General features: G+C 37.3%; 2 protein-coding genes and 2 long non-coding RNA genes across 6 annotated transcripts; 3 read left to right on the top strand and 1 right to left on the bottom strand.

Moving 5' to 3' along the window:
- Window positions 1–20460: 20460 nt before the first annotated feature.
- Window positions 20461–168459, bottom strand: LOC127521117 (uncharacterized). Of its 3 annotated transcripts, XR_007932279.1 has the most exons (5): window positions 167472–168459; window positions 145132–145255; window positions 140334–140380; window positions 113551–113682; window positions 20461–20924 (listed from the first exon to the last, which is right to left on the bottom strand). It is a non-coding gene; the product is annotated as an uncharacterized LOC127521117 (long non-coding RNA). The 3 variants fall into 3 exon arrangements; XR_007932278.1 differs by lacking the exons at window positions 20461–20924; window positions 113551–113682 and adding an exon at window positions 137589–140171 and having other exon boundaries at window positions 167472–168439; XR_007932277.1 differs by lacking the exons at window positions 20461–20924; window positions 113551–113682 and having other exon boundaries at window positions 137589–140380; window positions 167472–168433.
- Window positions 58930–102035, top strand: LOC127521116 (uncharacterized). Its single transcript, XR_007932276.1, has 5 exons — window positions 58930–59200; window positions 61205–61283; window positions 95007–95060; window positions 96283–96447; window positions 96588–102035. It is a non-coding gene; the product is annotated as an uncharacterized LOC127521116 (long non-coding RNA).
- A 3219-nt stretch (window positions 168460–171678) lies between the features above and the next one.
- On the top strand, window positions 171679–237011 carry ahr2 (aryl hydrocarbon receptor 2). Its single transcript, XM_051907781.1, has 11 exons — window positions 171679–172027; window positions 180007–180194; window positions 224817–224941; window positions 226020–226109; window positions 228621–228741; window positions 229035–229174; window positions 229403–229605; window positions 229717–229826; window positions 230008–230149; window positions 230231–232013; window positions 233350–237011. The coding sequence occupies exons 1-11, from the start codon at window positions 171969–171971 to the stop codon at window positions 233455–233457; spliced, it is 3069 nt and encodes a 1022-aa protein (XP_051763741.1). The 5' UTR covers window positions 171679–171968; the 3' UTR covers window positions 233458–237011.
- Window positions 237012–239572: 2561 nt separating this feature from the next.
- On the top strand, window positions 239573–285353 carry ahr1b (aryl hydrocarbon receptor 1b). The gene is made up of 11 exons (XM_051911015.1): window positions 239573–240736; window positions 242269–242456; window positions 265702–265811; window positions 271715–271804; window positions 273298–273424; window positions 274024–274157; window positions 276371–276573; window positions 276717–276826; window positions 277725–277866; window positions 278032–279550; window positions 282543–285353. The coding sequence occupies exons 1-11, from the start codon at window positions 240696–240698 to the stop codon at window positions 282702–282704; spliced, it is 2826 nt and encodes a 941-aa protein (XP_051766975.1). The 5' UTR covers window positions 239573–240695; the 3' UTR covers window positions 282705–285353.
- Window positions 285354–288358: the final 3005 nt, after the last annotated feature.

Genomic DNA, 288358 nt, shown 5'->3' on the forward strand with positions numbered 1-288358 from the left:
CGGATTATGATGTTTTCTGTTATTCTTTTTATGTCACAAATTGGGCCTTATAAAGCATACTTTTCTATGGTATGTATGAGCATCTAGGGGCTAGTTGAAATGGAAAGTAATTTTGGGAATTTCTACATCCCTTAATAGGGATCAATGTGCCATTCAAATGGATTGTCAACCTGTGTGCTAATTAGGGCTATGGTGTGTGCCATTATAAAACTCCTGAATCCAGTATTCATTCATGAGCTTTGCCTCGTTTGATTGGATCATGATTCCCAAATCCATTTTAATATATTCTAACCCCAAGAGTGTATAATACTGATATGCTAGAGGAGACAGAGCTGACTTTTTTCTCTCTCTCACAGCAAGGCTTTAAAATCTCTTTCTTTTCCAGACATTCAAAGCCATCACCAGTGTGTATAGCATGACATCATTACCTAGCCATGTGTGCATTTGAAATGTTTCATAGTTTCTGCAAACAAAAGGGCAGAAAGGAATAATTTTAGATTCTTCTATATGGAAACTTTTAACATAGAAAAAAATGGAAATAACCAATGGATGGATGGATGGATGGATTGAAAAGCACACAGACAGTATAGATAGTGTAGATTAACAGGCAGATACAAAAGTTTTCTCTGAGTAGTGCATTATAGGTGTTTGCATAAATGTGCAATGTTCAAATAAGACTTGCCTTGGGTGCTCATATGTGACAACGTGCAATTAATAGACATAAAGCAACTCTCTAAAGGCGCCTACAATGAAACAAAGTTTCCATGGTTACATTTGCACATTGTTTCTTTTCTATACAGCTTGCATAGCACTCTGTTTGACCTCCAGGCAGATAAAGCAATGGCGTTAGATGAGTGAGAGTGAAATGGTGCACTTTGATAGTGAGGACAGCCGATATAGTCTGGCACCAGGCCAAGCATGCTGAGAGGAACGGATGACCTGCGTCAAAAGCGGCGCTGGCAACCTTAACAGCTGCGTAGGAGGGCCGAATGGTCCTTTGCAACTGAAGGGCCCCACTCCACTGTTCCTAGCCCCAACCATAAATGGCTAAACATATGGACCCTGGCCTCAGAGAGCAAAGATTGCAGAAATTAATTCAATCATACTTTTTTTCCCTCCTGTTAGACACAATGGGATATTTGAGCAAACAGCGCTGGGATGGCTAGCGCATTAGTTAGTGCTAGCACGCTACGTCTTACCCGATTCTATGAATTTTCATGAGGATTTGAGGCTTTATTATTAGTGTTGTACACTGGACCTTAATTGATTCTAGCTCGTTGGCATTCACATTTTCTTGTCCTTTGTAATCGCTCTTTAATGACTGCTCGTGAGAACTGTAATAAACCATTTAGTAGGATTACTATACTTGAGGACACTAGCTTTTTGACCTAGAAGAAGCTTAGTGATACACTGAAAAAAGACTAGAGCGTTAATAAACAGGATGAGGTCTACTTCCATTGGCTTGATAATTCTCATTGACCACATGACCATGTAAAATCAAGATTCTTGAGGAACATCAATTGACAGGAATGTCTATAGTAATGATCACAATCACCTTTGTATTTTATCTGCTGGATTATAGACCTTATCGCTTGTAATACAGTAGTTCATAATTGTCCTGAAATTTTGGTTGAAAGTTGGACTTAATTTTTGATTATTTGAGATGTGTACTTTTTTTGCAGGTCAGGTCCTAAAGGATTCTTGAGGGACATCAAATGACAGAAAAGTCCATAATAATGATCACCACCACATTTGTATTTCATTTGGGTAAAAAAACTTAAACTTAACATGAAATCAAAATGGACCCTACAGACTTTCTAAACACAAGTTCCTGGTCTTATTATGCTTGATTTTTCAGTGAAAGTTATTGCAAATGTCTGTTTCCTTTTAAGGTAATAATTTGCTCAACCTCTAAAACAACTTTTCGGGCAACAGCGCAGATCCCCCATTCTTTTCAACCCTTCGTCTAGTAACTAGACGCATGTCCAGGCACCTGAACATAGATGGAATGCAACACAATCTAATCAATTCCTGATAGATAAAATCAAGTCACACAACCTACATTGTTTCCTCACAGAACATTCTGTTTCCCCCAGGGACACATCAGATTCTGGAAGTAAAATGAGTTATGGACAGCATTTCATGCTTCAAGATGTAAAGGTTTTTGGGCATATATGAACCCAAAAACCTAATGCATAATATGAGCTTATTTGTAAGACACGCATTCAAAAATACAGCCTTGTTGAGGTACTCGAGGTTGGTCACCACCACCATCTCAGCCTGTATGCCCTTACTTTAATAACCCAAAAGATGTAACAAGGTCTATTCATAAATGACTGTAGCTCTGGTTTCTAACCCTTCACAGCTTAATTATCCTCTTTCGCACCTCCAATCTCATCTCTCCTTCTGCCCTGAGCTAACAGGTTAAAGAAAGCTCTCAGTAACAGAATGGCTCTGACATGGAGAATACAGAGCACCCCTGCTTTCGTTAGAGGCTGCGGTAAGTCTATTTTCCTCTAAGAAATGGGGTTACGCCTTCGTCCACACTTCCCAAATTACAGTGGTATATTCTGGGAACCACTCTCAGTAATTTTTCTGGTTCCAACATTATGCTGGAGACCTTCTCCTGCATAATAGAGATATGCTTATTTCACCCAGACGCAAATGAAGCTGTCTCTGGGCTGGATGCACCTTTGTGTGCCTAAAAGATAACAGGAGTAAATTTATCACACGTTTACAACCACAGTCAGAGAACTCAAATGCAAGTTTAAGAGTCACACTTGATCACTGAGACAGGACTGTTGGCTGGCATGGCGTAGCAACAGAGGGACTTTAACATGATTTCCGATCGCAGTTGTTATCACGAATGATTCACTTAGTGTAAGCAGGCTTTTGTTAAGGCTAAATTGCAGTGTTCAATAGACCATGTCAACCCTCTCATTTAGATTTGACTTAGTCTCGGTCATAGACAGTTTGATACGACAAGAAAGAAGCACATTTAAGGTTTGAGAGCTTAATAAATAAAGGGCTTAAGGCATGCCATCATTTCCTTGTTTAAAAGGCAAAGCATTAGTCAGGAGAGAAATGTCAGAATGAGAAGCCAAAATACCCAGACAGCGCTTTGGGGATAACAGCAGTTATTGTTAGCAGGTGACATCCATTTATACTACAATAGGTCTCTGACAATAGCAAGCCTTTTTATGCTAATAAAACAGCTTTTAAGTCATGATGATTCTTTAACAAGAAAGGGATGAAGAAATAAATAATGACTTCATGGATTTCCAAGTATTCACAGAATCTCTTTGCTTCTTTAGCTTGAGAAGTTCTTCCGTAAAAGTCAAGGTTTGCCTGGTTAGCATATGCCAGTTTGCTCCTGCTGGTAGATGGCGTAACTACACCACTGTGGGAACAAACTGCATCTTTTCCCATTGGTGGCTATTCAGAAATACCTGTGTATTCTGACAAAATAAAAATGTTTGTATGCCACATATAAATGGCTGGTTTCAAACTGTGTACTTCTGGGATATAATATTGTAGCCAAGGAGCAGCCCCTGAGATGAATGGGAATGCTAATGGTAATTGCATTTGAAATTTGGACTCTTATTTTTTGATTATTTGAGATGTCTACTGCTCTTTCCAAATCCATTTCCAGACCATTTCCACGTATTGTGAGACCAGTATCCAGTTTTTTAAGACTATTGCATCCAAACCTTGAACAGGACATAGAAACTTGTCATCCAGCCAAGAGTGTGGAGTGGAAAACAAACCATCTACAGCTTCAGACACCCCTCCCTTAGCCATTAAGGTGCACCTGGACTATCACTGCTGGACAAGCCCGACTCAGCAATACCGAGGAGCTGAGGTGAGCGGAGTGTGTTTCAAACAGCACAGAAGTGATCAAAATTTTTGCCGTTTCCATGTGTACTATGGCAGCATTATAGATGAGGATGAGCAGGCGTCTTCCATCACACTTATATACATGTGTTGAAAGGCAGAGAATAATGAGAAGGCAGGTTTTATGATTAGCCCAGGAACTCAACCAAGGACACTGCCGGAATAGTACCTGTCAAGCAGCTTAAGAATTTAAAAAACTGACAAAAGCTGTCACTGACTGTCAGCTAAGCTAATCTTCACACTCAAGGCAAAGAGCATTGACGAAAAACTAAGAGGCAGCTTTGGTTAAATTAGATGTGTTGAGGGCTAGGACTGAATGACATCTAATTTAATGAGGCGAGGTGGTAACTGTCAGCGAATGCACTATAATAACAGATTACAGAAGTGCAAAATATAAAAAATTGTAACATTTCTGATTAGCTGCATGTCATCGCAGCCTATGAAGCATTCTTGAGCGTTAAACGTTATTTAACATCTTACCCCATCACTTTTTTTTTTTATTTACCTCAGGGAGTAGTAAAGTACATCTACTTGTGAATTTGTCATGGAATGTCTTTGATGTAACGTAATATATGTCTTGTTGAAATGGCATGCTAGGTGTGTGAGTATATCCCATCTTTCTCTTCACCTCAGACGGCCCCAAAACAGTTTGTCTGGCTGTCACCTTATACAGATTTCATCAGCAATGATACCCCCAGCACTGGTCTAATAGCAGACGGATCATGCTATGATAGACACACCATTTGTCACCATGGAAAAAACCTAGAAACAGGTTGGGATGTTAGATGCGATGTGTAACTGAATAAATCTGTGGGTGCCCTCGTGAAAAAGAAGTGTGCTTAATTGTATTGAATGTGCTCTTGTAGTGTACTTCAAATCTTAAAAGTATATATTTTCATTCAGTTGTAAATAACATGCAATTAAGTGTCCGAAAATATTACATTCAGATTGCTTTTAAGTAAAGTATATTATGTCAATAATATGTACCAAACTGTACTTCTTTTTCACAAGAGCAGTGTTTTTACAGAATTAAATTTGGATCTATAGTCTCTTTTTCAATTAATATAAAATGAAATTGTAACCTCTTATTAGAGTACATTCATTAATTTGGTACCTGGTTTTGTCCAACAGTTGTGACCTAAACTGCATTTATCCATATGTCTATTCCCTGGGAATCAAGCCCATGATTATTTTGGTGTTGCTAGCGTCAAGTTCAGTACAGCAAATTAGCATATGGTAACATTGGCTAATACCCTTTTGGAAAATCCATTTTAAGCAATTAGCTATAGCTGGTTTCCTAGCTAGCTAGCCATCTAGTTAGCTTGTTGGTCATGTTTATGTTGCAGCTTGTCCATCTTATGACCTGCTTGAAACAGCTAATGGCACATTTAGACATGCAAGCTAGCATGTTCCCAGCTACATACCAGCATTTTCTAGCAGGAGATACTAATGAAGAGCTAAGCAGGCTAAGCTTAACTTTAGTTCATATAATTTCGACAACATCCTGAAGTGTGGATGGAAATCCCCAAGGTTTAAGTTGAAATGAATCAGGCTAAGTTTTGACATTCATTAAGTTTGAGCATCAATGCGTCCAGAACCAATTAGCGTAATCTGCTTAGCTGAAAGGCTACCACACATAGAGCTCTTTAAAACCTGGCAACAATGGGATGATATTAAAATGCTCTCCCCGAACAGATCAGTTGTGGATTTATAAGCAAAAAAAAAAAAAGGCATGTCACAAACACAAGACTCTCGAGGACAATTCTGTAATGAGTCATAAAATGGAAATTATGACAATGATGCCTTTTTCAAACTGGGGAACTAGACCGTTGCTGAATCATGTTTTTTTTTTTTTTGTTTGTTTCTTTGTTTTTGTTTTTTTGTTTTTTTTAATTTTTCACTTGTACAAGTTAACAAGTACATTGTTAAAAACGCTCTTCCTTTGTGGTTTGCTTTATTGATTCTTTACAGCGAAATGCTAAGCTAAGCTGACAAGTTTGACACATGGCTGACTCTCCATAGTAATCTACTGGATGTATGTTTTAACATGATGGGCAGTTCGTGCATGGGTTTACTGGGGCTTATTGATTTTAAACATGCTCCATTTAAGATGGATTGCCAATACAAACCAAACACTCCAGCCAAGAAAGGACTCATTCAGTGCTGTTTAACATTCAGCCCACGAGTACATGTATAATTAACTCTTGGGTAAAAATGCCCTCAGGAGAGTCGCTGTGGAGTCTCGGCTTCACTCAGGTCGGAGTGTGTGTGTGCGGCCCTGCGAATGGGTGCAGACTTTACGGAATACCATGCTAGTGTAAGTGAATTAGTGTAAATGAATTAGCCAATTAAAAGCAATAATACGGCCCAACAGGGAATTTCATATTGCAAACCAGCAGCATTAGACAACCTTATGAAAATTAGTAAAACCACAGTTTCCTCAACGTCATTAAAGCCAAAATCTGTTTTGCATTTCTTTCTTTCAATTAGGTTTTAAAAAAAAAATGCCATGAGAAACATATAATATATATATATATATATTTATATATATATATTTATTTATTTTTATTGTTTGTTTTTTTTTTTTCTCCTTAATTCATTATGCCAAATATGGAAGCATATTTCCATCAAGGTATTTGTACTTTTTTCTCATAATTGCACATTTTTCCCCTTATCTTTGTAGCTTTATATCTAACAATTTTGATTTTATATCACCCAGTATGACTTTAAATCTCACAATTGCAAGTTTATTTCTTGTAATTGTGAGTTTATATGTTGACTTTATATCTTATACTGTGAATTTATTTGTGAGGCATCTCACAAATACATGTTTTTACTTTTACTCTGAGGAAGCAAGTTAGTCAAATCTAACAGCTAATAGCAACTTTTTTGTGTATGTTGGTTGTAGAACATAACATTATCTATTCAGATCTGTAATGCTTGCAGATTTTCTAATGAAAAAATCATGTCCTACTTCTTGCCATTGCTTTGTTCTTTGCAAAATGTAATGCAGAAAATCTATAATATTTCTGCTGTGAATAAATTGATTTCTTGATAACCAGTAGCAATGAGCTGACTAAACTTTTCTGTTTTCTTTTTTGTTCTTAGTGGTTCATCAAATATTTAAAAGAGTTAAAAGGGTCCTTTCCCAATAAATCACTTTTGTTTATGGTTTATGTATATTCTATAAGGAAATTAAGGGGGAAAATTATGCCTTTTGTTCTATGCAGCCCCCTATGATAAATTGGTCTCGGAGCGCTTCTTCCATTACCATCATAGAAAATTGAAAAAATTGATTTCACGGTGGTATGAGTGTTCATTTTCTCTACTTTTCATATATAAAGGTGAAGTTTTATAGTGGAATTCCAATGGGCCATTTTAGACGACCCAAAGTCCAATTTGAAGTTTTATCATTTCGTCTTCATTATATTGCAGTTTAGATTCATTCGCTTGAGTTTAGTTGTGCGCAGTATGCACGTTTTTCCACAGTATGCACTTTTTTCCAAACGATTCGACCTACAGCACAATATGCACAATACAGCACAATATGCAGTTATGTATCCCACAATGCAATGCACTCAACTTGACCTTCTATTTGAAATGTTTGTCATTGTAAATTGTGTGCAACCTAGCATACTACTTAAAAAAAACTACTAAAAAAAAAAAAAAAAAAAAAAGCATCATTGTATATCATCAGGTGGAAATCATGTATCTCTAAAAACGTTACTTTTCAGGAAATGGGAAAAGCAATGCATTTTTTAAATAATTAAAGACCACGTTGTCAAAGTAGATATTGTGGCTTTATATAGCCTATTGTCAGACACTAGCATGTGTCATTATATTATTAACATTTTACCAAAATCGAGCTCAAATGGAGTTAGGTTTTTGACCACCAAATTTCAGAGAATTTCGGACATGCGTGTTTTGCCCATCATTAGAATGGTCGCATCTGAGGCCTCGTTTACACTAGTGCGTTTTCGTTTTAAAACGCATAACTTTTGCTATGGTTACGCCTGTCATTTACACTACTCCAGCATTTTCAAACGGAGACTTTCAAAAACGCTGACGAGCCCGTTTTACTTTGAAAACGTTGGGGTTGCGTTTCAGTGTAAACAGAGACTTTTAAAAAAGGATGCCGTTGTTGCCCACGTTCATTCTGCGTATCCTTGATGACCATGTAAACAATAACATGGAGACTGAACTGCAGTCTTTGCTGGCTTTGTTGTCATTTTTAGCAGCTATTGTGCAGTTAAACTCTTCATTTTTTAAATACTGCAGCTACCTGCGCAAGAGGCAACTGTTTACACTTGTACACGCATGCCCAGTGTGAATGGACGGTCATGTGATATGCGTTTTTGGTCGTGTAGTGTAGATGGAGATCGTTTCTGAAATGCTGTGGAAACGTCAGTATAGACAAGGATTGTTTTCATTTTAAAATGCCGTTTTAAAATGAAAACGCACTAGTGTAAACAGGGCCTGAGGCAGTAAGTGCATCACATTATGTTTTCATCAACTTACAGGTTATAAAGTTTATTGTAGCTATATGGGCGCTCAGGTTTTTCTGTCATTTGGCCAAAAATATGTTATAAAAGATGAAGTGCTTACATGGAAGCTACAAAGGGACATCGGCACACAGTAGTGTCAGCTTCTGATAGGTCGAAGCAAGTCACTCTCAGGCATAAAAAGGTGTGGTACAGTCGTAACTCGAGACGTTCGTATGACGGCACTTTGCGCCCTGCTAAGTAATGCCTGTCCCAGTGTGAAACTGTCTTGGCACAGTTTAGGACAAAAGCACCTCTTAGCCTGGCGTAGAAGGAAGGTGCAGACTATAAAACCTCATGAACATATGCAGAGTGACTCAGCACGCAGCATCATATATCTCCTGAAGGGAGACCCCCGAGAGCAGGGCTTTAGAAGACGCCATGCTTCTGGTAGAATGAGCTCTTATGGCCAAAGGTGAAGGCATACCGCGCACCTGGTAGGCCAAAGAAATCACCTCAACAATCTATTTGCTGATTGTTTGCTTGGAGGCCAGGGATTCCTTCCCTGGGGAGCCAAAGCATGTTAGAAACTGGTAGACCTCTGAACATATAACTCTAAGGCCCATACAGGGCAAAGTAAGTGAAGTCTCTCTTGTTCTGCCGACACATGTGGTGGAGGATGGAAGGTCTGAAGGATCGTAGACTGAGCCATGTTAGAAGGCACTTTAGGCACGTAGCCTGGTCTAGGATGCAAGATAGCTTTCACCCTCCAAGCAGAGAGGGGAAATGGAAAGAGCTTGAAGGTTCCCAACTCTCTTGAGGGAAGTAATGGCCAGCAGAAAAGCTATCTTAAGTGTGAGAAACTTCTCAGATGCTGACTCAAGTAGTTCGAAGGGGCCCAGGGATAACCCCTCAAGAATTACAGCCAGATCCCAGGCTGGGACTCTGGTGTGAGCCGCAGGTCTCATCCTCCATGATCCACGAAGCGATCTTTGAGGAACTCCAGCACTGAAGCCACTGGGCAGTTAACTGTGTCCAACGCACGCTCTCTACACCAAGAGGTGAAAACATTCCACTTTAGGCCATACAGTTTCTTCATGATGGAGCTCTTGAGTATAGTCTCGACCACTCCGGCTGAGAGACCAAACTCTAGGTACTGAGCCCCCTCAGGGGCCAGACCCACAGTTTCCCCAACTCTGGTTGGGGATGATATATTGTGTCAGGGCCTGCCAGGAGTGATATGATGTCTGAGGACCATACTCAGGCTGGCCGGAATTTGGCTATCAAGAGTAGACTGACCCCATCCCGACGTACCCTCTCTAGAACTCCCGGGAGTAGAGCGATCAGGGGAAATGCGTACAGATGCAGCCTTGGCCACCTCTGTACCATGGCGTCCAGCTCCAGTGGGGCCGAGGCATGAGAGAGAATCACAGCGGATAGTGGGTCATCTCTTGAGATGCGAATATATCCACTTCTGCTGGGCCAAACCTCTCCCATATTGACTCTCCTGTCTCGGGGTAGAGTCTCCATTCCCTGGGCCTCAGCCGCTGCCTCAATAGGATGTCTGCTCCCAAATTCAAGCTTAGCAACACTCTCTTTCTGATGCTGGTGGTAGGAGGAGTTCGATGACGGCTGGGGCTGCTCCCTGGCAGCAGCCCCCTGGGACCCAGAGTTCGAGGCAGATACTTCTTGAATGCGGCTGACTGCTTCTTCGCCTCCGGAAACCTCTCGACGACCGTATTATGGTGTCACTGAAGAGTCCAGAAGGTGAAAGCGGGGCATCGAGGAGGAAAGCTCTGTCCTTCTTCCCAATGCCCGAGAGATTCAGCCACAAATGTCATCATACGACACAGCTTGAGTTCCATCAAAAGGGAACTGTGAAACTTTGATCGGTGCGTAGCTTTTGAGTACATTGTGAGTACTAGTTCTGATCATGTTTATTTGTCACTATCTATAATCTCTTAATCTTAATCCAACACCAACCAGGCTTGTGGTTGCAGCAAATGACTCATTCACCTTTTATTGCTCAATATCTTGACAGGAAAACCATTTATTTATTCTTTTTTTTTTTTTTTTTTTTAAAGCAAGCCGAGGAATCTTTTGCTTTTGCTCTCAGGAATAAAATCGGAAAAAGCGAGGCGTGTTTTCTTTCATTTGAAATGTTTAAACTCCTGAAAACGAGATCACTCAGTCGCACCCATGGGATTAGGTGAGTGGTGTGCGCATAATCTGTCTATTATATTCTTTTCTTCTTTTGCCAAGTTTCTTACTCTCTCTGCATTGATTCAGGTTTGTTTGTTGGGTGCCACATTCCAGTATAGAAGCTTGCTTTGATTTAAACCTACTGTATATTGCACTTTGCGCTCTTCTCACAAGACTGACATGTGAGAGACAAAGATTGTCTAGAAATGCCCTGTGGTGCATTTATTTATAGTTAAAAGATTACATTTATTTTGATAAAAATGGAAGCAGTCTTTGAAACACATTCGAGAATGTTCATATTGATCTTTGTCGTTGGCTTTTGAAAAGTTCAGTGAAAAAAGCTTGAATCTTCTTACATACTGTACTCATGTTCACTTACATTTCTATCATTCAACTTCATTTTTTTGACTTTTGTGTGTTCTCATACATAAATGCATTTTCTTTTACAAATGACCACTATTCTTTCCTTTTTCTTACCCAAGACTTTGAAAAGCTTCTGCAGCTCATGCAGTCACACACATTCAATTCACTCATCTCTCAGAATCCACCGTGCTCTGTCTATTTAGATTGACAGGCTTACAGATGAATATGCTGTTCTTGTTTATAGATTTATGCCACAAAATGGCTAAAAACACTTCAACTTTGAATGGATGACCAAAGCTTCTTAATTGTGGTATAGAAATATTTTGATATAAAATCAGGGGCGTAAAAAGTATTGAGAAATTTACCTTAAGGTAATGTATGAGTAGACTGTGTCTACATTTTTGAAGTCAAAGCATCTAGGCAAAAACATGCTTAAGTGAAAATAAAATTTTCAGCATTTAGTTGTACTTAAGTAATGTCTTCTTGGATTTTGAAATTGGTGATGTCAAGAGACAGTTGAGATCTTCTCATTAATTGAGATAACTTATTATTAATTTATATAATAATAATAATAACAAATGACAATTTTTTGCATTTTTAAGGTGCATAAATGTCTATAAAATGGATGAAAGTCAATTTTGTATTGTATTATACAATTTGCTCATGACGATATACTGTTTATCTCTATATGTTTAGTTTCTATGGTCCCTTAGATTAATAATACAGCAGCTAAATGTTTGTTTTCATAGTCAACAACATCTTCAATAACATTCAAAGACAACCTGAAATCAAAATAAATATTACTCTACTTTTACTGTGAATGATTCATGCACATTGGACTATATAAAATGTTTGTTTTCATAAGCTTTCAAGTGTAAGAACACTCTCCACCTTTTCCTTTAACCAAAGTCACTTATAGTCAAGTACAGACATCCTTGTAATGGCACGTTCACTTCGAACAATCCTTGAGCCCCAGAAAAATGTGGTGCTCAATCTTTTCACCCTCCCCATACATTCCCTGCTCTTGGTAATACAGACAGGTCTTCGCCCCTACGGTAATAAAACCAAATGAGATCTCAAAGGCAATCTTGAGTGTGCCATAGGTCTTAAACTATAAACACTCTTCCTTCAATTCCAGCCACACATCTATACCTGGGAACAGTTCTGTTAGTCTCATTAAAACAACACACTCTGTTCTTCCACACTTGCAGGTTCTCACCTTTTTTTCCTCTACAGAGACTTTTCTACAGAGCATCTTCTGTTTCTCTGTTCAAAGCTGCTTGCAGAAAAATCTGCATGACAGCTTCTTTTCCCAGGAACAGCTGTATGAAGGGTATCTTTAATGCAAGCTCACAGCGATACAAATCCCTGTGAAATCTAATGCTTCCAGGTCATCATATTTTAGCCCAGAGTTTGGGCTGTGAGATGTACTCATTCAGCTAGCGTTGTGTCTGTGGAATCACCTTAGTTCTAATGTGATTGTATAAATGTTGATACACTCAGTGGTAAAAGAAAACTGTACATTGTTGCCCTATAATTCAAAGTGGTTTCATATGTATTATTAATATGTTGCTCAAAAATTGCTTTTTCGTCAGAGTCTTACGGGCAGCGTTCAGACACAAATTCCCGGGTCGAGGTCCTTTGTCGATCCTGTTCCCCTCTCTACGCCCTGTGCTTTCCGCTTTGTTTTCTACACTGTCCTACCAATAAATAAATGCAATAAATAAATAAAATAAAAGTTGCTCTTTCACATGAGTTTCTCAGTATAATTATTAACTTAGTCTCAGACGTTTTGTCCTGTAATTTTTTTATTTGTTGTTGTTGTTTTTTTTGTTTTTTTTTTTTGAAGAAATCAAAATTGGACAGTTGTTGACTATTCAATGAGCTTTAAAATGAATGTGGATAGCATAGCTAAGACAATTTATTCTTTGAAGAATTTGATGAGAAATATTGAGATCGATGTTTGATTTGCACACTTTGATATCTTGTTTTGAGACGTGTTGAGATTTCTTCTGCTCGTGAGGAAAATTTGATAACCAGATGACTGTCTCTAAATTGATATAATCCATATAATATATAACCTTATTGATGGCTAAGAAAAACAATTGAGCTTTCATGTCTGATTTTTCTTTAATATAGGTTTTTACCCACAGGAACATTTTATTGCTCAAAAGTAACTCTTTTATAGTTCAAAAGTCTTAATTAAGTTATCACTTATGTTTTAAAAATAATTGTTTGAGTCTTGTTTGAGTTTATATTGAGATTTTCGACATTTGATTGAAGACTTGGGCATCTCGTTTTCTAAAATTTTTAAGTTATCTTCTGCAACTCAGGATGAAAATCTAAGCACGTAACTTAATGACTCAATTTGGTATCAATTTAATGTAATTTCTGTCTCAGAGAAACAATTGAGATCTCATTATGATTTTTCTTTCATTTTCTGACATTTCTCCATTACTTTTCATGTAATAAATTGATCTTTGAAAAACATTTGAGATGTTTTGAGCTTATACTGAGCTTGCATCTCAGTTTAAGACTCTCTGAAACTCAGGAGGAAAATCTGATAAGCAGATGATCTAACTATTGATCTAATTTCTAAATTTTCTGTCCTATAGGTATTTCCCCAGAGGAACATTGTATTGCTCAAAGGCTGCTCTTTCATAGCTCAGATGTTCTCAGTTATGTTTAAGTATTATTTTGAATAAAACTTTTGAGACATGTCTGACTTTTAATTTCAGTCATTGTTAAGATCTCTTCTGGAGGAGATACCTGGGGACTTTTTGGTAGAAGAAAAATTGGTGAAACAGAAGACTTCTCAAAAGTCTCCATTTGCTCTCCATCTAAAGTTATAGCAGTCTAGGAGAAAGAAAAAAACAGATTGTGTTTTATCTCTCCTGTGGGTAAATACCACATATTCCAATAGTGCTAGACAATCTGTAATGGTCCATGAACCTTAGCTTTGAGTTCACATCTGTCTTGACCTTGATGGCTTTTTACTTTGCTCTTCAAAGTTTTCTCTAAATGGTGACACGAGAGCAACAACCTTCGAAGTTTAAGAGTTTTGGGGGCTTTTTCCCTTCTTTCTTTGTCGTCCATCAAACTGATTCAAAGAGACGTATTGATCCCTCTGCCTTATATGACTAATTCCTGCCAAGCTTCACATCATCAAACGCTCTCTGAAACACTCTGATTCGATATCAGCCACAGTGACACAAAGGTGGAACCCATCGAGGCGCCCATCTGTCCATCACGTCATGCTGTAAATAATGCGCTTTAGCATTTGCTCCGGTTAGCATATGATTACCACGCCTTTCACAGTAGTTGTCACACCACATCAAGAATTTCATCTCAACTTAAAGGAAGCTAATTGTTTTTTTTTTTAACGAGCTTCATGTCACATCCAAGGCGTTGTGTGGCAGAAGTGTGGTTTTGTTTTTGAATAATTCATTAATTAGTTAATGATTCATAGATCGGATAAACCGCATGGCCTCTGCGTATCCCAGTTTAGCAATCCCAGCATGCACCACTCCAGCTGTGAAACCTGGCAGGTGCTTTTTTCTCATCATGTTTCTCTTCCGCAGTGTTTCAACTACAGTCAAATGCTATAGCCACACACTGTGCAGGATTTTGATGTAAAGTGATTTTGTTGCCTAAATATAAGCTGAACAGCATTAAAGGAAATCGGGAAATCTACTGTGATAAGCTTTACAAGTTGTTTGCCATTTTAGAAAATCCGTCTTTTTTGGACTTGAATAGAAGAGACGGTTGTTGGTTCAGCAAGGTCACCCCAGGGATGCAAAACAATTCAGTTAAATTTGTGAACGAATTATTCACACCAGTTTGCTAAACCGGTTCTACCAATTCATTGAAGAGATTAAACTCAAAATAATGAATCATTAAGGAATCAGACAATGATAGTGTAGTTGAAATCCCACCCAAGGATAAAAGGTCAGTTGCGTTGACCTTTCCTCGTTACCAGACAGCCACTTATTTATTCATTTTCCGTCAATTAAATTACAAGATGGTTTCAAAAGAAGAAATGGTGATGCCTGGAATACGTTTCAAGTATCTGTGAATGCGTTTGCATGTGTGCAGTACAGAAAGTAACATTTACCTCTAGAGAGCCAGCATTTATTATGCTCAGCTTGTATGCAGTCCTGACCTTTACCCACAATCCTGCACTCTCCCATTGGCACCATGCAGTCATTAACAGGGTTTAACCTTTCATATGCATCAGGGATGGGAGACAGACAGCGAGAGTCTGCAGTCCTTGTTCATATTGGTTTAAACAGTCTGAAAATGAATAACTCCTTACGTTTCCCACTGGAAAACTGCTCTTTATGAAATGATCTACACTTTTGCCCAACTGCGAGGAAAAACAACACAAGAATCAGCAGGATAGAAGTTGAGAGGGATGAACCTCAGAGAGAAGGATGCTGGGTACAGATGATAAAACAATGGAGTTCAGAGACACTGATGAATGGCGCAGTCTCTGCCATCAGATATGTTGCCTAAAAATAACGAGCAAACAAATCAACATGTCGGGCTGAGGGAGAGACAGAGGAGGGAAAAATGAGGGAAAAGTAGAGACGGGTCAAGAAGGAGACAGCTTGGCCGATGCAATTACCAGCTGCCACCAGAGACCCAGGGGAACCGCAGGTCCTTCTGAAGGGTGTTTTCAAGATCGACCCTCAGATCCACTCCATCTGAGAAGTCCACTCAAGATCACTAACAGTCTCGACTGGAGATCGCTAAACAGCTGAAACCATTTCATGCATCAGATAATTAGTTTGAGTCATGAGAAGTTTAGAGTACTCTTTTTTCTGGATGGGTAGACAGTTCCAGTTGTGGCTAACAATTAACATTAGTTTATGTTTCAGAAACTATGAATTTCTGATGTGTTCCAAAGCCTAGTGAGTGGCCTGATTGTTCCAAAGGTAAATATAACTTATAAAGGTACAGTGTTTAGTCACATTATAATTCAGTGCCACTTGTATCCTTTATATAGAAGGCCTGCATAATGTACTACAACACACTCAGTGAAAAAAAGCAAGATGGCGGACATACTGTAGCAAGATAAATTTTGTTTAAATATACTTACAAGTTACAAGTATAATACAATTATAGATTAAATAATGGTTTAATCTAAAATGGATTATATAAACAATATTTATATGCTATGATTTTTGTAAGCTTAGAGTATCCCAGTGTTAGCTTAGCAACATGCTAATAGAATACTCAATTGACATCAATTCTGAGTTTTTATTTTTTATTTTATTTATTTATTTATTTTTTTATTCTATCATCTGTTTTGTTTGTAATAGAGGTCCTAAGATGTAAGGGATAATGTACATCCAGCTTGTTACTTTTTAAAATCCATCATAATGCAGAAAACAATCATCCTGGCAACAAGATGACTAGTCATTTTCAATACAGTCGCTGCAGTCAAGTAGTCGCAAGATGGCACCAGTCACGTTTTTTACAGCAATTTGTTATACAGCGGCGTTGTTATTGACGAGTCATTTGAAAATATCAAACCTTGGAATGTTTAAGTCAATAAAAAAAAAAAACTGTAAGCATGCTGGTTGCGATACGTTAAAATATGAGCTTTCAGTAATAAATGGATTAACTTCTCTTTCTATTTCTCATAGACACACATTAAGAGAGAGAAAAGCTGCATATACTATAAAAAATTTTGATAAAACGTAGTGTTAGGCTAGATTTTTTTTGTTCATGTTTTAACAGGCTGGCAATCCAGAGAAGCCATGCAGCTACACCACAGTATAGCCTAGCTAGCTATGTATTTTAATGTGACTAACCCTTTGTGGATGCAATGTCTCATAAAATTTGATATTGTCGTTCCAGCGTCATTAATTGTTTTCCCACATTCTTTGCACCTAGCCGATTTGACATGTTAATAAACCAAAAAGAGAGAACATATGTCACAGTGGCTCCCGTCATGTTTCAATGGACTCTTATGACATTTTGCCTTTTATGCGCAATGCATGGACAAATGTAATCAAACTCTATGACAAGGGTCCGATCTACCACGACATGTAGGGAAATATATGTGACGCAGATAATATAAAATGATTCAAATAAATCATAAATTCTTTTTTATGATATCAGTAGTTAAGGTTAAAAGACTTGTTTTTTTTCTCACGTCAAATCTGAAGTCATTTCAGGTCGAGTCTTAGTCAAGTATGAAGTCTATTAAAATGCGACTCGAGTCATCTCTGCTTCTAAGACTTTTTTGGCCACATTTTAAGGTAGAATTGCATGTGTCCTTTACAGAGACAATCCCATAATGCAGTGAAAGAAGATCAGTGGGGAAAAAATCCAAGATGGCAGATACACTTTAGCAAGGTAAATGTTGCTTAAATATACTTAGAATTCACTCCGTACTGTAAATTATAGATTAAATAATGGTTCACTCTAATCTAAAATTGATAATTTAGCCAATATTTGTGTACCTATGCTATGCATTTTTATGCTAATTGTATCCCAGTGTTAGCTTAGCAACATGCTAACAGAGTACTCTATTGACATCAATTCTGAGTTGTCTACTGTGCTACTTTATGATTTATATTTGAAATCTGCCACTTAAAAGGTTTAATTTCAGTTAGAATGCTGCCTATGTAGAAAGCAGACAGCGAGACGGTTTTGGAACAGAGCCTATATCTGTTAGTTAGCGGATGGCACTTTTAATTAATTTGCCTGATAAAAAGTGTCTTTAATATTTTTTTCTTTATGCTTTAACAGTTTCATAAATGCAAAAAAAAAAAAAAAAAAACACTTATAGCTATTCTGTTTTGGGAATAACATCAAAAGTGGTTGCAGAAACTTTTTAGCACTGTAGCTAACAACCATATTCACACAAAAAAAAACCAACAACAACAACAAAACACTACTTTATTGCTTAAATATATGAAAATAAAACAGAGGACCAATTTCTGTGAGAGATTCAATGAACATTTTAATGCTGAAAAACAGTGAAATTTGATTGATGTATCCAACTGGAAATGAGTCAACAAGGCAATATGGTGCTGGTCCTATTTTCACAAGACAAAATTACCCACTCTCCATCATATTTTGTCGCCTCCAGAACAGTTTCTTCTTCTTTTTCTTTTTTATTTCACTCTAGTGCTTAATATACAAAAACAACTAGCCTGAGGTTGTTCTAGATGGCCATAAAAGGGAAAAATTTGATTGTGTTAATTTGATTAGCAAGACTGAATATCAGTTGGCCAACCTGCTCTCCAAGCAAGGAGCAAATAACTCAAAATTGAGTTATGATATTGTTTCAGCTTATTTCGTTCGTCATGGATCAAGTGGAAGAGGAACGTCAAGAAAATCTTGTTGAACAAGAATATCTTTACATAATTCAGATAACAGTTTTATTGACTCTAGCTTTGATGGAGTCGCCGCTGACAGCTTAGTACATCAAAAAAAAAAAAAAAAAAAAAAAAAAATGCTATGTTAATTAGAGGTGTAGGACGCTAACAAAAACACACTGCTAGAGGCGACTCCTACTATGCTAACTGGTGTTAACATTTTTAATTCATGGAGAATTAACATGATTCACACTCATAAATACCTCTCAGCATTGAAGAGAGATAGTTGGAGCTAAGCAGAAATAGTAAGTGGGAATGTGTAGTCACATAAAGTGACTAAGTAGTGATCAGGATTTAATCAGTGAGAGCTGATTGGTTGGGATGGATGATTGACAGCTCTACTCTATCTAAGGGCCTTTCTTCTCCTTTCAGTCGATTTTGCAGGTACCCACCAGAAGCCGAAGCCTTGGTGGGAAAATTGCAAACTTTTGATGATGGTTCAGCAACAGAGCAAGAAGGTATTCTCTCTCTGTATTTACCTCACCGGGAACTTCCTGAGTGTATTTTTAAAGCAACACTATATAGTTTTTCGAGCTTAAAATAATGTCTATAAAATTATTTCAGTGGTAGAACAACTCTACTGCTCTACTCTACAAATTCTACTGCTGCTGCTACCTGAGCAGCCTCCTAGCAGCTACAACCACACTCTGCAAGTTTCGTTTTTGGGTCGGTACACACAGCCCTGCACATCCCATGCCAGCGGAAGAGTGTGACCTGCATTATGGCATACGTTACATTTGATTTACTCGTAGCCTGGGTGGAGTTAGCCAACAGCTAACTATAAGACGAAACGATCTAATATGCAATTCTCAAAACCATGTGGATAATGTTTTATTCTACAAATTACACCCTTTGCAAACAATGCTACATACGAACTATGCGAGCAAAAAAATTGTACTTTTCAATTCTGGAGTAAAAATAAATAAAACTATGTAATGATATTAGTAGAACATAGTGTAACACGGACTACTTTACCTTGTCGGTGGACATGGTTTCTGCATTCGCTGTCAGCTTAGTCAACAAATTCATGTGTATTGCTCTGGCCACGGGGAAGCTTATACAGCGACAGAATTTACAACACTGGTAACAGACAATTTCGCTTATCAACCACAATGGGGAACCGTGAGCAAATGTTCCATGGTGTCGCTTTAAAGGAATAGTTCACTTTCAAATAAAAATTTCCTGATAATTTACTCACCCCCATGTCATCCAAGATGTCCATGTCCTTCTTTCTTCAGTCGAAAAGAAATTAAGGTTTTTAATGAAAACATTCCAGGATTATTCTCCTTATAGTGGACTTCAATGGTCTCCAAACGGTTGAAGGTCAAAATTACAGTTTCAGTGCAGCTTCAAAGGGCTTTAAACGATACCAGACGAGGAATAAGGGTCTTATCTAGCGAAACAATCAGTCATTTTCTAAAAAAAATCAAAATGTATATGCTTTATAGGCACAAATGATCGCATCACAAGTGCTTCCACCAGAATGCGATTCCGTATTCTTCAAAAAGCTTACGCTAAATGTCCTACGCCTTCCCTATTCAACTTACGGAAAAAACGGAACTGGCGCCACGTTCGTTCCTTAAGTTGAATAAGTAAATAAGTAAATTATCAGGAAATTTTTATTTGAAAGTGGCCTAATCCTTTAAGGGAGACCTATCCCAAAATGTCCTTCAGCAAAGTAAGATGTATTTAAAATCAACAGGAAATCATAATTAAGTCAAGTTACTTTCACAATACCCTTTTCCTGGTCTTATTGTGTATGATTCAGCACTGCATATTATTCCACAGAAAAAAATGCTTGAGATTCAACAAATGGGTACAGTGTGGAAATTATTTGTGAATGCTGTTTAATTTATTGACTAAATTCCATTTGCATACTATCTGTACCATATAATGTAATATGTGTGCCTGAGATTAGTGTAACATAACGCAACAGTACACCAAAAGTAACATTACCTACAATTCCATGTTATACAGAAGTTTTGGGACTGTTGTAGAACATGTATGAATCTTAAATGTATTTAGCTAATAATGCTAAATGCTAACACTTTTAAAACACAGACCTAAGATGTAGTAGCATGTCTTACAACATATTCAGAAGTATGTACTTACCATCTTATGCCGGGCTCAGACTACATGATATCCGCCCGATTCTGGCCCGATCCAGTTGACATAGAGTGTTGTGGTGATTCGTAAATAATGGGTATCAACTTGGGCACTATTTTTCTACTTATGATGAGAAATATTATGTGTTATCCCCCATGTATGAGAAAGTAAAGAAGTATTGCGGTAAATAAAGCAAGTATTGAAGTTTCTTCTTATGTTATTCATTTATTTTGCCAGTGGTTCTGGGACTTCAAGAGGTTTTGAGTCGTTTAGAGAGCAGCACTTTCTGTTCATCATTTGGAGTAGATCCCTGTGAGTGAATGCTGGAAATCTCCCAGGCACCGCTTCTCCTCAAAATATCTCTGCAGACGGTAACACACACACACTGAGAGCCAGTCACTCTTTCCTCTCTTGGCTCTTGATAAGCAACCCATAGGGCTTTGCAGAGGTTTAGCGGTTTGAACTTCACAGCTTCTTCCTTCCTCTGGGGAGAAAGTAGAGAAAGTGAGTTGTATTTAAATTTGTAGACATTTAACATGGATTGGCGCAAACAATATTGTCAGTAAACACACACCAAATCATGTGTACACACACATGCTCGAACTAAAGGGAATTTTTAGCTAAGATAAGCCCGAATGTGTTGGGGAAAACTTGAAATTACAGAAACTTTGTCTGTATTCCTTTTTAATAGCTCGTTCTGTCATGGGAAATCAGAATATATTGCCTTTCACGGCTGATTTTGCGCGGGGAATGGCTTTGGAAACAAAGCTTTGAAGGCATTGCGCTGTACACCATTTTATTATTAAAACAGGGAGCGTTTGCAGCGGATTGTGTGTGTTCTGTTGTATGTACAGCAGGACTGTGTAAAGCGTTGTGTGTTTGTCAGTAACTGATCAGAGCTCTGCCAAAGTGTAAATGTGTTAGCAACGAGGAGGAGTTGTGAACAACAGACCCTTCGGTTCAGTCGAATACTCCCTAGAGAAACTCAAAGATAGAGTGTCTGGAGGCAAAGAGAGACTGTAGAAACAACAAACAAAAAAAACAAAAACAAAGTGAAAGTGAAAGAACAAAAGCAAATGAGAGAGAGGTGGGCTATGTTCAGACTGGCATACTGCATTCTATTTTTAAGCAGTAGAACGTGATGTTGTTGTCACTTTCCATAAGATAATCACAAGACCTCAACTGTTTCTCCTAGAAAGCATTGAGATTAAATGGAAATCAAATTGAGACTTTTACATATGTCTTCCCATTAGTAATCATTAATGAGATCTCTTTTATATCTCAATTGTTTCTCCTAAAAAGCAATGAGATTAAATGGAGACTTTTGCTTATGTATTCCCATTATGAAATGAAAATGAAAAATAATAAGATCTCTTTTATATCTCATTTGTTTAGCTAAGATTGCAAAGATGTTAATCAAAGGTCAAAATGAGACTTTTGTGTATGCCGTGAATGAGCGTGGATTCATGGGAGTTGTCGTCTTCACTTCCTTCACCTCCAGCAGATGGAAAGGAATCCGACGGACTGTGGCAGAAGTCATGATCATGGATGAGCTAACACAGGGGTGTCCAATCCTGCTCCTGGAGGGCCACCATCCAGCAGAGTTCAGTAACAACCCCAATTAAACACACCTGAACCAGCTAATCAAGGTCTACTAGGCAAACTAGAAACTTCCAGTCAGGTGTGTTGAAGCAAGTTGGAGCTAAACTTTGCAGGACAGTGACTGAGTTTGGACACTCCTGAGCTAAGATATTAACGTTACTGTGGTATGAAGCAGGGCAGGCCGAGAGCTAATGCACACTAGCCTTGAGTCCAGTGGAGCTTTTATTATGCTGCAGTCGGCTGCTTCCTCTCTTTTCGTTGCGTAACACAGCACTGTTTTACATGGTTAAAACAATCATACTAAATACATTTAGTGTGTTGAAAGTTGTTATAATGTTACTCTGTGCGTTCGATTGCTGGTGTAGAGACTTGTTGCATCTAAATCAGTATTAGAATATCATATTAATAAAAACTGGATGACTGCTAAAGAAGGTGTTGCTAAATGACATGCAATTAAATTTAAAATATATTGTATGATGGAGAAAGCTCTCTCTGATTATGCAGTGTTAGCCGCTTGATAAAATAGTATTGTCTCTGAGGCATGTACAAACATGGTAGGGGAGCGCGGGGCACAATCTAACGCTTTTTGACTTTCTCAGTTTGTGTAAATCTACTTAGGGTTCAGAGAATTTATTTTGTTCCACATTAATTTCACACATGTCTGGTACAAATATGTGGCTTTGTTTCATTAATACAGTGTATACATTTTTTCTTTATTTACCCCGAAAGAAGGGAAGTGAAATGTGACAACATGCCCCATAGGTGGGGCACATTGTAACATGACCATTTGACAGCTAAAAATGTTATGTGATTGAATTTAAAAAATATACATGACAAACTAAAATATTTTGTCAATAAAAGACAATAATATTTTTTTTTTCATATACAATAATACCATTTTTTTTTTTTAGAAATTTAAATAATTTTGTAGTTTGACAATGAACACTCTGTAAAACACAGCTATACAGCACTGGTCAAAACAATGCATGCAAACAGATGAAGAGACATATTCAGACATTCAGAAAAACACAGAGCTGAACAAAAACACTCCTCTCCCTCCACTCACAGCTCACACAGAAAACGAGATAAATAGACGAGACAGTACAAATGCTGAACATTTCTTGAAATAATATTTTCTGGATGTTCAGGTTCTTCCTTTCAGTCTTTATTCACCTTTTTTTCCATAGTTAATCAACAGAAATTCATAAAAGTTGATTATGCCAGTTGTATCGTAACTGTATAGAATAGTATAGTTCTAATAGTGGGGCACATTGTAACGCAGTGTTACAACGAACCCTATCTGCGCAACTAGAATTTAAACCTGGTTAGTGTCTTCTGATAGTTAGTGAAGCATTAAAGAACTACCCAAACTGCTAAACAACAGATTGGAGATTAAAATAATATCAGACTTGTCTAATTTTAAATAAAAACAAAAAATATAGATGAAAAATTAGCTTAAGTAAGAAATTTACTTTTGCTATTGTTAAATAAATGTTAAGTGATATCTCCCAAAGATTTCTGAATTTGGTGCAATTTTTTCTATATATATTGTCAATATGGCAACTAGTAAATACGCTAAGTTTCTTCATGCTAGCGTGTGTGGAAGTATTTAAACCATGCGTGTTACAACTAACCCCGCGTTAGATTGTGCCCCGTGCTCCCCTACTCATGGTAAATCAAGAAAACAATTGATTCAAACAATAAGACTAGCCGTGTTGAGCTCTATAACAATGATTAGTTTTCTGTCAATAAAAGTATCCAAACAATTGCTCACCTGTCTATTAAAATATATATGTATGTATATATATATATATATATATATATATATAGGGTAGTGCAGGATATGACGTCATTGACAGGAGACACAAAGACTAAAATTGCTTATTTCTCTGGATTTAAACATTGTTGGAAACGTTTGGGATAATTTAAAGTCCCCCTGAAATCAAAATTTAAGTTTTTTTAGCTTTTAGTATGAATATGTTAGCTTTAAGGTTATGAATAAGATGGTGTGTTCCAAAACAATGACGAAATTCGCATTTAGGAGATATAAGCATTCAAAACTTACACCCCCGGTTTCACAGACAAGGCTTAAGCTAGTCCTAGACTAAAATGCATGTTTGAGCTGTTGTAACTGAAAGTAACTTGCACTGACAGATCTTAATATATGCCAGTGTCATTGTTTTGTCTCAAGATGCACATAGTGAAAATTTATAAAAGATACTTAAATGCCTTAATTGAACTAAGGCCTAATCCTGGCTAAGGCTAAGCCCTGTCTGTGAAACCGGGCCACAGTCTCTCACTTCCGCTAAAATGGATCACAGATTTAGTGCATAGTGCACTATATATAACATAGGGAACAATTCAGACAGTGTAAATATGCTTTCCATTGACACAAATGAAGTCTGTTTTCGCGTTAGTGTCACGTGAACCGCTGCAGCGCGAGCACAGTCTGCTCTGGTCCAGAGACACGAGAGCACAGAGTGGATCATATCCGCAGACCGCGAGTCGGCTCAGACCACAAAAGGTATTGGACCCATTTAAATTCTGCACAGAATGCTGTATTTTAAAGCGATATAGAGGAGATTAGGAGGATAAACGCTTAGAGATTAGAAGGAAACCAAAGCTTTACCGAGCTCAGCGGCTCTGGCTGAGCTGTGATATAAACGAAATGCTATTGGCTATTTTAAAAAAGGGGTGGGGCTGTTCGCTATATCACCTTGTCTTCCTGTTCTCAGTTTTTTTCTCTCAGATACCAAACAAATTGGTCACATTAAGACTTTTGCATGTCTTGCAATAAGACACCACTAATAATGAGCAAGCAAAGAGGTTAAATGGGGATCAAATGGAGACTTTTGCATATGTCTTCCGATAAGAAACCACTCGTGAAATAGCAGTGAGATGACATGGAGACCAAATGGAGAATTTTTCATAAGTCCTCCCATAAGAAAGAAAAATCACCAATGAGATCTTTTATATCTCAATTGTTTGTCTGAGATAGCAGAGAATAAATGCCCAGCGTTCCTGTGAGACGCTTGCAAATTCCCATACTTTCTCAGAGGGTGTTTCCACTTGATTTGCTTCCCTGCTGTTGTTTTTCGGGATCTCAAGGTCTTCTGTACAAGTAGCAGTTATACCCTTCAACTCCGCCCATACATATTCACCTCCCCCTGTATTTGTGAGTTGCGTTTGCCCCCCATGTGCAAAGGTAATCATATTCTGCTCTATTTCTCATCATCTCCATGCGGCAAATTGCTTGTCATGGCCTATTTGAGGGTTTCCAGACCTGGTACAGAGCAGCTGAGGAAAGGTGTGCATGTGTTAGAAGAGCAAAAGAGAGTTGCGGAGATGATGCAAACCATGATTACACCACAACTAACACTCTTTTAATGACCCTTAATGACCTTTGAGACTCTAGCTGTTTCTCTAACTCAGCCTGTTAAAGTGAGACAAGGACTGTTATCAAGCTGTAAAAAAAAAAAAAAAAAAAAAACATGTTTAAAGTTTAATAACAATAATAATGCATTATTATTATTATACCTGACTCATATAAAAATGAGAATTAATTAAATTTAGTTATTTAGTTTTTTTTTTTTTTTTTTTTCTTAATTATCATGAAAAATGCACAATGCAAAAAAAAAAAAAAAAAGAAAATCTTAATGGTCCTAATAATAGCCATTTGTTTATGCAAAATATTAATTTATTTTGGTTTTGGGGTGAAATATGACACATTTTGTGAGACTCATAGCTTCTTGTTTTTGAAATTCCTTCCTGTCTCTTTCTCTTTGTTTTGTTTGGTTGTGTCTCAGTGACAACTGTTTGTGTGGGTATTCTCGTATAGCATTCCCTGAAGAACAGAAAAATTAATTGCTTCAGAAAAAAAAAAAAAAAATCAACCAATTTCACACGCATTGGAGGCCACCCTTCAAGGTTTCTGCACCTCGTTTTATAGAAAATAATAAAAGAAAACTGATTGTAGAAGTCATGTTTTATAACGAACCAGCATGCCAATCACCCGGCACATTTCTGTTTTGCTGTCATTGGACGTTGTTGTTTTGTTTTTCTAGTCACTTGGCATCTGAACACCAGTAAGTTGTGCTAGTGGAGCACAAAACTTTTTTAATTTCAGTTCAATTTAAGACATTGATTCTGGCATCAAACAGGTTTTGTCTGTTTCTTTCTCTACCTGACTAAATCAAGTAATAAAGCTTCAACGTTTTACTATAACATCAATATGGATCCGTTTAAAGTACAGCTGACGTGGTCGTGGCTTGTGTTCGGATATCACCCAATTGATGTGATCGGGAAACGTGGATGTACTCCTGCAGTACAAACAATTTCATTAAACCCAGTGACAGGTCATTGATTTCCACGTGTCAAAAGTCACATAGATTATAAAAGATTACAGAGAGGATTTTAACAGCACGCTAATGTAGCTACCGCAAAAGTTTGTCTGTGTGTGTGTACCTACGTAACCATATTTTGGGGGGAAATTTGTACACAGAAGTGAGCTAAAAATGACAAAAACATCTCCTTTTGGGGACATCCTTATTTGTAAGAACAGCATAGAAATAAAATAAATACTTTTTTTTTTATTGTAAAAAATGCAGAAAGTTTTCGGGTTGGCTTAGGGTTAGGTTGTCGTCTATGCAATGTCCCCATTTGGACAGCTAAAGCCGCATTTCCACCACAGGAACTTTCCCCAGGAACTAGGAACTTTGGGGTGGTACTCGGTGTGTTTTGCCCGCAGGGACCAGGGTCTAAAATGAAGTTATGGGTAAAAATTTCCCCCTCAGAAAGTACTTTTTTTAAAGTTCAGGAAGTAATTACATGTGTTGATTGACAACCTAATCAGTGAATAAAAATTGCTCAGAGTAAGAGGGGGCGTGACTTAAGATTAGAGGCAAATAGATAGTGAGACTGTGTCTGTTCCGAACTGTTAAATAAAATAAATTCTTAGCAACAGAGTCGTTGTAAGTGACTTATTTGACATTGTGTCAGAAGTAGTGGAGATATAGAAATGGCCAAATTCGCCCCACCCACAAACTTCACCTTTGAGGCACAGGATGGCCACGAAGCTCACGGAGGATGATGGCGAGATACAAGTGAGTACCCTCGTATATGCCATGGGACCAGAGACAGAAAACATATTCAACTCGTTCATGTTCGAGAGAAACGAGCATAAAAAGACTTTGATGCCGTGCTAAACAAGTTCAATGACTATTTCATCCCGAAACAGAACATCATCCACGAGAGGGCGTGCTTTTACCAACGCATACAAAGGCCAGGGGAAAAGGCAGAGATGTTCATCCATGCACTCTATGAATTAGCAGAGAGTTGTGACTTCAGTGCACTGAAACAGAAAACATCCGAGATAAGCTTGTGGTTGGCATCAGAGATAAAGAGCTTTCAAGGAGGTTACTGCTGATGACAGATCTTACTTTAAACACGTCGGTGCTGATGGTGAGGCAGGCGGAGGACATTGCTCAACAGGTGAGCCAACAAGAGGAACAGTGTTCAGGAGGTTACACGCAGACGACCTGAAAAGAGAATGAAGTGGGATGAAAAGAGACCAGCGAGATAAAAGAATGATAGAATGACCAGTGGCGACAGGTGCGGAAAGAGTGGAAAAACGTAACATTGAGACAGGGGATGTCCTGCAGCAGAATCTGAGTGTCGAAAATGTAAAAGGAAAGGACACTGCGAGTGTATGTGTTACTCAGTAAATGACTCAGTAAATAAGAGGAACGCACACTCAACCAAGTAAGGACAATTCATTGGGAACTGTAAGCAAAACAGGGGCTGATGATACAGAGACTTGGTTTGTGAAATTGAACATGGAAGGCTTGCGAGTAACATTTAAAATTGATACCAGGGCCGACGTGACAGTCATGAATGAAGAGACTTTCAACTCACTGGGAAATAAAGTGAAATTGAGTCATACACAGGCGAGATATGACAGCCCAGGTGGAAGGATAAATTGTTTGGGAAAATTTGAAACAACCACAGAGTACAAAGACAAAAAGTTCAAGTTTACAATTCATGTCATGGAAGGTGACACAGTAAATAATTTGCTGAGCAGAGAACAAGCGATAGAGATGGGCTTAGTTAAGAGAATTGAGCAAGTCAGAGCAGCATTCGGTGAACAGGGAACAATAAAAACCGAGCTAGTTAAAATAAATCTCAAAGAGAATGCAGAGCCCTATGCAGTCCACACCTCTAGAAGAGTCCCTTTACCATTACTCCCAAAAGTCAAGGCAGAAATTGAGGAGAACGGAGTAATTGAAAAGATAACGCAACCCACAGACTGGTACGTGCAGATGTAGCCTAGCGGGAAAGTGCGCATCTGCGTGGACTTGGATCTGCGTGGAAAAAACTAAATGAAAATGTAAAAAGAGAACGGTACATGTTACCCACGACAGATGAAATTCTTGTCAAACTTGCCAAAGTATTTTCATCACTAGATGCCACAAGCGGCTTTTGGCAAATTCCCCTGCACAGTGAGAGTAGTCTCCTCACTACGTTCATAACACCATTTGCAAGATACTGCTTTAAGTGCCTGCCATTCGGTATTAGCATAGTGCTAGAAATATTTCAGCACCAAATGAATGAACTAGGAGACTTGGAGGGAGTAGCCATCTACATCTAATCGTTCATGGCAAAACTCAAGAACAGCACGACGAGCATCTGAGGTGCATTCTGGACAGAATGGAGCAGGCAGGACTGAAAATAAACAAAGAGAAGTGTATCTTCAGACAAAAAGAGCTGCATTTCCTGGGGCACGTCATAGACGAGAGAGGAGTCAGGCCAGACCCGTGAGAAGTAAGGGCTATTTTAGAGCTACAAACGGCAAAAAATGTGTGCGAACTGAAACGCGTCCTGGGGATGATAAACTACATGGGATGTTACACTCCAGACCTGGCAACAGTGGGCGCCCCTCTGTTTGACTTATTGAAAGGGACTGTGGCATGGACATGAAACCAGCCTCAAGAAAGCGCATTTCAAAAGCTGAAAGAAACTCTAATGACGTCACCTGTTCTCGCGTACTACAACCCAACAAAGGCTACCGCAGTGTCAGCAGAAGCTAGTAGCTATAGGCAGGGAGGAGTCTTGCTACAGCTGAATGGGGACAGGTCAAATGAAGGTTAAATGAGGCAGAGACCAGGTATGTGCAAACTGAAAAAGAATGCTTAGCTGGGGTCTGGGCATGCGAGAGATTCAAGAAGTATCTCATAGGCCTGGACAGATTTCACCTTATTACAGACCACAAACATCTCGTGCTCTTGATTATTAAAAAAAGATCTAGACACGGTGCCAGTACGCTATCAAAGACTTTTAATGAGACTGATGCGATTCACAGTGACCACTGAATACGCACCGGGGAAGATATACTGTCAATAAGTCCAATAGGTGGTGATGCACCGAGAAGTACATTGAACGAGATAACCTGTCACGTAGACTCAGTCATAGCCAGCTTGCCCGTGTCACAATCAAAGTTGAGCCTGATCGAAGCAGCGACTGAAAGAGTTACAATAGTACAATAGTACTAAGCAAGTTTATAAAGCAAGGATGGCCCGAGCATGTGAGAAACATACCGGAATGTATCAGAGACTTTTATTCAGTGAAAGATGCACTGTTAATATGGGAATGACAGATAATTATGGGCAGATGCATCTGTATTCCAAGTTAACTGAGACAGGACATCCTTGAGCACATCCACAAAGGACATCTAGGGTTAACAAAATGCAGAGAAAGAGAAAATTTATCTGTTTGGTGGCCTGGTATATCATTAAATATGAAAAACAAAATTGACGTGTGCACATATTGTCGTGAAAACAGGAGAACACAAAGAAAAGAGCCAATGAAGTCAAACCCACTACCTGACAGGCCATGGCAGCGTGCGGCTATAGACATTTACAAGAACAAGGGTCAGATGTATCTGATTGTATCGGGTTATTTTTCATGTTTCATAGAGATTCTTCATCTGCCAACGACAACAACAGGGCAGGGGATAAACAGACTGAAAGCCACATTCGCTAGATTTGGAATACCGGAGTAGGTGTTTTGCAATATCGGCCCGCAGTTTACTACTGAGGCATGGAACTTATTCAAGGAAAAGTATAAATTTGAACATGTTTGTTTGTTTGTTTGTTTGTTTGTTTGACCAAATTTGTTGATATGATACCACAGTCTTGTCACAGACTGCATTTTCCATCATCCTCCCTGGCACCTAACTATGCACACCTGGAACTCATCTAGCCCTCATCAACAAGGCAAGGCACTATATAGAGCACACATAGAGCACACATACTTCTCAGTTATTGTCTGACCTTGTCTGATGCTACAGACTACTTACCTTGTTACTTATCTGCTTTATGTTCCTGACTACCTTGCTAGCTACTGCTGTTACCTCATCCAAGTCGATCGCCAGTCATCTTCCAGTCATCACTTCATCCAAGTCGTCTTACAGTCATTACGCCATCAAAGTCGTCTTCTAGTCTTCATGTCATCCAAGTCACCTTCTAGTCATCATGACATCCAAGTCGTTTTCCAGTCATCACGTCATCCAAGTCATCTTCCAGTCATCACGCCATCTAAGTCGTCTTCTAGTCTTCATGTCATCCAAGTCATCTTCTAGTCATCCAGTCATCCAAGTCGTCTTCCAGTCATCACGTCATCCTAGTCAGTCATTAGGTTATCAAAGTCATCTTCCAGTCATCACTTCATCCAAGTCGTCTTCCAGTCTTCATGTCATCCAAGTCGTCTTCTAGTCATCACCTCGTCTTCTAGTCATTAGGCCATCCAAGTCGTCTTCCAGTCATCCAAGTCGTCTTCCAGTCATCACCTTGTCGTCTAGTCATCAGGTCATCCAAGTCGTCTTCCAGTCATCACGTCATCCAAGTCAGTCATTAGGTTATCAAAGTCGTCTTCCAGTCATCACGTCATCCAAGCCGTCTTCCAGTCATTACTTCATCCAAGTCGTCTTCCAGTCTTCATGTCATCCAAGTCGTCTTCTAGTCATCACCTCGTTTTCTAGTCATTAGGTCATCCAAGTCGTCTTCCAGTCATCCGAGTCGTCTTCCAGTCATCCGAGTCGTCTTCCAGTCATCCGAGTCGTCTTCCAGTCATCCAAGTCGTCTAGTCATCAGGTCATCCAAGCCGTCTTCCAGTCATCACGTCATCCAAGTCAGTCATTAGGTCATCCAAGTCGTCTTCCAGTCATCACGTCATCCAAGCCGTCTTCCAGTCTTCATGTCATCCAAGTCGTCTTCCAGTCTTCATGTCATCCAAGACGTCTTCCAGTCATCACGTCATCCAAGTCAATCATCCAAGTCGATTTCCAGTCATCACACCATCCAAGTCGTCTTCCAGTCATCATGTCATCCCGCCATTCAAGTCGTCTTCCAGTCATCACGCCATCCAAATCATCTTCCAGTCAACCGAGTCAGAGGCGGAGGGTGAACCAACTCTAGGGTACGGCTAGATGCGATTCCTCCATAAAAACTCATTTAAATAGAATGAAATAGTTACGTGTTGCCTATCAGCAACCTACATATCCCAGCATAAACGCTCTTGTTTTTAAAGTAGTTATTCACAAACCACTATAATTTGAACAGCCAGTTCGAATAATAAATAACCTGATCATTGCCTTACCAAATGCAGCAAAAAAATACATTATCTTCAAATTCTGAATGAATTTTATCGCCTAGAAAGCGCAAAAGCACTCCCTTTATAACTACTGCTTATAAGCGGTCACTCATCTTAAATCATCGCAATCTCACAAAGTTCTGCTAGTCGATTAAGCTGACTGTACAATGAATATCTTATTTAGCCTACATAATATCAATACTTTTTTTTTTTTTTTAAGTTGAATTATAACGAGAGGATTTGAGTGTGCAGATCTCAGCAATGGACAAAAAAGTTTTAGCCAATGCGTTCAAGAAATCATCAGATATGTTTGTGATTGGCTACATTGCACAATCATCACATTATGCACATTATGTTTATCAGTTTATGATGAGATTGAGAGTATTGACAGGAGTGCAGAATTCAGTCAGAATTCTGTGTTCAGCTCGCGCACTGAACAAAACTCTGGTTTCAGCGATGACTAATCTGAATGCCTCTGATTGGCCATTGCAATTATAATGTCAACAGAATTGTGTGTGATTGGTTATAGTGCGCAACGCTGTAAAACGTGTAAAAGGTATAACGCAACGAGCAGAAATATATATTTAATGCAACAATCAACACTTATTTTCATCTCTATTTTCACTTAATTTTCATTTTCACTTTATTAGTAGATTAAATGTGCAGGTGCATTTTTGGCCAATCCCCCATTAATCATGTTGTTGTTTTTCTTCTTCTGTGGACATTGTACCCCAATGGTCATATTCTTCTTCAGAAATCCTTGAAGTATCCTGACGAATATGAGGACTGTCAGTGTATATCAGTATGTTTTCATAAGCAATGTTCGATTCTATTACTGTCTCTCTCCGCAGTGTAGACGGTCACATAAAATAATGACTTGGAACAAGCCTAAGCCAATTTGTTTATTTGGCACTTTACTAAATAAATGCGCAAATGCTAATCCTGCTATGGCTAGTGCTCACCTACCAATGTCCACTTTCAGTTAATCAAGTGCATGTCACATAGCAGAATTAATATTTATGACCCAAGCTGCTCCTGGCACAGTTGACAGAGCCGCTGACAGAAAGTAAACTCCCTCCCGCTTTCAAATGCCATCTCATATGAGTGTATCTGTAGCAACGAGGCATTTAAAACGGTATCATACTTGAAAAAAGCTGATGAGATTTATAATGTTATTCTACTGAAGCTCAAGATACTCTTTTGAACATTCCCAAATCATGCCAGAGAACATGATCATCAGGTTTTGATCATGTCAGTTCTGGTGCTGCTGGAGCTAAATGAGACAAACCAAATACTAAGAATTCATATTTATATTCTGATAGAAGCATTTTCACTAGTGGTCTCACACTCACTAGTGGTGTTTGTTTAGACATGATACCATGATCATTTTATTCATTTGTTTTTACAGGTTTTTGTTTGGATGTAAAAAAAAAAAAAAAAAAAAAAAAAAAAAAGGCAGCTGTGGTTCCCAGTACTTTACTGTAAAAATACAGTAGTAGCCTTTTAGTTTTTACGCTAATTGATAAAACATTCCATTTCACAAAAGTAGTAAAATCTGCTGTATATCTTTGTAATATACTGATAACCACCATAATACCAGTGGTAAAAAAGAAAACCACATGATGATTCAAAGTTCACCACAATTATTTTTCTACAAGCTGAGGCACATGTTAGAAGGTACACAGTGTCATACACACAATACTAAACACCATCTTGACATACATGACTCTAAAATAATGTGATAAACATTCTTTAAATGACATATGATGCAACATAAACCCCAAATGTACATAATTGATAACAAAAACTAAGAAGAAACATGATTATTTCAATAAAATAACATCAAATGTGAAGTGTCACACAGGGAATTCTGGGAATGTCAATTTACAGGAACAACAAGAACAGAAAAAAAGAGAAGAGATGAGCAGAAACACAAGAACTACAACTGACTTCCAGCCATAGCCTTAAATGAAATCAACTGAAGATAAAAGAAGACATTAAATCTCTCAAGATCTCAGCAGAGGAGGATTAAACAAGTCCACAAACAGCATTACCAGCTTCACTTAATACTAACCAGTTTGACTTTTTTTTCTGTAATATGTCTACAGAAGTTCTTATTGAGAATTAACAGAGGTTTAGATGTTGATGATTTATTTAAAATAATAGTTTCGTTTGAAGTCACCGTTATGGTGATTAGTGTTTGGATTAGTTGGGCTCTTTTAGTTTTTCTTTGGCTGCTGTAACTGTGTGTTTATTAGACAAGTCGCAAGCCAAGAGAAAGTTTATTTATATAGCACAGTTCATACACAATGGTAATTCAAAGTGCTTTACATAGAAGGAATTAAAATAATCAAAAGAAATAAAAATAACAATAAAAGGTGAGAATAAAAAAATGATATATTAAAACAGTTTAGAATAAAAAGGGAGGATGCAAAAATAAAATACAGTGCAGTTGGACGTAGCACCGTGCTCATTCAGTAAATGCACAGTTAAAAAGATGTGTTTTGAGTCTGGATTGCCATGCTTTGAGTGAACCCTTGGTATTTCTAGCAGATGTGATCCTAATGATCTGAGTGATCTGTTAGGTTTATATTCAGTGAGCGTACCTGCAATGTATTAAGGTCCTAAGCCATTGAGTGATTTATAAACAAGTAATAATACTTTAAAATCAATTCTAAATGTAGCTGGTAGCCAGTGTAAACACCTGAGAACTGGTGTGGTATGTTCATATTTTCTTATGGTCTTTTGGGAATGTCAGTGAGGAGTCCACCAATAGTCCAATAGTCCACCCTGCTGGTGATGAAAGCATGAACAAGTTTCTCTAAGTCTTGTCTGGAAACAAAGCATCTAATTCTTGCAATATTTTTGAGATGATAGTTTGCTGATTTAGTTACTGCTTTGACATGACTACTGAAACTAAGGTCTGACTCCATAATCACACCAAGATTCCTGACTTGATTTTTAGTTGTTTGACCCCTAGAGTGAAGATATGCATTTACCTTGAGAACTTCAACTTTGTTTCCAAATGCAATGACTTCAGTTTTGTCTTTGTTTAACTAAAGAAAGTTTTGGCACATATAACTGTTAACTTTATCATTGCTTTGGCTCAGTCAATGGGGCTGCAGTCGTTAGGCGATAGTGGCTAAGTAGATCTGGGTGTCATCTGCATAGTTGTGATAGGCAATTTGGTTCTTCCTCATTATTTAGCTCAGTGGGAGCATATACAGTTTGAACAAGAGTGGTGCAGGAATTGAGCCTTGAGGGACTCCGTATGTCATGGATTTCCACTCAGACTTATGGTCACCTATACTTGCATAATAACCTCTCCCTTGTATGACCTGAACAATTTTAGGACCATCCCAGAAAGCCCGACCCAGTTTTCCAGTCTGTCATGTAGAACCAGAGGGCTACAGGGTATTGATGATGACATAATCATCATGTAGTGGCCTGATTCACTGATTTCATGTAGATTCTTATCTTTAGTTATACGGGTCATTAATTTTACATTATTGATTATAGTAGCCCTGTGATTCTACAGCATGAGATCCAGCAGTGTTGTGATAATCTGGAGAATTTTAAAAACATTGTGCACTAAAAAGTTTTGAACTACTGTACAGTATCTTTCAGACACACATAGACATTAAGAATCAGCATTTGAAACTCAACAGTGGTAATGATAAAACAGCTTCATGCTGCAGTGCATGATGGGAGCCAATCAACCAATCAAAACTCATCCATGGCTCCCAGGATGCATTGGACCATGAATAAAATTCAGTTGAATTGCCTTAGTATTTTTTTTTTATTATTATTATCTGCTTGTATTTTTAGCTATTGCTTTTGTTGTGACTTTTTAGTAGCTTGTTTCATGATGTTCAGAGTTTTGTCTAAATATTTTGTTGATTGTCACTGTTGAGATTCATATGCTGATACTTGATGTCTGTGTTTGTTTAAATGATACAGTAGTACAATGTGTTTTTAAAGTCCTTCAGATTATCTGTTTGTCATTGCTGGCTCTCATGCTGATTTTCTTGGCATAACGAATATGTTTTATATACACAAGTTACAGCAGCCAGAGAAAATCTAATGTTCGAAGAGCCCAACTAAAACAAATGCTGATTACCATAATGGTGACATCAAACTTTATTATTTTCAATAAAACTTCTAAACCTCTGTTAATTCACAGCTTTTGTACACATATGTGACAAATTATTTTGTAATACCATTTTTTTTTATGGTAAAGAGGTGTTTTTTGTTTTGTTTTGTTTTTTGTTTTTTTTACCATAAATTGAAGTTCAAAGCCATGAAACTTAACCCTTTCACGTGTGAGTTTAAAATATTCTAGCTAAAATATTCAGAATGTTTTTTTTTTTGTTTTTGTTTTACGTGACCATTAGTTTAAACGTTTCTCACACACCGTAGCCACAATAACACTATGACAGATGTATCAATTTTATTTCGTTTCTCCTTTTTTATTCAAAATATTCACAAACTTGCTTACCATGTCATCAACTGTATGATATTCCAATTCTCAAATACGTGCAAGTGAGTGTGTTTTGCCATTTAAAAACCAGTAAAACACTTGTAACCACAGCTGCCAGTTTTTACAGTAAATTTTAGTTCATGGCTGTAAAACCTAAAATATTTCTACCATGTTTTTTTATGGTAAAGTACTGGCAACCACAGCTGCCGGTTTTTTACCATAAACTTTAGCTCAGTTCCGTAAAACCTAAAATATTACTACCTTAATTTTTGTGGTAAAGTACTTCAACCACAGCTGCCATTTTTTTTTTTTTTTTTTTTTATCATAAACTTTAGCCCAGAGCCGAAAAACCTAAAATATTACCACTGGGTTTTTTGTTTGTTTGTTTGTTTGTTTGTTTTTTGCTGTAAATTACTTCAACCATAGCTGCCAGTTTTTACCGTAAATTTAAGTTCAATGCCATACAACATAAATATTGCTACAATATTTTACAGTATTATTATTTATGGTAAAGTATGGTAAATGCTACAATAAGGTTTTTTTTTTTTTTTTACAGTGTACTTCCAAACTCTGTACATTTAATAGTATTTTACTCTAAAATTATATTAAATGTCCCATGAGATTGTTTACAGTTTTTTACCCCATATAGTAAGGGTATGTTTTTTCCACTGCATTTTTACAGTGTTTTACTGGTTACAATTGTTACAAAGACACCTTAAAAAAAAAAAAAGTGTAACCCTTTTACCGTTAAAATTATGAACATGTTTTACAGTGTGTATATATATATATATATATATGTGTGTATATATATATATATATATATATATATATATATATATATATGTGTGTGTATATATATATATATATATATATATATATAATTGTTCCTTTTTTTGTGGACATGGCACCACAATGGTCATAATATTTATTTTTGTGTGTGTTTTAGAGTTTTTTTTTGTTTGTTTGTTTTTTTTTTTTTTTTTTCACTTTTTTATTTGGACCCCATTAGAGAGATTAACACATAAAGACTGCAGGTGAGTACTAACATTTATTTTCTCATTATTTAAGGCAAAATAAAGTCATAACTGTGACATCAACTTTGAAAGTGCCCTTATAAAAATTGTATATTGTACTCTTCATCTTGCCCCTGTTGTCACTTAACATGAATGATTCACCTGTCTGAAAGAGAAAGGCAGAGATTTCAGCCAGATCACCCCTACGACCTTTTCGCTCAGATGGTTTCACTGCGGTCAAACTCATCAAACATGGCCAAGATGACGGACTCTGCAGGTCATCGGAAGTGGAGCAGTTAGAAACACACAGTCATATAAATACACTTTAAAACACATTTCAAGTCATAAAATCAGAATTGACCTGATTTACTTTTTTCCTGATTCCATTCTACATTTTTTCCGTATTTGCGTTTAAATCAGACATGTCACATTACAGAAATAAAATGGTTTGCAAGTGGCGTTTCATGTTGACTTTGATGCACACAATCTCATATACCATACTTCCACAAATAAATGCGTACGCAGCAGGTGTGCGCAGAAAAAGTACCGTCGCTTGACTTCATTGATCCATTCTCTCTTTCTCTTATTTCCAGAACTCTTTAAGACACCAAGGCTTGTCAGTCAGCAGGGAAGGCACCTCATCTAACCCGAGATACACCTTCCCACAGGAGGGGGGCAGTGAGGGGGGACCCCAGGGTGCAACTGGAGGTTTATCTCTTCTTTCATAAATCCACCGGCTGCCTCAACTCTGACCTCTCGCTGTCTGATGATACCGAACCTGTAAGGCAACACTTGGTTCTGACTGACTGGTGCAGACTTACATTTGTTATTGAACAACTCTTGCCTCGCAGGTTAGTACTGCACTCACCTCAAAGCTGACAGAAAGAACCTGACATCTTTAGGAGAACTGGATGGGTAGGGAGAAATGAAATGGGAGGAATCTCAAAGGCATGTCCACTTTTCACACCAAATAACTGGTTTAGGGCTAGATGTGTATAATTATGCATAATTTATAGTAATTACTATAGTAACTAAATGTAACGTGTAACAAGGACACTGTAAAATAAAGTGTTACCGGTAAAAGACTTACCCTTACTATATGGGGTAAAAAACTGTAAACGATCTCACAGAATATTTCATATAATTTTACAGTAAAATACTGTTAAATGTACAGATTTTGGAAGTACACTGTAAAAAAACCTTAGCATTTACCGTACTTTACCATAAATAATAATACCGTACAATATGGTAGCAATATTTGTTTTACGGCATTGAACTTAAATTTACTGTAAAAAATTGGAAGTTGTGGTTGAAGTACTTTACTGCAAAAAACAAACAAAAAAAAAAAAAAACAGTTGTAATATTTTAGGTTTCAGGGCTCTGAGATAAAGTTTACAGTAAAAAAAACTGGCAGCAGTGGTTGTCAGTACTTTATTGTAAAAAATATGGTAGAAATATTTTAGGTTTTACAGCCATGAACTAAAGTTAGAATAGAGCTAAAAGTGAGGAGATGGAGTGGTGGAGGGATGCTGATAAACTGTCAACAAACATGAAGAACTCTGGTGTATATATACCTATTATCTCATTAATTGAGTTGATTAACTGAATGCGCTTAATTAGGTTAATTATCTGAGCGTGCTCCTCCCGAACTTCGTGAATAAAAAATAATTTAATGAAATGCTACAGTTTACTTAAAATTTATTTACTTCAACTTTATTGAAAAAATAAGCTTTTTTTTTTTTTTTTGATAATTCTATCAATTAAAAGTAGATATTTCATACAAGATGTTGTGTGTCTGTGTGTGTGTGTGTGCGTGTGTGTGTGTGTGTGTGTGTAATTATGCATTATGAGTAAACATAATTATGAATTGTATATAGATATGTATATATAATTATAAACTCATATTTGTAAATTTGGGGGGGGGGGGGGGGGAGTTTTATAGCTGAGGAACATTTTGGTTTCCTGCTTGATAAATGATGATTACAGGTAGGTACAAACCCTAGTCACCTAATGCACTTGTCTAAGAGGTTGTTTTTTGTTTTTTTTTTTGGTCAAAACCCCCCAGAGTGGAAAGAAAAAGGTGTGAGCTTTGTTTTGCTAAGGTTAGTGTGAGCTCCTGCTTTCCTTGGTGAGGACAAAAAGAACCCGTAAATATCACAGACCCTCATAGTACACGAACACACACAAGTTCAAAGCAAGACCAAACAGACTTTATTCATTTTAATTAACAGAGTTGACAATGCATGCAAATTTTAATATTTAAGAAATAATAATATTGTTATAATATGTTCTTAGAGATTCACTTATAATTTTAATAAAGTTTTATATATATATATATATATATATATGGAAAACCATAATTTACAGACAAAGCATTATGAAGTCATTTACTTAAGTTGACTGCTTCATCTGTCAACAAAAGTTTCTTTGCGAACTCTCCATTACACTGTGCCTCGTTTACAAGACATTCTCCAGTCAAATTCTCCGAACATGATCCATGACACCATAAAAATAAACCATCCACTTGTTCCTGACGCTGGTATTCTTCTGAAGTCTCTAATGAAAATGAGCAAATGAGCTGTTTAAACAGGACACGTCAAACCGAACGTTCCTTTACAGCTCCATTTACTCTTCCACTTGTCCTGTTGTCAGCAGACTCAAGTGTATGGAGTATGTCAGAAATTAAACCACATCTGTATACGGTGTCTAGTGTAGACGGCATCAATGATTATAACGGGTTCTATTTGCTTTTGAAGCGACATTCACATCTAGTGTTGGCAAATGTCAGGTGTTAAGCGACTGAATGCCAGTAGGCGTGGCCTATGATGCGATGCGATTTATTGATGTCTTGCTTGGGAGGCAAGCATATGCAAATGTTTTTGCCTGTGTAACGTCACAGATCACCCAATATCAAAACGAGCTGTTTTTGGAGCTTGATTAAATAAATGCTTTGTGTATAAGGAGGAGGACTTGCAGCTATGAAACTTGCAGGATGCTTTAATGGTACAAAGACCTCTTATATGCCAAAAGATCAAGGATCAAAAGATCAAGATGAAGGAAACAATTCTTTAAAGAATTTTTCTTGATTTATTGTCTTTGTATTATTTTGCTGCTGGCCATCATGTTCAAATAGCACTGGTAAATGGAGGGGATCACACATCGAATTTGATGAAAATCAGTCAGTGTGGATTTTTTTTTATTTTTATAAAAAATAAACCTAGTTCTTCATTCCCAACTGTACAGGATGAACAAAGGGGGAAAACGATTTCTGCAATGCCAACTTCTCACGGGAATGCCAAGATCTATATTATTTGCTTTATATTTAGTAAGAATATTGTTTTTTGTTTTGTTTTTTGAAAATAGGCTTTTATTTCAAATATATCCAAAGGTAAAACAAGAAGAAAATATAAAAGGAAAGACTTGGGGTCAAGTGCTTGTTACTGAGTTTTTAATTAAAAAGGCATATGTGTCTTTTTTGCAAAATAATACAGCACAGAATCATGGGGAAAGTATCAGGAGGATAATTAAGCCCATGTTTTGATTGTTTAAGCATAAGTGATTTTAATTGATGAACATTAGTTTGTTTATTTCTGTAACAAGGTTTTGCAGCCTCATTAGCGTGTGTGTGTGTGTGTGTGTGTGTGTGGATTGTTTCGCACACATTCAGTATCTCTATACACAGAGAGCAGCAAAGCATTCATTAACATTTAGAAAAAAACCTTTTTGTTTCTAAAATTAAATATTCATAAACAAACTAATTATTTGTGATAAAGTGCATATTTATAGTAATTTGAACTTTTGTACTACAGACATGAGTGATACCTCAAATTATGTTATTTGTAGTCACATTTCACTCTACATACAGACTATGTAAGAAACAATATTTTGCATAAAGAAAACAAAGCCTATTTTGGGGAGAATTTTTTAAATATAAAATTGCAAGAAAATGCCCCTAAAAGGCTTCATTTTTTTCAAGTATTGTTTATTGTTAATATTATTCATTATTATTACTGAAATAGAGTAGTTTTTTGTTTTAAAGGAAAAACTGTAATGTTAATATTAATTAATTCAGCATTATTAAATAAGGCAGTACAACATACTGCAAATTATATGCATAATATAATATATTTTTATTGTGTTAGTGTAATGTCATGTTTTGGTGTTATGTTTCATGTTCATGTTTCATGGTTTATTTTTCAAGTTCATGCTTTGTTTTATTGCTTTGTTTGTTATGTTTACCATGTGCTCCCTGATGTTATGCGATTCCCTTGTCCTCATGTGATCAGGTCATGTGCTTCCCTAGTCTCATGTGTTATGTTGTCATTGGTTGATTTAGTCATGTGGTTTATCAGTTCTGTTTTGTGATTGGTTCATTGTCTTGATTGTTCACAGGTGTTCCTTGTTTGTCATTAGTCTCTCTGTATATATAACCCTCGTGTTTCGTTGTTCTCTTGTCTAGCTTTGTTTCCATGTAATCTGCTGTTGGTGTGTTTATGTTTGTTTATGTGTCAAGTCAATGTTTTGTATTTAGTTCATGTTTCTGTTCAATTAACTGCACTTGGGTTCGCTACGCTCGCCTCCAGTGGAATATCATTACAGAAAGCTAGACCAATACGATGAACCCAGCAGATCACCTCCTGAGCCTTTGTCAAAGTCATCGTAACAGAAAACTATGTGGCGGATTTTTGTGAACTCTCTTACCTGGTGGGCTGTAATGATATAGCCTTCAAGGACATTTTTCATGCGGGTCTGAATGAGCCCATTTGCTCCCTGCTTCCGGGGGGAAAAATCCACTGGACACTGGCGGAATATATCGACCATGCCCTTCTGCTGAGCAGTTCCTCATTTACTGTGGGAATTGCGGAAGAGGGGCCCTGCAGTCCCACGGTACTTACCAAGCCAGAGACTGTTCACATTATGTCAGCCAGGTCAGTGCTTGTTCACGTTAGGCCTGCCCAGCCACAGTCTGTTCACGTCATACCTGCCCAGCCACAGACTGTTCACGTCATGCCTGCCAAGCCACAGTCTGTTCACGTCATCCCTGCCCAGCCACAGACTGTTCACGTCATGCCTGCCAAGCCACAGTCTGTTCACATCATGCCTGCCCAGCCACAGTCTGTTCACGTCATGCCTGCCCAGCCACAGTCTGTTCACGTCATGACTGCCACGGCAAGGCCTCTTCACGTCATGCCTGCCCATGCAGAGCCTCAGCAAAGATGGCTGCCATGCCTGAGCTCTCAGCAAAGATGGCTGCCACGCCTGAGCCCTCAGCAGAGGTAGCTGTCACGCCTGAACCCTCAGCCGAGATGGCTGTCACGCCTGAGCCCTCAGCTAAGACGGCTACCACACCAGAGGGGACTCCAACCCATGACCAGCGTCCAGAGGGAACTCCAACCCCTGACCAGCATCCAGAGGGGACTCCAGCCCCTGACCAGAGTCCAGTGACTGCCTCAGCCAAAGAACCCGCTCCAGACCATGACCCCATAGCTCTGCCCAAGAAAATTTTGGGGGAGGGCAGTAGGTACCAGTAGGAACTGCCTGCACCGCCATGGTCCCTTGAACTGCCTGCACCACCATGGTCCCTTGAACTGCCTGCACCGCCATGGTCCCTTGAACTGCCTGCACCTCTGTGGCCCCTTGAGCTGCCGGCGCCGCCTTGGTTCCCTGAACTTCCAGACCACCCTGGAGGTGTCCTAGCCTGCCAAGTCTGCCCATGCTCCACAGCCCTGGTCCGCCCATGTTCCACGGCACAGGTCCGCACACGCTCCACGGCCTAGGTCTGCCCACAGGCCAGGTCCGCCAACGCCCCACTGCCCAGGTCCACCCACGCCCCACGACTTAGGCCCTTGTCCTGTTCGCCTGCACGGGCCTGGCCCACCATCCCTCCCCCAAGTCTGCCTCCGCTCCACCACCCTCCTGGACTGTCTTGTTTTGTTTTATGTTAGGCGTCAGGAGCCACCCTTAGAAGGGGGGATTCTGTAATGTTTCATGTTCATGTTTCATGATTTATTTTAAGTTCATGCTTTGTTTCATTGCTTTATGTTTGCCATGTGCTCCCTAATTTCATGTGATCAGGTCATGTGCTTCCCTAGTCTCATGTGTTAGGTTGTCATTAGGTGTGTTCGACATCGGCTGCGGCTGGATGCAACCGATCGGCGAGAGTAGCCGTGTGCAGGCAGGAAGGAGCTGAAAACAAAGACATGAAGTCAGACACTTTCTGCTTCTCGTAGAGACGCTCGCGTTGTGTTTGCATACTTTACCTCAGCTGAAGTGAAATAATTGCAATATTTGACTAATACACTGATGTTTCAGAAACTTTTCAGAAACTTTTACTTTGATAAAAAATGACACAATATAACATTGTGACTACATGAAAAAGCTTTAACTGTTATAAAAATACAGATTTGTGAGCATTAGTGGAACTGAAGGCGTGACAATAAACACGAAACACACGTGATCATTGTCATGCGGTGAATCTGGCCAATCGTGAAACAGCGGTGTCGTCATCAGAGCTCGTGCAGCTCCTCTTGAGAAACTGCACTGGCTGACTCAGGCAGCTGATCTCGAATCGCTCTCGCGGTACTTTGAAGCATACATCACAGTCACATGGTGTCGGCGCTGTCTCAAATTTTGACAAAATCAGACAATTTCTTACTGGCATGCACTGCTTCAAGTCAGCCACCGATCGGTCTGTGCAGCGCTGCATCAAGTCAAACAAGCCTGTTGGTTGATTTAGTCTTGTGGTTTATCAGTTCTGTTTTGTGATTGGTTCATTGTCTTGATTGTTCACAGTTGTTCCTTGTTTGTCATTAGTCTCTCTGTGTGTATATATATAGCCTTCATGTTTCATTGTTCTCTTGTCTAGCTTTGTTTCCCTGTAATCCGCTGTTAGTGAATTTGTTTCTGTTTCAAGTCACGTCAAGCCACGTCTTTTGTAAATACGTTTTGTATTTAGTTCATGTTTCTGTTCAATAAACTGCACTTGAGTTCGCTATGCTCACCTCCAGTGGAATATAATAAAAAAAAAAAAAAAATCTAAATTATCAAAAAAAAAAAGAAAAAAAAAAGGCTTCATTGTTTTCATGCAAAATATACTTTTTTTTTCTTTCTTTTTTTTTTTACTTTTGGTCAGTTTTTTTTCCACCTAAAATGTATTTTTTTTTTTTCTTTCTTTCTTTATTGAAATGTGGTTGTGACACATTTACAAAGTTACCGAGGGTCAGAATATGTCTTTTACATGTTGAGCTATTTCACTCACACACACACATCCGTTCGGTCCCTTTTGGCTTGGATCACATCTTCAATCCCCTGCAGGTGTGCGATCGCTCCCAATGGGAGGCCCATGGTGTGAAGCCTCTCTTAACACTTGACTGGATCTATCAAAAACACAGACACCTTCTCTTTCAACCAACTCAGCTTGCATTTCTCCTTTTATTCATCCTACTTTTCTCCTCCAGTTTCAGAGGAACGGTTTTGGCATTTGCAGCAGCCCAACCTCTGGGGCACAACCAAGCAAACATGGATTTCCATCCCACTGCTGTTAGCCTTTCCAGCAGCCTTTGCGGGTTGCTGCTCCTCCCTTTTTGGTTTCCCATTGGCTCACCCTTGTGAGAAAGTGAGCGACAGACAGAAAGAGGTGCGCACTGGTGCCAGAGGATGAGAGTTGCTGATAAGAACCCTGTCGATTCCACAGGTGGTCACTGATCAGGACTGAGAGCTGCTCTAGTTATCTTCTTCTCATTATAGCCCCCTGACAGGCTGCTCGGAGAGAGAGTTAAACAAGAAAAAAACCCAAGAAAGAGGAGAGGAGGAACATCAGGAAGACAGTGAGAGAGAGAGATAAAAGAAAGAGAATCACCTTCATCTGTTCGTTTTTGGCTCGGTGTGTGTCCTCCTGCCATTGCCTTGTGAGAAGACTCGGCTTAGGTTTCTCATTATATCACATGGTTATATTTTACCTAGTGTCTCACCAGAGACCAAAATATCACCTGTTCAAAAGCTGCCTTCAAGCCATGTCCGAATTATTGCATTTACGAGAAGAACTCACATGAACCCCAATGTAATTGCCAGTGGGAAACTTTTCATTCCCAGAGGTTCCAAGTTTGAGGGTTTCAGGTAAGAAATCATGGTTTAAATTAGCATTGGTCGTATTTTGCATTTAATTGTGAATGCTAATGCAAGTTTTTGTTAAATTTTGTACATCTACTGAACTTCCCTGGAGGACTTGAAGGCAACAGAGGTAGGCCAACTGTTGCACTTCACCAATGTATTTCTTAAAACATGCTAATTATTTTAATGTATTGTCTTAATTATAAACACACTGGTTTGTAGCACAAACAGTTTTACAGTTTACTGCACTTTGATGTTCTTCTCTTTATTTCCCTATAGTGGCTAAAAAATCGGAAGTCTCACACATTCACAGAAAACATCTGGATATTTATGATTTTTTTTTTAAAAAACTTAAGTATCTTTTGAAACGTGTATGCAGTAAACAGCATATATACACAAGCATTCAATTCTGAACATATCCCACAACTTATCTGCAAGAAACAAATGAGAATTGTGAATATTGATGGTACAGTTTCATTTGTATGGATCTGTAACCCAAAACTATGACTTTAAAATTTACCATGAGAACTTGAAATCAGCAAAATACACCAACTGCACTTTAGCTCACGTCATCAGCTAAAAATGCTAATGCTACAAAAAGCTAATGCTGTTAATTATAGCTTGACATCATTAGCATAACAGCTAAAGGTAATGTTTTGTGTGTTATAAAGGTCATGCAAATCTAAGCAGATATGCTTGCTGTTTAAAATTTAGCATTTGTGAAAACCTAGAGGTAGACTGGATACCAATCCGAAAAAGAAAATTGCTGAGAAAAATAAAAGAAAATGAGACCGGAAAAAGAAGACTTCTTGAGGGTAAAGTTCTAAACTCATTCGCGTTCACCATCAAAGAAACTGTTCATATTTCTTTTTTCCCCTCATATCTTTGATATTCAGATGGTGGAGTTGTGAGAAATGCATCTTTATATTTGTTTGGAACTTATAGAGCAAGTGAGCTGGATGGAAATGTCAACGGCGTAACTACCAGCATTTGTTCTCCTCCTCGCGATCAATAGAGAATATCATTATGCTCCCTGTATCCCTCCACAGAGCTCAGGCGAGCAAAGTTTCTAGAACTTCCCTTTGATAGTTCTCGCTCCTCTGTGTGTCCTGACTATGGCCGTATTTGTGCGGGAAAATGAAGAATCATCCCAAGAAGGGAAGAGATAAAATTAGATGAAAAGAGAACAAGTGTGATGTGTAATTTCAGTCATAATCCTATGTTCTCCTATCTCCTTGTAGCCGAAAGATGAAGAGACCATAAGGTGATTCTTTATATGAAGAGATGAGGTAAGGTGAAAAGAGAGGACAACTGTGAGACAAACCTTTAACAGAGAGATAAAGAGACAACATGAGATGAGAAGAAAACAACTGAGATCTCTTTTTTTGTTAGCAGAGAAATTAAGAGACAAAATGAAATTAAAGCTGCAAGCAGCGATGAAAGGGCCCTCGCACCTGTGCCACCACCAAATGGTGGCTTTAGGAAAACAGAGTATGATGGGTAATATGCATTTAAGTATAAACATATAGGAGGACAACGTCAGTCATTTGTATTTGCCACACTTCCTGCTACCAGCTGGTGATGATATGACTATAACTAAATTTTGGTGTGTAGATGTCTTCAGGCCAGGGAACTTATCAAACATGTGAAGTTTGAGGCAAATTGGACATTGTATGCTTGAGTTACAATAACTTCCTATTTCATGACGATAATAGCATGCTTTAGCACTCAGCTAAGTGTTGCTAGCATGTTTTAGAATGTTTGTAGCATGTTTAGTACTCAATTGCATATTTTAGTATGTTGCTAGTAGTGCATCACAGTGTTAATCATGTCACTTCCTGTTGCTAGTGGGTGGCGCTATTACTATAACTGAATACTGTAATGTAGATGTGTTCAGGGCAGAAGTCTTCTCAAATATGTGAAGTTTGGGGCAGATTGGGCATTGTATGTCTGTGTTACAACAACTTCCTGTTTCATGGCGAAACATTGAATTTTGTCAGGCCGCCACGGACATGCCCTTCAGCGAAAACTCAAGATCTTCACAATTTACTGTCGCAAAGGCCTTTAGATTAGACTGACCAAATATGATGTTGATCTGATTAGAGCTCTAGGAGTTTGTTAATGTACAACGTCTGGAAATTGCAAAAACTGCAAAAAAAATTCAGAGAAAATTCAAAATATCACTTCCTGTTGGGTTTTCAGATTTTGCACCTAAGGACTTTTTTGTAGGTACTGGGCTGTTACATGTGTCTACCGAATTTCATACTTGTTTGTGAAATGTAGAGCGAAGGGCGCTTGATTGAAATTTTGAAGGTGGCGCTATCAAGCCATTTTGCCACACCTAATTCTGAAACCCATATCAGATGTAAATTTTCACCATGTTTAGGCCCTCAAAAATGCGATTCCTTTCGGAGAAGAAGAATAATTGACCAAGCAATTACCAGGCTCACACCATAGGTGCTCGGGCCCTAATAAGATGACAACAACTCTCATGTTTATATTGTGTAATTTCAGTCATAATCCTATGTTCTTTTCTTTCCTAGCAGAGAGATGAAGAGACAAGAGAAGCCATATGATTTTCCTAAAGAGACGAGATGAGATGAGATGAGATGAGACATGAAAAGAGAAGACAACTGTGAGATGAGATGAGAACAACTGAGATGTAAACCTTTTCTATTAGCAGAGAGATGAAGAGACAAAAATGAGACAAGATGAGAACAACTTGAAATTTGTTGTGTAATTTCAAACATAATCATGTTCTCTTCTTTCCTTGTGGCAGAGAGATAAAGAGACAAGCAAACCATAAGGTTATCCTTTCTATAAAGAGGAGAGACGAGGCGAGATGAGGTGAGGTGAAAAAGAGAGTTTATCTTGTGTAATTTCAATCATAAACTTGAGACTAGATGAGACAAGAACAACCATGAGGTTCTCCTTTTTGTATGAAGAGAGGAAAAGTCAATATGAGGTGAAAAGGAGATGATGTGAGATGAGATGAGAATAACTATGAGGTTAACTTTTTCCCATTAGCACAGGGATGAAGAGATGTAAATAATTCTGAGGCTAACCTTACCTATTGGTAGAGGCATGAAAAGAAGCGAACAGTCGGAGATGAGAAGAGAACAACAGAGAGATTAGGCGAGATGAATTGAGAATAACTGATGTTTACATTTACTTTCAGAAGAAAATAGAATTGATGAGATGAGATGAGAAAAAAAAAAAACTAAAAAACTGTGAGTTTAACTTTTCATATGAAAAGAGATGAGAATGAGACAAGATGAGATGAGGGGAGAATAACTGGGAGGTTAACTTTTCATATTAGCAGAGGGATAAAGAGACCAATTGAGAGTCTGAACTTAGCAGAGAAAAGATGAGACAAGGTGGGATAAGAATAACTGAGATGTTAGCTTTGTTTATATGATGAGGGATGAAGTGATGAGAAGAGAAGAGGACAATTGAGAAACCGAACTTTCCAATTAAGAGAGAAGAAATGAGACAAGGTGGGATGAGAATAACTGAGTTTTACCCTTCCTTTAAGAAGAAATCAGAAGAGATGAGACAACGTGAGAAGAGAGACAAGAAGAGAAGCGAACAACTGTGAGTTTAAATTTCCTATGAGAAGAGATGAGATGAGACAAGCCGAGACGAGATCAACTGTGAGATTTTACTCTCCCATTACAGCAGAGAGCTGTAGAGAGAGAAATAGACAGCAGGGCCTAGTAACCAAGATTTATTACAGTAGAAGAACTCTGATGGACAGAACAAAAGGAAACACAGAGGAATGCGTCTCCAAATCCAGGCCTTTCTCCCCCAAAACTGTCGTATTCTAGCCACTCCTGTCTGTCCTCATAATTCTCCTCGCTGCATCCTCCATAAAACACATCGTCCATCATAATGGGAGCCCCTGTGGTTAGAAAAAGTGACTGTAAAGGCGAGGAGAGAGTGAATGAGAGGGAAGGGTGTGGTGATACATGTCTGTTTTAACCTGGAGATTTCTGTTGACTGAGATGTCAACAGCACCACCTACTGGAGGCTTTGGTAGTTTTGTTTTGACATACTTAGTTTGTACTTTTTTTCTTCCCTTGCATGCAATTCGAGCCTTTCCTTTTAAAACCGACTTACGCAATCCCCTTTTATCTAGAGAAGAAAAATATTTATCCAGCGTGCAACAACAACGGTTTAAAAACAACGATTGGTTTAAATTTCACACTTCAGAGGCGAACTCAAGCTTCCGTTTAATTAAACCCGTGCCGTTGTCCTCGTCGGAGTGATGAAAGAAGGAAAAACTCTGCATGTTTGAATGTGTAAAAATCCTCTGGGTTGACCCCGCAGCCGTTGAGTTTTGGCCCACTGTGTGGGAGAAAGATAATTGGCTCACTGTTCGTTAGCTAATTGCGTTTTCCTCGTAATTGTCCTTTTTCATCATTAATTTGGGCCGTTCGGGATGCGGTAACGAGCAGCCAGCAGTCACATGAAGGGGCCGTGGGTGGTGGAGGACACGGCAAATGAATTATATCGCAAATAAAAGGATTTTCACAACTGAGGTGTGTGTGTGTGTGTGGTTTGGCGTGAACTGGAGTGGCTCTCTGATGATTTTCAGTTACATTTATGATGTGGGTCAGATGTGGATACGCACTCGTTCTGCTCATAAACACACACTCACACACACAGATAGAGAAACATGAGCTGTGGCGATCCCGCATGTGTGTCCAACCCAGAGGAAACTCTCTGTTCTCAGGAGAATTGCATTCCTCATTCTATTTCAACTTTGTCTCTGATGTTTCTCCTAAAATTCCTTCCTAAAATGTTGAGGCAAGTGACACAATTGTTGATATAGAGTAAGAGTTTTAATTTAAATTTAATTTTAATTTAAATAAATTCTTTGTTTCAGATGTTTCTCCAAAATAATGCGACTAGCAGAGCTCAAATCATATAGTCTCTAAATTCCATCAACAGTATTTGAGTTCATATTGAGATCTCCTGACTTTTTTATTGGCCAATCTGAGCACAATTGGGGTACATTTACACAACAATGATGTACTAAAAATGTTTTCTTTGCATTTTTTTGTGTACAGTACAGTTGAAAACGTTGCAGTCAAAACAATCCCCATTCACACAGATTCACAAAAACAAGTAAAAACACTGTATTATGCTGCCAGGACAGTAGTTGGCGATGTCGCTTTGTAAAGAAAAACTATGTGCATATGGACTATGCACATAATTCGCATGTGCATAACTTAAACGTTTTCACATTCACATTTTTTGTAGTTTATATGGAGACAATAATGATATCGTTTTCAAAAACTTGCACTTTTAAAATTGTTTTCAAAAGTTTGCAATTTCAGGCCCTCAAAACGCCGTTGTCGTGTAAATGAACGCCAAAACACATAAAAAATTCTGTTTTAGTTGAAAAACGCCCCTTAGAGACACTGTTGAAATTCTGGAACTCTTCTGAAACGCGTGTGATGTGAGATTACCAGAGTCTTTTTATCAGTAGAAAAAAGGTCTCAATTTGCTCTCAATTTAACCTCATTGCTGTCTTTGAAGAAACAATTGAGATATAAAAGAGATTTTGTTTGTGTTTTTCAGATATTTAAAATCCTATTTATAATTCCTTGTGAAGATAAACATTTGAGGCAAATGGCAAATAAATGTGGATAGCATAGATCAGATCATATGTTGTTTGAATTTGAGAAATGTTTGAGCTCATATTGAGATTTCTGACTACCGATTGCAGACTTTGGATTCAGATCTGAGCACAGTTTGATACTTTGTTGGGATCTCTTCTGAAACTCTAAATGAGTTTGAGATTACTGGGTCTTTTCTTCAGGAGAAACATCTGAGCAACCTGAGACTAAAGCAAATGTCTCCATTTAATCTCACTGCAGGCAATGAGAAACGAGTGAGATATTAAAAAGATTTTCATATAGATGTGGGCTTCTAAAGTATCATCCCTGGGGAAAATTATTCAAATGTCGCTTTTTTGGGTTTTCTTTCCTTCATCATTAAGTATGAACATTGTCTCAGATATTTCTCTGCAAAACTCTTTGGTAAATATCCAATTTGAAATGCATGAGAGCAGTTTGTGTACAGAGATATAAAAGGAAAGTGGATAGCATAGCTCAGATATTTTGGTGTTGGAATAATCTGATGAGCCATGTTTGAGTTCATATTTAGATTTTGGTATCTAGTCGAAACTGAGCAAAGTGTGAAACATTATGGACTCTTCTGAAATCTAAAGCAAAAGTTTCCATTTATTCTCCATTAATCTAAATGCTGTCTATGTGAAACCTAGATATTAAAGATACCTTGTTTGTAATTTTTTTCTTTCTTATGGTCGAGGATAACAAATATTTTTTTAAGAACAAAATTACTATTTCATAGTTATGTGTTACCATCTTTGTGTCAGATGTTTCTCCAAAATAAGTGCCAAAGCCGGCCCAAGACATAAGCAAACTAAGCGGCTGCTTAGGGCCCCCGTGGCCACCAGGGGGCCCCCAAGAGCATATGAAATGACAGCTTGATTTTTACAGTTGCAGCCTAGTGCCTCCGTCCCAATAATACTGTACAACTCGACGTAAATTCGCATCACATTAGGGCTGCACGATGTATTATTTTAGCATCGATATTGCGATGTGCGCATCCACGATAGTCACAGCGTGGGAATTGCAAAGATTAACCAAAGTTGCACGTGTTTATATCAAACACGCAGAATTATATCAAAATGTCCTTGTAAACACAGTTGCTTATGGCTTAGGTAACCCAAACAAAGAAAACGGATGTGTATCATTATAAAGGATCCGCGCATTCGGTCTTAAAGTCACAGCAGGCTTGCTGCTTTCTGTGTCATGAATGTTAACAAACAACAAAATACAAAGAGAAAATCACTTTTGCAGCTTTAACACAGATTAATTATATTCAGTTTATACAGTGAAGACTATGCAGTGTTATTTTACATTTGATTATTCATTTTCTGGACCTGAATACTTACCTGAAAAATATAAAACACTCATTTATTTCATTTAAATCACCCCAATCATTTTAGAACGTAGTAGTAGAATTATTCTTTCCAAATTTATTTCATATCGCAACATATATCCGCAGAAAAACAAAATATCGCAATGTCAGTTTTTTTCCCCCATATCGTGCAGCCCTACATCACGTTACACAGCAGTAGGTTACACTCACAGGACACTGCACTTATTCACAATCACTAAAGTTAATTATTTGCATGTGCTTTAAAGCCTTGCCGGTTAAACATTTCATTCGCGTGTTGTTCTGACATGCGCCTTTTCTGAGTGCGTACACCCGAAGCACGCACACTAAAAGCCTGTCAAACAGTGCCCGATTACGTCTGATTGCGCTAATACTGTCAAAAGCACACAATGTTTACATAAACACAGTTAGTTATGTCTACAGTGAAAGTAATCATTTGAGAAAATCGTATGCTTGTCTTTTTGTTAGATGCGTGCAGGTCTTAAAGTGACAGCAGCCTAATAGTAAACATGCTGCCACTTGGGATAGTTCACCCAAAAATGAAAAATTCTGTCATTATTCACTCTTTCTCATGTTGTTCCAAACATGTATTAATTTCTTTCATCTGCTGAACATTTTGAAGAATGTGGGAAAACCAAACAGTTGCTGGTCCCCATTGACTTCATACTTTATACTATAGTATATTTTATTCTATTAAGTCAATGGGGACCAGCAACTGTTTAGTTACCCACTTTCTTCAAAATAACTTTCATGTTCAACAGAAGAAAGAAATTCATTTAAGTTTAAAACAACTTGAGAGTGAGTAAATGAGACAATTTTCATTTTTGGGTGAACTATTCCTTTAATGTACAGTTTAATGTATTCTTGTTACAGGTCCATCTGAACTGTTCATTTTATGTCATTATTTAAGTATTTAATTTATTTTGTACATTTTGTACATTTACATTTATTTTTTATATAAAGAATATACTGTTTATCTTAAGTTATTTTAACCAAGGGGCCCCCAAATAAAATTCTGCTTAGCGCCCCATAAAGATTTGGGTCAGCCCTGATAAGTGCAGAGCTATAAAATAATGTGACTGTTTGTAAATTTCATGAATAATATTTGAATTCATATTGAGATGTGGGAATTTTTATTGCAGACTTTTGTATTTTGGCCAATCTGAGCACAATTAGAGACACTGTTGAGATATCTTCTGAAACTTTATAGCAGACACATGTGAGATTACCAGAGTCTATTTATCTGTTGCTCTCAATTTAATCTCATTACTGTCTGGGTGGAAAAAAAAAAAAAAAATGAGATATGAAAGATTTTGTGTTTTTCACTTTCCCTCAGGAGCTCTTTCAAGTTACCGTAGTTTATTTTTATGGTCTCTTTTTACTTTCTTTCGTTCTACTACTATGTTTTTCTTGGCCTTTATCTGTCTTTCTTTCTTTTCCTTCCACCTTCATGATGGCATTTCAGTATGTAGGGCGCACAAATTTGGAATGAGCGTCTGCCTCGTTAAATGTCGTCATACGTCTCCCTTCATTGCACCTTCTCCTCCATCTTCCCTTCTCTCCCTTCTTCGTTCCCTCGGCATACTCAGAGGTTTCGGACAATCATGTCAGACACACACTCTGAATATCAGTGTAAATTATGGCAAAAATGTGGAGCATAGATGACAGCATGTGAGACAGAGAGAGTTTATTATCGGAGGCTTTCCCAGTTCTTTCTCTGACTCAGTGAAGCAGGATTCATTTTCCAAAGCCAATTCTTGTTACTATTTTGGCATTTAAGGGAATTTTCGGTGATCATTTTGGCGAGATTTTATAGTAGGACCAAAATCAACAGTATATGATTGGAAGTTTTGTGATTCCCTCACAAAACTTTTGCATATGCTTGCGAAACTTTTGTGTTTTTTGTGAGCGAACACAAAGTTTTTTGAGGGAACGCGAAAATTTTGCAAATGTGAACGCGAAATTTCTTGGGGGAACGCAAAAGCTCTTATCGTTTTTCCTCCTATCTCATTTTTTTCTCCTTCACCATGTCTCTTTATGGGCTCCGTAGCCAAATGATTGCTTTAGCGATGAATCTTAGCCTATGGCGGCTAGTTCTGACAAGTGATGGACAATATATGGGTACCATATTGGTTATCGGCTGATATTAGAGTTTTTTTTTTTTTTTTTATCATATCGGTCAATATTTTATATTTAACTGCGCATGCTTATTTCCCCTAATTTTTTCATTTAGATTGCTTTTAACGTCATCTAATGCTTACATTTATTTTATTTATTTCGATTTATAACTAAAATCTAAATAAATAAAATAAATAAATTGGCCAGTATCAGTTATCAGCCATAACATGAAAATAATGATCTGCTTATTGGTATCGGCCAGAATTTTAACTATGTCAGTGGTGACCATAATCTTAGCTATATACATCATACAGACTAACATATTGTTGCACAATATTTGGATTTTACCCAGGATAACATTGGACAATCCTAAACAACAATCGTAAAGGACATAAAAATTGCAGTGTGCACCAGAGTTAAATGACTTGCCTGACGTTGCAACTACCTGCAAATTTTGATTCTCCTTATCGATTTAACTCTCTTTTTACGCTAAGTGAGATGCCAGGAGTACTTGAACCAACTGTTATTTTAGTCAGAGAGTTGGCAAAATGGTCCAAATCCATAATGAAGGTCCGATGACAAATTTACAGTATTCAAAGGAAGGTCAGAGTAAATGAGGAGAAGTGTTGTGAAAAATAAAATATACTGGAGACATTCCTATCCAGACTGTATTGGATTTCTCAGAGTTAGACAAAAAATAACAGATTAGACAGTTTGTTGCATTATTTTTTTATTTTTTTTTACAGAAATTGTATGAGAAAAAGATATATTTGATTTCAACATGATTAAAATCTCTAAATATGTCAGTGAAACATAAATTTACCTGTTGTTCCTGTCAGTATAATCCTCCTCTGAGCCGTGAAAATGTATTTATACATCAGCGCCTCGAAATCCATCTAGTTCGGGCATGTCAAAAATAGACAAGCTTTTGGTATCAAACAGATATAAAATCAATAAATTCTTTCTGAAACCCCTGAAGTCTCCCATAATCTTTCGTTTATTAATTTGTATTCAGTCTAAGCACATTTTTCCTCCTTGATATTTCACTGAACATCCTTTACAAATTGATGAGACTAGTCCGCAACATTTAAATGCCAAGTACTTTAGGGGTCATATATATATATATATATCAAAAAAGTTGATCAAAGTTGTCCAAAGAAGAAGGTTTTAGGACAACTTTGATGAAAGGTTTTGATCCACTTCAAATGTTGACTACTATATATATATATATATATATATATATATATATATACACACACACACACACATTTTAATCGTTTTTACACAAAAACATTTGTAATGTATTTTTTTTTTTTTTTTGTATCCAAGAGAAGAAAGAACATCATACTGGTTTGGAATGACATGATAGTGAGTAAATAATGACAGTATAATGTACAGTTGTCCATCTGAACATTGACTAACTACTGCACTACAAAACACATACCCATGCTAATTAATTTCCTTGCTAATACTTTTGTTTGAAAACACAATTAGCGAAGTCCGCACTAAACATTAGGCAGTCGTAAATAATGTAACAAGTCACTACGATCATTGTTTTCCTTTCCGTTAGTCACACAGAATACAGCAGGTCAGCGCATGTGTTTTCTCAGTAATTAATATCCTCGCCCATATGATCCAGCTGTAGCTGGCGGGTGGTGTCTCAGTGCAGCCCGCGTCCCCTCAGTCTGCGCGGCATCTGTGGCTGCTGACAGCCTGCATCAGTTCATTTCTGAGCAGAAAATGGCTGTAATTAAAAAGCCATTCCAGATCCCTTAACGCCTTCCGCCCCTTCGCCCCAAGAGCTTCCCCCCGGATGAACGCCGTGAACAGAAAGTTGATGTCTCCTTTCCGTCATTTGGAGTATATATGATTCAAATACAACTTTAATATACTTAAAGTTAGGGTTGGGCCATGTAGCAAACATCCACAACAACCTTGCATCATAGCAGAGCTATGTGCAGGCAAGTAGCCTACTGCCAAAGTCCCTTTGAGGCAAGTCATTTAACTCGGTGGCCATCTTTGAAATGCGTCTCAGCTCCTATCTTTTTGAATGGGTAAACATCAAATTCTCCAAAGCTGTTCATCAAGCTTACGTTTAAATTTAATATTTGAAATCACCAATGAATTTTGTTTCTAAAGCTCAAATCATGACACAAAACTGCATTTTTCAAGTTGGACCAGCCAACGCCCATGTGCAGTCAATCAGAACACTGTTTCTATATCAACCGGAGCTTCTAAAGGCAGCTACAGTGACGTAATGACATTACCAATTGGCGATTGGCTTTTTTATTTAGAAGGCGGGACTTAAGGCTGATTTATACTTCTGCGTCGAGTGTACGCCGATGGCTGTGTGTAGCACGCGTAGCCTAACGTTCACCTTTTCAAAAATGTAACAATTCGTCAATTCTACGCGGACCACAAGCGCTGTGATTGGTCTGCTAGAACCCCTCCCTCACGTCAAAAAACTGGCGTGGAGCAACCGGAGAAGAGCGAGCGTTTTCAACTTCCATATGAATGAAAAAATGCTCTGTTTCAGGGGAAACATACAGTCAAACTGCAACAAAAGCTGTTACCTATTTGCCGCTTCTCTGCCGCTTCTAGTTGTAAGCTTCTCTGACAACGTTCATGACAAGCTGCTTCTTCTTCGGCTTTTGCCTTGATCCTCAACATGACCGCGGACACTGCCTCCTAGTGGTCTGCATGCACGTCGACGCGGACAACAACGCAGAACTATAAATGAAAACAGACACAGAGGCTCCGGCGTAGGTCCGACGCATAAGTATAAATCAGCCTTTATTCTGATATACTGTGTGTTGCTTTCTCCCATTTAAAGTAATATGAGTGCAGCATCTTTGTGTACCGAAAGTCTTTGGTACTGCTCACTTTACTTTGGAAAACATAAAAATGTAGTTAAGCTACAATACTGAAGGGGGAAAAAAAAACAAAAAAACTGTTCTACTATGAATTTCCATAAATTTACTTGAGAAACACTGCATAAGATTTTAAGATTTGTTTCAGCACATTCTTTTGGCAATTCGTAACTGTTTTTAAGTTTTGGTGAATTTGTATGAATTTGTACATTCTCATTTGTAATTCTTTGCGATCAGTTTACACCCCACTGACTGTTAGGTTTAGTGGCGGGCTTCCATGTGTATGTTGTTTTTTTGTTTTTGTTTTTTTGTTTGTTTTTCTAAAAATATGTTTCTGTGTGAATCATATCGTAGGAATCCACCTCATAAAATAGTTGTTTTCTCATGAGATCAGGTTGCTTGTAGTATCTTTAATACACCAGTTTTTGTCATACTACACTGACAGATCTTTTTTTCATTTGTTTTAAGTATGAACAAAAAAAATTAAATAAGTTTAAAAATCTGCAAGTGCAGTAAGACAAAACACATTTGTATTCAACATACAATCAATTAATCATGTCTTAACTTATATAGTGTTGTAAGTAAATGTATCTTGTTTTGAGTTAGATATTTTTGCTTGGAAACAAATCAAAAAAAGACTAACTAAAAACTTTTTTGTAGTGAACTGTGTGTAAATTTAGTTCGTTTTGAAGCTGTTTTCTTGAACTTTTGGGGTGTTTTGGGAATGATCAGTGAACAAATGACTGAGAAGGTTATGTAACTGTACATTTCAGGTAGGTTTGAACTCCAGTGATTCCTGAGGTCTCACGCTTTATAATATATTGTGTTTCTCACCATTTTTGGAGCAATTTCACTATACATTAACCCATTTATATCAAGCGTATTACTTCGTAGGTAAGTCCGTTTTGAATTACTTTTCCACCACAGTGCAGATAGAGCTGGATAAGATTTGTATTACTTTTGTGTGAAATGACAAATTTAACTTTGTACAGCCAAGTGTTTTGGCAGGAACAGAGGGATTGTAAAAGAAGAACACTTGATGAAAACTTGATCCGAAGACTCAGTCCTTCAGAAATTGTGAATATGCATTATGAGTGCAGGTTTTTGTAGAATATGACCTAAATGATGATTTTGGAGATGATAATGAAAGCAGATGGATTTTAAATGACCATTACTTCCATAAATCGTCAAGCTTTAAAGTTTTACAACTTTCTATCCAGTTTAATGCACCAAGACTAAGTTATCCAAAGGTTGCAAGCCATTTATGCAATCTCATTTTTTTTCTAGGAAGGGAACTGGTTATTCAATGAGAAACATGAATTTTGTCCATTTGGGAATTGACTGGATAATGAAAAGTGGGTGTTGCATAGCAGAATGGAGGCAGATGATTGAAGGAAAAGGGTTGAAAAGAGTGGAAAAAATGTTCCTTTTGTTTTAAGATAAGGTTAAAGATTTGTTTCGTCTTCTTTTGGAATACAATCAGGCACAAAAAAGCAGAAACATGTTTTTGAAAAGTATAGTAAATGGGGCTATTTTGACTTCATGTTGACTTGCATAACAATATCACGACCCTAACATCTGCGTGCTGACTTCACCAGTTCCTCCACAGCCAACTTCCTCCAAACACATGTGTTTATGGGTGTGGGTCTTTCTCTCCAGAGCCCCTCTTCATATCTGGTCCAAGGAGCAACTGCAGCATTTGAATTCAAAGGGTGGGGCTACACGTTCAGATAGCCAACATGAGAAAATATGAGGTTCATATCTGAAAAACACCATTGAAAGACATTCAAACAGACAGTCAGATAAAGAGTTGAGACGTTCAGCACGTGGCCTTTTAGCCGTATACACTGTCAAACTCGAGACAAAGTTCCAGTCAGTGGACGTCAATTGGTAAAACATGACGACAGGACCACTTGCTGCCTTTCGCCTGGTAAGTTTCAGCTCTGTCATTCACTCCACTTTGTTGTTGTTGTTTTTTTTTTTTTTGCTGTCATGAGACCCTCGTGTAGCTTCGTAAGGACATGCTGCCCTTTCGATGGGACAGAAGGTGAGGACATTAGATCCACGCTGCAAGGCAACACCTGCAATGTAACTAATAGTCGGTCTCATTCTGTCAGCGGCAACGCTTTCGAATTTGACAAATAAGACTCATCACAGGTGCCTGGTCCTCCGTGTCATTTCTGCCTTTTCCTGGGAAAAGTTTGAAATAATCCACAACACCTTAATTAGCTTCCCAGCACACATATTCCTCCTCAATGTGACTTTATGCTGAAGTTAAGACAATACTTGCTGTTCGCTGCTTATGTAGGCTGCTGCCTCATAAATGATTTGGAATGTACAACATAGGCAGCAAACTCTCCACTGATTCAGTTCAGCTAAGCTAACATTGCAATAATCTAAGTCCATAGCACTTATAAATGTTTACTGTAAACTGTTTATTGATATTTTTCATTATTGATTAAATATGTGAATGTCTAGTCAACTTGTCCACAATCTTAGATACTTTATTTTTAGTTTCCTTCTTATTATAGAAGCATAAAAAAGTACATTAAATGCACAAATGTTGAGTACAACATTTCTTAAATATTCTAATATATAAATTTAGGCCTATAATAAGCAACTTTGTCTGCCATCTTTGATATTTGTCTCTGAGCTTATCACAGTGAATTCTGGGATTGTTTCACAATTGATTGTAGTAGAGTTTGATGATAGCTTGTTGCTAAGCTAACAACACAATCTAAAAATCATAAAAAAGTACATAGCACTTGTAAATACTGAGTAAAATAGTAACGTTTCTTCATCAGACTAGACTTTTTATTATTATTTTTAGTAATAAAGCCTGTTCACACCAAGAACTTTAACTATAACGATGACCATATTAGTGTTCGCAGCAATGTACAATAATGTTCTCTGGACTTATCTGCCATTTTATCACAAAGAATTGTCTCATAATTGATACCAGTAAAATTTGATGTTAGCTTGTTGCTAAGCTAAGAACCTCATACTATAACAAGCATAAAAAGTGCTATTCTTAAAATACTATTCTTTTATTAGACTGCACTTTTTAATTGATATTTTGTGAAGTGAATTTCTAGTCGACTCATCCACCATCTTGGATACTTTTTCTTCATGTAGCTTAAGAAGTACTTTAGCCTACACACAAATATTAAAGTAAAATAATTTTTGTTTATTATACTACACTTTTTGATTGCTACTTTTTAAAAAAATATTTAATAAATATAAGTGTATAGTCATCATTTCTAGAGTCTTCCACCATTTTGGATTCTTTTTTTTTTTTTTTTCCACTGAGCTTGCACTGCATTGTGGGATTTCCTTCTCTGTAAAAAGGATACATGCGATGCTGCCTCAAATTTTGTCCCAAAAGAGGTATTGTAGAAGGAATAGAATTACTTCGAGCATGTTTATGTTGCCTTAAAATGCTAAGTAGACAGCACACTAATAATCACACACAATTTACTTCAGCATCATTTATCTTTGAACACAGTTGATGTGTTTGATGGGTGATACTCTTTTATTGCCGTATGTATTTACGTGAACTGGCCGCAAGATCGCCTGTCCTGCTCCGTAAACAGATTAATGTGTTCTTGACTGATAACTTTGAGCGCTCGCCCGTGTTTCATCCAATGATTAATTTTCTAAAAATAGGGGCGTGGGAGTGTATGCGTGCAGTGGCAGCCAATCAGAAGCCAGATCTTGCTTGAAGATTCTGTGCCGCAGCCAACAGCTTCACAGTCTGATATCAGACAACTGTTGACACTTTCTGATGTGTCAGAGCTAACTGAGCGTCTCATGCAAGCATATTCTGGGTAGATGCACCAGTATAGAAGAAATACAGCATTAAAAACATTATTATACATACATTTTGATATGTATTTGTATTTTGAAGACTGATATCCTCATCATTCTTGTCTAGACTCCCAACCCTACACTCTTGATAAGCCCAGCTGATCCAGATCTACAGACCACACCATGGATTGCACACAATACCACATGTAAGTGTGTCTCTCATATTTATGAATAACTAAGGAACAATTTATTCACACTTTCACACATTCTTTTTTGTGATTGCATAATTCTGACTTCACTGACTACAGTTGAAATGTATTAAAAGGGACAGTTTCCCCAAAAATCAAAATTGCTTATTCACTTTCATTTTGTTTCAGTATTTATTTAGTTTGTTTGTTTGGGTCTTTGTTTGTTGTTATTAATATATTTATTATTATATAATAATTATTTATTTATAACATTATTCAAAAAATCCTAAGTGAAGACGTTGATATCTGAAAGGGCAAGAAATATAGGAAGACAGAAAGACAGGATGGTGTTTTGTCATTCTGGTCTGGTAGTGCTTTGTTCAGATTGGCCTTTGATTTGGCGCCTTTGAAAAGTGCACGATTGGTGTACGTACACAAGGCCTTTTCATGATATCCAGCTTTGAGCGAATGTAACGGCAAGCCTGGAGAAGTGTGTTTTGACTCACTGTCCGTGTGTGTGTATATATTTCAGGGTCATCAAACATTATATAACTTTATATGAAAAATATTATATAATTATAATTTATCTTTTAATTGATTTAATTGATTTTATATATATATATATATATATATACACATACATATATATTTCTAGCATTTCCAGATAGATAGATAGATAGATAGATAGACTTTATTGTAAACAATGCAACTTTTTTTAACCTAAATCGCCCAGCCCTACTATATGATCATAATTATGTTCTATAAAGAAAATATTGCATCTCTTCGCAGTCCTTGTGTCCTAGTGTCATAGTAAAAGGCGAAGATACTGATTCAATAGGCCTATCTGTCCGCTCACTATTGATGTGAACAACACATTTGTCCATCTCTTTAGAAAGACTTTGGACAGTGCTCTGACTGGCAGGAAAGTGGAGTGCCTGTATATTTTGCTGTTGTCTGAAAGATCTCCATGTTGGAGCAATAAAAGGCTTTTCTTCCAGTTGCGTTCCTCCCTTTAGCTGTTATAGAGTGCCTCTTGCTAAACAAATTGCACATCACTCTAGCGCGCAGGATGGCATACAGCGAGCAGTTTTGAAAGCTTGAGATTATTGGGCTGCCATACGTACGGCAACTTACCGAGAGAAAGGGAGAGAGATGGAGAGCGTTGTATAACAGTTATTGTGCACTCACAAAAAGGACCATAACAATATGTACTAAAACCCCATTTGGTCAGTAATTGTTACTCAGGGGAGCTTCTGTAAAATAATGTTTGAATGGCTTTTCTTTGATAAAACTCATGAGTTTTGACAGATATTAATTAATTAAAAAAAAATGTCCAAAAAAAAAGTTGCCTCATATGTAGTCAGTCACATGACGATATTTCAGTGTGACATTGAGGAAGTGACGTTGAACGCGCTGAATCCTTTAAGCCCTTTTCAGGCAGTATGTAATTGTTTTGTCATTTACAGGTAATTTTTATTTTATTTTATTTTATTTTAGATAAATGTCAACATTTTTTTGGATTGAGGTTTGATATAGAACATTTTTGTCACTCCATCTGAATTCTTGTGTGTATACAGAATGAGATTTACTGTAGCATTTAAAAGACTTATTTGCGGTGTCTATATTAATAAAATTGTTACTCTTAAAATTAAACATCTTCCAAAATAAAAATGCATCTACATTTCAGTTTTCAGGTAATCCAATAGGCCTATGTAAATAATAATCAGGCCATTCATAACAGTCATAAGCTCTGGAAGTGTTCACAACTATCCATTTATTTATGATTTTATTAGTGTTATTCAAAATGATTCATTTATTTCTGTGAATTGTTCTATCACTTTCGTAAGCAAGTCACTTAGTCAAATTTGTAAATTAATCAATCATTTATGTTTGTGAATGAATCATTCAGATCAGTTCTGTGAATTGTTCTATTGTTTTGTTATTGTTATTGTTGTTGTTTTGTTTTTTTCGTGAACGGGTCATTTAGTCAAATTTGTGAGTAGATCACCCATTTTGTTTTGGTGAATGAATCATTTAGGCTGTTTCTGTGAATCGTTCTAATGCTTTTGTGAACAAGTCATTCAGTCCAATTTGTGAGTGAATCAATCAGAGAATATGGTGAAACAAATCATTCAGGGGTGCGTTTCCCAAAGCGAACTATGGTCGCAAGTTCTGCCGTTATTCTGTCGAGTTCAATGGGACTTACGACCATAGTCACCCCTGATTGTTTCTTCAAACCTGTTCACATTATTCATTAAAAATATTTGACCAAAAAAAAAAGATTTTTAGCATTTAGAAGATATAGTTGCATTGCCTATTTGACTAAAGTTGTTACTTGTGAAATTAAACATCAATCTTGCTAAATAAAAATACAACTTAGAACATTAATTTCAGTTTCTGGCAACCCAATGTGAAAAAAAATGATTTTTAAATGATTTTATTCATGTTATTCAAAACATTTCACTGAAACCAGCCTCAACTGTGGCAAATTCTATTGATAAAAGTGTCAAAAAAAGTAGCCTAATCTCATCAATAAAAAGGCCTGTAATTTGCTTCTGGACAAATTACCGATTGGTATCAATGTCTGATTAAAGAAAGAATCATTCTTTTGAGTTGAATCTTGTCAGAGAATCATCCGAACAGGTCCACAGAACCGGTCTGAATGATTCATTCGGGAAACCAACTGATCAATTTGTCAGTTGGACTGTTTGGTCATGAAATGGATTGATAAAAATGTTCACAAACATTGAGTCGAATCTTTTGTAGTGGTAGAAAAACACTGATATTTCCTACTCCAACTAGTGCCCGTTAATGCTGAAATTACCTCATGTTCATGTTAAACAATTACCATCTGCATAGCACTTAAGATCTTCCTCTTGTCTGTCTTACCTATGTCATGTAACGAAACTGCGTTTCATCTCCAGGCTGTGGTTAAAATGTCTTTGGGATTTATTTTTATTGTGCTTCTTCATATCTGGAGGGCATCCTCGTCTTTTTCTCGCATGCCACATCGATTGCAGGTAAACTAATCTACTTTTGAAGTCACCTGAATAAAGACGCCCTCCAGACGAAAGCTTTTACTGTACATGCCTAGTGGACAGGGAATTGTGGGATTGCAGTCAATGGGGCCTGTCATGGTTTCCATGGTTGCTGTCTCCAGGGAAACGGGAGATGAGAGAAGCATCCGTGCTGTGATGGGCTCAAATGACATGTGAGTGGATGTTGACTCTATAAAGTTGTTAAAATCATTTATGCAATGTGAATGTGGTATTTTTATGGTTTTAAAAAGAATTTGCAGTACTACCCATCTATTCAAGGGTTCAAGAGTTTCAACAACTCACGAACAAATCGGACTAAATCAGTCAAATTCGTAAATGAATTGTTCAATCCGGTTTGTGAATGTATCAGTCAGTCCATTTCACAAGCAAATCAGTTTTCTTAAACAAGTCATTTTGTGAGTGAATTTGTCATTTAATTTGGTGAATGAATCATTTAGACCAGTTCTGTCAATCATTCAGACAGGTTGCGTGTGAATCATTCTCTCATTTTCGTAAACAAGTAATTCAGTCAAATTTGTGAGTGGATCAATCATTTAGATGGGTGAATGAATCATTCAGACCAGTTCTGTCAATCATTCAGACTGATTCTGTCAATCATTATATCATTTTCATGAACAAGTCATTCAATCCATTTTAAGAGTGAATTAATCATTTCGTTGGGTGAATAAATCATTCAGACTAGTTCTGCAAATCATTCAGACTGATTCTGTGAATTGTTCCTATCGTTTTCACCAACAAATCATTCAGTTCAATTTAAAAGTGAATCAATCGTTTGTTGGATGAATGAATCATTCTCTTCTTTGACTGGTTCTGTGAATTGTTTTATCATTTTCGTCAATGAGTCATTAAGTCCGACTTGTGAGTAAATCGATTAATTTGTTTGGTCAATGAATCATTCAAAACAAGGGCCTCATGTATAAAACATTCCGTAGATTTAATCCTAAAAGCGTGCATACGCACAAAAGTGTGTATTCCTTCAGTGTCTGTCATTATGCCATTATGTTGCTAAGCTATCTGCTTAATACCGCGAAAATATTTTCTCAAAACTTGAGTTCTGCTATCTAGAACATATTTTAAAGCTAATTGTCATGCGCCAAGCAATCCTCGCTGTAGTTAAAACATTAAAACACAGCATGCCACAGGAAAAGTATTCAAAAGCAGCACATCCACTACAAATATTTCTAGTTAAATTCATATAAAAATGTTGTAACTTATGGATAATGATTTAATATAATTTCAGTTCTTAACTCCATTAAGGAGAGTGGGATATGTAATCTAAATGTGGAAATGGAAATGTTCAAATAATAAACATAGTTTAAATCATTCTGTTTACTTCATTACTTCACTCACTCCAGTAAAAGAGTGTGTACGCACGGTCTAGAGCTCCCGTACACATATTTACGCTAAGTTTATTTTTTATAAATCTTGATATGTGCGTGGAAAATTGCGTACACACATTTCAGTGTCTTTTTTTTTGTGCGTTTATACACGTTTATACATCAGACCCCAGTTCTGTGAACCTGATTCACTGAAAAAAATTACACTTAAATGAACGATTCTTTAACATTAATACCAACAACAAGTCACTCGCACATGCACTGTTGTACACGCACCGGCTGCATGCGGACAGTGAGCACGGACGTCCGCGGACCCTCTTTGATGATGAAAATTACATTATGCGGACAGTGCACAGCCAAAGTATACTTTGGGCTTAAAGGGTTAGTTCACCCAAAAAAGAAAATTGTCATTAATTACTCACCCTCATGATGGTCCAAACCTGCAAGACCTTCGTTCATCTTCAGAACACAAATTAAGATATTTTTGATGAAATCCATGAGCTATCTGACCTCCGATAGTCTGCAACACAATTGCCACTTTCAAGGCCCAGAATGGTAGTAAAGACATGGTTAAAATAGTTCATGTGACTACAGTGGTTCAACCTTAATGTTATGAAGCGATGAGAATACTTTTTGTATTTGAAGAGTTCATTTGCAATAACCGATAAACGCCACATTTAAAAAAAAAAAAAAAAAAACAGAACTGTCTGCCGTGCTATATTCTCCACATATAGCACGTTCTGAACCCTAAATACTTTTTGTCAAAAAAGCTGGTATTGTTCACTGTCAAGGCATCATGAGTTGATGTTTTACAGCAGAAACCGACAAGCACCCTTGTTGTTTGTGTACACAACCTAAAGTCTGTTTTAGCGAATCAGCGCGCAGTATTCAGGTCAGGTGACAAGGCTGCTAGTCACTTCGAAAAGACGTGCTAGCTGAGAGGAGCTTCGTCAAAGCTGACTAAAAGTGATCAAGGATTTATAATTTCAACTCCTGCAACTCCTTGTACACCATACACGTCTTACTTGCTAAAACTTTGTTTGTCCTTTTGATTTTGTGTGTACGCGCATGTGTGCGTCTCTGCGTGTGTGTGTGCCCATCTGTTAATGTGTGAGTGTGCGTGTATGTGCACGTGTGTTTGAGTGTGTTTTAAATGCAGTCACGAAGCAATTACTTGGTTTTGTTTAACTCTGAATCATGAAATGTGGAGTTGTCTGCTTTTGCCAAAAAATGACTGTTGGAGTTATCTGCTTTTGCTAAAAAACAAACTTTTAATATATATAAAAAACATACTTTCAATGAACTTTAATTTTGTAAGTTACCTGTATTTTTTATTTATTTTTTTATAGTTATTTTTCCTTAAAACAACCCAAATGCAGTTTGATTGATATTACTTGGAATGCAGAATAAAGAAAACATGATTTATGAGAATTAATAAAAACAGAGTTATCTGTTTTTGCAAATGAACTCTTCATTTTTTTGTATACAAACAAAAATAATGACTTTATTCAACAATTTATTCTCTGTCAGTCTCCTACACAGCTGACGTAGTGAACGCAGTGCAGTGCTTCCGTTTTCGTTACGCCGGCTCATTATTGGCCAGCTTCTGCGTCAGCATTACACACATGCACCGTGGTGCTCACATGATCAGCATCAGCCAATACTGAGCCGGCGTTCTGACATAGAACCTGGAAGTGCTGCACTGTGTTTACTACGTCAACTGCATAGGAGACTGACAGAGAAGAGAAGAAATTGTTGAATAAAGTCGTTGTTATTTTTTTTTTTTTTTGCACACAAAAAGTATTCTTTTTTATTCATTTTTGGGTAAACTAACCCTTTAAGCCTGTTATGATCCAAATAAATATTAAATCCTACTCTATTTTTTTTCTCATTTTTCCATCCTGTTTTAGATCACATTGCATTGATTTTAACAAGGTCATTTATGGATATTAGCAGGTCTGATCTGATGTTGATCAAGTGGACTACAAGCTGGTGGACCTCAAGGGGTCAACATTTAACTGATTAGAATTCTTCTACCAAAAAACAAACAAAAAAGAAACCCCATTCAAAATGTAGCCATATTTTGTCAACATAGTAGATGTCTACCAATGACAAACTGTTTTGTCTGAAACTTTAGTTGGCTTTTGACCTCAGGATAGTCAGTAACAAAGGAATTGGAAGACATTAGATCTCCTTAGTTGACCTGCTAGGCCACGTTTGGTGAAGTTGGTTAGGGCCGATAAGAGCTGTCATGTAAAACCAGATTGACCGCCATAAGCTAGTCTGACTTCAAGGCATGAGGTTGAGAAGCATCTTTGACATTGGACCAGTGTCCATAAATTCGCCAATTTTCTGCTGAGAAGGACAAGATTAGAAGAAAACCCCAGAGACTTTAACATTTCCACTACTGACATGAACTTGGAAGGACACAGCCCGAGGTAGGGTTAAGAACACAGCAAAGCAGTTCACACGTCTGCAGGAAGAGAACTAGAGGCATTAGATGACATGAGCATTCACTTTAGCACAATCTTAGGGGAAAAAAAGGAGTGAAAAACTGAGGTGTGGGTTGTGATTTCCTCCACTGTTGACACTTTCTTCTCACTTAGAGCGAGCAGCACACACATTTTATTCTGAGTGAAAGGGAGATAGGATGTAGACAGGAAGTAGATATCTAGGCGCATTTTTTTCTGTTGTCGTATAGGCAGACAATAATTGGCATTGAGCGAACTGGACAATATGAGTGAGGTGGCGTTTGTTCACACTCCTGCAGGAACAATAATAGCCTTAGAAATAACCTAAAGTGTACAGTGGAAACTCAAACATGCTACAGGAGAAAATGGACACAGTTGTAAGTGTGTGTGCTACAGACTCTCTGTCTGATACACACACACACTGTGCTGCGTCTGATTAAGTGGGAGTGTCGGTTTATCGTGGGCTCTCAGGGAGTCACGGACGCTGAGCTGCAGGACTCGCACAATGTGTCTTGCAGGCCTGATAGCAGCGTTCTCAACTCTACGTGCTCCGTTTGTCCAAAAGTACCAAGACCACTATAGCGAAAATACTTCTATTTGGATTTTACTTTTTTATTTAAAATTAAAGTATTTTACTGACATCATGTGAGTGAAAGGGTGAATAGAAACATGTAGAAAATAGACAAAGGTATAATGTAAATTTGTAACTTCTTAGTATTTATTATGTCCTCCTCTGATTCGTGTTGTACTAACTAGTCAGGGTGTGATGTCATCAAAACCACCATGAGTGATGACCTTTGACCTTTCTCATACTTCTACACTAGCCAGTTTTAGATCTAATTTTTTTCTATTTATGTCAACAAATTCAACATAGTGAACAGATCTTTTGAAGTGAACGAATCTTTAAAGTGAATGCATCATTTAAGTGAACATATTTTTTTAAGTGAACAGCTTTTTTAAGTGAGCAGAGCATTTAAATGAACTATTTAAATGAAGATCTTTTAAATTAACAGATTTTAATGAATGCATCTTTTAAGTGAACAGATTTTTTCAAGTGAACTGATCTTTAAAGTGAGTGGATCGTTAAACAGATTTTTAAAGTGAACAGGTCTTTTAAATGAACAGATCTTTTTTAAATGAATGGATGTTTTAAGTCAACGGATCTTTTAAATGAGTGAATCATTGACTGGCCGAGTCATTGACTGATTCAGTGACTTGAAATGTTACGGTGATTTTCTACAGAACCATTTTTTGTTATACTGGTTGAAAGTCTCCTCATATCCTGATAGCGATCACTATGTTAAATGGTTTAAATGTATTTTTATAAATATGTATCATCTGTGGAAGACCTAGGACCATAAAATGTTCATCCAATAGACTCTTTTCACAGACTGTGATGACGCATTTCAACGTTCATCAATATCCTGCAAAGTTTATTATATTTTTTTAAATGTATGTACATTTATAACACTATACTTAGTATTATATTACATTTGCATCAAATTACAAAAAAAATAGTTAACGCTGCTGTGAGGATGTTTCTAATACAGGAGTGATAGTAAAAATGACTTATTTCTCTCTTCTGACTGCCGTTATCAATCACTTTCTATTTTTTCCTGAAAGAACTCAAATGTGGAATCGCGCTGATTGATACACACCAGCTAGCGCTGTTCTCAGACAACACGCAATCCCGAATTCAGTTCTCTTTGCGCCTGAATGATCAAATCATAGACTGTAAAAAAATATGGATGACACACCCTTACTCTCTTCCATTGTAGAGAAGTGAAGCCACCAATGTCCAGATATGGCACTGACATCTTGGAACCCGAGTCTGTGCAGTAGTGAGTAGATTCACTAGGATGAATCAAATACCCCACCACTATAGGTGAATCACCAAGTTGTAGAATATCAGCCTCTATATTTTATTCCTGGAGGAAACAAAAACATGTTTTCAGCACTTTTATTGAGCTGTTTTTATAGATTACCTTATGTAACGGAACATACTTCCATCCATTGTAGTGGACAATATGCATTAAAGGGTATATTTGCTTTTTCTATGGGGGGGGAAAAAAAAAGTGGTTTTGATGTGGTCTCAGACATTTGGACCTGGGTACGTGTCTTCATTTCCCTTACGTCACTGTTGTACCTACAAGAATAGGTTTCAGAGTCTTTACCCAGAATCCCACTGTACTCTTGTCTTCCTCCATCAGTGAGAGCAGTGACAGCAAGAGCAAGAGACAGTGGCATATTTCCGTTGCATTCTGGGATGTGAGTAGACAGGGGTGTTTGGAGTAATTATCAGCTTGACTGTGTGCTGTGCATCTTCAAGCACTTCACTGGCATTCTGGAGGATCTTAACATCTTCACTGTTCGTCTTAAAAGACATAAACGGCTTTTGCAACATATTTAACCTATGTAATGTAACATTTTTAATATAAAAAAAGAACATTTAATAGGAAATGATGTTGGGTGGGATTTTATTTAGTCAATTTTACCCATTTTATTATTTTATTTCTGTTTAGATGAATAATACCAGGGACATTTATTAAAACAAAATAGAATCAATTCCGATTTTGTGTTGATTTTATTTTTATTAATACATTGTTATGGTGCCCTTATTATTCTTTTTTTGAATATTACCTTTCATGCAGTGTGTAATATAGCTGTTTGTGAATGTAAAATGTCAGTTTCGAAGATCAAAGTGCTCGATAAATGGAGTTAATGTCTCCCAAAGGGAAGAATGATTCTGAACTGCCTGAAACGAGTCGTCAGTAATTCCAGGCTTACTTCCTGCATGAACCTACGTAGGTTTGTAACAAATTTGCATAATGCCAGCCTATGGTCTTGTATGGTTGCGAACAACGTCTACTTTGGCCCGCCCTCAAACACTGTATTTGTAGCTGAGGCCTGGATAAGTTTGGTTCGTGTTGATGACATGTCGAAAAGACACTTTTTTTTTTTTTTTTTTCTTTTTTTTTGCACTGCGAGAGCAAATCCACTTTGCATTCACTTCCCAAGGATGAGGACTCAAGCATGAATTGATATGGTTAAACCGACCATCATTACTGTTCGTATCACTGCGTATCAAGTGCTGAGGAATATCCACAGCTGTAATTCGGATATGGTAGTGGCCATTGTTTCTGACACACGTAAGGAGTAAATCAATCAGAGCAGAGTAGACCAATCACAACAGACTGGGCCATATGACCAATTAGAGCAGAGTAGACCAATCACAACAGATTTGGCCATCTGACTAATCAGAACAGAGTATGCTCTCGAAAGTTTTTAGAGAGACCGAATCTTCAAAAGAACCATTTTTTTTAGACTCTTTGAGAAATGAGGTGATGCAATGTATATTATGAGAAAATTGTGTTTTTTGACCTTGGATGCATGTAAACCTGTTGTAGGAGACCTCCAAAACAAAATTAGGAACCTTTAAAATAGCATAACAGGGGCACTTTAATATAAAAACCAAATGTTTCACTTACATATTTCCTAAAAAGCTGAGTTCAACATATGAATAAATCTTTAAGATCTTTGTGAATAGCTGTCATTTGTGCTTTATATAGACATGGTATGCATTAGCTTCAGCTCTCAACATGCAGGAATGAAACTCCCACATGAGAAATTCCTTATTGAAAAGATACAAAACCATTCCTTCAATCTCTTTTTCTCATTAGCTAAAAATGGAATGTGCAATTACAGTGTGGTTTGGTCCCACTACAGCTACCAAAACGTTCTTCACCTTTTGCTTCCAGTTTATTCCTGGGGATGTTTCCCTGAAATGTGCATCTTAATTGTTCTGTTTTGAATTTCCAAAGAGAATAAATGCAGTTGATGGTTTCATGGTTTTCCTTTTAGGCCTCTTGTGAACAATGTAAACTTCAGGTAAACTAAATACCTTTGAGGTCCTAATTTGATATTACAGAAATTAAAAATAAAAGTGTTTATTCAAAATCAAATGACGCCAATTTAAAATACATCTTTATTTTGTTATAGTGGGACTTATTACACCTTATAAAACATGCAAATTGGATACATTTGCATATTGTATTATAAGTGATGTAGAAAAAAAAAAACATCTTTTCTTTTTTATTATGTTCAACTTATTGTTTGATACGTGACAGAGTGATTTTACAATAGATTATTAACAAAATATTAGAAATTTTAATTTATATTGTTATAATTTTAAATAATTTATCTAATAATTATAATAAAAGAAATATACTATGGATAGATAGATAGATAGATAGATAGATAGATAGATAGATAGATAGATAGATATTTTCATATTTTGGCCTGTATAGTACAGGTATAAAGTTTGTTTATTTATATAACACATTTTTTCTCCTCATTTCATTTATCATTCCAAAGCTTCTGAGAAAAAGCAAAGTTGTCAAAACACAGGTTCTAGACAACATCATACATTTTTTCTTTCCATTCTTTCAGAATTTTTTTTTTCTTACCTAGAGCAGATGTGTTGGGTGTTGAGGGAATATTGATGACAAGCTTTCTTATCAGACCTAGAGCTTTTAGATTTCAAGCTCTAGAGCTTTTTTTTTTTTTATATTCAGCAGCAGTAAGAAAATAGTTTTGCAGGAAAGTAATTTCATTTAGTGTTCACGCTCACAGACCCTCGCTGAAACGCAGATAGGCGGTCTACGGATCTCTGGAGATCACCAACACGCCACTGAAACCAGTTTCCACAGACTATAACCCATGCTGTACTGAGGCGGCTGCTTATAATGCTTTTCAAATAGGAAGCAACTTGCAACCAGGGTATGAATACTGGTATGAATACAGAAATTGCCAATCAAAACGTTAGTGAGGCAAAATCCAAATATTTCTCAAACTTGATTGCAGAAAATGCCAATAGGCCCAAAATTCTCTTCAAAACCATAAATTCAGTTCTTATGCTGCTTTCACGTGCTCTTGGAATTATCGTAAATACGAGTTTCCTAGGTAAAAAATTACACATGAATGCCCTCCCAATCATGACTTCAGAAGTGTGAATTATCAAATTTCCGATAGCACGTGAAGGCAGCATTAATCCTGTTGTTTGTACAGCTCCTGTTGTCAGTATTGAGATGTGCACACAATTTTCAGATTTTTTTTTTTTTTTTTTCAGAAAATACAGGATATTAAATCACACCTCTCTCCTCCTGACATAGATCACTCTCAACTGTTCCTTCCATTCAGTAGCAAATTTTCAACCAGTGTCTTCATCTCAATTACTCAAAATAATTTCTCAGATGAAACTCACACTTTGTCAATCAGATGTATTGCCTGGTCATCTGTTTAGAGAGGTTTTAGACACAATCAGCCCCACCCTCTTAGCTATAATAAACAGCTCTTTAATAAACGAGAAAGTTTTAAACATGCTATCGTACAGCCCTTATTGAAAGGACCTCATCTTGACCCCACCGTGCATAACAACTACTGGCCTATCTCTAAACTCCCCTTCATTTTAATTTTAACTTGGAAAAAGTTGCACTCTTACAGTTTACTTTATATCTGGATACTTTTAATATTCTACACCTGTTTCAATATGGTTTTAGATTGATGGATGGAAAGATTTGGGGTTTAAATATGAATTTATAATTTTATAATAATAATATATTAAAATATTTATATTTGTACGATTAAAAATGTAAATGTCACATTTAATATTTTGTCATCAGGAAAACATTTCTTTTTTCTTTCATAAGGTGTCAAAAATTATATGTTTGTTTATTTGTAAGGGAAATCCTGTTTTCCATTATATGAAGCCTGCTATGAAAGTTAACTTTTTTGTAAATTTTAAAAAGTTTTATAAAATGAGTTGGCCTATAGCAAGTTGCTTTGATAGAAACGTAGCTCTCGTTTGACAGAAGACCGTTTGATATGCTTAGCTTCACTATGAGAAATGTTTCCAGTTACATCTGACAACGGCAGCCGAAAGTAACGCTGTAATACCGCAAAACACCCAAACAACCCACCTGTAGTCTCCTCTGTCCTTTCCCTCTCCCTCTCTCTCTCCTCCACTGCAATAGCACCCTACTGAGGGCACGTAGACGAATCAAAGCTCGTAGCGCACGTCAGTGCCGCTGACGATTACGCCTGACATCTCCGACGCAGTCATGCGTTTGATCAGTACGTTTGATCACCGTGTACGTTTGCGTGCGAGTCCTGTAATAAAAAGGGGAGCTGACGTGTCCGTTCTGTCTGGGAAAGCGCTGCATGCCTCCTGTTGAGACGGCCCGTTGTTTTCATGCCAGTTTGGAATTGCTTTGACAGGTTGAACATGCATACGTAGACTCAGAAAGTCATTTTTGCTATTTATCATAGAATAGCTCTCTGATTAAGTGCGGTGACTGTGGTTCTCAGTCTTAAAGGAACAGCTCACCTGTTTTTACTCACCCTTCATTTGTTCCAAACCCGTAAGATTTTCTTTCTTCCTTTGAATCATTTAAGCTGATCACTTTAATTTGGTCACTGAGTCATTTAAAATTAACCTTGAATCATTTTAGATCATCTCATTTGAAAACAGTTGATGTGTGGTGTTCGAGGTGATCACTTTGAGTCATTTATTGGGGTCACATTGGACCGTTTAAAGTGATGAGAAGGGTCTGGCTGCAGACAATACAGATGCATTTTTAGACATGCACTTTCAGACATGCAGCAGTCCCAAATGGTACACTTCATATGTACTTTCGGTCTTGTGGACTTAAAATGGCTGCCGTGTGCGTGTGTCCGTTAAGTCCATGAGACTGTAGTGTGTCCCATTTGTCATTTTAGGTTTCAGAAGAATGCTCGCAAGCTCCCCCTTTGCAGTCAATATGTGCCCTCGATGCGCACTTTTTCTGAGCCCGAACTGAAGCGAGCTCCGCAGCAGGCTTCTTCCGGACAGTCAAAGCGGCGTTATGTCACGAAAGTGCGGACTCTTAGGAAGACCGCAAGTGTTTAGGGTGCCATTTGGGACAGGGCCTCAGACTTTACACTTTTTGCTGTGACGTTTCACGCACTCTCTATGTCGAAACTCTTATCAGATGCTCTTATCAGATCTGATCACCCCACAGCTGCTGTTGGCACAAGAGACTCTTAAGTTGAAAATAGTTGATTTTAACTACAGTACAGTAACTGCAAATACTACAGATGTTAGATCTGATGGTTCATTGTGAAATAATATGTGAATTAAAGTCACACAGTATACTGGTGCAACCATCTGTGCAATCATCCAGCATAAGAGATAACCACACGGCTCCGGGGGGGTTAATAAAGGCCTTCTGATGTATGGCTGAAGTTTTAAATATGGATATTTTTCTTACACAAACGCACTTAACTTTGAATGATTTACGAGCACACACACACACGTCGACCAGAGCGAGAGGGCACACACCCATCAACGCGCGTTCGGCTTTGCGGAAGTCGTCGGCAGCGCTGCACAGGTCACAGGACTCCACAAAATCAACAATGTTACCAAAGAAGTGTGTTTTTGGTTGTGAGGGAAAGATAACCTTGCTTCCCAAAGAACCCAGCGTTAAGTGGAGCTGAGAGTTTTGTGCTCACACATTACATTGACGTACTCTCGATATTTGTCATTAAAATAACCATAGAAACTGATAGATGCAATCACGTTTTTATTGGTTAAAATGAATGGAGAATATCTCGTGTTTTTCCGTGGCTGTTCGAGCCCTCGGGATCGGCGCTTATGGTTTCATAAACAAGGCCCAGTTCTACGCTGTATTTACAGATTGTTTGAAACTTAAAGATGGAGTGGTCACAGTGGTAATGATCCCGGTCATGAGTCGAAACCGCAGGTGGTGAGTAAAACTGCTTCAAATGTCTGTTTTGTTGGCAATAGGCGCTTAAGTGCATATAATGTAAACAATACGAACGTAGTGAATTCATAAATTAATTATTCATCACTCACTATACGCTATATTCATTATAGTGATTCAAAAGTTATCCATAGATAATGCGATGGTGTATTGCGTGTTTAAATATATTTGTTTAGCTGACCATTGATAGCTTGCAGCCGATCTCTACACAAAAGCTGCGCGTGCTTGTGACAGCTCGTCACTCTATCTCCGCTCGACGTGCCTCCAGGCACTCGGCTGTTTTCGGAAAGACTCAGTACAGCGTATGTATCTTTTATAAATATGATAAAACTAAAGACTTTTCGGCGATATGAGGGATGCTATACTACTCTATAGGTACTTAAGATTAACATGAGATTGGCAGAAACTGTGTGTGATACCCCCCTTTAAGTTGATCATTTAATGGGATCACTTAAGGGGATCATTTTGAATTATCTGATATTGTCACTTTGAGTTCTTCAAGGAGGTCTCTTTTAACCATTTGAAACAGGTAGTCACACAATCATTTATGTGGCAGCTGAGTCATTTCATTCAGATAATGGAGGCAAGTTTGGGGTCACTTTTTAGAACTTCATTTTGAGGTCACTTTGAGGTGCTAAAACAGGTTAGCCAACATCTTTTCCGTCACATATGCTTATGTGAGAATGTACCCATTGTGTCTCATTATTAATTACTTCACTACTTCAGAAATAATTGTCCTAATTTGGGCCGCGTATACAGTAAGACCACTTAAAAAGCCTGAGTGAGTCGTTCTGTCTCTTTCTTTCACATTGTGCCAGAGTTAATGAGAAAAAGGAGAGCATCTGTCAGATATGTGGAGCTCGTGCCCCAGAAGTACAGCCAATGTGTGTCTATATGTGTGTGTAAATGAGTATGTTTGCCTCTGTGAGCTCTGTGCCCCAATAAGACCAGCTGTAGATTTCAAGGTCTCTACACTGGCTCATAGCACCACTGTATGGGGCCCTCAGAGAGCCAAAGAGACGCCTCAGCATGCCACGATGACAGCTGGGAAATGATGGCTCAGATAAATTAATAAACTGCGAGAAGAAAGAGAATGCTCTATCTAAATCAGGCCATGCCTCGTATGATGAGCTTATATGCTTTATTAAAAGCATACTGTACTCTTCTTTAAAGAGAAAACAGGCAGAAGTTTGTTATCCACTAAGAACCATGATGGCGATGGTTTCGGGTTCATATCTGTGTGAAATCACAGGCAGACATCACTTTTTCATTGATTCTTTGCTGTTTGAGCTGCATGGAATCATGGGATACTGTTCAGAATAGAAGATGAAATCTCCCAGAGCTCATGTCGTCTCATATCCATCTCGTTACTCTGAGAACGTTCACCAACTCACTCTAATTGTCATTTCCCATTTAAACATGTCAAAACATAGCAGAGTGCTCATTGTTAGTGCTAGCAAGCTCGAACACTTGTGAACCTGAGAACATGATTCCTTCCGCAGCTCTTTGTGATAAATTAGATCTCGCAGCGATGACACATTGTGCTCATGACATTCACACGGCTCAAACATGTTGATGTTCAGAGACTATTTTTAGAAAGAAGAACACTTGTTAGTAAGGCTACAGTGAGTTGTTCTCACAGTTAGCGAGGATGATTTCTGTGAGAAATTACTTGAGGTAGCTCTTTCTGTTTTGACTTTGACCACCAAGGAACAACCTAGCAATGTGCTAAAAGACTTGCAACTGCCTATGTGCCAAATCTACTCAAAAAATACTAACAATTGCATGGCAGTGTGGTAAAAATAGTCATAACACACATTAAATCCACTTCAAACACATTAGCAACTGCATAATGATGTGCTAAACCACTCCAAACACAGTAGCAACCACGTAGAGATATGCTAAAACAACTGAAAACACATTTGAAACAGTGTAGGCACTAAAACTACTCTGAAAATACTAGTGTGTGAAAAAAATAGTCTAGTAACGCACTAGTAACCACATAGCTATGTGTTAAATCCAAAGACATTAGCAACCGCATAGCAATGTACTAAAACCACTCCGAACAGTACCTACTGCGTAGCAATATACTAAAAATCTCAAAACATATTAACAACCACACAGCAATACGCTAAAACAATTCAAAACAGATTTTCAACCGTGTATGTGCTAAAACTACTGCAAATACATTAGCAACCACATATTGATGTGTTAAAACCACTTTAAACACTGTAGCAACCACATAGCGTTACACTAAAACAACTTAAAACATGTTTGCTACTGTGTATGCACTAAAACAGTAGATACTACTGTGGTAACAATATTCAGAACACACTAGTAACTACATAGCAATGCGCTAAATCCACTCTAAACATAGTAGCAACCGCATACTGATGTGCTAAAACCACTCCAAACACAGTAGCAACGAAATATTGATACACTAAACCAACTCAAAACACACTTGCAGCCACATATGCTAATAGTGATGCGCTGAAATCACTCATAACACCTTATTAATTGTATAGCAATGTGCTAAAGAACAACTTAGCAATCGCAGTATGCTAAATCCACTCAGAAAACTCAAGTAATCATATAGCAATGTCCTAAAACCATTCAAAACACCCTAACAACCTCAAAGCAACACCCTGGCAACCACCCACAACAACTTAGCACTGTTTTTTTAAGTTTTGCCAAATGTATTTTGTTTTTATTTTAATTAGCAATTATTTCAAATCTGTTGATTAATGCTCTGCTAAGATCGGACCCAACCACAGCAGTGATGACAGTTGAGGGTTGGGTTTTGTTGTGAGCGATTGATTCACAGTGTGTCTTAGCTAGTCAGTTGACAGTGTCGACATAAACAGGAATATAATATTTTTTATATTTGACAGCAGCTGAAGTCTAGGCAGGAGTCATTGTGAAGTATGTCATTCTAAAGACATTTTCTGCATTGGAGACACATCTCTGGCACATATCACAGTTTCCAGCTCGGCTAAGTGAACAGTTGTGTTCTGGTGATGTCATGGGTGCAAAGGAGCTTTTTAAGTGACTGATTCTGAGGCCAGTTCCCCCGCCCCCAACCCCCAACAGAATGTAAGTCACTGGGGATATCACTTGATCGCTGTATACTCGCTGTAACTTTATGATTTAAGAAAATAGCAATGGAGTAAGAAAAACCTAATTCATATTTTCTAAAAACACAAGTTTGCTTAAAATGAAAAGTAAATTCACCATGTTTTCATGTTAAATATGTTTAGATATTTCCACTGGTAAATATTTGTCAAGAATGATGAATGTGGCTGATGTTCCATTGATGTTTTGTAAGAGAAAATGAAGGTCAAGCTGTTCGCATTACATTATGGGATACAATGTTGTGTGCAATGTGCAAATTTTTGTTGGTCATTTGAGTATTCAGAACATAGGCACATAGTTTACATACAATATACTGCTACAGAAGTAGTATGGTAATATGCTATACTGAAAATAACCCATGTGTTAGTACTCTAGGTAAAAACTTTGGGTAACACTTTATTTTAGAGTCTTTTAACTAGTTGCTTATTAGCATGCATATTACCAGAATATTGGCTGTTTATTAGTACTTATTAAGCACATATTAATGCCTTATTCTGCATGATCTTATTCTACATTCTTAATCCTACCCAGTACCTAAACTTAACAACTAACTTACTAACTATTAATAAGCAGTAAATTAGGAGTTTATTGAGGGAAAAGTCGTAGTTAATAGTTTATATGTGTTCCCTATACTAAAGTGTTACCAAACTTTGTATTTAAGTGCTTTCGGGAGTGAAAAATTAAGCAACACCTCTCAAAAACGTCTTTTAACATGTGATTTTAGTCTGTAATGTTTTGAAAATGCTTCAATACTTCAATACACACACATCTTGGTCAGAACATCCATGGTTTCCAGAAGCTCCAGTTAAGAACCTGAAACCCCCCAAATATCTCAAAATGTTAAAAAAAAAGAAAAGAAAAGAAAAAAAGTTAATTTCATGCTCACCACCTGGCCAGTTATTTCAACCAGATACTGTTCCCACTCAATTTCCTGTGGAAACCTGCAGTGTGACTGCGTATTTGAACAGAACATGCCATAGAAAAATCACACCTTCAGTCCACACCTGTGAGGGCTACAAATAATAGTGTCTGAACCCATGCTGTGGTCGACAGATAAACCGAACGCTCAGGTTTGCACTAGCGTTTGGCAACAAAGATGCAAGAAGTGTGTGGGCATTGCAATTTCAAGTTGGTCGCTCTAGTTCAAAACATGTTATTTGACACACTTTTGGGACAGTATTTTATCTATCTATCTATCTATCTATCTAGATATCTATCTGTATATCTGTCTGTCTGATTGTCTATCCATCCATCCATCCAACCATATATACTGTAGAAAACACTGCTAATAAAAATAGTATGCTTAGCATGTTAGCATAACCTTGGAGTCACCTCAAAAAGTATATGTATCTCCACAATATGTCCATCTTCCCTGGAGCAAGTCTTTTGGCATGAGTGAGAGTGGATCGATAATGACTATTTATTTACAGTATGTATATATGTTAGCTTAGCTGTTTTGCTGTGTATGTGCGCTACTGTGGAAAGAAAAAGTCACTTTCATCTCTCTGAGGAAAATATTACAGCCTCTTTAAGCTTCCCCCCACCCCCACCCCCACCCCACCAATCATCTTGTCATTTTGATTTATCTGAAGTGTGTATCTCCCTGCGTGTGTTTGTGTGAGAGGGAGAACGAAAGACTATTAGGTGATCATTTTATGAGGAGAACGGAGGGGGTACAAACGACTTCCACAGGGGATGAACTTATGGCTCTGTCTTATGGCTCTATTTAATTTCTCACCATCTCTCTCGCTGTGTGAGTAAAAGTGGAAATTGCGTATTAATATGCTTTAAATTATATAAGCAGCTTCAGTAAGGATCCTACAATTACCACACGCAGGTCCATTTCTCATAGGCTAATGCAAACGTTTACAAACTGGCTCTTTTAATATCGTTACACCCAAAATCCACTTTCATCCAGTAATCTTTCAGGGTTTATAAAAGCTCTGTTACCACTGAAAATCATTTAGACCATCTTGAATTTTGTACCTCATTTTACTGAAATCAAACAAAAATTGTGTTTACAGTCTGTGGGGCGAGGAATTGTATCAGGTAACATTGAAGTACAGAGGAAGTTCACCTGAATGAACTCTTTAAAATGGCAAACGTGCACTCGACTACAACTTACATTTATCGCCTGCAATTTTAGCACAGATCGCACTTGGCTAAGTGGGTGGTTTTAGCACTTAAATACTGGATTTGCCCTGTATGCAAATGTATTTGTCTATACTTAAGCATTATACATGTAAACTTGACAATAGCGTGATAAAATTTTAAACCAGCAAGCTTCTGTGTGATATGGAATTACATTGCATGCATATAATGAAGATAAACAGCCTATAAAAGTAGCTTGTTAATTTATTTTTAAACTTTTTTACACTTGATTTTGAAACATTAAATTGAGCCTTACAGCTCAAATAGCATTTTGGCATAAAAGAATTCTTCTTCTTCTTTTTTTTTTCTTTCTTTTTTTTTACGTTTTTTTTTTTTATGTTTTTTTTAATGACCTTTTTTAGGTAAACATTGAAGTACATAGGGAAATTTGAATTTTTTTTTTTGTTGTTGTTGTTTTTTGTTTGAAATATATGATTGTATTTATTTATTTAATCCACAGTTTTTAGTACGAGAATTAAACTTAGGATATGTGTTAAGACTGTCAAAATGCAGATTTTTTTCAGATTTTTACAAATAAAAATGTGAGATATAACCATTTAAAGTAAATTGTTACACATTTTGCATTCAGGTCTGTTTTGACCCCGAAAGTGAACAGTGGCTTTACACATGAAATTATGCTTTTTTTTTTTTTTTTTTTTTTTTTTTTAACATATATTATTTAGATTTGTCTCATAGTACTGTAAAATACCTCTAACCTCTATCCTATACTCAGAATTTTTTTCCTTACCAGTGGGACTGCATTTTGTTTATAAACATGTTTGTGTTTACACACACATAACTAAATGAGGCAGGTGTAAAATCACCCTAAATGTGATAAAGGAAAGAGGGTTCAAAAAAGAAGTCCACATTTCACTCTGCTGCCACCTATTGATGAGCCATTGCAGCATTAGAATTTCAAAGAATTTCTAAATTTTCTAATTAATGGAAAGGAGGGTAAATAATGTAATAGCATGGTAAAAACATGGTAGCATTCAAAACTTTAACAATTTTGCACATTCACTCATTAATGAGAAGTTACTGATCCATGCACGGCGCCAGAATTTTTTCTCTACCGATGCTAAAGGGGGGCTAGATCATTATGTGGGGGTGCTAAGAAAATAATCGATATTCATGACGCCAGAGTTACTTCATAAAGAAATCGTCGGTTTTTTTTGTTTTTTTTGTTTTTTTTAATAAAAACAGCTATGGTACACACCACATTCAACAGAAGTGTAGTTTAAATTATATTTGGCCAAAGAATAGGCATATTAAAAAAAAAAAAAAAAAAGATATAAGCTTAATACAAGTGACCACAAGACAAGGACAAAAAACTTTTACATGTAAAGGTGAAAGACTTCAGCACTGGAGTGTGATTAAATATTCACATGTCGTGTCTAAAAACGTGTGGATAGCGCCACTATCTCATCTTTTCAAAAGCGCTCGGGAGCTTGCGCTCCAGTGGTGTCTGCCGTTGCTATGAGCCATGAAGATGAAGAAGTTTCAGCAAAGGATAAATTAATTTCTATCCCTTGCATTAGCTGTACTACTAGATATATTTATGGAGATGAGAAATAAAAATCCGTCCTGTACAGCTATGATCAGCTGTTCGTCCATCTCGGCTGAGCTTTCGATGTTTTGTTACGGAAAGGCCGAAGCTGATCGGTTGGTTTTTGCCACATGACCTGCAGTGCGCTTGCGGCATTCTGAAAAGTTGATATTTTTTCATCTCGCTGCGCCTGGAAAAAACGAGCGCGTCACTTCTATAATGAGCGCGCTTGCCGCGCGTCTACATTTGAAACAACGAACTTGAGCACGCAAAAAAACTCAACATGTGAACGGGCCCTAATGCAGGAAACTGCGCTCACATGACGCGGAGGTTACTGGCGTCGAAGAAAAGGGCGTCCTTCCACTGCTCCTGCTCTCCCTCATGTCTTGGCTCAGGGGTTTCTCTCTCTGACTCCTCTTTCAATTCTCCTTCTTCGGCTCAGACAGGGTTTCCTACCTGCACTCTCGTCTTCTTTATCATCTCAACTGCTTGGGGGGCTAAACAGGGGGTATTCAAAATTCTGTCGGGGCTATAGCCCCCCATGGTTTTTGCACCCTCAGATTCCAGATTTTCAAATAGTTGTATCTCGGACAAATATTGTCCTATCCTAACAAACCATACAACCATGGAAAGCTTATTTTCAGCTTTTAGATGATGTATATATCTCAAAATTGACCCTTATGATTGGTTTTGTGTTCCATGATCACACATGGTGTTAGCTGAAAAATTTTAAGTTAATTATTTTATAAGCTTACATTCCACAGGGTCCAAACGGACCAGGGTTAAATACTGCATGCTAAAGATGCATTTTTTTAAACACTAAATTTAAACAAAACATTAAAAATAAATAAAAATAAATTACAGCTCAAATAACATAGTTTTGCACATAAGAATTAGCATTTTTATTAGGTACTTTTTAAAGTTTATTTTTTATGTATACGTTGAAATACGTAGGACATTTTACCTGAATCAGCTCTTTTTAACAAAATTATGAGCTGCAAACTTTTACTTTTAAACTTATTTACTTAATTTTAATTTCTTAATTGCTCCATAGACTTGATTTGTTTTTATCAGTTTAGAGATAATTGTGTAATTGTCGCAGATGTTTAACTTGTATTGAACCCGGAACATTCCTCTGAATGCAGTCTGTGCACACATAAGCAATCTCACTTTTATACACATATTCATTAAAATTATTTTAGTGCTCCTGATGGGTGATTGTTTACTTCCATTACCCTTGATGGCAATAACAGGCTGTTCCCGACCCATGTGCCACGAACCTCCCGCTAACTTCACCCACTTCCCATGACACAATGCGGCCTGAGCTCATTAAGTAAAGTCAGAGAAGTGGTGATCTCACCACAGAAGCAGCCCGCAATCATCTCTTTGCTTTTAAACCAAACAATTAAAAGCAAAAACTTTGTACTTTCGGCTGACCTGCGGCATCGACTCAGTTTGCAATTCAATATTAAGCGGCTTCCAATGACTGTAAACCCTTTGTTTACTTCAGTATAAACATCTAAGTATGGTTATTAGCTGTAATTATCCTCAGAAGGAACTAAAAGAAATGACTTTCTTGCCAACTTAAACAACTAGCTAGTAATAAAAACAAGGTTGAAGGGAAAAGTACTCCAAGTAGTGCATTAGCAAGAAAACTAGCAAAGAAAAAAGCTCACTTTAGGTTTTTCCCAGCAGGTTTGGACTCCATACAGGTCAGCGGTCCCAGCGCAGGGTATTTTTGTTAGCCAACTCCTGCAATCGGCAGAAACTCGCCGTCCGTGTGTGTTACTCACCGCACGGCCACTGTCATTCTCATTTCTTACATCTATCAATTCCTACTTCACTTTATAAATAAGAAATATGTTTTTCTCATCTTTCCATTTCAACTCTTATGTAAGAAATGGAATAACCAGAAATGGAAAGACGACGAGCCTTAAAAGTCATTTGGAGCCATTTCCCCGCTAACGGGAAAAATGCATCAATAATACAACAAAGCCTTAAAAACCAATGCAACCAATTTCAGCGCAGAGGATTCGAATTCTGTAAATGTTGGGGCATTTTATATTGATGTGCTGTTAAAAACCAACCCAGCTCTTGAGGGGAAAAAACATCTAACTTCCTAGGAATGAATCACAAGGATAAAACGATGCAATGCACTCTAGAGGCCTGAGTTTGTAGACGGTTTTTCATTAGTGGTGTATTGTTTGGAACAAAATACATGCTAGCTTGTCTTTAGTTTGTCACTAACATCTTTCAGTCATCATAAACCTGGCTGCACAGCTTATTCCCTGATGTAACATACAATCCCAATCCCATGTTATTTGTTGTTAGACCTATTAAATGTTTGGTAAACTAGCCTACCATGAAAACTAGTTTGATTTGCTAATGTTTCAAAGGTAATTTCATGTGTTTAGGTTTTATTTGCCATCCATTATTCCCAATATGGCCTTTTGTTTTTGGTTTTGTTTTGTTATTTGTTTTTTGTTTTGTTTTGCTTGATTTGCTTTTGTTTTGTTTTGCTTGGTTTGTTTTGCTTGATTTGCTTTTGTTTTTGTTTTGTTATTTGTTTTTGGTTTTGTTTTGCTTGATTTGCTTTGTTTTGTGTCTTCTGCTTTGTTTTGCTTGATTTGATTTTGTTTTGCTTTGCTTTGTTTTGCTTGATTTGCTTTTGTTTTGTTTTGCTTGATTTGCTTTTGTTTGTTTCTCTTTTGTTTTCATTTTTATTTGTTTTTAAATATTTTAATATAGATTTTTATTCTTTTGTATTTGTTTCTAAAAAATCTAATATTTGTATTCTTTTTTTATTATATGTTTTGGTGTGTATTTAATGTTTATTGCTGAATTTTCAGCAGCCATTACTCCAGCATCATTACTCCAATCTTCAGTGTCACATGATCCTTCAGATTCATTCTAATTTGCTTTTGTAGGAGTTTCAGGCCCTATTTTTGACCCTATTTGTTGCAGATTTGTTAGGCATCCTCTCTTGTTTGTAACATATCCATCCATCCCTTAAGGAATTTTTGTCTGCCTCAAAAGGTAAATATGCAGAATCATCACTGATAGCCCTAAAACTGCTGATACTGTTTGCTACTTATTTGTGCAATGCAGGACTTGGCACAAACATTTGCATTAAAACCAAATACCAATTTAATTAGGATAGAACAGCACGGTCACAAAAGGGGAAAACCGGCCCATTCCCACCAATAAACTTTGCAATCAGAAAACTGTCTGTCGGCCATCCAAACAGAACCGCCTCAGCTCCATTAATCTGGCAAAATCCATCAGAGAGCGTTCATCAGGACCCAAGCGAGCCGTCTGTCAGCACGCCTGTCTTAAAGAGACGAGCGCTGTTTGGGCCTGACAAACAAAAGACATTATTTTGACAAATAGCCTGCAGATTAGGGACCTCTTTGAAAGCGGGGGCCCCCAGAGGTGTGCCGAGAGCGAAACTGCTCCAGGTGGTTGTTTGTTTGTTTGTTTACTCGTGCTGAATGTGGGGCAGGGTTGAAGTGATTGAGCGACTGACAGAGCGAGGGGCCCCGGCTCTGTAGGGGACATGTAAAGATCAATGGCGGCCGTGTTTGTCACTCTGCATCAAAGAGAGGTTTCCAAAACAACTTAAGTCGACACTCGAATGAGAAATGTTCCATATGTAAAGCCTCGCCTTGCTTTGATTCAAAGTCAGCATGGATTTTATGCTTTTATGTGCGATTATTTTGAGTTTGTGTGTGTGCGCTGACAAAATACACCCAGGAAAGCAGGTAAGTCTTGTTTTGCTACTGAAGTCAAGTAAAATATTTATCTACTTGCAAGAATCAGGCAAATTATTTTCTTTTCGTGGAATCTGGTTGAATTAATACAATAATTTAATTTCATCTTAATTTATAACCCATGTAACTTATTCTGGCATTTTTCATTTATTTATTTATTTATTTATTTATTTGAAAACACATCAGATCTCAATGGGGAAATATATCATGCTGGATATCCATACTGATATGGACTGGGTAATGTGTTAGGAATGAAAGGATGCCACATCGTTTGGTGGAAATGAAAATTATCAACCTACAGAGCACTGAATTTAAAGACACCCCAAAAATCAAAGTGAAAAAATGATGCAGCAGGCTAGTCCATTTTGCTGAAATTTCATTGCAAAAACTCAAAATGGTAGTAGTTTTGTAGTTTGTATGGCCCCCATGTGCTTGTATGCATGCCTGACAACGTCGAGGCATGCTCCTAATGAGACGACGGATGGTATCCTGGGATATTTTCTGATCTGGACCAGGGCATCACTGAGCTCCTGGACAGATGCAACCTGGTGCCGTCGGATGGACGAAACATAGTGTCCCAGAGGTGTTCTATTGGATTTAGGGCAGGTGAGTGTGGGGGCCATTTAATGGTATCAATTCCTTCATCCTCCAGGAACTGCCTGCATACTCTCGCCACATGAGGCCGGGCATTGTTGTGCACCAGGAGGAACCCAGGACCCACTGCACCAGCGTAGGGTCTGACAATGGGTCCAAGGATTTCATCCCGATACCTAATGGCAGTCAGGGTGCCATTATCTAGCCTCTAGAGGTCTGTGGTCCCTCCATGGATATGCCTCCCCAGACCATCACTGACCCACCACCAAACCGGTCATGCTGAATGATGTTACAGGCAGCATAACGTTCTCCACGGCTTCTCCAGACCCTTTCACGTCGGTCACATGTGCTCAGGGTGAACCTGCTCTCATCTGAAAAGCACAGGGCGCCAGTGGTGGACCTGCCAATTCTGGTGTTCAATGGCAAATGCCAATCGAGCTCTACAGTGCCGGGCAGTGAGCACAGGGCCCACTAGAAGACGTCGGGCCCTCAGGCCACCCTCATGAAGTCTGTTTCTGACTGTTTGGTCAGAGACATTCACACCAGTTGCCTGCTGGAGGTCATTTTGTAGGGCTCTGGTAGTGCTCATCCTGTTCCTCCTTGCACAAAGGAGCATACACCGGTCCTGCTGATAGGTTCAGGACCTTCTATGGCCCTGTCCAGCTCTCCTAGAGTAACTTCCTGTCTCCTGGAATCTCCTCCATGCTCTTGAGGCTGTGCTGGGAGACACAGCAAACCTTCTGGCAATGGCACGTATTGATGTGCAATCCTGGAGGAGTTGGACTGCCAGTGCAACCTCTGTAGAGTCCAGGTATTGCCTTATGCTACCAGTAGTGACACTGACCCTAGGCAAATGCAAAACTAGTGAAAAACAGTCAGAAAAGATGAGTAGGGGAAAAAAAAATGTCAGTAGCCTCCACCTGTAAAACCATTCCTGTTTTGGGGGTCGTCTCATTGTTGCCCATCTAGTGCACCTGTTGTTAATTTCATTAACACAAAAGCAGCTGAAACTGATTAACAACAGCCTCTGCTACTTAACTGACTAGATCAATATCCCAGGAGTTTAACTGACTTGATGCTATTCTCTGATTAAAAAGTGTTCCTTTAATTTTTTTGAGCAGTGTATTATATTATATTATATTATATTATATTATATTATTAGTTCTTTTCATGGAACTTGGTTGAATTAATAAAACATTTTAAAATAAAAATTTAATTTTGGATTAATTTGGAACCCTGATATTCATTCTGGCATTTTTATTTTTTTTATTTTATTTTATTTTATTAGATATTTTTAATAAGATGTAATAATTTGTATTATTATATAAAATGTTTATATTATATTATATTATTTTATTTTATATTATAATATATATATATATATATATATATATATGTGTGTATGTGTATATGTGTGTGTGTGTGTGTGTGTGTGTATAGTACAAATGCAATTTTGTGTCTTTAAAGCTGTCAAACAGTCACTCTTATTTGTTTTGTTTTGTTTTTTGGCCAGTATCATCACCATATAGGATAACATGCCTGGTAAAAAGACTTTTAGCAATTTATTCAGCTCATATAACCTCTTCCCAACTGAATGCATCTGAGTTTTAACTAATTTAGCAGAACCGTAAACACCAAAGGAACAGGAACAATGCAGGGGTTCTGTAATGCATCTCTGCAGTGAGTGAGAGAGTGTGTGTGTGATCTTGCATCCAACAGATGGACGTGTGTAAATGAGGCAGTGACTGATGAGATGTAGAGCTGCTGACGAGGGATTTAATGAGGCTTGGAATTGGGGTGGGGGGATACAGAGAATAGTAAAGAAGAAGAAAAAAAGAATAGACAGATAAACTGAGGAAGAGAGGTGGACGGAGGTCAAAAGGAAAGATTCTGGTAAACATCTCACTTAGAATTGCATTTGTGCTCTTTATTCACAGAATTAATCAGCTCGAGAGCTTTCTCATTCAAACACACACACACACACACACAGGCTGTATTCCAAAACCTAGTGCGCCTGCTTTCCTACTGCATACTTAGGCAGCTGCCCTCTAAAGCTCTTTTGCAGCAACAAAGCTCCCGGAAGACATTCGTTTTCAATGAAAGCTGGCGATTTGAGGCGACATGAGCAACTGTTTGGCATGTCTCAAGAAAGTTTAAAAGTTTAACTTTAGCAATTAAACACCGACTACAAAAGGAAGACAAATGAGCTCACATGATACGTCTCCTGATCGCAGTCAAACTTGTTGTGTTTGATTTCCATATGATCTCTGCCCATATGCAAGGATGAAATAAATGTTAATATAATATATACAATTTCTGACATGGTTTTCCAGACATCTTAAAGAAAGTAAAAAAAATATATATATATATATATATATATATTAAAATTATAATAACTTTGGAACCATTTCCGAAATGGTGTGCATTGTTTTGTTTTGTTTTGTTTTGTTTATTTTTTTTTAATTTTTTTTTTATTTATTTATTTATTTTGATGTTTGGAAATAATGCTAGAGCATCCTTGTTACAGGGCATTAGGTAACAATGAAAAATGCAAATGGTGACACTTTTTTTTTTTTTTTTTTTTTTTTACAAATATTTATTTAGTACAAAGAGATTTAAATGTTCAGTGTATTTTTTATGATTTTTTTTTTTTTTTTACTAAATTAACATTAAATTGACAGCTACCTACCTTTTGGAACAGCCTTTGCGTCACGAGTGTGTCTTTGATGTCTAGAAATGCTTCCTATGTTGTTATCTCGCTAGGTTTTGGAACGGAGCCAGTATCTCTCTCCTTTTCAATTCAAGGTGCTTCATTATCATGATGTCCTCTCCTAGCCGCCCCCTTCTCTCTCTTATTGACGCTTGTTGTTTAATGGCTCTGAGTGGGCAGTGCATTTTAAGCTCTGATTAATGGAGCAGTAATGATAGGCTAACACCTAGATGTAGCAGGTAATTATGCATTAATGAGCTGTGCAAAAGTACTCAGACACACATAGACTCGGTCACACGTAACCACACAACAGCGCCAGAGGCTTTAATTGCTTGAAAGTTGCTCCTCCATTGCTCAGGAGACTTAATTGAGATCTCATTGATGGTTCATTCATGAAACTTGTCTCAGGATGTTTCTCTTAAAATTGCTTTGGAGAAAAGACGATAAATAAGACAATCGTTGATGTAGAGCAGAGGTCTCCAAACTTGGTCCTGGAGGGCCGTTGTCTTGCAGAGTTTAGCTCCAACCAGCTCCAACATACCTCCTTAAAAGTTTCTTGTATGCGTAGTGAAACATTGATTAGCTGGTTCAGATGTGTTTAATTGGGGTTGGAGCTAAACTTTGCAGGACAGCGGCTCTCCAGGACTGAGTTTGGAGACCTCTGATGTAGAGTAAAGGTGCGGTCATATTTCGGTGAAATTTTGTGAGAAAAAAAAGGTCTGTCAATAGTGTAGTGATGTATCAAGCACCGCTCACACTGAAGTCACTGTTAGTCAGTATGGTGTAACCAACTTGGTTACACCTTGCTAAATCTGCATGGGAAAATTTTTCACCTTCGTGCTAAACTCTAAATCTCTTGCATTCCCCCTGCAAAAATTTACTGAAGGCCCATTCACACCATGAATGATAATGATAACTATAAAGTTTTTAAAATTGTAATGATAACGAAACAGGAACGATATCGTTGGTGATTTTTTTTTCAAGCTGATGAACACTAAAATTATTGACAGCCAAACAGAAACTTTGGTGTGGATGCCAATACAGTTATCATTATAGTTCTCGTTCTTGGTGTCAATGGGCCTTAAAGAATACAAAACTATAAAATTAATGTTAACCCCTTTACACGTACGATCACACCGGTGTGATTAGAATGTTCAGCGAATCACGTGATCAGCTGCCTTCAAATGTGCTTTCGCGCGAGCCAGAGAAGGACGCGCTCTGCGCTTTTCATAATATCACAAATATGCAGCGTTTTTTTTAACCACATAATGTTTATTTTAGGTTTCAGACATTTAAATGCACATGAGTAGTAACAAAACAATACATTTAGAGTTTGTAGAATACACAATGATGTCTTTGGAAGCAGCAATATTCCTTTCCATTACGATTAGACGACACGTCTTCTTCATATCAGATACACATTATGTAAGTAACTTTAAAGTTTACCCTATTCTTCTCCCAGTTCACCGGCTCACTTACCTTCATGTATTTCGGGAGAAGTGGATGAATTTGCACGTTAGATTGGATTCTCTGCACTGCGGCACAAACTAACATGGCGGCGCCCATCGCACGTAAATCTCAATTAATGCGATCATTATAAAAGTATTTAAGCAACAAAACACATCCACTTGCACATATTTGACAAATTGAATATCAGATATTTCATGCTATAGTCAACAAATTTGTGAATATTTTGAATAAAAAAGGAAAAATGAAATAAAAGCAGATCATCAGTGATACAGTGCTATAGAGGGTATGCATTGACATCACTTTCCCACCAGAACGCGCTCCCTCAGCTGGACTGAGTGGCAAAAGAACCTGCTGCCTGATTGGATTTAATAGGGGAAACTGCGTGAGTAAACGTGAGTAAAACAAACTATTAGACTAAAGGTTGGGCTCAAAAGTGTTCCTTATAACATGTCAAAGAAACCTAATCCATGGATATTGACATGCAGCCAGGAATCGTGTTTCCTGACATTTATATGTGCCTGATTTCGACGCCAGGGAAATATATAAAGCAAATCTGCCTGTGAACGCTTTTTATAACTACAATATAGGCAGGGGCGCAACTGCACATTTGCTGAGGGGTATGCAAGATCATGGTTGGCGCCCCCCCTAGCCTACATTGTGTTTTGTCTACTTGTGACTTTAATGAATATGACATTGAGCAATTGATATGATCAATTAATCCAGAAAATCCAAAGGATTCACATTTTCTCACATTTTTCAATTTTCTTGCCACTCTATATCCCCTAACCCTCACACACAGAAAACTTCCTGCATTTTACTGTCGATTTAACACGTTAATTAGATTCATTAATTACAATAAAAAAAAAAAAAACTTTACATTTTTTAATGCACTTGCCCCGCCCCAAACCTATGTAGGTCATCTGATGAGGAATATAATGCAGGGCAACAACTCACTATGCGATGGATAGAGATTACAGAATGCAGTTAGAATGGCCATAAAACTCAAGATACTGGAGCAAAAATGCCCCTTATTGAGTTTTTGTCTCATATTTATCATATGAGTTAAGCAGTATCACAAAAGTAACGGATTTCAATATTACACGAGTGCTGTTTTTGTCCCAAATAAAATAAGTGCAACATGCAATAGGCTACTTATTTTATACGTAAGTTCAAAATAAGTTTATATTGTGTTATTTTAGACAAAATATTGTCTGGTTTGTTCAATTTTGCCAATGAAACTATAAAGACAAAGCAGAACTGTTCGTCTCCATCAACACACAGCAGTGTTTCATTTCTGAATCTGCGTTTTAAATGTAACAAAAGTGATTCAGCGGACCATTCATAAAAGACTTGAAGCGGCGCTAGACGCAGACCGACTGGTGTATGACATCAAAGACTTACAGTGATATAGGTTACGCTTACCAATTTCTTGTTATCCACATGGACATCGATGTCCTCATTTTAAGACACTGTTTTTCATTTTCATTTTCTTTTTTGCGTTTTCTGTTTTCTGTTCTGCGCCCCAGAAACGCTTCCCTCCTCTGTCCATTTTGGACATGTGACTGTCCGTAACAGAGCAACGGCTCTTGTCGAAATGGTGAGCAGTTGATATCACTTGAATTTAAAATCTAAACAAACATTGTTTTTCAACAAACATCATTTTTAAATTTATTTTAAACATTTTATTCAAAAAGATTTTCAAAGACGTTTTGGCACAACGCATAGGGGCGCCGCCCTCCGCCCTCCGCCCTCCTATGCGCTGCATATACTGCATACCCCATTTTTGCGCCACTGAATATAGGTAGGTCTAAATCTGAGTGATCACTTATGTTATATATATCGTCATATCGTCCAGCCCTAAAACTTGTGTAGATTTTGTCAGTGTTTATTTAAAACACCCAATTATGCTGAATATAAGATGGTAAATATTTAATTGATGAGTTGTCAACACAGTATATAGAGTATGATTTTACCCCAAAATCTCTGCCTGGAGTCCGGTTGTTTCTGTGAATTGTAGTGATCCATTTGCTTCTTTTTTCTGTAGCTTTCGGCAGTCTGTAAAAATATCCCTCAGATTGCTTGCCAAATCTAATTGTACAGTCAATCGCAAAGCTCTTTCCTGTTTTGGATGTGTTTTGTGTATTTTTCGCGGCATTCACGCTGAAAACCAATGCTGCCACTCAGTCTTTTTGCCACTCAGTGGGCGTAACCGCAGTCATAACGGTCGACGGTGACGTCACGTACATACCCTCTATTGTGGCTGCGGTGTGTCGCGTGACAAGCAATGACGCGTCACCATGGAAACAATAAAGTCATACATTCTAAATGTAGCTTTGAAAAACTCACTCTGAGGGGTCAGCCAGAGTATTTTAAATTTATACGTGAAAGGCACAACTTGGTCTTGAAAGAATATGATAATAAATGTTGGAGTTAATTTTGAGATATTTGACTATATCTTAGCAAATCTGAGCAGAGTTTGAGACTTTGAGATACGTTCTGAAACTCTAGGGGAGATGCATGTTCTCAAGAGAATAATCTCAGAAGCAGGACACTTAAACTTCTCCACACATTCTCCAATTAGTCTCATTGCTGTCTAGGGGAAACATTTGAGATATTTAAAGGTTGGTTCTTCTCAAGTCTTCCCAAGCCATACAATAGCTTGACCAAAATTTAAGTCAAATCAGTACCTGTCACGATCACTGTCTGTTCCTGTCAGTTCCTGGACTCCATTTCCCATAATCCTCCTTGCCAATCACATGCACACTCCACACCAATCACCAGTTGCCACATACAGCTTAGCACACTACCTGGACTATAAAGGACTTACACACACACAACCTCATTGCGAAGTCTTGATTTGCCCCGGTGATCACTTCTGAGCGTTTTCTTGTGGATTGTATTTCTGTTGCCATTGGACTGTTTATTGGACTGTGTTTGTTTGCCACCTGCCCTGACCATTGCCTGTGACTTTACTCTGCTTGTCTGCCGCCTGCCTCGACCATTGCCTGTCCCTGTTTGTGTCTCTGCCTTTGCCCTGTCTACTCTGTAAGTACTTTTAATAAACAAGCTGCAAATGGATCCTCACGCATTCGACCCATCATTACAGTACCAGATTTGACATCTTCCTTTTCGTGTCCCAAGCGTGCCATTTTTGAATGAGACTTAAGAGCTTGATGCAAATAAATACTGAAATTTAATCTTATTTCCTTAACAAAGCTATTGAATGACTTCAGAAGGCTTAGAAAAGTGGTATGGACCTCTTTTGAAACTCAACATCTCCAATCTAATACATTACAAAAAAGATCACTTATATGGCTTTGGAATGACATGAGGGTGCGTAAATGATGAATTTTGGATGAACTATCCCATTAGAGAGCTCACATTTGCGTATTTCTCTATTCTCCGGGAAGCCCTGAAATAAGAAAATGTGGCATTCTGTGGAGTGGAGAGCAGATGTTTGCAATCGGATTTAGATAGACATCCTCATTGCCCAAATTATCCTCTTTGTGGTGTTTCCTCTCCAAGATCTGTGCTCCCTCCATTAAAAATACAACACTAAGATTGTTTTCAAGTGCCGCGTGTGAGACTTTCATGAAAAGCACAAAGTTCCTGTAGGGAAGGGTAGAAAAACTATTGAATCAATTTAATGAAAAAATATTGAATGTTTTGGTTTTGTTTCAGATATGGCTCCCAGTGTCGAGTTTGCCGACGAATCAGTGAACCTCATTCTGATAGGTAAGAATGCAATCGTATTCAAAAGATGACCTATATTAATCTACAACTCTGAATCATACATGGCCACACTGATAATACCAGTCTCAATGGATATTTAAGGTTGAATTATTCAGTAAATTAGCTTTATATGTTATTCAACCTCATGTTTTACTCATAGCCACACCCACTTTCCACCATCTAATCAATTTCCAATGGATAAAATCAAGTTTAGGTCTTCAAGTCCCACCCTCTGAAGAACACACTGTTTTTTTAGATACACGGGCAGTTTACACGACATCGTTTTCAACTAAAAATTGAATTTTTTTATGAGTTTTGGTTGACCATTTACACGACAACGCCACTTTAGGGGGCTGAAAACACAAACATTTGAAAACAGATTCAAAGTGCAAGGTTTTGAAAACAATACCATTATCATCTCAGAGTAAACTACAAAAATGCTAATTTGTGAAACTGGTGACATAGTGTTTCTTTACAAAGTGACATCGCCAACTACTGGCCTGGCAAAATAATACAGCGTTTTTACTCGTTTTCGTGGATCCATGTGAATGGGGATCGTTTTGACAACATTGTCTGTGTGAGAAAAACAAAGGAAAAACATTTTCGTTTTTAGTACATCATTGTCGTGTAAACGTACCCTTAAAAAGATTCTTTACTGGCATCTACGTTTCCATGAAGAACCTTTAATATCATTTGAATCTCTCCATTTCATTTGACAAGGTTCTTTATAGTGGATAAAGGTTCTTTAGATTCTTAAAATGTTCTTCATACACACACACACAAAATGGTCTATTTCAGAACTGTTTTCTGAAAGGTTCTTAGGGCAACCCATAATGATTCTTCTATGGCAGGGGTGTCCAAAGTCGGTACTGAAGGTCCACTGTCCGGCAGAGTTTAGCTCTAACCCAAATTAAACACACCTGAATCAGTTAATCAAGGTCTTCAGGATTACTAGAAACTTGAAGGCAGGTGTTTTGAAGCTGTTTGGAGCTACTCTCTGCAGGACAGTGGCCCTCCAGGAGCGGAGTTTGACACATGTGGCCTAGTGAGACCTTGATTAGCTGGTTCAGGTGTGTTCAATTGGTGTTGGAACTAAACTTTGCAGGACATTGTCCCTCCAAGAGCAGGATTGGACTCCTCTGTTCTATGGCGTCCATGCAAAAACGTGTATTATCAACTTGAATTCATTCGTTTCTGTTCTTCTTGTGATTGTTCCATCACCCAGGAGTCTCTGTAATAGCAGCTGTCGTGATGATACTGATAATGATGATAGTGGTTCTCCGCTACATTGCCCATCAGAAAGGTTCATATTACACCCATGAGGAGGCCTTAGTGTTTAAGAGCGACCCCGAGGTGCAGGTCCCAGAAAGTCCGGAAGATCCAGAAGAAGGTAAGAGTCAGTCTCCACCATTTTCCCACTTTGGCTTTAGGCCTGAAAACTGATGCCTCCTGCTTAAAAACTATTTAATAACTTTTTATCAGTGACGACTGTTGTATTTCTCATAATAGTGTTAAAAATTTGTTTTACAGAGGAGCCTTAGTATCTTCTGGCGGAAAGCCTTTTGGGACGTTTCCTGCGTGAAATGTATCACTGCGAGCGACAGAAGGATCTGTCGTGGCTCTTCTTCCTTTTCACTCCAATCACATATGCCTTTTTCCAACAGATGTCCTTTTCTGATGGCTTTACACTCAACCATTCCAAAACTAAAATAGATTTCCATGTGCATAAGCACTTGTGTGCTAATTACTTTGTGTGTTGCTGAATACTTAAATGACATTAAAATGTGATTTTTTTTTTTTTTTTTTTATACTGTAAACTTTTATCCTCATGAATGAACACATTAATGTCTCCATATAGTGATATTTGCATAATCTTTCATATGAACATACTATGAAGTTCTTTTGCTAATATTAAGTGTATATTTCATAGATTATTTAACTTATGCCAACTTTAGTGACTGGTTGGCGTGTATCTTTTGATAGAGACTCTCTAAGATAGCCAGAATCATGCATCAAACACCACCACGTGACTCATTATCCAGGAGGTTGTCAAAAGCTACTCTGAAGGTTGTCATCTTTTATGTCAGTTCTTTTGAAACATCTGTAGTCACTCAAAAAAATATTCACAGGTGGAAAAAAAAATTGGAAGAGCCTTTGACAGCTGTCCATGTGCTTAGTGGAATATTTCACTCTATGAAAACTATCATTTTTAGCACAACCTCACGTCTTTCAAAACAGTTTTAAAAAAAATGTTCTTTTGTGTGTGCGTGGAACCCAATATTAGATATTTAACAGTGTTCACATTGCTGTGATCCATATAACAGAGTATATAAATCTCCAAAAATGACAATAAAAACAACACGAGAGAGAGAGAGAAAGAGAAAGAGAGTAAATTATGACTGTATACACCACTGTTCAAAAGTTTGAGGTCAGTAAGATTTTTTAAAGAAATTAATACTTTTATTCAGCAAGGACACATTATATTGATCAAAAGTATCAGTGAAGACAATTTTAGAAAAGCTACAAAAGATTTATATTCCAAATAAATGCATTCTTTCAAAACTTCTATTAATCAGAGAATCCTGAGAAAAAAAAAAAATGTATCATGGTCTTCACAAAAAATGTTAAACTGTTTTCAACACTCACAATAAGAAATCTTTCTTGAGCAGCAAATCAGCGTATTTTAAATTTATTCTTTTAAATGAAATATTTTGCAATAATACTGTTTAGCCTTGGTGAGCATAAGAGACTTAATTCAAAAACATTACAAAAATCTTACTGACCCCTAACTTTGGAACGTGTGTGTGTGTGTGTGTGTGTGTAAATATAATATATTTTGTGTGTTAATATTATATACAAAAATGTTATAATACAACATTTTTGTATTATTTTTGTGGTTTGTTTGTTGCTTGTTAATCTATTTAAGCTTAAGAAAAAACTAAGATATGTTTTGCTTCAATTATGAATAAAATGAGTGATACAGAAAATGGTAAAATGACTTTAAAATAATCCTGGTAACGCTTTAGATTACAGCCTGGAAAGTACTGCGTAATTACAAGGAATTTACAGTGTAACTTTTGGTAATTATAGTGTACCTATAAAGTAAGTACATGTAAGTATAGGGGAACAATATGTAAAGTTTTGGGAATAAAGGAGTAACAACCATGAAAATATCAAATTATGGTTAACAAATTATGCATTTAAGTACTGAGTAATAACAATTAACTGCATGTACTTACTATAGGTTTAGGTTTGGGGTGAGGGTTTGGTTTAGGGTTAATTGCATGTAATTATGCATATTTTATAGTTATCACTACAGTAATTACATGTAACGTGTATCAATGACACTGTAAAATAAAGTGTTACCCAAATTATTTATACTGTAAGTATTTTAGAACTAAGGGGTATTTATACAATTATGATAGACAACAATCTTACGTTTGGGAGCAATTTAGCAAGAACATACACTGCACACCTTTTTGTAATAATAGTGTACAAATATATAAAGGCTTTTTTAAAATTAGGCTACATATCAGTGCATTTACACAGTATTTTGTTTTTATTGCAAAAGTGCACAGATTAAGTTGTTTCAAGGCAAGTAACTTTTTTTTTAGCACAGGGGAAATGCTCTTGTTTCATGTAGTTACAGAGTAAGTACAATAAAAACACACACAATCTGATATCACTTGAAAACCTTTATTTGAAAAACAACTTATTTCAAAACAGATTTACAACACTTCTTATTTGTTTCTCTTGCTTGGCTTCCTCCTCCTCTTGTTCTTTCTTTCCACTGATGAATCTTAAGAGGGAATCCCATGTCTCTTGCTATTCTGTATGCATTAAAAGAAAATACAGTACACCAAGAAATGTGCTCACCATTTACTCATCTTTTACCCTCATTCCATCCGAGATGTATACGACTTTCGTTCTTAAGCAAAAGCTTTTTTAGATAAATAAATAATCTCTGGAAATGTTTTATAATGCAAGCTCATATGTTCCTAAAGGTTGAAGCATCAAACAGCACATACAGCAATAACTACAGTAATCCATATGACCCCAGTGGATGAATCAATGTCTTCTGAAGTGAAATGGTAAGTGTTTGTAAGAAAAATACCAAATATTTTACATTTTTAAACTGTAGACTAATGCTTCCGACCAGCTGTCACCTGTGCATGCATGAGATGGTTGAGAGTTGAAGCATGACATAAGCGTGCCGAGAAACTCATTTTTTTAATGAATGTTCTAAACAAAATACACAGAATAACAGTTAATAATAATGAGAAACAAACAAGACAGTTTCACATAAGTAAACCAGCATACAGAATTGCAAAAGACATGGGATTCCTTCTTAAGGTTCATAAGTGGAAAGATTTAAAAAGAAGAAGAGGAACAAGAGAAGGAGAAAGCCAAGCAAGAGAAACAAACAAACAAAAAAAGGGGCAAAACGTGCTACTTTCTGTCAGGACTTCAGAATTTAAAATGAAAAGTTGATTTTAAAAAATGAATAAATGAATAAGAAGTGTTGTTGACCTGTTTTGAATTAAGTTGTTTTTCAAATAAAGGTTTTGGAGTGATATCAGATTGTGTGTGTTTTTTATTGTACTTACCCTGTAACATGGAACAAGAGGGTAACAAGCACCACTTTCATTTACAGCCCACAATGTCACACACTGTTACTACATTGTACAAGAGTATTTCCCCAGTATTTAAAAACAAAATTGCAATAGTTTTACTTGCCTTGAAACATGTAAGCACAAACTAAAACAGAACAAATTACTGTATGAATGCACTGATATGTAGCCTACCCCATAATTAAAAAAAAAAAAATCCTTTATATATTTGTACACTATTATTACAAAAAGGTGTGCAGTGTATGTTCTCGCTAAATTGCTCCCAAACGTAAGATCTATCATAATAGTAAGTCCCCCTTAGTTCTAAAATACTTACAGTATAAATAATTTATTATTTTCCTGGTTGTTACACCTTTATTCCCAAAACTTTACATATTGTTCCCCTATACTTACAGTGGGTACGGAAAGTATTCAGACCCCCTTAAATTTTTCACTCTTTGTTATATTGCAGCCATTTGCTAAAATCATTTAAGTTCATTTTTTTCCTCATTAATGTACACACAGCACCCCATATTGACAGAAAAACACAGAATTGTTGACATTTTTGCAGATTTATTAAAAAAGAAAAACTGAAATATCACATGGTCCTAAGTATTCAGACCCTTTGCTGTGACACTCATATATTTAACTCAGGTGCTGTCCATTTCTTCTGATCATCCTTGAGATGGTTCTACACCTTCATTTGAGTCCAGCTGTGTTTGATTATACTGACTGGACTTGATTAGGAAAGCCACACACCTGTCTATATAAGACCTTACAGCTCACAGTGCATGTCAGAGCAAATGAGAATCATGAGGTCAAAGGAACTGCCTGAAGAGCTCAGAGACAGAATTGTGGCAAGGCACAGATCTGGCCAAGGTTACAAAAAAATTTCTGCTGCACTTAAGGTTCCTAAGAACACAGTGGCCTCCATAATCCTTAAATGGAAGACGTTTGGGACGACCAGAACCCTTCCTAGAGCTGGCTGTCCCGCCAAACTGAGCTATCGGGGGAGAAGAGCCTTGGTGAGAGAGGTAAAGAAGAACCCAAAGATCACTGTGGCTGAGCTCCAGAGATGCAGTCGGGAGATGGGAGAAAGTTGTAGAAAGTCAACCATCACTGCAGCCCTCCACCAGTCGGGGCTTTATGGCAGAGTGGCCCGACGGAAGCCTCTCCTCAGTGCAAGACACATGAAAGCCCGCATGGAGGACTCCAAGATGGTGAGAAATAAGATTCTCTAGTCTGATGAGACCAAGATAGAACTTTTTGGCCTTAATTCTAAGCGGTATGTGTGGAGAAAACCAGGCACTGCTCATCACCTGTCCAATACAGTCCCAACAGTGAAGCATGGTGGTGGCAGCATCATGCTGTGGGGGTGTTTTTCAGCTGCAGGGACAGGACGACTGGTTGCAATCGAGGGAAAGATGAATGCGGCCAAGTACAGGGATATCCTGGACGAAAACCTTCTCCAGAGTGCTCAGGACCTCAGACTGGGCTGAAGGTTTACCTTCCAACAAGACAATGACCCTAAGCACACAGCTAAAATAACGAAGGAGTGGCTTCACAACAACTCCGTGACTGTTCTTGAATGGCCCAGCCAGAGCCCTGACTTAAACTCAATTGAGCATCTCTGGAGAGAACTAAAAATGGCTGTCCACCAACGTTTACCATCCAACCTGACAGAACTGGAGAGGATCTGCAAGGAGGAATGGCAGAGGATCCCCAAATCCAGGTGTGAAAAACTTGTTGCATCTTTCCCAAAAAGACTCATGGCTGTATTAGATCAAAAGGGTGCTTCTACTAAATACTGAGCAAAGGGTCTGAATACTTAGGACCATGTGATATTTCAGTTTTTCTTTTTTAATAAATCTGCAAAAATGTCAACAATTCTGTGTTTTTCTGTCAATATGGGGTGCTGTGTGTACATTAATGAGGAAAAAAAATGAACTTAAATGATTTTAGCAAACGGCTGCAATATAACAAAGAGTGAAAAATTTAAGGGGGTCTGAATACTTTCCGTACCCACTGTATACGTACTTACTTTATAGGTACACTATAATTACAGAAAGTTACGCTGTAAATTCCTTGTAATCACGCGATACTTTCCAGGCTGTAATCTAAAGCCTTACCATAATCCTTAAAAGTTCTGCGTGTGAACAGATATATACAGACACATATAAACATTCTTGTGAGCTCAAAACAAAACTAATAATAGGGACCATGATTTGTTCTTTGATTTGTGTCATATAGCTGTGTGTGATTGTACATAGAGAACTAATTTTATATAGACTCTCTTAATGTACAGAAATATAGATGTTTCAGATATTGCCAAGAAGAATCCAAGTAAATAAAACTGAGTATTGCTTCATTTTGAATCCAGCTTATATATTTATACAATCTGAACCACCTGCAGTATCTGTTTGCTGACCTATATGTGGTATGGATACAGTAATACTATTCTAGAGCTCTAAAAATACATATTTAAGAGAGACAGTTAATGTTAATGTAAACAGTGTTTGATGGTCCACGTAGGAAACAAAAGACAAACAAACAAAGACTGCGGTTGTAGAGTTTTAAAAATAGCCGACTACGCAAATCAAACGCTACATCTCAGAATATGGGAAACAAACCAGCCCAAACACAGCCTTTGTCTACAGCAATTTGTGGAAACTGGTACATCTCGCTATAAGATGGAAGCCAGTGACCTGATTAGGGCTGGATGAAAACAGTTTCTAATTAGCGGTGAACAGCGTTACCCCCTCAGAGAGTTGAGCTGAAATAAAGTGTCAACAACAGCAGGAAACTTTCAAAGGAAAACTCCGATATAGCATATGCGCTAGGGGAATTAGCCCATACCCGATCTCGCGACTATTATACGACCATGCAAAATACAATTTTGCAGGGAGAAGCTCAAACAAACAGTGAATGGGCAAATACATCAAACGAAAGTGGTTATTTCTGAGCTATTTGCTCTGCACTGAGGCTCTCCGGAGATGCTACGACGTACAGCATTCAGACCACCAGTAAACCCAGACGCCAAAATTGACATCTAATCATGCCAACTCATGTTTGATCCAGCTGAGGTGACGTGATGCCTCAAAAACATGTCAGAAATATAATAGCTTTGCAAGATGCGAAAATTAACTTTCCTGAGGTGTTAGCGACCGATTTGTTTATTTGTATTAAATAGGTTAATGATATCTCCAGCGATGGAGCATCAAGCAATTTCCGCTAATTTTCTGCTGCGGGCACGCAGCAAACGAACCCCCTCCCTGAATAGGCAACACAATAGGCCGGTTTGATCCAGCTCTGTTTGGGCGTTAATCACCATCAAAACCGTCATTTCGCATTGATTTCTCATCTCAGCAGAAGCCATTACAGGGAATAAAAACGACAGATATGACAGAGCGAGTTTCAGCCCTCTTTAGAGAGGTCGACCTTTGTCAGAGGAGTCTGAATCAAGGCCATCATCTCTCAAATATCATGTAAATGTAGCAGGATAAGACTGGGAGATGCATAATGCTGCACGTATCGCACATCAATAGCCACATAGGGAACAAAAGATGTGTGCTTATTTTGATGCCTTCAAGTCATTTGTCATAAGATTAAAGGAATAGGTCACCTAAATATGAAAATTGTGTCATTTACTCACCCATATGTTGTTCTTTTTTCAGTGGAACGCAAAAAAGATATTATTTTTACTCGGTATTTTCTCTTATTTTCTATCAGCTGTTCATAGTGACCAAGTCCAAATAGACCAAAAAAGCTAAAGCTACACAGTTGCTGTGTGCAAGGAACACAGCTACATTTTTAGCAATTTTCATTCGAACTTTTACACACCACATTTTGAGAATGACCCAAAACAGGTGTGGATTGACATGAGGGTGAGTAAATAATCACAGAACAGATTTGGAACAACCTTTATGCACAATTATAACAGATTTTACATTAGAATACTTTATACAGGACTTTGTATAGCATTTGTTTGTGTACAAAGCTAGGTGTTGTTTAGTTAAAGTAGCAGAATGAATTCACTCATTAGAATCTGCAACTATCTTTAAATTTTAATTCTACCGAGGGAAGAAGTTAGTTTATTCATCAGAACATCTGGATGTTTGGGCTGTTGATAAGGGTAAAGGTTTTTAGCCTTAAATAATGTGTTAATGTGATTTAGCAAAGCAGCTTAGCATGGATTTGAGTCTTTTCTATTTTCATGATGCCAGAGTTGCGCGCGTGTGTGTGTGTGTTCATAAGTCCAGAGGGCAGTTGTGAGTGGCATGAATTTAATCCAATTTCTCCATCTCCAGCACTGCGGAGCCAGCCGTAATTCACCCCCCCCCAAAAAACTTTCTCTTCCTGATGACATGGGAATTTATGCTAATCAGAAATTAGCACAGGTTGGGTGTGAGTAAAAATGTGTTAATCCCATCATTGTTTCATCATCTGATTGATGCCATTGGTATTCCCATGCTCCTGAATTTCCTCCATCCTAAGACCCACTCCGGGGTCGAGCGGGCCACAAATCCTCTTCTAAATGGGATAGTTAGAATTAGCGATAAAGCATTAGCATAGGCCACCATGGAAACGTCTTAGCTGCTTTGTGAAAATGATGCTATTTCCAGACTTTTTTAACACTCTCCAACTAGACCATGTTGTATAAGCCCTGGACAAATTTCCAGAAAAGTATGAGGACTTTTGATTGAACATAATTAGCTAGCAATGAAAAGACGCCGGGCAGCTGCAGGAATATTTCTGGGCCATATTTCACCACAACATTTTTATATATTTATATTTATATAACATTTTTCTTGAATTTTTAAGGACCATTTAGTTTTTTTTAGTTTTTTTCACATTATGACATTTTATATGTTATGCAAGAAATTTCTCAATTTTATTACTGTCTTAGATTTTTTCTTGAAATTCATATATATATCTATATATACAGTATCTTACAGAAGTGAGTAGAAGTGAGAGTTATTATATATTTTTATGTGACAACACTGTAGAAATTACACTTTGCTACAATGTAAAGTAGTGAGTGTACAGCTTTTATAACAGTGTAAATTTGCTGTCCCCTCAAAATAACTCAACACACAGCCATTAATGTCTAAACCGCAAAAGTGAAAAGTGAAAATGTCCAAATTGGGCCCAAAGTGTCAATATTTTGTGTGGCCACCATTATTTTCCAGCACTGCCTTATCCCTCTTGGGCATGGAGTTCACCAGAGCTTCACAGGTTTCCACTGGAGTCCTCTTCCACTTCTCCATGACGACATCACGGAGCTGGTGGATGTTAGAGACCTTGCGCTCCTCCACCTTCCGTTTGAGGATGCCCCGCAGATGCTCAATAGATTTTAGGTACCCTCAGCTTCTTTAGCAAGGCAGTGGTCGTCTTGGAGGTGTGTTTGGGGTCGTTATCATGATGGAAAACTGCCCTGCGGCCCAGTCTCCGAAGGGAGGGGATCATGCTCTGCTTCAGTATGTCACAGTACATGTTGGCATTCATGGTTCCCTCAATAAACTGTAGCTCCCCAGTGCCGGCAGCACTCATGCAGCCCCAGACCATGACACTCCCACCACCATGCTTGACTGTAGGCAAGACACACTTGTCTTTGTACTCCTCACCTGGTTGCCACCACACACACTTGACACCATCTGAACCAAATAAGTTTATCTTGGTCTCATCAGACCACAGGACATGGTTCCAGTAATCCATGTCCTTAGTCTGCTTGTCTTCAGCAAACTGTTTGTGGGCTTTCTTGTGCATCATCTTTAGAAGAGGCTTCCTTCTGGGACGATAGCCATGCAGACCAATTTGATGCAGTGTGCGGCATATGGTCTGAGCACTGACAGGCTGAACCCCCACCCCTTCAACCTCTGCAGCAATGCTGGCAGCTATTTCCCAAACACAACCCCTGGATATGACGCTGAGCACGTGCACATAACTTCTTTGGTCGACCATGGTGGGGCCTGTTCTGAGTGGAACCTGTCCTGTTAAACTGCTGTATGGTCTTGGCCACCGTGCTGCAGCTCAGTTTTAGGGTCTTGGCAATCTTCTTATAGCCTACTCCATCTTTATGTAGAGCAACAATTATTTTTTTCAGATCCTCAGAGAGTTCTTTGCCATGAGGTGCCATGTTGAACTTCCAGTGACCAGTATGAGAGAGTAAGAGCGATAACAACAAATTTAACACACCTGCTCCCCATTAAAACCTGAGACCTTGTAACACTAACGAGTCACATGACACCGGGGAGAGAAAATGGCTAATTGGGCCCAATTTGGACATTTTCACTTAGGGGTGTACTCACTTTTGTGGCCAGCTGTTTAGACATTAATGGCTGTGTGTTGAGTTATTTTGAGGGGACAGCAAATTTACACTGTTATACAAGCTGTACACTCACTACTTTACATTGTAGCAAAGTTTCATTTCTTCAGTGTTGTCACATGAAAAGGTATAATAAAATATTTACAAAAATGTGAGGGGTGTACTCACTTCTATGAGATACTGTATATATATATGAATGTAAAGTGCTTTTCATTATCACATTTTGTACAGTTTAGGCTGACTTAAATGACTGAGGTATAATGCAAAAATTGCTTTAAACAGCTTCAAGTCATCAGGGACTATCTTTTTCATAGAACCCGACTCTTCTCACAGAACTACACATAACATAAGGTGAAAAAAGAGACAAGGTAAGAGTTCCATTTCATATTCTTGGCTCCCCTAAGGGTTTGAAGAAGTGGGCTAGAGGAGAGCCGCTCAGCGTTACGTCAGCTGGAAACAATAAACCGAACAGAGCCATCCATCATGAGCGTTTGATTCTACTGACAGCACGTCAAATCTCATTGATCTCCAGGAGAACCTTCAGGATCGCTGACGGGACTCTGGCGGCTCTCTGATGTGACGAAAATTCAGGTTTACCAATTTCTGGCAAACTTTTTATGACATGCCCCAAAAAATTTTGTAAAAGCCTTGTTAAAACTTATGATATAATATCAGAAAGCAAGTTTTTCTACTTGGTGTTAGCCAGTTCAACTCCCTGACTTGATTTAGTATTATAAGTGTATAATGAAATCAATGCATGGCTTCAGAAAACTAATGGACAAATTAATTGTTTTGATACTTTACAGTATTTTTGGGTATTTTCTGAACATTAAATATTTAGTTTCATTCAAAGAAAAAAATGACCAGCACAATTTTCAATTTTGTTTCAGAAGAAATACAAGTTAGGAAAGACATGTGGGTGAGTAAAAAATGTTACAATTTTCACCTTTGGATGAGGTAAACACTCCTGTTACAGTAATGTTTTTGGAGTACCGTGGTAATTTCTTTCTTTCTTTTTTTTATCCTATAGATCCAAGTGCAAGGTTTGGAGGGAAAAAATGTAATTTCCCCACATGCAGTGCTTTGTGTCACAGAAATTATTTGCCTTCGATCCCTTTATGGGATTTTCAAAATGTCATTTGAAATGGAAAGGTGGTGTGCAGTTTGAATGAACAACAGTCGAGTTTCCTTTTCTCCCCTGGCCTTTGAGTACAGTGCATACCTTCATAATGCAGAAATAAACTCTCCAGGGTTTGAAAGTCTTTTATTACTGCTCAAAAGTACCACCCTGTCTATGGCACAATTCAAAGAAGAGCCGTTCTTTTCCATCTTAGAAAATCATAGTTATTGAAAAGATAGGTCAGGGAAAAAAATTTAAACGTGTGCGTCAGTGTTAAGACTATGGCTCTGTACTTGTTCTGCTGTTATAAGTCATCAAGTTACATACGCTTTTATAATTCTGGTCCTGCTTCTATTGTTAAAGTAATTTGTAATTGTTTGTATATATTACAAATTACCAATCTGAGCTTTTTTTATCTTTTAAATTATATAAATATTTTAATTTAAGCAGATTCCCTAGTGTGTGACATCTGATTTTCTTTTCCATAATTGTTGCAAGGCCCAAAGACATTTCACATGCTTTAAGTCTGGTGTGACCTTACATTTAATGTCTTAAAAAGTCCATCTATTAACATTGTGTTGTTAATAGATTCATAGCAAATGAATCTCACCCAGAGTCGCACAGGTTTCTGTATGAATGATGTTGAATCACAGTGATCTAATTGAGATATAATCACCTAAAGAGTCTTAGACATTTTTAGATCTGCTCTGAAGTCATTAACGGTCGAGATTTGTAACACCTGCTTAGGAAAAGTGCTGTGTCAAGAAAAGAAGATTAAAGCCAAGAGTTCTTTATTTCTCAGTGAGAAGATGTCTCCACACACTCACACACACACATACACCCTTGAGGCCCTGCCCATTATCTGTCCAATGTGTAAAATGTTCCTTGGAGCGATCGAAGAAGATCAGGTCCAAGGAATTGATAACCTTATAAAGCCTGTAATTACTTTCCTTCCTCGGCAACGAGCAATAAAGTTTTTATTATGGATCTCTCTGCTCACTCCGCGAGTCTTAGACAGTGAGGGATGTTAGAAATTAAAACTCACAGACTGTGATTGTTTCACAGACTGAGGATGCACGGATACAGGGACTGAAAGTGAACTTCGCTGATGAACAGAATTTCAAGGGCAACCTGGGCTCCCTTGTCATTCCCTTTAATGTGGAGGTCTGGGAAGAAACTAACAGCCCTCCATTAGCAGTAAAACAGTGAAGGTCAATTTGATTGGTTTCTGATTTGAAGTATGTTATTTCAATGTAATCTTGACCAAAAATTTGGTGGTTTTTGATCTTTTCCTACTCATATAGGGGCTGCGTTTAAATGACTGGAAATGGCTTGCCGAGGGATTTTCCAAGATGACAGGAAAAGATCAGGATATGAGGAAAGAATAAGAATGGAAAATGTCACCACAAGAAAACTTCACACTTGGCAGGTTTGGTTTGATTAAAACGAACTCTGATGCGATTGTTAGTGTGGTTCATTTGAATAAGTGTGAACGCTGCCATCTGAACACCAAACAAACGGACCGAGACCCCTAAAAAGATGGGTCTCGGTCCACTTCCAAACTTAATCTGGTGCGGTTCAACTGAAACACAACACGTACCAAAGACATGTAAACGAAGACAAAACAAGATGTGATGTCACAAGATGCAACACTAAAAAGGACAAAATGCATACCTGAGCTGTGTCCGAAATCACATACTATATATTAGGTACTACATTTGGTTTAAAACGTACTTTGTGACAGTTAAAAAAAGTATGTTCTATGTAGTATGAATGAAATTTGACGTACTACATCCGCCATTTTGTCATTGTCATGCAGCGTCAGTGGCGTCACAAATTACAACTTCCATTCACAAATCCTCACCCATGGCCTCATGGGATAATAAGGTGTCCATCAAATTAGTTAACAGCTGACATAGCAACATTTTTTTTTTTAACTCATACCATTCAACATATATTGGATAGAACTATGAGGATATATTTTATTTACCATAATCTGACAGTAATCTTCCACTAAAAATCCCTACAGCTTTCTTTCTCTCAATTCCTCCTTTTTGTAGTACTACTCTGAATGAAAACATTGTCGAATCAATGCTAAATCCCACTGACAAAATTATATTGATAAAACATAATGAAATTATAGAGCGCGAACCCAGAAACAGCCAGTTAACGGATTTGATGTCAGTTGTCAGTCAGACGCGGTTGTAGTCAGCATGTAATTGGAACTGGAGTGAATTAATATTGAAGTGTGGTAGCAGTTTTCGGGTTGTCCTTTGTGGAGGTTATGAGACTTGAGGCAAATGAGCTGATGTTCTTCATTCTGCTGTCCTAATAAATACTTCAAGACCTGTCTGTCAATCGGGGCAAGACAAATCATAGATGAGATCTCTCTAATATCACAGTTGTTGACAATTAGATTATGAAGAGGACAAATCGTCACCTTGGAATTATAAGGCTCTATCTGATATTTTTGTCAAATTTATTTACATATTCTTATTCTGTGACAACATATTTACATTATGTGATGTTTTTTAAGTTGTGTACATTTTGGGAATTTTATTTAGAAAACTAAAAGAATCTATCTACAAAGTTGAATGGAATACAAAAACTTTGAAGCTCAATACGTCAAAACTAGGGATGCAGCGATACCATTTTTTAAGGACCGAGTATGAGTACCGATACTTTTTTTCTAGTACTCGCCAATACCGATACCTATACATTTATTGATTTCTCTCTCTCTTTTTTTTTTTTTTTATGTTGCAGTTTTCCAAGCACAACACAGTGAGACTAATGAATGTAGGACAGCTTCTTTATTATTACTCTACTGAAAAAAGTAATAATTTTTATGTGCTTGTCACAAACTTAAAGAACAAAAATTTCACAGTGTCCAATAACCTTCAAAGGGAATAATTACCAATAATTGTTGTTATATAAAAAGAAATTTACAAACAAATTACAAACAATACAACAAATACTTTTTGTAGAGATTTGTAGAGATACAAATTAAAAAAAAACTTGTTTTTCAGATACAGTAGGTTTATTTACAATGTATACATTTATTCAACATATTTTGTTGTTTTATTAACATTAATGACAAATATAGGCTACGGCCCCTTTAGGACCGAGTCCATCCATGGATACTGACACATATCCTGTTTTCACCCAAATGTTTACGTCCACTTAAGCCATAACCGACTGTATTTACATGAAATACTCCACACAATGGACATTTTGACAACTGTGTGTGCATTTGACCATTCAGGCACAAGGAGAACCGATCGCACGCTGTTTGAGAGAACTGGGATCACGCGTAAGAAAGAGAGAGAGAGGGCGTGCGCGAGAGAGAGTGTGTGCTTCTGGTCTGTGTCATTCAGCGCGATTCCGCCTATCCCGCCTTCACTAATCAATAACGAATTGTGATTGAAAGCATGCAGTTCGCAATGTGTGTGTTGCATCATTAATTTTTAAGTATTTCCACACCTCTGAGGCTGACATTTCTGCTGCTGCCGCCGGTGTCTCTGTACACGGACAATTCTGTCAGTTACGTCACGTGAGGTATCGGGCAGATCGGTGCATCCCTAGTCAAAACCATTTAGAATGCAGATAGAACCTTATAATTCCAAGGCCCCAGTAATTTCACATGCATTTCCAGTAAAGTTGTAGAGATGTGTCTCCAGAGGACCAGAAGGGACCAGAAAAGATCTCAACAAGTTGAGTCATACTGTATTTAGGGGCCAAAATAACATTAGAGGCTTGAGGTGTACTCTTTTGACTTGGGGCTAATGCGCAAACAAATAATAACCACCTAGAATGCCCTATCTCTGAAATATTGGTCAAAGTCACAGTAAAGACATGTATAATGTTAGAAAAGATTCATTTAAATTTATTTCAAATAAATGCTGCTCTTTTGAACTTTCTATTCATCAAATAATCCTGAAAAAAATGTATCACAGTTTCCACAGAAATATTAAGCAGCACATCTGTTTTTTAACATAGATGATAATAAGATATGTTTCTTGAGCTGCAAATCAGCAGATTAGAATGATTTCTGAAGAATCATGTGACACTGAAGACTGGAGTAATGATGCTGAAAATTCAGCTTTGCATGACAGGAAAAAAAAATACCTTTTAAAATACATTAAGAACATTAACATCCTACTGTCACCAAACTTTTGAACAGTAGTGCATCCTACACGAAGCATTACTGGGGACTTCATTAAGTTTTGAAGGAGAAACGTCTGAGCAATAAAATTTTTCATCTGAACCCAGACATTGGGAAATAGCTGTAGAAATTCTCAATCAGACAGTTTCCTTCAGACAGTTCCTGAAGGAATTACCTTATTACCGGTATGCATTCTGAAGTGAACCAATAACTTCTCTCTAGGAAATCACAGTTCCTTTCACGTTAGGCTGAAATTTATTTAGTCCCTCCATATATGTCTGAATCCATTCCAGTCAAATGTGAGCCATATATGACAAATGAGAAGCGACGGACTTCGTTTCGAGCCGGTCTGTAGCGAGCACATGCCTTTCTGATAGAGCAAATCCATTTCAACTCTATTGAAAGTATCAAAAGAATAGATATGTGTTCATTTCATACTCCACTCGAGAGCTCAAAGTAATCTGGGCTTAGCGAGTCCCTCTCATGAGAAGCACGAGAGGGAGGGCGAAGAGGATAGAAACTGTTCAAACAAAGTGAAGTGGATGAGACATTAAATTAGAAATGTTCTATTTGGCGGCCTGGCGGATTCCAACTGACGTGAGTGCGAAAAGGGCTTTACATAATCGTGAAACAAAAGGTGAAAGACTGGCACGGCTTTAGCTAGTTGTTTCACCCCGGAATGTGGGTTGGCTGCTGTAATGAAGATGTCCTCGTGACATTGTACGGCCATGGCGTTGCTAAAGGAGAGGAGGTTGAGCGGCCGCTATTTGAAAAGCCATTTCAGCTTTGATATGTCACAGCCGTCTGAGGTTCTGTAGGATAAGCAGTTCCCTTCGCAAATTGCACAACAGAGAGAGAAAGTACTTGCAGAGGACTTTGTTCAGTGAAGCGTAGCTGCTAGGGCACTAGGTTATAAAGTTTAATATTTTTGGTGGTCATTCAAAAAAAATGACACAAGAGAAGATGGACGCTAGGCCAAACACGACACAATCCTCATGTCACAGAGAACGAGTGTGTGTGTGTGTGTAGGTGTGTGTGTGTGTGTGTCTCAGTGGACGAATTGTGGTGTTTTCATCCCTCTGTAAGCGCTAGTTATTATGAGGGGGTCAACGTTTGGCTGGTTAGCATGGCCTAGTTAGCATGTTAGCTTGTAAATGCTATAGTCTCATGCAAGATTAATGTGCTAAGACCATTTTTAATAGGTATTTTATTCGTTGCCTTATTAGAAATGATAGAAAATTGCTATATCGATCATGAAAGTTTGTTAATGCATTTTAAATGACATACAACACAATTACATTCACATAGTAACAGTGACGGCTCATGGGTTTTAAAATAGAGGAGGCACACTAAATTGTAGTGGTCTGGGAATCCCCTGCTGAGGATTATTATTATAATTATTATTAACTTAACTGCTTTAAATTGACTTTTTGCTCACTTGTAGACAGAAAATTTTAAGAAAATGACACATACCATAAGATAATACAAATATAATTTCATTCATCTACCCTATCACTTCATCCATCCCTCCTTAAATGTCTATGTTAAAAGAGCGTTTTGGGCCGTTTAGTAAAGCTGGCTGCTGTAGACTATATTTCCAAACTCATTTTAATTTGTAGATAATGTTTGAATGATAGCTTGGTAAATTTGTTGGTGATCAAATATTCAATATCGCTACTCTCCATATTTAAGATACTTGGTACATTATCAGTGCAGCGGTAGCAGTTCAAATTAATATCATGTAATTTAAGTCTCTTCAATGATTGGTTGATATACCAAGGGAGGCTAGCCTCCCCCCTCCCCTCCAAGTAAATCTCAAATTTTCTTACTGTACAGTTTAACTACAACAATTCTCTTATTTTACAGTTTTTTTTATAAAAATGGGTAAATGAAACATTTGCCTGTGCTTCAGTTAGCCTTTGATTAGCAAGGTAACAGCTTAGCTTGCTGGCTTAGCATAGCGCTACTACTCCTTTTGTTAACTAGAAATCATGATAATGTGCTACGTTTTTGGATCCTAAAAGCAAATATCTACAATAAAAGTAATTTACAATTAGCTATGTATTCTTTTGCAGTTTTACAAGGCCCAATTCTTTTTGGAGAGCTCCTTTTTTAAATGTAAGACTCATCTATAGTCAAAGATAGGTAAAAGGCTACTCAAACCACAGCTACATTTTTTTATTTGAGGCAAAAGTTAAAGCCGCTTTAAAGTAAAGGAAAGAAATGAACAAAAGAAAGACAATGTAGATAAATGAGCCTGGAGTTTTAATGAATACCTTTGTTGTTCTTTTGAAATTTAAAGTAGGTCCCATCCCTCGTTCCTCAACTTGATGAAGAAAACAGCCTGCCACGCTCAGAGCAGAGGCGGAGCGATCCGTCTTCATCGTACCACAGAGGAATGGATACCTCTACGGGGGAAAAGTGCTAATTGCAGTTAAACTTTTTCGCTAAAGTACCATCTCTGCGAACAATCAGTCGTTCTGCCGCAGACAATAGAGACAAATCAAGGAAAACTCAACCTACATAAAACAATTAACCATCCAAGCATTAGCCCTGCTCGCAGAGGGTATTGTCTTCGGTGATGAATACTCGACTTGAGGTAAGTAGTGAAAAAGTCTCAAAAGGTTTTCTGTGGTGCCTTTTTTGTATTTCATTGATTCCAAATAGAAAACTTGACAAGGTTCTCTTGACTTTTGAATTGTGGCATAAATTCTGGTCTATTTTGGAGCTTATTCTTGTAAATAACCGCCTGCTTAAACAGGACATGACTGTGTGATTGACATTTAAAGTGACCATTCTTAGTTCACAGATTGTATTCGGACAATATGGCACACTTTGGAACATACGAGTAAAAGTACTTGAAATTCGACAAACAACTAATCTGATTTGACTCAGACACATACTCATACACATACACTCATACACACACACACAAAAACTGTTTTTTGATTCCTATTTGAACAAAGCCTATAAATAATATTTGAAAAGAGAAAGTTTTAATATAAACAGTTTTTTTTGAGTGCTCGTGTATCAGAGTATGTGTGCGTGTGCATATGTTGTTGAGCAAGCGTTCTCCACACTGCAGTTTATCAAATCACACCTTCAAGGTCACTATTACAACACAGCCTCTCTCTCGTCGTCTACCTCTCTCTCTCTCTCTCTCTTTCTCTCTCTTTCCATTTCCTCTGGAGCATTTTTCAGATGTGCTCTGTTTTCTCAATGAGATAATGTACCGTTTTCCCCAGCTGTCTCTGCAGCTTTAAATGCATGACTACCCATTCCAATCTCCCTATAGGGGAACAGAATGAGTCTACTTTACTTCAGTGGGGTCTGCCGCAGGCCGGCGAGCCTCTCCAGGGGACAATACGTTTAAAAGCAACGAATCCCACAAGCCTCAGCTGGAGAGATTTCACAAATCATCATATCAGAAGCAAGAAATATGCGTAATCATGATACACTGTCATTTTTCATTACAAGTAGAGTGATAGAGATATCCAAACTGCATACTTACACTGATTCTTCTGAATCAAACATGAGTTTTGCCTGCTGTTTGTTAAAAAAAAATGGCTGCATTTCCAATTTCGTAATTATCTGAGATGATCACAAGAATGTTTTTGTAGCAAAATGTGCCATTTAATTTTATTTTCTCTTCATTTTTATCAAAAATATGCCATTATCACTCACTCAGTATAACCCAGCATAAACAGATACACATGGGCAGTCAATTTATTAAAAATTAGATTGAATTCATCATCAAATTAATTACATTAATGGCATTATTTCATGACATTATTTTTGTTTTAATTAATCATGTTAAATTGACAGCTCTAATAATACATGGGTCATTGACGAATAAGCTTTTTAAAAGTGTAAAAAAAAAAATAAAAAAAATAAAAACATAACGGAGATATAATTAATTTTGGAGATTTATTTAAGTGGTAACAATGAGATTATGTGGTTTTTATAATCAATTAACACTGCTTTTGTCATTTTTTACAATATGGACAAAATTTGTCTCCAAAAAAGTCATTCCATAACCAAAATTTCAATTTTACCAAATGACACTTTTGGTTATACGATATGTTCAAACAATACTAACAGGCTGATATCTAGCTAGCTAGCTAGTTAGCTTGCTAGCTAGATAGCAAAAGGACAATGAAACATTTTATATTTAGTACAAGTTTTTAAAATATTACAACATTTTCCATGTTTTATAGCAGTTACCAAATGACCTGATGTTTCGGGACATGCGTATGAGCAAGTGAAAACATGAATTTTTTCAAATAGTTAAAAGAGAGTTAGTTACTTTACTTCACGACCATGTGGTCCTTTGCAGGTGTCTGAATGATGTCACATCCTGTCACATGATATTGAACGCATGACTTGATCCGAAATGGTCCCTTCATATTGGTTACTCCGAATGACATCAATGAAATTCATTTTTCCGGACATTCTTTCTCATAACAAAGCAACGACTTCTACACATAATTTTAATACCATTTTGCACTGTTAATAAATGATGTTATAAAATCATGCCAGAATAAAAAAAATATATACTTTTATTACATTTTAAGATATTTTAATCACAAATGAAATGGCTGTATTGGCCTTTGGACATTTAAACCGAATGACCTTTTGACACTGCAAAATCTTTAAAATACCTTTATATGTAGCAACATGTAATTAAAATGTTTGGGATTCAATAAAAGCGATCTAGTTGTACTACCTTACATACTTTGGATGTCATATCTTTGTTTTTTTATTGTTATTAAGGCCTTTGGACAAAGAAAATGACCCGTCACGTCATTGACCCATATATATTAAAATACATAATAAAATGAGCAGCAATATAGGTGTATATCCTATAAAGAAGCACTATGTCCTGACAAAATAAAGAGGTTATGAAAATGTATCTTATAATATCATTTTTTTGTCAACATTTTCAGATATTTATATTAAATAGAGGCAATAAGAAATTCAGTCTTCCTCATGATATCGTTTATATATATTGTGCTTATATTTACTGTCCCTATCTTGAGGTCTGTTACTCAAATCGTAAATAAATTGTTTGGGATGTTTTGCAAATGTTGAATAGGTCCTATTACTAGCTTGAAGCATCAGAAAAACAAGTGTGATATGCAAACATGCAATTTTGACATGACTCAAGTTTGACATGACTTTCAATATCAAAGCTGACCGTAATGACACAAATGTATGTTTTTGTTGTGTATTAGTAATGTAAGGAGTTGTCTGGCTGTTGACATCATATAAAATGAGGTATAAAATGTCAGGAGGTAAAACAGCGATATGGGGGATTTTGAACCTTTCATAATATACTTACCGTATTGATTTTTGACATAACATTTCAAATATGTGCATCTGGCATTTGAGTACTAATGCGCCTGAGCCCCTGAAACAGGATGCATGATAAAAATAATCCTGTGTGGAGCCAGCAATGCTAATCAATACACTTCCAGGCTTGGCTGCTAACATTAGCTTGGAAGGCTAAAGTGGCTAGATCTTCGAGATTAAATTCATTGCGTCGGCTGGGACTCGTTTTGCTTTTGCTTGCATTTGTGTGTAATCAAACGGACAGGTAGTCCCAGTCGACTCATTTAGCTCTGTTGTTGTTGTATTTTAAGTGTGTTCTTGGCTATTTGTTCATTTATGTGTGAGTGCTCATGTTGCCATTTTCTGCTCATTATCTCAAAGGGCTGCTAGGAAAGATCCACCTGAGTCTCTCACAACCTCTTTGCCATTTTTTGGTTTTGTAATTGGAGAGAAAACACAGCCCCTGATCAAGCTATCAGTGCTCCTCCGAGCATGAGAAAACCAACATAATGAATGATCAAAGGAAACAAGCTAACTTGCTAATGCAGGAGCAGTAAGCTGTACGTGGTTTGCTGCAACTATTTTGGTAGCACATACAAACACTAAAACTAGAGCTATTTAAAATATTTAAAGGCAATGTGTGTCTTGATTTTAAACTACCTTCTATTCATGCTTAATGTGCAGAGACATCTGGAGGTCACTGAGTGTCTTTGCCTTTTCTTTTCTTTTTTTTTTGCTAACAGATGACAATATTATACTACATTGTTTTATATTATGTTCATTTGTGTACTGATGTCTGATATATATGAAAGTACAAAACGGAAAGGAAATGATATCAGGAAATGGGAGGGGGGGGAGGGGGCGAATCCTTTAAATGAATCCTCTGAGCCAGTTTACAAAATTTAACAGTAAGTTAAGCCCTGGGTTTTTTTTTTTGGTTTTTTTTTGTTTTTTTTATGTGTACGCTAGCGTATGCGCAGTCAAACGCACAGCCTTGCAAAGTATACTTCACTTGACTTGTACACGTACACAGGCGTTTGATGTATGCGCAGTTTTGAGCAATCTCTCGCCATGAGTCACAACCCATGTAAATATATTTGTATTCTTTCACGCTAGAGTTGTACAAATGAAGGTACTTTCTAACCTCTTCGCACAATCTGTCATCTATATAGGCCTCTGTTGTCGATGTAGCTTGCATGCGTTCCGGTCTGTTCTGTTTATGCAGGTTTTCTTCGACTACCTTGTGAATCGACGCCCCCAGGGCAAGGTTGCCACCTTGTGGATAAACTACGAGTACAGTATGTGCATACTCTTCTGATGACGAAATTCGCGTCACACGCACTGGACCCTTGTGTACGCGTAAAAAGTGAAGTATACTTTGAGCTTAACTTTTACAAATAAAACATTAGAAATAGGTATTATGGAAAGAAAGGTAAAGGTAAAGATGAAAACTTTTCAGTTTTCATCTTGAACACTTTTTGAGGATAGTGAGTGAACGTGATCATCTCTTCCTCTTTACTACTTTACAGAAGAAAATAAACATGAATGAAAATCAAAAATTATGTTGAAAGTTGCAGTAGCTTACCGAAATCTGTATCACGTCAGTTCAATCAGTGTTGCAAACAATGTCACGTATATACCTCAGAAATTCGTTGACCATAAACTTATAGTCAGCAGCAAGAAAAATAAAACGAACTATTTAAAACAAAACGAAATGGTTTAGAAACTTAATTATGTAAGTATACGTATTATAATATATAATAAAATGGACAAACTGGGTGCGTGTAATCAAACGCATTGTTTTCATTTTATTCTGGAGACTGACCTCGCGCTCTGCTGCCACACTGGAGCACACTCACCACCAACTGGAGAGTATGAAGTATACTTTGAGCTTAACTTTTACAAATAAAACATTAGAAATATGTTAATGTCTGACACTTTCAAGATAAATACAAAATAAATAGTAAATAGCATTTATTTAAAAAGTGCAAAAAAAGATGAATTTAGTATTGTTTAATGTAAATACAATGACTTTGTTTAATAAGCTGAATTGTAAGAGAGCTTTGAAACAAATCAGTTTTTGTTAATCCATTTGATGCTGTGCAGAAAAGCCTTTTAAGTATTTTTCCAGAAAGACTCTGTCATTACCTACTATTTTAATTTTAAGACAGCCTGAAACAATCTATTGACCCTTTTTCAACAAGTACACAACTTCCCTAATTCAGTCCCACAGTCTGTGACAAATTTCTAATTCATGTTAACAGAATTTAAGTCTGCAGTATGACCCATTTTAACAGGGAAACTCCCATAAGCATGATCTATTGTTGCTGTCACGTTTCTGTGGCTCATCTCATTATGGATTCTTATCACCATGAGAAGTTTCCATGCACAGTATGAGAGAGTGAGATAAGGTTGGGGTTTAAAATAATTTTAGGCCTGGCCATTGTGATAAAAAATTATAGCCCCTTCCTCTTATCTTTCAAGCGCAAGAGAGGAATCATTTGATGTAAAGGTATGTTTTTGCAGAAAGACACTACAGAATGCTGTTTTGTTATTGGTTGAGCTGTTGAGCTGCTTTGCTGTCATTGGTTCACTCATTCCATGCTTCACTCTTATTGGTTCACACGTCTCCAGGCCCATAGCGATGACTGTTAGGGATTACCAGAAAGCTGTGAGAGCCACTGTTTACATTTGTGAGATACCCTCAGGTTTCGGTTTACCTCAGATACTATGGATCCTTGCAGTTATGTGTCATTTTTGTTTTTGTGTGGTCCTCAGGCTAAAATAGAGGGATTTAGCCACAGGAAGTTAAATTACAGCTAAGAGCAGCGGGGAAAGAAAGGGATACGTCTCTCCTGGCCCACTGTATGGTGAGTGACACTTCCTATTAGCACAAAATGAGAAGTGTGATCATCAAATGATGGGGACAAAAAAGGATTCGTGGCTTTAATGACTTCAAAGAGGTGATATGCTCAGTTTAAAAGGAAAAAGTTACTGATTATAAAAAAAGAGTAAAACGAACCTATATAAACAAACAAAAATATAGCTAACATTGTGCCCCTCTTTAAAATTATAGTAATGTTTTTTAGATTTTCTTGAATTTTGTATTCATCAGCCTAATAATACGCATTTCCAGTGGAGAAGAACTTATTTTTAGTATCTGTTGGCTGAAACAGTCAGTACGACATTGAATTGACTGTAGTTGTATCTGCTTTTTTTATTTTATTAAAATGAATTATAATGTTTTTTAGTTCATATGAGTCATTTTAGTTAAAATGGACTTTATTCAGAGTTGTGGTCATATTTAATTTAACACAAACAAAAACAAAGCTAAATTGTAGCAGCTAATGGGCTTTATTCATGAGGAAATGTCTGTGTAAATTGTATCTAAAACTATTAAACTAAACTACTGGTTGCATTCATTTCAAAGGGAAACAGTTTTATGAACAATTTACAAGCAAATTAACTGTATGTTTCATGAAAAAACCCCAATATGTTGGATTGACCCAAAAAAATGTACTGTATTTTCAATGTTTCATCAACTTGAATGATCAAAAACATGAGCCTGTGTGACTGCTGTTTGTTCTGACTAAAGTATATTTACTTGAAGTCAAAGCACAATGACTTTCAAAACCTAATAATATTAATAAGCTAAGCTATTTTGTGACATCACCACAAAACAGAGTGATACCTATGATGTGTAGCAATATTTGTTTTTTTCTTTCCACCAATTCTCTCTCTCCTTCTCTCTCTTCTCACCTTCAGTGTATGAATACATATTGCAAAATGTTAAGTGAAGGTCTGTCAGGATGATGCTAACGGTACATCATTGAGGTGCGACTTCCTGCCCCAATCTGCTAATGAGCAGCAAGCCTTGCCAAGATCGTGCTCTGTCAGGTGCGGTGACAAGTAATATTAGTTTTCTTGCCTTTAATTAAATCTAAAGTGGCCCCGCAGTCTAGTGCGTAATTGGACGCTTGGTTTGCGAGTTATCGGCCCCAAAGTTCATCATAACAAATACGACTGGATGGTTAAGTTTAATACCCTCTGCTCTGCGGCTGCTCCCTGCGTGAACACATTTTCACAATTAATTTCCTATGGGTGACAAACACGTTGCAACCCAACGTTCACATGTTCTTGGCCAGAATAAGCTCCTGCGTGGGCAGATTTTGTGGTTGGGCTATGCAAAAACTACAACCGCAATGGTACTGAGGGCATCCAAACCACATAATTTCTAATCTCTTTTCAGTTTTCTGTTAATCTGATGAAGATGGATGGGCGCCTTCTTCTTCAAAGTGTCTCTCTTGTGTTGCTTTTTGGGGCACATCTTTATCTGCAAGGCTAATGTCTTCTTGAAGTTCATGGATCCTCCTGAGGTACAAACAGCAGAGGAGAGATGACTCGATGTGTTGAATATCTGATGCCTTCCTCTTTCCCCGCTGTGGCCATTACTCACCTCCTCGGAGATGATTGCAGAAGCCACAACAGATGCAAAAGTGACTGACACAGAGACACTGTGTAAGTTACATCTCAAAAATACACACATTATGAATGATTACTTTCACAGGATGGATCTTAGCGCTCGCTCTCCATCTCTGTTTTGTTCCTTCCTCTGTGCCTTTTGAGCCTTGTGAGTGTGTAAAAGTAAAAAGGAAATCATTCAAGTGAGGACAGAAGCAAAACTATTAAAAGTGAACTAAGAAAGGATATTACTAGAGCTTTAAAGTCAACTTGAAATTGGCCTAATTTACTTTCGCAGCACATGTTCCAAAGGAAAAAAATTTATACTTTTCCGTAATCTTTCATAAAATTGAGCTTTGCCTCTAAAATGTTTTTCCTTCTATGCTGACATCATTAATTCCTCTTATTTTTAGCCCCTCCTCTCTGTAACACTTTTCACCATCCAATCAATTCTTGACAAATAAAAGTATAACAGTATAACAGTATATCTGAAATCTTATTCTCATCCATGTTAAAGGGTTAGCTCACCCAAAAATGAAAATTCTGTTTTAATTACTCACCCTCATGTCGTTCCACACCGGAAGACCTTCGGAACACAAATGAAGAAGTTTTTGATAAAATCCGATGGTTCAGTGAGGCCTGCATTGAGAACAAGTTAATTTAGACTTTCAAATGCCCTGAAAGGTACTAAAGATATATTTAAAACAGATCATGTGACTACAGTGGTTCAACCTTAATGTTATGAAGCGACGATAATACTTTTGTGCGCCAAAAAAAAAAACTTTATTCAACAAAACTTCATGTGTCATGTGATTTCAAAACACTGCTTCATGAAGCTTCGAAGCTTTACGAATCTTTTGTTTCGAATCAGTGGTTCGGAGTGTGTAGCAAACGATCTCAAACTGCCAAAGTCACATGATTTCAGTAAACAAAATTTCGTTGCGTCATAAGTGTTTTGAAATTTCAATGGTTCACTTGACTTTGGCAGTGCTCCAAGCCACTGATTCGAAACAAAAAATTCGTAAAGCTTTGAAGCTTCATGAAGCAATGTTTTGAAATTACCCTTCTCTAGACTGTTTCAAATATGTTTTTAGTATCTTTCTGGTCATTTGAAAGTCTAAGTTAACTTGCTCTCAATGCAGGCCTCACAAGCTATCGGATTTTATCAAAAAAATATCTTAATTAGTGTTCCGAAGATGAACAAAGGTCTTACGGGTGACATGAGGGTGAGTAATTAAAAACAGAATTTTCATTTTTGGGTGAACTAACCCTTTAAGATTTTTAAATGGTGCTTTGAAGTGTCACACCAGGTTTGATGACGCAGATTTTTCAGTGAATAACATCCTAAAAATGTGGCCCTTTTGGTCACTATGAATTGTGAAATATTCTTCAGAATGTCTCATTTTATGTTCCATGGTAAAATTATAACAGCATACGGGTGTGGAATGAAGTGACGTTGAGTAAATGATGCCAGTTTTCATTTTTGCATGAGCTACCTTTAATTGGCCTGAAAATTGTTACAACATGAAAAATATTATCACCTCAGGCTCATAATAACCTCATTAATTGGTTTCGGTCAGTTACAACTGTGTGTATTTCCTATGAAATGAAAAAAAAAAATCAACAAAAGCCAACAAAAACGTATTTCTACTCATTACAACCTTGCTTTGCTGTGGAAGATCTGCACAGATCCCTGAGATGTCAATTATGATCACCTCTCTTTCATAACGTACAAAAACCATGAATAAGGGATTACAAGAAAGTCAAAAAGAGCGAGAGAGCGCTGACTATATGGCCTCTAAAGATTGCAGAGGTTTTAGGATGTATTATAAGCTGTGTCCCTCGCCACGGCTTTAATTGGCTCAGTTTCTCTTTTGTGTCAGATATCACAATACCATGAATTAAGGGCTGCTTTATTACCGCCCGCATCTCCGCTGCACGAGCTCTCCCTGACTAATTGAAAAGTGGTGGAACAAGGAAAGCAATTTACTCACCTAGAAATTACTTTTCATGATAACAATGCCATTTTTCAAAGCCAGGCGCTCCCGTCCACAGTCCTACTTCTTAAGAGGGAACCATTATTTGTGTTGGAGGGAAGAGAAAAGCCTATTTGCATTACATTACAATTCCAATTGGCACCCGGCAATGAGGAAGAGTATGGAGGGAAGAAAGGGAGAGATACATATTTCACACTGTCTTGGGAAAATCTTGCACTTTGTGCTTAAGTTGCGCTGATACTGTGTTATTGGAAAAGAAAAAAAATGGTATAAAATGTATTGTTTGTGCTACTTCTATTTATAGGCAGAAGAATGGGAAAGGCAGGACTGAGAAATGTTGCAAGTCAGATTCAAAGTCACATTGCCCAAATACGCACCACAAAAGGTTTCGCAATTCATTGACATATTTTTTTTAACTCTTTACCTTTCTACAACGCTTCCCCGCAATTGAAGGAATTTTCCAGCAAACCATGTTTTCAGTGTTATACGGTAGGAGGTGCTACACGTCTTCTGAAATATTTCAGAATCTCCGGATCCAAAAACAAGCGAAGAAGAAGCAGAAACAAGTGACAAAATCATTGCTTACGTACATGTAAGCTAATGCGATCATCAGGTGTTCAACAGCCTATAAATCAAAACTGCCTAAGGTTACCAAATGAAATGTTGACCCAGGACGAGGTATAGGACTGTGAAGTTTTAGGGGTGTTGATGACTCGATCTACTATGTTTTGAATTCCGAAACCTATTTTCTCAGCATTTTGTTCAAAATGTTTATGAAACTTATAAGTAAAAATGTAATTTACAAACACAAAAACAATACAGACAAATGGAATTTTATGGAAGATTGACATCTTCATGAATATTTACATACACTATATTGCCAAAAGTTTTGGGACGCCTGCTTTTACGTGCACATGAACTTTAATGACATCCCATTCTTAATCCGTAGGATTTAATATGGAGTTTGCCCACCCTTTGCAGCTATAACAGCTTCAACTCTTCTGGGAAGGCTTTTCACAAGGTTTAGGAGTGTGTTTATGGGAATTTTTGACCATTCTTCTAGAAGCGCATTTGTGAGGTCAGGCACTGATGTTGGTGAGAAGGCCTGGCTCGCAGTCTCTGCTCTAATTCATCCCAAAGGTGTTCTATCGGGTTGAGGTCAGGACTCTGTGCAGGCCAGTCAAGTTCCTCCACACCAAACTCGCTCATCCATGTCTTTATGGACCTTGCTTTGTGCACTGGTGCGCAGTCATGTTGGAACAGGAAGGGGCATTCCCCAAACTGTTCCCACAATGTTGGGAGCATGAAATTGTCCAAAATGTCTTGGTATGCTGAAGCATTAAGAGTTCCTTTCACTGGAACTAAGGGGCCACGCCCAACCCCTGAAAAACAACCCCACACCATAATCCCCCCTCCACCAAACTTTACACAGTCAGGCAAGTACCGTTCTCCTGGCAACCACCAAACCCAGAGTCGTCCATCGGATTCCCAGACAGAGAAGCGTGATTCGTCACTCCAGAGAATACGTCTCCACTGCTCTAGAGTCCAGTGGCGGCGTGCTTTACACCACTGCATCCAACGCTTTGCATTGCACTTGATGATGTAAGGCTTGGATGCAGCTGCTCAGCCATGGAAACCCATTCCTTGAAGCTCTCTACGCACTGTTCTTGAGCTAATCTGAAGGCCACACAAAGTTTTGAGGTCTGTAGCTATTGACTCTGCAGAAAGTCGACTTCTGCGCACTGTGCGCCTCAGCATGCGCTGACCCCACTCTGTGATTTTACGTGGCCTACCACTTTGTGGCTGAGTTGCTGTTGTTCCCAATTGCTTCCACTTTGTTATGATACCACTAACAGTTGACCGTGGAATATTTAGTAGTGAGGAAATTTCACAAATGGACTTTTTGCACAGGTGGCAACCTATCACAGTACCATGCTTGAATTCACTGAGCTCCTGAGAGCGACCCATTCTACCACAAATGTTTGTAGAAGCAGTCTGCATGCCTAGGTGCTTGATTTTATACACCTGTGGCCATGGAAGTGATTGGAACACCTAAATTCAGTGATTTGGAGGGGTGTCCCAATACTTTTGGCAATATAGTGTATAATGTATGAATTCATTTTTTTAAATTTTCAAAATCATACAAATTATATCAGTTTCTAAAATCTAAACAAACTGTGAAATAAGTAACAATTTTACATTACATTTACATTTTACAGTAATATTTATTATTACTTTAACATTTATGTATTTTATTTACAACCCGAATTCCGGAAATGTTGGGATGTTTTTTGAATTTGAATAAATGATAACCAAAACACTTTCAAATCACATAAGCAAATATTTTATTCACAATAGAACATAGATAACATAACAAATGTTTAAACAGAGAAATTTTACACTTTTATCCACTAAATGAGCTCATTTCAAATTTGATGCCTGCTACAAGGTCTCAAAAAAGTTGGCACGGAGGCAATAAATGACTGAAAAAGCAAGAAATTTTGCAAAGATTCAGCTGGGAGAACATCAGAGTGCGTAAAAAGATTGTGGAATACTTTAAAAACAGTGTTCCTCAACGTCAAATTGCAAAGGCTTTGCAAATCTCATCATCTACAGTGCATAACATCATCAAAAGATTCAGAGAAACTGGAGAAATCTCTGTGCGTAAGGGACAAGGCCGAAGACCTTTATTGGATGCCCATGGTCTTCGGGCCCTCAGACGACACTGCATCACTCATCAGCATGATTGTGTCAACGACATTACTAAATGGGCCCTGGAATACTTCCAGAAACCACTGTAGGTAAACACAATCCGCCGTGCCATCTGCAGATGCCAACTAAAACTCTATCATGCAAAAAGGAAGCCATATGTGAACATGGTCCAGAAGCGCTGTCGTGTCTTGTGGGCCAAGGCTCATTTAAAATTGACTATTTCAAAGTGGAAAAGTGTTCTATGGTCAGACGAGTCCAAATTTGACATTCTTGTTGGAAATCACGGACGCCGTGTCCTCCGGGCTAAAGACAATGCCCAGACGTCTTCAAACTGTTTTGAAGAGAAGAAGAGATGCTACACCATGGTAAACATGCCCCTATCCCAACTATTTTGAGACCTGTAGCAGGTATCAAATTTGAAATGAGCTCATTTTGTGCATAAAATTGTAAAATTTCTCAGTTTAAACATTTGTCATGTTATCTATGTTCTATTGTGAGTAAAATATTGGCTCATGTGATTTGAAAGTCTTTTAGTTTTTATTTTATTCAAAGTAAAAAAAACGTTCCAACATTTCCGGAATTTGGGTTGTATCATGTGAAAATTATTTATATAAATGTACACAAATTGCGACTGTCGATAGTTATTTGTTAAAGTGAAACAGTTTGTGCGGAATACAAAAATGGAAGCACTGCCTCCAAATGCCTTTTATTCTTTGTTTCCTCATTCTATGGAAAACGGCAAGGACATTCTGTCTAGACGTATCATTTCAATGCAACATATCATTTAAGTGCATATCATTTTTCATGACATATAATTTCAAAGCAACTTTACAGTAAATGACACTTTAGTGTCCACAGTAACCAAGCAAAATGTGACTGTGACACATTTTTTGTTTCCCAGCAAACCTGTGCACCTGGACTCCCGGAAGTTGCATAGCAGTCAGGCAATCTGTTTGGAGCTTGAGATTTTTACAAATGTGTTTTTGTGCAATATGCATCATCAGACTGTGGGCTGTGTCTCAGGTTAAGACATAGTATGGAAAACTGTTTTTAAAAAAAGGAAATATCGTCTTAGTCCAAATCAACTATTTTAGGTCTAGAGAGATCTATAATCCCTTAAAAACATGAGTTTAAAAAAATATTTACAGTATTTTAGTCATCACATCCAATGGTTTGTGTCATTAAGATCAGTCAGGTCAGAGAGTGAAAGGAATTAATTCATGAATATATTAGTCTGTTTGAGCTCATTAGAGTGATGAGATGCTAATTTATGATGAGTGAAGTTTATTTATAACCCAAGAGTGGTGTAAGCACATCTCTTTAGACTTCTAAGTGAAGGATAGGGATCTTATATCATCTCTTTGCAAGCAATAAGAGTCTGATTTTCTGTAACAAACCCTGGACTCATGGCCCATTCTGGTACTTAAAGTTTAAGGCCCCTTTGTGAAACTGTTTGCTTGGAGAACTCTTGTTTAATTCCTTCAATGTGGACACGAGAGGAATTGTATCCAACCGACGTGGACTCAAGAGGGAAATAAAGAAAATAATTGGCTTTTTGGTTTCCAAACAAGAAGCACAACTTCAGCTGAGCAAGACAAATCTGACATACCCAGAGCTCATGGGACAGAGGACTAAACTGTTATAGCCAGAAGTTTATTCTCAAACTGAAGACACAATGTAAGTAAAGCACTTTTGATATTGCGTTTTTGAAAATACCATCTTGTCAAGCCCACTTTTTCTGTACATTTCAGGTCTGATAACTTCATAACAGTGTGATTACACTGCATTTTCCACAGAAGGAAGAAGTGCTTCAAAGGTCACTAGAGGTTGAGGGAGTATATGTGCATTTCCCCTTGGCATTCCCCGTGGGATCGCTACACAAATATTGAACTTCACAAGTTTTTCTAGGTTTCTAGATCTTGAAACAAATTAAACCTTCATCACTCAATGGAAGGTCACGATTCAAGTAATGACCTTCATGTTCTCTAAGGTTTCTCAAGGTTCTTGTCTGATGAAACTTGTACTCCCATTGGCTCCCAGTCCATAATTTGGTCAGGTCAGTCACCTTTGCCAAACCACACAATGATGCCTCAGCTCGAGAACGTTTCGGTGACGCACAAGTCTACGGTATACTCAGGTATTCATAGAAAGAATTCCCACTGAGGTGACCTTCTACAAGATTGCCTCCATTTTTCTGTTTCTACTGTTGCCCCATTGGTGTCGACTGAGCTGCAACAGTGTCAATTGCAGTCCGTGGACTACCCACAATCTCTTCATCATCTAATGCTGGGGTAGCCAACCCTGTTTCTAAAGGGCTACCATCCATTAGAGTTTAGCTCCAACACTAATCAAACACAATCATGGTGTTCAGGATTCCAGCAGGTGTGCTGGAGTAGGGTTGGAACTGAAGTCTGCAGGAAGGCAACCCTCCAGGAGCAGGTTTGGCTACCCCTGATCGTATGCATATTGCACACAAAAAATGAAGTGAAAATCACAATCAGTTCTGTCTGATAGTAACATGAATTTCGGGGAGTTAAAAATTCTGTTTGCCTGCATTTTACACCAAATTCTCTGGTGTTGTATAACCATTCAAAGGGACTGTCGAGCCATATTTTGAAAGAGTTATTCTACATAGGTCTGTTGTTGTGGTATCATCTATTTCAGATATCCCTACTCAACAAACAATTTCCATGTAATTTCTCTCACATCAGGCTAAAAACACAACATGTATGCCCACCATAAGTAGATGTTTCTTGGGCAGAATAAGCCGCAAATTTTAATTTTTGCCACAAGACTGGTTAAATGAGTCTATAGGGTGTAGAAGGGTTCTTCTCAAGTATTCTTGGGCAGTTTCTTTCTGTGGAGGTTCAGGGAGTATGTTAATTAATTGTGGGCATTGGTACGTGTTTGTGCCAGTGTGCACAGGTGTTTCGGCTATATGGGTCTTAAATGTTGCCAGGAACAAATTACCTGAAGCCCTGCAACTATGGATCTAGACTGATCACTCTTACACATGAATGTTTTTAAACCTTTTCCAATGCACCATTAAGCCTTGGCAAAGCGGCTGAAAGGTAATTGCCACTCATTACACGTAAAATCCCAAATAACACACTTTCAGTTGATTGAAATTGAAGTGGCAGAATTTGAAAGTCATGTTTTATCGCAAATGGATTTACTTCACAGAGATCCACTTGTGCATATCAAATGAAAGTTTTAAAGTGAAACATTTGTTCAAATCATAAGCTATTAGATCAATTCCAGTAATAGCCACTTTGTAAAACATGAGATGTTTAGTTTGTGTTAAAAAAGTTATATATTTTTTGTTAGTTGAAACATTTACAGTGTCCAGTGTAACTATATGTGTAAATCTTTATTTTTCAATGAGTGGAACATGTAATTCTTGCCTGATAAATGTAATTTCAGTCCAGTTTCAGGGCTCAAAAGACTCGTGTTGGAGCGAAATTCCCAAGGTGTCCTGCTTTGTTCCCTCGTTTTTTACTGCTACAGTGGCTGAGCATTGATCTGTGTCCAGAACAACATGCTGTTTTAACCTCCCTACATGAAAGTATTGAAGCACACAGCTTACTGTGGCGTCCATATTTATGAACCTGCCAATAATAGAAGAAATTTGACCACTGGGTTTTTGGTATACTACGTTGGTTATGTATCTGTGCCCACCAGCCGTAGCAAACAGGAAACAGATTTATGAGAACAGGAAGTCAAGGAGGAACAGAAATCCAGCCTCACATTTACAGCTCAAAAAGAACAAATATATAAGTGAAGAAAACACATACACACACACACACACACACATTAGCAATTTTTACATCTGTTGTCATCAATGGTATTTAAATTAAATTAAATTAAATTTGTATTAAGTCATTAAGAGTTATTATTTTAGACTCATTTGTCTTGGCTACAGTATCTAAATTGAGATGGGATTTACCCAGGTGGTTTTTAAGAAAACATATATGTGTGAGAGAAACAGCGGTATGATGATACGGTAGGAATGCTGAGGCCTTAGGGCAGATTTCTGTGTGTGTGTGTGTGTGTGTGTGTGTGTGTGTGTGTGTGTGTGTGTGTATTTCTGCATGCGTTTGTATAATATAATGAAGCCTGAGTTCACCCTCGGGCACATATTTCTCCTGGGACAGACAGCGAATGGCTGAAGTCAAAGTTCAGAGCTTGACTTGGACGGCCAGAAAGCACAAACACACCAAGAAGACTGCACACACTCACAGAAGAGTTTTGATGTCTTATTTATGGTGCTGTCATTGTTTATTATCAAGTGACTATATAAAGCTTGAGCAGGCTGAGAATATGATTTTGTGCTGAAGTAGAGTTTAATCACATGCGCACATATTCACACATACTTAAATCTTTTATTTACATTTTAATTATGCTTATTAAGTCAAAACTTAAAGTCTGATCTGGCTTTAGACGTTTCTGAAATCTCTTTATACTATTTAGCCACTTTTTTTCCCCTTTTTCATTTGATTTCTTTTTCTTTTCCTCCTCTTTGCTTTCTGAATGGCAAATAGGTTGTCACAAACTCAAAATAAAAACATGATTTTAAAAGCGGTGTAATTGCCCTGCATCCTTCGCAGCATTCCTTCTGTCATGCGTCCATAGGAGGCCACAAGCTGTTCTTTAATTTTTCTTTTTTCTCATACTATTTTTGCAATATGTATACTATGCAGAGGATGCAAAGTTTCTGTATGCATAGAATAACTAGATCTACTACAGTTATCAAAATGTATAAGTCAAAGAGAAACGACAATTAACATAAATAATTAACATAAATAGTAAATAAAAGAGGCCCCAACACAGGTCCTAGGGGAACTCCCTATATTATTTTTGTTCAACTAAACATAGTCATGAGTAAATAATGACACATTTTCCCTTTATCCCTTTAACACATTCATCACCTGGAGACACAATCCCCCGCTAAACCTTCACTGTGGGTTGCCTTCATCTCTGTGTGCAGTGGATCTTTCGTCTCTATATGTCGTGCTCCACCCCAGGAGGCTTTTCCTTCACCTCTCCGCTCCTCTGCAATTAAGGCTGACAGGACAGCTTGCTCTATTCCGCTGATGCCAGTACTTATCAAGACGGAGAGAGAGAGTTCAGGTGTGTTCATCCATCAGTCAAGGCCCCTTTCCAACCACCCACCCCGTCTCCATCCATGCCAATCTGTCTATTGTTCTCAGTTTTCCTATTTACATTAATTTTACAACTGCCACATGGGAGACTCAACTGATATAAATGGAGTTTGACGTTAGCATGTAGCTAAGCTAGCAGCACAATACTGTAAGAAAACTGAAATACTCTAGAAAGCATAGAAAACAATTGCTTTATGGATTGCTTTCTCTGCAAATGATACATACGAAGCTGCCTCAGAATAGAAAAGCATTGCATCGTGGGATGCCACCCTGAATGTGCTGCTCAATTGCCCACATACTTCATTCAGCCCTGTCTGAAGAATCTACTTCCTGATTGGTTCCCTAAAGCATAAATACCTTCGGCATGACGCATTCAATATCACCACGGCAGTTTTCTTATGTCAGTCATACTGTCTCCCACACCCAGCTGTCATGATCAATCCAGTCCTCCTCCTTCCCAGCATGCCACCTGTCCCTGCTGTGTCACTTCCTGGAGATCTTTGTTTTAGGGTCTCTTCCTCTCTTTAACAGTGAATTGATAGTCAACAGAAATGACAACCTGTATTCTTGCCAAACACTTTATTATCAAGTCGAAAGAGTCGTGCTGACTGCCGCAATACAGTTAGCAATACGTCAGTATCAATTATTAACACCACCTCTTGTAAACAGACATTTTATGAAATAGAAATGATTCCTTTTATAAAGTCCATTATCAAACCATTTGCACTTCTTCCAGTTACGGCAGCAAGTCTGAACTTTTCTATAAGACGTCACCATAATAAGTACTCAACTTTATTCCCCACCAGGGATTTTAAACATTTATATGCCAGAGACGGAAATATCACAATAAAAGCTTAAGTATTGACTGGATGGAGTGAAGAAGAGACAAATGTTATTTGTTTGGAGAGTAAACATAATAGTGCGTTTACAGCATGATAGTGCCCTCTAGTGGCTGTAGCTGTATATATTTGATGTGTGTAGATATTAAAAGTCGAGGAGAATAACACTTTATCTTTTTTTTTTTTTTTTTTTGTAAAAGATTTGGACAGAAGGTCATTAATATTATTATTATTATTATTTTGCAGTGTGAATTGGCATATTTGACCTGTGTGTCAGTAAATATGGCCAAGAGATAATCTGCTAAGAATATAAATGTAATGTAAATTAGCTTTTCAAAGCACATCAAATATGATAGAACATCTAGCCGTTAGCTAAACCAGCTTTGCTAACAGCTAAGCCAGTTTAATCAACACTAGCAAACAATTTTAAGCCATATTTACGTCACAAAGCCATCACAGAAATTAAAGAAATATAAATCAATAATGCTTGCATAGTCACAACTGAAGATGTACAACAAATATTTTTGTCTGTTCTTGTATTGCTATATTATACATATAATTACCTACAATATATACAGATAAATGACAGTTTTAGTGTTCGTTTTCAGCGGCACACATACACATTTCAGGAGCTAATTTACTAACAATTAAATTTCATTTTACTCTGTGCAGTGGGAGGCCGACTTTCACTGATGTTTGTTAATTTCTTGCTTGGTTTGAGATGTTAATTAGCTAAGTCAATAAATCACAATTTAATTTCAGAAACAAAATACCAGACACTTTGACATTTTATCACCACCTTAAAGTTCCTTCAAACAAACCAGTTCATCTAAAATACAGGAAGTTTATCCTTTAAAGTCATTTTAGTCGCTTCAGAGGCATTTCAGCTTTACCCAAGGGTTTTCCCATGATAAAGAGCCACCTTATAATCAAAGTGAATTATTCCCTGTGCTTAAAATCACAGTATTTGGTTTGTACGCTTTAAACCAATATGTTTTTCTCTTTATGACAGTATCTGAGCTTGTGCATGTTTTTAGGTCAGCTTAACTTTCATCACCATTTTTATTTTTATGCCATACAGGGTAGCGATTCAAAGTCTCTGCTGACAATTTGTGAGATGAATGGCAGTTTTAAAGCTGTGCAAACATCTGTTTGATGCCATGAAAAATGGGTATATAAAGACAAGGAAGAACAGACAGAGAGAAAGATGAGAATCTCTATGGAGACTGTGTTTGCAACTTTGCCAGGTTGTTTTGAGTCAATCACCTGAGATATAACTGTGTTCACAAACTTCTGGCCATATACAATTATGATACATATATGTGGTTTCATATGTGGTTCAATTACATAAAATGTCATATTACATATTTTTAAACTTTTTTTTTTCTGTCACATACAATATGTATTATCAAATAATATTAAATTTAATATATGGTCACATATACTGTATGGCCATGTTTTAAATCCAAATACAGTGCACACTATAAAAAAGATTTATTGGTTTAACTTAAAAAAGTAAGTTACCTGGTTGCTTTAAAATTTTGAGTTCATTGAAATTAAAAACTTGAGTTAATACAATGAAGGCGATTGATTTAATCAACAGAAACTCAAAATATTATGTTATCTAAACTGCATTTATTAGCTAAGATGACTTGACAAAAGAAAAAAAAAAAGTCCAAAAGACTACATCTAACTTAGTATATACTTTATAGACATTTACATTTACTTTTTAAAATTTCATAATATGATGAAAACCAAATGAAATCTTTTGGTTTAAGATGAAATCTTTGGTTTCATCTTTACCCTTAGGTGATTGTGGACCATAGGATGGGAAACTCTGTTTAAAAGGAGATACAGAAAACATGTGATCCAGGCAAGATTTATTTTATAATTCATTTCATGTAGAAATGTCAGTGTTAGCTGAGAACTCAAAATAATATATCTCTGCCCTCTTTAACCATATCATCACCGCCACCTGCTGGACAGGCTATGTATCACAGTTACCCTTGAGCTTGGTGTTTCGTGCAAGTGAGTTTCTCTTTATGGATTGACAGATTTGGAATACAGTAGGTGTTTATACATCTGTATGTGTGTGTGTGCTACTTTGCCTTTCTATCTCCACTTGCGGGAAACCACTTAAAAATTCCCTGGCTCCTTCCAGGACTTTAACAGCTCTCTACAGAAGCACAGCCAAATTTCCCCCTGATTTCAGTGAAGGACCACACACCCAGATCAATCCCAAAATGCCAAGGAATACTGATCGACAGGAAATGGAGGCAGATGGCTCATGCAGCTACGCGTTGGTGCGATGCTAAGCAACATAACTCTTCGGAAAGCGCCACCATAATCCGGGGACAGTGAATCTGCCACAACTTTGGTTCCTCACCCATCTGTGAGAACTTTAACTGATACCCATGAGCAAAACATAGAATAATGCAAACTGTTCTTTGACAATAGTCTCTGTTTACTAGCCTTGCCCTTAGCTTAGCCTCTTTGGTAACTTCTGGCTAATAGGTCTACATTTTCCCATGGTTTACCAATCATTAGTCAAAATTGTTCCATTTTAACCACATGGTCATTTTCTAAAAGGTTAGTTTACTGTGCTCACAAAAAATGTGCTGTCCTGCACAATGTGGGCACCCTAAGGTTTAAAAAGTAGCATGTTCTGATTGGTCTTCATGTACTGTAGGAAAGGTCATTCAGTGAGCACAAGTACTCCTCCACACTTACTTCTTTTGTAATTCAGAACAGATGCAAACAGCAATCAGTTGACCAATGCTGCGTTTATTAGCAGGGTGCGACCAGGAAAGAGAAATAGCATTAGCAAGAATTAAATCCAGACTAATGTTAACAGAATGTGTTGGTTTGCTCCTCCAAGCAGTTTTCCGTCACTTGTAGCGAGCAGGAATCCCTAAGTGTGAGTTCTCTTCTCTGCAAAAGCAAGTCTGACAAACCAATATGAAATTTCCTGCTAAATGACTAGCTAGACTATTTTCATGCTACTTTTGGTTGGTTTATCTGGTGGACTAACATAACTAAGAGGTTCACAGGCAAAATTTAAGCCATGCTTTTACAGCCTGAAATAACTTTTGGGAGTTGTAAAAGGTCTTTTAGTGTAGAGAAACCTGGCAGTCAATTTTTGCGATTAAATTTAGGGCTTTGCAATGAAATTTAGGCTCCACCAAAGTTCTGATAGTGTCTGAAATTTTGTGTTGCAGTTCTGCAATGTGACTGCTTCTATGATATCTTTGACTTCTTTGTTTTTACTCATGATTGTGCAGTACCATTTCAAGAACGTGATATGACTGTTTCATCAACACTGCCAGTCATGACCAAAGTCATAACGTATATTGTACACTTTGACATAAAAGACTGTTGATTAGGCTCACCGATGGTGATTAATCTTAGGCTTCTGCAATGAATCTTAGGCTCCAAAGAAGTTCTGACTGTGTAATTTTGTGATCATAAAGCTAGAAAAGAAAGAGTTTCAGAAGTTGTAAAAATTCTTTTGTCATAGAGCAAAATTGGCAGTCATTTAGTCTGACAGGCTCACACGTGGTATTTAATCTTAGGCCTTTGAAATCTTAGGCCCTGATGAAGTTCTGTCACTCATAAGGCACCCACACACTACAAGATAATTGGACCAATTTTGGACCCAATTCTCCCCTTCCAACAATCCTAGGTAAAGTCCTGATTATCTTGATGGTTCTACAGATTATCTTATCAGATTTTCCTGTGATGTGATGTGTGTTAAGGGTGATTGCATCTGCTCTGAAGAATGTTGTGGCCGCACCGATCTCAAATCGTAAATATTCAACATGTTGAATATTTACGAACAGAAATCCTTCTGTGTGGGGGGAACCCCAAGGACAAACGCACACACTGTAGATTGTCATGTGGAACAAAAGGATACCAAATCAGAAAGCGGGCTGACGGAAGACGGAACATAATTTCATCCAAACCTTTTTCCCAAGAATTTTCTGTAAAAAGCAGTCCAAACAATATCATCACCATTTCTTCTTGCCCATTGTCCACCATGTTTGTTTACTCTAAAGTCACGTTTGTTTGTGTGAGATTTTGCAAGATTTCCCGTGTTCACAGTCGGGACTGTGACAAAGTTTCTTTGTGGATGGAATCTGTTAGTCTTATGAGATTTAAAAAATCTTTTAGTGTAGGCCAATCATTAGGTTTGTGGGGTGCCATTTCAATTTGTCGTACCATTGGGAATGTCAAAATGTGACACGATTGTTCTGTTAACACTATCAATCTTGACCAAAGTCTTAACATATGCATATGGTCACCGTGATTTTGCCAAGTAAGACATGTTCCTGGATCAACATATTTTGTTGATCCTGGAACAACATTCCTACCCGAAAATTTAGTCCTAACCTTTTCCCAACCTCTAAACCTAACCCTACCCATAACTTATCCCTAAAATCAGAGAGAAATGATAGTTGAATAACACTGTTGTGGAAGCACCTAACCCAGGTTGTAAGCCTAAACTTGATATAAATGGTAAACTTGTCCCTCAAATCTGATCGGTTGATTGGAATGTTGTTCCAGGATCAACAAAAATGTTGATCCAAGAACATGTTGTACTTGGTGAAATCACGTTCACCCTTAAGGTCTCATACCCTTTGATGTAAAAGATTGTTGACTGTTGAAAAGCAACATTTGTAAAGATATAGATAAAAATTGTATCACTTTTGAGAGTCATAAAAGGTCCTTTGTCATAGAGCAAAACTGGCATTCACATAGTCTGAAATCGTAATGGGTCAAACGTGAACAATTCGAACAATACGCAATATCCTATAGGTTCTGTACTGGAAAGAGAAATTATTAGTTCACCAGAATCGAGAGGTGAACTAATCAATCCTGTATCCAGTATCGACTGCACAGCTCAGCTTATGGGGATGTCACGGGATGAACAAACAACTCAGATCGGGAGGTGAGGTGAACAGACATAGCCTGAAGACCCAGCTAAGCAATGAATTAACCGTTTCTGTTTTTTCATAATTTGGCCGTGGCCTTGCATTGTAGTCTTTGTAGTGATCCGAACTTCCCATTACTAGTCTGAAAGGCTCACTGATGGTGATTGATCTTAGGAATTTACAATGAATCTTAGGCTCTGACGAAGTTCTCACAGTCTCTTCTTAGATTTGTAGGGTAAGTTTTAAATTTGTAGCATCATTGGGATATCAGAACATGACATGATTGTTCTGTCAACACTGTCATTCTTGACCAAAGTCTTAATATGTGTGCAATACATTTTGATCTAAAAGATTGTTGATGTTGTACAGTCTGCCTTGACCTGTCCCCAAAAATCATTATTTTTTTAAAAGAAGCTCGATCAGAATTGTCTTTCAGGTCAGGCCTGTTGGGGACACCAGCATGTGGTGTTGACCTGCAATGATGCTGTTCTTTTTGGGATTGTTTTAGGTTATGAGATGTCGGCAGAATGACGCAGAGGTTTTCAAAACTGAAGGACACTGGTACTGGGTTTTTGGGGAAACCTGAAAGCAATAGGTCGAGAGGTTGGGCAGTTTTCAATGTCTTGAAATAGCTTGTCTTGTCTGCAGGTATCCATGCTGAGTTTCAAAATGAACAGCTACAGTAGACATTAGGGATGGGCCCGAAGCCTAAATCAGAATTCGGAAAGGCACGGAAAATGAATAACGCATTCTACAGAGTCCCTAAAGGGACATGGTTAGACTTTTTGCCGTAGTCGGTTACATTACAGCACATCGGATTTCACTTATCACGTGAACATATTAAGGAGAGATGACTGACAGGACGATGTCAGAGGATTTGGTGCGCAACAGATCCTGAGAGTCATTGACAAATATCTTATCTTGTAAAATGTGCGGCCATTACCTCCGCTCCCTATATACGGAGTATGCGTGATTGTGAATTGGATTTCAATACCCCCGCATATTGATGTTGACTTTCTGATGCCCGCAAATTATAAACAATATAAAATCACCCAACTATTCAATTGCAAGAGAACGCAAAAGCATCAAAATATATTTTTTCCTCCCATCTCATATTTTTTCCCCTGACCGTGTCACTTTAGGGGCTCTGTAGAATGTGTCATTTCCTTTCCAAACATATTTGTCTTTAGGCACATCCCTAGTAGACATCAGATTTGAGATGCCTGGACAAGTGAAGTTCTGCTTCTCATCAGACAGGTAAAGGTGGGGCTGAGGGAGCAATTCAGGTCTGAAGGTGCAGGATTGACCTTCTGAGTAAGAAAGATGTAAGGGATGGGAGTTACTGGGTACTTCGGAAGAGATTACAGTGATGGGATGAGTGAGGAAATGAGGGTTAGCATTAAACCGATGCGAAAAGGAGGGAGGGAGGGTCAAAAATCAATGTGCAGAGAAGTGGAAGTGATGAATCAGAAGAAATGTGCCATGAGAAAGAGAGAAAAAAGTGAAAAGTTAGGCATGACTGACAGGTAGAGGGGAAGGTGACAGAGATATTCAGAGTGAGAGAGACAGACAAAATCAGGTGAAGACAGGAACGGAGAGAGGCATTGATGGGTTCAGAGAGAGAGGGTGCTGAGCAGGAATTCTAAGGAGAACATTTGTAGAGTAATAACCTGTCTTAAGAAAATGTGAGTGCTTGCAAAAATAACCGCCATCATTGCTAGGGTTTTATGGGTAGTTGCTAGGATGTTGCTAGATAGATGCTAAGGTATTCTGAGTTATGTTTCTCAGATAGTTGCTAGAGTGTTATACGTATGTGATTCCTAGAAATTCCTATATAGAATTTCAAATAGATGGTTGCTAAAATGATTTTACTTTTCTATAGTTGCAAGAATATTTTGGGTGTTACAGCCCATCTCAAGTTACAAATAGTTACAATTTTGACACTGCACAACGTGTTTTATATTAGCATTGCTAATATTAGCAATTGTGAATTTCTCTTGCTAGCAATACTGTATTGCTTATTAACAGTGGCGTATTGCTAACATTAGCAATACTGTTATTTCTTTTATGTTATCAATAGTGTATTGTTTATATTATCAGTAGTGAATTGCTAATATATTAGCAGTAAAAAGTTTGCTGTGTTGCATGCTGGGAAATGAGAGTGTGGTGTGGGGTGTGAGAGTGGTATGCTTGAATTTGTTCAAGTTTCAATTTTCCTTTTTTTCTTTATGGTGTTTTGGGGTCTTATCACAAAAAAAAAAAAAAAAAAAAAAAAAAATTTAGGCTGAAAAAAAAAAAAAAAAACTAACGGCTGTACATAAAGCTCAAAACAATCAAGCAAAAATGTCAAAACGAAAAAAAATAAAAGGCACATGGGTGTGGGATCTATATGTATTTTTTGTTTTTCTGTTATGTCCCTTTATGTTTTTTTCTCTCCTCTACAATGCAGATTTTAAGAGTAGGATCTTTAAATGGGTTGAGGGAAGGTGGAGAACAAGCTTTACTATCTGAATTTCTTAGGCTTAAAGACAATCATGTAATATTACAAGAAACTCAGTGACAAAAAATGAATCTGACTTGAGTTTGTGGTGGGAAGGGAAAATGTGTTTAAGCCATGGCACGAATGTCAGTGCAGGGGTAGCTATTCTATTTTCAGCTTATTTTGATGTTAAAAATAAAATTAGAGAAAGAACGTCTTCTGATTGTGAAAGCTGAAATTCATAATTATTTGTTTTCATAAATATTTATGCTCCAAATAGAGGTACAGACAGAACTATTTTTTTCAGAACATTGGGAGACATTTTAAAAAGTTTTACCTTGGATGAATTATTTGTCATGCTGATTGGAATTGTACAGAAATAATGAGGAACCAGATTTCATATCAGCTCCTCTCTTAAAAAGCATTATTGTTCAGCAAGATTTTATAGATGTGTGGAGAGAGAGAGAGAAAAAAAAAAAAAAAAAAAAAAAAAACAGTACATAGACAAAAGTTTCAGAGGGGAGGGTTAGTGCAGCTAAACTTGATTGGATCTATATTAAACATACATCAAATAACAGAATTGTTAACAGAACAGTTGAATGTTGTAATGTATTTGAAGAGATGAGGCAGAGAGAGAATCCAAATGCACACGCAGTTTAATAACAAAAGGCAAAAAAAACAGACACTCCAAACCTGGAAACTGGCAAATAGTCCACACGAAGAGGAACATAATCCAAAGACCATGAAGGAAGGAACAAGACATCCAGGTACACCAACGGAGAAATAAATACAAACAATGACTCATGGCCCACGACTAAAACACAAGAGCTTAAATAGGCAAACTGAAACCAGTAAATGATCAACAGGTGGGAGAGATTAAACCATAATGAGCCCGCAGGCATAGGATTGTGGGGAATGTAGATCTTAATGGGAGAACAACAGAAGTCAGAAGGAGTGCCCTCTGGAGGAACTCATGGGCACTCAGCTGGTGTAAAAAGAAAAATATTTTCATGAAAATTTTTAATTGTTTTGGAGTGAGTGGGTTTCCCAAAAGAATGATTTTGAAAGTTTAATACAGTGGTGAGAAAAAAGAAAGACTGATTAAAAAAAAAAAAAAAAAAAAAAAATTGATTGTCAGCAGACTTACATCTGGAAAGGTTCAACATTCAGATTCATCATTAGATGGAAAGTTATCTGAAAAGAAACAAGATCTTTATTACAAACAAGAACTTTATTACAAGTTTGTGGTAAAGGTGCCCTATCTCATTTTATGTCTGTACATGACATGAATGCCCCCACTGCTTATTTTTTTAATTGAGAAAAGATTTCAAAGAAACAAAATGAAATGTACTGCTTAACAACACCAGATGGACTAAAGACTTCTGATTTAAAACAAATGTGAAAAATTGCAGTGGATTTTTATTTGGAACTATATAAAAAAAAAGGATACCGATTTGGGATGCTTTTCTCAATTATTACAACTGCTTCCTTCTATCACTAAAGAGCAGAGACAGAATCTGGACAGTGCTGTTTCTTATAGGGGGATGAAGTGTGGCCATGCACCTGGAATTGATGGACTTCCAGAGGACTTTTATAAGATTTTATGGAAGATCATCGGAAGAGACTTTTATGAGGTACTTCAACAATGTTTTAATGATAAACTACTTCCCAAAAGTTGTCAAAGGGTATTAGCTCTGATACCTTAAAAAAAGGAGACTTGAGACTCCTAAAAAAATGGAGGCCTGTATCTATTTTAACATCTGATTATAATCTAATAGCTAAAGTTTTGGCAAATAAGCTGAAATTTGTTTTGGGTGATATAATACATCAAGATCAGTCTTATTGTATTCCAGATAGAATATATGATAATATTTGTCTGATCAGAGATATTGTGGACTACTCTAAATTTTATGAAGTTTTTTTTAAGTAGGTTTTTTTTGTTCCTGGATCAGAAAAAGGCCTTTGATAGAGTTGACCATGGGTTTTTGTTTGAAACAATGTATGCTTTTGGGATTGGATTTTATTTCTTTGATCAAACTCTTGTATATGAATGCCTCTTGTATTTAAAAAATTGGTGGTGGTTTAAGTCAAACAATAACAAAACAGAAGGGTATTAGGCAGATGTGTCCACTGTCGGGTCAGTTATATGCTTTAGCAGTGGAACCGCTGTTGTGTCTATTAAGAAAAGGTCTGTCCGTCTTAAGGGTTGGTGATGATTTTCATTCTGTTAAACTGACTGCGTATGCAGATGACATTACTGTAATTGTAAAAAAAAAAAAAAAAAAAAAAAAAAAAGACATGATATTATTAATTACCATTTGGCTTGTATGTGAGAGGATCATCTGCAAAACTCAACTGGGGTAAAACTGAAGCATTTTGGTGTAATGATAAAACAACAATGCCTTTACCAGTTATCCCTGGAAATGTTAAAGGGATAGTTCACCCAAAAATGACAATTCTGTCATCATTTACTCACCCTCAAGTTGTTCCAAATCTGTATAAATTTCTTTGTTCTGTTGAACACAAAGGAAGATATTTTGAAGAATGTTTGTAACCAGGCCGCTTTGGGGCACCATTGACTTCCATAGTAGGAAAAATAATACTATGGAAGTCAATGGTGCCCCAAAACTGTTCAGTTTCCCACATTCTTCAAAATATCTTCCTTTGTGTTCAACAGAACAAAGACATTTATACAGGTTTGAAACAACTTAAGGGTGAGTAAATGATGACAGATTTTTCCTTTAAGTGGGAAAAAATGTTTTTACATTTTTAGGAATTTTTATGGGTTCTAAAAACTATCAAAGAAAAAAACTGGGAAGATGTAAAAGACAAAATTTGTGCCAGGTTGTCAAAATGTAACTGGATTTTGCTTCAACTATCCTATAGGGGATGAGTGCTGGTTATAAATAATCTTGCCACCTCTATCCTATGGCATAAATTAATTGTAATCCACCAGAAGAATTTATTGGAAGAGTCCAAAAATTGTTTGTACATTTTTTCTGGTCTGGACAACACTGGCTACGAGAGTCAGATTTGTATCTGCAGGTACATGAAGGAGGTCAAGGTCATATGGATATTAGGTCTAAAGTGGCTGCTTTAGACTGCAAACTGCTCAAAGATTACTCTATCATCAGTCTCAGAACTGGATGAGAGTAGCTTGTGCCTTATTGAATAGAGTAGGGCGGTTGAATTTGGACGGACAGCTCTTTTTAATTAATTTAAAGGAAATGGATCTTAGTGGAAGATTTTTATTGTTTAAAGGGAGGATTCTGAGACTAGTCTATGGGATCTAGAAGAACCCTTAATTTTTTAATTCTCATCTATCCAGTGTGATATTGGAATCACAGACTGTGCGCACAAGCTTGGTGAAAGCAGGAATATATAAGTTTTGCCATCTTTGGTCAAATGATCATTTTTTTACTGCAGAAAAACTGTCCATAAAGGTGTGTTAGGAGAATTGAGTCATAAATTTGGGTTTCTCTTTACAAATATTATTTTTTGTTTTTGGATCATAATATAGTACCTCAAACAAGAGAAAAAAAAATAGTGTTAATTTCTTATTTGGTAAGGCTAAAATGGCAATTTGGTTGACAAGGAAGAATAAAACACTTCTCAATGGAGGAACTGATCCTTTATATGTTTAAGGCTTTGGTAAAGTAGGTTAATTTTGGAGTATAAGTTTTATGAATACTGATTTTTATTTATTTGTTTTATGTGTGTATATTATACGGGCATATATACATATCCTACATAACCTATTTATTTATATGTAGTTATATGTTCTAAATAATGTTTCTTTTGCAATGTAATATACAGTGTTTGTAAATAAAAGAGGCTTAAATGTCTCTCTGTCTTTCTCCGTCTTTTATACTAATGCAAGAAATGACATGCTAACACACAAGCATATTACAGCTGTCTAAGGAACACAGCTGTTTGTCTCATTTATCACCACTTTATCAAATACCTTTTTTTTTTTTTCCATCTTGCTCCAGAAAGTAATTTTTGTCATCAAACTCCAATTTAATAGCTTCAAACATCTCTTAATTGTGCAAGTCAGCAGAGACCCATCTGTTGGGCTTTCATATATTCACAATAATGCGAGACACACTGATGCTTCTATTTTGAGTGAATTCTTATTGTGGTGCATGTGTGAGTGTGAGTCCAGCTAGCAGCACTGCACTTTTGGAAGGCAAATAAAGGGATCTATACTGGACTGCCTTCAAACAACCACACCTCTCACATTTTGGGCCAAACAATCATTCTTTCTTTTCATCTATTTTTATATCTCGCCCTCTTTGATACAGTTTTATTAATCTGAAATCACTGGTACGCAGTACCGGCAAATCTGGGACTTAAATTATTATAAAATATTTTCCTAATCATTATTTAGGGGTTCAAGTGCGTAGCACTGAAACCCTATTGTAATTGTTAAAATTTCCAAGAATCAGCATTCTCCCCTAAAAGCGATCAGGCAGACCAAACCGTAAGTCGATGAGAGGGCTTGTAGCACTAACACTATCTACAATGTCAGCAATGCTTGCCCCGATCGGCCTGACGGGGACGCTACAGTGGTGAAAAGTACGAAATCGCTCATAACCGTTAGGCGTAGGCTCAAGTGTTTTATATCGTTGGAATCCTTGGCTCAAGACCATAGACTGTAAAAAAAGATGGATGACACACTTTCACTCTCTTCCATTGTATTAAGTGAAGCCGCAAGTGTGTCTATATGGTGCTGACATCTTGAGTCTCAAATCTGCGCAGCTGTGAACTTGGAGCCCAAGTCTGTGCAGTAGTGAGCTCAAAGTGGAGCCGCGATATCAAGGTCCCGCCCACACTCCCACAGAATCGGTTAATACTGCAAAATCATTATGTTGGTGTGAAATAAACAGTTCTGGAAAAGTAGAAATTAAAGTTAAAGCTCCTATCTCCTCCCAAAGATACAGAAAAAAGAAAGTTGGTGCTTCAGTGACTACTTCGCTCAGAGAAGCTGTCAATCTCAGCTGTCAATCATGATGTCAAAACCTGCGTTTTTATAGCATCAAATAACTAACTAAAAACAAACTTATTTAAAGAGCGAACACTTTAATTAACATCAGTGTGATAAATCAACATAGGGTATTTTTGTATTCATAGCATTTTGTGTTTGCCTAGTCCGACTTGTGTTGCGGTAAAAATAGAAATGGGTAGCGCCAGTAACCCAACGAGTGCAACCATTTGATATCATCGACGCAGAATGCACTGCGCACCTAAAATAATGGCGCCCCCCATCGTCCAAAATATGTATAAAACGATGTGGATTTTTTAAATAACGTAAATCTTTCATGGGTTTTCTACTACATATTTCAGTAACAGACATCATTAATGTTATATTAAATCACACAAGTCTTAATACCCAGCGTTTCCTTTAAAAAGCTTTATAAACCATACATTTTCTATGGTAAATTGTCTGTATTGGCTGTAAATGGTCTTTTCCATCTATGACTGAAATGATTACAGGTTTGCTAATTAAAACATTATACCTTTTTACGCATGTGCTTAAAGACCTTAAAGTGCTTGAACCCCGATAATAAAAGATAAATAGAGAAAGAAAGCTTAATAAAACGTTTTTCATCTCAGTATATCTTGCAACATTTTTCTTACCCCTTTGGTAAATACATCAGAAACACTGAAACAATGAAACTATTACTAAATAAATAGCTAAACGGGTCATATCTTTTGGAAAATCTACTTTTTGTTGTTGTTGTTTATAGACAGAGACAACTACGTATGAGTGTTGTGATTCACAGTGATCGGTATTTGATGGAAATCTTATGTTTCGAGTTTAACAACAGACAGCTCATGTGTGACATCTACAATATACACACACAAAAAATTCTCCAAGCTTTTCATCCAAACAGCATGAAGTTGAAAAATGGCTACTATGAATCATGTTTCTGTGGTTTTACCATGTGGCGCAACCGTAGGCTTTGATTTATGCTGTTATTTAGTCTGTGCACGTGGAGAGTTGCTTGTATTTTTCACAGGTATGGAAAGAAGTCGGTCAAACACATGGATATTGTTCACGCAAACCTGCATGTGAGAGAGAGAAAAAAAAATGAATATTTTGAAAGCAAATGTAAACATTTTAATGTTTTTTGTTGTTGTTATTGGAACGTATTATGTAAAGAAAATTCCAATAAAGTACTTTGAAATTGACATCAAGTAAAAGTGACACAGGTGAAGAGAGAACATAAGACCCATCCCCTGAGTGATCAATTAAAGTGTCAGGGCCCACAAAGAGAGCAAAGACCCAATTCAATAAATGTCAACTTTAATCCATCAGACGCTGTAAGGAATCATGCCGGCTTAAGTCGCCTTGATACAACAACCTGAAACAACCCAATGCGTAGAGCAACAAATCATTTAAAACGGAAAAGTGAATTTGTGTTGCCATACTTTTGGCTATCTGATCCACTTTACAGCTTTTTGAGGCCAAGAACCACCCACTTGTTCTCACTGCATGCAATTCAAATTTGTTTTTCAGGACTTTACTTTGAAAGTCCACTTTAGATATTCTACTAACTATAAGTAACTTTGCAACTACATGTCAACTTATTCAACTAACCCTAATAATAATTCAATGAAAGTTCGTTGACAAGCAGTTGCAAATTATTAAGAGTTAGTAGACATGTTGTTGCAAAGTTACTTATAGCCTAGTTAGTAGAATGTCTAAAGTGGACTATCGAAATAAAGTGTAACTGTTTTTCAAATCCAATCTTTAGGACTACCTGTCCATTGTGAGTACAATCCAATTCGGAAATCTAATTCACTGTATTCTAATTCCTATCTATGAAACATTTCTGCTTGCTCCCAAAGTGGAAGTTTTTTGCTAGAGAATGAGCAAAATAACTAGGCGATGGCATTTCCTTGAGATGTGATGGTTGATTAACATTCCATATTATGATTTTACATTACTCAACTTATGTGTAACTTAATGGTTTGCTCGAGCAGGTGTGTTGTGGAATGCAGAGTGGAAACTTAGTTGAGTTTTCAGAGAAAATACATCCTAAATGTGCACTAATGATGCTCTGGAAATGCACAGAGGGAGCCTAACAGTTGCCACCGCCAAATCAAAAAGTTCTTCTGCAGGAAACGAAGGAGCATGAATTCATTCACTCCTTTGCACGTTCTGTCAAGTCAATTTTCAAGGCAAGAATCAAAAGCTGACCTCTGTACGTGAAGCACTAGGATTTTTGAAAATTTTGAGGTAAGTAATAAAGCAGATTTGGCAGGAAAAAGAGATTGACGGCTCTAATTGTGGAAAGAGAGCACCCACAGCTGAAGAACAGTGCACAGCGTGCACTCAAACCCCTAAAAACAAGAAATGGTTGCATAATTATGTATAATGGTTATGGACTTTACTGCCACACAAAATAACACATATTTTCAAGACTTAAACCAACATATTTGACCCTAAAATGGCCAAAATGTCTTGTTCACAAGAACGTACAGACCCAAATCCAACTTTTGGCCCACTTCTCTTTAGATTCTCATAGCACTGATCTTGGTTTGTTGGGGTTCATGGAGGGCATTCTGGAGTCCAGCGGACCTGAGAGACCTCTCTTAGCGACTCAGCTTGAATTGTGTTTCCGCAGATAAGTATGTGATTCACAGTTGCTGGCCACAGACAGAGAGAGAGGGATTACTCACTCCTTGGGAACAGAGGCTCGGTTTTCTGTGCTGGTTTGAAGGTCAAAAAGGGACAGAGAGAGGAGAAACCGAAGAGACTAAGTGAGAGCAAAACAGCTGAGAGAGACAGAGGGTGTGAGATGAAATGAGATGGGATGTGACGAAATAAGTGAAAAACTAGGGTGAAATTAGAGGAAACAAAATGAGACGGGCAAGAAAAACAGAGGAGACAAGATGAGACGAGAGGGAGTAATAGATAAGATAAAATGAGTGAGAAACAGGCAAGAAAACAACAGAGGAGATTAGACAAGATGAGTGAGAAACAGGAAAAGAGGTGATTGAGATAAGACAAAATGAGACAGAAACAAAGTAGGTGAGACAAGACGAGAAAAGACAAAGCATGGCAAACCCTTGAAAGAGAAACTGATGAGATGAAATATAATAAGAGAAATTAGATGAGAGAACCAGGATACAAAATGAAGTAGAAAGTGACAACAAAAAAAAAAAGATACGATGAGATTAGAAAAAAAGATAAATTGGAGAAACAGATGAGAAGACCAAAAGAAAGAATGAGATGAGAAAAAAAATAGGAGATGAGATGAGGTGAGACTAAACAAAATTTAAAAAAACAATCCAGAGAGAAATAGATAAAAGATGAAATGAGAAAAATAAGACAGAAACAGAGGAAGCTGGACAAGATGAGAAAAGACAAAACAAACAGATGAGAGACAAATGAAACAAAATGAGAGAAAAGCAAACAAAAGAAACAGGCAAGATGCGAGAGAAACCGATGAAAGACAAAATGACAGACAGGAAAAACAGAGATGATACGAGAATGAATGAGAAAGAACCAGACAAAAGCGAAATAGAGGATATGGTGAGACAAGATTAAATGAGAGGTAAACAATGAAAGAGATGAAATGTGAGAAACTACAGACATGAAATGAGACAAAATGAGACGCAAATGGAGGTGAGACAAAATTAGAAAAGACAAAATAAATGGAATTAGATGGGAAAAAAATGAGATGAGATGAGACTAAACGAGAAAAAAAACAGACAAGAGAAAAGTATAGGAGATGAGATAAGCTGAGGCAAGAGACAGTCCATAGAGAAATAGAGGAAAGACAAAATGAGAGAGAGAAACAGAACAGACAAGATGAGATAAAATGAGAGCGAGAAAAAAAAGCCTAGACAAAATGTGAGAAACAAAAAAAGAGTGAAACAGAGGACAGGATGACAGAGAAACAGAGGAGATGAGACAAAATGAGAGCGAAACGAGAGAGGAAACTTCATCAGCTCATCGCTCATGTAAACAAGGGAGGCAGGACTGTAATCAGCACCAGATGATCGGCAGCCCAAAACGGCCAAGAGTGGACTGAAAGAGAGAGAGAAAAGAGTGTGCAAACACTAGAGAGAGAGAGAGAGAGAGAGAGAGAGAGAGAGAGAGAGAGAGAGAGAGGAAAGGAACCCTCCTTTCCCTCGACTAGACCTCCAAAAGGAACAGGCCAGCCCGTGTTCCCAGGAGCCCCACGGATGTAGACACTCTCTCCTGAAGTCACCACCTGAGAATGTCTGAGACCACGGCCCAAACGGCACCTCGCGTGCGAAGGGAGCCGTGTGAGCATGTTTGTGTGTCTGCTTCAGACGCAGAGGCCCAACACTGCACCTATGCCAGACAGAGAGGAACAGAGAGAGCGAGAGAATGAGCCCTTTCCAACCAAACCACAGAGCCACAGAGTCTGGCAGTGGCTGCTCGCCAACAGACTAAAGGGAAGGAGGGTGAAAATAGTGTGTAAAACAATGGACGAAGGCATAAAAACAGACCGAGCGTACTAAGAGACTAGGAACGGTGCTTGGGTTTGGGTGGGTGTGTTGATGATTGTGTGCATGTGCTTGTGTTTACAAGCACCGTAAAACCCGACGTTAAGGCCAATGTTACAATAGAAAAAAAAGATGGAAATTGCACATTTGGATATTCATACAGATTACGACCAAAAATCAAGTGACAGCTCTCATTATTTTAAACTTTGTTTGCGAATGTACAGCATGTCCTAACCAGGCACCATACAAACGGTTTCCAGCGACAACGTAAAAATGTTACAATCACAGAATTTTTTTGTTTAATGTAGAGTAATGAGAAGCAGGATTTTAGTTGCATGAAATTCCACAGTGGACCGGGCTACCCAATATAAATAGAAACCTAGCAACTGACAAAATTTGTTTAGTTTGTCAAAACTTGTCCTTGGTGGTCAGGACAAAAACTTTTATTGCTTGTTGTGAGTCATGGTTTAGGATGGCTTAAAGAGGCCATATACAAAGTCTTGATTTTGTTTTTGGGGTCTACTTGAATAGGTTTGCTTGAATGTTCAAAAAACTATTTTTCACATATTTTACATTGTTGCAGCACCGTTTTTCCCAGTCTGTCAGTAATGTTCTGTTTAGTTCCTGACTCTATGAATCCCCTCCTTCGCAATGTGCTCTGATTGGTCGGCTATGTTGTGTGTTGTGATTGGTCAAATGCTTCAAGCATGTTTGGGAAATGTCACACCCCTTACCATAACCACGAGTTTCAACACACTACTAACGCAACTCAACCAGACCCGCCCCTTTATTTTGCGTATGCCTTGGGCGAGAATTATTTAACCCTTTCACAGGTAAGTTTAAAATATTCTACAGTAGCTGTCCCCCAGAGTGAGTTATTTTAGAACGTTTGCCCTTATTGTTTCCATGCTTGTCATGTGACACACCACAGCCACAATAACACTGTTTGACAGATGTATCGCTATTATTTTGTTTTTCCTTTTTTATTTAAAATATTCACAAACTTCCGATTCCCAAATATATGTACCCAGGTGAAAAAAAAAGTACATTTCTATAATGTACTTAAAGTGCTCTATTTTCACGCACTAATTTTGTACTTAATATACTAAAAATTCTTCTTTAGTACTTCTTAAGATAATCTTAAGAATATCTACAGTAAGTGTACTCAACTGTGCTATTTTGAGACACCATGAAATATGAACTAAAATGTCCTTTTAATATACTATCCCTGTATTTAAAAAATGTATTTAGTTACCACTTGTAGTACACTATGGGTTCAAGTATACAATAAGTGGTAACTAAATACATTTTTTAAATACAGTGATAGTATATTAAAAGCACAATTTAGATCATATTTCATGGTGTCTCAAAATAGCACAGTTGAGTACACTTAGTTGTTCTTAAGATTATCTTAAGAGGTACTAAAGAAGAACTTTTAGTATATTAAGCACAAAATTAGCGTGCAAAAATAGGGCACTTTAAGTACATTATGGAAGTATACTTTTTTTCACCTGGGTAAGTGAGTTTGTTTTGTCGTTTAAAAACCTTTATAAATGATCTTTATCTTGATCTATAACGCGAGATGGGTGCCGCCATCTTAGTTTGCGCCGCAGTTCAGAGAGTCCTGTCAGTCAGATTTACAGCACGTGAATTCATCAGTTTCTCCCGAAATATGTACAAGTAAGTGGCCGGTGAACTGGGAGAAAAATAGAGTAAACTTTATAGTTACTTAGGCCCACTATGTTTGTCTGATATGAATAAACGTCGGCAAATGATATTTGAATGGAGTGTTATTACTGCTTTCACTGATGTCTGACATCAGCGTGTATTTTAAAAACTATAAATGTATTGTTTTACTAGTGCTTATGTGTATTAAAATGTCTGAAACCTAAAAAAAAAAAAAAACATTATGTGGTTGAAAACACTGCATAGTTGTGATATGACAAGAGCTGAGCGTGTCCATCTCGCAGCCAAAGCGCGAAAGCACATTTTGAATCTGGCAGTTATGTGACATCACTGAACATTCTAAATCCCATATGTGGGACCGTACCACTCAAAAGGTTAAATAAGGAATATTGTGACGTGTATGCTCCTGCAAGAAAACTCAAGACTACAATTGAGGCATTTCAAAGAGTTCAGAAACAGTGCTTGCTGATATAGAGAATAACTCCCTTTGGAGTGACTTTGTGCTTTAATCTGTAGTTGCAATGTGTTGCTTGTTAGACCAACCCTCTACAATTTCTCTTTCACGGCTTGTGCATGAACGGACAATTTCACACAAAATTATGTCCGAATGCCTGTCTTGGCGAGTATCTTAGTAAACATAGTTGGTTATGTCTTAAAGGGATAGTTCACCCAAAAATGAAAATTTTATGTTTATCTGCTTACCCCCAGGGCATCCAAGATGTAGGTGTGTTTGTTTTTTCAGTAGAACACAAATGATGATTTGGTGAGGTCTGAACGCGCTCTGACAACGGAAGTGATGTCTCACACTCATTGACATATACACTGTGACAAGTATACACAAGTGAGCGATCACTTCCGTCATCAGAACGCGTTTTCTGACCTCACCAACCAGATGCACAAGGCAGTTGGACATAGTGGTGTTTTAGAGGTGAAAAATGATATAAATACTGTTCAGTTTCTCGCACAAACCGATCGTTTCGTGTCTTAGGACATCAGTGTGTCGTCACGAGTCGCAGGGTTAAATTTGGATTTGTCTGTGCATGTTTTTTTGACTCTTATAGATGGAGTTACCATTGACAAGCATTATATGACTGACAGACCGCAACGGTTGGAGTTGAAAATCATCATTTGTGTTCTACTGAAGAACAAAGTCACTTACATCTTGGATGCCCTGGGGGTAAGCAGATAAACATCAAATTTTCATTTTTGTGTGAACTATCTCTTTAAGTGAATGTAAACAGTTGAAAAAGTAAACGCGTGTGTAACAGTATATTGGATCCGTGCAATAGTCTTAAAGTGACAGCAAACTAATATTCCTGCTGCTGTCTGTTTTTAACCCTTTTACACGTAAGTTTAAAATATTCTGGCTGACCCCCCAGCGTAAGTTTTTCAAGGCGACCGTTATTTAGAACTTATCACTTTATTGTTTTCATGATGATGCATCATTGCTTGTTACGTGACACAGCGCAGCCACAATAGCGCTGTATGACTGATCTGCTTTTATTTCATTTTTCCTTTTTTATTCAAAATATTCACAAATTTGTCAACTATAGCATGAAATATCAGATAAACTGATTGTCAAATATGTGCAAGTGGATGTGTTTTGCAGTTTAAACACCTTTATAATGATTTCGTTAGATGAGCTATATGCGTGATGAGCGCCGCCATGTTAGTTTGCGCCGCAGTGCAGAGAATCGGATCTGTTGGATTTACAACATGCAAATTCATCCACTTCTCCTGAAATACATGAAAGTAAGTGAGCCGGTGAACTGGGAGAAGAATAGAGTAAACTAGCCAATGGCGAATCGAGCTTCAGTATGTCCGTAGAGGGTTGTAGACCACAATTTACATATACATTATATTCTTAGCATTATACACACTTGGAATTATAATTAGCATTTTCTTTTCTTGTGTTATGGTCAGCTTTCTCTTTCAGGTCAACTACTGTCATGGTGGAACAACAGTTTTAACCCTATCATATACCCTAATATTAATCAATAAAATTGGCTTCAGGGCGGGATTTGGGGGGGAAGAAAATCACTTAGCGGTTGTATATTGTACTGGTTGTACATTCGTTATTGAGGTGCATTTTGGGATCGAACAAGTGCACTCAATAATGTTTACTATGGTTTCGGACACCACTACAAAAGGATGTCCTTTCAAATAGTGCACTATATAAGGGTGATTTTGGATACAGCCCTGGTTTAGTGGCTATACATTTGAAGATACGCATGCCAAGTATGTACATTGTGACTACCTACTTCTAGTGCACTGGCCAAGCATTTGTGTCTAAATTCACATACAGTATTTGTCTAGAGTATGATTCTGGCCTAAGTTCATGTATCCATTATATGTGATAAGGCAAGATTTGTATCATCCTGATACAGATCTGAGCAGTGCGTCGCTACATCATTTTGTGAGAGCTAAACACATGTGGGAACTCTGTACAGACTCTCTGTTAAAGTTTGGCACTGGACACAGTTGGCTCTAGGATACGTTAACCAAAATGAGTTCAGCTCTAAAGACCTGAGCTAAAATAAAGAGGGGGAAAATAGCAAGTTCTGGAAACAGATGCTAAATACATAGTATCAAATCGCTGGTGGAAGAGACAGAGAACTCCTTCACATTTATTTATATTCTGTTTTGTCTTTCAGCTTATAAGATGATGAGTATAGAATATGTAAATGTGAGAGCGCCTGCTAAAATTGACTAGTTCTTGGGAAGCTGCGTTGAAACTGCTTGCTGAGCTAAAATGCTTTCAGTCAAACTATGCTTTTGAAAATGCAGTTAGCTACATTACTAGCTACTAACAAACATTAGCTAACTAACAAGCTACTTAATTCCAACTAATATGATTTACATTGATTTGCATATGTATTGTGCTAAAATATAACACAAACTGTTTTCTTGCTTTTTTATATAATAACCCTGTGTAACAAATGCAAATTGAACCAAAGTCTATCCATCTTTGATCTTAAAGGGGTGGTTGATTATGATTTTACTTTTTTAACTTTAGTTAGTGTGTAATGTTGCTGTTAGAGCATAAACAACATCTTCAAAGTTACGATGCTCAAAGTTCAAAGCAAACAGAGATATTTTCTTTTAAAGAAATCGCTTTTTAAGGACTACAAGAAACGGCTGGTAGGGACTACAGCGTGCTTCTTCCCGGGTTGGTGACATCACTAACCCTAAAATTTACATAAATCCTGCCCCCAAGAACATGCAACAAAGGGGTGAGGCCATGTTATTGCAATACAGTACGTAACACAAATGTAGTAGCATGTCATAAAAGCAAGATGACAACGTAAGTTATAACCGTAATTAAACTAAACTATACCTGTTCTATTTTCATGCAGCATATATTCTCTGGCTCTGCAGGTATCTTACAACAGTTCACACACGAGTGATTTATAGATTATCATAACAGAATATGCTAATGAATGATTTTAAGATAGTTAACTCCACATCAGCTACATAAATTCATCAACTAACCATTCAGAAACGTCCCGTTGCATTCTACATGTTGTCACTTCTTCTTGAGTCTCTCCATCATTGTCCGATTCCGGTTTAAACATAAAAGGCTGAACAGTTTCTGACATTTTTCAGTGAGTCTACATGAGGTAATCGGAGCACAAAAGGGACACACAAAAACTGAGCGTATTTGCTCAACCTCAAAAAGTGACAAATTTAACATGCTATAAAAAATTTCACATACAGTACACACTCTGGAGACATCAGAGACTTATTTTACATCTTGTAAAAGTGGCATTATATGACCCCTTTAAACTCTCCTCTTATCTCCTCAGCACATTTCTCACGGGCAGTAAATCAAGTCAGGTTTCTTTTTCTTTAGGAACATACATTGAGGCATTGATTTAATGATCTGTTTTAACATGTTTGGCTCTGAGATCAAACGGGTGCAGAGAACAGTACAGACATGATGGTGTGACATGATTAAGAGGAAAACAGAGGTAAGATTCTCTTTCCAGTGCATAACTATTTAAAAAAAAAAAAGGTTCCTTGTCTGTGTTATTTGCAGCTTGACAGCCACTGTCCTCATCCACTTTAACTGTATGGAGAAGCCTGGATATTCTACTAAATATCTGCTTTTGTATTCCATGGACGAATAAAAGCCCAAAAGGTTTGGAATGATAGAACTGTCATATATTTTGTTATACACAACTATTCCTAAAAGAGAAGGTTCAAACCTTCAATAAAGCACATGGAGGGCCTGAAAAAATAACCACCTCCCCTTTCTCTCTTTCTCGGTATTGCAGTGTTTATTTTCTCATTGCATGGTTTAAGCAACTGGAAATCAATGAGATGACAGAATTATCGCTTTCAGCCACGACGATGACCTCACGGCACTCTCACAGCGAGTTCATGGCGAAAACACCTGACAGACGCACTCACTCCCACCTGAACGAACAATGTACTTGTCAATCCCACACCTTAAGCACACAACAGACACAACCACACTCTGTATTAAACACACCTGGCCAAAGCAAAAAGAGTGACATCAATATTGAGACATTCTGAAATTCATGTTCATTTTTAACTTTTCACTCACATTGTTATTCTTATAATCCATCCATCCATCCATCCATTTTGTAACCAATTGTCCTAGGTAGGGTTGCAGGGATTCCATTCACGTCAAACCTTGCCTAGCTTCCGAGATCTATTCTTATAACATAATGTCATTTTTAATCAAAGATGCAAAACAGAATCGTCTTCATTAGTGGTCACAGACCATGCACATTTGTACCCCAAAACACAGTCCACATTGTCCAGCCTCTCCCAAGACTGCATGACTCTAGTGTAAATATGCGGAGGCGTCAAGATTTCAAACTATTCAAGAGGATTGACGGTGAGGAATAGACACTGGAGGGAAGGGAAAACAAATCATTTCAGATGGGATGATTGAAATCCCAACTCTGGAAGGTCTACAATCAGAACGCAACTCTTTTGTCCACTGACAGCAAACATAACTCCTGATCACTCCAAAACCCTGGACGGTAATAATCCCTCGTTTATAAGATGAGGGGAGGAACTGGACAGATTTGTCTCTGAATGGTTCATTTCACGCCTACGAGAGTGCGGAGCAGCCAACAATCATGATTCATCCATGATAGAGAATGAGCTAGTTGTACTGTTTCTGAAGAAAATGTGAATAGAGTGCAACAGTCGGGTTCCAGAAGTAAAAACTTCCCATTTTCTCCATAGGGATTTTTAACAATATTGATATTTTATCAATATTTTAAATCATATTGATTTTTAACAATAACTTATAAACCTTTAAAGACAGCCTTACTGTGAGCTACGACCTATGAGGTTGTTAATTGATAGCATTTAGCTGTTAACCTGCATTATTTCAACTTAGTTTTAAAATAACAGCAAAATTTGTGGCGAAAAACTACGTTACCCATGATGCTATACAGAAAGTTTCGCATTTTAGAGAGTTGAAACAACTCCCTACACTCTCAAAATATGTAAATATTCCAATATATATGCATATTTTACAATAAACTTAAAATATATTGTTTATACATATAATCAACATTTTTAAATGAGTAAATGAGTTAACATCTTGCAATGTGGTTGCTAGGATATTATGGGTGGTTTCTGGGGTGTTGCTATGGGTGTTATGAAATATTTTTATGTAGTGCATTGCTATGCAGTTTCTAAGATGTTCTGGGTGGTTGCTAGGCTATTGCTATGCCGTTTCTAAAGCGTTCTGAGTGGTTTTAGCTTGTTTTTATGATGTTCTGTGTTTCCAGGATGTTGCTATACAGCTTCTAAAACATTCTAAAATGTTTTAGAAAGTGTTTTTAGAATCTTGCAGTTGCTAAGGTGTTCTGGGTGGCTGCTAAGGTGTTGCTATGATGTTTAAAAAGTGTTCTGGATGGATTAATATGTTTCTCTTATGTTGCAAAGTGGTTGTTCTGAAAGGTATTAGTAGTGCATTACTCTGTGGTAACTGAGGTGTTTGGATGGTTGCTAGGTGGTTACAAAAATGTTCTAAGTGATTTTAAGAGTATTGGCATGTTGCTGTGGAGTTGCTAGGATGTTCTGGTTGGTTGCTAAGGTTTACTGGATGTTATTGAGTGCATTATTGTGTGCTTTTGCAGATTACTTTGGACAAGTTGCTCACCGAAGATTAATGACAAATCACTAATATTAAGTATGTGCAATATTAATGTCAGTAATGCTTGTCTTAGCATGTCTTGGCAAACACCACTAACTGTTGACTAAAGTTTGCACATTGACCTTAGTCTTAGTACTTTGCCTGTCCTGCTCACACAGTGAGAATTGGATACAATCTGTGAAATATTTTAACCTCAAACATCTGCCACAAATTACAGAAACAAACTGACCAGCTTCAGAGACTTAAAACACTAAAGACAGCTGTTATGAGTCTCTGCATGTGTGTGTTACACCATCTTGCTCATTCTAATGTAATATTCACCGCCATATTTCAGTGATAAACTAGTAAAAAATGCTTTTGAAACTTTTGACATCACTACCAATCATAAATATGAGGCATGTCTATTTTGCAGCTGTGTTTTCCCAACAGCTGAAATCCCATAAGACGCCCTACAACTCATGAGTCATGCAATACTTCACATAGACACTTTAGTGCACAGAGTAATTACTTTTTTACACAGAATGCTACTAGTTTAGTTTTTTGTTTTGTTTTGTTTTTTCAGTTTTGATATATTTGGCTTTAATTACCATGCTAATTAGCATGTAAGCAAGCTAAAAAAACTCAGATGATTTTTTTTTATTTGCACTAAGTACAAATTGCAATAGATGCTATTTACACTAAGTGAAAATAGCAATATATTATATTTACACTTGTGCTACAATCATTGATTTGGAATTCCAAGAAAGAAACAATGTTAAAGATTGTTTTAATGTTTTTTGAAACACTAAGACATGGTTTGACTATTTTCCAGGCAGTGAAGTTGCATCTGAACTTGTGTCAAGTTTTTGACATTTTCACATGCGAGTTCCACATGAAATATAGTAGCACAAGATGAAATGGAATGTTAATAAAGATTTTTACTGTTTTTTTTTTTGTTTTGTTTTTTTAAACACTAAGACCTTTTCAGTACTTTTCAGATAGTGAAAATGCATTTGGATGTGTATGACGTTTTGCCAAATTTGCCAAAAATAATTTACCTTAATAGGACAATGTCAGTTATAAATGACGAAACCATAAAAAAGGTGGAAAATGCTTGAAGGGGGTCTTGCCCAGGGTGTAATTCAATGTAGAACCGCCACTGCTTATATAGTAATGGCCGATTTCAAAATACTGCTTCAGGAAGCTTCGGAGCATTATGAATCAGCGTGTCAAATCAGCAATTCGGAGCGCCAGAGTCACGTGATTTCAGCAGTTTGGTGGTTTGACACATGATCCGAATCATGATTCAATACACTGATTCATTATGCTCCGAAGCTTCCTGAAGCAATATTTTGAAATCGGCCATCACTATACAAGTCGTTATTTTGTTTTGTTTTTTGGCGAACCAAAAATATTCTCGTCGCTTTATAATATTAATATTGAACCACTGTACTCACATGAACTGATTTAAATATGTTTTTAGTACATTAATGGATCTTGAGAGAGGAAATGTCATTGCTGGCTATGCAGGCCTCACTGAGCCATCGGATTTCAACAAAAATATCTTAATTTGTGTTCCGAAGATTAACGAAGGTCTTACGGGTGTGGAACAGCATAAGCGTGAGTAATAAATGACAGAATTTTCATTTTTGGGTGAACTAACCCTTTAATATACACACGTAGGTTCCATGTTTAGCCAGTAGATGGAACCGTTCAATTTAATCTCTGTTTTGATACCTTATAAGGGAGCTCTGTAGCAAGTGGTCAAGGTTTAGCTAATTAGCATGGCCCATTAGATTTTCTGGGCAGTGCTCAAAGGTTTGTTTGAGGGACTTTATAACTATGAAATTAACTTAAGATTTTTCATTTGATGTTAAGTTCCTTAGGCTCCAGAGATTCACTGAGATAATAGTAATGCTAACGCTAATGGTTATCTTTCTCCTGCTGTTATACCAACTTGAGGTAAACTTTCTAAATACCAAACAAATAATTAATGCATACTTAGAATGTTCTTTGTAGATTTCTTGGACTTAATTCAGCATACATAATCAAACTAGCTGCTTTCTATAATGACAGTTCAGAAATTTACTGAGGTAAATTGCTAAGTGGTACATTCATTCCCATCTCTAATTTTCTCTTACCTTTTCTTAATGTGTCGACAAGTGTTTATCTAAGAGAGATTTATTGGACTGAGCAGTGCTATCAAGCGTCTTGATCTGTGAAGCATGCGCTCTGTTGCGATTTCACAAAGTGCTTGGCATGACGCTGCATGCTCAAACGAGTGTGTATATTCAATTAAACAAGTTTATACCTAAGATAGTCCCATTAATTTGACTAAAATGGAGAGGAAAGCAATGGGATATCAAAACTTTGTTGATAACCCCCAAACTACATGAAAAAAAAAAAAAAAAAAAAAAATTCTGTAATCGCTATTGCTAGTATGATTGACAGTTGCTTACAAAGCAGTACTTCTTCCTGTAAAGAACACAGGCGTCAAGTTTTCTTTACCCACTTCTACGGACTGCCAAGTTTTACCTTACACAACTCTAGACCTAGACAACTCAAATAGTCATGCAAATATTACTCAAAATCGCCCACAGGGTTTATCTTAGAGCTAGTTAAAGCCTTCATTGTCCTTGTACCTACAGCAAAAGTGTGTTTTGTTAATGTGGCAACTTGTCGTTTTGAAGGAACATAAATCACAGAAATGCATGTATAAGTGAGTCACGGCTTAAACTGTGATCAATAACACAAATGTGCTCTTTAATAAAAAACATCATATATATCTACTGCACTCTAAGCACTGTTGTCTGACGTTAAACCTTTAAGTTAACCCCTAAACATGTTGGAAATTGTGCTTGGTTGTGACTTCTGCTCTTTGCGCAAAAAAAAAAAAAAAACTGTTGTTTGTTGTGAATTTCTGAATAGCATATAATGATTTGTAAACATTATATTGTGAGTGAAAATCAGCTCAGTGTGTCTTCTGCAGAATTTGGGACAATCTGGAGCTGTGGTTTGAAAGTGAAAACATGCACCACAGTTTCACACAGTGTGGTCAGATATACACACATTCTCTTTTTTTTACAGTTGTTAAGGCTGTAATTTGTTGTAGTTTTAAGACAGCACATGTGGTGGGGTATAAAAGTGTGGTGCTCCTTAAAAGAAGATTGTGTTTGCATTCTTTTACATGTGCGATTAAATTTGTACAATTATACTCATTATTAATTTTATGTAATATATACAGTATATACACGTCATGTGTAGATGAACAGAATGAATACCATGTCTTTTTTAATAATCCAGGAGAATACACAGGAGACAAATCAACAGGGCAATTACACAATAACATAAACGCACGATAACCGACCAAGGACTTAACCTAACAGGGAGTATAAATACCAAGAAAACATAATGACAAACAGGTGCAAATCATACGTAAGAACAAACGAAGATATAATCAGTAACCAAGGAAACCGAAACTAAACAGAGCAGGAAAATAGGAACTAAGAGAAACAAAACTGAATATCACATTAAATGTCAAATCGATTAATTGCATCTAAAATAAAAGTTTGTAAATATATCCCTCGGTTTCACAGACAGGGCTTAAGGGTTAGTTCACCCAAAAATGAAAATTCTGTTGTTAATTACTCACCCTCATGTAATTTCATGCCCATAAGACCTTTGTTCATTTTAGGAACACAAATTAAGATATTTTTGATGAAATTCGAGAGGTATATAACTCCTTCATAGACAGCAATTTAACCACCGCTTTCAAGGTCCAGAAAGGTACTAAAGACATCATGAACTCCCCTAAGCACTGCCACCATTTTTAAGTTCGTTCCACTCAATTTTGCCTGAGGGAGCGAGTCTATTCTGATGTACACTTCAAGTAGCTCTATATCCCACAATTCAACTTGATTGTGACATCACAGCAGGGTATGATATATTAATTATTTTAAGAATTAATCGCATAATAGTCTATAATATATTAATTATGTTGAGGTTCAGTTGCATAATACTTAGCTACCTTATGCACAGTCAAAGTTTATACTATTAATATTATGATTTATTTGTGTAATTTTATTTTTCTCCAACAGCTCATATACCTATAGAATTTTATATATTTTCTCCAACTTATAAGCATATATAATGGTGCATAAAACAAATTCATAAGTACAAAATGGGTTTAAATAATAAATCAGCTCCATAGTGAATTCCAAGTGATCAGGGCTTAGTGCGTTTCATTTAAATCTTATGCACGACTTCCGCTGGTAGTGGGCACTCATTCAGCGCAAGCAATGACGCACATCCGAGTCCACGAGTGAAGGGCATAAAAATTTGGAGTGGAACGCAGCCATGGAACAAACAAAGGGAACATGAGATAATTAATTAGGCAACAGGTGAACATAATTACTAATCAAACAGAGAAACTAGGTCACAGGGAATCTAGGAAGACAGAACCAAAATACAATGCAACATAGCCAAAACAGATATATATATTTACAAACTTTTATGTTAGATGATTAATCAATTTTACAGCACTATATATATATATATATATATATATATATATATATAAGCCACAGGCCACACAATTGTAGAACAAGTGTAACAAGTGTAAAACTGTCTGAAAACAACCACAAGTAATGCAGTTCATCACTTAAACAGGCATATGACTGGCAAAGGACATTTTTTTCATAAACAGGGCACACAAAATACAACCCTTAACAAGAATGTTTTCAGACAAACATTTTCTTTATTTGCCAAAAATGGAAGACTGCGGGAACATAACTCTCTTGCTTAACATCAAGTCTATTTTGTTTATATAGCCCAATATCACTAATTACAATCCAAACAACATCCATTTACACTTCAACATCACAACAACATTATACTTCAAATTAGCAGGACAGATCTGTGGGTCCGTGGGCAGACATCACTTAAATGAACTTTTATTTGCAAACGAGATTCACAGATCAAGATTCTTCATGGCCGATTCCAATTGCCAATATTTTAAAAGCAAAAGAGCCAATTCGATACCATTTGCAGGTTTTTTCTTTAGGCAAGAGATAACAAATTAAAAAGTACAGGATGAACGGGATGTTTATTTGCTCTATTACAGTCTGAACTGGCCTTAAAGGGGTCATGAACTGAGAAATCAAAATTCCCTTTTGACATATAAGAGGTCATTATAGTATAAAAACATCCTGTAAGTTTCAGAACGCAAAATTTTCTCGTTAGTCTAAAAACAGTTTATATTGAAGCCAATCTGCCAAAATGTCAGGTCATGGAATGTGTCACTTTATTATGTAATAGTGTGGCTAAACACTGCCTCCACAGAAGATCGTCATCGCCTGCTTCTACATCACTGCCTGTTTAGCCCGTCCACCGAATCGCGCATGCCATGTAGTAGGCAACAGAGAGACGCTAACTCTGGGTTACTAGAGCTAACAAGCGATAAAGACGGCTTCAGGGACGGCAAGATGTGAATGTCTAAGTTGAGCATTATTTGCTTGTAGTACATTTCACTGTGGATTATTTGGTTGGTCAGTTTTATGATATGGACAGGACAGTAATGCGACAACATGTGAGTAACTGTGTTCATTATAGTGCCTGATCTGTGACTATTGATTATAGTGCCTGATCTGTGACTTTATTCAATATCTAGTGATGGGCGATTTTAAAACACTGCTTCATGAAGCTTCGAAGCTTTACGAATCTTTTGTTTCGAATCAGTGGTTCGGAGCATGTATCAAACTGCCAAAGTCACGTGAACCATTTAAATTTCGAAATGTTTCGAAACACTTACAACGTAACAAAGCCTAGTTTACTGAAATCACATGACTTTGATACACGCTCCGTCTGTCTATGAAGGCCTCACTGAGCCATCGTATTTGATCAAAAATATCTTAATTTGTGTTTTCCGAAGATGAACGAAAGTCTGAAGGGTGAAGAACGAAATGAGGATGAGTAATTAATGACAGAATTTTCATTTTTTGGTGAACTAACCCTTTAATGTTAAGCCCTGGATACACATGCAAAACTGTATCTTACATATGCTGTTGTGGTAATTTATTCATCGCATTTACCGATTTTTTTCATAGCATATATATATATAGTATGTTTATAAAACGGTTAGTTTATTACCTGCATTCAGATTTAGCATTTTCCTTTAGGTCAGTCCTATGTTCATAATAAAAAATCAGTTTAAATAACCGATGTATTATCCTGTCCTTTTAACAATTAAGGGGTTTTCCCGTGACTGACAGCACTAGTCAATGCATTTGTCAGTTGCGTCTTGTTCCGTGTTCACAACAATTTAGTCTTTTCAATGTAAAAGTCTTCGCTACTGACTGACACACTCAAGACAGTCTTTGCCGCCATCTAATGGCATAATAATGTAACTTCTGTTGCTGTTCACTGTCAGGGACTATTTTTTCTACTCGAGGCTGGTGCTGTATCGTGAATAAGTCACGGCTGAAGGGGTTGCAGGCACTCCGCTTCACATCGTGCCTAACAACGCCCTTCAGCCGTGACTTATTCATGAGACAGCACAGCCTCTCATACCTTATTGCTTACATATAGTATACATGCACACACACAATTCTAAACAATCCATTAAAAATAAATATATTCTTAACTATTTACATAGTAATTATTATTAACATTTATTAAAAAAAATTAACAATTTTCTAAAATATATATACACATCTGTAAAACAATATAACACAAACAAAAAGCTATTTTATGACTTTTGAAGACTTGCACAAGTCACATAAGTTTGGAAGAACACGATGCAAGTAAATGAATCTGCATTTTTGGGTGAACTATGGAAACCAGTCACACCACAACAACAACAACCCAAAACTCATTTCGAACTTCTGCAGCACATGCCAGACTTCATTGCCAGATCTGCTGGGCTTAATGGCAACAATTATTAACTGTTTTTAATGTCTTTCTTTCCCCAACAAAAAGTCATTTGAGCAGAATCAGGAGGGTGGCACATCATAAACAGCAATTTAACTGGTTGCTGCATGGTTTTTGTAATTAAACAAAACTGCCTCTATGGTAACACAAGACTACATTTCCTTTCAGAAACTGCAAATATTTTCCCCATGCTCTCCAAATGGCTGCTCATCGGGAGCCACTGTTGTAAACGTACCTTGTTTGGCAAGCGACCGCCAGCCAAATGTTTCCTGGTAGACAAGCCTTGTGGTGTAAAAACGGCATTTTGCCAAATCAGCCAGGCAGAACAGAAAAGCCTTAAGGTTTGTTTTAGCTCTCAGTTAAACAAGGTGTCCTTATTATTAGTCAGCTTTGTAAATGCAGTGGGCAGCAGATCTGATTATAATTAAAAACTGCTGTAATTACAAAGAAAGTTTACATCATGCCATAAAACTGCACGGTCTACACTATTTAAAGTTTCTGTAAATGTAATAGTACCTATTACTTCAACTCTCACACTGGGGCCCCGAGGTGCATGGGTTAGTTAACGCCAAGTGTATTTAAAAAAAAAAAAAACAGAAATTCCCACTGGTTTGAATTTTCCTTATAGGTAATGATTAGGATCAGCCAGTCTATGACTTTCGTGAGGTTTATATTAAATGCGAAATTAATTATATTGGGCAATGTTCAGCTTTTTGTATGTTTTTATTTCTTTTAAAATCTTGGCATAGTTGACGGCTATAGAACCAAATTAGTTTTCCACCTTTAAGCCATCAAAACAAAAATAGCAAATTAACTTTCTAGCCAGTTGTTCAATAGGTATTTTGTTGTTGTTTTGCTGATCCAGCCCTGAAATGCACTTCACTGATGCTACGAATCATCTAACGTTTTGAATCGAAACATTTAAAAGTATGTTATTAAAAGTAATTAGAAACAATCTTTTCATTTAAACTTTTATTTTGAAATACTTGTTCTTTTGAGTTCTTCTCAGATCTGTGTTTATTTAAGTTGCAAAGGGATGGCGGACGGGCTTATTTGTCAATTTCAGCTAGAAAGCTATTACTAGCATAATAATAGCAATAATAGCAATAACAGTTTTTTTTAATTTGAAATGTGAGGCGTAATTTACTGGAGCTAAGCAACTTATTTGAGAATGAAAGGGTTGAATGTTTATATAACCGTCCGAGAGGAGCGTTTTGCTAATGATAACTCTGTGTTTATGTTCTCATGCTATCGCCGCTGTAAATAGACCACACGTCTTTTCTCAGGGCTGGTTTCACTGGCCCGGCTGTTTTATGTAAAGGTGACTCACTGGCGTGTGACCGATGCTTTTGAGATGTTGTCCAAGGGTGTGTGTTTGTGTATTTATGTGAATGCCCATGTGTTTGTGTGTATATGTGTGTTTGCAGGGCAACCAAATCACAGCCTGAATGTCAATGCTAAACCTTCGGAGGAGAAACACCTTGCAAAGGATAAATGTTTGAGGTAACGTCAATTTTGAGGTTGCACAATAAGTTTTGCAGATGTGCATACTGTATGAGATGTATTTAAAATTATTTTGAGTCTTCATAACAGCACAAATTAAATTGTCATGTTAAATCAAGGTATACCAAAACAATACTCTGTTTACACTGTGACTAAAGGCCCACTAAAGTCACACCAAGGACGATATCTATAAAGTTTAATATTCGTTCTAATTCTATGAGAATAGGTAAGTCCACACCATAACCTCAACAATAATGACACAGAGGAACGATATTGTTGGAATCACTTTCAGAATTTTTTCCAGTTGATAATGATAAAAACATTAGCCAAACAGCAGCCAATCTGAATCCATCCTGTTTCAAAAAGCTTAAGCATTTAAAGTGGCAGACTTACAATAAACAGAATCTTATTGTGCGTTGGTGTGGATGTTATTATTGTTATCGTTATAGTTCTCTTTCTTGTGAACTGGCTTTAGTTTGAAGCTCGTTTGTCAATATAAATGAGTCTTTTTTGGTAAGATTACTAGTAAACAAATGAATAAACACCCCTCGCACACCTGGGCGACCATAGGGCAGGTGCGTACAACAAGCAACAATGGAAAATAGAGATTAAAAGAGTTTTTTATGAGTTTACATCTCGCAATTTTGACTTTTATTATTAATTGCAAGTTATAAAGTCCAGTTCTGAGGAAAAAAAGAGAGAAAAAAAGTCAGAATTGCATGATAAAACTCGCGGTTGTGAGTTATGAAGTCAGAATTGCATGATATAAAGTCACAATCGTGACTTTATAACACGCAATTCTGACTTTATATCACACAATTCTGAGAAAAAAGTCAGAACTGTGAGATGTAAACTCGCAATTGCGAGAAAAAAGTAAAAATTGTAAGGTAAAAAGTCGCAGTTACCTCTTTTATTTTTATTTTTTATTCCGTGGCATAAACAAGCTTCCATATGTTTTCTTAAAGTTGCATTACAGAAGATTTATTTGGTATCCATTATTATGCAAGTATTTTTAACATAAATAAACTGTATTGCTAAAAGTATTCTGACACCCCTCCAAATCATTGAATTCAGGTGTTCCAATCACTCCCATGGCCACATGTGTATAAAATCAAGCACCTAGGCATACAGACTGCTTCTACAAACATTTGTGAAAGAATGGGTCGCTCTCAGGAGCTCAGTGAATTCAAGTGTGGTACCGTGATAGGTTGCCACCTGTGCAATAAGTCCATTTGTGAAATTTCCTCACTACTAAATATTCCACGGTCAACTGTTAGTGGTATTATAACAAAGTGGAAGCAATTGGGAACAACAGCAACTCAGCCACAAAGTGGTAGGCCACATAAAATCACAGAGCGGGGTCAGAGCATGCTGAGGCGCAGTGCGCAGAAGTCGCCAACTTTCTGCAAAGTCAATAGCTACAGACCTCCAAACTTCACGTGGCCTTCAGATTAGCTCAAGAACAGTGCGTAGAGAGCTTCATAGAATGGGTTTCCATGGCCGAGCAGCTGCATCCAAGCCCTACATGCAGTAGTGTAAAGCACGCAGCCACTGGACTCTAGAGCAGTGAAGATGTGTTCTCTGGAGTGACGAATCACGCTTCTCTGTCTGGCAATCCCATGGACGAGTCTGGATTTGACAGATGCCAGGAGAACGGTACTTGCCTGACTGCATTGTGCCAAGTGTAAAGTTTGGTGGAGGGGGGATTATGGTGTGGGGTTGTTTTTCAGGGGTTGGGCTTGGCTCCTTAGTTCCAGTGGAAGGAACTCTTAATGCTTCAGCATACCAAGACATTTTGGACAATTTCATGCTCTCAACTTTGTGGGAACAGTTTGGGGATGGCCCCTTCCTGTTTCAACATGACTGTGCACCAGTGCACAAAGCAAGATCCATAAAGACATGGATGAGCGAGTTTGGTGTGGAGGAACTTGACTGGCCTGCACAGAGTCCTGACCTTAACACGATAGAACACCTTTGGTATGAATTAGAGCGGAGACTGCGAGCCAGGCCTTCCCGCCAACATCACTGCCTGACCTCACAAATGCGCTTCAAAAATTCCCATAAACACACTCCTAAACCTTGTGGAAAGCCTTCCCAGAAGAGTTGAGGCTGTTATAGCTGCAAAGGGTGGGCCAACTCCATATTAAACCCTACGGATTAAGAATGGGATGTCATTAAAGTTCATGTGCACGTAAAGGCAGGCGTCCCAAAACCTTTGGCAATATAGTGTATATTTCTCCACAAGTAACTTGCAATTTTACGTTTAAACCACAGATGTCGATAGAAAGCAATTCAATCATTTCAACCATTATAACAAAAAGTGTTTATAAAAAAAATTGCCTACCCTACATTTAAGAAAATGGTGCTTGAATGTGTAAAAGTCGCCATTGTGGTGGTTGCCACAAAATACATTCTAAGAGACTTACTTGCTTATTTAAATTGCACATTCACTATTTAATTTATTCAATGTGCTGTATTTATATTTATTCAACATTAGGCTATAAAAGTCACCTTCTGAACGCTTGATTATGTCTATCGTTCCTGAAAATCACCCACCGTCTTAAAGATTTATCCTGGGTCCATTTCAGTCACTATTTTCCCTCTCACTGCATGACTGGACTTTCAAACACCACGCTGACAAATCGCCGCAGAGTAAACTGTGTACGGAGGTCCGATACGGCTCCTTATGGAACAGAAAACAGCTTTGTCATTCTGCGGGAACATGCACAGACCTCATGAACCTAATGAGCATTGCCTGGAAACCTCCCACGCATGCTGGCAAGGAGCCGTCGTTGTGCTGCTCTACTGTTTTCTAGAGGAAACATTAAAAGGGAGCTAAATTAATATTTACACAAAAGTGGTACACTGGGACTTAATTTCCATATTAGCTGACAAAAACACTGGCGAATATTTATACAACCAACTAGATTTTAGTAATGCTTGACCATGCTGAACTTGCCATCACGATTGCTAAGGGTATGCTAAAAGTGTTCAGAGATGGTTTTAGCATGTTGCTAGGTGATTTCTAGGTGTGGATGGTTGATAATGTGTTCTGAGAGGTGTTTGTTTGTTGCTATTGTGTTATGGGTGGTTTGCAAGATGGGGCTACTGGGGATTTAGGCATAGATATAGGCCTATATGCAGAATCCACATTCAACGGCTCCAGACACGTCGGCACACCCGCCATCTTGGAACGGTCAGTGTCGCCGTCGTTCATTACGCAGCTTCTGGTTGTGAAACCGCCAAGATTTAAATTCCCGAAGAAATAGAATAACCTTTCACAGGTGAGAAAGTATTGGTGTGTGTTTTTATGTATTTATTTTTTTTTGTTATTTTTAATGCTTTATTAACGACAAACAACATGTACAGAATTGTAACCAATATTACAACATAATGTTTGTGTTTTTATATGTATTAACTCAATATTACAGCTTTTTATTACGGTACTTTTTTATGTTTTTACTTTAACTTTGGCAACTTTTTAATGTCGTCTTAGCTGACGCATTCGTTTAGTTGTATTGTGTTAGTTTAGCAAAATCAGATAATTATACATGCGTTATCTAAGTACGGTTGCAGATGCTCAGTCAACTTGCCCTGGAATGTTTGTGATCGGATTTGATCATTCCAATATGGCGGACAGCTTACGTATAGTGGCCCATAGAAACAGACGCTAATGAGGCATCTATGTATATAGCCTATCTTAGGGATTAGGAGTAGATGTTTGCTAATGTGCTGCTATGCAGTTTCTGTTGTGTTCTAAGAGGCTATTAGCATGTTGCTATGTGTTTGCTAAGGTGTTCTAGGTGGTTTCTAAGTGTGGAGGTTTGCCAGTGTGTTAGCCTACATGTGTCCAGAGAGGCTTTTAACATGTTGCTATCTGGCTATATGGGTTTTTTGGACTGTTGCTATGAAGTTGCTGAGGTGTTCTGAGAGTTTTTTTTTTTTTTCTTCTTCATGTTGTTAGGTGATTTTTATGTATTGCTATTAAGTTTCTATTGTGTTCTGAGAGGTTTTTAAGCATGTCGCTATGTGGTTGCTACTGTGGTTTCTAGGTGTGGAATGGAGGCTTGTTAATGTGTTGCTATGAGGTTGCTAATGTGTTCTAAGAGGTTTTTAGCATGTTGCAAAGGTGTTCTGGGTGGTTGCAAGGTGGTTTCCCAGGGTTTCTCTGATTTCTAGATATGGCATGGGTTCCTTTTTCAATGCCAGGGATTTTTCACCTGTTTTATCATCCACCATGTGTAAGTCTGATTGATTGTAAAAGTTACAGCATATTACTCTCCTTAATAATATGCAATAATATTAGTGTTTTTTTAAATTTGTCATTTTCCGAGATAAATATTTATGCATTTGCTTTTACATTTTTGGTCCATGATCAAAAAGTATCAGGCCATGATTGTAGGGGCATTGTTTTACTGTTAAATTGTTAAAAATAGGGGCGTTGTTTTACTTTTGAACTTATTGAAAATATGCCAATTCAAGAATTTATCTCTCCCTCTCTCTGTCCGTTTAGATAAGTGTCTGTATGCATTTCCTGTTTTTTGGTTGTATAAACTAAAAGACAATACCTGAGGTGAAGATATAGAAACCTGACTTGTAGAGCGTGACTGTAGACACCAATACTGGCACGTCCGCAAAACACACACAGACAGACACACACGCACGCACACATACACGCACACACACAGACAGACACACACACAATGAGCAAGCTATTAGAAAGCAGGGAAATCAAATGTGGGGAAAGCAGGCCTGAGGCACATCCTATCTGCTTCCCTAAACTGACAGATTATAGCTGTGTGCATTGAACTTTACAGATGTAGCTTATATACCTGGACCATATGAGGTCTAATTTAACATGTTTATCCTATTTAAAGCATTATAGCGGTGTGAACTCAACTTTAACTCGTAACTCATCCTGCACGTTTGTGCTACAAACTGATGAGTGATACCTCACATCACTCTGTTTGTTAAATCAAGATGGTTTATTACTATTCTAAGTGATTAAATTACGGCTTTTGTCCTAGTGGACAATAAAACAGTGGGGGAAAAAAATATCTCATAAACTCACATTGATGAAAGGACCTGAGCCAGCCGCATAGCAACACCCCGGCAACAACCAGAACACCCTAGAATATTTGTGGCAAGATAAGAACCACTCACTTTTTTTACAGAAAATTAAAAAATTATTATTATTATTATCATAAATAAATGCATATATAAAAATACATATAAAAATATAAACAAATTAAATAGAAATAAACAATTATATTAGATATTAGAAATAATTAAAGATATTATTTATTTTTATTACATTTATTTTTATATATTTGTTTATAAGTATTTGTATAATAATAATAATAATATTTATTTATAAATATATTATATTGTTATTTTATTGTATTATTATAATGATATAATAATTCTGTATTTATAAATTCTAAACAATTATTTGTAATAATATATTTATAATAATAGCAATAAGGCTAAAATTAACCAGAGATGAGTTTGGAAATATATTTAGAAATGTAGTTTCTTGGCCTACTTTCTGTTCTTCTTTAATCTTTTCATAATTTTGTTTAATGATTTGAAGGCAAAAATGTTAACTTGTCCCAAATTACTGTTCATTTTATTTTCTAAAGTTCAAAAATGGCCCTAAAATTGAATCATAATCTTGTCATGTGAGGAATGAGGAATGGATGAAGAAAGTGTTTGTGTGACTGAATCTTTCCACTAACACAGTCACTCACATGTCATTCCTGTCCTACGCAACGAAACAACAGATTTATATCTTTCTAAATAGTGCATGATTTAATTCCCATTTAAGCATCAGGGGGGAAAGCATGGTGCCAAAATATATTTGAACACTTTAGCTTCACTAAAAATGTTTGAATGTCACTGCATTAGATAACAAAATCTGTAAACAAAAAATCCTGCTAGAGCTTTTCCCAGAAATAACTTTACTTCTCTGAGCCATTTTTGTAATTGCTTGTAATCAGCTGGTCCCAAGGTGATTTTAGGGGATGTATGAAGTCAGTTCCCCTCAAGTTCACACAGGTGTAGTTCATCACATTAGCTGTGGACATGATCCAGACCATTTCACAACCAGAAAGTGTCACAATACTCTTTGTCTTCATTTTGAACAGTATATCTATAGTTTTATCACAATAAACCAACTTTAAACAATCTTATTTTGTCACATATTTTGTTTGAAAGGTGCACTTCTTTCAAGGGGAAAAAAATGCCATGTTATGTAATGCTAGGACATTCAGACATTTTAGGTGTGGCAAAGTGTGCAAATACTTACAGGCCAATAACAACAGTAACTACAATAACTATGGATAATAAACAAATATGAAAGTAAAACATAGATCAAAACTATTTTAGTGTTTACATTGAATGACCACTAATTATGTTAATACACCACCGTTTTATTTTATCTGGATTTTGTATTTTATAATGCACAATTTCTTTATGAAATAAATGTATTTATAACAATAATAACTCAATATACGATGCACTAAGCAACTCTGCAACTGTACCATATTGCAGCCGAATGAGGGTGCAGTGCTGCTTGTATTTCTCCGGTCCACCTTAAGAGCGCTCCTGTATTTATGATTTCCTGAAGACTTTTCCAACCAATCACAAAGCGTCCAGCGTACCTGCCTAGCGTTCTAGCGCTTCTGATTGGTCGACGCTCAGAACTCGCAGCCAGCCAGTTGTCTACAAGGGCTGTTTTGAGCCACTAGAGAATGACAGGTCGAAAAAAACAAAAAAAGGAAGAAGGAAAATTTGTTCAGCTCACGCCATTGCCATTCGCCGTTGAGGATGAAAACTTTCGGAAACTTTTCGCCTTCATTTTAACCTGCTATTTGTATAAAGAACTGCGGCTGACAAGAATTATATCTGGACTGGAAATATTCGCCTCTTGTTTGTGTACATGTGAGAGGATTATACCTGAATAACTCACACTTTCATCGACATTTAAAGGAAACTGAGGGGATTTTACATGCTAGTCATATTTTAAACACTTCTCAGAGACACCAAACAGCCATGTCGGGGGGTATCGGTATATATGCGGCCAAGAAACGGAAGAAGCCCGTTCAGAAAATGTAAGTTTTTGTGGGGATTTTCATGTTCAAGTTCAAAGCGCGCTCGCGTCTCGTGCATCAAGGTTATTGATACAATGTAACAAGTATTCGAACTATGTTCAACTCATTTGGCTATGTAATAGGCCATTTCACTGTAACATTTTGACAATAGAATCCATTCAGCAATACAGTTGAACAAGTTAATTATATATGCATATGATATCTTAAAAACTTACAATTGGAATTGCTTGCATTTCATATAGAAAAGGCTATATATATATATATATATATATATATATACACATATATATAATATGTGTGTGTGTGTGTGTGTGTGTGTGTGTGTGTTTTGATCTGCAAAGTGACATTTTTCATCTCTTTCAAACTTTTTAATGAATCCCAGGATAGTTTCATTTACTGTAATAATAATAAATAAAAATTAAAAATACAATTGAAACCTTAAATTTCTGCTTAGTAAAATTAGTTTGTTGTCAAAGTCACAACTAGTTCGTTTACTGCCACTGTGAATTGAATTGAAGACACCTGAGTCATATAATTGAGTAGAAATGACAATTATTGCGAAATGTTTTGATGGCTGGACACGAAGTTGTATAATGATGAAAACATTGCGTCTTTCATCTCAAACAAAAGAAAGTCTGAATTTGACCCAGTTCTATGTGTGTCGGGACTCGGGACACCTTAAGATTCGGGCTTGGTGTCTATAGTTCTGGGTCTGGCATGGAAATAGTACTCTTGTATTAATCATAATCAAGTTGAGAGTTGGCGGCGCTCTCACGCGATGCTTACACGAGGGAGGGGTGAGCCGGGGGGAGTATGTTATTGTAATCTGATATAGTCTTTTTTCACATCATGAGAACACAGGTTTTTTTTTTTTTACTTTTTGCTTTTTCTTCGGTCGCTCCCCCTCCTCAAATTAACATATTTTTAAGTCACGCAAACTCTTACGCAACTGTGGTGGAACTGGCTGAAAATCCAAAGCACGCCTTTGAGTTGTTGTAGGAGCTTGCAGATGTTTTATTTTCATTATTTGGCAGATAATTTGATCGGACAAAAATGGAATTGTCTTAGTAACTTTATGGGATCAGGAATATGCTTAATGCATCTGATTTAGTTCTGTGCGTAACTTCTGTTGCACTGAAATTTGGGTATAAGACTATTTGTAATCTATAACTTTCCTTTTCTTTATCTAGAGCTTTCTCATTTTACATTTACAGTGTTCATGTTAAATATATTGCATGCAAAATGCAAATATAATGGATTACAATGGTAGGGTTTCTAACACAATGTGTTTACAAGCAGATCCACAAAAGAGTTTAATATTAAGTACACTGTAAAAGCAGTTTATCAGACATATTATTAAATATTGGTTGTAACCAACGTGGTTTTTTTAATGGCAAATGACATTATTTAGACAGAAAGGTGGCCACTGGCTGATATAAGGTTAAAATACAATTAGAAGTAGATCGATAATTGGTTTTGAGCTAAAAAAAAAAAAAAACAAACAAACAAAAAAAACTTTTAGATTAATTTGTTCTTCGGGGGTACAAAAAGCATGTTTTCATTTTAAGTAAGCAGTTACTTTAAGTAAAGCATTTTGTACATTTGTATTTTAATTTATATCTCAGAAGAACTGGTAATATTTTTGTTATTTTTATTAAAATATATACAATGCATGTTACGTTTATTTTTATTATTATGTCGAAATATAACAAAATAAAACAGTTAAAAATAGTTCTGCATATCAATTTTCGAACATATAAAAATATATTCAAAACATTTCAATATTGCTCTAAAAAAAATGACAAAATTGGTCAATATAGTCACATATATTCAATTTATTAATCACGGAGATGTACACATAATTGCTTAAATGTAAATGAGCCTTTATTTTACAAAATGTTTACATAAAATTCACAAAAAAAATGCTGTGTGAACTATTCTCATTCCTCCAATTTGACCAGTTGACTCAAAACAATCTTATTACAGTTGGTTACGCTAACGAAAGTAAGTGTCAGATCAGGTCAGAGAGGCTCTTTAAGGTAACAACTGTACATTTTTACAGTATACTCAAGTTATTCTGTTACATGAACACTAATGTAAGGTGTGACTGTTTATTTAGTCAGTTTAAATGCATCTTACTGATTTATATCACTTAAGTTGATGGATAGGAGGGATTTGTGTGAGAATTTATACTTGTTGATGTGCACCCAATGTATTTGGCCTGCAATTTAACACACTCATTAGAACGCAGTGGCACAGAGCCCCATACCTGTTGACAGCACCGTCAAGCCCACCCACCAGGTTACGTGTTATTGCCCGTCTTTGGCGCAGGGGATGGATGACCTTTGCACGGTATGTCCACACTTTAGAATAGCTACTTACTGGAGCTCGAACTGCAGTGTGTGTTTTAGCATGCTGAAAGATGTTAAAACGTGCCAGTAGGGTGGCGAGGCGCTGGAGCGACCAAGACTGCATCTGACACAAAGAAGGTATTGAGAGGGAGTGTAACCAGACTCCTAGCTTCACACCGCCTTTGCTGGAAGTTGGAATGTTGTAGAACAGTAGAACCTCTCTCTCTTTCTCTCCCCCTAAAGAACCTTGTCAAGATTTCCTCACTTCTAATCTATGCAAAAATAAAAACATAGGCGCAAGTACTGAACCGGCTAACCTCACCCTTCTGTTGAAAACTTGCATTTGGAACTTCAGCTAGAAGTTTTCAGCACCTCACGGCAGGTTGAGAAAGTCAGCATGACATTGAAATTGTTAGAAAAAGTTATGCAGCCTTGCTGAATAAAATTGATTTCTTAAAAGAAAAATCTGCCAGGCCCCAAAGTTTTGAATCGTAGTGTACAAATATTTCTTACTAACTGTTGGCCTAAGTTTGTTTTTGTTTTTTGTTTTTGTTTTTTTTGTTTTTTAAACTAAGTCTAAACCAGCTAACCTCACCCTACTTCTGTAGTTGCCTTCATCTGGAAGTTCTCAGCATATCATGGTGGAATGAGAAATTCAGCATTGCATTGAAATTGTAAAAAAAAAAAATGCAGCAAGTACCGGCATCTAACAGCTTTGAAGTTCCTTCAAAATGCAAGGTGATTTGACCTGGTTTTTGTGTTAATAAGCAACCTGAATCCATGCTCTTAAAAATAAAGGTTCTTTATTGGCATTCTTTGTCCATATAATGAAAGTCAATCATTGCGTGGCAATAAATACTGAGATGATTCTGAAATACATCTTTTGTGTTCAATAGAAAAAAGTAATTTGAGTGAGTAAATGGTGACAGAATGTTCATTTTTTGTTGTTGTTGTTGAATTATCCCATTTAAGGTAAGTTTTAATTGCCCAAATAGTTTGATTTATTGGCTTGAGCACAAGCAGTTTCAAAAAACTCTGGAGTCATTAGGGTCAGCTGTCATTCAAATTGTTCACAAACTAGCTAGATCATCATTTAAAAACAGATTTCTGTAAATAAAGATCAGCTGGTTTGTTTATTGCTCACATGATGGTCCCGCCTCCAGCTGTGATGTAAGGCAGTTTGCACCCTGACAAAGCGCCTTAGAAAAAGCATGTTTTTGGCGTTGTGCATTGAGATGAGGTGGGTATTTCTGTCTCAGGAGCTCAGGTACATTGATACTGGGCTTTGATGTGTGCTGAAAGAAATTTGGGTCAGCACCAGTGCAGAAAGTCCCTCCCTCAGACTAGAGTTTCAGCCTGTCCGTCACTTCAAATACCCACAAGTCTTGTCTCGAGGAAGGTATGAGGAAAGCAGACACTCGATGCTGATCTATGTCCGCTTGGTCAGATAAAGTGTGACAGAACTTGAATTTGTACCCATTGACCTTAGGGCTAGATGATATAGACAAGAATATTTTAAAGTCTTTTCTTAACTGTAATTGTATTTCTGAAATTTTGGTTTTAAATCTGCGCATAGCACAGAATCTGCTCTTTTGAGAGTGTTAAATAATATTTTATTAGCTACTGTCACTGGTGACCTATTTGTTTTAAATTTATCTGCAGTGTTTGATACTGTTAACCACTCTACACTGATATCTAGATTAGAGTCATAAGTATGGTTAAATGGCACAGTCCTTTCACCCAAAAATTTGCTGTTAATTTACTCAACCTCAGGCCATCCAAGATGTAGGTGACTTTTGTTTTTAATTCAGTAGAACAGTAAAGAAGATTTTTAGCTGAAACCGTGGGCCTTGGTGACTCATATAATGGAAGTCAATGAGATTCAAAAAAACATATATACAGGCAAAACAAAATTAATGCGGCTCCTGATGATACATTGAGGTCTTAAGAAGCGGAGCAATCGGTCTGTGTAACAGACTGAACAATTTTATCTATAATCCACAGCCTTGGCAACAGTCCTGAGCGCATTCACAACAGTCTGGAGCGTGAGCTTTTTATTGTGGATTCCTGTTCAGTACTCTGTCCATTTAAAAAAAAAAAAAAAGTCTCTGATGTCCCCAGTGTGTGTATGTTAAATTTGAGCTCAAAATACCCCAGAGATAATTTTAAATTTTTATAACATGTTAAAATTGCCACTTTTTGGGGTTGAACAAAAACGCGCTGTTTTAGTGTGTGTCCCTTTAAATTCAAGTGAGCTGCTGCTCCTGGCCTAAGAGGGCGGAGCTTCAAGAGCTGATGATCCGAGCTCCGGTGACAGAACAATCTCACGCACTAATAATGTCAGAAACTTTCCGTAGTGGTGTTCAGTTTGAACCGGAGTCTGAAAATGATGCCTACAGAGCCAGAGAATATATGCTGCATGGAGATAGAACGGGTATAGTTCAGTTTAACTGTGGTTATAACTCATGTTGTCATCTTGGTTTTATCCACTATTAGTACAAGCCTGTTGTAGCACACCCCAGAATTTGTAATTTGTACACACCATTTGTAAAGGTTTTTTGTTTGTTTTTTGGGGTAGGGGGGGGGGCAAGATACAGATACAGCAAGTAAACAGAAATGGCGAACTCTATGCTTCTCACTCAGGGTGGAGGTATCTATGCTAACAGAGCAGATCGTCACCAGTCATGGGTGGGGTTTCCCTACTCTTACGTAGGAGTAGGGGGAAATATAAAACGGCGTGTTCTGAGAGATTGAAAATGATAAATAAAGATTATTAAAAAAAAAAAATTGGGTGGATTTTTACCATTATAGGCTGGTTGTTTACACACAATATGGACACATATCTGTGTTCAAACACCTTCTCTCTCTCTCTCTCTCTCTATATATATATATATATATATATATATATATAATTCATTTAGTTCTGTTTTTTTCCCACAACTTGAGTTTTTTACCCAAACCAGATGTGGTTGAGCTTCAGCTGAGGTTATCGAGTGGAAAACAACCTCCGTTGGCTGAATTCACTCTTTTCTTGCAGATCTCAAATCTGTTTTCATGCTAAGGGACTTTGGGAAGGGGACGGGCATAAGATTGTGTTAAAAACACTACCATTAAAAGTTTGGACACATGACTGAATTTGTTTTTTATGATCTTTGAAACCTGATTTATGAACGTAATTTATTATAATTATTATTATTATTATTTAGTCTTTTTTATTTAGTTGGTTGAGATCATTTTTTAGGATTTTTTTTGGTTTCTACATAATTCACATACTAAATTTGTGGTATTTACTATTCTGATATGTGGAAAATACATTAATAGTCCTGATAAAGAACGAGAAGTTGGTCCAAACTTTTGACTAGTATATCAACACACAACTGACTAGCAACAAGGACATGGAAAAAGGAGACAGAGATTTGCTGGAATGTAACATGGGATTTGTAGTAAATTTTTTCTCAAGATAGATTGCCAAATGTCTTCAGATTGTTCCTTCATGGTGTCCTCAGTAAACCTTTTGAGTGAATGCAGTGCATGCAGACAAAAAAAAAAAAAGAAAAGCTTGTTGTGCAACAATGACTGCAAACTTTCTGAAACTTTCTCTCTTTCCAGTGCTTGAGTTTTCAGGACAAGTGCCAAATTTGAAAGGAAAGAAAGGGAAAAGAAAGAATCAGTATAGGGAAGAAGCAATGGAAGAGCGAAATACACTGAGAAACGTGCATTAAAAGAAAACAAGAACAAAGAGAGGAGTCTTCAGCTGGTCCTCCGTGTATTGCAGGCAGCATGAGAAACTCTGTTGCATGTTGGGACCTGCTAGAGGAAAACAGTCATGATGTCATACCTCATGTGATTGGCCCGAAACACTTGTACATGAGAGGATAGAAAGAAGAATGAGAGATTTCAGATGTCCCATCTTGAGTGATGTCTTCGATATAAAAAGAATTCCTTGCCAACCTCAGCGACCACAGTAAATATTGGGAGGTCCAGACGATCAGAACTCCAATCACTGGATCATATGTAGTTCAGGAGGAATGTTGAAGCTCTGTTTCCCACGATAGGAGTTTCAGACTAAATAATTATGGACAATAGACCAATACAACAAAGCCACTATGTTGGTAATTGCAAACATTGTGGAGCTGAAAACAATTTTTTCAGTAGGAAGTTACGGTTAGTTGGTCTGTTGGTACTGGTAGTATAGCTATGCAAAAGAGGCTTTATGAGGCCGGCTATAAAAGATTATTTGACCATCATGATGGACCCACAAAGACCTCTATGACCTTGCTTTATTGTCACCATGTGTTTTTAATTTTGTTAAATTGTTAAAAGCAGGACTCGAATATATTTACTTGGTCTGTAGATTTTATATAGGCTTTGTAAGACAAATGTACAACTTGTTTTGTACAAAACTGTATTATTATTATTTGTTTATTTATTGTACATTTTGTCTTGTATATAAATATCAATGTTATGTCTAAATTCTGTACATATAATGTAACTCCATACAGGGCTGTTTATAGGCATATTGAGTTGGCGAGAGAGGTGACATGAATGTATTGACAATGGAATAATAATAAGACATTAGTATGAACGCTGCATGATTGGACAAGTGATGTTTTGTTCAACTAGTCTAGGGCCAATTGGCCCTGAAAAATGTCCATTTGGTGATCAAAAAAAAAAAAAAAACTAGGCACACCTAAAATATGAATAAATAGTTTTAGATAAGACCGAAGAATGAAGTTTCATTTTGAAGGCATTTGAGTAAATTTTGACAGTAAATTGTGATGCATCTAGCTCAGAGATCACTGATAAAGGCCGTTCAAAAGAACAGAATCTCCTGAGAAATGAAATAGTAGGTGAATCAATGCGGCACCAACAATAATGAGCCAATCCATGACATTCTAGAGAGCTGGAGCGCAGGGCTGAAGGGGAAGGAAGGGGCTGAACGTGCTCTTTTGTCCCCACAGGCTCTTTTTTTCAGAGGTTAGTTTTACTTTCTTTCTGGGAAAACATAATTAGGGTCCGGCTCGGATGGCTAGAGTTACCGCTCCTAGTCTTCTGGCCTGGCAGGCAATGAAAAGGCTGTATGAGGTTGAGTTACAGACATAGTTTTGATGGCCATGATTCCAGTAAGAGTCTTCAAGTTTAGATAATGGGTTTTATAACAGAGGATATACAGTTGATTTAGTACGGAATCAGTAAAACTGTTTTTACATTTCTGATTTGGCATTTAAATGTCTGATGTTTACATGTACAGCATTAAAATCAGCTCCTAAGTTTTTTTTTCTCCCAAAACATTCAAAAAGAGCCAATGTCAGTAAGACATTGTTCAGGTACTGAAATAATGCAAAAAGACTGGCGTCTTTGTTTTAGTTTAGTTTGTTTTAGTTTACAACTAAAAACATATGATAAGCCAGTTCTGAATTGTTTTTATTCTTTGTGTATTTGTGACACTCATTCTTTGTAGCCTTTCGTCTTCCTGAAGTCTGCCTTTTGGACATTTTCCAAACATTAAGGTCACCTGCATTCCTTAAGATATGTAAACAACTAGATGCCACAAGACTTGTAAGAATAATGGCTGTCTAATGTAGCATCACATCACAACTTAACCCAAATTTTTTCCTCTTCCTCCAGACCCAAACCACCACCACCTGATGGTGTCAAATCCAACCCCTCCAAGCGGCACAGAGACCGGCTAAACAGCGAATTGGATAAGCTGACTAACCTTCTACCCTTCTCAGAAGATGTCCGTGCACGGCTGGACAAACTGTCAGTGCTTCGACTCAGTGTTGGATACCTGAAAGTGAAGAGCTTCTTCAATGGTTAGATCACAAATTATTCTTATTTTTGGCAGTCTTAAATCTTGATATGCGTTTGTTTCAGTTCATCTCTGTAAAAACTTTTGCTTTTTTGTGAAATACAAAATTTCCCAGTTTCCCTTTTCAGCCTATTTCGTCTTCATATTTTATCTATGGCTATCAACCGATTAAATTTTTTTTTTTTTTTATCTAATTAATTACACAATGTGGTGATTAATTAATCGCACATCAAATTTGGCTGAGAAATGATTTCCAAAAGATAATTTAAAGTCATTATTGTGTAAAGCATCAAATAGACATTACAAAAAGTAGCTTCGATATGAAACATTTTATTTGATTCAACATCTGATTCGTCATTTATTCATTCAATTCATTCAAATGGCTGATTCTTTCAGGAGTGAAGTGGCTCTCTTTATGAATGGTCCATTGAATCATTAAGCTTGTTGGACTTGAAGCGGCGCTGCACAGACTGATCGATGTATGACATCAAAGTACCGCGAGAGTAATTAGAGAGCAGATGGCTCCGTATGCTTTTGAATTGCTCTCGCATTACACCGATCAGTCTGTGCAGCACCGCTTTAAGCCTAGTGGTTCACCCGAATCGTTCAAAACGCGGATTCAGAAATGAAATGCCGCTTTGTGTTGCTCGGAGACAAACAGTTCTGCTTTGTCTTTATATTTTCGTCGGCAAAACTAAGCAAAACAGACAATATTGTGTCTAAAATAACACAATATACCTATTAATTTATTTATTGAACTATTGTATAAAATCAGTATCTCATTTGCACTCGTGTGATATTGCACTCGTCGCTCATGTGACAGCCCTAATTTTAACATATTGTTGGGCCTGTGTTGTTTATGGTAAAATTAACACATTGCATTGCACTTTGAGGATGTTTTTGTGATAAGCAAAACTGTGTTAAGTCTACTTGATATAAAATCTGGGCCCTGAAGCAAAACCACTTAAGAACCACTGACATAAAGTACAGTAATGAGAAGACAGGAAATGATGAAGAAGGGGGAACAGGATCAGGAGATGTCACAAGTTGGACTGAAACATGTGCTGTGGCGCTGCTCAGTGAGTCAGAATATGTGCACTCGGAGTAAGCTTCCACTCAGATAAACAGTCACTGATTAATCATTGCTTTTAAGTGAATTTGAGTTATATTAATTTATTTGATATTGATTTATAAGTTCACTGTCACAATCGTTGAGGTCCTTTCTACCAGATTAAATGCAGAGGAAGTGGCTACTGTTGCACTGCCACATATCAACCTTGATTACATGATTGATGTTTTTCAGGCCAAATGTGTGAAAAATGCTTTTTAGAATTATCATTCAGTCTCAGTCTTAATGGTATTTTACCTTTATTAATTTATGTAGCATCTTCAGTAAAATTCTAATGAATACTAATGAAATTTGTATATAGTTTACTGGAAGGTCCATGTCACATGGATGATGTACTAGAAACTTGTGACATCAGCTGACATGTTTATTATCTCTGTGAAAACTCAAAAGGAACTGAAAGATCACATGCTAGTCTGGTTTGGGGTCCTTAACTTACTTACTTGACATCATAAATTAGGCCTGGTTTTTCTTTCATTTCACTTTTTTTTTTCTGGCTTTGTAAATAATCTGCATAGACCTTTGTGAGTTTCTGAGGGCTTCAGATCTTCAGCCAAAAAATGCTTGTTTGTTTGCATATCTTTAGAAAAGGTTCACAAAAACATCTCAGCATGACCTTGCAAGGAGTGACGTAGGATCTTCTCATGGAATTAATCAAGTTTCTAAGAATAATATAGAGGGGAAACCTCTCCACAGAAGATTAAATCAGTAGTTCCCACAACAAGACCATCCATAATGTCTGTCTTAAAAGACATTGGAGTTTATTTTCCATAGAAATTTATATTTAGTATTGTTGAGTTTGTCGTTGACTGATTTATTCTGAATTGTAGTCTGGGTTGTAAAGTGGTATTGAAGGTAGACAGTGTATACCGGCTTAATGGGTTAATGAGTCTTATTTGACTTATTTGACTTAGTTATGCTTGTTTTTCAAGTCTAAAAATCCTAAAAATCCTTAAAACAAGATCAGTTATTTTTTTCAGTGATTCTTAGACATTTGAAATGAAAAATAAGGCAGAAATACTAGTCGAGGATAGGATATTTTGCAGTGGACACAAAGCTATTTTGTATTTTGTAGATGTAGTCAGTTCTGGTGAGATGTAGATGGTAAGACGTCATAATTTTTTTGGTAACAGTTGTGGCATTTGAATTTGACGGGCTTATCCATGTCATAAATAGCTATTGCATTGTCTTCTGTAAACACGTACACGGGAAGAAAATAGGCCAGAGGACGTGTTGCCATCCTCTGCTATCATATCTAGATGATTATAAAATGACAAGACAGGCCTTACCCTCATGAACTTCGCCCATGTGTCTTTCACAACACGTTTTTAACACACAATATGGATGTAGTATTAGATTTTGCTAACATAACCATTGATGGTGGCTATAGGTTTTTTTCTTGTGAAAATTATTACAGCAAACATGTACATTGTTTAAGAAGACTTGTTCACATTGACCTTTCTTGTACCCAGTCTCAGGTCAGAATTCTTTATCTTAGACTCTGTTATCTTGTTTTTTGAACATGATAGTGGCAGCAAGCATGTGTCTTTTCTTGAACTCTTTGCTGAGTAAGCGTGGCAGCTATGAAGTGCATGCAGAGAATTCCATTGTGAAAAGACAAAGGGCCTTATGGGAAATATTTTGGGAGTCATCTTGGCACCATCAGAGGTCAAGGAAGACAAACAGACAAGGTGTTTGGCATGAAGAGTGCTGAATCAGACAACATGGAGTTCCTGGCAACATCCTGGACTCCCTACCATGTTCTGTCATGCTGAGCCCATCCGAACAAACGTGTAAACAGACAGTTGGCAGGGGACTTGCCCAGTCTGGATGGGCATTTGAGAGACTCATTAATAACCCAGTTTAGAGAATGGTGTTTTTGCAGGACAGAAGGTCTTACCCAGTGTCATCTCAAAGGTCTCTGACCTGTCATCATTTCACTGCCAGACTCGAACTTCCTTTTCCTTTGAAGAACCGGCTGTGCATTGTGTGCAAATTCATTAAGTCTTTTCCTTCTTCTCCACCGCCCTTTTACATTTTTCATTTGAAATCGGCCCTCCAAACAAACAGACCACCTTAAGGCTTGACAGAGCCCCAAATGTGCCAGCCTTCTGCCCCCAGCCAAGCTTCCTTTTATTGTTCTACTAAAATAGCAGCAATTAGAAACAGGCATTTAGGGGAGAGTAGTAGAGCGAGTGAGAATGAGACGGTGCAGGAAAAGAGAGCTAAGCATAAAGCAGACAGTCCACAAGAAGAGAGGTTATTTTTGACCTGCCCACAAGATTCACAGCTGCGCAGAGCACTTGTCGCTCTTAAAAGACTGGAGACTAAAAGGGTCAAATAAAATGTGTCTCTATGCATTTGCTTGTGTGCAATGTCCCTAGTAACTGCAAGTGTGAAGCAGAGAAATGAGGCCCTACACCTAGATGGTGTCTGTTGTTTCTGCAGTATATGCAGCATAAGTAAACTGCGACAGACAGGAAACACAAGGCATTGCAGTACAAGAAGTCATCTCACAGGTTCTTTGAGAAAGCGATCAAAAAAGAAGAGCAACAAATTGGGAGCGTCTGGCAGACATATCCAAACAGAGGTGCTAGACAAGTGCCTTATTTCCTTCATTGCCCCCATCCGATCTGTCTTTCCGGCATTGCTTTGTTGTTTTCAACCGCTTATCTGCGTTGTGATGTCCAGTTTTCTCTGCCGCTTTGTCAAAAGAATTTACATTTGACTAGGGACTGGTTCATTTACTTCACTATCCATAAATAAGTACTGTAATATCAGGAAGTAACATCTTGGGAACTCTCGAGCATTTTGATTCAGTACAGTGGAGCTTGAAGTGGCCCAGTCCAAGCTATTTTCAGTCCCTCTGCAACAGTATTAATTGGATCATGGCTACAAGTACAGTAACTCTTTTATCAGCTTGTCTATTTTCATCACTAGCTGTGAAATGCAGAGAGAGGCGTGCCCAGGGCTACGGATTCCTCCATGTCTGGCTTCTAGCAGGTCAGACACCGCCTTTGCAGAGAATGGATCCTCTGTTGGTGTCCTCCCATCATCTGAAACCATAGAGACAGAGGGAGACGGAAGGATCCAGAAGTTTGCACTGAGAAAAACCACAAGATTTGATCCCACGGTGAGATGCACAAATGGGACATTGTGTGAACTGCGTTCCCAGCATGCACTGGGGCCAGGGCATCGTTGTGTATTGATGAGGGTCGGGTCTGGAGGAGTCGCTACATAGAATGGTCCTTGTCTGAAGTGTAATGTGGTGTGTCATTGGTCTAGCTAGGATTTGACCTTAGGAATGAATCGGTTGGCTTCAAAACTACTTTTGCGGCGCCCAGAGTATGATGGAAAGAGAGACAGACAAAGATTCCTGGAAAGAAAGGTTCATTGTTCTTCATTTTCTCCTTGCTTTTCATCTTTGCCCTTTCAATTTTTAAACAAGTTTTTATGCCTCTACCCTAGAGTTGTCATGGTACCAAAATTTCAGTAGTCTGTACCAGAACCAGTAAAATTGAGTTTCTCTGTACCAATATCGGTACCAGAACAAAAACTGTAGAATTAAGTACTTTAAAAAATGTTGTCCTGTTTTATCTTGTCTGTTGGTTATCACTGTTTCAGATTCAGTCGTGCATTCAAATACAGTTGTCAATCCAGAAACTTAGCAGCATGAAAAACTAAACTTCTATTCAGATTGTGAATGGGTCATAAACAGAAAGCAAGAGAAGACCCCTCCCTTTATAATCACTAAGGGGCCGTTCACACAGAACATGTTTTTCTATTCCAATGCACTACTTTTCCATTGTTTTTCTATGTAAATGTGCTAGACGGACATGTATGACCGTTTTACGTTCGCGTCTCGCATCTTTTGCGCGCCTCGGACATGAGCGCCGCGTTTTTAAGACGTGTGTCAAGTTAAAAGAATTTCAACTTTTACACGCAGCACCGCTCATCAATGTCAGTTCCAAAACAGTGGACCAATCAGAAGAACTCGGAGGCGGGGCAAGAGTTGCTAGCTTCTGTTTACAGTAGCAAGTTGGCGTTTTTCATCAACAAATAAAACATTATTGCCGTTATTGCATCATGTCTCAAAAGCGTGTCTCGAGACCCTCGCTTTGTGCGTTGCGCTTTTTTAAAAACCATTCCTGAGCGATGAGTCTCGCATTTTTAGACGCAAAGACGCATTCTTTGTGAACGAGCCCTAAGGCAGGTAGTCTCTAAAGTGCAAGCTCACTGATTTCTGCACTCTTGTGAAGACTCCTGTTATAATAAAAAAGCTGTCTTAATTCTACAGTGAATCTCTTATTGACATTATATCTACACTTTGTTGGTTATAATGAAAGGATTTGCCAGCGTGTGGCGTGTGTTGAACAAAACAAAACCTGTGTGTTTCAGTCATTAATCAGGTACCAGATATACCCTGTATACCTGTACTGCAGAAATGTTAGTACTGTCAACTTTTTTTTTTTTTTTTTAGTAACGACTGGTACCGGTAGTGCCATTACATTTGACAACACTACTCTACCTTGTTCAAAACGTTTAGCCTCACCCTCATTCTTGCTGCAAATTTTGTCGCGGTCTCTCTCAATCTGTTTTTCTGAACTTCATTTTCTGTGTCTTATCTAAGTAGAGATCGCCATGTTCCTGACGGTAAATAGATGGTAGGGTGAGGGTGGTAGGGCTGAGGGAGGGAAGGGTTAGCGCTCCAAGCCCTGAGGCATTCCGGCACGCTATGGGGGCTCTGCAGGTAGTGGAGACCTCAGACCACTTGGGGTCTCTCTTATTAAATCTGCCTTTAAAAAAGCGGGAACTCACCTCTCTTTTATCTTTTTATTTGTCTTGAGTGTGAAAATAAGTGAGCAAGGTCACAAGTGTTGCATCTTCTAGAAAAGTTGTATTATTTAGTATAACATGATGTCAGGTCACTCTGTTCCTCAGTGTTCCTCAACTTAATCTTTCTTTTGTGTTCTGATTGGCCAATTAAGGGCTTTCTGGGACAGGAAGGTGCATACTTTTAGCAATGTTTGGACAGTTTTTGGTCTCGAACTTTAACACTTAACAGTCTTTTGATTGCTCATGCTGGTTAGTCTTTAAACTTGCAAGAGAAAAGCTGGTCCTAGTGTAAAACTTCTCTTCAGAGAGATGCCCCTTTTTATCAGACAAACATTGAGAAATAGTTTATTTTCAATTGTAAGGTATAGATTGAGGTCAGATTGTCGTTGCAGTGAAAATATGTTGTGCTAACCTTTTGTTTTTTAACCTTCAACTGCTGAGTAGGTTTCTTGTGTTTTGCTTAAGGAATGTAAGGGGTTGTCAAAACTTTGGTTTCTGTTTTCCTTCTTTCCTTGTATATGACAGACGGAATGCCTGAACAGCCAAGAAAATGGAACAAAAATTCTTATCTGTTTTTTCTAAACCTCAGTATTCCTGAGGCCTGTCAACTCTAGCTGGACCTCCAGTGCTAACCCCTGATTTAATTTTTTTTAAAGGGATAGTTCACCCTAAAATGAAAATTCTGTCATTAATTACTCACCCTCATGTCTTTCCAAACCCGTAAGACTTTCGTTCATCTTAAGAAGACAAATTGAAATCTTTTTGATGAAATCATATGAATTGAGTGTTTTAGTCCAAATTTTCTGAAGAGACACAAACGCTTTATACGATGAACAGATTTAATTTAGGCTTTTATTCACATATAAACATTCATTAACTCACACATCAGTTGTAGTAAACGGAAGCTCAAGCATGTTTGCTTGACGCATGCGAGAACCAATGAGGTTCATTCTCGTGCAAGAGGTTTGTTTTCGCACGTCAAGCAGGTTCGGTTGAGCTTCTGTTTATGTTCGCTGATCAATGTTTATATGTGAATAAAAGCCTAAATTAAATCTGGTTATCACATAAAGTGATCAAGTCTCTTTAGAAAATTTGGATTAACCACTCAATTCATATGGATTAGTTACGATCTCTTTATGAACTTTTTGAAGCGTCAAAGTGGTAGTCACATAGATGTCTATGGAGGGACAGAAAGCTCTCAGATTTCATCAAAAATGTCTTAATTTATGTTCTGAAGATGAACGAAAGACTTACAGGTTTGGAAGGGTGAGTAATTAATGACAGAATTTTCATTTTTTGGGTTAACTAACCCTTTAAGGGCATGAAAGCATTATACGCTATTGTCCTGCTCGAGGTTTTGTTTTCGCTGGCCTTATTTGTTTTGAGTTTTTTTTTTTCTGTCTCCTATTGTCCTTGGTCAGAAGAGTTCGCCTGCCCTTTCTTTTGTTGATGGGAGACAAGACAGATGGACTCGGAACATCAATATTTGTGTTGGCATGAATAAGTAGAGACTAACACCAGAGGCTTTGGAACAGAGAGAGGAAAGACAAGAGCTTCTCTCACTCCCTCACTTCAACTGCACAATTTTCTTACTGCCGGATGACCCAACCTGCGAGAGCGTGCTTTGGTCGGTCTCTCTTTTTTTTTTGCCCTTTGATGTGAACGTTTAGTCATCAGTCTCACCACAGAACAACAATCCCAGCAGGGGTCTCAATTCTGAGCTTGTACATGCACAGGTTTACATTACGCCCTGTTACTTTGATGTACTAATTCAAGAGACAAATACATTTATCTTGTTTTTTCAGGACTACAGGCCTGATTTAGCTTTAGCAATACAATATATTTTTGAAAATTTTTTTCAAGGGAACCACAAGATATGAGGCATTGTTGCGCATATGCAACTTGATACCAAGTACTCAGGTATGCAAGATAAATAAACCTAGTACTCCAGTTGTCAAACTATGTTTTTAAGTTAAGCTAATGTGTTTCTAAGCTTTTTTGACTACGTTTTTTTTTTTCACCTTTTTAATGCTTACGGAGACACACATAGACATCTCCTTGACAACGCTATGCTCCTGAGACACTCATCTGAAATACCATCATAATAAGGCTCTTTGTAGCCGTGTTGCCTAAGGTAATTCTCATTCAGGTGATGCTGTCTCTATTTATATCCTGGCACACGTAACTTCTGTTACCTAGTAGCACTCATATGCAAACCAGGTCACCCACTAATATGAAACCAGCTTTTTCATCATTCAAATTCACAGCGTTTCTCTTTTGTGGCCATTGTTTAGATACACATCTTTCTAAGGCATGACTCGCAAGCATGGCAACTTTTTTGCCTGCCTAGCAAGTCGCAACCACATGTGGTTGAAACACACTGTTTTTACACCCACTAAAAAAGGAGAAATAGTAAAGCTGCAGTGCTAATTTAAAGGGGGGCTCGCAAGCTCATAACACGAAAACAACAAGTGCTGCAGTGTTCCCCCACACTTGAGGTGGCGATAGCATCAACAAGCATGTCTATCAGCAACACAAGACGGAGCTTTTAACATCATCACAGTCAAAACACAGAACTTGGCTACTCAAGTGGAGACAGGCCCAAGAATGATAAAGAGCCATCATGACTTCTTCCTTGCTTTTGAGAGAGAAGTTTGGAAAGAGAGGTACCATAATGCCTTGGTAGTCACTAGAAATAAATGAAATAGTCTTGTCATGGGGAGGAATTGGCTTCTGTGATTGGGTTGTCATTATACTAAAATTTCACTAGTAAATACCAGTACCAGTTAAATTTCTTGATTCTTGATACACATTTTTTTTATACCACAAAAGCAAAAGCATGTATTTAGATTTATATAAACTTAAATACATTTTAAAATGTACTATTTACTAAATATTTTGTAATTATTAAATGAAAATACAAACAAAATATATTTTTAGCATTTATTGCACATTCTTTTTTAAAGTTTTACGATTGATTTCAAAGCAAACTAACATCACTTTTGATATCCCTATTCTGTGACATTGTTCAGAAGTGATTAATGTAGCGGTGATGAGTAATCTCATAATTCCAGGTTGTAGCGCACTTCAAACAGAATGTATCAACAGACCAAGAGCAGTAATTTCACTCGTGTGGTATGCTGTGCACGGCACCAAACAGCTTGTTTTCTTCATAGTGTGCATGAAACTCAAGTATGAATCACTGGACATGAGAGTGTAGTTCTGCCACCAGATGTTAGCAGCTAAGCACTTTGCTTGCTTGCGGCTACTCCTTGCCTCATGCTGTGATTTTCATGGTTTTTCCCGCTAAAACACGACGCCACACAGCGGATTTGGGCCTGGTCCAGTAGATGTGAGCCAAGGTTAGTAGGGAAGTGGCTAGATTGAGGTGGGGTGGGGGAAGAAAAATCATGACTCATCTCCATGCTATCAGTCATTTTTGCTAACTGAAATGCTAACAAATAGGAAATGGCTAAACTAAAAATATAGGGTGGTTAACCCTCAGACTTATGAAAGTTTACCATAGTAGCCTTGCATAGTAACCATACATTGGTATTTTTTGTAAGAAAAAAACAATATCAACAACAAAGTTGATAATGTTTTTGGACATGTACCATATCAAAACTATAGTTTATTGGATTATTTGGAGTAACTTGGAATACCATACCATAGTATGATTTTTTTTATTTTATATAGGGTACCCCGTGGTACTTCCAAGAACACCATGACACTGTCATTGTACATGCTCAAAATACCATGGTGTTACTTTCTTTTAAAATACTTACAAAAAGTGCTATGATTCCACCATGGTTGTTTCGGACATGTTACCATGGTAATACCATGCAATTTTGGACATGTGCTATGGTATTCTTGGAAGTACCAACTGCAATCTGCTGGCTTTGTTGTAATTTTTAGCAGCCACTGTGCAGTTAAACTCTGCATTTTTTTTAATACTACAGCTACCTACATGCGCAAGAGGCAACTGTTTACACTTGTACGCACATGCCCAGTGTGCATGAACGGTCATGTGACATGCATTTTCGGCCATGTAGTGTAGACGGAGATTATTTCTGAAACACTGTGGAAATCTCAGTGTAGACAAGGATTGTTTTCATTTTAACACAACGTTGTAAAACAAAAATGCACTAGTGTAAATGGGGCCATAGAGTACTATTTAAAAAAACATGAATTCCAGAATACATGAATTCAACTACCATGGTATATTTTAAAGTATCATAGTTTTGTCATTACTGTCCCATGTTACTGCCACATTACTTAGTTGTAAGGGCTCTAATAAACCTATGTAGTATTCCCCCCCAGGTTACGGTGGGTATTGAGTTCGGGATGTGGATCCGTCACTCATCTTGGTGCACCTCGTGTCGGACAAAGAACAGAACTGCTGTAATGATTTCATTGCCTGCTTTATCAACACTTTATTCTAACGTTCTCTCTACATAGCAGTTTATAAACACAGCTGACAATTTTACAAGTTTATTTTCTTTATCTGCAAGAGCTACTTATGTGAGAGAGAGAGAGAGTTTTTTGTGGTCAATAAAGAAGGAAATGGAGTATTAACATTGTTGCTGTTTAATTACAATGGCGAATCCATCATGGCCGAGAAAATTTATTGTAAATGGAGGTTTTAAACACATTCTAATCACTGATTTGTTAATCTGTGTTTGAAATTAAGTGATGCAACACAACTCGATTTAAAACAAAACCCAGATCAACAAATCCTTGATTAGCTCTAAACTTTGCTTAATTTAATCCTTATTGGTGCAACCCACCCTTAGTGTGACAGTAGTAAAGCCATAATGAATTTGCATAAGGCTGATGTACTCAACCTTCAGACGTTGTCATTTCCTCATGTTCATGTGATGAATCTTGAAAGTTGGGGGCTTTTTACGATATTCCGTGATAGCCCAAGGCTATTAGCCTGACAGCTTTTTTTTATTCTTAATCCTGAACTTTGATGTGTTTACACATGTGTTGGAACGTGCACGGTTTGATCATTTGGCATCCTAGCAGGGGAAACCTGTTTAACGTGTTGCTAAATTTCCTCCGTGTACGCAGGAAGTACTCTTTGTTCAAAAAGAGAAGGTGAGAGAGCAAAAGAAACTTTTAAAAAAAAACTTGAGCAATCTTCATTTGCTTAGCAAACTAGCACTAAACAGTACAGTGCTAGCTTTGAGGTATACAGTATAGCAGGATTTTTTGCAGCACTGTGGTTGGTTGACTGCCTGTTCTCTCCGTATTGCCCGAAGGCAAACGTTTGTCAGTGTTTGCGGCACATTGCCATACATCTGCAGTCGTCAATCCACAACTTTTCTTCCTCTTCTCACCTGCATGCTACCTTTCCACTCATCTGTCTGTGATCCTGCCATCACAACAATGTTCTCTTTTACTTGTCTTTTTTAAACATGCATACAAAACTCACCTCATCCATCTCATTTAAGTCGCATGGAGAAAGGGACAGATAGAGAGACCGGGCTGGGAGGTGGAAGACAGAGGGAAAGTCAGAAAGGAAGGGGAGGTATTTTGAGGGGATGATCAGCATTATCTAGGGTTTTCAAAAAGGAAAAAGATGTTTCCTGATACTCTTCCACTTTGGCTCAGATCTGAAATATGGTCAAGACACTGTTTTTGACCAAGTCTGTGAGTTCCCTTCTATTTTTTTTTCTTTTAAACATAGCTCTCAGAAATAAGGATGTGATTCTCGAGTTGAAGAAACAAAACTGTTTCAGTGCAACAGAGAAACAAATATTTTCTTTGATTCACCTTCCAAGGGTCCTGCAAGGTTGGTATCTGTGTTTTGTAACATACGAATTGGTTTCTAGCTCTTTCAAACTGGTCATTAGCATGCCATGTACAAGCAACCTTGGACCACCAACATATGAGCTCAGGACAGTTGAGCTGGTTTTTGGTACATAATGGCTGGTCAAACACGTCATCACATTGATTTTGGACCAGCTAGCATTTTCCAAAACACAATTTCCAGTTTAAACTAGATTTTCCAAAAGTGCCGGTGAAAGTGCAGTTCTGCAATTATTAGCCTACTTGTTTGCTTATTGTTTGGCAGCATTAGTTGTTTTTTATCTTGAGTGACTTATAGGTTACTAATTGCAACAATACAATCTCTAAAACACAGAGAATGGTGCTCATTGATGACTGTCATAATATTTAGTTCTTTGACACTTAACCTTTTTCTTCATAACTGTTTATCAGGAACTGATTGTTCATTTAACAGGAGCAGAACATTACCAGGAACAAGGAACAACAGGGCCCAATTTTCTTTATTTTATTGACAAAACACCCTATTCCACATCCTGCCCAATGCTGTCCTTTAAACAAATGTGCCAACTGAATATGAAAACATATATAGTGAATATATCTATATCTATGCTATGTGCAAAAGAGCTATAAAGCAAAAGGACAGTTACATCCCTACATTAAAAATGAAGATAATAATAAAGATAAAGTAAAACAAAAAAACAAAATCTGTGTTAACAGATAAGAGAAATGTTCTGTAGGAACACACATTCACTCTGGACACAATAACCTTTTACTGTCATTTCTTTATCCTATGAACATAAGAAATGTCGAACATTTATATTCAGTTACACGCTGTTATCCCATTACATCCATTTACACTCTCATGAAATACTTGAATTACATGTTGACTTTTAAACCTAAATTTAACGTCCGACAACAGATATTTCATCAAAATGAATATTTTTGTGCTCTCTCTCTAATGCGTCGTGTCTGTTTGACGCGCATGCACGTGCCGGCACTCATTCAGTAAAGTCTGAAGTTTAATGCAGACTGTCAGGACGAGCCTTCATGCAAAATGGAAATACTCGCATGAATTTGTAACACGACTTGCAGATAAGGATATATAACCGTAAAATGAAAGTTTTGTGCTGAGGAAACGTATCACGCATTAAACAGCACACGCATCTGTCAAAGCGCCTGACAGGTCAAGCCATGTTAAACATTACGATAATGCATTAGCTTGAAGCTTAAAATAAAGAGTTCTCATATTATGGGCAGCTTGGACCACGTACCTTTTCCCCACTATGTTTTCTCCTCTATTTTTAGATGCATTTTGTCCATAGAAAATGCATTATTAAGTGCTGTAATTTGACGTGACTGGTGGAAGTTTTCCATGCATGGTGGGCAGACACGATTAATCGATAATGACATTCGTTGTCAATGATTTTCATTATCGATTTTATCAATTAGTTGTCACAGCCCTATCCATGACTATCACCGATTTCTCACACCATAAGAACTTATGTGCCAAAACAATATGCCAGACATCAACAGAGTCATAGACAACTGTTGTATATCTGTTAACCACTGAGCTACGTCTAATAACTCTCATTGATTTTGTGCAAACCATAAAAACTCAGTGTTACATAACAAAACATAAGGGTTATTGACTTTTCTTGCAATATATATGTTTTTTACACCTAGCATATCTTTTTGTTTATAGCCTCTTGTCATTAGCTTATCAGGAAGTGATCCTTCATATCGTGGGAGTGGAAAATTACCAGACGTGTCAACGCCCCGTCCCCACAATTCTGAATGACAGTTTACAGAAGAAGTTGACAAGGGGATTTTACTCTCTGTTTATTTGAGGTGATGAGCTCTTTGGCATATTGTCAAGAAGATTTTACTGTTCTCACATTACCACCCCATTCCTACCTGCTTCCTCCAACCGTACACGTAGCAGATTATCAAGACTTTTAATTTCTCATTTTAGGCTTTAGTTACATTTTTACCATTATTCCAGACAGACAAAATAGACAGTGGGAGCAAAGCAAAGTGTCGAGACAGACCTGGAAAAAATGCATGTGAATATTTGTAAAGTCTTGGAAGTCTTAAAGAGCAGACTTCCAGCCAATTCTCTGGTTCTTCCTTATGCCAGGAGCCATGATCAATATATATTCATTCCTATTTGCCTTTGGGACATAGAACAATGAAAGACAGCAGGGTTGAATGACACTAAAACCTAAACCAAAAAAAAGATACTCTCTGTGAAAGGGGTATTAATGAGAAGGAAGAAAGGGGGAAAACGTGAGTGCAACATCAGTTTTATAAGTCAAGACAGATAAAGAAAGGCCTGTGGGTGAGAGCAGTTTTCTTTGGACCCCAACACCATTTCCTGTCCGCTCGGACCCGAGAGGTCATTGGACGCCCTAGTGCACTGCACTCTGCCTCTTGAGTTTTCTTCAGCTCCTTTCTCCCACATTGTTTTCACCATTTTGCATTTTCACCGGTGCTGTGATGTGCACAGGAAGAGATAGATTGTATTTCCTGTTTACAGAGGTACATTAAGGACAACTGTCGTATGTGTGCGTTTTTCCAACCTGTACTTGAAGTTAATGTATCGTTTAATGTTTTTGTGGTGAAATGCATGTTTTCGGGTGTGCATGTCTGTGCCTGAGACGTGTGAGTTGTATATGCGGGCAGGAAATTTTCAAGTGTGTGTGTGTGAGCACACTCAGGACGTTCGGTGTGTATGTGTGTGTTTTCTGTTGGCAGTGAAGTGTCTCAGGGGAGGCAGGGCTTGCGTGAGAGCACTGTTGCAGATCTGTCAGTAAGAGGGGGCTGCTCAAGGTCTGGCGGAGTGTGTGTGTGTGTCTGCGCCGGGCTTGGATTGTTCCCCCCATTGGGAGGGAGGGAGAGCGGGTTAAGCCAGCCCCGTCTGTCAGCATGGAGCTGCCGTTCTTATGTGTGTGTATGTGTCCTGTGTTTGTCTAGGGGGCCCGTGGAAGGAACGATTGTGGACATTTTGAAAGCAAGAAGCTAGGTGAACCTTCTCATCAGAAAACAAAGAGGCCGAATGGCCGGGGAAATGTGTATGTGTGTGTGTGTTTGTGTACACAAGTGCTTGTATGAGCGACTGAATACAAGCAGAATTGCGTGTGTGTGTGTGTGTGTGTGTGTGTGTGTGTGTGTGTGTGTGTGTGTGTGCACGCGTTTTTGTGATTTATGATGACACAAATTTGTATAATGACATGGGTATTACACTGGTATTACGACGTAAACATGAAATATGAGGACATTTCATGAGTCCTCATATTTAAAATAGCTTTAAAAACATACTAAACAATGTTTTATTAAAAATGTAAAAGAATGTTTTCTGTGATGGGTAGGTTTAGGGGTAGGGGTAGTGTAGGGGGATAGAATGTACAGTTTGTACAGTATAAAAAACATTACGCCTCTGGAACGTCCTCACTAAGATAGCAAAACAAACCTGTGTGTGTGTGTGAGTGTGTTTGTCCAGCTAGTCTTATCTTGACACTGTCCTCTTTCTGTCCTCACTCTCACAGCAGGACTGTCAGAACTTCCCTTTTCTAAGAATCACACACACCCATACACAAACAAACACACACTCTTAACTAAATGAAGAAAAACCATAGACTTTAATTGTTTTTATATAAAAGATAATTATAAATTGAGGATGTATAATATAGGATATTGGCTGGTAATAGTATTACTTTTTTTTTTTTTTTACTTTATTCAACTATTTTATTGAATTTTTATTAAAACAATGTGTTTTAATGTTTTTTAATTTCACTTTCTTAAATACTGTTCACAAAATAGGTTCACAAAATACTGTTTAGTGAATTTGCATTTTTAGATTTGAGACTAGAGAGTCATGGAAAGTCTTTTACACTATAATTTTTCTGCCACCTACGGCTTTTGACTCATGGGCAGACAGTGTAGCCTTTCTGAACCCTGGAGCTATGTCATTGACTCACTGACTGACTCAGAGTTCCTCTGTAGGATAGATTTAGTAATCTGATCATTTCCTGCTCTTTGGTGCAAATATGAATTCAAGTAGGTTGTAAATAAACAATGCAAGGGTGTGTGTATAAAATTTGCTATACAGATTTCGATTTCAATACTACATTTTCTTCAACTCGAAGATAATGTAAGTAGTGCTTGCCCTGCAAAATTTGCTGCCTCGTTGCTAAGATGTTGTAAATGATTGCAGAGTGTTGCTCAGAGATCTCATCGCTGGATACCGCCATGTACCAGGGTATAAACTTATAGGGTTAGTTCACCCAAAAATGAAAATAATGGCATTTATTACTCACCCTCATGTCGTTCCACACCCGTAAGGACTTCATTCATCGGAACACAAATTAAGATATTTTTGATTAAATTCGATGGCTCAGTGAGGCCTGCATTCACAGCAATGACATTTCCTCTCTCAAGATCCATTAATGTACTAAAAACATATTTAAAACAGTTCATGCAAGTTCAGTAGTTCTACCTTAATATTATTAAGCGACGAGAATATTTTTGTGCGCCAAAAAAACAAAATAACGACTTTTCAAAAATATAGTGATGGGCCGATTTCAAAACACTGCTTCGGAGCTTTGCGAATCGAATCAGTGACTCGGCGTGCCAAAGTCACGTGATTTCAGCAGTTTAGCCGTTTGATAGGAGATCCGAGTCACTGATTCGATTCGTAAAGCTCCGAAGCAGTGTTTTGAAATCGGCCCATCACTATATTGTTGAAAAGTCGTTATTTTGTTTTTTTGGCGCACAAAAAGTATTCTCGTCACTTTATAATATTAAGGTAGTACTACTGAACTCACATGAGCTGTTTTAAATATGTTTTTAGTACCTTTATGGATCTTGAGAGAGGAAATGTCATTGCTGTGAATGCAGGCCTCACTGAGCCATCGGATTTAATCAAAAATATCTTAATGTGTGTTTCGAAGATGAATGAAGGCCTTACAGGTGTGGAACGACATGAGTGTGAGTAATAAATGCCATTATTTTCATTTTTGGGTGAACTAACCCTTTAAGACCATATCAGGAAAAATTCTGACCCCAGTCCAACCCAACAGTTCATTCTTACCTATGTCATCAAAGTTTTAGTTAAAACCTTAAATTTTTCTGCATTTTGCTTTTTTCTCACGTATTTAAGTGACAAAACAAACTGGTATTTGCAGGCCCTCAAAAGGACCTGCTGTTCTGATTGTCTGTTAAAGTCTCTGTGACAAGGACGTGACAACAGCTGCCACTCAAGCGTTTGTCTACTATCGTTCTTATCTAGCATTCTTTGTTGCAGCAAGTTTTCCTTTTTTTTTTTTTTTACAAAGTTGTCTTAACCAGTGTTAATTTCATTTTTCACAGCCGAAAATAAGAAGATAACTAAAAAAAAAAAAACCAGCTTTGAATGACAAAAACTATGACGAAAATCTACTGAGATTTTTGTCAACTAATAAAAACGAGATGAAAATGTTAGGGAGGGATGACTTTGGGAAGAGATCCAGTCAGAACTGATGTCCTGTGTGGTAGATGAGCACATTTGAATTGTAACATGCGGATCTATCCGGCAGGACATAAGTTGGCATACACTTGCTGCCTGCATGTCTTCTGCAAATGTTCAAAATGTAAACATCTGGGAGAAAGAGAAGAGCAGATATATGGATAGATCTGAAAAAGCGTGACGACACAAAAGAGAACTCTACTTGTTACGGTTTTCTGTGTGCACACACCCGAAGCACACAGCTGTGCACAGAGAAAAACCTTTCTTTCCTGAATGGACAAATGCACACAACATTATGTCAATATGTCCATTTTGGAGAGTATTCACGTAAACACAGTCTTAAGAATGTGTCTTAAGAAAACGTAAACAGTTGTGAAAATATTGGATGTGCATCACTGTATTTGATCCCAGCATTTGCTCTTAAAGTGACAGCAGCCTAATTAACCTGCTGCCATCTGTGCCCTTAATATTAATCAAACAACAAAAGACAGAGAAAATCACTCACTGCTCTTTAATAGCTTTAAAGGGGACCTATTATGCCCCTTTTCACAAGATTTAATATAAGTCTCCGTTGTCCCCAGGATGTCTGTGAAGTTTCAGCTCAAAATACCCCACAAATCATTTATTATAGCTTTTTAATATTGCCCCTATTTAGGTGTGAGCAAAAACATCCCATTTTTTGTGTGTCCCTTTAAATGCAAATGAACTACTGCTCCTGGCCCGCTTTCCAAAAGAGGGTGGAGCTTTAACAGCTCACGCTACAGTTGCTCAACAACAACAAAGATGGAGAATCTCACGCAGCCAAAATGGCGATTGTTAGTAACAGTGTTTAGCCTTACATTGTTCAGACTGGAGTCGCACACTGATGGAGAGACTCAGGAAGAAGTTACAGCTTTTAGAATGCATCTAGACGTTTCTGAATGGTTAGTGGATACATTTATGTAGTTGCTGTGGTGTTGATTCAACTCATCGACTAGCATGTGCCGTCGTGTTAATCTTTTGTGCAAATCCAGCGTTGAATTGACCCTCGTTTGTGAAGCAGTCTGACGTAAATAACGGCATGGTAACAACGGCATGGTAACAACACTCTACCACAACAACTCTTCCTCTTCTCTAAAGCAGCCCAACATGGCCTCACCCCCTTTGTTGTGTGTTCCTGGGGGCAGGGTTTATGTACATTTTAGGGTTTGTGATGTCACCAACCCGGGAAGAAGCTCGTTGTAGTCCCTACCAACCGTTTGTTGTAGTCCTTAAAAAGTGATTTCTGTAAAAGAAAATATCTCCCTTTGCATTGAACTTTGAGTGCAGTGGTTGTTTATGCTCTAACAGCAACATTACACACTAACTAAAGTTAAAAAAAAAGTGAAATCATAATCAAGGACCCCTTTAATAAGGATCAATTATATTTAATTTATACAAATAAATATGCCTGCTTGAAAGAATGGTGTATGCAAGTTATTATAAAGAATGCATACATCATTCATTGAAAAGACCATATGTTTTTCTTTAGGAGAAGTAGTTTTATGTATTTATGAGATAATAATTTTTGTATGTCACAGCAGTGGTGTCTGTATTGCATGTTCAAATTTTAATATCATTCATATTAACAGGTTAATAGATGTTTTCTCCAGGAGTATATAATGAGTTTGGAAATTTTAGGGAAATTCTTAAGTAATCATTACAATTTAACTAAACCAATTACGTTTTAGTCGACTAAATCTACTGTAAATATAGTCGACTAAATCTAGAACAGTTCAGATGACTAAAATATGGCTAAACTAAATGGCATTTTAGTCAAAAGACTATGACTAAAACTAAATCAAAATTTGCTGTCAACATTAACACTGGTCTTAACTCAATCAACACCCTGATACAGTTAAAGTACCTATGCAAGTCAAGAACAACAGAATAAATGGCTTGTTCGCTTCTGTCATTCTATACAAGTTGACAAAGAAAAAGAAACTGAGATTAACCAGCAACCCCAAACCAGAAGCCTTCTCCCAAACCTCACCTTAAAACCTCAACCCAGCTGGTTAATTTCAAACCCCAAACCAGGCATCTGCGCACATGCAGGTCCTGTGGTGTGCATGCAAAACGGTGTGTGCTTTTTGTTTACTCCAGCCATTTGGGTCTTAAAAACTCTGCTTGACCTAATTTGAAATTTAAACAGTCAAAACAAGATTCCGTCAGTGGCACACTGCATTGCAGCAGACAAATACACTAGGATTGGGAATCGAAAACTGGTTGGTGATGCGTTGCCCTTCTCAACGACAGGTGTGCCACACTAATGCAGTTTTCGTCAAGTAGAATCGCGACCATAAGTGTTAAATTGCTTACACTTCCCAGTTCAACATGTGCCCATGCACCTTCACCTTCACCGCATATAGGAATGCCTTCCCCTCTTCCCTTCCCAACAGCCACACTTTTTGTCAAGTAGAATCACACCCATAAGCGTCATATTGCTTACGATTGTCATTGCAAAAAAAGGGAAGGAAAATGGTACCTACAATCAGCTTTGCGCATCAGCCGCATGTACTTCCTTTTTTTTTTGCAATGGCAACTGTACTGCACTAATGTTGTTGTCATCAAGCACAATCGAAATCAGAAGTGTTAAATTCCTTACAATTCCCATTCTTACATGCACCCATGCGCCTCAACTACATGTAAGAACGACATTCCTCTCTTCCTTCCCAATGGCAGGTGTGCCGCACTAAAGCATTTTTCGTCAAGTAGAATAAGCATTAAATTCCTTACGATTCCTGTTCCTATATGCACCTCAGCTGCTAGTAGGAACCGTATCCCCCTCTTTCTTTTCTTTCCAGCAGCACTAATGCAATTTGGCCCTAGTTCTCCAAAGCATTCATGTGTGTTGGTCATTCACCCTCTTCCCAACCCTTGATGGCACCTTGATCCAGGAAGGGACAAAAAGCTCTCCCAGTGATTGTGTTGCGATTACACAACCATGCCATTGTTGTACTGTTTTTGGTCTGAGGGCATGGCAGGCCTGTACGAGCAGTTTTCCAACATGTCTGGTCGGGGGTTGCTGCAGTCGCCCGCTTTCATGTGCAGGCCTGAGGTATGTAAACAGGATACCCTGAGCCATGCATGAAGAAAAGAAAGGCAAGGAACTATGGTGAACTTAAAAGACTTGAAGCAGGAGAGAGTTGCCTGTGGAAAACCATACGACTACAAAATTCTTTTTAAACACTTTTTCAAACAGTGATGATTCCTCTACCGTTATTCAAAGCTTTTAATTACCTCTATCTTTTTCTCTTTATTCATCCTCTATGGTTCAGGCAACAGCTGAGGCAGTTTGTGAAACAATAAATGACCAGCTGTTGGACAGATATAAACAGCAGTCGAAATATATGGCCGCACGTTTTATTTTTGGAAGCTCCAATTATTGTTGCCTAAACGAAAGCAGACAGCCACTCAGTGAAATATGTGTCACGTTCCAATGCCCAGAAATAAAGCACAGAGCCCTACCCTGTAGCTTAAACAGGCCTTGCGTTGTAGTTTACAGACTTTCTATTGTACGTCAGCATCTCTCCGCACAACAGTCACAGCTGAAACAACGATATATAAATAAGAAAGCTTTTGGTCTTTACAGGCAGCAAACTTCATGAATGCTTCTAAAGAGACCCTGTTCTTGCAGTGCCCACCTCCATACGCATAACGCAAAGCAAAACAAGCACGCCGCAGACACAATGGCGCTGCTAGATAGCGATCAGCCAGGCTAGGGCGGGTAGCAGGGTTTAGGTTGTTTCTTTAAGAGTAATGGCGAAGATCTCTTTTTCTTTCTTGTTCTCTCATTAAGAGCTTAGGGATGGAGGATGGGTGAAAAATATGCATACAGATACATTTATGGGAGTCCTCACAAGCCATTGGCTGCAGTAATCAGAGTGACGGCGCGTACAGGGCTTCCCAAAGCCCCTGCGTGAGAGGGGAAATCTGAAGGCAACATCTACTGGAACTAAATGTTTTCAGATTAAGATAATATTCCCTCTGCATAGCTGGCGTGTTTTAATTTCTCTCGCTCTTGCTCTCTCTCTCTCTCTCTCTCTCTCTCTTTCTCTGTCTCTCTCTCTCTCTCTCTTTCTGTGAATGGCTATGGCCATGTAATCTCTAGCGTCCAGATGTGTTGTTTTGTTTAACAGTATTTGAGTGTTTTCCGTTCTCAGTGTGCTATCAATCAACCCATAAATGTTTAAAAAAATCAAGACGATGGGAAAAAAACAAAAAAACAAAAATCAATAAAATTAAAAACATAATTACATTTTTATTTATTTTAAATTTATTAGACTAATTCACCTTAGATATCTGTTGTAGGTTGTGATAATTTAAAAAAAAAAAATCTAAATAATTTTGTTTTCTTTTTCTTTTCTATGTCCTGTGATGTGATGTCACCTGAAATGGCTACAGGTAAGAAAACCGTTAACCTCAGTGATGTTCACTAACATAATACATTAGCCATGAAAATTTTTTCCTTACTACACTATATAGTGCACTCTAAACCATATTTATCAAGTGTATACTAAACTGCAACTAGCCATGTAGCACGTTAAAGTCATTTACCTGCTGTTTTTAAAACAAATATTTTGTAGCAAAAGACAAACAGTTTTCAGCTCTATAAGTATGCTAACTGTTAGCGTAGCCATTGCTAGCCATGTAGTGTACGTTCATTGCGCAGACTTGCAGTCTTAAAGGGTTAGTTCACCCAAAAATGGAAATTCTGTCAGTAATTACTCACCCTCATGTTGTTTCAAACCCATAAGACCTTTGATCATCTTTGGAACACAAATTAAGATATTTTTGATGAAATCTGACTCCTCCATAGACAGCAATTTAACGACCACTTTCAAAGTCTTGAAAGGTACTAAAGACATTGTTAAAACAGTCCACGTGACTGCAGTGATTCTCCTTTGCTGTTTACGTCCAGCGCTTCCAGGTTCTACGCCCGAACGCCGACTCAGTATTGGCCAGCGCTGATCATGTGAGCAGCACGACACATGCATGTGATGCTGACGCAGGAGCCGGCCAATAACGAGTCGGCATTCTGATGTAAAACCTGTAAGTGCTGGACATAAACAGCATAGGATAATGACACAGAAGAGAAGATATTGTTGAATAAAATCGTTTTAAAATTATTTTTGTTTTGTTTTTGCGCACAAAAAGTATTCTCATCACTGCATAACATTAAGGTTGAACCACTACAGTCACTTGGACTATTTTTATGATGTCTTTAGTACCTTTCTGGACCTTGAAAGTGGTTGTTGGATTGCTGTCTATGGAGAAGGCAGATACCTCTCAGATTTCATCAAAAATATCTTAAAGGGATAGTTCACCTAAAAATGAAAATTTGATGTTTATCTTCTTACCCCCAGGGCATCCAAGATGTAGGTGACTTTGTTTCTTCAGTAGAACACAAATGATGATTTTTGACTCCAACCGTTGCAGTCTGTCAGTCGTATAATGCATGTCAATGGTAACAAAATCTATGAGAGTAAAAAAAAAACATGCACAGACAAATCCAAATTAAACCCTGCGGCTCGTGATGACACATTGATGTCCTAAGACACGAAACGATCGGTTTGTGCGAGAAACTGAACAGTATTTATATCATTTTTTACCTCTAATACACCACTATGTCCAACTGCCTTGAGCGCGCGCACGGCATCCGGTGCGTGAGGTGTGTACATGCTCTGGCGTAGTTTATGCAAGCGCCGGAAGTGATCTCTCGCACGTATACGTCACTCATTGTTTACACAGTGCACAAACATTGTAGGTACGACGGCTAATCAAAATGGTACTTACTTGCGCGGATTGTTCAAACCGACTTAAAACTAAAAGATTACGTTGCGCGAACTTGTGAAAGTGGTGACTTTCCATGTATTCCCAACTTCTTAGCCTGCTCGCCTGAAGTTATAGTTGATTACTCTTCGGCTGGATATCAACACACCCATTAAATGAGTGACGTATACGCGCGAGAGATCACAACGCCAGAGCACGTACACACCTCACACACCAGATGCCGTGCACGCGCTGTGGTAAGAGGTAAAAATTAGAGGTGTATTAGAGGTAAAAAATTATATAAATACTGTCCGGTTTCCCACACAAACCGATCGTTGATGTCTTAGGACATCAATGTGTCGTCACGAGCCTCAGGGTTTAATTTGGATTTGTCTGTGCATGGTTTTTTTTACTCTCATAGATTTTGTTACCATTGACATGCATTATATGACTGACAGACTGCAACGGTTGGAGTCAAAAATCATCATTTGTGTTCTACTGAAGAAACAAAGTCACCTACATCTTGGATGCCCTGGGGGTAAGAAGATAAACATCAAATTTTCATTTTTGGGTGAACTATACCTTTAATTTGTGATCCGAAGATGAAAGAAGGTCTTACGGGTGTGGAACGACATGAGGGTGAGTAATTAATGACAGTATTTAAATTTTTGGGTGAACTAACCCTTTAATGTCTGCTGGTCACTTCCTGATAGAAGCAGCTAATTTAAATGTAGGTCAATTGCGTAAGCTAAATGTTTCTTGCTGTTATTCTGCTAGCCATGCAAAACACTTTTTTTTTTTTTTTTTTTTGCTTTCAACTTCATTTTAATGATGGACAGGTGCATTGTGGTACTTGTCCTGGTTCTGACTCATTATCTTACCCCTTTAAAGGACCCTTTTAAATATCCACCCAATAACTTGTAATGAAGGACAGCTGTACATGAATGCAGGTTTTTCTAGCGTAAGAAAGCATAAGAGGGGAACAGAATTATCTCTTTGTGTAGTAAGTATAGCGGCACTTTAGGAAGGGTTTACATATGTCTTGCTTCCCTTTCTGTTTCTCTCTCACCCTCTCAGACATACATTTACATGGCCGTGCTTATTTAAAGCAGCAAACATTTGAATGTCTGAGCAGAGCAAAGCTGCATGAAGCTTTATGAAATCCCACAGACCGAAGGGAAAAAAGTCTTAAAGGGGCAGCGTCCCGTGTCCACAATGTAATGATATTCTGAAATAGCATGCAAGCAGAGCAGGATTGCTTCCTATTAGTCTTGCTGATCATTGCATAGTTAACTGACATGTACTAAACAGAGTTCAGCAGAATTATTCAAACATGTTTTAAAGTCACCATTCACTTTCACTACACCTGACTGTTCCTCCCAAATCCTCTTCTTTATGTAAACATTGTTACACCCACTACATGTAGTGTTTCATAATGATTTGTGGAAGTGCACACACCTTTTCGCAGGCCAGGAATGCAGAGAGTTGAGTCGAGGGAGGGGTCGGCCTTGTTTTGATGACGTGTGAGAAGTTCACACGCCATTCCACCGTAGAATGTCATATAGCTACATTTTACTTTCAGGCTAGAGTGCCTCTACCCTGTAATTTCAGCACAACTCCTCGTGCGTGAACGCGCACGTGTGCCAGGCCACACGCAGTGACGAGTGTGTGAACGCGCCCGTGGCGGTTAACGCTCCCCAGACAAACAGATGCTGCTGAATCATTAGATGTGCAGCAGATGCACACTGTCGCTCTGTTTACTTCAGCTTTTGATAAAATAAACAGACAAAACGGCACAGGAAATACAAAGCAGAACCTGCCAGAACTGTCAAGGATGTCAGCATTATCAGTTACAGACAAATTGTTATACGTTGATTTTTCTTGTAATTTATTAATTTTTAGTAGTATTATTGTACTTAAGTGAAGTATTTGTAATAAATATTTGTAGTTCATGTACATTTTTATAGTTAACTTTTAAGTTATTTTAAAAGTTAGTTTGAAATTGCATAATGTATTTTACTTTTAAAAATGTATTTACTAGTATAGCTCAGATGTATTATAAATTAGAGTAATTTAAAAAAAAAACAAAAAAAAACATGCTGTTTAGTGGTGATATTTATATTGGTGTAATATAATTTATGCTTATAAGCATCATTTATTTTTTGGGTACGCAGACAAATTAGTATATATTAAAATGTATTTTTGTAATATAGTTCATATACATTATTGTATATTAGAGTAAACTTACAAGAAGTTTTAAATAACACTAGTGGGGTCGATTTATAGTAGCATAGTCTAATATATTTTGTTTATATAACCATTGTTTATTCAATGTTTATTTAGAGTAGACAAAGTATTGTATTTTTAAAAATATTTTTTAAAGGTTCATGCATATTACCATATATCAGAGTACACTTTTACAAAAATATAATGCTGTATATTGCAGAGATTTAAATTACCAAAATATATTTTATTAAGTGCAGTATTAAATATGTAGTATATATTAAGTATAGTTTACGTATTGAGAGAAACAAAATTTTACATGCTGAATTTCATTTTTGAATATACATGAAGTGTATTATCATATATTGTATTACACTTCAACACTTCATCCAACATAAAAGTTTATATATATATATTAAAATAAAAGTTTAAAATAACTTATATATACACACAAACTTTAGATGCGATTCATTGTAATTAATTGATTCGGCAGCACTAATTATTTAAAAAAATTTATGCACTTTAATGACGCATTTGTTTTTTTTATATATATATTTAATATAATAAATATTTAATATGATATAGCCATACAAAAGTTGTTGGTGTTGTTGATTAAAGAGTTAATATTTCTGAGTTCAGAAACCTCTGGAGATTCATGTAACTGGTTTATTCAAATTTGACACGTAAACTAAACAGTTTTAACCTGGTGTAACCTTTGTGCTGTAGGATGAGTGGGTGTGTGTGTGTGTGTGTGTGTGTGTGTGTGTGTGTGTGTGTGTGTGTGTGTGTGTGAATGTGTCTTAGTTGCCCAGAGGTTTTGTTTTAACTGGTAACTATGTCATGTTGCTAAGGGTGGTTGCTATGGAGACCTTTCTAGCCTTAGTTGCATCACTCAGGGGAGTTTGAAGCGGCGGTTGCTATGTCTCTGTTGTTAGAAGCGTGCCATTTTGTGTATGTGTGACCGTATTTGTTAACACGTGCATACAAATCTTTGCGTTTGGCACACACCGTCTCGACGGTTATTAAATGTGCCAAACCACATAAGGGGAAGCCCCTGGTACCTTCTGCGGTCTGGGCCTTTACTTTCAGTGCAGGGCACAATGTGGTGGTGCCCACACACGTGGCTCCTGCCCCTTCTACGATGGCACTTCCACTTCCACTAAACGCCACTTCCGCTAACAGTGCATTTGCACCGACACACAAAACCAGCGCCCAATTTGGTCTCATCAGCAACCTCACACACGCACACATGCATTCCTAGTGACATCTGAACGTACACACATCAAACGCGAACCTTTAACCCCAACCCACACCATGCTCTTGTTTCGAAGAACCGTCCTATTCTGTGCAGTGAAATTCTGACGTCACACCCAAGTTTCCCATCTGACACAGGAAGTGACCTGTATCAGACTGACATTTAGATTGGTAACACTAGTAAACTTAGCAACAAACCCTCACAAGTTATTTGGTAACCAATGATGGGAAAATTCTGGTTAGGATGGAGCTGTAAGGTTTTAATGTCATTGATATTGGTAATTTCTTTGTTGTGTGATCGCGTAGGAGGCGCAGATATTTCCTAAAGCAATAAGCCACTCAAGCTTGTACGTTACAGTGATTTACCACGTGAAAGGAGTCTTCTTACACTTGTAATAATTGGAAAATCTCTTTAATACACAACCTCGGGTGCCTTATTGCTTTTATAAAATGGCACCAATAGCAGTACGGAAAAAAAACAAATGTTCAATAAGTAGTTTTTTTTTTATTATTATTTAGTTATTTATGTATATACACCAATATCCAATAAATAGCTAATTTTTGAAAAAAAATTAGAAAGAATTAAAAAGGTAATAATACAATAAAATAAAAACAAATGTATTGAATATTGGTTTTAAAAATAAATACATATATAAATAATACTAGTTATTGAACATAAGTAAATAATTAATAATGTTCAATATATTAACAATATTCAGTGAAGTTTATTTATTTATACCATTGTTCAAAAATGGATAATTTTTGAAAATTAATAAAATAATACAATAAAATAAAAACAAGTGTATTGAATATTGGTTTTACATAAATAAATAAATACTATTTATTGAACATTGGTGTAAGTAAATAATGTTTAATAAATTTAAAAAAGCAATATTCAATAAATATTTTTTTAAACCAGTGTGCAATAAATAGTTAATTAAAAAATATATATATTTATTTATAATGTTGAAAAGTTGATAATACACTAAATAAAAATAAAATAAAATGAACTATTTATTAAATATTGGTTGCAAGTAAATGTTGTTAAATAAATTAAAATATTCAACAATATTCAATATTTATGTATTTACTTAATTATTCATTTAAATGAATAAATATGATAAATAGAATAAATAACTATTAATGGAATAATGTTTTACATAAATACTATTTATTGAACATTGGTGTAAGTAAATAATCTTAAATAAGTTTAAAAAAGCAGTACATTGTAAATGGCTATTATTTTTCATCTATTTATTGACATTTTTTTCCATTTTAAATATTACTGTTTATAAATATTTTATTATCAGTCTGTCACAGCTGTGTGTTTATTTGCATTTGCAGTAGCTTTGAATGTAAATTTAGAGAAACTCTCCATTATATGAACACCATTTTGACATGTATTTGCTATTTCTTGACCTTACATGCCTCTTTAGTACTGATTTGCATAACTTAGAGCATGTGTGAGTAAAAGTGATTCAGTCTTTGGAACATGGCAAGATTGTGTATAGTTAACGAGCGACCTGGTGTGCATCTCTTCAGTTCATCTATAATAATCCAGGACGTTTCAGTATTCAGCACACCGCCCCTGCTCTCTTGAGACTTCTGGGAAGTGTTTCCGCAGCGTTCTGCATTATTAGGAGGAACTCTGGGTGTGTAGTCAGGATCCAGACTACTTTGCAACTTTGCGGTTGGCGTACGTCCTGACCATGGTAGCCTTCGCTAGACTGAAGCCCACCAAACCAAACCACACCCACCCACACACACACACAAATACACATGTTCTCAGGGCCTGGCCATGAGAAGGCTGTGTAGAAAACATCCACGACAGCCAGTGTGCGATAGTGTGCGTGTGCGTATCATAAATTCTCTAAAAAGGCCCAAGCAACAAGAGGCTGAGCTCGTATCTTTCTCTCTATCTAACGCTTCGCTCTGATGAATGATGTGGTTGGCAGATTCTCCTGAAAAGTGGCTTTATTGCCAGTAGCATTGCGTGTTAAGAGTTTATTTAGACGGAGAGGTCGAGGGAGGAAACAAGAACAGTTGAGAGAGGGAAATTGAGAGGGGGTGTTTTTGTTGGGTGAGATGGATGGATTGATTTTAAATGCGAGTTTGTTATGAAACATAAACACTGTTTATGCATTTAGGATGTTGCCAGCAACTTGATGATCTCACCCTGGCAGAGTTGTAAAACAGTTTGTATGGTAATCAGAACTTGTCACCGGAATGTTCTGTCATTGCTTGGTAACGGATTTCGCACAAAGTTCCTAAATTACTACAGGCTTTGTAAATAAATATAATGTTAGTGTAAGTACAAATTGTGTGACAGCATTTGAGCTGTTGTATAAACTAAAAAACACTTTAAAGTTGTTCAGTAAGTTCTAAAAAAAAAAAAAAAAGCTGATGACACTTCCAGTCTAGATTTTCCTCTTTATGCTGAGTACAATCATGTTTTTTCTTGTGTAATCTGATGTAATGTTTGTTTTAAAGTTATCGTTTGTTTTTTGAAGAAACCTTGGGCAAATTTGAATGGCACAGAAAGCATGACCAGGAAACAGTTGGGGAAAATCACCTAGGAATGAGGAGTGGGTGGGTAGTTTCTGAATCAGAAATTCTCTTTGCAAAAGAGAAACTCTAAAATACCCTCTTTACACAACTCCATGGAATTCCAGTATTTTGCATTTACATGTCTTTCATGGTTTTCCCCAGATATTATTTTGTTTATGAATTTCTCTTTCATGCTTGAACAAACAATAACACACAGAATTGCCAAAATGGCCGTCGAGTATCCTCATAAGAGTAGTCTTAAATGAGTTAATTAACATCTTAAATTAACTTAAAGGGTTGTGAGAAAATGAGATGCGAGTCAGATTCGTGTCATGTTCGGCAGCGGCAGCTCTTAAAGTGACAGCAGCCTGATAAACCAGTTGCTGTGATGTCTGTCATTAATGTTAATCAAAGAAGAAAAGTAAAAGAGAAAACTGTAGTTTGTAGTTGTAGTTTGTTTGTTTTTTTTAAGGTTTAATCTATATATAATTTATAATTTATGCAGTGAAGACTGTAAAGTGTTTGTTACACAGGTAGTAAGGCCACAGGTAAATATGACATTTATTATAATGGGTTTATGTGAAGAATGTTTTAAGTTCACTTAAATTAAAAGTTATTTTTTAAAGCCCAATAAATGTTGAAATTGATAGCTTTCAATTATACTGTAATGTTGAATGTCTATAATTAATATTAAAATTTCGACATCAGTACCAGTATTACTATCAGTGATACTGACCTTCATTCATAAAAAGATGCCATTAAATAAATTTTTAAAATATACTGTCTCTAAGTTATTTCTACATTAATTTGGAGAGTAACTGTGAAATTATTACAATAAAAAATATATTAAAAACTCCAATGTTTTTAATCGTGATTAATTACAGAAAAAATGTGCAATTAATTATTTTTTTAATCGATTGACAGCACTAATATATATATAATATATATAGGGCTGACAAACGTTAAAGCATGCAATTAATTCAAAAATCCTTAACCTGTTAGCGTTCCACTGTACCACCTGTGGTACACATACCTTTCAAAAGAGACCAAAACCATGCATATACTCCAAATGGTTCAAGAACAGCATGCAATTTACTTTGGGTATGCCTTTTTTAGGCATTTTAGGCTAATTTTAATTTAGGCAAAATTTAATCTCCTAATCCTTAAAGTGATAGTTCACCCAAAAATGAAAATTCTGTCATCATTTACTCACCCTCAATTTGTTCCAAACCTGTATAAATTTCTTTGTTCTGTTGAACACAAAGGAAGATATTTTGAAGAATGTGGGAAACTGAACAGTTTTGGGGCACCAACACTTCCATAGTATTTTTTTTACTATGGAAGTCAATGGTATGGAAGCAGCCTGGTTAAAAACATTCTTCAAAATATCTTCCTTTGTGTTCAGCAGAACAAAGAAATTTATACAGATTTGGAACAACTTGAGGGTGAGTAAATGATGACAGAATTTTCATTTTTGGGTGAACCATCACTTTAAAGCGCTAAAATAATTTATAAATAACAAAAAAAATGCGAATGCAAATAAATTACTTTAAGCCGCTAAACTCCTGAAAAGTTTTCAGTCCAATGGTCCAGTAAGCTAATTCAAACAATCAGTGCAAAACATCACTAATGTAAAAAATCCAGGCTGATTATATCATCAGAGATGACAGAGAGATTGCATTTTCAGTGAATTATTCATTCCAGTGTGTGCTTTGCTTTAAAACACGAGCTCTGTCATATCTGTGATTATTTCTGAAGAGCGTGAGCCCTCTCGCATCATGCTGTGTGAAATACAGACTGAACGGAACACCGCTATATAGCCAGATGATACACAAACTGCATTTCTCGGCTGGATAAAGCAAACCAGCGTCTCGCTAATAATGTTATGATGGATGAGGATTGCAATCAAGGTAAAGATGATTGCGGTGACGTACAGGAATCATACAGTAAGCACGCGTGAGTCCATTATATTAATGCGCAAACAAACCACGTACGTGCACTCTCGATGCACTGATCGTACATTGTATTTATGCACAGACACATTTCAGTACATTCACATTGTTTCCACACACATTCAGGATAATATTTGGATTCGTCATGTGTATGTTGCTGTGTTTAGTAATTCTGAATGGATTTGTAGCAGGTAAATGCAGTCAGGTCATGGCGGTTGGTTTAGAGTTTTCTTCTTTTTCTTTTTCTATTTTTTTTTGGCATCTCCATGTTCTGTTCGGTATCGCAACTTGACTTGTATAAACTCTAAACAAGCTCTTTGCTGTTGGGCTGTACACATACTGTACACTGTTAATTCTGCCTGTTTTTTTTTTTTTTCTGTAATGTTTTTTTTGTTATTATTATTTTCATGGGTGCTTTGGTGTGCATAAATTTATGAATTATATGGACTCCTTATATCATTTGGTTATTTGGTGTCCTTTTGGAGTCTCCAAGTGTCCTTTTTTGGAGACACCTAAATTTACCTTGAAAAAAAGCTAGCAGAAAATACAGTTTTGTATGAATCACCCTTTAATTTGATAGTTTACTTTGCTGGATATAGCAAATGATAACAAAATATGTATTAAACAAGATTAATGGTGTATGCTTAATTTCACGATTAATCACAATTAAAAAATGTAATCTATTGACAGCCCTAATATATATATAACGTTATAAATTTTGAGGTTAGTAAGATTTTTTTTCTTCAGCAAGAGCATATTAAATTGATCAAAAATGACAGTAAAGACATTTATAATGTCTGAATATACTAAAATAGAAAACCGTTTTTTGAAATTGTAATAATATTTCACAACATTACTGTTTTTACTGTATTTTCGATCAAATATTTCACAATAAAAAACCTACTGACCCCAAACTTTTGAATGATAATGTACAAATATTTAATATTTATTGTTCTTCGTATAATTTAGTATAACACATACATGGAAGATCGACATGAAATAAATAAATAAATAAATAAATAAAGCATTTATTTATTTAAAGCCAACAAAATTTACAACAAATGAGACTGTTGACCAGAGGCAAAAGTAGCATTTGAAAAATAGTTATTTGTGTTGACAAACATCCAGGTGAAGGAAGGAAAAGATGCTGTTTTTATCCTTCCTTCTCCTAATTTGCTTTTTTTTTTTTTTTTTTTTTTTTCATTTCCCGCTCTCATTTTCTTTGCTTTCCCCTCTCTCCCTCTCCCAGCATGTCTTTATTAAACAGGTCAAGGCCAGCTCCTGCAACAATGAGCTGCTTTGTGTGTGTGTGTTTACCTGGCTGGCAGCTGCATGGTTGCAGCCGGGCTTAGGAAGAAGTGTGTGTGTATTGGCGGCAGTAGTGTGGAATTTACTGCATTTTGAGAATGGAGCAGGACTGTGTGTGTGTGTGTGTGTGTGTGTGTGTGTGTGTGTGTGTGTGTGTGTGTGTGTGAGTGAGTGAGTGAGTGAGTGTGAGTGAGTGAGTGAGTGAGTGAGTGAGTGAGTGTGTTTTTGTGAAAGTGCTGAGTGAGATCTAAGCAGAGCCCAAGCCTTGCGTGAGGAGCGAGCGTGCGAACTTTCAACCCTGGCAACCACTGCCGAAGTTTTTGGGACAGAGATCGGCCAGCGAGGGAGGAGAACAGATAGAGAGGGAGGGAAAGAAGGCGGCAGAGGAAAGGGGTCGGGGAGAGAAGGGTTTGGTTACACAAGGATATGGAGTTTGGTAATTAAGAGCAGCAGGGAAGCAAGCAGAGAGCGAAGCTGCCAAGAAAAAGAGAGCTCGCTTTTCAGCCGCATTTTCCATTTGCGACGTGCGGTCAAGCGAATTTTCTGGCGCTCTTTCTTTATCTCTCCCCATTTTCGTGCCACGAGGTGATTTACAGTAGAAAACGGCCATCCGGTTGACTCAACTCCTGCCAAAACATCAACGTTTGCTGCAAAAAATGCGACTGCTTATCAGACGTTCCCGAAGAAATTCGGGAGAGATATTAATAACACGCGAAAAAACAAGACCTGACTCAACACCTGTGGATCGCAGCATTTCTGTTGGGTTTCGTTGACAGGAAGCCAGGACTGATACACACTTGGCTGCATCCCAATCCAATATCTGTCCATCTCTTGCTCTCTCTCTCTGAGACGCAGGCCGCTGCTTGCCCTTGTTTTGTTCTCTCGCCCGTTTGTGTTGGTTTGATGTTGGCTTTGGCTCACAGCCTTAAGTGTAATGTTGGCCGTTCATTACTGAGTCTGATGTGCATGTAAACTTACCTCCAGCTATGCTCGTGCATAAATTCATAAACACACACATCCAAGACACTCTTATTGCCAATGTTACATACCCATCAGCTGGAAAATGGTCTAGTTTGGACTATTGTATAAATAGATGGTTTGGTAGGCGATGTTAATTTGGACTTCTCTTTGGACAAATAGACACTTAGTCTTTGTCCACATGAAATAGAGATTGCATTTCATTTTACTTCTGTGATATATTTTAGAATTAATTATGACACATATGGTGGAATTTAATTTGATGGTGTAAAGTAGACTTATCCAATGGGAGAAATATTAATAATAAAAACATTATTTTCTTATGACTAATAGTATAAAAATAATAGAAGAACAATAATGTGCAGCAATGAATCTTTTGCAGTGTTTCCAGGAAATGTACTGCAAATGCAATTTTAATCAATGATGACATTTAAAACATATTGCTAAATATAATAATTTGAGCATCTTAACTTGGCTCGGCCAATGCCCTGAATTTGAGGTGGATCTACCTGTTTATTTTGTTTTATTTTATTAGCAGTTTATTTATTTGCTTAAAGTCCATGGTACATCTACTTGTTTTTTAAATAAGAAGAGACATGTTTTAATATTTTTTCTTTAATATCTTACTTTACTTTTAGTTAAATATTTTAATTAATTGTTTTATTTTATTAACTGTTCTTATTTTATTTGTTTATTTTGTTTATTGATGTTTATTATGTTGTATTTATTTGTTTAAAACCTATGGTGGATCTACTTGTTTATTTTTTTGTTTGTTTGTTTTTTTGTTTTTTTTGGAACAAGAAAAGACATGCGAACATTTTGGTAACATTTTTATTTTATTTTAGTAACAGTTCTTTTTGTTTGTTTGTTGTGTTTATTTAAAACCTATCGTGGATCTCCCTGTTTTTTGAACAAGAAGACATGAAAACATTATGGAATCATTTTTTATTTTATTTTAGTAACAGTTCCTTTTGTTTGTTTGTTTATGTTGTATTTATTTGTTTGTTTGTTTGTTTGTTATGTTGTAATTTAATTTGTTTAAAACCTATGGTGGATCTACCTGATTATTTTTTGTTTGTTTGTTTTTTTGTTTTTTGTTTTTTTGGAACAAGAAAAGACATGCAAACATTTTGGTAACATTTTTATTTTATTTTAGTAACAGTTCCTTTTGTTTGTTTGTTGTGTTTATTTAAAACCTATCGTGGATCTCCCTGTTTTTTGAACAAAAGAAGACATGAAAACATTATGGAAACATTTTTTATTTTAGTAACAGTTCCTTTTGTTTGTTTGTTTGTTTATGTTGTATTTATTTGTTTGTTTGCTTGTTTGCTTGCTTGTTTGTTTGTTATGTTGTATTTATTTGTTTAAAACCTATGGTGGATCTACCTGATTTTTGAACAAAAGAAGACATGCAGACATTTTGGAAACATTTTGTATTTTATTTTAGTAACAGTTCCTTTTGTTTGTTTGTTTGTTTGTTTATGTTGTATTTATTTGTTTAAAACCTATGGTGGATCTACCTGATTTTTGAACAAAAGAAGACATTTTTTATTTTATTTTAGTAACAGTTCCTTTTGTTTGTTTGTTTGTTCTTTGTTTGTTATTCTGTATTTATTTGTTTAAGGCCTATGTAATAGTTTAATGAAACATCAGACTATAGTAGTGGATCTTCAGAGACTTGTTTTCAGTTTGCAGCAGAACTTGTCACTTGTCCATTCTTCCTTCCAGAAGTCTCGCCCATTTTTTTTATTTTTTTATTTTTTTTGTAGAACTGAAACAAAAACCCTTGTTCTCCCTCCATTTGCTGTCCCCACATCTCAACAACAGTTATTGTCCGGCTGGCTGTCTCCTTATCAATGTAATTGCTGCAAACAAATCTCAGGATGTGGTTTTCCTGCTCTGAATGTTGAGTCACCCTAAGATCTCTGGATGGAAGAATGTCGCCCTTTTTCGTTCTTCACACAGACAGGTTTCCTCCTTGACTGTTTTGGCGCCCTTTAGGCCTTCCCTCACTCGATGCACAACACAAACACTAACTCTGTCGACCTTCTAAACGAATCACCCGACCATATCCCACCTGACCCTAAACAAACAAGTCCAAACCTCAGTGAAACAACGTCAGTCTGTGCACATTTTGTTCTTGTGAACTTCTGCTTTTTCAGATGTTAAAGTAAACATCTAATTTCACTTCTCCAGTGAGTTGTTGGTGACATAGGGTGTCATATAGTTATTTTATTTTTGTTATATAAAAATAGAACAAAGAAGCACATTACAAACAATAGGACAAATACGATAGAGATACAAATGAAATAAACTATGTTTTTTCAGGTACAGTAGGTTTATTTTGCATGTGTACATTTATTTAACATCTTTTGTTGTTTTAGTAACATTAATGACATGGATGGGTATTTTAGGCTGCTGTCACTTTCAGACACATTTCGTTGTTGTTTTTGTTCACAACTTAATGCGCAAAACAACTTGATAAACTCTTTTTGAAGATCCTCGTTAAATGTACACATGCTTCTTTGCTTGGAGACATATTCTCGTCTGACTTGATCTCCTCAACCTTCACTAGATGCAAGTTAATCGATAACGAATTAAGTAGTAATTTTGTTCTCCAAAATATACAATGACGAGATTGGCTACCTTTAATTAGGCTTTTCTCGCATGAAAGAAGACTACTACTCGCTTTTATGATCACCAAGCAAAGACAATTTTGGAAAGAAGAAAAATGGGACAAAACATGTTTTTTTTATAATAAGTCAGAACACTAAAAATAGAGCTGACATACGGGACAGTACCGGGGAAAACAGGACATCTGGTCAACCTGTGTTGACAGCACTTCAGTCTTATGTAGACAGACATTTGTAGACAGACTTTTGACATTGTTTTGTGATTGTTGTAACATTTAGGGACAGAAGCTGTTTTAACATTAATTGAATTAATTGCGCAATGTCAACATACAAGCTTGAGAAATGCCTCCATAAACTCTGTATCGTTCAGGCCTCTGGTTGTTTGACCACTGGGTCGAATTTCCTCCAGCCTGCCCTTTATTATGGCATGGTTACAGTGATCAGAGCAAATTAAACAGACATCTCCCACGCACACAAACACAGCGGCAGAATATAAACTGTGCAACATCTCCCGACAGCACCGCTGGACTGCGCTCTGTCTCCAGAGGTCAGGGGTCAAGTCTGTTTGTGCGGGCATGAGCAGAGTTCACAGCAGATGGAGTGGGAGGGAGAGATTGAGAGCAAAAAATGTTTAGCTTTTGTGGAGATATTTATTTTTAGTCATAGTATATACACTGCCATTCAAAAGTTTGGGATCAGTAAGATTTTTTAATATTTTTAAAAGAAGTCTTTTATGCTCACACAGGCTGCATTTATTTGATAAAAAATACAGTAAAAACAGTAATATTGTGAAATATTATCACAATTTAAAATAATTGTTTTCTGTTTGAATATTTTTTAAAATGTAATTTATTTCTGTGATGCATAGCTAAATTTTCAGCATTATTACTCCAGTCTTCAGTGTCACGATCCTTCGGAAATCATGCAAATATGCTGATTAGGTGCTCATGAAACATTTCTCATTATTATCAATGTTGTAAACATTGTATATATATATATTGTATATATATAATATTAATGTATTCATTATGAATTTAAATTAATTTAGTTTTTTTAATATATATTATAAAATTCTTAATATATCTTATAATAAATTTTATATATATTTCCAACTAAAATGTTATTTTAATTTACTAAAATAGATTACAATTATTAAAAATAATTTTTGTCAAAATATTTTCATTGACTAAAATATGAATAAGAGTTATTTAATAAATATATATTATAAATGTTGTATTATATATATATATATATATATATATATATATATATATATATATTTTTTTTTTTTTTTTTTTTAATTAATAATAGTTATAAATGAATGAATGTTAAAATATATATATATATATTAGTCAACTAAAATGTTAGTTTCAGTGTCTAAAATCCATTATTATTATCAAAATTAATATGCTGATTAAAATACATTAATTTCAGTTATTTTATCCCTGGGCTAAAATTAATGGATATGACGATGGCATAATTTACACTTGGGTCGACAGAAACATTCCTCACATTCAGGCCATGCTCTCACAATGTCTCTCTGACAAAGAGGGCCAATTCAACTTTAATGCTTTTGCCTGACAGAAAGCAGGCTATGTAAACAGTAAAGCAGTTGTACAACAAGTCTCATGATCCCCCTCCACCCCGTCTCTTTTACACAACCCTTCCTGCTCTGCTCTTAGCCTCTTTTCATGCTCACTGTGTTTATCCCTTCATTTGTAGAATGACAACATACTTTATTGAAAAAGTGTTGAAAGAACAGTACAAGAACAACAATACAAAGCGACAGTAAAATATTAGTTTACACTGCTATAGTGTACGTTCACTACTACCATTACTGTCATTACTACTACTAGAGAGATTTATTGGCTAGTAAGGCATGTTTTGATAATGCTTGTGTCAGGCATTTGATTGGTTAAAATACCAGGTCAGTTCTTTGTCAAGATGACATCAGGGTCACACAAACATGTACACGCACAGGTCGTGACCTTTCATAATTCCTTCAGGGAAACAGACGGAATTTATCGCATCGCTTCAGGCACAAACCTCACCTCACGCTGAGCTGTGAATGTTTATTTAATTTAAATACATTTATTAAATTTATATATTCTTTTTTACAATGAACAAGCATTCTTTAAAAGTATAAAATATTTTAAAGTATTTCATTTTAAAATATTTAATTAATTTTATAACATTTTATTTCAATAACTTTGTGTAAATTGGGTTATTATAAATTGCAACTTTTCACAAAACTCAGCACTGCAATAATACTGTGCTGTGCGTTTAAAAATGTATAATTGAAAATTCTTTAATGTGTTTATTCATTTTAATTAAATAATTTGCCATTTTTCAGCACAGTCATGCCTTCTTTCTGTGTAAATTAGGCTCATTATATTCACAAAATTCAGCGCTGAAATAACACTGTGCTTTGAGTGTATATATAAATTATTTTTTGTTAACATTTAAATTGTTTAAAAATGATTTTGTTTATTCAATGTATTTAATTTATTTAAATTAATTAATTTGTCTTTTTTCAGTATACTGTAAATTAGACTAATTAGAGATGTCATTTTTTCACAAAACTCAACAGGCAAAAAGTGCTATTTGCTTGCTACAATTAATGTTTTGCTGTTCCCGCCCACAGAAATCAGGTGTTTTTTTTGTACGTTTCTGTTGATAATGACATCCGTTATATATCAAATGATGGAGAAAACCATTATAACCAGGCTAATATCCAGACACATTGTCTTCTGCATTGTTTGCAACCTATCACTTTCCCTCAAGATTTGGAATAATACAGTGCAGCATTTGCCTTCTTTTTGGTAAATTTACATATGTAAATAAACAGCAGCATCAGTGTTATATTAATAAATTGCCCCCATAGATTTTCAATTAGGCCTGGTTAGAAAACGCTCGTTTGGCACTCTGTCAAGAGACAGAAACTGCAGAGATGTGTGTGAGAGAGGTATCTTGGAAGACACAGATGCCACAATCCTCATACCTTCAAGTCTAAACCTGCCCCCCACCACAGAGACAGAGAGAGAATCAAAGTCAAGAGTCAAGGTTTTTCTGACAACGTTAAAAAAAAAAAAAAAAAAACAATGGTTCAATTCAGCACTGGGGTTTCAAAGCCTTTAAAATCCCAGTGGGTGGGTGCAGTGTGTGCGTTTATGTACAGAGGCTCATATTTTGCCAGAATATAAGACGAGACATACCTGTCGCACAAACTCTTCGAATGCTGCAGGTTTCTATATGTTTAATAAAAATCAATCAACTGTGTTCGCTTTGTTTGGCAGAATTACCTTCGACTGTTTCACATACAAACAAGGCAATAAAACAACTTGGCAGCATTTCGAAAAACTTCCCCCGAAAATCATGGGGTTTAAAACACAGATCAAGCAATGTTGATACCTGACAAGAGCGTGTTAATGTTAACTATGTGTTTGTACATGCAGACAAAGACTGTTTGTTCTCTATTAAGAATATATAAAAATTACGTACTTTTCACAGCTATGAAACTTGTCTGCACAGATTTTACGTAACAGCTGTTTGGGTTTGCGCTGGTGTATTTTGCACAGTATTGCATAGCATTTATTATGTGTGTTTTTACATTGCATTTTACATTCTTTCAGGGTTTGCGTTTTTATGAATTTCAATAAATGGGAGAAAGAAAAGAATGAGACAGAGAAGGAGAGGTTATTATTCCTATAGACCAACATTCGCAGTGTCAAGGGAGGTGAAGAAAAGGATTGGTAAACGTCTGGGAAGTGATCCAGTTTGTTAGCTAATAGGGTTCAGGTGCTGTCAAGGATGCAGTCATTCTCAGCACGCGAGGTTATTAAACCACAGGCCAAACGAGAGCCCGGTGGGTTTCCCTCGCTCGTTCTCTCTGTCTTAATTTTTCACTCTCTTGAACCGTCAGGAACACACAGTGTGCCTCCCTTCGCATTTGCGGCAGACACTATCCAGACATAGCAGAATGTGTTGTGTATTGGAGATTTGCTAATGCCTTCAGCTGTAGGTCCAAAACATTTTTCTGTTTGTATATAAGTGTCGTAGAGTATTAAGGTGCATACAAAAGAACTAAACCATTACTAGCGGCTGTGTTAGCAACTAGTACATGAGTGTGGTTAGATATTGTGTGTTCTTTTTATTATAATTGTTTTAGGTTTCTCTTAGATAATACTGTAGATAATACTAAAAACTTGACAAAAGTTAATGCAGTGATCCAATGACAGGTAATGTTCAAGGTAGTGCTGTATAGAAAATTTTGGCTGCCGAAACAGCAAAAAAATAAAAAAATTTCGGTTTTGAACGAAATAGTTTTGGAGGGCTGAAATCATTTTTGGTAAAAAAAAAAAAAATAATAATAATAATAATTTTGTGCATCACTAGTTCAAGGTTTCGGCAATAACAACATAAAAAAAAGCTATCATCAGGATAAGTCAAGATGTTCTCAAAGATGAGCTTAAAGGGTTCGTTCACCCAAAAATGAAAATTCTGTCATTAATTACTCACCCTCATGTTGTTCCACACCTGTAAGACCTTCGTTCATCTTCGGAACACAAATTAAGATATTTTTGATGAAATCCAATGGCTCAGTGAGGCCTCCATTGCCAGCAAAACAATTAACACATTCAATGCCCAGAAAGCTACTAAAGATGAATTTAAAACAGTTCATGTGACTACAGTGGTTCGACCTTAATGTTATGAAGTGACGAGAATATTTTTTGTGTGCCAAAAAAACAAATAACGACTTTATTCAACAATATCTAGTGATGGGCGATTTCAAAACACTGCTTCATGAAGCTTCGAAGCTTTACGAATCTTTTGATTCGAATCAGTGGTTTGGAGCATGTATCAAACTGCCAAAGTCATGCCCCCTAGTGGTGAACCATTGAAATTTTGAAACACTTATGATGTAATGAAGCCTCGTTTACTGAAATCACGTGATTTTGGCGCTCCGAACCACTGATTCAAATCAAAAGATTCGTAAAGCTTCGAAGCTTCATGAAGCAGTGTTTTTAAATCGCCCATCACTAGATATTGTCGGATAAAGTCGTTATTTTGTTTTTTTGGCACACAAAAAGTATTCTTGTCGCTTCATAACATTAAGGTTGAACCACTGTAGTCACATGAACTGTTTTAAATATGTTTTTAGTAGCTTTCTGGGCATTGAATGTGTTCACTTTGCTGTCAATGCAGGCCACACTGAGCCAATGGATTTTATCAAAAATAACATAATTTGTGTTCCGAAGATGAACGAAGGTCTTATAGGTGTGGAACTACATGAGGGTGAGTAATTAATGACAGAATTTTCATTTTTGAGTGAACTAACCCTTCAACCTTCTGGTCAAAAAGCCTCCTCACAACTGGGTATCACTGGTATTTCAAGGAAGGGTGTAGTCCTGCACAATCAACTGCAAGCTTGCATTCAAATCTGGCTTAATTTGAGCACAATTACTGAGAGTTTTATGTTGAAAGAAAGAACAGAACAGAAAAGATGAGAGGCAGATAAAAGATGAGCTCATCAAGTGGGAGGCACCAGGGCCTAGATTGGGCCTTTCAGTAGATTTAATGACCCATACTAGACAAGTTCACCCTGTTCCTGATCTCCATCCACACCAGACCTCCTACTTTCTCCAGTTACACACGGTGAGTGGAGAACGGGTTTAGAGATTGCGGTCGAGAGATCCCCAATACGAAATTGAAGAGTATAAGGGAGACGTACAACAGAAGGAGAGAGGGAGCGCGAGGGAAAGAGCACGTCGTGGTTGCATTGAGGGGCCATGTGTGTTGAATTACTGTAATGGCAGATGAACAGACGGCAATAGATTGGCGGTTCTGATTGTGTGTGTGTGTGTGTGTGTGTGTGTATGTGTGTGTCTAGCTCATGACCACTAGGCCACCGGACTTAGTCATTTTATTCGTCTCTGAAAGCAGGTCAGTTGAGGTCAATGCGATCCATGAAGAAGAGGTGAATCGTGATTACATAGATGTTCCACAAACCTCCATTTTTAATAACAGGCACGATATGCTTATGAAAGACTTAAGTTTTAAATACAGAGTCGGAACGGGACCACACAGCCAATAGACTGCCAATGTTTGACGGACCTGCGTGCCAGGAACATCCAGACCTTCGGAGAGGGTTCAGCAGGGGCAAAGCCAAACGCAAACTCGTTTTGGCTGGCTCACAATTGTGTGTAGTTCTGTCAATGAGTTGTTGTGTGTCAGTAGACTCGGAGACTCCTGAGCAGCTGCCTTACTTTGTGTATGCTTGCGCTCTTTAGCTTCAGAAGCCTAGCAAGCGCTAGGGGCCAAGTGGTCTGTTTTTCTCATCAAGAGTTTCCCCTCGCTCTCTTTGCTATCCGTACTGTAGTTATTTCTTTGGTGTGGTGGCAGAGTTTGTATTACACCCCTATTTACTTCTTCAACAAGATCTGTGGTGAACGTCTACAGAACGTTGTTGTTGTCTCTGTCTTTCTCCTTTTTTCTCTTTTCCGTTGTTTTTTTTTTTTTTTACATTCGTCTGCAATTTAAACTGCCAGACCGATCAGCAGTCCATGTTTAAAGTGGTTTGCATTTGCCTCTGCTTTTCTCCTTGCCAAATAATCTCTCAACATCTGTGTCCTGTGGGGAGATATTTTTGGTCCCTAGCAGAAAAACGCTGTTCTTTCCCCTCCTCCACTTCTTCTTCTTCTTCATTTTTCCCTCCCTTCTTTTTTTTTCCAAGGGTTACGATAGAGAGTGTTTGATAAGGTCTAGAAATAGCACAGCATCTGCGCCGGTCAGGGAGGAAATGGCTTTAGCGAGCCGCACCCACTGGCTTATGTTAGCTCAGTGTTAGCCTAGCGCTAGACATTTCCACACACAAAAAAAACCTCCCAACTGAAGTCTAACATGCACTACTTGACCATAAACATGTGAGATGTGATTTATCAGTTAGTTTATCATTCATTTTACTGATGAATATGATATGGAATGTATGAAAAATGTGGTGAAACCACAGAAAAACAGTTTGTGGTGCTGCTACTGAAAATGTGAAATTGTTTATCTGTGCTATTCTTAATGATGTCAGTTGAGGTTCTTTTGTACACTTTTAGAAAACTACTTTTTTCCTCGCAAATTGCAGTGTGTGAAGTGAGAGTGTTGGTGTGTGCATGTATTTGTGCGTTCAGACGTCCGGTAAATCCATGCAAAAAATGTGTGCGCTGTGAAAGTGTTGAAATCTCTCTCTCTCTCTCTCTCTCAGAGAGCAGGAATTAAAAAAGACTCTGTCACAAGTACATTGTGGTTATTGCTGAGCTTCAAGAAGTGAACCTAGATTTTACATCAGAGTTTACCACAAAGTTTACCTCATATTACCTCATATACCCTCGCTTTTTATCTCAGAGTTCATCACAGATTTTACTCTATTTAGTATCAAACATTTTTTCACATTTACCTCAGGTTTTTACCTCATATTTTACCTCCATTCATCAGAGATTTGACTTCAGTTTATTTCAAGATATATCTCTGATTTTCCATGTTTACTTGACATTTTGCCTTTTGGTTTAACTTAGAGCTTACTTCACCTTTTACCTCATTTAGTCTCAAACTTTAATTCACATTTTGCCTTCATTCAATTAATATTTTGCTTCATATTTTACCTCATATTTTACTCACTCTTTTACCTCAGAGTTTGCCAGTTTTTACCTTACTTAATCTTAAACTTTAGTTCACATTTACCTCAAATTTTTTGCCTCATATTTTACCTCAGTTCACAACAGATTTTACCTCAGTTCATCTCAGATTTTATCATCAATTTACTTCACATTGTACCTTGCAGGTTTGCATTAGAGCTTACTTCGCATTTTATCTCAGTTTACTTGAAATGTTACCTCTGACTTTAATTTAAATAAGATTTTACCTCAAGTTGGATTAGATTTTTTTTTTAAGTTTGCCTCGCATTTTATGTGGTTATATATATATTTTTTTTTCTTCTTCAGTTTACCTTAGGTTTTACCACAGGCTTTGCCTCACAGTTTACTTCATAGTTTTCCTCAGTGGTTCCTCATTGATATCGTAACATGTTAGCAAATTTAGTTGCCCTTGGACATGATGTTGAAGTTATAGCTTGTGTAACCAAAATGGGCAAGACTCAAATGTTCAGCAAAAGAAGCTTTAGCTAATAAATAAGTTGTTTCCTTGACTAGCGCCTTGTAAATTTGACTGTAATGGCCCTTTTTGCTTGTTACATGTTGAGAATGAGAAGGCAAGTAATAAAAAAACACTGTACAGAGTTCAAGACATCTGAAGAGGAAACTGCTGATGACGTTGATTGATCATGTTAGTCCTCGTTTCTTCCTGAGTTCAAAGTCAAAGGGTAGCAACTTTCTGCTTGGTCGTGATGTTTTCATAGATTTTTCAGCAAAATGTACAACTTTAATGATGAATAGCTGGTGCCAATTTTACTTACACGTAGCTCAAACTCCCGTAAAGTTATTTTATTTTAATGCTTTTTGGCCTGTCTCCATCCATGGTAATGGACTATTTTGAAGTAATGGATTATTTCATATTTTTTGTCTGAAAGAATAGTTTAATCTTACAACAACAATCTCCTTACCAAACTGGCACAGAATAACATTCATGGTGGTAACCTTTTAGCAACCTTACTCTTTCCCTCTCTCTCTCTTTGCTTTAGCCACAATCAAAAAGACAGGAGGAAACGGATGGCTAAATGACCGGTCAGGGACATTTGGAGGAAATGGACAGACAGCCACCAGTCTGGATGGAGTCAGTTTCTCGGAAGGGGACCTGTTGTTGCAGGTAAAACGCATGGAAATGAACCAATTCCTTGATCTCTTTCCTTGAGAATTAACAGGAATCTTCAAACTGACCTCCCACTTGTTTACATACACTCACACTCAACATAAACACATAACACCTTGCACCTCATTTCCCACCCAAAATGGCCCAGATCTTCGTGTGAGAGTGATAAGAATCATCTTCTGGGAGGTCTTCCCATTTTTCGCCACGTCAATCTAAGGTCAGACCGATTTGCTATTTGCATGGGTCTTAAATCTTCTTCTACCAATTCAGGAAAAGTCGTGGCCAAGCATCTGTCCGCTTTTTAAATCACCCCTCACTTTTGTATATCCTCATTTGCTCCATCTTTATTTATTCATGCAAACTATCACTCTGGGCTGCGCAAAGAAGTCTGTAATTTTCCCATTATGTTTGTGTGTGTGCATAGCAGGTAAATGTGTAAACGATTCCTTGGAAGGAGAATAAAATAAACAACAGCCATGAAGACCATCTATACCCGCTCAAATAAAACACTTCAGCTTCCATGTCATAAACTCATGAAGAAAAGTTAGGTTGACATTTCGTTTATTGTAGCTGTTGTCACGCTTGGTGAAATGGAATGAAGTCTGAGCAATCGAGATTCTCTGCTGTTGAGCAATGTTATCTTTTCTTTGTAAACTATATCACATGTTGCTTTCCACCTACAAATATTGTGAGTTTCTTTTTCAGCCACAACTCCGTCTCTCTCTCTCTCCCCCATTGTTTGAGGGCTGTTGGTTCCTGTGCGTGACTAGCGGCGATATTCACCCCCTGTCTGTTGTCATGTTCAACACCTTAACAAAAGCCTGGCTAATTACATGGGATGTTTACTTGAAAAAAAAGATGTAAAAGAAGAAAAATGGCCCCATTATACCCCACCCATCTACAGTCTTACACACTCACAATCCCAGCCACTGTGTGTTTAGCATAAAACAAACCAAAAATTAAAATGTCTGTTTTGTTTAAGAAATATTCCGATCCATACAGCTTTGACTTGGCGTGCAATCTGTTGTTAACGTTTTAACACTTCTAACACAAATCTGTCTAATTTTGTTTTCAGGCCCTCAATGGCTTTGTGCTGGTTGTCACCGCCGAAGGTTATGTGTTTTATGCGTCTCCAACTATACAGGACTACCTGGGCTTCCATCAGGTGAGTTTGCTTTAAAACTTTTCTGCTTTTATTTAACACTAGTCATCTTGTCATATGTTGAAATTTTTGTAATCAACACAAATATTTCTGGTAAGTGGCTTAAACAAAAGCTCTGCCTCTTCCCACCTTTATTTGTTTTGTTGTTTGTTTGTTTCTTTGTATTGTTTACCAAGAAAAATAATTACTAGTTTACCAGCCTCAAACAATCCTATTGCTTTTCGATTGGCAGTTAATAAATCAGGTGTAATTGTCAAATCTATGGTTGAGTCGTGATCCTGGAAACATTTGTATCATTCTTCACTTGTTTGTTGAGTATATCCTAACCCTGAAGGTTGACTGATGGCTTTTTTAGAGAGTTTAACATGCCGTGCCACTTCCTACAGTTATGAATTTCTCTTATCGTCTGGATAATTCCCTAACCGATGCGTGAAAATAGGCTGTGAAAAGTGCTGAGGTGACTGGGTTTGCTTATTTGTTCGGTAAGATTCGTTTACTGTTAAACAACTGTGGCATCAGTGAGGATTTTTTATCATTATTATTATTATTTTTTAATAGTGAACAAACCAGACAATGTTGTTCAGAACATAGGTGTTCTTCCTTGTCCTGTTTGGAAAGCTTATTCAAATTTTTGTAAGCTAATATTTGCAAATGCTTAGCGATTAAATGTTTTTTCTTTCACCCTGTGATGTGCATATCGGACATAGTTTGGTTTTGTTTATAAAAGAGGAGAAGCTCAGAAAAAGAACATCAAAGAGAGTCAAATTGAATGTTTGGATACTTCATTAAAGGAACTTGCAAAACCTGTTTGTCTGTGTGTGAACCACAGCCAGTTCTGTAAAAGATCTTATGTATGTGTTCCTGTTGTGTATTGTATGTATAGATTGCATGTATAGATCATATTAACAATAGCTTTTTCTTTACTATATCCAACAATGAGAGCAAGTAGGTTATACATTTCACAATGTCTACTCAAATACACATTCTCGCTCTAAGCACAGACAAATATTACAATACAGACAGTATGTGCATACTAAAAGAATGTATATACATATATATATATGCGCACACCTGTATATGTGAATAAGACCTGTGGTGTCATTGTGTTTGTTGATGTGCATCTGTACATAGGCCTATAGTGTGTGCTTGTTATTGCGTACCTGTTTTTCCTCACTAAATCAATTTCCCTAGAGTGTGACGTTCCCTCTCTAGCATGTAATGCAAGTCCAGGTTGCTACGGTTACGCAAGCCTGCACCACCTGCACGCACAAACACATAAATGCATACCCACTGCCACAGCGGTCTGAACACCTGTTGTGACTTAGGTTGCTTATAACTATTCACATACTTTTAATTACATTATTTAATAATGCTGGTTTCAGAAATTTTTATTTAAGAGATTTTTAATAGTCCTGAGTGTAGTCTTAAGTGTTCTGTGGTTTTACTCCTCAAATTTCAGTTTTTGATAGGGCTGGACAACATTTTGTATATATATGAAATACTATCATTTTGTTGGTTGCATAAAATTAAGAAACATTGTATATGCTGTAGAAGTTAATATTGCAATAATTTGGTCGTTAGATGGGTAGTGTTATTCAATTATTCAAATAAATGTAGGATATGTAGTGCATATATATTTATAGAATATATATATCATCAAAATTATATAATTTTATAAATAATATTAGTATTTAATTTTATTCTCTTAAGATGTTTTAGAAAGGCTCAACATCATTCATTATCCAAATTTGCGAGGCTTTGAATGTGTACGGTGTGCTCTGTTGAAAAAAATATGTATACTTACTGTATATATGTAATTTTTAAAAAGATATATGTTTAAAACATGTATACATATTTTTGAGCAATTAATATATATCTCTTCTTTCTACTCCATACCCTGTGTGTCCTCATTAACCTTTAAATGTGCGTTTGTTGGTACAAGTTGTCATGAATGTTTTCTGGACCTTGTCTGGTTTTCATCCCCACCATCCAGCCTGCAGCAATTAGCACGCACACACACACACACAGAGCACAAGCACTTAGAATAAGCTTGCCTGTTTTCATTGGTGTGCTGAGGAGAGGGAGATTGAACTTAGAGAAGAAAATACATAGGCCGAAAGGAAAAATGCAAGACAAGCTGCAGTTACTATGCCAAGCCTCTAGAGGGAAGCAGCTACTTTTTGATATACATTAAATACAGCCTAAAATGGACATTGAGATCTCCTCTTGAACTCTAGTGGCAAATGTCAGAATGCTTTCTCACATTTGAATACGAGACCCAATAGACTAAAGTTTCCATTTTTTGCAATTGGTTGGCATAAATCTTGCAGTTACATCATGGAAAGAAAATAACTACATGAGAACTTGTATGTGGCAGTGGAAAAAAAACGTTACCGTATTGCATGGTCAGGTAAAACACTCATAATGAGAAGGATTATTTGGAGATGCTGGTTTCAGAACATGTCCTGTGATCATGTATGTTTTTATGAATGTCCCCTTTCACTGTCTTCACAGTCGGATGTGGTCCACCAGAGTGTATTTGAGCTTATCCATACAGACGATCGGGCAATGTTCCGCAGACAACTACACTTCGCTCTCAATCCCACCACGTGCGATGGCAACGAAGGATCCGATGGTTAGTAGCAACTACCCTAACGATGATATCCAGATAGGGTCAGTGAGTTTCTGGTAAGATGTCATCAGCTTTCACTGAGGTGCCCAGCCCTGAATGTTTTGTGAATGAGCAGATTTCTGTTATCATTACTGAATCAAGGAAGTATGTTTGAGGAGAACAAGCTGTCGAAGGATCAGTTCAGATTTATAAAATGGAGCCTTGTTTAAACCCAGGATGATGAACACTGGTAGTGATTCACAACCGATTACATCACTGTTTTTCTCTTTTGTTTGGCACAACCAATTGGTCTTCAGCAATGCAGAGCAGCAGTGACATCACCAGAGACATGATAAACTACAACCCTCAACACATCCCTCCAGAAAACTCGTCTTTCCTGGAACGAAGTTTCTGCTGCCGATTCCGGTGCCTCCTTGACAACTCATCAGGCTTCCTGGTAAATACCCTAAATGTCTATTACACCTTTATGCCAATCCACCTTCATGTTCAACCAATTTTGGGATGAACACTTTGTGCTATACTCAACAATGTTTGATTTTCTATGTATACAATGATGCAGTAACAGCAACAGCTGTGTAAATACATCTGCTGTAGATTGTTTACTCTCAGTGCCGGACCCTCGTGGGGCTAAAATGACTTTCATATCCTTCCCTTTGCCCCTAAGGCCCTGAACTTCCAAGGAAGGCTAAAATATCTCCATGGGCAAAATAAGTTGTCGGAAGATGGGACCTTGGCCCACCCTCAGCTGGCTCTTTTTATCATAGCCACACCCCTCCAGCCACCCTCAATCTTGGAAATCAGGAGCAAGACTCTTCTTTTCCAAACCAAACACAAGCTGGACTTCACACCCATGGGTATCGACACAAGGTAACTTTGATTTTTGAAGCAGAAGACAACATCAGATTGGGCCAACAAATTTTTGAAAAGTGGTACAAACATATTGTTAACATTTTTTCATATCTATTTCTCATTTTACAGAGGGAAGGTGGTACTTGGCTACACTGAGATTGAGCTATGTATGAGAGGCTCTGGTTATCAGTTCATTCACGCTGCTGACATGATGTACTGTGCTGATAACCACATCAGAAGTGAGTTATGTCAGACCTTGACCAAGTATTTACTATTAAATCAAAGCTAAGTCCATTCTTAGATGTTCAACTTGGCTTTTGGATGAATTGAGTTTATGAACTCCATAAGACTATCAGTTTGATAGAAGCAGTTCTATAGAAGACCTTTAAAATATCTATTTTCTCTTACTTTCTCTCATAGTGATAAAGACAGGAGAAAGTGGTTTAACCGTCTTCAGACTTCTCTCGAAAGGGGGTGCATGGATATGGGTGCAGGCCAATGCTAGGCTTGTTTATAAAGGAGGAAGACCAGACTTCATTATTGCTCGACAGAGAGCACTAACGTAAGTAAAACCTGCTTTTTAATGTTGTTGTTGAGCTAATCTCCTTGATTTTCTAATTAATATAATGTCTGTATTTTGTAGTAATGAGGAGGGTGAGGAACACCTCCGTCAAAGAAAGTTGCAGCTACCCTTTAACTGCGCCACTGGTGAGGGTGTCTTGTATGAGACTGGCCCCACACTGGACATCATCACTGACATTCAAAATCAGAACAAAGGCCAGAAGATGCACAGACCTTCATCGCTGGACCCAGATTCTCTTCTTGGCTCCATGCTGAAGCAGGATCATTCAGTCTACAACCAGAACAATGACCCCAGTTCCCAGTTTATGCTTGACAAGGCTTTCATGGATAGCCACGCCCTGCTCAATGTCCCTGGGAACACCTGGCAGCCATCAACCCCAAACACAGTAGCAGAGATAAAGGAGGAAGGTATGGTAAAGGACATGATGGAAACCTTGCAGCAGATTATCGGAGACAGCGCTCTTTGTGACACCCTTCAGGATTTTGATGTCGACAAATTAGAGCTGAAAGAGTGGGAGAACACTCTGCTCAGGATGCACTACAACAATGATATGGATCTTAACAAAATCATCACCAACGACATCCTCTCCTATGTCGAGGATGCACTTTTCAAGGAAAATGGTGTTCAGTTGCCTGAACAGCTAAAGGATCAGGGTCCATTTGTTGAAGTGCCAGAGTGTCTTCCAGAGATGGAGTTACAGAATGAAATAGCTGCTAACCAGGCATTCAACTGCCAGGCAGGGATTCTTGGTGGATCCCCAGGTCAGGGTGGGTTCATCAGAATCCAAGATGGAGTGGATGCCAATAGCTCTGGAAGAGGGCTGGAGAAGCTCACCCATCTGGGGCCACAGATTTTACCTGGCGACACTTTCGTTCAATCATTCGGACTAGATCAGACAGCCCAAAATATGTCCAGCAATAATAACATCATGTTTAATCCTTCTCGTGCCATGCAGTGTAGTCAGCAGCCGAACCAAGTCAGGCTTGGTCTGCAAGGTGCTGTGCAAGAGAACGGAATGGTGCCCTGTGGCCAGAGAAACCTACAGACTGGAAACCAGCCCCATCCCAATGCAATGACTCTCCCTCTTCAAAGCCCTCTATTGCAGGGCACTTCCGCCTTGCCGATGGGCTTCCACAATCAGAATTTGCTTCCCCAACAACCGTCAATCAGTCAGAATCCTCAGTGGATATCCGACGGCAACAATATGGTGGACAACCTGCTGAACTCTTGCAGCCATAACGTTTCAGGTCCACAAGATGCAGGACTGCACTCTGGCCCAACTACCCACTTACAAGGACAGTTTTCTCTTCACACTCAAAACCCTGCCAATCCAGGACTGCCTGCCTGGCAACCATCCCAGCCTACCCCTCAGCAGGTCCCTAAATCGTTTTCCAGCGGGCCTCAGAATATGACGGGCTTCATCGGCCAAGTGAAAGACTTCCAAAGAGACCCGCTTGGACAACTGTTGTCACACACAAACGCACAAGGATTCGGGTCTGGCCTCCTTCCCCAGACAACTGCAAATAGCGTCTATCCTCAGGAGACCACCAACAGCTGCATGTTCACAAGCACTCCTCAACCGTCGGTGAATGGGATGCAGTATGGTTCTGCAGATCCAATATCTTCAATGTCATCCTGCCAGAGGGCTAAAAGTCTGATTACCCAAAGTCCGACACAAGCATCCTGTTACTACCAGAGAGGTCTTAGCGAGACAATCGTGGACATGTCGGTCATCCCACAGGAGAACACCAACATCGGCCCCATGGCCTGTCAAGTCCCACTTGGATTAACTCCAGAAAACATACTTGCTCAGCAGTATCTCTCCTGCAATGGCCAGACACAGGTAAACTGTACTAATTAAATCCATAGTATAATTATAACTTTAAACTAGCATGCTCTAGATCAGCGATCAAAGCAACAGGTGTGTGCTCACTCCCTATTTTTAGATTGAGTCTTAGTGTTTGATGAAAATAGCAGAACTGCCCTGTTTTCACTCCAGGCTCAATGTGTCATCACACATCCAGGGCTTTTTTTAACCGGTTGGGTTATCTCAGCTCTACCACCAGCCACAAGTCTTTGTGGGTAACAACACTTTTGGGATCTTGCTTTTTTCACCATGTTTAAAGAAATATTTTTGAGGAAGTCTAAAGCTTCAGAGGTGGACACATACTCAAAATGAATGTATTCACAGTGTGCTCAGTGATTTCTTGTGGAATTCTTGTGGAAAGGAAACTATTGAGGGCAGTTCAGAGTAGGGCTGGATGTCTATACATATATTTGATGTAATTCAGTATGGGTTCGGTACAGAAGGGGGGAGAAAACGAAACATAAAATTGTTTCTTTTTTTTTCTTTTTTTTTTTTATTAAACAGTGGTTTATTGAACAAATTGTCTCTCTCTCTTTAAATAAGATTATAATTAACATTTTCTTAAGGATAAAAAAAATCTATCTCAGCTAATGCTGTAAACTATATACAGGGAGCGCTTTCTTGCACATTACTATATTAAAGGTTACAATCAACAGCAGAGCCCGAACTATTAAATTCAGTTGCTATTTATTTTTAGATATAATTAACACTTAAATAAAACACAGTTACTGTCATAACTTGTTTTCATGACAAATTTATTTAAACATATTAAATAATTAAGACATTACTAACAGGTAAAGTAAATATAATGAATATATAAGCTAATATAGTGCATATATTTAGTGAAATGCTCCCCTTTGGAGTTCATTTATCTAGTGAACTAACATGCTGTGGACACTTAATGACTTGCCTGAGGTAAATGTAATGCTAAGTGAGATATTATTTTCAAGCTGTTTTATTGATGTCTTTCCACACCAAACCGTGATGCTTCGGGATGAATACATGTACCGTTACGCCCATACTGTTAAGATTTTGTCTTGGACAAGACAAATGATTGTCTTAGTTAAAGTTAAAGTTCCTTTTAATATGAATTATGTTTTCATAAAAAGTAAAAAGACAGTATAGGAAAAAAAACAGTAAAGGAAGCCATCAAAACAATTTTTCAGTAACCACAGGCTGGGCGCAAAAGTTTAAAATGAAGAGAGTTCTGCTTTAAATTCTTTTCCATGCACAACTTAATGAATATCATGACATGATTACCACAGAATGGACAAAACATTCCTTTAATGGTTTCAATTTTGTTCCTTTACAGATCCCAAACCGTCCACTTGAGGAGAAAGGAACGTTCCTCTTCCCCTCACTGACCAATGGAACCACCTACTTTTCTGAGAACAACCAAAGCAATTGCTGTGACTATTAGTGGTAGATCCCACCCAATGCAGCGAATGACACATCAACAGTGCAGTACCTGTTTCTTGGAAAAAACGCACGCATAAATACAGCAACTTGTTTGTCCCTCGAGAGAGATGCATCCGCTTCTGATGACACTCTTGGCTGAAAACCTACAAGACATTACTAATCTTTAAAAGCGATTTTTACCACACATTTTTTCACACTTATCTACTTATTCACTTACACACCTCTCTGATGAGAAATAAGCAGTGACAGAAAGTTCATATTTATTTTTTAAAGCTTATCCTTTTGTCCCTGATGGATCTTGTTTTGTTTCGCCATTCCTGCAAGAAAAAAAGAGTGAGATAGAGAGCGTAATAGCAAGGAGAGGTGTGTGAGCAAGTGCATGTTTGTGTATATGTGTGTGCGAGGAAGCCTAGAGTTCATTTATGAAGTATGCAGAAGGAACGGAGGAATCTTTTAATTACGGAGACGAGATTCTGAGGAAATAAATTCAAGGTGCACACAAGATGCTATTTAGTGGGCAAAAAGGGAAAGTCTATCTCATTAGAGAGTGCAATGGCCTCAGCCAGGCACTTTTATTTTGCCACCTATGCACTTAAGAAGGTGAAATTGACCACCTGTAGACCTTTAACCTTAGTGTTATCAATGTATCCCACTTTTAAGACATCATTTTGTCTAGAGAAATTAATACTCTACTAATGACCTCTGTGGCATCAATGGACTGTCAGAACAAATCATTGATTTGTTGACTGCAAAATTGTCCCAGACCTTCCCTGAAGCTTGACCTTCTTTACGGAAAACAGCTAAAGTTGCCGAGGGCAAATTTGGGTTAAAAAAAACACCACCGAAATCAATAGACCCAGGAAATACGCCCCTTTTTCTGCTACACAACACTTTTCCATTCAAGGAGTAAAAATGAAACAGTAAAGTCTTTAGTACAGTCTGCTCTTGCCACCCTTTTATGGTTGCCTTAACCATATGTTTCATGTGTATTACAACAATATCTGAATGTTATTGCTTATCATTTATTTGTTCATTTTTGTTTAATAATTGTCTTTTGTACTTTTGTATGCATATACTCGAAATTATGGAAATGCCATTGAGCCATTTTTGTCCACTTTTAATTTGCTGATTACACTCTTGCTTTCTATTTGCTTTCTATTCGCTTATATGGAAGAATTTTAGGAATTCTTAAACCGTGTTGCGTGCCATGAGAATCACAACAGCCAGCGTATCCTGCCTCCAGAGGAAATGTAAAATGTAGTGACAGAAAAAGAGAGTTTTGAGAAGACATCACAGAAGATTTGATTCATTTTTACGGCCACAGTGAAATTTTAATGACTTCTATACTCGTCTATAGTATCTTTCTTGGTCAGTCAGGAAATATAGCAGCAGCCAAAAAGTTCAGACCAAGCACAATGTGTGGAATGTGCTTAAGAACGATTTCTGTGAATCGTTCGTAAAACAATTTTATGCATAGAATTGCCCCTTTGTGTCTTTTTTTTTTGGAAGAATTTAAAGCCATTTGATTCAACTGTATCAGCATTTTGAATGTGTAAATATACCAAAACATATTTGTATGAGATTTCTCGTAGCTGCAGAAATATGACTGATTGGTTTTATTGTATATAAAAAAAGATCGCTACCTACTTTTTGAAAAGGCTTTTTACCTTGTCTTGTAGAAACTTGTGTTTTAGACTGCTGTTGCTTCTGAGATTTGTTCTTTCTCCCTGCAGTAAGAACAGAAAGTTTTGGTGTGATGGTAACAGCACATATGTACAACCACAAACTCATGCACCCGAAGCCTTTTCCTTTCATCATCTGAAATGGGAACACTCTGCCTTAATTTCTTTCTCCCCAAAGGATATTTCACTTATTCCCTCCCATTTTCGCTCTCTTTGGATGAAATGATCGTGGTTTGCAGAGGAGAAAGGAATTGAAATGGCAGCTATAATTGAATCTGAGAAGCAAAGTTTTTAACAACTGGTTGTTGTTAGCATGGACGGAATCGATTATGCTAGTTTGCTGAGTGTTGTACATAGCCTCACAGTTCAAAAGTTACAGGACACTCATTCTGCCCATTTGTCTTCTTAAGTGCCTTAAAACAGCTTTCGTTTTCCGAGATTAGTGACTTTTTTCTCCCTTTTGGTTTTGTTTGTACTGAAAGCTAAAGGAGTTGGCTTTGATGTGATGTAAGAACGTTCTGTATTTTATTGCGAGATGTCTGCTGGTTAAGAGAGGAGGTTAGTAAATCGCTAAATCATCGCTTAATTGATGCATGATAAGTTGGATGATTGATCCTTTTATCAGTTTATAAAGTTGACAGATTGATTACGCACAAATAAAAGTGTTTGGTTCTGATTTTCCTGCTTTAAAATCTCTTTCACGCCATGTCCTAACCAAGCACAACGCAATAAAGCTCCGTCCACAGTGGTGTATATTAAATCAGTAGTTGTCAAATGGTTTTGCTTCAAGACAGATTTTACAGTGGCGTTTATTATATAAATGTCATTTCAATCAATAGCATTGTGGCAGAGATGCCATTTTATTCATAGGAAGTATGTAATGTATCTCAAATAGGCTACTTTACAATTACATTTTTTTCACACTTGTGTGAAATTGAAAACACATTTTTTAATTCTAATTTTTGCTTTGCTTACTTAAATGCCCTTAATATGGTTTTATAATTATATTAATTTAATATTAAATTTAAAACAATATCAATTTCTGCAGTTGTTCACTGTTTAAAACACACTGTGGTTTTTTGAGTCATATTTTCCCATTCAAAACAGACCTGCGATCCACCGGTTGAAAACCACTGTGTTAAAAATCAAATATTTTTTAAACTGAAATTTGGCTTTCAGTGATGATAGACAGATAACTTGTCTCTTGAATCCTGTCCAACTGCTTAGGAAACTGTATTAGACAGTTTCATATTTATGACCGCATTAATGTGCCTAAATATTAGTGTTAATATTAATTTGTGACTAGACAAGGTTTAGTGGTCCAGAAAATTACCCTTTTATTTGCTGTGCCTGCAAAGTGGCATTAAATAAAACCGCTTTAGTGAATAAAACACCAATAATCGACCTCTGCTTTGAACTCCCCCAGTGCCAAAAAATCATTCATACATGCCCTTGTTAGGACTTCCTCCCCTTCACCACTAAACTACAAATCCTTTAGGATAAAACAATAGCACTTAACACTTCATATGCCCGTTTCTTGCATAAAGTGTTTGTGAAGCCTCTCTTTAAATGCAGTATCTTTGTTTATTTGTTGTATCATTGTATGTTTTTTTTTTTTCTTGTGCTTGTGCACCCAGCATTGTAAATGCTTTTACATGTAGGCTATCATATTATTTTGTACATTGTTCCGCACAACTGTAAAATCTATACGCAAATGGATGTCCCACAAATAAAAGTTATACACACACTTTCATATTATATATATATAATATAGCTTTTGTTTGTTTTGTATTTGTATTATCAATTGATTTATTTTTTGTTGTGCCTCTCATTATTGATATCTTTATAATATTAAAGGAGGTTGATGACTCAATGGCTTTAGCTGGTCATTTCATTAGATGTCTGTTTCAGTGGTAGTTGCAGAAAGTGGAAGATGGGTGGGTCTCTACAAGTGGGTGGGCCTGAATAATTCGCATCATCCCATGTTTTGCAACTGGCTTCATTTTGAAGAAAAAAAAAATTACGGGTCCCTGCGCAGCACTATAAATGCCTATGATTTAAAGTTAAAGAATGTAAGATACAGATTAAAGGGTTAGTTCACCCAAAAATGAAATTTCTGTCATTAAGTACTCACTCTCATGTTGTTCCAAACCCGTAAGACCTTCGTTCATCTTCAGAACACAAATTAAGATATTTTTGATGAAATCTGAGAGCTTTCTGGCCTCCGATAGACTTCAACGTTATTCCAGCTCCTGCATCAGCATCACACGCATGCGTCGAGCTGCTCACATGAACAGCGTCGGCCAATACTGAGTTGGCGTTCCGACGTAGAACCTGGAAGCGCTGTACTGTGTTTACTACATAAACAGCGTAGGAGACTCAGATGGAAGAGCAAAAATTGTTGAATAAAGTCTTTTTTTTTTTTCTTTTTTTTGTACACAAAAAGTATTTTTGTCGCTTCATAACATTAAGTTCGAACCACTGTAGTCACATGGACTATTTTAACAATGTCTTTACTACCTTTCTGGGCACTGAAAGTAGGAATAACGTTGCAGCCTATTGGAGGCCAGAAAGCTCACAGATTGCATCAAAAATATCTTACTTTCTGTTCCGAAGATGAACGAAGGTCTTACGGGTGTGGAACCACATGAGGGTGTGTAATTAATGACAGAACTTTAATTTTTGGGTGAACTAACCCTTTAAACAGATCATGAACACATCAAAGCAAACGGGGCATTGCAATGCTCTACAATGAATGCTTTGATACAACACCATCATGCACTCGTTCAGAAAGACAAAGTTCCAGTTTATAAAGTTCCGATTTTTGACTATATCTGGGGTTTTTGACGACCCACTTACATCTTCTTTTACATCACGTGGATGTCCGGGTGCATGCGCGTTGCTTACCTGGAGAACACATGGCACCAGGATGCACTATGGGAAGAAGGCAAGCCGGCAGAGGCAGTGTGATGCTTTGGGCAATGTTCTGCTGGGAAACCTTGGATCCTGCCATCCATGTGGATGTTACTTTGACACGTACCACCTACCTAGTCATTGTTGCAGACCATGTACACCCTTTCATGGAAATGGTATTCCCTGGTGGCTGTGGCCTCTTTCAGCAGGATAATGCTCCCTGCCACAAAGCAAAAATGGTTCAGGAATGGTTTGAGGTGTTGACTTGGCCTACAAATTCCCCAGATCTCAATCCAATCAAGCATCTGCGGGATGTGCTGAACAAACAAGTCCGATCCATGGAGGCCCCACCTCGCAACTTAAAGGACTTAAAGGATCTGCTGCTAACATCTTGGTGCCAGATACCACAGCACACCTTCATTGGTCTAGTCGAGTCCATGCCTCGACGGGTCAGGGCTGTTTTGGCAGCAAAAGGGGGACCAACACAATATTAGGAAGGGCCCAGTTGCCACATTGTGGATAAACCAACAACTGCAAAATAATTAAATGCGCATGTGCGACCTGCGCGTGCAAAGTATTATATTATACTGTATATACACTGTACATTGAAGAATGTCAGTAACAGACAATTGACGGTAGCCAAGGGTCGTATACTGACCCAATAGCATATCTTAAAAACTAGAGCCAATCAACAATTTTAAGCATCTTTTCCTTTCTAAGTGGCCCAGAGTTAATAAAGTTTGACTACGTTTATTTCAGCAGCATTTTGGCTGTAGACCAGTGTAGACAGGTGGATGTAGTTCACGTGTGTTTACCACATGGGGGCGCTAATGTATATATTTTGAATGTGTGCCAGTAGCCTATATATATATATATATATATATATATATATATATATATATATACACACACACACACACACACTACTATTTCAGCGGTAGACCAATCAGATTTGAGGGACAAGTTTACAGTTTATGTCAAGTTTAGGCTTATACAACAAGGGTTAGGGGCTTCTGCACCATTCTTATTCACCTATCATTTCCCTCTGATTTTAGGGATAAGTTATGGGTAGGGTTAGCACTAAATTTAAGCACTGAATGTTTTATTTCTTATAATCACGGTGACCCAATTGCTTCAATTGGCAAAACAACAAAGAAATAATATGGGTTTGTAACTACTAGGTATGGTTAGCCACAGTAATAGGGTGTCCTAGAACAAAACTGGGGAGACATACAATCACTTTCGAATCATATTTTATTCATTACTGCAATTTAAATAACGCGTATAAAACAGATGTGTGCAATGTGACAGTCAGTAGCTTGCATGCACTAGATTGGATTTGCTGTGGTCCAAAAACAAGAAGGCCTATTATATAATACTGTTATTATAGTCAATAAATGCCGAACAACAACATAAACGCTTCTTTAAACTCTTTATGTTGTGACATGGCAGTTTGTTTTTTTTTGGGGGGGGGGGGGGGGGGGGGGGGTTGGTTTTTTTTGGTAGGTTTATCATCATCATCATCATCATCATCATTATTTAAAAAAAGGGTTAAAATATGTATCTTTTTAGTAGCCTAACGTTTTAAAAATTTTACTTAAAATATTTACTTATACCTAAATGATTGCTGTATTTAATCTCAGGGATTTTCAAGATAATGTAATTTCTGTAACAAATCCTGCGAGGTGCTGTCCCCTGACTGGCCAGAAGTGTCCAGGATTCTAATTAATATTAATCAGCCTTGCCAGCGTTTCTTGGTAACCTTGTAATCTCATTAATGTTCAAAATTCTTCCCCATAGTATGATTCGTTGCGCCTACCTACCAACGTCTGTCTTTCAGTAAATCCATTACGCTTATGATCACGCTTCACGTTTCTTTATTAAAATTCATAAGCGAGAAATCGTAATTTTGAACTCCGTTAACCAATCACAGGAGATGTAAAGTCTGACGTCATGTATCCTAGGAGATTTTTCCCCTTTGCCTTTAATGCCGTGGCCTCTGATGCTCTGCGCGCGCTCCTGCGCAAATCTGTGCCGGTTGCCTGGTCAACCAAATGCGCGTGCCCCTTCAAGCTGGTGTCGGGGGCGCGCAGTTGGGGGACTTAGTGGAGCAGCTCGGCCAAAAATGAATTAGACACGAAGCTGGAACAAATTATGATTCTGGATTTGGTTTATTTTGCCCGTTCTGTGTAAATTGTAGATTATAATGTATTATTTTAACCAAGCAAATGACTTTGGAGGGCTGTTTATACAAACTCAGCAGCACTGAGGATGAAGAATATGATAACGAGGACCTGCTGTCACTCCTCTTATGAACGCTGAAATATATTTGAAGAGGAATTACACTTTTTGTATCTCTATTTTGGCGTTTTAAGTTTATTGAGATATTAAATGCAGTTTGGTCATGTTGTAGCAGTAGGGATTCTGGGTGCCTTTTGCACAATTTATAAAATATTAGAGCCTATTTATTATAATATTTTGGATTTTTGAATTTTAACACCCGTGACCTGTACAAGAAATCTTTTTTTTTTTTTTCTTCTTATTTAAAGTTTTTTGTTTAAGTAGAAAGAGGGGGTCTTCGGGATTTTATCTGTTAGAAATTGTGGGTTGACCCGAAGAGTTGGATTATACTGACGCCTTAAACATGTATGCAGGACGAAAAAGAAGAAAACCAGTGCAAAGAACGTAAGTGATATAAATAAATGTGTGTGTGTGTGTGTGTGTGTGTGTGTGTGTGTGTGTGTGTGTGTGTGATGGATGTATGGGCTAGCCTACTCAATGCGTATTGAACACTGAACTCCTGTAGTCCAAAATTAGATCATACAAACAAATAATCAAGCGAGATGTTGTTCATTTTTCATTGATAATTGATGTTGTTGAAGTTTTTGTTGGTATTTCTGACTCAAAAACTCAGTACAGTATAGCCTAGTAATGTACATCTGACCCACATCGTATGTGTAATCTCCTCTCTAGGCGCATATAAGTAAATATTTATATTTACTGTTATTATTCTATTTAAGATCATCAAAGCATCGCTTGTAAGAGTATTACAACCTGTGCTGCTATATTTGTTTTAATGTATGCGTAATATTACAGTTTTCATGCACTCTTCCTCTTTTAGTAAACATTTAAGGTGTTTTGTCCTTTTCGTTTTCAGTTTTGATTAAAAGAAACTATCATGTACAAAAAAATTCAAATACATTAAATTGTGTGAAATGAAATTAAAGCCTGTTGTAAACATGAGCGCTGAACGCAAATATTTTATTTTATATAATGTTTTATATATGTTATATTATCTTGCATAATATTTTATTACAATTATTATTTTATTTAGTGAATGCAGTGAGGATTGCAGTGTGTATAATTATGTCACATTTTTATTAGAACATAATAATCGTAATAAAACACCTTAATTAGCCTATACATAATTCTGCTATGTTTTATTGATTTTAAAATCACTTCATTGATTAAACCAAATAGGTATCATAATCTTGTATTACATGTTACATAAACCATTCAGAGCTTATTTTATACTTTTAAATAATAGCCTATATTTACAAATTAATCTTGTTTAATATGTAAAAAATATTTTTCATTATATTTTATTTACTATTTACAAGATTTCAATTAGCCATCACAGTTTTCCCTTTTTGTGTATTTTTATCTTTAAACTAATACTATTCGTATTTACAGTAACAGACAAATTATGTTTCATAACAGCTGTGTGTGTGTGTGTGTGTGTGTGTGTGTGTGTGTGTGTGTGTGGTTCAGGTAAACTGTACATTGTGGGGTCTTTTTTGGTCCCCATGAGGAAAACAGCTTATAAATGTGGAAAGTCCCCATAAAACATGAAAACCCAACCTGTGTGTGTGTGCGCGTGTGTGTGTGTGTGTGTGTGTGTGTAGGGCTTTTACGTTGGGGTGGTGACCCAAATGTGTTTATTCATACAAAGGTACACACACATTTCCTTAAAATCAAATACTGGTATTTATTAGTATAGCGAGAACAGCACAGACCCAACAATATGCAAAATTATTAAACATGACAGGCAGAGTACGAAAGTTGACAAAAAAACAGCTTGTGCAAATCCATGGGACACTCTGATTGTGGCTTCAGTATTTTAATGCTGTCCAAACAGACCTGCAACCATTTTTTGGTTCACAAAAAACACTGCTGAATGTGATTTTAAGAGTTGGTTCTTGTGCTCTCGTACTCAGGGTGAAGCAGCCCCCAACTGAAGGGGTGAAGTCTAACCCGTCCAAACGCCATCGAGATCGGTTAAACTCCGAATTGGACCGGCTGGCCAGTCTCCTTCCGTTTCCTGAGGAGGTCACGAGCAGCCTGGACAAACTATCCATCCTGCGTCTGAGTGTCAGTTACCTGCGTGCTAAAAACTTCTTCTCTGGTGAGTTCACGTGGAGCTTGATGAGTTTGTGTGTTTATTGGACGAGATATGGGTGGATGTGTGTCGCTGAGACTAACGGGATTGTTGTAGCACTGTGTGTTGCCGTAATGAAGGGTCAGGCATAACAGTCTGTTGTTTAGACATGGTGGAAAAGATCATAATCTTGAGATATGCTGAGGACAAATGAAAATGAAAAATGCCTTAATTCATTATATACTGTCATGTTGTACACTTACTGGATACCTAAACAACTAAGATAGATAGATAGACAGACAGGTGGACAGATTGATAAATGAACAGACAGACAGGAAAACAGATACACAGACAGACAGAAAATAAAATTAAAATAATAAAGAAATTTAGGTAGATAGATAAACAGACAAACATATTGTTTTTTGTTTTGTTTTGTTTTGTTTTGTTTTTTTCATCTTTTTTTCCCCTAAATATTTCTGTTCCCATATATACATACCTAAACTGATTTGATTTGTTTTGTTATTTTGCTCGTTAGTGTCACATCTGTGATGCTCCGTCTCCCTCAGCAGTTTAATTTGTTTGGTTTTGGGGTTTGAGAAGCACTTTAACGTTTGTTTTCTGAATTCACACTTAAAGCTTTTGGCCGAAGCTGATGTTGCCCGGTTTGTCCATTCGTCCTTTCCTTCCAGCTTATGAAGGAAACGTCATAACAATACGTCCACGTGGTTACGGCGGTGGATCGTGTGAGTTCTGCAGCGCACAGATAACTCTTTCTTTCCATTCGGACACCAAATAAGAAACTCAGAGCAAATTTGCGTCTATAACTGCTGTGTTGTTGGAAAAAATGTCATTGTCTCTGTGACTCTCGAATGAAGCGTGGACGTGCTGCACTGCACTGCGGGAACGGGCCTCCTCTGAGGCATGAATAATTAAACATAACGAGCTTAAAGAATTTATAAAATGGAGGGGTGTGTTTATTTAAGGAAGTGGAGTTTAAAATGGCTGTTCAGGTGAACGTTAACCACTGATATAGATGAATTATGTGCATGTAGCTGCGCTTATGAATCATCTTGTGATGTTGCTTTATAACAATGACTAATTGTTCAATGATGTCACTGACAATTACAGTTGTTGTGACATCAGTGATGACGTTGTTGATGTTAGCACAGGGATAATTATTATGAATTGTCATTCAATTTACTTTTAAGCATAATTATTGCTATCCAACAGGAGTTTGATGTCTCAAAATAATCAGGCACTATATTATTTAAAATACATTATTGAAAAGTGCTTCAGAGCCTTTTTATGTTAAAATATTTTCTAAAAACATTGTTGATTTCCAAGTGAAACAAATGTTAGACTTGATTTTATTCATCAGGAACTGACTGGATTGTGAAATAAGGTCTCTGTATGACAGGAAGTTGGAAGGGAGGACTTGGTGATGTCACCAGAAAAAGAAAGCTGTTTTAGAAGCAGAGCAAGTTGTAAAATTTTTATGAAAAATTGCAAAGAAATAATTGTTTTATTTTATTTTACATCATGAAAATGTTACTGCCATTTTTAATTTTTCGAACTCATCCTAGATGGTTTGTCCGATTTTCACCAAATTTGGCTCAGATCATCATCAGACCATGCTAGCAAAAATTATTACAAGCTTTTTGATAGACCAAACCGTTCTTGTATAGCTATTCAACGAATTTTACAAAGAACACAGCAAAATGGATGTGACACTGTTTCTCCACAGTACTTTAGCCTATTTGATGATACTTGTTACCTGTCGTTACAAGCATGTACAATATCACTGAGAAATGAAACCTTTTTGTGGAATAGTCGTATATATATGCTTAGCGACTGATTCTGGATCAGCATAAACGCTTTCTGAAGGCCTCCTCTGGGAGGGAGGGACTTTATGACTGAATGTAGGTCAGTGTTTGCAGCACTTATAATGCCTCAGGAAGCTTTCTGTGTTATTGGAGAGACGGCGACTAAAACAAGACCCCAATTAGACTTGTTCATCTTCTTAGTGCACTTCTTAGTGTTGTTTTTTCTCTCTCTTTCTGTCTCTATTTATATTCTTCAACTCCGGGTCATGGAACCAGCAGTAACATTCCCCTTCTCTCTTCTATCCTTCAGAGAAACAACACATAATTTGTTATGCGTAAATAAAACATTATTTGTTATGAGTAAACAGAGCAAATTCTATCTGACGTGTGAATATTAGATTCAAGCTTTCTGTAAAATGCCTGTAAGAATTGGGAAATGAAGCTAAATTCTGGAGTCTACTATATATATCTTTAATTGGTCTCATGCGTTAGGAATAGTTATGATTATAGGACAAGTTTGGTTTGATTTTTGATTTGTTTTGGTTCCCGTGAATGTAAAATGTATATTAAAAATAAACAATTTTTATTTTTCATTTTTAATATACAAATAAATAAATACTTCTGTGTCCAACATTTATCATTTTGGCAAAAAATTAATAAACGAATGAATGAATGAATGAATAAAACTTTTGTGGCCAACATTTATTATTCTAGAAAGAAAGAAAGAAAGAAAGAGTTTTGTGGCCCTCGTTCATTCTGGCGATTTCTAAATGATTACACATTTTAAAAAAGGATTAAACCTAGAATTACCCATGAAAGCTTAATTCTGAGGCCACACTGGGATTTCCGATTTCCGCCTAGAAGATATTTTCTCCATTTTTTGTGATTATTTGTATTTCCAGGTTAACGCAGGGCAATCCTTAATCTTTGTATGCATGCCGGATACCTACGAATTAGGATTGAGAACCAGATGGCACCAGAGGAGCTCTTCATTTTGATCAACTTTAGCCACTGAAAAGTGTTTTCGTTTCTCTGTGTATTTCTTTATCTCTCCTCATCCAAGGTTCTTAGCATTTTTGTCTGTATTTTTAATAATCCTATTCCAGAGGAATTCTGGGAAAATAAATGTGACATGCATCGTGTGTGATTTAGCTAGGAGGATGTTACATATATCTCCAGTTTTGGTTCATTTGTGAATTAATTTAGCATGCAAGGCTAGCGTACAGTAACATATGCACATCAATCTAATGGGTTCACTGAGTTTTGCATACAAAATTGGTATGATTTTGGTCACGTTGAAGAGCATAAAAAGACCCCCAGAAAAAGTGCCTCTGTCTGGTCTGTCTCAGAAGGGCTGCATCATGGGAAGTCTGACTCATATGAAAGCAAAGGAGATGAGTGAGCGAGGCATTAATTACAGCATGATGGAGAGTGGATTGTAAACTCCATCTTGGCAGGTCTTTAGTGATTTATGGAAAGCTTATGGTTATAACATTTATTAAACACGCAAATAAAAACGTGAATTTATTCCCTCATTTTATTGCCTCGTAGATGTCTTGCCAGCATTCATTAGTTGAGCACTGATTAGAATAATTCATTGTGTCATTAGACATTCTCACAGAATCAGAAGCCAGCGGTTTGTTTAGTTCAATGTCGCAATAACAGAGTTGTGTTGTATTAATCTTTGGCTTAAAATACACATAGATGTAAATAACGCTGTGATTGTAAGTGTATTAAAGGGATTACCACATTTATGTCTATAGTTTTGATTGTGGACACAGTTTTTCAGCATAATTTATTTTTGGTTTAGCTAGCTCTGGTCATCCAAGATCAAGATATTAAACTCTTATTCTCTATGTCAAAGGAAAACTTATCACAATATATGTTTTATTGATTTTGTGGCTTTTTTATTTACACAGTAGCTCATTGTTGCGGTTGCATGGCCGTAATGTGATCATAATCATACAGTTAAATTTGGCAAAGGACATTGGCATTCATTTCTTTGTTTTGTTTTGTTTTGTTTTGTTTAGACACTGGCATGCATTTTTTTGTTTTGTTTGAACACTGGCAGGCATTTCTTTGTTTTGTTTTGTTTGAACACTGGCTGGTATTTATTTGTTTTGTTTTGTTTGAATAATAATAATTATTATTATTTAAAATTTAAAACAACTTTTATATCATTGAAGTGTATTTTGCATCCTCAGGAGTTGTTTTTGAGTCTAGAAAGTAAATACACTATTTGTTGTATGGTTTGAATGACGATAAAGTACTTTGAACTTGAACTTAATTAATATGAAACATTGTAAATAGTCTCACTGACTGATTAACAGTTCGCCCACTCTTTCTTAGTAAAGTAATCATCCGGAGTAAAAAGGATGTTTTGGAGTAAGACAGAAATCCCTGCTAAGTGTAAACATTTTTCCAGTCTGACCAGTGTATTAGCACAATTAGTATCCTGCTTTACAAGATCTCTCCTCTAATCATCAGCAACCCTGCCAAAACTGACCTCTGATCGCATTTTCCATGAAACGTCTTCTGCAAAGATCACTTCTTGACTAGTTGTCACTGCTTTTACAGCAGATTGTCACACTTTTCCCTACCTCCAATACACAAGAAAATCCATAATATTATATAACAGTAACATCCGAACGTCACTTGCAGTGACATTTTGTTGACCGTGTCATGACAACCTGATTTTTCAAAAAAAAGGAAAATCAGATATTCCAAATACATTTTAGTTAGGACATGGGGGACAAATACAACTAATTTAAATAAGGCTGTCAATTGATAAAATAATAATAATAAAATATAAAATTAAAAATAATTCAAATTAAAAATTAATTTAATTTACTAAAATTAAACATTTGTAAATATGTTTATTGTCATTTAAATATATAATTAAAATTCATAAATAATAATGATAATTAAAATTCAAATAATATAATAAACATATTAATGTTATATTATTGTTGTTGTTTATTATTATTTATGTTTTTAATTATATATATTAATTATATAATTTATTAATTAACTAAATAAATAATTTATAATCTAATTTAAATCTGATATGTACACATTGCATAAACAGACATTTAAAAAAGTAATTTAATAATAATAGTTTTTTTCTTTACTATAGCTTCTTATGTGTTACGCTGCTAATTAGTCTTCAGTGACTTCAGCTATTGTTTTGACGGCCTATTCAGATGATCTTAGAGCAAGGTTTTGTTTCTTTGTTTCTTTGTTTGTCATGAGGGGAATTTCTGTAGTCTTAATCTGTTATTTATAAGGTCTTGTGCAATCATACCAAAAGCTCTCCTTTTTTTTCCTCTTATGAATTGACTGAATTGGCACACTTTTTCCTCTTTGTTCTTTTGTATTTCCCCCGTCGCCGGTTGCTAGGCGCCCCATTCATACAATAGCAAGACTTTCCTCCACAGTGAGAGACAAATTAGGCCGACTCTCTTCAGTTCAAGAAAGTGTGGCCATTTCCTTTCACAGTGATGGTCTGATCCAGTGCCTTTTTAGGTGGGTCTTTATCTTGGATTAGTGTTTGTGTGTCAGGAAACGCTTTACTGTTCACCAGAACACACTTGCATTGACCCGTTGGGGCCTTGAGCTACTAAAAGGGTGAACTGCACAAAGAACAGCAAACAAAGCTGGCTTTTGTTCAGAGATGGTGGAGTTTAACCTCTTTTAGGACTCAGAATAGCCTAATTGACATGCTGGTGTTAAGAGGTTATAGAGTAAAAAGATAAGATGCTCATTTGCCTTTTAAATTGGATTTGATAGACTTTACTGAACTCAGTGACCAAAGTTCAGGCAGAGTGTATGATCTGTGCGAGTAAATGCACTGGGTCTATGCACCTTCATGGGTTTATGAAGATATTTTGTATTTTAAGTACATTTCATTTTTTGTCTATCTATCAATGTGTCTGTCTGTCTGTCTGACTATCTATCAATCTATCTGTATGTCTGTCTATTTATCTGTATGTCTATTTATCAATTCAATTAAAATTGCTTTATTGGCATGAATGTAAACAATGCAATATTGTCAAAGCTTGGAATATATGTATATAAAATTATAAGATCAAAATAATGGAAGAAAATATTATAGCATAGCTTAAAAATAAATAAACAGTCTAACAAATTAAAACATGTAAACATTTGATACCACAGTGTTTAACGTACATTGATCAGGCATAACATTATGACCACTGACAGGTGAAGTGAATAACACTGATTATCTCTTCATCACGGCACCTGTTAGTGGGTGGGATATATTAGGCAGCAAGTGAACATTTTGTCCTCAGAGTTGATGTGTTAGAAGCAAAAAAAATGCGCAAGCGTAAGGATTTGAGTGAGTTGGCCAAATTGTGATGGCTAGACGACTGGGTCAGAGCATCTCCAAAACTGCAGCTCTTGTGGGGTGTTCCCGGTCTGCAGTGGTCAGTATCTATCAAAAGTGGTCCAAGGAAGGAACAGTGGTGAACCGGCGACAGGTTCATGGGCGGCCAAGGCTCATTGATGCACATGGGGAGCGAAGGCTGGCCAGTGTGGTCCGATCCAACAGACAAGCTGCTATAGCACAAATTGCTCAAGAAGTTAATGCAGGTTCTGATAGAAAGTTTGTGCTGAACAAACAAGTCCAATCTATGGAGGCCCCACCTCGCAGCTTACAGGACTTAAAGGTTCTGCTGCTAACATCTTGGTGACAGATACCACAGCACACCTTCAGGGGTCTAGTGGAGTCCATACCTCGACGGGTCAGGGCTGTTTTGGCAGCAAAAGGGGGACCAATACAATATTAGGAAGGTGGTCAAATGTTATCTGTTATAATGCTATGCCTGATTGGTGTATATACACACACATACTGAGGGTCACTGTGGTGGACAGTAGGGTTACTCTATCTATCTATCTATCTATCTATCTATCTATCTATCTATATATCTATCTGTCTATTTATCTATCCATCCATCCATCCATCCAATCCATCTATCCCATGTATGTCACTGTCTCTTTTTCTGTCTGCCTGATAATCTCTTATCCATCCATCCAAAAATTTATCTACCTGTTAGACTCTTTTTCCATATCTACAATCTCTAATAGCAGTCATGACACCTCGTCTCTCTTTCTCTCTCTCTCACCTTCTGTAAACTTGAATGAGCCATGAACGAACGACAGCAGATGAAAGTGTTTTGGTCGAACAACTCCAGAGCTAATCCACTTACATTCATGCCGAGATCCCTTTGAAAAAACGAGAGAACAGGGGAGGGCAAGACAGAAATGAAAGAGGGCCTGCAAAAACAGTCTGGCAGCAGTGAACTTTTGAACCCCTGGCCGAATGAGGTGAGGTTACTTCACGTCAGAAGAAAAGAGAGAGCTGATGAAGTTTGGCTGAATAAATGTGGGCGGGGCTTCATGAGCAGATTAGAGGAAAAATTAATGTTTTTGTTTCCAGTCAGCATGTCTGTTGTTGAATGAATAAGAGGACATTTTGACCGCTAACAGTCCTTCCTAGCACATGCACTTCTGTTTGAATATGTAATCGCTAAAAGAAACTACTTCACATTAGAACAGCTGTGTTAGCCCGATGGTCTGATGTATATGATCATGGCATTACAACAGCGTGCGTGTGAGCATGTCAATCATTTTCACTCTGGATTTTGTACATTGTGTTTTGTGTCACAGTATTTGACATTTCTGTTCCTCTTTGGTAAAACTCTTTAGCCACTTTTCCATCGTCGAGCCAAACCGTTCTCGTTGTTTAAAGGATTAGTTCATTTTCAAATGAAAATTAGCCAGACCGCCTTCCGTATTTAACGTACGAAGAAAGTGTAAAACTCTTGCAGTTCAAAAAGCTTACACTACATCCTATGCCTTCCCTATTCAACTTACGGAAAAAGTGTAACTGACGCAATGCCAGTTTACACTTTCTTCGTAATTTGTATATGGAAGGCGGTTTGGCGGAAGCTAGATATTTTACTTCATAACTTGTTAAATATGGTTATTTTTTTTACACAAATGCATTGCTTCACTTCAGAAGGCCTTTATTAACCCCCCAGAGCCGTGTGGAGTACGTTTATGATGGATGGATGTGGATGGAGACACTTTCTTTAGCTCATACTCGTTGATCCCTATCACTGCCATTATAAAGCTCGGATGCGTCAGGATATTTATTAATATTTCTCCGATTGTGTTCATCAGAAAGAAGAAAGTCATAAACACCTAGGATGGCTTGAGGGTGAGTAAAGCTTGGGGCCAATTTAATTTGAAAGTGAACTAATCCTTTAACCGTTCCATTCCGTGATGATCTGCGGCCCAGCCGGTACAGATATGGTTTCATTTTCCACTGTGGGGCTGATAATGGCCACTCTTTGGGATATAATACAAATGCACTAGTCATTCCCTTGGTAACGCAAGAGTTTACAGACGGTCTGAGATGTAAATAAAGGCCGCATTACGGAGGATGATCGGATTTTTCTAATATTAACTTGTGTTTACTTTGCTCAAATAGCAGACAAGTGACCAATCCTGAGTCGCGACGCCACTACACGCATTTTACCAGCATGGTTAAGCACGCAGCGGAATTGGACAACTTTTACACTGTTGCATCCAATTCCGAATGGTTCTTAGAATGGTAAGGAATGGTTCCAGTTGTGTTTCCACTGGAGCTTGGTATGGCACGGCACGATTACAAACCGTTCTCGGCCCGGAATTCTCGGCACGGTTGTCTAACTGAGCTGAATCGTGCTGGTAGAATGCGTGAAGTGACGTCAGCACACAGAATTGGTCACTTGTCTATTGCCTGGCTACCAGTTTATCCGTAGCTGGCTAAGCGCTCTATTTGAGCGACATAAACACAAATTAATAATAAAACTAAAGGAAAATCTGATCATCTTTCATAACGCAGTTGTTATTTACATCTCATATCATCAGTAAACCATTGCAGTACCAAGGCAACGACTGTACAACGGCCGTTATCAGCCCCACAGTGGAAAATGAAACCGTAACTGTACCAGCTGGCCCGGATCGGCACAGAATGGAACGGCTACACAATAAGAACCGTTCGGCCCAACGGTGGAAAAGCAGCTATTGTTTCGCATAATTTCCCGTTCCACTTCTTGTGTGTGTTTTTGTGACAAAATGTGGTTTGGGGACCAGATAGAGTTGTTGGGAGTCCCAGTTGTTGTCAGCTCGTGTAGTGTTTAAGTAGTGTCACGTAATGTGAACACCACAAGACTTCAAGACTCCAGATTACAGACAGCAAATCATGTATCGTCTGAACAGCACAGTGCCAACGTTTAAAGTTGTGTAGTCTGAACTAGGCATTACCGTTATTTAATCTGAAAAAAGCTATTTCAAAAGATATTGAAGTATCTTTTTAAACCTATTTATTGTTTGTTGGCAGTATTTGCTTTTTTTTTTTTTTTATCTGTGTTTTTAATGTATAATATTATAAATTCTCTAGTTCTAAGCTTTCCCATCAAACAAAGAAGTCCTTTAGGTCTTTATTTCACTTTATTTATTTATTTGTTTGTTTGTTTTATAAAGAATGTCAAAAAAATGTATTAAGAATTTTTTTTTTTTTTTTTTAAATGAAAGTATTTAAACTCGTCAAATGATCATTAGTTCCTGTTTTATTCTAATTAGAATCTATTTTATTTCCATGTTGGCAGGATTTTGTTTAATAATACATTTTATTTTCTCCATCTTTTTTTTTAATGTGTAATATTGTCTATTCTCTAGTCCATATATACTTTTCCACCAAATAAAGAAGTCATTTAGGTCAAATAGTTCCTTAAATTTGTTCCACATGTTCATACTTCAAAACAGCGGGGGAAACATAACTGTACTCTGGACTGTCTTCACATTCATTTCATTTTATTGGGTACTTTAGTGTTACGATCATAATGTGAGCTCATGCGCTGGTCATTTTAGCTAGTTTGGCACAACTAAAGACAGCTAAACCTAAGCTCAGTCCTATAAATTTCAGAACAGACATCGATGGATCCAAGCGTTAGACTGTACTTTGTGTCTTTGGGCTACTTGACAGCTGTCGTTTGTTTTTAGTTGATGCTTGTTTGAAATATATTGTGTATAACAAATAGTTTTGTTCTCTTTGTCTTTTGGTACTAAATCTGAAGCTTGTTTATAATGGCTAAAACATTTTAAAGAGAATTATGTGTTATGCTAATGCTAAGCTACATGCTAGGTGGGATCACTTTAATGATAGTGGTGGCCATTTTGTCAAAATAATCTCAAAAATAACCACTGGAATGGCACAACTTAGTGTTAAATGTCTTGGTTAGGTGGCAGTCTGGTTAGGTCTAAATTCACTTGGAGGAAATGTATCATGGGTATTTAAGGGTTTTTAAAGGTAACTGCTGCCCTTAATGCCTCGCTAATTCAAAGATCTCCTCCTGTGAATATTTGTGTGTGGTTTTATTTGTTCATCTGCTTTTCCAGGAATGGTGTGAGCTGTGATGTAATCAGATTCGCTGGATCAGATACGCTGAATTGCCACATAACAGAAATCCCGTTTGGAATGATTCACATCTGAGCTTAATTGTCCATTTGTTTGGACAGACAGACTAAGTATCTCTGTATTTGAAGAGCTTGATGGTTCCCAGTCATGGCCAGTGAAGATATTTCAAATTTGATCTGTTTATAGATCAGATACCATGGTGATGTCAACAAATACGAATTTATGACTCCAGTACTTTGAATTAATGGAATGAAAAACATTCTGTTAATAAAGTACTTGAACATCTGTGATGTATCAAATGAAGCTAAAGGTTCACATCTTTACAGCTTGCTTTAAATGAGAACCAACACCTTTTGGACCCATTTTATTCTTGGACCCTGCATGCCAAACTATTTCTTGACTATGTGAACGGTGGTCGATTAAATGGAATGAATCGCATAATGATCAACATTTAATGGTTTTAACAAACCCAAACCTATTTTATTGAACTTTGGGTTGTAACATCTGCAGTTAAGTTTATTTATTCATTTATTCTACTTTTTATGTTAATTAATTAATTTATTATTATTATTTTTAGGCCTGTCAATACATATTTGATATACACACTTATTTTTAAATCTTTTATCAATTTTATTTATCGTTATTTTTAGGACTATCAATTGATTCAATTGAACTTTTTAAAAATTGTGATTATATAGATAATATACATGCATCTGTGTTTTAATTTATATATTAATGTATTATTGATTTTATAATTAAATTTTATGGATTAATATATTTAATTGCCATTATGTTTAATATGTACACCTATTTTTTCATTATTTTTATTTATCAATATTTTTAGGGCTATTAATTGATTAAAATGCTTTTGAAAAATAATGATTATATAGATGATATACACACATCTATGTTTTCATTTGGCTGTCATTTGATTAATATATTTAATTTCCATTATATATTTAATATGCACACTTATTTTTATTTTTTTATTTTATTTAGCACAATTTTTAGGGTTATCAGTCAATTAAAATACTTTAAAAATAGTGATTATATAAATAATATACACACATTTGTGTTTTAATTTATTTGATCATTAATGTTATTTATTTTCTTTTTTAGGGCTGTCTGTTGATTAAAATATTTAATTGCCATTATATATTTGATATACACACATCTGTCAATGCACATCAACTGAATTTCATATTTATCTAGTTAGCATATTTTATTCATTATTTTGAATATTTAAAGGTGTTAAACGATTAAAATTTTGAATTGTGATTAATTATATAATTTTGTCATCGTTAGTGCATTAGGTTCCACAAAAAAACCTCCTTAAAACCCATTAAATGAATTTCCTTATTGCATCCTAGTAAGCTTCAGTGCAGCCAACAAACAGTTTTATTATAATCAGGAGTGTTTCTGTTTTTCTGGGTAATTACAGCAATAACACTACTGCAGAGAAGGAGAAAAAAAATCCAAAAGCAACCCCTGATCGAGGCCTCTGCCTCTGTTTGACACGTTTCCGCTCATTGCCGCCCCGCTGTCACACTACAATAGATCGGAATGTGGACGAGATTTCTGCTTTGGGGAGAAACACACACACACACACAGTTAGGAGCACATCCAGTGAACGGACATGCTGTGTACATGTACACACTAAATTTCTAACTGTGTGTGTTGTGACTAGCTGGCTTTCTGCAGTGTTTTAGTGAAGGAGACAGATGTTGTTCACTGGTATCCAGCTGTCAGACAGAAGTGCACACTAATGATTCTGCTCTATATATCGCTAGCCGAGGACCGCACCTGTTGAAGGGACGGTGGGATGAGTTTATTAGGTATTTTTATTTTATGCGCAATTCTTCTAGTTGGGCAAATTTGTTTATTTATTTTGTATTCATTATTGTTTTTTTTTTCAACTGTTAACCTATTAAAATATTTTATTTTTCATTTATTTTTATTTTTTGCATAATTCTTCTAGTTAGGCTGTTATTTTATTTCTTTTTTGTTTTGTTTTTATGGCTGTCAACCGAGTAAAATATTGAATTAAATTGTCATGCATTTTTATTTTGTACTTAATTCTTCTAGTTATTTTCCGAATGTCAATCGATTAAAATATTTTATTTTTCATTTATTTTTATTTTATGCATAATTCTTCTAGTTAGGCTATTTTTTATTTTATTTTATTATGTTTTATTGAAACATAAACAGATTAAAATATAGAATGAATTTTTCATGAATTTATATTTTATGCATAATTCTTCTAAATTTATTTTTGTTTTTAAGGCTGTCAACAGACTAAAATATTTAATTGCAATGATATAGTTAATCTGTGAATATCAGTTAAATTCCATTTCATAACTTACAATTAGGGTAATTTAATTTAATATTTTTATTGAAATTTATATATATTTTTATATTCCATTATTGACATATTACTTGCTATTTTTAAGGCTGTCAATCAAGTAAATATTCAATCGTGATTAATCATATAATCTTGTCACAGTTAACGTGATTATTCAGACTAAATTAAAATAGTGAATGAAAAAATATCAGTTGTTGTACCAGGACTTCTAAAAATGCTCATACAGTCAAACCAAAAATTATTCAGACATTTTTGATATTTTTGATGTATTTTTACTAGTGGGTGCAGGACACTATAGTTCATTTATGTAAGTGAGGATAGCAAAATAAAGTAAACTGTGACATATTATACCCAAAAATTCTTCATACAGTGGACTACCAGTAAAACTGATAAAAATCTGAAACCAAAAATTATTCAGACACTTTGACCTGACCATGTTTTGCTTAAGTGTTATCTGACATAATTAAGATTATTTATTTTTTTGACACAGTTTAACTGTGATCTTGTCATACCATTTTTTTAAACTATAGTGAATGAACTGAATTAATGAATGAAATGTTCAAGTTTGACTGTATGTACAGCTTTAAACTATAATTACTCATCCATTAAACTCCATCTTAAATGTTTCAGTAGCCATTACATCCCATTCTTACACTTGCTACCTGTCATTGAGTTCATTTGACCCACCTTCTGACACAGTCTTATTAATAAGATATCTGAGATTAGGCAGACCACTCTGCCTGCAGGCCATTTAAAATATACTGGTGTTCTTAGCCAGTTCACACCTATTTCTCTTTCTTTGTACACAACATTGTAAATCAACTGAATCCAACTGGTTCACCCTTAGATGTTATTTCCCCACTGTTACTTAAACAAGTGTTCGATGTAGTTGGTCCGACACTTGATTAATAGATGCCTTGAGTTTGGAGTTGTTCCTGACTATTTAAAACCTCGGTACAACCCAAGGCCTAATTTAGATACTTCAGGCTTATCTAATTTTAGAGTTTTTTGGTCGAATACAAAATCTTTGATGTTTCATGGGCTTTAGGAAATTTCATTCTACTGAGACGGCTCTTTTAAAAGTGTTAAATGATGTTCTATTAGCCACCAACTCTGGGGATTCTGTAGCACTGGTACTTTTAGATACTGTAGACCACAATGTTCTTTTGTCCCGCTTAGAACAGGTGGTGGGCATAAGTGGTTCTGCCCTAAGTTGGTTTCAGTCATATCTTACAAACGGTAGTTTTTCAGTCAATATTGTGCAATTTCATTCTGGTTCTGTCCCTCTGATCTGTGGTGTCCCCCAAGATTCTACTCTAGTTCCCATATTATTCTCTCTCTATATGCTTCCACTTGGTTCTGTCTTGGTTCTATCTTGCACTTGGTTCTGTACACACAAATGTATCTTCCTGTGAAACATACAAATGGTTTAGACCCTGTGGTTGCTTGCCTATTGGATATTAAAGCATGGATATCCATACATTTATTTAGTCTGAATGAGAGTAAAACAGATATTGTGGTATATACCAAAATTAAATATTGGTATTTTAGCACCTTATGTTCGGCCATATGTGAAAAATCTGTGTGTTTTACTGGACAGCGTATTAAAGCTGGATAGACAAGTTAATCATGTTTCTACCAATTGCAAGTCCTGGTAAAAATGAAGTCCTTTCTTTCTTTGAATAATTTTAAAAGAGTTCTCCATGGTTTTATCACCACTAGGCTTGACTGTTGCGGCTCTCGCTATGTGGGGATTAGTCAATCTTCTTTAAACCGCCTTCAGATGGTTGAAAATGCGGCTGCCAGAGTGTTAACAGGAGGTCGAAAGCGTGAGCATATCACCCCTGTTCTATGGTTTTTACATTGGTTATCTGTGTGCCACAGAATTGATTTTAAAGTGCTCGTATTGGTTTTGAAATCTTTAAATGGTTTAGCACCCTAATACCTCTCCGACTTGTTGATAGACCAGCAACCAGGGAGAGCTCTTAGATCTGCCAATCAGAAGCTAGTTGTCCTTAAAACCAGACTAAAGTCTAGGGGCGATCAGGCATTTTTAGAACTGCTCCCACATTATCTATTTTTAAATAAAAGTTAAAATAATTTGATCTGGCTTATAATTTATTATTTAAATCTGACTTTGTTGTTTACTCATGACTTTGTGTTTGTCTGAATTTTATTTAATGGTTGTTATTTATTTTTGTACAGCACATTGGTCAATGGTAGTTGTTTTTAATTATGCTTTATAAATAAATTGAAATTGAAACCCCACCCCTTCATGAATGAATCATTAATTATGCAAGATTGATGCTGACATAATTGATGGTTTGACATCTAATTCTGTATCTGGGTTTCTTTTTAGGCCTGAGTGTTAATGTGACTAGCAAACTAACTTTGTTGGACAACAAAAACCTCATCATAAAACCAAACCTTACCTTTCAAGGTAGCATATTAGCTACATTTTTAGTTAATACTTTTATATTAGCATTTACAAATTTTAATCTTGTACAAAAATGTGAAATAATGAGCAGTAGCAATGTTTTTAGTGTCAAGTTTACTTTATTTCATTTGTATGAGTGAGTTTAGCTACATTCGTGTTTAGCAGCAAGAATACTCGCTCAGCGAACCTTTAAGCCACAACTGGCTGAGATGTTGCGGAAGAAGAAGAAGCGGGAGTGAAAAAGAGAGTGAGTGGGGTGATTCTTTTCCTTGTGAGTCGTTCATCTGTGTGCGCAAAGAGATGTGTCTGTTGTGATGTTTTTATCGTTTGCTGGCTGTCGCTCTCTATCTAGAGGGCTCCATTCAGCCGGGCCCAGCAGAATCTTCCCTGATCTTCCCAACCCCTCGAGACACTCGCAGACGTCCACATCTGCTACCGTGATGTCATCATCACGTGACGCACCGCTCAGAGGCTCTAGTGTTAATATTTGATACCCAACATAGCCTCTTTTTCTCTATGCCTTTGTCGTTCTCTCGTTTTATCTTCCTCATGAAACAAAACACCACACAGCTTTCCTTACTCTTACAATCTTTTAGCATTAGAAAGAATGACAAATATTTATTTTTGTGAAATTTGTTCAATTAAATGTAATCTCAGCTATTTCCTTCAGCTGTTTTGAACCTGTCAGTAAAACAATATGTAATTAATTATTTTAACTCTTTATTTTTATAAAAAATATTCTTGTGTTTTAAATTAATATATAAACTATATATAAAAAGCTTGAATATATATATTCAAGCTTTTTATTTTTCCACTTCATCATGCTGACATTTTGTTAAAATATGTATTGTAACTCTTTATTTTTCCACTTTATTATAGTGACATTTGAACTACTTCATTCATATTTCCCCTCGGCTGTTTTGACTCTGTCGGTAAAACCACAAGAAACCAAGCCAAAACATTTAGTGCAGGTTTTCCAGAGTCTCCGTCCCTACAGACTCAATGTGCAGTGACCCACATTGGGCTCGCTACATAAACACAGTCAAACCCCCATAGCACAAGCATGCGAACAGCCCGGAAAACCTCTGAATCCCCTCCGAAGGGAATCGCTAACTCATCTGTCACCTAATGTATAACGACAATTTCAAAGGCTTATAGCGCCGTTTAAGAAAATAAAGCCTGTTTTTAGGCCATTAAGATTATTTTGCAATGCAGAATGTAATGGTCTTATAAATAGCCAATTTATGTAGAATTTATTTTTTTCATTATTATTATTATTATGCATAATTTTATTAAAAAAAGTGAACTTTGACCTGTATGTGTTCATGATCTCTTCGTTTTAAGTGTTGATTTGTTGGTCATTCGCTTGCGTTATTGGCTCAGTGTCACTGGCATACATACATGGTGTGGTTGCGTGCAGAGTTCGGTCTCTGTTTGGCTGTGGCCCTTCACCCTTTGTCTCCAGCTCTATGAGACAGGAGCTAAAGATCATGGGAAAAGGGCCTTAAACATCCCGTCGGTCTTTGAAGCATATAAGGAGGGTTGTCAGGGGCACTGAAATGCTCTTAGCCTCCTGTTTTCATCACAGCCACTAACTTCTGCTATGCTTGTTACGGTCATAACAAAGCCTAATCTCTTGAAATATGCTATGCTAAAAACATTTGTGTGACTGACAGGGAGATACTTTACTATACTAGCAAAGGTAAGTGCGCACATGCGCTGTGAAGATTGTTTGCGAATGTTCAAATGCACTATGTCAAAATGGCTGCCTTGGCCAGATATTAATGAAAGTGATTATAAACAACCAGCACAAAAAAACAAAACAAAAATAAAACACATTTTTGTGTGTATTATGCTGTTATATGATTTATCAAAATTGACAAAAAACACTTACTGCTTTTTCATGTTACTATACTGAAAATGTTTTAGCTAATTTTAACTTAGGGGCCATTTACACAACACCATTTTCAACTAAAAGCGTAAAACGTTTTATTCATTTTGGCCGTTCATTTACACTACAACAGCATTTTGGGGGCCTGAAAACAAACTTTTGATGGGTTTCAAAGTGCAAGTTATTAAAAACTATCATCTCCATATAAACTACAAAAGCGCGAATTTGTGAAAACGATCACATACGTATTGCATGTTCTCTAGAAGCGTAGTGTTTCTTTACAAAGAGACATCATCAACTACTGGCCTAGTGGCATAATACAGTGTTTTAGTCGTTTTCGTGGATCCGTGTGAACGAGAATCGTTTTGATAACGTTGTCATCTGTACGCGTTAAACGCAAAAACTTTTCCGTTTTAGTACATCGTTGTAGTGTAAATGTACCCTAAATTGAGATGTCGGAAGTACAGTATATGCTGGTATTTAATGGTTATTAATATTTGATTAATAATAATAACAATAATAATATCTATTTATTTTAATATTATGTAATTAATATTAATATGTAAATATTAATAATTATGTGTTCAATATAATATTAGTTACTAATGAAAATTAATGTGGTATTGAAATTTATATTTAGCATTGTAAAATTTCACGTGTTGGTTACAGACATCAGTTTTCTTTTTATTTCCAATATTGTTGCTTTATATATATATATATAATATATATATATATAAATACACAGTATCTCACAAAAGTGAGTACACCCCTCACATTTCAGCAACCATTTTAGTATATTTTCTCAAGGGACAATACTATAGAAATGAAACTTGGATATATTTTAGAGTAGTCAACGTGCTGCTTGTATAGCAGAACCGATTTACTGTCTTCTGAAAATAACATTGTTGTCAAAATAGCTGGCAACAAAAGTGAGTACACCCTCAGTGATAACAGTTGTATGTTGTTTAACCATGCAAAGCCACATGTCCTATTCATCACGTTCATGTTTTTGTCTGCTTGACAGGACCATACAAATGTGTGGATCAGTTAAAATTTGGTGCTTTGAGTACAGTTCTCTCATACTGATCACTGGATGTTCAACATTGCACCTCATGGCAAAGAACTCTCTGAGGATTTGAGAATTAGAATTGTTGCTCACCACAAAGATGGCCTAGGCTATAAGAAGATCGGTAACACCCTGAAACTGAGTTACAGTACAGTGGCCAGGGTCATAGTGAGAGGTTTTCCAAGACAGGTTCCACTCGGAACAGGCCAAAGAAGTTGAATCAAAGAAGTTGAGACCTTGTGCTGTGCGTCAGGTGCAGAAGCTGGCTTAAAAAAACAGATGCATGAGTGCTGCCAGCATTGCTTTAGAGGTTGCAGAAGTGGAAGGTCAGCTTGTCAGTGCTCAGACCGTACGCCGCACACTGCAACAAGTCGGTTTGTATGGCCATCGTCCCAGAAGGAAGCCTCTTCTGAAGCTGGCTCACAAGAAAGCCCCCAAACAGTCTGCTGAAGACAACCTGTCCAAGAGCATGAATTACTAGAACCATGTCCTGTGGTCTGATGAGACTAAGATAAACTTGTTTGATGCTTGGTGTCCAGCATGTGTGGTGACGCCCTGGTGAGGCGTATTAAGAAAATTGTGTCTTTCCTACAGTCAAGCATGGTGGTGGTAGCATCATAGTCTGAGGCTGCATGAGTGCTGCTGGTACTGGGAACTGCACTTCATTGAGGGAAACATGGATTCCAACATGTACTGTGACATTCTGAAGCAGAACATGATGCCATCCCTTCAAAAACTGGGCTGAACGGCATGATAACGACCCCAAACACACCGCCAAGATGACAACTGCCTTGCTGAGGAAGCTGAAGGTGAAGGTGATGGAGTGGCCAAGTATGTCTCCAGACCTGAACCCTATTGAGCACCTGTGGGGCATCCTCAAGCGGAAGGTGGAGAAGTGCCATGTGTCTAACATCCAGCAGCTCCGTGATGTCATTGTGGAGAAGTGGAAGAGGATCCCAGCAACAACCTGTGCAGCTCTTGTGAATTCCATGCCCAGAAGGATTAAGGCAGTGCTAAATAACAGTGGTGCTCACACAAAATATTGACACTTTGGACACAGTTTTGACATGTACTCACTTTTGTTGCCAGTTATTTAGACAATAATAGTTGTATGTTGAGTTATTTTCAGAGGACAGTAAACCTGTACTGCTATACAAGCTGCACATTGTCTACTCTAAAGTATATCCAATTTTCATTTCTATAGTATTGTCCCTTGAGAACATAAAGCACAAAAGCACATAACAAAATGACAAAAACTTACACTAAAATTAAAATGAAACGTGAAAATCTAAAAATAAAAGCTATTAATAAATACTATAATAGTATATAAATAATACTCAAAGAACATCAGCATTAAAGTTGATTCTGGACTTTATTAACTCCAGAAGAGCTTCAGTTCTCCATGGGGAGACCTAGATTTAACAAAAATATAAATTTAAAAAAAATTGTTGTGGCCCCTCCTAACGTGGTTTTGTTCAACGCAGCCCTCGACCTACAATGAGTTAGGGTTAAATGAGTTTGACACCCGTGGCGTATGTAAACGCTGATATCGGTCGCGCTTATTTCATGCTACAGCAGAGTACATTGTGAGGCTTTTTGAAGGGTAAATGGGAAACACACTAAAGCAGTGGAAGTCGAACCGCTTTATTAGAAAGTGGTTAACCAGTCCAGGCAAAATATGTGCAGACGTTTTTATGCTGGAATGGATTTAAACATGGTAAAATGTTTTATGAATTGTTTATTTTTCTTACCACTTTACCAAACAGTTTATTCTTGTTTTAAGAATAAATGTAAAAAAAATCATGTTTGTCATAATAATTTAAAATAAAACAATAAAAATGGGTTTAAAAAACTCAATCCGAGAACTATTCTATGAAAAAAAAAAATGTCTGTATTATCACATTTTTCTTCTTGACAGCATCATCATGTCCCTGGAAATAATGTTAACCTTATTTTCACTCATTGCATCATGGCTTGACAGGGGTCAGGGGTCATGATAGGTTGCGTATCAGGACTATTAAAAGGGTCAGAGGTTGGCAAGGGAGCATAAAAAGGAGCCCCATGTAATTGTCAAATGAACTTAAATTCTAGTTTGCATGACATCAAGAGACATTTGCTTGAGTGGGATTTCATTTACGGAAATAAGTGGCGCAAGTAGTAGTTCAACTGTTGTGGACGTTTTTGGACGATATCAATAAACAAATGTTTGAAACTGTGCTGAGCACTTCACAGTTTTAAAATAAGCCGCAAGATGCTAATAAAATATGACACATTTGCTTATGTCGTTGCCAGACGGTAACGAGCGAGAACAAAGTGACCTTTCTCTCACCGTGCCCAAATGCGTTTTCCACGTATGTTCACACAAGTGAAAAGTGCTTCCTCTTTCCTTTTCTGTCTCTCTCTCTGTCTGTCTCTCAGTGAAAAAGCTTTTCATGTCCCTGTTCTCCTGGCCTGTCTCTCTCCATTTCCCCTGTCGTTTGTAGGTCAGTTCCTCCTTTAATGCTCAAAAGAGTTTGTCTTGTCCTGAAAGAGGGACACAGAGACCAAATCCATTACTGGCCAAGATGAAAACGGCACAGAATCATTTTTAGAGTGCACCGTATTAAATACTAAATACCTTGAAAAGAAAGTAAGATGTATCTTAAATAACAATTAAAATGATTTTTTGATGTTAAAATACTTTTTTGTGTAAGTTTAATAATACATTACTTATTTGTAGTTTGAGATCCTTGAAAAGTATATAAACACTGCGTCCGAAATCACATACTGTCTGAGTACTACATTTGATTTTGAACTTACTTTGCGACCGTTAAAAAAATATGTTCTTCAGTATATAGTATGAATGTGTGTAGTATGCATGTAATCCGTATGTACTACATACGCCATGTTGTTACTGTCACGTGACCTACCAGTGTCAGTTCGCTTCACCTCTATTCATAAATCCTTTCCCGTGGCCTCATGGGATAGTAAAGTGTACATCGAATGCGCACTTCAGAATCTCGCCGGAAGGATTTGGTCATCTGGGGACTTTTCGCCTACTGTTTTTCGATTACTGTGAATTTGGACATATTACTCTGTTGGCGTACTGTTTTTTGCATACTATATAGTAGGGAAGTATTTGATTTTGGACGCAGCGTGTGTTTCTGTGGTGCTAGCAAAACATTGCTCTGTTTATGAATTCCGACCAGCCTGGCATGGCAACAGTGGCAGAGTTTGGGGCCAGAGTTTTCTGTCTGCCTGACCAATGGCAGAGTGTGTGGGAAACCTGTTTGAAAACAAACTGTTATTTTTGAGTCATCTTTAAGTGAATATAATATAATTGAACTGAACCTCAAATGAGATCTCTTTGCTATCTGAATTGTTTCTCCTTTACAGATTAAATTGAGATCAAATAAAGACATTTGTGTAAGATCCCCTGCTTATAAGATTATGCTTTGATTCTTGAGTCTCTTCTAAAAATTCAAGAGATCTCAGTGTCTCAAACTCTATTACAGATTTTACAAAATCTGAGTAAAGTCAGAAATCTCAATATGAACTCAAATATTTCTCATCAAAGACTTAATGTGAGCTGTGCTGACCATGTTCATTTTTTATCTCTATACTCTTATTGTATGTCAAAAATTGTCTCATTTGTGTCTATTTGCATGTATCTTAATGAATTTTGTGAGAAACACCTCAGATAAAGTTGATACTTAAATGAAACATACTTAAGATCTCCATTAAGTCTTTTGAGCTATAAAAGAGCAACATTTGAGCTTTTTTTTTTCTTCCGATAAGTAAATTTGTGAGAATTCTGTTGCATTGAGAATTCTGTTGTTTTTGAAACCTCAAAATTTTGAGAATGGGTTGCACCCAAATGTGTATTACTTAGAGGGTTATCTCACCCTAAAATAAAAATTAAAAATCATTTACTCACCTTGGTGTTATTCTAATGCCATATGCTCTTCGTTCTTTTTCAGACCACAAAATGAGAATTTTTTAAAAATGTCCCACTCATCTACATGATGGCAGTGAATAGCAACCAGCATCAAGCTTTTTAAAAAAGACACAAAGGTTTCACAGAATGGTCCCATGCAACGCATTCCAAGTGTTCCGGGGGTATACGATAGGGTTTGGTAAAAACAAACTAAAAATTAATGTATTGTTTATGAAAATCCTGACCTTGGCCGTTGGTCTTCTGTGCACGTCTATTAACTTTTTGTTGTGACGAATATTCAGCTCAGATAATGTTGGTTTTATTTTTTTAATTTTAAAAACATTAAAGTTTATAATGTTTTATTAATCTTGATTTCTCATAACGTGTGCTTTTTCTAGGTGAGTCGGAGTGAACTGTGACTAAAGGAGTCTCACAAATGCACATTTCCATTTGTTTTTTTACAAAACACTATCAGATATCCCCAGAATGCTTGGAATATATGGCATGTGTCACATGGGTTCATTCTGTGATACTTTTACGTCTTTTTAACTCTTTCCCTGCCATTGACAGCATTTTCCATCATTTACGAGACAACACTTTCATTGTTTCCATTAACAGAATTTTCTGGCTTTCCGTGTTTTCACTGTTATATGGGAGGGAGCGTTGTTACGCAACTTCTGAAAGAGTACAGAATCTCTGGAAAAGGAGCAGAAACAAGCGATAAATGCATTGCTTATGCACATAGTTTTTAGCTTTTTATTAAAAATGGTGCTTTTTTATGAAACTTACCCAAGTGTTAATAAAAAAAAGAATGCATGAAGCTAGAATAAAACATTTTTGTTTCATTCTGGGGTTTTTTTGTTTTGTTTTGTTTTAAAGCGGAGACTGCTCTTTCTTTTGATATATTGAATGTTCAGATATTCATACATCACCATATTCTGGGGGCCATTACATTTTTGTAAAAATTATCAAAAACGCTGGCGGTGGCTGGTGACGCTGGCAGGGAAAAAGTTAAAAAAGCTTGGTGCTGGTCACTATTCACTATTCAGCTCCAACCCTGATCAAACACACTTGAACCAGCTAATTGAGATCTTCAGGAGCACTTGATAATTACAGACAGGTGTGTTGAGCAGGGCTGGAGCTGAACTCTGCAGATAAGTAGATCTCCAGGAACAGGATAGGGCACCACTGGTTTAAATAGTAGTGCCTAACTTGGCAAACACTACTAACTGTATTTGTACTGTACAAGATATGTTGTTTGTGTAATTCTCTCTTTCTTTTTTTGTCAACAGTTGCACTGAAAAACCACAACTGCAATGGTTTGTCGGCAAACAACAGTAACCGTGACAACAGTAAAGGATTGGTTGATGGCTGGCTGCATGAAGGAGAGCTCCTACTACAGGTCAGAAGTAAAAACACATGTGTGTGTACATGTTTATGGTGTCCCTCTGCCTTCATAGCATGTTATAAAGAGTCGTTTAAAGCTATGCCCTCAAGGAAGGAGAAAAGAGGAGAGGCTATTTCTGCCCGGCCTTGTTCTCGTTTCAGACACTTATGCATGAATAATGCACAGATAGAGCTCTCATGTATTATAAAAGAAGGATAAAATAAGAGGTAAAAGTATTCTTTCCTTTTTTTTTTTACTTTTAAAGTTTTGCTCTGTCCATCCTGTGACAGCAGTTCTGAGGAGTTTGAACCATCTGTCCACTCACGTCTACACTTTTTCATTTCCTCACCCATGCTTTCACATTCTCTCTACCTCTATCATCTTTTATCTTCCTGTTGTTTCTTCCTTCCATCCTTCCTTCCTTTCTTGTCTATACTTTTTTAATTTTTTCACTCATGCTTTCACATTATCTCTGCCTCTATTCTCTAAGTTTCCTTCCTTTCTATTTCCTTCCTTCCTTCCTTCCTTCATTTTTTAATCTTTTTCCTTCTTTCCTTTCTTCCTGTCTATTTTTCCTTTCATTTACTTTGATCAATCCATCCATCCCTTCCTTCCTTCCTTCCTTCCTGACATGTTCCTGCCTTCCTTTCTGTCATGCTCCATCCTTCATCTTTTCCTGTCATCTTCCTTCTTTCCTTCCTTCCTTCCTTCCTTCTCTTTCTGTCTTTCTTTCTTTCTTTCTTTATTTCCTACCTTCCTTTTCTTTCTTTCTTTCTTTCTTTATTTCCTTCCTTCCTTCTTTTTCTTTCTTTCTTTATTTCCTTCCTTCTCTTTCTTTCTTTCTTTCTTTCTTTATTTCCTTCCTTCCTTCCTTCCTTCTCTTTCTTTCCTTCCTTCCTGACATGTTCCTGCGTTCCTTTGTCATGCTCCATCCTTCATCTTTTCCTTCCTTCCTTCCTTCCTTCCTTCCTTCCTTCCTTCTCTTTCTTTCCTTCCTTCCTGACATGTTCCTGCCTTCCTTTGTCATGCTCCATCCTTCATCTTTTCCTGTCATCTTCCTTCCCTTCTTTCCCTTCCTTCCTTCCTTCCTTCCTTGCTTCCTTACTTACTCCTTCCTTCCTTCCTTCCTTCCTTCCTTCACATTAATCTATCTATCTAGCTATATATCATCTTATGTTTTACCTCTATAGTTTCTCTGCTTCATACTTAATCACTCTCTCTCCCTCTCTCTCTCACTCACTCCCCCGTGTTGTGTATAGTTGTGTGTGTTGGACTGTGAATGATGCAGTGGTACATATTTGATAGTAATGCTTCCTGACTGCTGCCCCCCTCCCCCTCCTGCCCCACGAGAGCCCAGTGTGGGCTGTTCTGCCAACCAACAAGCCGAAATATTTATACTGAGTGCTGCTACTTGGCCATGTTTTCTGAGTGTGTTTGGACCAGGTGTGCATGTATGAATGAGTATGAGTTTGTGTTGGCATACAATGCAGATGTTCAGGCAAATGAGAGGGGCGCTGGAAGATATAACCCAATAAACTGCCGTGTGATTTATGATGGGGTTACGCACACTGAATCTTGTGGCTTATTGCTTTATGTTAACACACTGCAGCACATTTCTTCGTGCATATTATCTGGAAAAGACAATCGAAGATTAACGTGGAAGAGATTATTTAGTGATTTATTGCTTGTTGCCTCATCATATCATGTTAGTTTAAAGGATTCAGTTTGCATTTAGAAAGCAGAGAGTGGTTCTAGATCAGTATGTTTGCAACACAAACATAAGCACAGCCTACATAAAACATTGATAGGATTTCAGGAGAGCCCTTATTTACGCTCAGACGGATGTCCCAGAGGATGCAGTGCTGAACTTAGGGACTGTACTGTGTTTGTTGTCTTATTATGAATGGTATTAAAGGAACCATTTTCTACAATGTTATAGTATTTTTAGTAGTATTTTTTTTTTTTTCTCTGAGGTCAACTTCTAATGTTAGCCATGGTTTCCAATGGCTAACATTAATTACGAATTACTTCTAATTTAGTTTTGTTTTATTATATTTAAAAGCCTTCTCGAAAGAATTGGGTACCTATATTCAATTAAATGCACTATATATGTATGTATGTAGGTATGTATGTATAGTGCATTTGTTTTTTCATGTATTCTAACATACTTATTTGAATGTCAGACACTAGACTGTCCACACTCAGTCTAACCCTGATTACCAGTTCACAATCTGTGCTCTAGGCTTTTGTCGATAGTGGATATTTACAGTGACTCCACAGTATAGCCATAAACGTTTGTTTTTGTATGGTTTGTGCTGTCGATGCATCAGATTACCATAATCACAGATCCACACTCAGAGCCCTCCAGATGGTGATGAGCTTTAAAATCCCTTCCACAAAAATACACACAGCACAACAGCACGTTCACATGAAGTGTTTAAAGACAGCATGAAATGGTCAATATTTACTTTCTCAATAACTGTCTGCGGTTTTATTGAGCATTTGTGTTTAAAATCTTTAATCAAAATCTGCAGTATTTGGCTGGTTTAACATGATCCATTTGTTTTTCTTTGCACACAATACACATATAGTTAATATTTCTCAATATTATACATGCCCAATTCATGTTGTTGTTTTTTTTTTTTCTTTTATTGGAGTGAACTTTGATAATGGGTACTTTAATTTTTAAGTTGTTCTTTCTTCATGTCATTGTTCACTGATTCCAGGTATGTCCTGTTTAATCATTAGTTTCTTTGTATAGTCCTCATCTTTTTTGTTCTTTGTCTAGCATTTGATATTTGTAACCAAACGTCTTGCGACGCAATCTAGGCTAGGTTTAAAAAAAATTCTGAAAAAAATCATTTAAATGAACAATTCAGTGTGTGTATTCACCAAAGGTTTTCTAATTGTAAAACCTCTACCTGTAAAACTGACATCAGTGAGTGTATATTTATACAGCTAAAGTTCACTTAAAAACAAGAATGAAGTTTTGTGGCTTTTAGTGCACATCTGTTAGCCATTAGCCATCATTTGCAGATAACGTCTCAGGTTACGGCTGTAACCATGGTTCCCTGAAAAGGGAACGAAACGCTGCTTTGGAGATTTCTACACTGTGGGAATGCCGCTGCGTGATTGCGACGTGAAGCACGTGTAAAATCAGTCCAATGGCATGACGGAACGTCATATTCAGGTGACGTCATGACCAGAAAACTATAAAGCTTACCCAGACCAAGCAGCATTAGCTTCTGATAGGCTGAAACAAGTTGATCACAGGCATGCAGGAAGTATGACAGGGTGACACAGCGTCTCGTTCCCTTTTCAGGGAACCATGGTTACAGTCGTAACCTGAGACATTCCCTTTCAAGGAAACTTGCGCTGCATATGAGAATTTGACGCTGTGGTAATGTTTACATCCATGCCGTGTGAAAAACGTGTGAAATCGTTAAATCGTTAAGAGCAGCACTGAGGCAGAAGCACCTGGGACCCTGGTGTAGAGCCCAGATCCAGGTTATAAAACTTCACAAATGTGTGCAGAGAGGACCAGCCCACCGCATCACAAACATCTTGGAGGGAAACTTCTGATAAAATAGCCTTAGAGGCAGCCTTACTCCTAGTCGAGTGGGCCTGGACAGCCATAGGTGAAGGCTGGCCAGCCAACTCATTCGCATGAGAGATAGCCTCAACTATCCACATGCTCATTCTCTGCTTAGATGCTGAGAACTCTTTTGTGGGTGACCCAAAACAACTGATCAGATTTATGCCACAGGGCAGCTCTGTGGACATAAGCATCTAATGACCTGACTGGGCAACACAGATTAATTTTCTCCTGGTCTGAATTTTGAAAGGGGTCAGGACAAAAGGCCTGCAGCACAATAGATCTCACAACGTTAGTGGGGATCTTAGGAACATAACGCGGTCTACGGTATTGAAACGATATCACCATGCCTGGTGCAAAGCCTAAACTCAAAGGGGCAACCGACAGGGCTTGTAAGTCTCCTATTCTCTTGAAAGACATAATAGTGAGGAGGAACAAAGCTTTGAGCATTAGAAACTTGACTGGAACCTCCTCAGTAGGCTCAAAGGGAGCCAGGGATAGGCCTTCCAATACTATGGCCAGGTCCCAGGCCGGCACCCCCATGCGAACTGCAGGCCTCAGCATCAAAGCACCACAGAGGAAATGAGTCACCAATGGGTCTCTCCCTAAAGACATACCACCTGCAGAAACTCCAGCACTGTACCAACCGGGCAGTTAACTGGGTCCAGCTAGTGATTCCTCAGTTCCTGAGTCTTTGAGCTGGGCCACACCAGAGGCCAAGCCTATAGCTTCCACAACTCTGGGCAGGGGTGAAGGATTAAGCCCCATACCTGAGACAGAAGGTCCCTCCTGACCAGAATCTCCCACAGAGAGCCATCGAGGAGGGACACGAGGTCCGAGAACCACACTCGGCCTGGCCAGAATGGGGCCACTAACAGAAGACAGACCCTGTCCTGGCAAACTCTCTCAGAAACTCCCGGGAGCAGAGCGATGGGGTGGAGTCTCCATTCCCCAGGCCTCAGCCCCTGCCTCGACGGGATGTCTGCTCCCTGGTTTTGGCACCTAGGGATGTAGGCTGCTCTGAGAAAGAGCAGTTTTCCCTGAGTGATTTATGTAGGCGACCACCGATGTGTTGATCTGTATGAACAAGCACATTGTGGCCCCTGAGTTCTGAGATGCAGTGTTTCAAAGCAAGGAACACAGCCATCTTCTCCAGGCAGTTTATGTGCCAAGAGAGATGATGACCCCTCCACAGACCTTGAGTCGAGCGACCGTCCAGAATCGCTCCCCAGCCTGTGAGGGAAGCATCCATCGTTAGCATCTTGCAATAACAAGGAACTCCCAAAATGGGACCCTGGGACAAGTACCAAGGCTTCTTTCATATAACCAAGGTACGAAGGAATCCTGCGTGTAATCATGATCATGCAAAACGGGTTGCCCCTTGGGGGAAACCCCTTGGTCTTGAGCCACCACTGCAGGGGTCTCATGTACAACAGGCCAAAAGTATCACATTGGATGCCACTGCCATCAGACCCAACAGTCTCTGAAACTGTTGACTAGTGACTGGCCTAGCTTTAGCTTTACGGCTGCAAGAATCAAATCGATACAAGCAGGGGAAATGGATACATGAAAGTATGTGTCACTGTGACAAACCAGTCCTCAGACTTGATTTGTGACATGATTTCAGCATTTTGAACTTGAGCTTCTTTACTGAACGATTCAGGTAATGCAGATCTAAAATGGGGCGCAACCTTCTTTGGAACAATAAAACCTGGACTCCCTGTTAGGAGGAGGAACAGAGCTTTTACCTCCTGTTCCATAACCAGAGCCTGCTCCTGTGGACAGGACCCCATTGAACCTTTGTGAACGAGACCCAAACAAGACCCTTTTCTGTGGTGTGCAGGACCCATTGAGATATATTTGGCAGAAACTTCCACACTTCCAAAAAAATCTACTAAGGGAACCAGTCTCTCAAAACTGGTCTCTGGTGTTACTGGAGCAGCCAATATGGTGCCAGCAGCGAACCAGCCGGGAACAACCAAACTGACTGCTCTGGAACCCTCCTCAGAAGGAGCAAGATCCCAGTTCCGCAATGTCCCCAGACGATCACTGAGATATGGGCTCGCTGGAGACCGCTGCAATGTTTAATTTAGCCACAGCACTATTTTCTCAAAAAAAATTTTTTTTTCCCAAAAAATAGTTGTTTGATATGCCCCGCCCCAACTTCCTGTTTTAATAGAAAAATACCTCAGCACAGGAAGGAAAACTGTACTAGTTCATCCATTTTAGGGCTCTTTAAGCACACAAACAAATCTGATTTATAATGACCAGTAAACTAATAGTTTTATTTTCTGTTTGTTTGTTCATTAATTTATGGTCACAGGCGCTTAATGGCTTTGTGTTGGTGGTCACTGCCGAGGGGATCGTTTTCTACTGTTCTCACACCATCCAGGATTACTTAGGATTCCACCAGGTAATTATCCTTCTCAACAGTCTCTTACATAAACACATACTGTATGCATCATACAGCCACTGTTCTAATACTAATCCAATATACAGCTGAATTAATATCTTTGGGACCTGAATTTTGGGATTGGATATTGCTGTATATCTCTTCATGAAATACTAACTAAACATATTTAAATGAAAAATGTTTCTGTATGTTGTGTTTCACCACAAAATTTTAAAAAGTGTAAAAAAAAATAAAATAAAAAAAAAATGCTGCTTTGGTGCATTGCTCTTTGCTGTGAATAGGCATTTATTTTGAAGTAGGCTACTTATGCAGTTAAATTATGTCCAAACCAGACGTGACGTAACAAGTTTTGAGCTGCAATTAATTTGTCTGTTCACATTGAAACTAAGGTCAGGACACAATTTTAATCTGATTGATAAGTATCCCCTGTACGTACATTTTCCCAGAATCAAAATTACGTCAGGCTCAGATGTTGGATAATCATTACATACAACTCCTCTCTATTCTTAGTACACACACACACACACATATATAATATACTCATCAGATCTACCTAATACTGATTATTACTGCAGTGTCTCTCTCGAGGAGCAGTTTGAATGCGGTAGAAATTGAATGAGCTTAATCAAATAGGCTTTACTCTGAGATTCAGTCTGGCACGGTGTAATCCAATTCATCATAATTTACTTATGAATTATCCAACTGAGGTGTCACTATATTTGTTTAGCCTACCTTAAGTGCTTACACTGTCCTCCTTTTGTTCTTATTAATGTCAAATCAATTAATCACATCTAACATAAATGTTTGTAAATATATTATGTGTGTGTGTGTGTGTGTGTATGTGTGTGTATATATATATATATATACACACACAAACGCACACACACATACATATAATATATATATATATATAGTGTATATATGTATATACGTGTGTGTGTGTGTGTGCATTTATAATGTTACAAAAGATTTCTGTTTCAAATTAATGTGTAATGTTCTTTGAACTTTCTATTCATCAAAGAATCCTAAAAAAAAAAAAAAAAAAAAGCTCAGTTTCCTCAAAACAGGAAGCAGCACAACTATTTTCAACACTGATAATAATAAGAAATGTTTCTTGAGCACCAAATCAGCATATTAGAATGATTTCTGAAGGATCATGTGACACTGAAGACTGGAGTAATGATGCTGAAAATCCAGCTTTGCATCACAGGAGTAAATTACATTTTACAATATGTTCCAATAGAAAAGTTATTTTAAATTGTAATAATATTTCACAATAGTTTTACTGTATTTTTTATTAAAAAATGCAGCCTTGGTTAGCAGAAGAGACTTCTTTCAAAAACATTTTAAAAAATCTTACTAATCTTTAACTTTTGAATGATAGCTGATATATTTGTAATTGGCCCTGAAATGTTTAAACCCATAATATGTTACATCCTTTCAACAATATTTCTCTCACATTGTCCCTCTTCATTTGTCCCTCGATCACCCAGACGGATGTGATGCATCAAAATGTGTTTGAACTCATTCATACTGAGGACCAGCAGGCCTTTAGACACAACTTGCACTGGGCTCTGAACCCGCCTCCACCCAGCACACAGACAGAAGATTCCTCACAAGGTCAGGAAATATATCATTTTATTTCATGGTAGCACTATGTATTGGTTTTTATATAGTTTTTTTTTTGTTTGTTTGTTTGTTTTTTTGCTCGAAATTCAGTGAAAATTTGCTTGTATATCAAATAACCATGTGGCTGTGCCAATGTTTTGATAAACCAGTAGTGAAGTAATGCTTTATAAATGAAAGTTGTTTCATTCCTTTTTTTGTTTGGAACTTGATGGACGCAAACCAAAAAATATTAATATTCATTATAAATTATTGATAAAAGACCCAAAACATTTAAACAAATATTCAAATGAATAGTTTTGAGCACTTGAGTTAGAAGAGAGTAAATGGAAAAAAAAGAGGGCTTTTTTTTTTTTTTTTTTTTTTTTTTTTTTGGAAAAACTCGGGTGGTTTGACCTTTAGTGGAAGCTCCCGGAGTTGCAAAATAAATGTTATGGTCACTAAAACGTCCATTTTAATTAAGGATAACAGCAAACAGAAAGGATAAAAACAGAAATGGTGGTCATTGGCTAATCCAGTAATGACCCCCGGTTGAAAAAGTCTAGACACACCAGCAAGTCTGAAAACATGTCTTTCTTATTTGTTTCTCTTAGATGGAGATCCTGCCCCAAGTATGTCTCTGGTGATGTGCAACCCTGACCAGCTGCCTCCAGAAAATTCCTCTTTCCTGGAGAGAAATTTTGTCTGCCGTTTCCGATGCCTCCTAGACAATTCCTCTGGATTCCTGGTCAGTGTCAACCAGCTAAGCTGGGCTAAAGCTTTCCTTTTGCTTGCAAAAACTAGTGAGTAACCTACATAGGAACATCAAAAGTTGACTGATTTGGTAGTACTCTTGGCACAACTGCTAATGTAATATTAGGAAATGTGAGTATGTTGGAATATATCTTGCTATTCAGAGTCTCTAAGCCCCGATGTTCCAGATTACAGAGTGAGTTAGCATCTAGGTTAGACTTGTGTCGGATTGCAGCCACAGAGATCAGAATTGTTGGAACACCTCTGTAATCCCTCTTAAAGGAGCAATAGGGTCATGAGGTTTGTGCTAGAAGAAATTAGCAAAACAATGAGAAGAACAAGAACCTGTTCAAGTTAGCCTAAACTGAAGATAATTTGAGGAAAATCAGGCTTTAGCTATAGAGTGCCACAGTCACCACAGACTCTTTCAGCGGTCTTTAAAAACTTTATTCCTACATTTTTCCCATTCATTTTCTCCAGCCAGACAGCTGTCTCTTTCTTTGCTAATTTCAGCAATGCGGTAGTGAAGTAATCTGTATGCATGCAAAACTCACTACTGCAGGATTCTCTGGACTCTTGGCCTTTATTTTCTCAGTCTCCCACTTTTACTTTCTTTCCTCTCCACTCCATCTTTACCAAATCAATCTCCCTCAAGAATAGCATGACTACACTTAGCTTGTCAGGAGCAGAAAGCTAGCAGGGGTCTCCTCGTATGCTCAGAGAAATTCATTAGCCTGACCTATAAATACAAGCAACCTCAAGCTCTTTTCCATTACGTTTATTTTAATTTTATTTTATTTATTTGTTCATTTTTGTCCTCTTGGCATTTTAGAATGCAACCATTAAGTTCTCTTAGAAGGTTTACAATGAAAATGTAATTATGACCAATTAGCTTCCACCATCATTATTTAATTGACATACCCCTAACCCGGAAAGTCGCACTGAAAGCCTTGTTTTTGTTTGCATCAAATGAAACAGACTAATTGACTAATGCGTGTCTCTGTATTAATACTTCATGAAGTTATTGCCAAACTAAGGGGCCGTTTACATGACACCGTTTTCAACTAAAAATGTAAAACTTTTTATATGTTTTGGCTGTTCGTTTACAGGACAACTGCATTTTGGGGGCCTGAAAACACAAACGGGTTTCAAAGTCCAAGTTTTTGAAAACAATACCATTACCATCTGTGTGTAAACTACAAAAATGCAAATTTGTGAAAATGGTGACGTCATGTGCGTGTGTATTTCATGTTCAGTCTATAGGCGAGTAGTGTTTCTTTACAAAGTGACATCGCCAACTACTGGCCTGGCATGAATAACGCTACAATACAGAGTTTTTAGTCGTCTTTGCAGATCCGTGTGAACGGAGATCGTTTTGACAATGGTGTCGTCTGTACACGAAAAAATGCAAAGGAACAACTTTTCCATTTTTAGTACATTGTCATGTAAATGTACCCTGAGGCATTTGTTGTTTAGCCTTACATAAGCAGGACTATTTTAAATCTGGCATTGTACAAGGCTCCACATAATTTACAGGCTTTAAAGGAATAGCTCGCCCACAAATGAAATGACTGAAAAATAGGTTATCGGGAGTGCCTTCCAGCCATGAAATGTGTAGTGTTGACACTAAATAAATCACAGATGACATACATAAAAGACTCACTCATGGATGTCATAATCTCCGCCAAGGTTTAGTAACCAGTCAAAAAAAAGAAAACATTTAGATATGACACATTCTGTACAGGTCGTACAGCCTTCATTAATAGATAACCCAGCTTGAACTCTATTGCCCACATTGAGTCAGAGACAAATTATGTGGTTCACCAAGGGCACGCCAACAAAATCATTAGCTCCAGCTGTGTATGTACATATACTACGTGAATCAGTTGTGTGTTTTATATCATGTCTTTGTGTCTTTCATGCAAATGCAATATATGACATGATTTTCATGATGTTCAGCGTGCCATATTTTTATCATTCTATTTTGTTTGCTCTTTTTGTTTTACTTGCCATGTATTTTAAATATTTTATTATTAGATTTTGTGAAGTTTAAAGTTCAGAAGTTAAATTCCAAATTTAAATTAAATTTTAAATTCTAAACTTAAAGAAATCCTCTTTGAATATCAAATTCCACTTTAATATTTTTCACTTTATGCTTGTCTGTATAGTAGATATTTCAATGTTTGTTTTCATTTATGCCCCTTTAAGGCCCTGAATCTTCAAGGGCGTCTGAAATTCCTGCATGGACAGAACAAACGATTGGATGATGGAGGCCAAATGCCACCCCAGCTTGCCCTGTTTGCCATAGCAACGCCCCTACAGCCTCCTTCCATAATGGAGATCCGAACCAAGAACATGATTTTTAGAACCAAACACAAGTTGGACTTCACCCCAATGGCCTGTGATGCTAAGTAATGATGAACAATTCTTTAAAAAAATTATGAAATAACATGCACTGTATAAAACATTTTTTTATCCTAGTTATACTGTATCTTCGTAAGTACAATATATAATTGTACAGAAATCACTGATGTTGGTTCTGCCTTTGTTTTAGGGGTAAAATCGTTCTTGGCTACACAGAGGCTGAGCTGCGAGTTCGAGGTTCTGGGTACCAGTTCATCCATGCAGCCGATATGCTCTACTGTGCCGAGAACCATGTCAGGAGTAAGATACTTTGATTTCTTCAGATTTGTCATTTTGGAGTTTTATTGTTCAATTCAGCCTTCAAGTTCAATTAACCAAAAAAGATTTTTTTTTTCTAGCCCTTATGGTTGAAAAGTTATTAGCATAAATATAAGTGCAAGTTTGGGCAGATTGTGGCACTAGAGGGATTGAGTTAGAGACTCCAAATTTGCTATGGTGACAGTTCAGACTGGCCTCTATCAGTGTGCCAAATTACAATCAGTGTGCCATAACTTTTCCACAAGCGGTTCTATGGGCTGCCATAAACTTCCAGAGCGGAAGAAGAAGAAAAAGAATAATAATAAGAATGCCAACAGATACAATAGGTGTCTATGCACCTTCGGTGCTTGGCCCCTAATAATGTGATTGACTGAATAACATTAAGATTCAGAAACAGCTATGTTGAACTGTCTTTCTGCTGATGCATGCTGACATTGCTGCCAAAGGCTTGGTGTCTAAAATAAACTCTAGTGACACTAAAGACATTAGCCCTGTGTGCTTAGGCAAATACTTGAACAAGTGACAGTCCCCTCATTCAGTGTGGTTCATAGGAGGCATTTGATAATGTCAATTGTATGGGCAGGATGTGTGTGGATTTGGTGTCCTGATTTTTCTATGCTGATTTACCACAAGAGTAGAGAAAAAGAGATACATAGACAAAGCAAGAGAAAGGAGGAGGAATGTTTTCCCATAATCCCATAGATTATGAAGGAGATTGGATAAGTCATTAGGAGTAGAGAGACATGTGAACTAGAGCCATAAATCCATATCAGTAATTTAATATGGAACCAACAGTGTATAGCAGAAAAGGGTACAAGGCGGAAAAATCTGGTCTATATATTTCAACTGGGTTTACAAACTGCTGCATTGTCCATTGCAGTGATCAAGACTGGAGAAAGCGGTCTGACTGTGTTCAGATTGCTTACAAAGGACAACCGTTGGAAATGGGTGCAAGCTAATGCTAGACTTGTCTACAAAAATGGCAAGCCCGACTACATCATTGCCACCCAGAGGCCGCTTGTGTAAGTGTAATAAGGCTAATATATATTTATATTTTGTGTTAACAGGTTACAAAATAGTTGATTAGCACGCTAGTGTTCACCTTTGAACTGTTAAATAGCATGGCTAATTAGCAAGAGTATTTCTTACACATCCACTGACACTAAGTTTTTTATTCATTTATTCAGAGAAGAAGAGGGTGGAGAGCATCTGAGGAAGCGATCTATGCATCTTCCGTTCACCTTTGCTACTGGAGAAGCTATGCTGTACCAAATCAGCTACCCCATGCCAGGCTTCCCCGACACCCTTCAGGGCAAAGGCAAGAACAACAAAACCAAAAAGACCAAGGTGGACAAAAGCTCAAAGGACGATGTGGACCCAAGTTCTCTGCTGGGAGCCATGATGAGACAGGACGAGTCTGTTTATGTTTGCCAGCCTGCTATGGAGCCTAGAATGTCATTCCACAGCAGCCTCTTCAGTGAGCAAGGAGAGACTAGCACTTTCTCTTCTTCGGAGAATGAAAGTTGGAATCCAGTTCAGAATGTTGTAACTGCAGTCTCCAAACAGGAGCCATCAAGTTTTGACCCACTGCTGGCAACATTAGATTCTCTGTCCCTGGAAAATGAGGAAAGCTGCTCTAACAGTGAGCTGTTCAGTGCCCTGGAAAATCTTGGACTCAACGCAGAGGACCTGGAGTTGCTGCTTCTTGATGAGAGGATGATTCAGGTAGAGATGGAACCGGATTACATCCCATCTCTAAATGATCTTCTCACCAACAATGAAATCCTCTCCTACGTTCAGGACTCGCTGGAGAACCGGATAGAGGACTCAACAGATGCTCAAAGCCCCGCCACAGTATTAGATTCTGTTGAACCCCCTAAGCCATGTTCTACTTCCGAGTCAGCTCCTCAAGTTACTTCCTCACTGTCTGCTCCTCACGTCCCTTTCTGGCCACAAAAACAGATAGCACCCATAATTCATCTCTCACAGCGTATGCAGCAACATGTCAATGGCCAGTCAGTCTGCCACAAATCCGAGAGCTGGATCCAGGCACCAATTCCTCAGGTGTCTACAAAAGACTCTGAGACTACTTCTTTTAACCAGCATGATACATTGTTGGTGAACTCAGTACCAGTTGTACACAATGGTCACTGGGTCTCTGAACACACACAAGCCAACTTGAACTCTCAACTTGGTGACAAGATAACAGGAACTAGTAAAGCACAGCCACAGCAATGGCAGCACAGCCAGTTACTCGTCCCATTCCAGTATAAACAGAAAACAGTTAAGGGTAGTGACACCCCTCCCAACGGGGTATACAATGATCCCCAGTGGCATGGATACGACTTCACAGACCAATTGGTCACAAATGGACCTTGTTTTCCCAATGGCCAAAAGGCGCACACACAGACATTGGGTACCCATGTTGACTGCAATATGACTGACAATTCAGGGGTGGATTTTACAATGAACAGCAGTTCATCTGTGGATGTAGGGCCATTCCAGGCAGCCATGGCCACGTCTTCATCCTATCAGCAGGGTTATCAGAAACAGCAGCAGCAGCCAAAGGTCGCACCCACTTATTACGCCTCCTATACCAAACAGAATTCCTCTCTAGAGCATATCCTGGGATTAGCCACACCTTCAAACCTTCCCTCATTGACAGATTACGGCTCTGAACTGACCCATGACACCACACACAATAAGGTAAGAATTAAAGAAGGATATAGTTGCACAATGCAATTTAACCAAGATGGACAAGCTCCTGGATCAAAATCCCTATCAAACTTTTACAGGCCAAACCTTATCCTTAACCACAACCTTAAGTCCCCCCTTAACCCCTGATTTCTGATGGTTAATGATTGGTTAATAAGAATGTTGTTCAAGATCCTAATCCTAAAAACTTATTGGTTGATACAAATTTTGTTCTGAGACCAAGATAAGTGAAAACCAATGGCATTGCAGTACCCCATAAGTGTCCAGTCCTGCTCCTGGTGGGCCACCTTCCAGCAGTTTAGCTCTAGTCCTAATTAAACACACCTGAACCAGCTATTTAAGGTCTTCAGGATCACTAGAAAATTTGTGTTGAAGCTAAACACTGCAGGGAAGTGGCTCTCCAGTAGCAGGATTGGACACCCCTTGTCAAACCCTGTTTGGTATTTACATTGTCAAGTTTTGTATAGATTGCTGGCATAGATGGATAGCATACTAGAAGTTGTATCAAATTGTCTTTAACATTTCAGATAATGGTACAGATCCTTCTGACCGCCCTTCACAACTTTCGATTTTACATCTATGTGGTGTTGAGACTACTTGGATTATCTAGGATAGTAGTTCTAAAGATAATCTGGGCTCCAAACCCAGATATGGCCCACTCAACCCCCTCCATATTTATCTTTTTCCCATTGGCCTAAATGTTCACTATGATCTAATTGTGCTCTGTATAAAGACCAAGATCTGATAGGTCAAAGCTAATGTGCCGAGATTGCATAATGCACAGTGACAGACCTACAAAGTCTTGGCTGTCTCTGGAGAGTCGCCTTGGGGCCCCACACAGGTGGATGTTTGCTTTGCCTGCTGTGTTGCTTTATTATGGTGACTGTGTTTAAGATTGTAATCTTCAGCTTAAGAGTGTAAGCTTCCAGGTCAACCCACCAGCATCAGACAGGCTTTTCCGCTGTACTGATGGCAGCCAACTGTAGCATCTAGTCTATTGTAAAAGAGGAGCCCAAGGCTATAAATGAGAGACAGAGGAAGAGAAGCCTTCACAAAAGGACCGCTCATGCAGCAGGCAATATTCTGAGACCATGGGCCCTTGTCTGCACTCATTTATCCACACAATATTGCCTTTCCACATGTAGGGCACCATGCTGTTGTTCCACATATAGGGATTGTGCTTTCTGTAGATTGTAAGCAGTGCTTGCTAAGACAAATTTGGTGCATAACAAATCCGTTATTGTTTGTGCTACAGACATGAATGATAGCTAAAATCATGTGGCTTGTTGAGGATGAGGTAGAGGTGTGCTATTACTTTTATAAGCATTTAGACTATCATAGAGACTTGAGGTGCGCTGTGTTGACTTGGGCCAGTGAGTAACAAACTAGCAACATGCTAAAAATTATGCAGAACACCTTATCAGCTGCACTGCAATGCCCTGGCATTGTGGTGGTGACTTTTTTACTGTTTATTGACTAATTTTTAAAGATGCCTCATGTTATAAGCAAAGAAAATGTGCATTGGAGCAACTTTTGCAGAGAAAAAGAGAGCGATACAGATAATAATAATAATAATAATACGGAAATGGGAATGAGGAGGTTAGACGGAGAAGTGAATAATCAATGAAAGGGCAAGGTGAAAAAGAAGGAGAGACAATTCAGTCTATGTCCAGCACCAAATTCTGGGCTTTGTGTATGTGTCTGTGTTCAGGGTCATTGCTCTCAGCTGAAAGGAGAATAGAGCTTAAATGCCCAGTCAGGCGTGAGCAGCCATGACCTACAATCTGGCATCAAAATTACCTCATGCATACTAACACTGCACTTTCAAATACTAACTATCGGAGCTTTGTGATTTTGCCTTTAGATTTGCTTAACATCTGCAAACCACATTCCTACATAAGCACAAAAAAAAAAAATGAGTGAATGATGAGTTGTTAAATTTCTTGAAAGCAGTTTTCTATTATTTTTGTATTTGCTTGTAGGCAGTATTCAGTCTTGTGTTAAAACTTTGAGCAAGATTAGTGAGGGTTTGAATTATTGCTGTTAAAAAGCTAAACCAAGTTTATGATTTTTTTTTTTTTTTTTTTTTTTTAATTAGTATGCACTAATGAATTATGCCATGTGAGACATATTGAGAAAGTAAACGTCATTTTTAAAGGCTATCTTTAAGATTAGCTTTGGTTAGCATGCTGAATGCAGTTATTTTGATTGGTCAGTCTTTAAAAACAGCAGTTAGTGGAATTAGTTTGTGATTCTGTATGTGATCCTGTTGAATGTATCTTCTGAAGACCTTAAATGACCCCACCAAATACAACATCTGTTGTCCAGCTGCCGTTAACCTGGTTAAATAAGCAACCGCTGTGCTAGTTCCATAAGCTAGCGCCCATAAGTGAGCTCTGTAATTAAGCTCAAAAGTAGAGAAGTCTAATGCTAATGAGTAGTCGTGGTTGCTTGCTGTGGGTTTTATCATTTTTGTTCTGTATTAATACTATATGACTTTTAAAAGTTTTAAATATTTTAAGCTAACCTAACAGTAGCCATGTTGTGGTGCATTTTGTATTCAGATTTTGGATATTTTAAAGGACAATGTTCTTAATTGTCAAATAGATTTAATAGATTTAAATGTGATAGATTTAGATGTGATAGATTTAAATTTTTAGCTAGATTCATTTGCTGCATTCACGCCATGTCGTAAATGCGGGATGACAACACATGATGTTCTACTCACATCCTCAGATACAGAATTATGTGTTTCTATAGCAACACTATCAATGGCAAAATGAATCTGCAGCGGTCATGTGGTACAAGTCGGAGCTCTCCGAAAATTCAGAGATTACTAGTTGTAATTACGAGTTCCTGAAGGAAGTAAATGCTTTTTACAAGTCGGAATCTCATAATTACGACATGGCGTGAAGGCATCTTTTCACTTTTAGCTAGCTTTTTAGCTAAATACTTCTAACATTTGTTTTTTGTTTGTTTCCAGATGGAGACGGACTTTATATTCAACTCCACTAGTGTGGCCTACACAGGAAGTTGTTTGGTTCCCAACGGCAATGCAGTAGCCACACCCAGCAACAGTCCCCACCCCCTTCCTGAGCCACTCCCACCTCCCCCAGACCCTCAGACCACTGGTTTCTACCTCTGAACACAGTAAAGATACGTCCGTACAGAGATGCCATGAATCACGGGAAGACTGTCAAACAAAACATAAAAAAGACTTTTGATTTCCTTACCAACTTGAATTACATTAATTTAAATTCAAATGAGCCAGGTTGACCTCTGAAATATCAAATACTCCACCCAACATAATGTGAGAGCATTCTCATTTATATTATTTCTGATTATGTTTGGATTATTTCTGTGAGTGTCATTATTTACTGCTGCTTTGTGAGATGTAGGTTTTTTTTTTTTTACATTTTTGGCCGATATAGTTGATCACAATTTGAGATAATCCATCTGTAACAGGTGCGTGTTTGGACATGTATTTTTGTGCATATGCACATGTGAGTGTTTGTGTCGTCAATCGCCAATCATTGGGCCTCATTCAATGAACACGAGCAGCACAAATTTGTGTAAATTGTTCATAAAAATCATGCTTGCGTGACTGTAACATTGAGAGCATATGCAGCATATAGCTCTTGTAAAACTGATTGTCCTGAAACGCAGTAAATGACTTTGATGTTTATATGAATAGGAGATTGGGATGCATATTTATTTATGAAAAAAGCAAGGGTATTACCGACAGTTTAACAGAAAAAAATATATGTGAGATGTCAATAATAAAGCAGTTAGCAGTACGAAAAAAGAGTCCTCTGTAGATGTCACTTGTAGATCTGAACCCTTCTCGCTATTACATTTTGTGAGATTAGATTTTGGAAAGATGATTCTAGATCAACTTTACAAATCAACTTACCTTTTAGATACAGGTGTTCATGTGTATAGTGATTCCAGAACCAATCCAGTCTCGCGAGAAAGGCATAATAATTCAAGTTAGTTAACCAATCGGACAAAGTCATACAATTTGTACATACAATTGACTTGTACATGTTGTATTGACTTTTATTGTTTTAATTGGTTGATTTGTCTTAATTGGAGTAAAAATCTAACATTTTGTACTAGCCAACATGTAATATATTACAAATTTAGCAAGGTTAATCATACGACTTTTGTTTCGTCTCAATTGTAGTAAAATTTGTTAAATCATTATGTACATGCCAACTTGTACAATATATTGTGTTTTTTAACATGGTTAACTAATACAAATTATTATGCTTTTGACATTAGATTACTTTGTCTGCACAAGAGCAGGTTTCTTTTGTCCATGAAAAGAGATTCTGGAAGCTTACATTGTTGAATGTGTTGAGTATATTGTAAAGCAGTTTTTAAAAAAAGAAGAAAAAATATGGTGCTGCAAGGTGTTTATTGAATATTTTTAATTGTTATAGTATTATGAAGTCACAGAGAAAATGAACTTCCAGGCCAGCCTCTTTGTTTTTACGTTTCTTTTTTAAATAAATATATTTACTGTATTTACAGACATTTCTTATAAGAGGTACCACTGGCTCGACTATGGATTCAAATTTCTTTAACACGTATATGAGAAAACAATATGACAATCATTTACAAAACTGTTTAAAGAGTACAAGCTTGTAAATAGTCAAAAAAAAATATTTCATATTGTTGTAAGCACTATTTGAAAGAGCACTGCAACCTAACCAGGTTTTACTTTTTCTCCAGCACAAGATGTAGGCTTCTAGAGAGATGTTTTTGGAGTAAATATTGTATAATTTTTTCAGGTAATGTGTTCTGTTTGTATATTTTAAGAAAAAGTTTTACACTTTATATGAAAAGAACATGGTGCCATACTGGTAAATTTTACTTTCCAGAATTTAAATGTTTTAATATTTGTTTAGAAATTATGTCATCCATGTCAATGGTTTGCCATGTTTTTTTTGTTTTTTCATGTTTGAATTTTTTTTTTTTTTTAAATCACATTCTGATTTATTTTAATATTCTAACACACTGAAAGTAGCTGAGATGATAGGTACATATGCAGTTCTGTCTTTTTGTCATTTGACTGCTTGTTGAAATGTACAATTTGGTCCTTTAATTAAAGAATTTGTGCAATCACAACGGGTCTTACACTATTAAGTTCTTCTGAATCTTGTTTTCAAATTTTGCATATATTACGTATTTAACAATATTTACAATTTTAAACTGAAACCAAGGAGTTATACCTGGATAAAGTTACAGCATCTACCAGCACAGGCTAACTGGACCAAGTTTCCTGTTGCAATAGGACGTTGGGGCGGGACACATTGATGGGTGTGTCCTACAGATGAACACAGTGTCGACCATGAGTCGCCATGAAATCAGAATAGACAATTCAGGGGCTGCGTCCTCCGGAGGTCGCATTTGAAGGCTGCATATGTCATCAAGTCGGTCTCATTAAAAAAAAAAAAAAGCTTCCATAAGCTTCCAACAACTCTTTCAGAAAAATATTTTCCTAGAAAATTTGAGTTAGAATACTTTGTAAGAGCACAGTTATAAGCATAATGAGGCTGTAAAAGCGGACTGAGCTTACCTGGTCGGCGTGATGACGTTTAATCTCGCCTACTACCTCTGAAGTCCCATTTAGCCACTTGTTAGCAACCGCCTTTTACATAACATGTAACAGCTTAAAAAAATTATGCGTGGGGTAATAGTGTATTTTATGTTGTAGAATAAAACGTGAAAGTGTCTTGAGCTTGTGTTCACCACAGACCTTATTTCAGCCATTTACCAAAATCCCATTCAAAAAACCCATTGACTTTGGCACGAAAAACCACAACAATTCAACAATCCACTCATCCCATTGACAAAATCAAGTCCTGCCCTATATTTTTTCTTGTTTGAGAAGCCGTTTCACTCTGATATATGTCACAATAGGGAAGAAAAGATTTGGGCTCTTAGTCCAAAAGTGTGCATATTTGGAGAAATATTGATTTATCTTACATGTTTGCAAAATACTTTCATTTCACGTGGCATTTTCGCTCATAACTTCATGAAACGGCAGATTCTCATGATTAAAATGAGCCCAAAATCAACATAATCCATTGCACTGATTACTAGATATTCCTTGTGGAGGAACAATTTTAAAAACGTCCATTAGAGGGCATAACAAAAAGGCAACCTTGGTTCCAAATGCTGTAACTTTTAAATACTTTATGCCATAGCCACAAAATTTGATCCAGATGCAGCTCACATGTAGGAGAACTTCACCAAAGACTTTTTTCTCCGATCTTATTTCCTTCCTGAGTTATTGGATGTAAAATAAGAAAAATGTGAAAAATTATAATAAAAATTATATTTTTTTTTTGTCTTTTATCAGCAGTTTCTCAGCAGGAAAATGTCTAAATGTAATGTAATTTATATTTTCTACAAATTTAAAAAGTGTTCTATAAAACGATACCTACCTTTTGACTCTCCTTGCTATAGTTTTGGAGTTATGAATCTTTACTTTTGTGCATTTCGCTCAGAAAAAAAAAACTCTAAAAACGCCTTCAGGTCTTAAAGGGTTAATAGGTGAATTAATGTATAGTGGGATCAAGGTGGTGTTGATGGGCAAGCCATGTAATGCCAGAATAAAGGCTAATAATGGCTGAATACAAACAAAAGAATAATGATAAAAGAATAATGAAGATTACGTCTCATACTGGCAGAGGTGTGAAAGGTTTGTTGAGTGAGAACAATAGAACATAAATTGGTCAGTCAGCTGGCCAGACATTAGACAATACACTGCAAGTAGGTGTTTATAGGGCAATAAAATATTTTATTAGCATCTTATCAGCCTTCTCTAAAAACTCACATCATATGTCTTATGGAAATGCTTAATAAAATTAATAGTTATAGAGATATCATCCTCAGATTTGAAATGAAGCATGAGCAGACTTGTGGCTTCACTTTAATTGTGGTTATAAGTTGTTATATATCTCCTCAACCACCACCAATGTGCAGCATCCACCTGGATGATGTGACGGCAGCCATTTTGCGCCAGAACGCTCATCACACACCAGCTTATTGGTGGAGAGGAGACAGAGTGATTAAGCCAATCAGTGTATGGGGATGATTAGGAGGCCATGAAGGACAGAGGCCACTGGGCAAATTGGGCCAGGATGCCGGGGTAAACCCCTACTCTTTTTCGAAGGACATCCTGGCATTTTTTTAATGACCACAGAGAGTCAGGACCTCAGTTTAACGTCTCATCCGAAGGATGGATATATGTTATATTATTACTATTCTATATTATAATATATATTGGTTATGTGTCTTCAGAATGACTTATGAGCTGCAACCTTTTTATTTTGGGTATGTCATTTATGCCCCACTTGTCAAAATGGGGGTGTGCGGTAAGGGATTGGTTATTTTTTCCCTCCATTTTTGTGGTAAAATTGTGCCACGAAGTGTACATTTACCCACTGAATACAATTTGTACAAACCTTTAAAATAAATTCCTGTTCAAGTTCAAACTTCACAGGGGAGATCCGGCTTGGTGTAAATGCTGCTGTCTCACGCAAATGTGGCTCACCAGTTTTCAAACATTCCCACTCAGTGCTTTTATCCTCAAGTCTGTATTGATCGCGCCATGGACAGAACGAAATGGCTCCTTTTCACACCTAGCATGGTGTGAAGAACAGGCTGGCTGAAAGCAAACAAACACGTAGGGGTAGGCTAGATCGCCACAGGAGACTAAACAAACTACCACCTGAAGAATTCAGCAAGTGCTATAGGAAGTGGCTGGGATCATTCTAGTTAAGCTAAAACAGATTATTCACCAAGAAAACAAAATTTCAGACTGTTCCTCGCACAATGCAATGTTAAATCGACCTAGAAAACAGTAGCAAACTCAGAGCCATTGTATTTTATATTTTTGTTGTCATGTGTAGTGCATGGATTGCCGTAGAGCTTCTAAATAATACAGATCTCTCTCTGTATTGCTGTGTGATTTATGCACACTTGTGACGTGATCAGCCGCTCGAGAGGAACACTAACTCTCCGCCGTCTCCCTTTAGCCTTAGCAACAGAAGCAGACAAAACAGAGATGAAGAGACAGGGGCATAGAGATCCCTGGAGATGGAGCCAGACAGTTGCAGAAAGACCTGAACCGGAAGAGGAAGTGACCTGGGGCTAGAGAGGGAGGGAAATGAGAGTTGGAAATGTGTAAGGAGAAGGAATAGAAGAGTGTTTATAATTATGATGATAATACATTAAAATAATATGGTAACCAGTACCAGTTTGCAATATCAAGCAGAATAACGGAGTGTTTTGCCTTGTACATTCAAATGGTCGCGCCCATTCTTACATTAAATATTAGGTGGATAAGCCTAGTCAGGGTATGTGTTATAAATTTAATACAACTAAAAGAACAGTTCTACAACATAACAAATATAAGACTTATTTCAAGTCAATATAAAAAAGTGAAGCATATAATACCACACGAGTGTGGTCAGTTAAACTGTACATTTGGCAATTATGCTTGATTGAAATGTGTGGGTGGCTAACTAACTAGCTAGCTTCCATCTAAGTCAGCAGTAAGTGCAAGTGAACCTTTAAATTGCTGATTTAGAACTCCCTAAATGGGAAGCACACTGTGGACTTGACTCACAAATGACTCTACTAGAGTTTGGTGTTAGCATGCAGCTAACTACACTGAAACTCTTATCCCCTGGTTTCACAGACAAGGTTTAAAAGGGTTAGTTCACCCAAAAATGAAATTTCTGTCATTAATTACTCACCCTCACGTCGTTCCACACCCGTAAG

Source organism: Ctenopharyngodon idella, chromosome 10 (genome assembly GCF_019924925.1).
Source record: "Ctenopharyngodon idella isolate HZGC_01 chromosome 10, HZGC01, whole genome shotgun sequence".
NCBI classification, from domain to species: domain Eukaryota; kingdom Metazoa; phylum Chordata; class Actinopteri; order Cypriniformes; family Xenocyprididae; genus Ctenopharyngodon; species Ctenopharyngodon idella.

What these genes read in the sequence shown, in the direction of transcription:
- ahr2 (XM_051907781.1), top strand. Translation starts at nt 171,969, where the DNA reads ATGTCGGGGGGTATCGGTATATATGCGGCCAAGAAACGGAAGAAGCCC. An exon ending in ACTACCTGGGCTTCCATCAG is followed by an intron (nt 226,110 to 228,620) that starts GTGAGTTTGCTT and finishes CTGTCTTCACAG; the next exon opens with TCGGATGTGGTCCACCAGAG. An exon ending in TGGCAACGAAGGATCCGATG is followed by an intron (nt 228,742 to 229,034) that starts GTTAGTAGCAAC and finishes ATTGGTCTTCAG; the next exon opens with CAATGCAGAGCAGCAGTGAC.
- ahr1b (XM_051911015.1), top strand. Translation starts at nt 240,696, where the DNA reads ATGTATGCAGGACGAAAAAGAAGAAAACCAGTGCAAAGAAC. An exon ending in TGCTAAAAACTTCTTCTCTG is followed by an intron (nt 242,457 to 265,701) that starts GTGAGTTCACGT and finishes TTTTGTCAACAG; the next exon opens with TTGCACTGAAAAACCACAAC. An exon ending in ACAATTCCTCTGGATTCCTG is followed by an intron (nt 274,158 to 276,370) that starts GTCAGTGTCAAC and finishes TGCCCCTTTAAG; the next exon opens with GCCCTGAATCTTCAAGGGCG.